Source organism: Patiria miniata, unplaced genomic scaffold (assembly GCF_015706575.1).
Source record: "Patiria miniata isolate m_02_andy unplaced genomic scaffold, ASM1570657v1 HiC_scaffold_2, whole genome shotgun sequence".
In the NCBI taxonomy this organism is placed as follows: domain Eukaryota; kingdom Metazoa; phylum Echinodermata; class Asteroidea; order Valvatida; family Asterinidae; genus Patiria; species Patiria miniata.
The window spans coordinates 3,478,463-3,755,688 of record NW_024037058.1 but is presented as its reverse complement, the minus strand read 5'-3'; the positions used below and the strand labels follow the sequence as shown (position 1 = coordinate 3,755,688).

The 277,226-nt window shown below is 40.5% G+C and overlaps 8 protein-coding genes, 2 long non-coding RNA genes and 1 other non-coding gene across 19 annotated transcripts; 4 read left to right on the top strand and 7 right to left on the bottom strand.

The window, feature by feature from the left end:
• The first annotated feature begins 2,389 nt into the window (after nucleotides 1-2,389).
• Nucleotides 2,390-5,495, top strand: LOC119727030 (thioredoxin domain-containing protein 17-like). Its single transcript, XM_038198919.1, has 4 exons — nucleotides 2,390-2,598; nucleotides 3,615-3,696; nucleotides 4,045-4,126; nucleotides 5,344-5,495. Exons 1-4 carry the CDS (start codon nucleotides 2,457-2,459, stop codon nucleotides 5,413-5,415), a joined length of 378 nt encoding a protein of 125 aa, XP_038054847.1. The 5' UTR covers nucleotides 2,390-2,456; the 3' UTR covers nucleotides 5,416-5,495.
• An 11,084-nt stretch (nucleotides 5,496-16,579) lies between these two features.
• Nucleotides 16,580-78,142, bottom strand: LOC119727027 (copper-transporting ATPase 2-like). Of its 6 annotated transcripts, none has more exons than XM_038198915.1 (24): nucleotides 77,987-78,142; nucleotides 73,468-73,513; nucleotides 72,510-72,634; nucleotides 61,202-61,391; nucleotides 58,720-58,815; nucleotides 52,017-52,064; nucleotides 49,712-49,921; nucleotides 47,112-47,278; nucleotides 41,437-41,598; nucleotides 40,360-40,599; nucleotides 39,396-39,629; nucleotides 37,076-37,325; nucleotides 36,417-36,541; nucleotides 34,874-35,017; nucleotides 32,698-32,883; nucleotides 30,821-31,003; nucleotides 29,056-29,227; nucleotides 28,525-28,683; nucleotides 26,797-26,939; nucleotides 25,098-25,301; nucleotides 23,234-23,351; nucleotides 21,663-21,765; nucleotides 19,750-19,839; nucleotides 16,580-17,003 (listed from the first exon to the last, which is right to left on the bottom strand). In XM_038198915.1, exons 2-23 carry the CDS (start codon nucleotides 73,487-73,489, stop codon nucleotides 19,773-19,775), a joined length of 3,348 nt encoding a protein of 1,115 aa, XP_038054843.1. In that variant the 5' UTR covers nucleotides 73,490-73,513; nucleotides 77,987-78,142; the 3' UTR covers nucleotides 16,580-17,003; nucleotides 19,750-19,772. The 6 variants fall into 6 exon arrangements, with proteins under 6 accessions (XP_038054843.1, XP_038054840.1, XP_038054842.1 ...); XM_038198912.1 differs by lacking the exon at nucleotides 16,580-17,003 and adding an exon at nucleotides 17,156-19,258; XM_038198914.1 differs by lacking the exon at nucleotides 16,580-17,003 and adding an exon at nucleotides 17,156-18,806.
• LOC119727029 lies at nucleotides 66,362-85,701 on the top strand. The gene is made up of 4 exons (XR_005270884.1): nucleotides 66,362-66,836; nucleotides 67,164-67,296; nucleotides 84,355-84,448; nucleotides 85,395-85,701. It is a non-coding gene; the product is annotated as an uncharacterized LOC119727029 (long non-coding RNA).
• On the bottom strand, nucleotides 80,026-90,747 carry LOC119727028. Its single transcript, XR_005270883.1, has 3 exons — nucleotides 90,651-90,747; nucleotides 81,050-81,153; nucleotides 80,026-80,180 (listed from the first exon to the last, which is right to left on the bottom strand). It is a non-coding gene; the product is annotated as an uncharacterized LOC119727028 (long non-coding RNA).
• Nucleotides 90,748-93,995: 3,248 nt separating this feature from the next.
• On the bottom strand, nucleotides 93,996-105,420 carry LOC119726839. The gene is made up of 10 exons (XM_038198694.1): nucleotides 105,021-105,420; nucleotides 103,212-103,382; nucleotides 102,579-102,759; nucleotides 101,939-102,217; nucleotides 101,161-101,204; nucleotides 100,429-100,823; nucleotides 96,601-96,647; nucleotides 95,788-96,102; nucleotides 95,117-95,160; nucleotides 93,996-94,851 (listed from the first exon to the last, which is right to left on the bottom strand). Exons 1-10 carry the CDS (start codon nucleotides 105,226-105,228, stop codon nucleotides 94,163-94,165), a joined length of 2,373 nt encoding a protein of 790 aa, XP_038054622.1. The 5' UTR covers nucleotides 105,229-105,420; the 3' UTR covers nucleotides 93,996-94,162.
• A 6,164-nt stretch (nucleotides 105,421-111,584) lies between these two features.
• LOC119727026 lies at nucleotides 111,585-118,063 on the bottom strand. The gene is made up of 5 exons (XM_038198911.1): nucleotides 117,744-118,063; nucleotides 117,232-117,418; nucleotides 114,034-114,366; nucleotides 113,633-113,676; nucleotides 111,585-112,754 (listed from the first exon to the last, which is right to left on the bottom strand). Exons 1-5 carry the CDS (start codon nucleotides 117,838-117,840, stop codon nucleotides 111,940-111,942), a joined length of 1,476 nt encoding a protein of 491 aa, XP_038054839.1. The 5' UTR covers nucleotides 117,841-118,063; the 3' UTR covers nucleotides 111,585-111,939.
• Nucleotides 118,064-120,951: 2,888 nt separating this feature from the next.
• LOC119727025 lies at nucleotides 120,952-128,880 on the bottom strand. 2 transcript variants are annotated; one of them, XM_038198910.1, is made up of 6 exons: nucleotides 128,427-128,880; nucleotides 126,959-127,074; nucleotides 125,157-125,316; nucleotides 124,272-124,547; nucleotides 122,618-122,658; nucleotides 120,952-122,463 (listed from the first exon to the last, which is right to left on the bottom strand). In XM_038198910.1, the coding sequence occupies exons 1-6, from the start codon at nucleotides 128,603-128,605 to the stop codon at nucleotides 121,877-121,879; spliced, it is 1,359 nt and encodes a 452-aa protein (XP_038054838.1). In that variant the 5' UTR covers nucleotides 128,606-128,880; the 3' UTR covers nucleotides 120,952-121,876. The 2 variants fall into 2 exon arrangements, with proteins under 2 accessions (XP_038054838.1, XP_038054837.1); XM_038198909.1 differs by having other exon boundaries at nucleotides 124,272-124,544; nucleotides 125,154-125,316; nucleotides 128,427-128,877.
• Nucleotides 128,881-136,911: 8,031 nt separating this feature from the next.
• LOC119727024 (probable E3 ubiquitin-protein ligase HECTD4) lies at nucleotides 136,912-246,279 on the bottom strand. 3 transcript variants are annotated; one of them, XM_038198905.1, is made up of 63 exons: nucleotides 245,395-246,279; nucleotides 241,930-242,153; nucleotides 239,445-239,556; nucleotides 237,426-237,564; nucleotides 236,214-236,378; nucleotides 235,827-236,016; nucleotides 235,545-235,703; nucleotides 234,378-234,491; nucleotides 233,099-233,242; nucleotides 231,146-231,372; nucleotides 229,338-229,405; nucleotides 228,204-228,287; nucleotides 226,420-226,590; nucleotides 224,552-224,672; nucleotides 223,623-223,808; nucleotides 221,205-221,429; nucleotides 219,991-220,284; nucleotides 217,041-217,160; nucleotides 216,308-216,412; nucleotides 213,592-213,758; nucleotides 211,270-211,461; nucleotides 210,448-210,640; nucleotides 209,016-209,120; nucleotides 207,515-207,603; nucleotides 205,443-205,642; nucleotides 204,612-204,729; nucleotides 202,272-202,416; nucleotides 195,099-195,265; nucleotides 193,486-193,632; nucleotides 191,468-191,630; nucleotides 191,013-191,206; nucleotides 189,748-190,070; nucleotides 189,117-189,303; nucleotides 188,585-188,663; nucleotides 187,459-187,655; nucleotides 185,635-185,770; nucleotides 184,126-184,314; nucleotides 183,225-183,389; nucleotides 182,003-182,178; nucleotides 180,458-180,573; nucleotides 178,616-178,719; nucleotides 177,567-177,728; nucleotides 176,614-176,762; nucleotides 174,894-175,140; nucleotides 173,553-173,823; nucleotides 172,520-172,789; nucleotides 170,676-170,941; nucleotides 168,899-169,059; nucleotides 167,503-167,719; nucleotides 166,068-166,256; nucleotides 165,293-165,423; nucleotides 155,120-157,170; nucleotides 154,652-154,748; nucleotides 153,530-153,754; nucleotides 151,647-151,837; nucleotides 146,027-146,293; nucleotides 145,440-145,595; nucleotides 144,418-144,590; nucleotides 143,397-143,549; nucleotides 142,720-142,937; nucleotides 140,902-141,097; nucleotides 139,620-139,842; nucleotides 136,912-137,263 (listed from the first exon to the last, which is right to left on the bottom strand). In XM_038198905.1, exons 1-63 carry the CDS (start codon nucleotides 246,093-246,095, stop codon nucleotides 137,127-137,129), a joined length of 13,251 nt encoding a protein of 4,416 aa, XP_038054833.1. In that variant the 5' UTR covers nucleotides 246,096-246,279; the 3' UTR covers nucleotides 136,912-137,126. The 3 variants fall into 3 exon arrangements, with proteins under 3 accessions (XP_038054833.1, XP_038054835.1, XP_038054836.1); XM_038198907.1 differs by having other exon boundaries at nucleotides 137,127-137,263; nucleotides 213,592-213,755; XM_038198908.1 differs by having other exon boundaries at nucleotides 137,127-137,263; nucleotides 235,563-235,703.
• Nucleotides 246,280-246,495: 216 nt separating this feature from the next.
• On the top strand, nucleotides 246,496-246,567 carry Trnae-cuc. Its single transcript has one exon. It is a non-coding gene; the product is annotated as a tRNA-Glu (tRNA).
• A 6,251-nt stretch (nucleotides 246,568-252,818) lies between these two features.
• On the bottom strand, nucleotides 252,819-259,931 carry LOC119727020 (E3 ubiquitin-protein ligase RNF185-like). The gene is made up of 5 exons (XM_038198904.1): nucleotides 259,456-259,931; nucleotides 256,444-256,575; nucleotides 254,960-255,014; nucleotides 253,610-253,736; nucleotides 252,819-253,274 (listed from the first exon to the last, which is right to left on the bottom strand). Exons 1-5 carry the CDS (start codon nucleotides 259,716-259,718, stop codon nucleotides 253,177-253,179), a joined length of 675 nt encoding a protein of 224 aa, XP_038054832.1. The 5' UTR covers nucleotides 259,719-259,931; the 3' UTR covers nucleotides 252,819-253,176.
• Nucleotides 259,932-263,056: 3,125 nt separating this feature from the next.
• LOC119726838 (galactose-specific lectin nattectin-like) lies at nucleotides 263,057-263,965 on the top strand. Its single transcript, XM_038198693.1, has 2 exons — nucleotides 263,057-263,363; nucleotides 263,763-263,965. The coding sequence occupies exons 1-2, from the start codon at nucleotides 263,057-263,059 to the stop codon at nucleotides 263,963-263,965; spliced, it is 510 nt and encodes a 169-aa protein (XP_038054621.1).
• Nucleotides 263,966-277,226: the final 13,261 nt, after the last annotated feature.

Below are 277,226 nucleotides of genomic sequence, written 5' to 3'. Positions count from 1 at the left end.
TGCATTAAATTGAAATTTCGTCCAATGATTGGCCAGGTTATGTGACTTACGCTTATTAAAGTTCTGTGGGATCTGTGATAGAATAACGAAAAACAAAAAGTACAGCGTGTAAGTGCACTCCCGCACATTTTTCCAACTGAAATGTTCTTCCAAAAGAGGGCGCGCTACACAAATAGTGGTCACCACTTTTACCTTAAGACTTCTGTCAGCGAGGATCAAGATCTGCGAAACTGAAGAACACATATAAAACTCTAGTTAGACAATAACTCAAGAAAACCATGTTGTTTTGAATTGAAATTTGGACTAATGATTGTTCGGGATATGTGACACAAGCCTATTGAAATACGAGGGGGAACTGCCGTAGAACAAATGTAATATGATTAAAACAAATAGTGTGTTTCGCGAAAAAAAAAATCAATCCGAATTGAAGTCAATTTTTATAATTGAACAAAAATAAAACATTCTTTGTGGAGGCGATAACCCAAGAAAAATACATTGTATTGATTGGAAATTTCGTCCAATGATTGGTCGGCATATGTGACTTCCGCTTATTGAATTTCTATAGGATCTGTGATAAAATAATTTCAATATGACATGAACAAAAACTACAGTATGTAAGGACATTACGCGTCACTTTTGCCGACTGAAATTTCCCTCCAAAAGAGGGCGCGCTTCACAAATAGTGGTCACCACTATAAAGACTTCTGTCAACGCGGATCACGATCTGCGAAACTGAAGTCGGCTTTAATTGAACAAAAATAAAACACTCGTTGTGGAGACAATAACTAAAGAACACCATGTTGTTTTGAATTGAGATTTCGACTAATGATTGTTCGGGATATGTGACACAAGCCTATTGAAAGTCGAGGGGAACTGTTTAAGAATACAATTAATATGATTAAAATAATTAGTGTGTTTTTCGCGAAAAGTTCAATCCGAATGAAGTCCATTTCACACTCTTTGTGGAGACGATAACTAAAAAAAAAATGTATTGCGTTTAATTGAAAATTCGTGTATTGATTGGTTTTGATATATGACACGACGGGTTTGAAATTCGACGGGAACCGTTGAAGAATGAATTGAATATGATTAAGAAAACATACAGTGTGTTAATCCCGAAAAATTCAATCCGAATAGATGTCAATTTTATTGTTGAACAAAAAAAGACACTCATTGTGCAGGCAATAACTCAAGAAAAACACACTGCATTAAATTGTAATTTCGTCCAATGATTGGTCAGATTATGTGACTTACGCTTTATTGAAGTTCTGTGGGATTCTGTGATGGAATATATTTAATATGAAAAACAAAAACTACAGAGTACAGTGTGTACTCGACTGTACATTTTGCCAACTGAAATTGTCTTTCAAAAGAGGGCGCGCTACACAAATAGTGGTCACCACTTTTACGTAGGCCCTAATGCCTTTTGTCAGCACGGAAACTGAAGAACAAAAATAGAACACTCCGCGTTGTGCAGACAATAACTCAAGAAAAACATGTTTTGAATTGAAATTTCGACCAATGATTGTTAGAGATTTGTGACACAAGCCTACTAAAATTCGAGGGGAACTGTCGGAGTACATTTAATAATACTAAAATAGTGTGTTATCGCGAAAAATTCAATCCAATTTAAAGTCAATTTTTAATTCAACAAAAATAAAACACTCACTGTGGAGACGATAACTCAAGAAAAAACACATTGCATTTAATTAACATTTCGTCTTTTGATTGTTCGAGATATTTGATGTGACAGGTTTGAAAATCGATGTGAACCGTTGAAGAATGAATTTCATATGATTACAAAAAAATATAGTGTTTTAATCGAGAAAAATTCAATCCAAATTCCAGTCAGAAAAATGTATACACTCAATTAGGCCGACAATAACTCAAGAAAAACATAAATGTTTTAAATTGAAATTCCGACCACTGATTGTTCAGGATATGTGACACAAGGCTCTTGAGGGGAACTTTTCGCGATTAACACAAACTATATTTTTTAATCATACGAAGTTTCAATTAAAGGCAATATGTTTTTCTTGAGTTATCGTCTCCACAAAGAGTGTTCTATTTTTGTTCAATTAAAATTGACTTCAATTCGGGATAAACACACTATTTATTTTAATCATATTAAATCTGTTCTTCTACAGTTTCACTCAAATTTTTAATAGCTTGTGTCACTTATTCCTTACAATCATTGGTCGAAATTTCAATTCAAAACAACATTTTTGTCTCGAGTTATTGTCTGCCTAGGGGCGTGTTTCATTTTTGAAGAAAAAAGTTGGCAAAACTTTAAAACATTGTCAACAGAGGGCGCCAAACACACATGCACAGCTGTTTAGACAGATACCCAGCGTTTCGTTTACCGAAACTGTTATATTTGGCAGAAGATTTTGGTTACCAGACCGCAATAGGTTAACGTGGGTGGGCGTGCAAAGATTCTTGAATTTTTTGCCAATATGGTCGTGAAAGAGACAACAAAAGGGCTGGCTGAATGCCTAGCAACGATCGAGAAGCACGAAGGGAAGGGCCTGGTGTTTATTCTGTTTTGTGGGGACAAAGATGCCTCTGGGAACAGTTGGTGTCCAGATTGTGTGGATGGTAAGCGTAGCCAGACATGCTGAGTCGAGACGGAGCGTAGGCCTAGTTGATCATGATGAGCAATGATTTTGGAAAGAATGTTGCAAACTAACATGCCGGTTGCCTGACGCTGCTTTTTCCTTCATATATCATCTAAATGAAGGTCAATCAAAATCATTGCAAAAATGATAATAAGCAATAAAGCACGATAAGACATGAATCTGAGAAACATGTCCAATTTTGACGAAATAGGCCTACTTTCTTGACTCTCCATAGACTTTGTACACGGTTTCAGGTCAACTCGGTCCGCGACCAACTCGGTCCGAGTCAACTCGACATTGGGATATGATCTGGTGATAGCTAGATGGCTGCAATCAATTTAATTTAACCAACCACCCAACAAAAAACATCAGATTTCCCCCTGAAAATGGCCACAAAATTACGATATTGTGTGAGATAAGTAGAGATCAGTGTTGTAGACGAGTCAAGTCCATCACAAGTCCTTCAGTCTCAAGTCAAGTCAATAGCTAAATTCAACTGAACTATGACAAAAGCTAGCCCCACTTGTGTGGCCTCTGTATTGCTGCGCTGTACGTTAGGCCACACGTCTGGTTTCCCAATCTACTGAGGAGTTTAGTCTGAAACTTGCACATGAGGACTCCAGAAAGAAGTCTAAATTTCTCTAAAAATTTGAAGAAAGATTACCTTATCTACCCGGAGGGCAAAAGATAAGGCATCATGTAATACAACCGTATGCAGTGGTATGTAAAAAAATGGCAAAAAAAGTTGTGCCAGGCTTTGGACTAAACTCCTCAGTAGGTTGGAAAACCAGGCGTGTGGCCGAACGTACAGCGCAGCAATACGGAGGCCACACAAGTGGGGCTAGACAAAAGCTTTCCTTTGCTATTGTTTATCCCGTTACTTGTGACTTGACTTGTGATGGATTCGACAACGGCAACAAGTGTAACAAGATGGTCTGAAGGCTTGGAGGTTTGAAAAATTAAAATTAACTTTTTGATTATTTTCCCCTCTTCTAGCTGAGCCTGTTGTGACCGCAGGTCTGGCATCAGCCCCAGATGATGCAGTATTTATCTACTGCTGTGTCGGAGACCGGGCTTTGTGAGTGCTGGTTTTTGAATTAACAATTTTTGTAAATCCTAAATTCTAAAAAAGTTCACAACGTTTTATACATAACAATTATACACTTTCAGAAAGCAGTACTTAGCGGTTTTGGAAGAAAAAAGAATGGAACATGATGCTTTTTTTGTGTGCAATATCCTCAGTGACAGTCAATCTTTGCAGACGAGTTGAAAAAACAAACACAACTTTAGGACAGAGAAACTTTTCCAATTTCGTATGAAAACATTAGGAATAATTGTGACTCCAATTAGACTTTCCACTCGACCACTGTTTGAGTAAAAAAAATACCGCAACTAACATTTGCTGTATTTTCTCTCATTTCTGCAGCTGGAAAGATCAGCAGAATGGTTTCCGGACGAACAATAAGGTGAAATTGAGCGCCGTGCCGACGCTACTCAAATGGGGAACGGTAGGTATCACATTGCATGGCAGGCATCCTAGATTTCAAATCAAGCACTTTTGTGGGGGTGTGGTCCTTCACGCATGCACACTGCACTGAACCGCTAAACCTGGCATGGTATAATATAGACCTTATGCGTAGCAGCCATCTTAGAGGATCTTTGCTTGGATATGCATGAGTGAACCTTTTGTGTACTCACTGTTACTGAATTAAAATAAAAGATGCCCTCTAAAATGGCCGCTATTCGTAAGGTTTATACCGCACTCTTGCTTAACTTGTATGTCAGTTTCTCACTGACCTCACAGGGCACATGACACAAGAGGGCGGTATTTTATGCCCTGCCAGGTTATCCGCTCCGTTCACAAGTACCCCCTCACCGGCAAAGAAAGTACAGTTGGGGGTGACCGAACGACGCAATCTTGCCTGACTGCAATATATTGCTGCGGAGCAACATAGTACAAATCCCCTGGTGTACGTGTGTCACACACAAGGAACGGTGCGTGTGCGTCAACCAGCGAAATGTATGTGCCCCGCCTATGGGACGTCGTTGCTAGGTAAAAGGGCGCCCTCTTTTGTTGGCACACGGAGCCCATAGGGTCAATGCACCATGCACAGGCAACAGACACGAATTAATATAAGGACTTCATTTCAAGTCTGCAGAGGTTAGCAATGCACTGTATTTCAACTTTATACAGTCGCTATCAGTTATTCAACGTGACGTGCGCGAGTGCAACATGTGTGGAGTTAATGTAGTGCATTGTGTCCAACATGCCGAAGGCCGAGTGGTATATGGGGTGCAGACACACTTCATGTTCCTCGTTCCACGAGTGGGATTACAATTTATCTTCAAGCAAACTTGACGTACCGTAAAGTTGGAACAAACACGCTGTACACAAATTTTTCAGCGGTCATCCTTTGGCCGAGGGAATAGCGCGCGCATCATGCAAAAGCGCGATACGCAGAGTGCGGTTTGGACCGTGGTTTATGGGATAATGTAGCACGGTTTGTTGCCATGGATCAACCAATCAGGATTGAGGATTCAAGTTTGCTTGAAGATAAAGTTTATTAGCAGTTTAGCATTTAGGTGCAACATACGCCTTGATAAAACGATTATTCAATCAATCGTCATTGATTGAACTTGCTGGAGATAACATCTTGAATCTCCCTGAAAAACCCAGACACCTTGTAAAAATATATCTCAATCTATTTTTTTCTTTTTCTTGCAGCAAAAACGATTGGTCGAAGAAGAATGCAAGAAACCGGACCTTGTGAAGATGTTCTTTGAAGACGACGATTAATATATATGGACTTCAATGGAAAACACAGCAGTGGTGTGATCCACTTAAAGCTACAGTCCATCATTTGTAATTTGTGCATTTTGTTCATTTGAAGCAAACAAAAGGGTTCAAAATCTAATGAAGGATACTGAACAACTAACCTGATGAAGTTTCAGCTCAGCTTCAGCTGTACATTCCGAGAAAAACAGCATTCTAAGATCTCAATTTCAAATCAAAAGTTACTGTATCATGTTTTGAATTGTTTTGAATTCCAGCTATACGCGACGTCGCGCACTGATCCGACGAATTATAACAACCGCGCGTGCGTGTGCGTCGTTCCAATACTTGTGCGCGCTGCGCTGAATAACAAAACGAACTACTAATTTAAATATTCCTACGGTGCTTCTTAAGAATCACCGTTGGAAATGTCTTCTTTCGTTGATTACTTCAAAATGACAGCTTCCCAGAAAGAATAATTTCACAGGGAGTTTAGTTCCCTTACCATCTTTCAACCAAGTTTGTTTTTCAACAATAATTACGCCAGTTACTTTTCGGATGGCTGCAAATGATGGACTCTAGCTTTAAACACAAACGTTGTCAACAATCTCTCGGTGTTTTCGCACAGAAAAATCGCGAATGTAGGCAACATTAGCGTGAATGGAACGCAACCCAGAACTGTTTGAATGTGTGACAGTTTGTCTTGGGCAATGGTGTCGCAAGACTCTAAAAGTTTGGGGGGGGGGGGGGCAAGTGAAGGGCAAAGAAATAAAAGTCATATGCTACCATTTGCATTATATCACTAACAACTCTAATAGGGCCACAGTTTGTTATTAAATTTGCTCTGATAGGGCAACACATCTTATTAGGGCAACACATAAATGTCGCCCTCTTATAAAAACTGCCATTTGACCCATTTTGACAAGGGCTACAATTTGGGTTAGGGTTAGGGCTAAGGTAAATTTTGTGCACAAGTCTTCATGGAAGTGTCGCCCTATTGTGGTTGTTAGCATAATTATTATTAACCCTAACTCCCTAGGGGTGTGCAAAATCATATTGAAATTGGAGGATTCAGGACTGTTAGGGCTATTACAACATTATCACCCACAAAATTTGGTGAGGGATGTGTTATGGTAAATCACGGGAAAGATTTCCATATCTGGCCATCACTAATTTTGACCTTCAGTGACCTGTCGGCCATCAGAAAGTGATAATATGTCCTAAAGTCAAATTTAGCAGGGAAATATTGAAGTATTTAATGAAAAAGCACTTGGAAATTTTCAGACCAGTCTCATTCGGTTTGTGCACAGGGTGACAAGTGATGGCCAGATATCGGAATCTTTACAAATCACGTTACAGTTTGTCTGCCCATAATCCATAATTCCAAAATCCATAATTCTACCCCAAAGAAAAAGGTTTTGACAAAAAAATACACTTTAAGTGTATTTTTTTAACCTTTTTCTTTGGGCTATAATTATGGATTTAACCATAATTCCATCTCACTGCCACATCACTCACATGAAAGGTCTTGAAAATGTTATACCACATTTGAGGTCGTGATGCTGGCAGTTTCCTCCACATTTTTCTCCACATTTTTCAGCCATGTCCACATTCTCGTGAAATTGCCAAAATAATTGTAACTGTATTACATTTTTTTCAGAAAATTTAAAGCTTTGATTGAGAAAATCATTGCAGTATTTTTTTGACTTTTAAATATTAAAGAAGCTTTTTCTGACCAGTTTCAGAACAACAAGGGAAAAGAATTGGTTACATATTTGTAATTATGAAGTTATTCCTAATTGCAAAAGCTTTAATAGTATTAAAAAAAGATCAAATCTTTTTAACTCGAGACTCCTTTCCATTATTGTTGTCACTTAATTATTATCCAATTCAACACTGTTAAAAAAAATTCATAAATACCTAAGACAATTTACCCATTCCTGTCGGTTTTAAATACTTTATTCCTGTACCACTGCGTTCAGCGCCACATAACGAAGTACGTGCCACGCGATGTGCCACGCGCGCCAATCGCGAAAAAGGAAAATTTTGGCACTATGTGTGCCAGGCACATATCATAGGCATGGCAAGAGAGGTGTCTCACAAAGATGCAGTAAAATTGTTGAACAAAATCATTGAACAAAGTCAAAGGTTTTTGTTATAGACTTTGGGAGCGAAAGGTAGTTATGAATGGAATAAATGTATGCTTGGTCTGTATAAAACAAAACGTTTAAAACCGGCTAGGAGCCTGGTCACAGATAATGGCCCGGCCGAGCTGAAGGTGATGGCCATTATCAGCGTCCTGGCCCCCAGGCCCGTTTTAAACACTTGTTTAAAACCGGCCAAGCACATATTTATTCCCTTATTCATAAATACCTAAGACAGTTTACCCATTCCTATTGGTCGAGAGCCCGTCACGTGGCCGGTCTTAAACGGTTGATAAAGACTGGCTCAGGGCTGGTCTTAAACACTTTTCCTGTGTCACATGAAATTTGGACTCCTAAAAATCGAGTGCCTCTTACCGTTTTATTGGTTGAAGTTCACAATCCACACGTAGGCATGCTCAACACTACCAGTGAGTCAGTATTTTATAGTCCTAAATTCACAACGCAACGCACCAGGTGCATTCTATGCGACATCGCGCAGTAATGCGCGACGCACGCACCAATCTTCATAAAAGGAGTTGTTTACATCTTACTCGCTAGCTGGACACTCATTATTTAGCTAGAGGGATGTTTAAAAAAACATGAAGTGAACTTGTTGAACAAAATCAGGGGTTTTTTTACCGAAAAGTTTAGATTTTTTTGACCGAAAAGGTATTTATGAATGGGAATAAATATGTGCTTGGTAGGCATTAATCACCCTGTTAAAGACCGCTTGGAGTCTGGGTGCTGATAATTATCAGTACCCAGACTCCGAACCCAGACACTTAAACAGAGTGATTAAAACCGACCAAGCACATATTTATTCCCTTATTAATTGCACAATTACAAGAATACCTACTAAAACTAATTTTAGAAATGTGGTCAACACATAAAAAAACACCAAAAATCGCAACTTTCCTGCTATGGGCTCTGTGCACAAGTACCCCCTCAACGGTAAGAAAAGGAAAGTTTGGGAAACCACTGGGAGAGACATTCAAACGCATTGTCGACGACGCCTGACGCTCAGGCGAAGACGCTAAGGCTTTGTGCACATTCAGAGTAAAATTATTTGCGCTTATTTCGCGCTTTACACGCGAGAACCAGTATGCGAATGCAGTGTGTCCTGTCCTCGGAGCTCTCAAAAGCGGTAAAAAAGCGCCCTCTCTTGTTTGCGCGCAGAGCCCATAGGTAACACAACTATCTCCATCCTTTTCCTTAAAAACACTTCTTTTTTTTACAGTAAATGTCTATCTACATCCACATCTAAAAAATTATGACATTATTTCAATAACATTTTCACATTTTTAAAATCTCAATATATCAATAAATTATGAGATGGTACTATTACATGCAAAGCAGTGAGTGAATGAATTATTTTAAAGGGGCACTAGGTCCCGAAATCCCCGAAAATGTTATGTTTTGGATTGTTTACTTAGCCTATTTCAAACATCTGGTTGAAAGAAAACCAACCTAATGTCTTACCGTTCCCGAGAAAAAGAAAAAAACCCCGCTTGTTTACATCGGACATGACGGAGTACGAATACATTTTTCGTGTCGTTCTCATGTACGCTAAACACGATGTGTGTCTCGGGAACAGCGCGTGGTGACCAATCACCAATGCAAAAAATTGTGGTTTCTTCAACGTCCGCAAAAGGCGAACACTTTACGCATACGAATGAAATCACAACTAGCATCCAAAGAGCTTGAATTTATGGGGTCGCAAAAGTGGACCCCGAAATTCGTTCTCGCACGCATAATACAGGAATAACACAAAAACGCCCACTTTTGAAAGGATAGTTGTATGGATGTTTATATCCTACTTTTAAAAGTTATTTCCGATTATCATCATCTCGTTCAAAGCGCGTTTAGTAGCCCAATTGGGCTGTTCTAGGACCTAGTGTCCCTTTAAATACTTTGGTCTGCACATTGTTGAACAATGTAATTTAAAGGGAATGTACATTATTGGCTTTTGCTGTCATTTTCAGAAATGAACTATTGGAGGGTTTAGTATAATAGATCAAATGTTGTTACACTGACATGTTTAAGGTTTTGTATTCGAAAATGCCGTTCATGAAAATGTAAACCAATAGCAAACCAAATTTGGACTGAAAAAAAAGAGGTAAATTCGGAGCAGAAGTTGAAAAATAGTTAGGTGTTTCCAACGGTGGTCGGCCGACCACTGTTGGAAATGTATACAAAAATACCATTTTCTTGAAAATGACTTCACACCAGATGCCATAATTTTACAGGATGCTTTAGACTGTCATTTACCAACATCCAAGTAAGGTATTTTTGAAAATCTGGTAGTTTTGTTTTTCGATATTTACCATACCATGACATATAGCTAGAGGGGTGTTTCGAAAAACAAAGTAAACTTGTTGAACACAATCGTCTGAAATTTATAGTTTTTGACTTGTCTTGACTGAAAAGGTATATGGTACTGTCCATTACCCAAACTGGTCTTAAACGGACCTGTTTAAAACCAGTCAAGCATGTATTTATTCCCTTATTAAAGTTTATGTTCTAATAAACTCAGGTTTCACATAAAAACATGAAAATTCAAAGGAAAAGATATGAATAAAATATGAAGCAAGTATATGAATTTATACACACTCCCTTCAATATATACATGTATGGCTTATTAGCAACAATGTTATAAAAATCAAGATCTTCTAGATAATGAGATAAGTTGTAGCACTATGTGTCAAAATCTCTTTTGTGAGTATGTGTGGTTTTGAAAAGAACCGGAGGGACTCAATGTTTTGGAAAGTATGCTCTGCCCGTCTGCCCATGCGTCAGGTGACTGCCCATCACCAAGCACTCTTCTGACGACTTTTCAAAGCCACACCTACGCAAAAAAGAGATTTTGCCACATGGTGCTAACGCAACAATTTACCTCATTACCCTTTCACCATGCAAACCTTCAAATCTCATCAGATTTACAAGATGCCAATACAGAAGTGCTAAAATGCCATTATTATAGTGTCATTACTGTTTTAGTTTTCATTTTCCACCAGGATTTTCGTTTCCTTCAAGCCCTGTTGCTGATGATGGTTGTTGTGGTTTTGCAGGTGTGGGGGATGGGGGTGATTGTGGTGCTGGTGATGACTGTGATGGTGATGATGATGACTGTATTGGTGTTTGCGGTGGTGATGATGGTGATTGTGGTGGTGTTGATTGTGGTTGTGTTGATGGTGATTGTGGTGGTGTTGATGGTGATTGTGGTGTTGCTGATGATGATTGTGGTGTTGATGGTGATTGTGGTGGTGCTGATGGTGATTGTGGTGATGATGTTGATCGTGGTGGTGTTGATGGTGATCGTGGTTGTGTTGATGGTGACTGTGGTTGTGTTGATGGTGATTGTGGTGTTGATGATGATGATTGTGGTGTTGATGGTGATTGTGGTGTTGATGGTGATTGTGGTGGTGTTGATGGTGATTGTGGTGATGATGTTGATCGTGGTGGTGTTGATGGTGATCGTGGTTGTGTTGATGGTGATTGTGGTTGTGTTGATGGTGATTGTGGTGTTGATGATGATGATTGTGGTGTTGATGGTGATTGCCGTGGTGTTGATGGTGATTGTGGTCGTGTTGATGGTGATTGTGGTGGTGTTGATGGTGATCGTGGTTGTGTTGATGGTGATTGCGGTGGTGTTGATGGTGATTGTGGTGTTGATGATGATGATTGTGGTGTTGATGGTGGTGGTGGTGGTGTTGATGGTGATTGTGGTCGTGTTGATGGTGATTGTGGTCGTGTTGATGGTGATTGTGGTGGTGTTGATGGTGATTGTGGTGGTGTTGATGGTGATCGTGGTTGTGTTGATGGTGATTGCGGTGGTGTTGGTGGTGATTGTGGTGATTGTGGTGGTGATGGTGATGATGATTGTGTTGTTGGAGGTCTTGATATTTTCACCAATACTGACGGAGTCGTCGGTCGGAGGCTGGTTTCGCTGCTGACATCAGTCACTGATTGATTGATGGTCTCTGAATACCGAGCAGTAGATGACTGCGAACTCCCTGCCAAAGTAGAATCCTTCATCTCAGATGTTGAATCTGTGAATGATGGAGTAGATTCCACAGTTCCCAATGATGGACATTTTAACCTAATTCTTCAGACTGCGAATTTAAAGGATAAACTTTCCATTTTGATGCATTATGATTGACAAACTTTAGTACACATGGAGGACTTGCTTTGAAATTAATTGTTGTTGATGGAGAAAAGGCAACTTATGAAATGGGTTCAAAATAGGTTTAAACGTTTTTCTTTTTAGAAGTAAAACAATTCAGGGAAGGTAATAAAGGAGAACTAACAGATGAAGGCTCACACACAAAAATCACCTCTTGAATTTATGCATATTACTATGTTTTTCAACAATACATTCAAGATCTTATAACACTCGTTTTCATTGAAGTGACAAGAAAGTGGTAACATTTCAATTTGTAGCAAACCCTTTTATCAATAAATGTAAGAGGGCACTATTTTGCTTTTGTCACACAAGGTACTCCTTGTCAAAAGTACATATGAACAGTACAAAATTAGTTTTTCAAAATTACCCACAAAAAAGTGTCGAAGAAATATTGGCAACTACTATTGTCGAAACAAGCTGTTTGGACAATGAAATTAACATGATAAACAAGTAGAAAAGTCAAACTTACTCCAAAAAAAGAAGAAGAAAAGTTTGATATATATTTGTACACATAGTTATAGAGACACTTCTGTTAAATGAATGACATCACGCTTTTTCTCATGAATATAGAAATGTTCATTATCATACACATGTCATAAAAAAACTAAAATGTTGAAATTTCTTCCTTTCACTGCTACAAAGGAGGTGGAAAGTCATAGTAACATGGCAAGATAGCTGTTTGAAATGCAAGTAAGTCACAACAATCCTATTGCATGTTTCCTTTAATGCAAGATGACACTTTGCAACATTCAACTAATTTCACGATAACATCTCTAGGTCAAATTGAAGTACAGTGTTTATAGTTTCTTACCTGCAAGATCAGCAAGCGTCAGTACGTTTGTGTACTGTGCCTTGTGGAGCAGTAAGGCCCCAACGTTCACCCCTCCTAAGCACTTCTCTATGCTGCGGCAGTGGTCTTGGTTCGGCTGTATCCATTGTCCGAAACTGTCCTGTCCGATGAAGCACTTGCAGGCATTGGATGTTCCTGAGGGAGTGAAAAATTGCATTGGTTACCATATACAGGGTGGTCCCAAAAAAAGTTTACCTGATAATATTCCCAAATATTTTGTCTACCGTAAAAAATGTGTAAAATCCCCTATTTCTTGTTATTTTGGGAAAGAATGTTGCATCTTGACGCCACTTCAGCAGTTGTGTGCAAAGTTAACGGAGAGTCAAGAACATTTTATTTCCTAACAAAATTGGAAATTTTTTTCAGTCCAAGACTCATGTCTTATCATTTTTGCAATGACTGACCTTAATTGAGATAAGAAAAAATTGGCGTCAGGTTGCAACATTCTTTCCTCGGATTGTTTTACTCGCCAATTCAATTGGCATTTAGCGTTGTTTTTGGCCACTCTTACTACCAGTTTAGGTATTAACCCCAACTCCTTGAGCACTTTTACTAGAAAGTGTCATGTCATGCACACAAATGTTAGTGTTGGTGACTGCTCAGTATGGAGGTATCCTGAATCCATCAAAATCCTGCAGTACTGCTAGGCTTTTATCCTCAATCCATCAAAATCCCTCTGTTTCAATACGGAGGTATCTTGAATCCGCCGAAATACTCCAAAACAGGGGTATGAATTTCGATGGATTCAGGTACTTAGGGATAATAAATGTTACATGAGACTGTTTATTTTCACAAGAGTTTAATCAAGTACAAGATTTCTAAAATTTATTAGTAATGCAGTGATAAACTTACCAATTGTGTTCAATGCCACAAGAACTATCATCAGACAACAAACAATCATGATGCGTGTGCACTGCTGCGCGCCCCTACTGCCAGCAGAGCTCCATCTTCTACCCCAACAAATTCTTCTCCACAGCACAAACTAAAAACCACCCTCGCCTGGCTCGCTAACCAAACCATCTACCTGGCTTATTCTGAGAAATTGCCATGGGAACCATTTCGCGACGCCTGATGACAACAAAGGGCACAGGCATATGACTGGCTAGTTTTAATTTAAAAAGGTGACAATGGGAACCATTTGGTGCGGCGATAGCTAAAAAAGACAAAAGCACACGACTGACAAGTATTCAGTAGAGACGTGACAATGGAAACCTTGACAACGAATTCTGTATTTCCCTGGCAACTTAATGAGGCAGTGAAGAGTGAATTTTTGTTGTTGTAATTTTAAATTGGGGTCTGTGTGACTAAATATAACTTTTATACAGCTGACAGCAACCTTCAATATTTTTTTAATGGGTCCACGAAACCGTTCTTAATAAGTTTATTGTTCAATTCCCTTCAATTTTGTTTTTAATAAGCAACCAATTTTTTTTCTCCACTGGATATGAAATGTACGTACACAATACAGAGTGGATAAAAAAAAAAAAAAAGGAAACCGAGATATTGCTCATTCGAACAGGAGGGCACATGTGAATCAAAGTGAGATATCCTCTGTTAGGGTTGAATCTTCTCTTTAAACTGACACCCTGATCATGTCCTTACATTCACGGTTGACTGAGCAGTGACCAATTTTATGAGAGGGTCTATTTAGAGAATTGCGCCACTTTTCATGGTGAAATCTTTGTTCCCCCCCCCCCCCCCCCCCCCCCCCCCGCTTTGATTTGCAACTATAGCCTTTCACTCTGTGACAGGTGACACCACAAAAACCACAACTGAAAAGTGGCGCAATTCTCTAAATAGACCCTTTCACAAAATCGGTCACTGCTCAGTCAACCGTGAATGTAAGGACATGATCAGCATGTCATTTTAAAGAGGAGATTCAACCCTAAAAGAGGATATCTCCCTTTGATTCAAATTTGCCCTACTTCTGTTCCAATTAGCAATAGTATCTCAGTTTTGTTTTTTTGCATCCACCCTGTACAGTGACCAACCATTCAGATGATGGCCCCATGTACATTATTTTTGCTACGTGGTTGCTATTATGGATGCATGGCAATAAAGACAATTAACAAATGCAGCCTTGACTGCAGCTGAATGGGAACCCTTAATTACTTAATTTCCAATAGTAGTCAAGGCCTTTTATGAGACCTTTGAGACCTTTTCGATCAATTTGTTAAATTTTTAGACAAAACGAGTCAACTATTAACCATTGTCTGTACTCATGTATTTCATAAAGGAATACTCATTTGAGTCTAAATGACAGTATCTTGAGTCCTTTGTCTCATTGAAATGATCATTATAAATCCTTTATTAATATATTAAAAAGAAGCCCCACTGACATGTTTTCAGCTGAAATTCAATACACACATTGCACTCGTGTCTATGTGCATATTGCTTAAAAGTACTAATTTTTACCTCAATGTCCATTAAATGAGCATTTTCGTGAAGTTTTAAAAAGGGTCTCAACATCATTGTCAGAAGTCATAGAGTTGTGTTGTTAATTTGCACTAAGCAGGTCCCTCACGGTTGATTTTATATTGATTTTCAAAGATTAAATCTATTAAGCTTTAACGTGACGTCACGTGACTCATGATAAAGTCATCGTAACGTCACTTCAATTTTCATCTATAACACATCCCGGTCTAGGTACATACAAACTTTCAACCCAGTCAGACCTGTGCTTCTGTAGATATTGGCCTTCAAAATATGCACTTTCAATATGACGTCATCTTGACGTCACTTGATTTTTTCATCAATAACACATCCCGGTCTAGGTACATACAAGTTTGAACCTAATCGCACCTGTAGTTCTGTAGATATTGGCCTTCAAAATATTCTTTTTTAAAATGACGTCACATGTCACGTGATGACGTCATTGTGACGTCACTTCAATTTTCATCTAAAACACTCCCTGGTTTAGGTACATACCAAGTTTCAACCCAATCGGACCTGTATTCTGGAGATATAGGCCTTTAAAATATGTACCTATAATGTGAAGTCACGTGACTCGTGATGACATCATGATGACGTCAATGTTCGTCACACAACTTGTGTGTGCCGAGTATAAAGGCAGTCGGATTAATTTTAGTGCAAAAATGACTGGGGGAAAAAAAGAAAAGAAAAAAATCTTAACGAAAACAAAGGCTTTATCGGCTGGTTTGCCGAAACAGCCAAAAGTCATTTTTTCAAAACACGTATTCATGCATGCTGCACTGCACAAGGTAAACGCGAATAGTTCTTGCAATGTATATTCTTTGTTCAAGTGAAGATGACATTTTGCCGCTGTCTGCTTTTCTAAAAAACAAAATACATCAAAAGAACAGTCTGTACTCTCCTCAAAAACCAATGTAGGATAATAATTCCAATTATTTTATTAAGCGTATTTAGAAATTCATTCAAGCAGTATCTATGTATATTAAATAGATATGTATTTTCTTTTTTTACAAAGTATATATCACAGTATTTATACATGTCAAATCCACTAACGGAAGATATTTGCTTACTAGCATTAACCTTGGCTCAAGACTGTTTTTTTTATCTCTTTTATTTTGACATACATTGCCATTGCCTTCAAACTGCTATAAACATGGAACATAGTCTTGAACCAAGACTAAGGATCTGGGGAAGAGTGTATGAGGGAAAATTAATATAAGGAAAAAAACAAACAAACAAATCAACAAAGTAATAGCAACAAAACTCATCAGAAAAGTCTAAGTACATTTGTATGGAATTTTTTCTGTTGCTGGTTGAATTAAAACTGAGTAATTTATATCATATTTCTGGGGGAAAAAAAGGATCACCTTATTTCTGACTGAAAAAAAAAATGGTAGGCACTTTTAACCACTTCGCGCCGGGTTTATTTTTGCAGAAAATTTCGATTTTTGCAAAAGGCAACATTTTCCGGCCACTTCTGATATACAGCCAAACACCACATATACTGATTCGCAAGAGTCATTTCAACAGTATTTGTTCGATATTTCTTGTCGAAACCTCATATGTTTCAATACTCCGGGGTGTGCACTGGAGCGTAAATTGTAAAACAATAGGTCAGGCACAACAGCCAATTCAAGATCAACACACGGTCTGCCTCCACTGACTCCCCAGACTTTGTGTGTGCGTACAAATGGCACGAGGGCCGAGGGATTATGTGTTCAGACATCACCTAGAGGCAGGTCGAGGCAATCTTGACGTCTTAACCCCTCAGCCGTGCCTGTGAATAAAAACAGCCAGTGCGTGTTATTACATCCTCGGACGCGAACTGGTTAAGTGCCTTTTTGAAGTGCAATGGTCTTGTGGTCTGGAGCATCTGACTCAAAATCTTGAAGGAAATTCTGAAGTTTATGGGTTCGAGTCCAGCCTGTGGGGTTTTGGTGTGTGTCCTTGGGCAAGGTACTTTATCATGAATTGCTTCCTTCTACCTAGCAGTAAATGGTACCTGCAAGGGCAGAGATGATTTTTGGTTAGCAGTTTTCGATAACATTGAACAACAGATATAGGCATTGTTTACGGCACGAAGATGCTATAAACACCTTGAGCACAAATACTGGTGGATATGTGCACTTTGTGTAAAAACAAATGAACTTTGTACATTTCCTGCCGCTAAGATTAAAGTTGGCACGGACTCATTATTATACATACATAAAATAGAAGGAATACAGTTTACATGCGTGTCACTGTCTCGGTACAGTTGTAATGAAATATGATTTAGCAGCAATAGTTTAAAAGTTGAAATTCTGTTTTATGTTTAATGTACATTTTCATGGTAATTAAACACTGCATATTTTACATCATGCAAATGCCGTGACAAATTTTGCAATACTTTATAGCAATATACAAGCTATCACATATTTAATTCAGCCAGAGACGTATTCACCTATAGAAATTGCCCTGTGGGGACGTATACAATCTTTTGTTCCCTATTGTACACATGTCTCCAGAGGCCACGGTGTATCAGATCGTGCATATATACACTGCGCCACGCACTGCTGCACATTTTGAAAGAACACATGCACTCTATACCGCACCAAGGGAACAGGTTAACATACGTGCAAATGGTGGTTGGCTGTATGGGCTCGACTATTTTTTGAAGGGCACGATCTCGCAATGGTGAGGTTGGCCTCGCCCATTTTTTGCAGGGGACGATCGCAGAACGGTGAGGTGGGCCTCAACCATTTTTTGAAGGGGACGATCGCGCAATGGTGAGGTGGGCCTCGCCCATTTTTTGCAGGGGACGATCGCAGAACGGTGAGGTGGGCCTCAACCATTTTTTGAAGGGGACGATCGCGCAACGGTGAGGTGGGCGTCGCCCATTTTTTGCAGGGGAAGATCGCAGAACGGTGAGGTGGGCCTCAACCATTTTTTGAAGGGGACGATCGCGCAACGGTGAGGTGGGCCTCGCCCATTTTTTGCAGGGGACGATCGCAGAACGGTGAGGTGGGCCTCAACCATTTTTGAAGGGGACGATCGCGCAATGGTGAGGTGGGCCTCGCCCATTTTTTGAAGGGGATGATCGCGCAATGGTGAGGTAGGCCTCAACCATTTTTTGAAGGGGACGATCACGCAACGGTGAGGTGGGCTTTGACCATTTTTGAAGGGGATGATCACATTACGATGAGGTGGGCCTCGACCACTTTATGAAGGGCACGATCACGCAACGGTGAGGCGTAGATATGGCGCGCTGTTATACGGGCACTGCACTCTTGATACTGCCACGTTTGCGGGTCTACCGAAGGCCAAGCAATTTGCCTGTTCCAAACAGTCATGTTTTGAATGGGCACTGCACTAGGTACACAAATAGTGAACTGCACAATGTGAACTTGTTTGGTCACAGTCCTTCAATGCTCTCATTTGGAAGTTACACTTGTATCTTCTTTTGTTTGTTTTTACTGAGAACATTGCATCTTGCGATATATTATATTTAGGCCTATACATAACTAATGGAAATAATCATTTCAAAACTGAATGTGAAAAAGCATAAATAGCTGGATAGAGGGGCATATTGATTGTCTCTAAAATTCGTTTCTATATAAATTCAATATTTATTTAATACATTTAATGCAGGTTGTATATATTTTATACACATTCAACATTTATTTCATACATTTAATGAAGGTTTGATATATTTTATACACTATTAGATAAATGAAATCACAATAATCGATTGAATTACACAAAATATTTCATTCAGTGTATCACATTTGAAGGTCTTTTTAGTGACGTTTCAGCAACTCTATACAAACTAAATATAAAGAAAATACAAAAATAGAACAAAATATGAAATGTTTTGTGCATGACAGCCACATGACTTAAAGTTAAAAGAGATAATTCCTATAGTGACGATACATCAAATGCAAGTTGAGTTCCTTTGAAATTAATATGACTGTTTCTCAAGAGTATACATGAATAACAACATACGATTCAAAATGGCCACTTTATATATTTGTTTACTCTTTATACAGCATGCAGATCTTTTAGGTTTAAATACAACTAGAAAATGGCAGATTGTGAAACTGAGACAAACCCAAACTTTTTGTGGAGTGCCATGGCCTCGTGGTCTGGGGCATTGAGTTCATGGTCTGCGGGCAATTCTGCAGGTTGTGGGTTCGAGTCCAGCTTGGCTGTGGTGCGTGTGCCCTTGGGCAAGGCACTTTGTCACTAACTGCTTCTCTCCACCCAGGAGTAAATGGGTACCTGTGAAGGCAGAGATGGTTATTGTGGTTGATATTAGCTGCTTTACGCCAAAATGGCAGCATCGAGCTGTATACTCCCCAGGGAGCTGAGATGGTATTTGGAATGTTTCATTAGCCCAATGAGCAGGGTAGTAATGATGTAGGGCCTTGAGCACCAAAAAATGGTGGATAAGTGCAGTTTATACCGGTAAATACCCATTATTATTATTGGCTTTAGTGCAATAATGTACATTTTCAGTTTCAGTCAAGGCCAAATTTCATGTATCTGCTAAGCAATTGTAAGCAAATATTCTGTGCTAAACTTCAGCAGAAATTCTTATCCCATTGGCTTGTGTATAGCCTGTATAAACAGAGAATTACTTCTTTCAGCATGAGTGTAAAATGAATGTACAAATGTGATCCTTCAGCACACAATTCCATGGTTAGCAGAGCCATGAAATTGGGACCTTTTGTGGTGTCCAATGTAGATAGTTTTCAGTCAGCAACACTGACCTTGTCAATTCAGTTCCACGGCTTTAGACGCTCTCAAGCATATTGTCTCTTTCTTCCACTTTCTTTGCAGTGTATGTTGGCTTCTTGTAACTGCAGGAACAAAAAACCCACAATTATGACCTGTATTATTTGAAGAGTGTGCACTGTAGCTGTGCAAAGAATGAATAATCTCTATCAAACCCATTTTGTAAATATACTTTATTGCAATGTATTTATTCTTGGAAGAATCAATAAAACATACAGTGCTGAGTTGGTTTTTGGTTTGTACAGGGCGAGTAAAAAAAATAACGAAACCCAAATGTTGGGACCATTGTTTTAGTGAAGTTCTGCATGTAGCACTTTCAAAATCTAGGATATGAAAGCCGAATTCATAAGCTTTCTTTTAGTACAAGAATCATTCAAATCACTCATGTACTTTTCAAGTTACGGAATTTTAAACACAAACACAGTTACCACCGTTTCAAGGTTCTGTCCACGGATCCCAAAAAAGTTCAGTGTTCTTTCAGGAAAACAAAAACAAATCACATAAGGATGTGTGTGAATTGTTTTCGTTTTGCTGAAAGAACGCACACCTTTTTTGTGATCCGTGGACAGAACTTTAAAACGGTGGTTGTGTTTAAAATTCCGTAACTTGAGAAGTACATGAGTGATTTGAATGATTCTTATACTAAAAGAAAGCTTATGAATTGGGCTTTCATGTCCTATATCTTTAAAGTGCTACATTCAGAACTTCACTAAAACAATGGTCCCGACATTTGGGCTTCGCTTTTTTGACTCACCCTGTATTGTATTACAATGTATTTTTCTAGAGGAATCAATAAAACATACAGTGCTGTGTTGGTTTTTGGTTGGTATAGGGAGTTGGCTGGGCTGTTCGGAGAGACCTGTGCACGGGCACTATAATCAGTTAAAGCAGTGTTGTAGGACTTTAAAACCCAGGACTCGGCCTCAAGTCCATCTTGAGTGGCAACATTGGTTACTCGGACTTGACTTAAGTAACATCAGTAAAACATTCAGACTCAGACTCAACCATCATGACCAAGTCAAACTTGATGCCAATGATGCATGACTCACTAGTCACAGAGTTTTGTAAGGGAATAAATATGTGCTTGGCAGGTTTTAAACAAGTACGTTTAAAACCGACTCAGGGGTCTGGATACTGTTACTTTTGGCTCGGGCCATTATCGGCGACCAGGCCCCTCAGCTGGTTTTCAACATCTTTGTGTATATACTGGCCAAGCACATATATATTCCCGTTCATAAATACCTGTGAGTCAAAAATTCAAAACAAGTCAAAAATTATTCATTTCCAATGATTTTGTTCAACAATTTTAATTCATGTATTTTGAAACACCACTCTAGCTATGTTATGGTATGTGCTGCTCGCGAGTAGTAATAACAATCTCCTAACATGTATATGGAGATGGGGGGGGGGGGGGGGGGCACAGCGTGTAATGTGCGATGTGGCGCAGAACGTGGCGGTGCTGGTGTAGTGTGAATTTAGATCTCTTGAAATACGAACTCATTGGTAGTATTGCACATGGTTTAATAGTGAAGATTGTGAATGTTCAACCAATAAAAGGTCAAAACGGACCAGATTTCATAGGAGTCACAATTTCATGTCACACTGGAAAAGTTTTTATAGAACCAGCCAGCCGGTGTTTATCAACCATTGAAAACCACCCACGTGAAGGCCTCTTGATCAATAGGAATTGGTAAACTGTCTTAGGTATTTATGAATACCAAATAAATTTCCTATTAAAAGAAATAATTACGAACGAAAGTGGATGCTGTTATTAAATGGGTGTATAATGGTTATGGTCAAGGAATGGGTCTGCAACTGAGAGCCTAAAATGAGCAGTATTTATCAGTTTATAGCTTTTATTAACCGTTTGACAGTAATGGCTACTTACAACTTCAGGAAGAGAGACGACAGCACCACGGAGACGGAGGACATCGCCATGGCAGCAGAGGCCATCCAGGGTCTCAGGAATATGCCAACGGGCGACAGTACACCTGGGATGGAGGTTGTCAGGATTTTGTTAAGTGGGGATTTTATTGAAAGTTGGCACAGTTGAAACTACATGACTTACAAAAACAAAGTCTTTACAGGTTCACAAACTATTTTCAACTCTATTTCTGGAACTGAAACATTAATATTGTTTGGGGCAATATGATTTTTGAAATAGAAAAGACAAAAATGCAGATACGTAAATCCAAAAACCTAATGAAAAAAAAATCAGGAACAGCTGAATGGAGGATCATCTAAGGATCTGAACACAATATTACTGATTTGTAGTAGTCACTTGGCAAAGTGAAATTTTTTTAACATCGCATATTTGCAGAGATGTTCTTATCCAAATGCTACAGTGTTTGTAATGGCAGCATTCTTTTCTACTTCTACTACAAAAAGAAACAATCCCCATAGGAATTTTACAGGAACAAACCATACAGTGGCTAGGCTTGTGCGATATTGGACTTTGACAGTCCAAAAAAATATCACTGTATTATCAGGTATTTTTCTGAAAAGTTAACAAAGAAATTGTCTGGAGCGGGACTTGAACCTGCGACCTCCAGATTACCGTTCCAGTGCTCTACCAACTGAGCTATCCAGCCTTATGTTGGTGGTTCCCTAATTAGTCAAAGTCTTTGTTCAAGGGGCACTAGTCAGACGCCATAAACCCATATATGCCATGCAGCCAGGGATCACGCCCAAAGTCACAATGCAGACCTGGGCAAGAGCAAACGGGGATCACTCTGAAAGCATACAGCTTTTTATTATAAATTTTCAAATGAACCACACAGGGAAACTTACTAATTATCCACATATTTAATTAACAATTATCCACATATCATGTTCAGTGCAGATCCGGCTAAGTCGATTCTGCCACCTTTTCTAAAAAGGATTTGCACAAATCTGGGAAAATCGTGGTAATGAAATTACACGTATACAGTGAAACGCTGCTGTAAGGAACATCATGTGACCGTTCAAAATTGTTCATAATAACGATAATTCGGAATAGCGATTTTAAGCTGCCGGTGCTCCGGTACTCACTTTCAACAAATAGCGCCTTTCAGAACTTCACCCTGCATGCCCAGTAGTTACTGAAAGACGACTTTGAACACGTGCCGACTATGGAATCATGTTATTGCACAATTTTGGAGCTTACTTCCTACAGCAATGGGTGGCTTTCCCCTTCTATTCCTTGAGGAAATAATAGCCACTTGTCGCTCTTCTGTTGACATTTTTCAAAAACAATGTTCGGTACGCTTTGTACACAAAAATCGGGGGCCAAGGACGATGTTCAGTATAGAGGTGTTTGGTATAGCGACGTTCCACTATTCCAAGGTTGTCAGTATTTCGTTATTTTGACATCATTCGATATTGTCCTGTATCAGAAAATATTGTCGCCATACAGTATTGAAATATAGTCCAAGCCTAAAAGGGGCTGGTTTTTTACAACATGGAAAAACTGGGACTTACCAGCAGCGATGGGGATGCCCAGAGCATTGTAGATAATGGCAAAGAAGAAATTGATGTGGATTCGGCGAACGGTGCGCTTGGACAAGTCAATGGCAGTTGCCACATCCAACAGATTATTCTACAAAATTTAAAATTCAGGAAAAAACGAAGAATGAGGATTAAAGTTTGTGGCATTATTTCTAGTGCCAATATTTAGAAAAAAAACAAGTGCGAGTGCACAATAAGCTCTGGCCATGTTGCAAGAAGTCTTGCATAAAAGTCTTACATGAAATCGATCAAAACGATTCCTGCCAAAGCTTAAAAATGCAATGCCGAAAAATGTGACGCCAATGGCACATATGGAACACCATACATTTGGTCAATTATCGGGGACAGACAGAAAGACAGACAGACTGACCGACTAACCACGAAGTGACATGTAGAAGCTCCTGGCAGAGCTTAAAATAAAACCATAGCAATGTTATCAGAGAATGGCCAAAGACAAGAAAAATGAAAGGAAACATAAATCAACTGTTATTAATTTACATGGGACCAAAAGTGTCAGTCTGTCGTCATACCAAAAAATTCCAAACTTTACAAGATTTCATACAGTGGTGTTTTTAATTTTTAATGTGTGATAGGGCTGTCCGTTTGCGAATAATTTAGTATTCGATTAATTGAAACTGCACTTGACCGAATATTCGAATATTCGAAACTTGCCGATCAAGTTTTACACACGCCAGCTGCATCTGCCTTCCTCACTGGTCAAAAATTTCAAACACAGAGCGCCGGTTAAACTTTGCATGGAGTAATGAATATTATTGGCTGCTTGAGTGTTTTGCAGTAAGTACTGTATAACTGTCAAGGGTTTTAGGTGTCGACCAAAAAGTTACAGTCCACTAAAAATTGGTATCTGACAATTAACAAGTGCGATTGCACAATGAGCTCTGGCCTTCTTGAATAACAAAACGTGCAAAAAGCTATTTGAATATCTGGTAAATGATCAAATATTTATATATTTGGTATACTTGGGACAACCCTATGTGTGAAGTCAAAAATGAGGAAGAAAATCATCTGATCCGAGTAAAAGTTGCAATCTTGTTAATTCTAAATAGGTCTTTCATTTATTTATTACATTTCTGTACCCAGGGTATGCCCACAAACAGTTTAAAACTGGTTTCCATTGGGGCCCTGCATACACTACAAATGACTACACACACATGTACAAATACAATACATTACAAATACAACACAACACAAATACAACACAAGACAATGATGGGCAGTATGGGATTACTGCATGATCGTAAAGCAACCATTGTAAATATCATACATTACAAAGAAACATATTCAATTTGAAATGACATTGCTATTAAGGTAATTTAAGTTTACTCTTTCTTAGAGTTTAGGCGCTCTTCTGAAAACGGTCAGAGCATACTGACCGGAACGTCAAGTTTATACCTCTGGTCCTTTTCAGAACCATTCTCTTAGTTGAGAAATTATTTGCACATGGTGTTTCCACAAACCTTTCATCATTAAGTTTACACAAGGAATTTGGACATTTCTTGAGACATCAGTAAAATATACACATGTATTTCTATACATTCGCTGATTACGGGAGGGGCAAAAAAATCTGTGAAAAACCCTTTTGGGAGAAAAACGGGAAAATTCCCATCTAGCTCCTTATTATTATGGCAACCAAGTTTGTTAACTCCGTAAGTCAGCACATATTTATAATTGTATTATCAGTAAAGGCAGCGACAACAAGAAATGCTCACATAAATGCAGAAATATTTACTGGCCGAATGTTTTACGTAGTTCAGATTTGCATGAGGTTAGAGAAGTCATGTTTCTCAACTGTACTTGCAAGTTATTCCATACCAACCTTGATAAGCACAATATCCCCAGCCTCCATAGCAACGTCCGTGCCCGTTCCTATGGCGATACCCACATCAGCCTTGACCAGGGCCGGCGAGTCGTTCACCCCGTCCCCCACCATTGCAACCTTGTGCCCAAGCTGCTGGAGCTCTTCCACCTTCTCCACTTTGTTCCTGGGCAGGACTTGGGCAAAGACCTTGGTGATGCCAACCTGGGAAGGAGGTTGAAGGGGTCAGAGGTCAAGAAAAGGGCTGAGCACCACTGATCTCTATATAAAGACTGGATAGCGGATATGCATACAACATTCACACAGTAGACTTTGCATATTGACCAATTCGCCCCCGGTCTCAAGAAGATGGCCGCGTATAATACGAACGTTCTACGCGTATATACGCGCGCGTTGTATCAACAGTTGACGCGCATTTTGGTCACGTACACATATTATGAAGTTCTAAAAGGGACACATTTTCGTAGTGATTATCATTTCAAAAACGCCGAAAAAGGGATTTGCGGCATTATAAAAGTAACCATGACGTTAGAAAAATTGTGGTAAACCTTGGTCAGTGGTGGTGGTCAAAATAAGTCAAGTGAACCGCGACGTTACAAAAGAAATCATGCTGTCTATAAAGACGGCAACTTGTCCTTTGTAGATCACCAGCCGGTCTTACCAATATGGCGTCAAATTCATTCATTGTGCGGCTCTTTATTAGCTATCCAGTCTTTATATAGAGATCAGTGCTGAGCACTGATGATCTTCTTTCAATATCTCAATACAAGAAAATAAATTTTGCTTTAAGGAAATAATACTAATAAGTATTATATAGTCTTAGGCGCTGGTAATTATGTCTGTTTCTTTAAAAACAGGTAAATGAAGTCTATGAGAAATATGAGACTCATTATGTACCTTTATAAAGGGTATACAGGCTGCTGCAGTGCATATTGCAGCCACTTCCAGAAACACTGGGGCAAACCCCTTCTCTTAGCGATAAGTGTTGCTCGCTTCTTTAACGTAGATTACACAACACATGGGACCTTCCCCGACTGGAAAAATTGTTCGCTCGTACCCACTGCCCTGCAAACAGGGCGCTGGGATATGCTGATGAGCTTCACAGAATCTTGTGAAGGAAATTGGGGTGGCATTCTTGGTAATTTATCATGACCTATATATAATCATCTGGCTGCAGCTGTTTAAGACCGCAGCAACCAATACGTGCAAATACTATCAGAAAACTTTCCCATAGAAATGCACGCATTCTATATACCGGATGTGATTTCTTTTTCATTGCTGACCATGTGGACAAATTTTGAGCGTAGCATTATATATGCAATTTGACCTATCGTGAATTGGAAACGGAGCCTGAGCACGTGACAAGAATTGAAAATTTACAAAACAGATACATTTTACAGATTTTCCTATATTACTACTTTTTAAGGGAAAAAGCATTTATGAATGGGAATAAAAGAGTGATGACTCAGTCTTAACGGCCGTTTAAAAACTTGCAGGGTCTTGGTTGTGATGACTGCAGGTCACAGGTCAGGCAAAATCTGTCCAATCAGAGCGTGAATTCATCAGCGTATCCCAGCGTCCTGTTTGCAGGGCCGGGGGTACGAGCGAAGAAAAATGGAAACTCATTTTCGAAGTTTTCCCTGATTTCCAGAGTGGCGTATTTGCCTTATCTGCCTTATTTCTCACTCCGTCTTCATACCTGTTTGGCAATAGCATCCGCAGTCTTCTTGTTATCGCCTGTCAGCAGCACAACGTCCAGCCCCATGTCCTTCAGGACTTTCACTGCAAGCTTGGCCTCTTCCTTGACTGCGTCGGCAATGGTGATCATCCCCGCTACAACACCTAAACAAAACACAGACGAGAAAAACAATATAAGAAAATGGGAGTTTCTGAAATACAGGCTTTCGTTGTGCAAACTAGCTGGAAAAGAGCTAATTCAAAAAGATAATATGAGAAATTTTTATTCAGAAAGTATTCAGAATATGGGTTTAGAAAGAACAATTAAACAAATTGTGGTGTACCACTTTTTACTGCTCAGTTGTTTCGTTGTAAAAGGTGAGGAAACACAGGGGTTTACAAAAGATATTAATAAGGGAATAAATATGTGCTTGGCCGGTTTTAAACAAGTACGTTTAAACCGGCTTTAGGCCTGGATGCTGATAATGGCTCAAACCGAAGATGAGGAACAATATCGGCGACCAGGTAAAAAAACACAAAACAGATTAGTCAAAAAGTCAAAACAAATCAAAAATAATAAATTTCCAATGATTTTGTAAAACATATTTACTTCATGTGTTTGACACACCCCTCTAGCTATATTTATGGTATGTGCCTCTCGCAAGTACTAATCTCCTTATATGGCACGTGCTGCGCGATGTGGCTCAGAACGCAGCAGTGCCAGTGTAGTGTGAATTTAGGACTTTATGAAATAGACCATTAACATGTTGCAGCCATTAGATTTTTCCCCATTCAAATCAATGTAACCAAAGCGAGGCTGGAAGGAAAATAGTTTGGTTCCTTTTTGCACAAAAACATTATCATTCAGTACTTTTATTGGATACAGGGAACATGACTGAAATGGTGGCAGCATGATAAAGGTCTATACAGACTCATTGTTAGTATTGTGCATGCTTAAAGTGAAGACTGTGAACATTCAACCAATAAAAGGGTAAAAGGTACCAGATAGGAGTCCAAATTTCATGCGACAAAGGTAAAGTGGTTCAAACCAGCACAACCACCCACATGACAGGCTCTTGATTAATATGAGATGGTAAACTGTCTCAGGTTTTTATGAATAAAAAAAAAACCAATGGATTTTATGATTTATTACTTAAGAGCCAGACAATAAATAAACCGACCACCAAGTGACATGTAGAAGCTCCTGCCAGATATTAACCCTAACTCCCTAGGCCTTTTTGCTAGGATGTAGCCTCAATCCTGCAAAATCCTCCCATTAGCCTCATGGAAAAATAGCATATAGCCTCAATCCTGCAAATTCCTCCATTATTTCTTGAATATGGTCCGTGGAAGGGGTGACCACTGCCTGAATCCTGCAAAATCCTGCGGCAGTGACTGTCAATATGTTGAGGCTTGGCCAGTGACATCCTGGAGCAGTACGGAGGATTTCAAGCATAATCCAGGCCTATATTTATGCATGGCTGAGCAAAAACAACACAAGGTCCGGCCCAAGACCTTGACAAAGTGCGTCCTACGAAATAAATCAGTAACGCACTTTTGCCATGTAACCTCAATCCTCCAAATTCCTCCACTTTGGCAAAGAGGATTTTGAAGGATTCCGGGCGATTAGGGTTAAAAAAGTTTTAAATGTTATGCTTAAAAAGAAATAGGCTCTAAGGTTGAAATTTGGGTCTTGATAGGTTTTATAGGATTTTGCTGTGAGGCCTGGATAGTTATGATTAGTTTTTACCATTGATGGCAACAAGGACGGCTGTTTGTCCCAGTGCTTCATACTGCGCCATGGTGTGATCTGCCTCATCAGTAACTTCCAGGTTGTTCTTCTTCATCCATTCCCTGTTGCCGATGAGTACCTCATAGATGCTGGAATCCTCTTCTTTAGTTATCTCCTCTGGTGATTCAAACAGAAGAAAATGATTCAGAGTTTTGACCTAAGATTGAACATATTTTTAGATTGTGCAAATAACACCACAGTCATGGGTGTATGTAATTTTGTGTTTTTCTAGAGTATTCAAACCGGCTAAAAGCTATTTCGAATATTCAGTTGATGATTGAATATTTGATTTTTCGGTATATTCGGTACAGCCCTAGATGAAAGAAATGCATTTAAAATTTTTGGCTCATGGAACCGTGATTGTAGAATGACTGAGTTACTTACTGAAAAAAAGATAATAAATAACTACAGATGGTTATAGTCTCTAAGCCAATTCCCCCCCCCCAAAAGGAGCCTCTCCCCTTAAAAACTGTTGATTTAGCAACTTACCAGGGTCAGTGACTTCAGTTGGTGCGATGATTACGTCAGAGCTGATTTTCGCATTCTGTTCATTCATGCCTGCATTCAGCATGGCGTTGATCTTAGTGACCGTGCACTGGAGGCCGTAGCCAGGCTCAGCACTGAAATTGGAGCACTTGCCCACCACCTCTGACTCCAGCATCTTAGATGAAAAACAAGATGCCAACGATAAACTAAAGTCCTAAAAACAACTTTGCCAACATAACGCAGGCTGAAAAGATGCTCCAATTTATTCAAGTCAATTTCTGTTGTTAAATGCAGAACTAAGGGCAGTTCACACTCAGCATGAACAGGAACATATAATCGTGCAGTTTGTGACTTCAGTGTTGTTTTCCCCACGTACATAATAAAAAAAGATAGCAGCGTGTAGTCCTGCTACAATCCAGTAAACAAATAAAACAGTAAAAAATAAAACAAAATTGATATTACAACTCATTGCATTTGTTAATTTTTGATGAAGGTTTAGCTTTTACCAAACTTAACATCTCTGTTGTTAAAATGTCTGGAATAAAAGAAAGGATGTGGCTTGAGTCCATCATTTGCAGCTATCCAAAAAGTAACTGGTGTAATTATTGTTGAAACACATACTTTGGTTGAAAATAGTAAGGGGGCTAAACTCCCTGTGAAATTATTCTTTATGGCAAGCTGTCATTTTGAAGAAATCAACAAAAGAAGGCCTTTCTAACAGTGCTTCTTAAGAAGCACCATAGGAAATTCAAATTAGTTCGTTTTGTTATTCGGCAAAGCGCGCAAGCATTGGCACAACGCACACGGGGTGGCCCAATTCAAAGCATGATTCAGCAACTTTTGATTTGAAATCGAGATCCTAGAATGTTGTTTTCTCGAAATATACAGCTAAAGCTGAGCTGGAATTTCATCAGGTTAGTTGTTCAGCACCCTTCTTTAAATCTTTAGCACTTTTGTTGCTTAAAACAAACAAAATGCACAAATTACAAATGATGGACTATAACTTTAAGACATAGGAAAATACTGGGATTCATGTGTGAATTTTAGACATTTTGAAAGAAACAGACACTTCTACCTGAAGATGAATTTTGTCTGCAATGTTAAAACAGATCAGTATTCCTTCATGAAAAAATGAAACTCTACAGCTTAATTAGTTGGCATTCCTCCCCCTAATAATTTGAATAACAAATACAAATAAAATACCTCAAGCTGGTCTCAACTACAGGGTGAGTAAAAAAAAAAACGAAACCCAAATGTTGGGACCATTGTTTTAGTGAAGTTCTAAATGTAACACTTTCAAAATCTAGGATATAAAAGCCCATTTCATAAGCTTTATGTTAGTACAAGAATCATTCAAATCACTCATGTACTTTTCAAATTACGGAATTTTAAACAAAATCGGATCACGGATCACGCAAAAGGCGTGCGTTCTTTCAGCAAAATGAAAACAACTCACACACATCCCTATGTGTTTTGTTTTCGCTTTGCTGAAAGAACGCTTACCTTGTTGCGATCCGTGGACAGAACTTTTAAACAAAGGTTGTGTTTAAAAGTCCGTAACTTGAAAAGTACACAAGCAATTTTCATGATTCTTGCACTAAAATTAAGCTTATGAATTGAGCTTTCATGTCCTAAATTTTGAAAGTGCTACATGCAGAACTTCACTAAAACAATGGTCCCGACATTTGGGTTTCGTTTTTTTAACTCACCCTGTACAACGCTGTTCCAGTGGTCAAACCAGCAAATTTAGGAAAGAATAACGAATTACCTCCTTGGCATGTCTGGTCACAGCAGCCCCCAGTGGATGCTCACTGCTCGCCTCGGCTGTACCCACTATCGCTAAGAACTCCTCCTCGCTAATCTCCGTGGTAGGTACGAGGACCTTGGTACGCATGACACGAGGGACGCCGTAGGTTATCGTGCCCGTCTTATCGAAAATTATGGTCTTCAGCTGAAACGTAATAAGAAGCATATACTGAAGCCTTCACGAGTACCACAACGTGATGAACAGGATGAATCTTAATTGCATTTGTGGTATTAACTCCAACCAACAGCTGGAACGGAGACTAGTGTACCGACAAAGCACGAACTAGAAATAGGTCATTCAATAAATTTAAGGTCAATGTGTGACAGTTTTCCCTGTCCCTGTTACCACTGAACTTTGTAATTTGCTGCTCAAAAAAAAAGGAGTTCAAACTACATGTATTCTCTTTTGTTGTGTACCTAGTTTCCTTTATATTAACACTCTTAGGGGAAAAATTTATTACAGGGATGCATCCAGAATTTACAAAATCGTACATATCTGATGTAACAGAAACAGGGAAAAAAGTGAACCCTAAATGTATGTAACTCAAGTAAATGTAGTTCCTGTAAATGAATACGCAAAACTAACTGCACAATACAAGGAAGTAGAGTAAGGGTAATTGAAGGTGATTGAACTATGTCTCAATTTCGATAGGAGGAGTTTTGGTTTTGGTTTGGGTATGACTCACAATTTTAAAAACAATACAAAGACTCGGTTACAGAAACCAGACCAATTGTTTGTGATGATAGGATGACGCATGAAACAATGTCCCATGAAACAATGAACAATTACTGCAAGACAAAAGTTTACAAAGAAAATTGATTTTGTCGCACATTAGTGTTCAATATTTTGTACGAAAAGTATTTTAAAGATGGAGGAAAAATTCATATATTTCTAAAACAAGTTCAAGTAAGCATGGGCAAGGTTTATTGGAAATTGTTAGATAGATAGGATGTTAGTCCATTGCAGGTTACTCCCCAGCTAATGCCAGTACCTATTTGTACTCTTAGGTGAAGACATAGGCAAGTATGGGTGAAGTGGCTTGCCCAAGGACACAATGTATCGTCGCGTCAGTGCAACAAGGTCATAACTTGATTCTGCAACGAAGTCGCATCTTGCACCAATACGCTCCGTGCAACAAGGTCGTATCTCGCGTATCACAACGTCCACTGACTGAGTGTGTACATGTGAGTTATTTTAAGCGAGATACGACCTTTTGACATTGAAAACTCGCGTTTCACGTACATGACGTCACATACCATTTGAGGAGATACGACCTTGTTGCACGGACACGACGATATTGCCCGCAGCAGAGTTCAGAACTGCTAATAACCCCTGATCATGAGTCATAAAACCCTAACCACTAGGCCACACTTCCCTTGCTAAAGGCATGAAGAATCGTTTCCGATAATAATAATAACAACGGAGTCTTATATAGCGCACGTATCTACCAACAATTAGGTACCCAAGGCGCTGGTAATATGTCTATTTTTAAAGAAAGGTAAATAAAGTATATGAGAAGTATGAGACCAATTACGTAGCACCTTAGAAGGGTTGACAAGGTGCTGCGGCGCATATTGCAGCCACTGCCAGAAACACCGGGGCAAACCCCTTCTCTTAGCGATTAGTGTCACTGGGTTCTTTAACGTGCATTACACAACACAAGGCTTTACGTCCCATCCGAAGGACGAAGCGATAATGGTAAAGTGCCTTGCTCAAGAGCACAGGCACCATGCTCCCACGGCCAGGATTCGAACCCATGTACCACGGCACACAAATCGAACACCGTAACCATTGGACCACAGCACCCCACTCCCAGCCCGGACAGATTTGTGACTTACCCTGCGAGCGAGTTCAAGGGGCTCCCCTCCCTTGATCAAGATGCCGCTGCGGGCCCCCATCCCGGTGCCAACCATTACGGCCGTGGGGGTGGCAAGGCCCAGGGCACAGGGGCAGGCTATGGCCAGGACAGAGATGGCCACTTGAAAGGAGAACTCAATGGTCAGCTCCATGGTATGATTAGCAGCCTAAGGTTTGGGAGGAAAAGCAATAGAGATTGAGTCAGAAAATTACTTTTTGATCCCGTCAAATTTTGTTGTACACGATTGAAAAATTTTAAGGCAGCATTTGTAATCATGAACTGATAATACATGAGTTACTGCTGTACAGTATTTTGACTTTATACAGGGTGACCCCAAAAAACTGCAACCCTAAAACATTTGCATTTTAAAACAAAAGGGATCCGTGGATTTTTATGTTTTGGGAATCAGATTAAAGCTGAGAGCTTTTTCTTTCAAATACTGAAGAAAAAAATCATGAAAATAGCACTTTGGGTTGCTGAGAAAATGCCAATTATGTAAAAGTGGTCATTTTTCATCCTGTTCACAAGTACTTCAAACAGTGTAACATTTTACTGTAAACCTATTGTGTAATTATCCTTCATTTGTGCAATTTCTGTAGTATTTCGACATATTTATGATGTTAAAAGGGTTTAAAATAGGACTTAAAATAGGACTTAAAAAGGATGAGATACCTGTTCAGGTGGAAAATAAAAGGTATTTCCATCAAATTCATTTGTACTCATGTCATATTTTGTGCCATGTTGTTTGTAAGGATTAGGTCATGCACAAATAGGTACAGTGAAAATCTCTTACTGTGGTAATGTTTTGTGTACAGGATGAAAAATGACTACTTTTAAATAATTGGCATTTTCTCAGCAATGCAAAGTGCTATTTTCGTGATTTTTTTTTCAGTGTTTGACAGAAAAAGCTCTCAGCTTTAATCTGACACCAAAAACATAAAAATCCAATGATCCTTTTTTTTTCAAAAGGCAAATGTTTTAGGATTGCATTTATTTGGGGTCACCCTGTAGAGCCAAGTATCACGACTTCATAATCACTGTGTGTCAACTGTCATGTAAGATTGAATGGCAGTGCCGTTAGCAAAGTAATGCATTGTATGTACAGGCATGGGCTGAATGCCACTCAAAAAAAGATGTCACAAAATGCTGTCGAAAGTTTCCACATGACGTCAAATTCTCTTGTACTACATTCAAGTTTGCAAGATGTCAGACAATGTACAAGCTACAGTCCATCATTTGCAGCTATATCCAAAAAGTAACTGACGTAATTATTGTTGAAAAGCACGATGGGACTTAACTTTGTGTGAAATTATTCTTTCTGGCAAGCTGTCATTTTGAAGAAATCAATGAAAGAAGGCCTTTCCAACGATACGTACGTCTAAAGATGCATTGTTGGAAATTTCCGTTAGCCGTTCGTTTTGCAGTTCGTTTTTTTATTCAGCAACGCGCGCGCAAGCGTTGGCATGATGCACAAGTGCGCGTGGTTGCTATAATCCGTAGGTTCAGTGCGGGACATCGCATAGCTGCAATCAGCTCAGTGAGAATGTGTCCCGGACGCTGAATTCAGGCCCAATTCAGAACATGACTCAGCAACTTTTGATTTGAAATCGAGATCCCAGAATATTGTTTTCTCGGAATGTACAGCATTCACTGAGCTAGAACTTCATCGGGTTAGTTGTTCAGCACTCGTCTTTAGATTTTGAGAACTTTTGTTGCTTCACAACGAAAATAATGCACAAATTACAAATGATGGACGCTACCTTTAACCGCACAAAGTTAAAGAACATTAACAAAACCGGGTTTGAAGCTACAATCTGCAGTAGGATGTTGCTGCAGTCACCATCATTAAAACAATAATGGTTGTTGTTTAACTTTTGAACAAACTTTTGTATATATACATTTAGCTTTAATTGTGTAAATATTTGTAAAGTACTTGTGTTTGTAAGTATTGTGTTTGTAGTCCGTTTCACATCTGCACTGTTCCTTATATTTACTTTCCATAACTTTATTTAATAATTTATAATGTATGCAGGGCCCCCAATGGAAACCAGTTTTAAACTGTTATGGCATACCCTGGGTAAATGTAATAAATTATTAACCAAGCCTCTAGTTATACAAGACTCTAGTGTACACGGTAGTCCACTCTTTTTACTTACAAATGGTGTGGACACGTATGTGGGGATCAGCTCTGGGTGCGTCATTCCAATAGCAATCCAGATGGCCAGCGTCAGAGTTGACAGTACAAGGATACCGGGGACAAACACACCAGCTATCTTGTCAGCTATCTGCTGGATTGGAGCCTGAAAAGAAAACAAAAGTAGCAAAAGTTTAGAGTTAATATGTTTTTAAAAAATAATAATAGATAAAGGGAATGCTATATTGGTTTGCCGATGATGTCACAGAACCGAAGGCGTCTTGATCACCAAAACACAAAAATACTTTAAACCGTAAAACTCCAAGAGTTTGGCACATTTCTCTTTTTAACTTCACGATTTGAATTTCTCAGATATTGCTCTGTACTTAACAATATGCCATAATTGTGTATTTGCAGTAACCCACAAACACAAAAGCATTCGGAAGTCTTATACAGGGCGAGTAAAAAAAACGAAGTCCCAAATGTCGGGACCATTGTTTTAGTGAAGTTCTGCATGTAGCACTTTCAAAATCTAGGATATGAAAGCCCAATTCACAATAAAGCTTTCTTGTACAAGAATCATTCAAATCACTCATGTAATTTTCAAGTTACAGAATTTTAAACACAACCACCGTTTTGAAGTTCTGTCCACGGATCACAAAAAGGTAAAGTGTTCTTTCAGCAAAATGAAAACAAATCACATAGGGATGTGTGGGAATCGTTTTCGTTTTGCTGAAAAACTGAAAAACCTTTTTTGTGATCTGTGACAGCCATTTTCTGATGTGACACCAGGCTTGCGCGAGTCACGCTCAGGTAGTACGCACGTACTCCGGGCTCCTTCGACCAATAGGGTTACCAAAATGTGCACGCGCATCATCTTTAAGAATGCATGCGGCGTGCGCGAGAGCATGGCACCACCTCAACAATAGTTTCTAATTTTGCTCGCCGGATTGAAAACCATCGTTATTCCACAAAAATCTTAAAATTGCATCAAACACAGAGTCAATGTTACCAAATGAATTATGTTTGACAATGTCTATACACGAATGTTAACTTTTTCACAAGATGCACCGAGGGTAAAGTAAGATTTGTGTGGCGGTCAAGGGGATTATATTTTTTTTATCACCCAGTCTGTCGCTCATCCAGGGTTTTCCAAAAGGGGGCATGAAATGTAACAAGCAGCAAATGGTGAAGGCAAATTATGGCATCTACACCAAAGGCCGGGGGGGGGGGGGGGAGAAACATAATGACAGAGTGTTGCTCAACTACATGTACACCACATTCCGTGCTACCGACGGCAGCTTTTGTTTATCACTCATTTGTCAGCCCGAAACAATTAAATCACTATGAACAGGGTGAGTAAAAAAAAGCGGAACCCAAACCCCCCAAATTTGATTTCATATTCAAAAAAATATGTAGCACCAAAAATAATAATGACTGGAAAGCCGATTTCATAAGCTTTTGTTACATGAACAAATTACTGAAATTGCTCAATCCGTTCAAAGAATATCAACATTTAAACGCAATGATGAATTTAGGCAATAAATTCACCCCTTGTGACTCACCTTAGAGGTTTGCGCATCTTCAACCAGCTTGACAATCTGTGCCAGGGTCGTGTCGGCGCCGACGTGCGTCGCTTCCATGAGGATGGTGCCAGTTTGATTGATGGACCCACCAATCATAATGCTACCTGAAATAAAGAAATAAGTCCGATATAACACGTTTATCTTGCTGACCCCAAAATTGCGTGTCATCTTTACACAATGACAGATTTCACAGTAACTGCTCATTTAATAATATTTATAGTTCTATCTATAATGTTTTGTGGATTCATCTGGTGACATATTTCGAAGCCATAATGCACGTTTCAATTGGCTTTGGTCCCCACATGTCCAGAAAAAATATACAATTGAAGTAGTAATTAAAGCAGCTATTCTGAGCTAAAGTGTGGGGTTTGGGGCCCGCTTTAGGCCCCCGAAAATTTTGGATTCTAGATGCTCTGTGGTGCGATCTGAGGCAATTTCTAACAACTTTAACAAATTTTTTTTTGCAAAAAATAGGGCCCTGCAAATGAGACACACGAGTTCAAAAATCTGGGGGACATTTGATATTGTGTCCCCCATCCTTTAATAACTGTGGGGTGGGGGGGGGGGCAGGTCCACCTGTCCCCCATGATTGATGACCATGATACAATGTAATACAAGTGAAAAAAGGGTTTACAAACCTGGTTTCTTGTACACAGGCATGGACTCCCCCGTGATCAGCGATTCGTCTGCGGCTGACAAGCCGTCGATTACTTTCCCATCCACCGGAATCTTCCCCCCGGGCACCACCTTCAGAATGTCTCCTCTCTCCACGAGCTCCACGCTGATGGAGCGCTCGCTGGTCACTTCCATGTCCTCACCCACAGTGACCAGGTTGGCTTCCGACGGCTGGAGGGACATCAGTTTGGAGAGGGCATCTGATGTCTTCATCTAAGTACATCGATGTAAAAACAGCTAAGTTATGAGACATATTTTTGGAGAGTTTCAGAATGTTTTACTTGCTGTTAAACGTATAATCCTGAAATTTGGGAGTAGTTTGCAAAGCCACTGCATGAAGTGAATAATTCTAAAATTGAAGTTTGGATATGTGATGATCAAAAGGTATTCTGTTGATGCTTGGATCTGTATGCTCTTGAGATTGCATGAGAGTTAATTGACTGAACTATTGACAAACATAAAAGATTAAACCTTAAAGGGAACATACATCATTTGCTTTTGCTGTAATTTTCAGAAATGGATGGAATTGGGGGGTTGGAAATATATAGCAAATATAGTTTCACTGACTTTTTTGAGGTTTTGGGTTCGAAAATGCTATAAAAACCAAGAAAAACAATCATTTTCTTGTAGTCTGGTTCCCTGACTCCATTTAAGAAGAAACAGAGCAGTTTACATACATTGGGGAATTGTAAGGTCAGGGAACCAGTCTAGCTGGCTTGTACCCGTTCATAGGTGTGTAATCGATTGCAAACAAGTGCGATGGTCAACTGGGGCCAGTATTTGAAAAAAAAGCCAGTTTTTTCCAACGCTGGTCGGCCGATCAGCGTTGGAAATTGATACAAAAATACCACTTTTCTTGAAAATGACAGTATACCAGGTGCCATGATTTTACAGGATGCTTTACACTGTCATTCACTAACAGTCCAGCAAGGTATTTCAAAATGATTTGGTTGTTTTATTTTTTGATGTTTGCAAATGTTGTATTTTCCCTTTAAGAAAACTCAAAATATTTTGCATTTGGGTTCAAACATGAATTGATGCTTCATCCTGAACTCATGATTATACATCACAGCATAACATTACTCTAAACGCATAATTGATGTATTTCACGTGACGTCATAGGTCAGTTGTCCCCCACACGCCCGCCATATTGGATGTCTACAGATCCATGCAGACTAGTTAGTAAACTGTCATAGACCTCGGTGATAAATTCGCCCACTTCCGAAATGCAGGAAAAATACTTACAACTTTTTGAGACACACATCAAATTAAAGCTTATTTCATCATCTTTCATTTCCTACTCAACGTTTGGGGGTTAACCAAAGACTTTTTGGAGAAAAATTTAATATTGACCATGACAAATAACTCAGAACATACATGTTACGTAAAATGTAAAAAATAAATAAAAAACAAGTCAGGTGTGTTTACAAACACAAATGCCCCGCAACCGTGACTGTTCCCATGACATAACACCACTCTTTTAACATCAACTTATGTACCTTGGTCACATAGAACGTTCATTGACAGCATTAGTGTCTTCTGTAGGTTTTATATGAATTAATCCCTAATCCCTATGATCTCAGAATAAATACAAGATTTCTATTGTTTTAGCCACTGTGACCTTGACCCTTGACCTTTCGACCCCCAATGCGATAAGCCTATTTGGAATGCCAAGGACAATCCACAAACCAAATTTGAAGTTCATATGTAAAGTATATCTCAAGTTATCGCGCTGACAAAATTTCAATTGTTTCAGCCACTGTGACCTTGACCCTTGACCTTTCGGCCCCAAATGCAATAGGTTTCTTAGGATTACCGAGAACAATACACAAACCAAATTTGAAGTTCATATGTTGAGTATTTCTCAAGTTATCGCGCTGACAAGATTTGTCCAGACACACACACACACCCACCCACCCACGGAAGGACAAGGCGGAAACAGTATGCCCCTTCGGCTTCGCCGCAGGGCATAATAAATGCAAACAAATAATACATGCACATGTACTGTATGACTGATGGAGCACACTAGACGTCCAAAATGGTGGATCTTACACTGTTTGCATGATAAATGCTTGCAAAACCTCAACATTCGTTGTATAATCTACTTAACCAAAATTCAATACTGACAAAATTGCTGTGACAGCTTTGTTTTGTACTCAGTTCAGGATATGCCAACAGATTCCATGCGTGATTCTCCCTCTCTTTATTTACTTTTTTGTAGCTGCCATCTCTTGACCTTTGCTTTGGGCTTGTGTTGGCAAATTTCATAAAGAAAGGACTCACTTTGGCAATACTCTCCAACCATCTGCCCAAGTTGATGAACATCAGCAACATGGGCGGAGTCTCAAAGAACGTGACCGGGCTGCCCTCATCCTTCTTGATCATGGCCCAAGCCACCACCACCACCGAGTACAAGTAGGCAATCAGGGTTGCCATGACGATCAGGACATCCATGTTGGCGGTCTTGTGACGCAAGGCCCGGTAGGCCTGGACGTAGAAGTATCGGCCTCCAACAAACTGTGACAAGAATGGCAAGAATGATTGTACCCAAAGTTTGTTCTCAAAGATTTTGCCACCCCCCCCCCTCAAAAAAAGGTGTTAACATTGGTCTAACAGATCTATAAAAAAGTGAGATTGGAAAGTAAATGAAACAGTGTGGAACCATGGATCCTCTACACAAGGAAAAACGACTCATCTGAGCTTGTGTACAAAATGTACGGAACGAATCGTCTAAATGCGTGATATGCTGCCCGCTCATAGAACAATGCATAGAACATGTAGAACAATGTGCGCGCCATGATCACCAACAGCCGGCGTCCTGACAGAAATCTGACCACTGAAAGACTGCAGTCGTGCCCCGAGTCTCGCGCAATGCGCACGCACAACGCGCAAGTGCCGTATCACACATTTAACCAAAAATTTGGGGAAGTCGTTTATCCTTGTACAGAGGATCCGTGGTGGAACTGAGCTTTTTGCAGTCATAAAATACTCACTACAAAACACTCCATATCGTTTGCCGCACGCAAATTTTAACTGGCGCGCTCTGCATGCAATATTTGGCCTGGCAGTTTTCAGCTGCCAGTTTTGAATATCCGAATACTCGGTCAAACACAGTTTTGAGTAATCAAATACCAAATTATTCAAAAATTACTCTCTATTTCATGTTTTGGGATTTGTTCAAGAAACTTAGCTTTCCCCACTTTATAAACCATTTTATAAGGTTCGGCCACAAAAATGAATTACTTACTTGAACTATCGAGGATAAGACAAAGTAGATGAGGTTCTCCAAGGAGAGCCCTGGCAACAGGATGATGTTGTACTTGTGGTTCTCCTTGATCATGAAGAAGATCATGGTTGCCATGACGGGCAGACCGAAGATGAGCGAGACGAGGAAAGAGCCGCGCCATTTCTTGACCGTCTTCAGCTGCTGGAGGGCGGTAGAGGCGTGCGATTCGTCTGTTGCCAGTTTGCACTCAAAACCAGCTTCCTGATATGACATGATTTAAAAAAAACAAACTCAACTTTCTGGACTGATTAAACAACGTTTGAGAGGGGATAGACCATTATCATTCCATTCAAATCAACGTAACCAAAGCGAGGCTGGAAGGAAAAATAGTCTGGTTCCTTTTTGCACAAAAAACATTATCATTCAATACTGTTATTGGATACAGGGTACATGACTGAAATGGTGGCAACATGATAAAGGCGTTTTGGGCTTAGTCAGATTTCCCTTATCTGACAATTCCCTGACGCCCTGACGTCTATATCGTAGGTCCGATAGACGCCACTGGCTAAAAAAAAACATGATGGCCATTTTTCAAAGCTCGGCTTCTTTTCCGATTTGGCTTTACAATTAAAAGCTTTTAATATTCAGATCAAATTGAGTAAACAATTTACTTGCTTCAGATATCATAAAGTTTGATATTTCTTTAAGAAAACATTAACTATTGTTGAGCTGGAATCTTCAAAGTTTTAGGGACAAATTGCAGGCGAAGCTGAAATGGAGACGCCGCCGAGTTTTGGAATAGCCTATAGGTAACCGTCGTCAGCTTCAAAATAGTACATAATGCAGGAAAGTTCGTCCCTCGTACGATTCAAGTGCGTTCTTGATGCACAAAGTCGTCATTGAATTCTAGTTTTTTTAATGCAAGCAATAAATACTAATTATCAACTCATTTTAACTAAAAAAACACCTATTTCACACCCGGGAATGCCCGGGTGCTAACCGAGAATAGCGACTAAATGCATTCGGCAAACTTCAGACATTTTCGGAAATGGGAGGCATTCCGCCCAGGTCATAAGGAAATCAATTTAAAGTTTGTACCTCAATAGCTTTGATGATGGCCCTGGGTCCTGCATCGTCAGATTTGTACTTGAATTCCCCGCGACACGTTGCGAGCGCCACCGATGCATGCGTCACTCCCTTGATGCGCATTACCAGTGATTCTATGTTCTTCACACATGATGCACAGTGCATGCCGGAAATCTGAATCAAAGAGGGACAAAAAAAATATGAACAGAGCATATATCACCGGTGGATCGGGAGGGGGATTGGAGGGGGCTAGCGCCACTCCGCAAAATTGCATTTTTGTGTTAAATAATTAAATCATAGAGAGACAATTTTTTTTTCCTTTTTTTAAATACTACTGTAGCCTACTCATCCCATCATTATTCAGGAAATTAGTGGTGGGATTGAAATCCGGATTTTTGAATATTCGGTTTGAATTGCACTATTCGGTTTCGATTTTGGCAACCGGATATTCGGAACCAACCTTAACGGAAGGGCACATGCAGATCATTTGTCATTTGTGATTTTTTTGATTGCTTGAAGCAACACAAGTGTTCAAAATCTATAGATGGGTGCTTAACAACTAACCTGATGAAGTTTTAGCTCTGTGAATGCTGTTGATTCCAAGAAAAATAATATTCTAGGATCTTGTTTTCAATTCAAAATTTGCTGAGTCATGTTTTGAATTACGCCCAAAATCAGCGTCCGGGGCATGTTCTCATTCAGCCGATTGCAGCTACGCGATAACACGCTGCACTGAAGAATTATAGCAACCACGCGCGCGTGTGCATCGTGCCAATGCTTGTGCGCACCCATTCACGGATACGCCGAATTACAAAACCAACCACTAACGGAAATTTCCAACGCTGCGTCACTTGACGCATCGTTGGCAGTGGCCTTCTTTCATTGTTTTCTTCAAAATGACAGCATGCTAAAAACAATAATTCGACAGGGACTTTAGTGCCTTTACCATCTTTAAACAAAGTTAGCTAGAACAATAATTTTGTCAGTTACTGTTTGGATAGCTGCAAATAATCTACTCTACCTTCCAACAAAATTAAGCCGTCCATATTTTTTTTGTAAATCAGGCTAAATAAAACAACTGGAACGTCCCCCAATTTGTTTCATGGTCTCTGTTTATATTGCATTCACTTACTAGCGGCCTTCTTGGTATATTTTTAGCCTGCTGTATTTGACTGATCAGAGAGTTCCTATCCATTTTTTTCCTCAACATTACAGCTCTGGAGTGTTATTGTAAAGGCCCAGTGGTCATTGAATCCTGCAAACTATACCCAGTCATTGGAAGGGCATTGCATGCGGCACCTCACTCGTCACGTTTGGTTGGCATAACTATGAGCTGGATGGGGAATTTCCAGTGAAATCGGATAGTGTTATTTGGTTTGAAAAAAAATTAGGATAACCGGATTTTGAAATCTTATATTCCTCCCACCACAACATGAAATATTCAAGGGTCTATGCGATGAATTTTTTTTTTTAGGAGCACATTTTGTGTAACTCTCTACTCCTCTTGAATGTATGACAACTATTTGACATCCCTTTTGGGTTAATTTTATTACAAAGTGCACTTCTTTAAACATCTTGGATTAAAGAAAAACCGAGAGGAGACGAAAATCATGTCACTTTCCCTTTAAAGACGTATCTAGAAACAGATGAGGAAATTAGAAAACTCAATCCATAACATGTATATATATGTTATTCACATGACTATGAAAGCATGAAAGACAAACACATCACGTGAATATGTGCAGTTTCACTCCATTCGGGTAAAGGGAATTTCCAAACTTAGTCATGACATGTTTGTGTGCTTCATACAAGCAGACTGTTTAACAGTGAAAGTGAAACCTAGGGTTCCAGTGTACTATGGAAGTCCCATCTTAATTTACAAATTATGTTGATTTAACCCTCCTGTTATCTGAACAGTCACAGAGAGTCAAACAATTTAATCCGTTCTCTGCCATGCCTTTTACACAGGCTCATCACCAACAGTCAGATCATATTTCAAGCAAGCACTGTGACCAGTCAAATGCAGTCAACAGGCAAAAGTAGGCAAGTGGTAGGCACAGCTGGCTTATCAATCACCTACGGTGCATAGCTGTATCAAGTTACAGAAACAGCCACAGCCAGTCAATCCTGTTTCATGTAGGCACAATTTACTTGGTCTAAAGATAGTCAAGGCATTAAACTCCCTGTGAAATTATTCTTTCAGGCACATGCTGTCATTTTGAAGAAAACAATCAAATAAGGCAATATTTCCAAAGACACGTCAAGTGACCCTTTTCTGGAAATTTCCATTAGTAGTTGGCTTGTAATGTGGCAAATCTGTAAACAGGTGAGCACAAACATTGACACGATGCACACGCGATTGCTATTATTGGATGGTTTTGTACACAACATTGCATACCGGTAGCTGCAATCGGCTGAATGATGTGTTCCAGATGCTGATTTCGGGGGCATTTCAAAACATGACTCGGCAACTTTTAAATTGAAATATTGTTTTTCTTGGAATATACAGCATTCATTGAGCTAAAACATCTTCACGTTAGTTGTTAAGCACCCTTCTTTAGATTTTGAGCACTTTTGCTGCTTCAAACGAAAAAATGCACAAATGACCAATTATCTACCCTACTTTTGGAGTCTGTCATTCTGGAACTAAATACTGAATTTCACCGTGTTCACCAATTTCCAAATGGTTTCAACAAAAACAATGACTACAAAATATCCTCAGTAAATAGCCATTTGTCAAGCCAAGAATGACCAATGACCGAAGTAGCACAGATATCTATTTCAAGTATATATATATGAGTAAAGGGGAATTTCCAGGTTTTATCATTGCGTGCTTGCAGGCTTTGACAAGCAAACTGGGTTGCAATGAAAGGAACTGCACTGTCATTATGTAAACAAGTGAAATCAATGGTTGAAGCAAAACTTCGAAAATCCCAAACACATTAACAAAGCAATAACATTCTTTGAGTTGAAGTTGGAAATTCCCGTTACGGAATATATAACCATGAGTTCCAAGAAACATGCAAGCTTTTACAAAAACAATTTTCTTTAGATAATGGAGAGTTAAGTAAAAAGGTTTAAAGGGAATATACAACATTTGCTTTTCCTATAATTTTCAGAAATGGATTTGGGGTTTAATATTTCATAGCAAATGTTGTTACACTGGCCTGTTTAAAGTTTTGTGTTCACAGATGCTGGTTAAACCAAGAAAAAAAATGCTTTTCTTGTAGTTTGGTTCCCTGACCCCCCTTACGATGAAACGGAGCAATTTATAGACATCGGGAAATTGTAAGGTCAGGGAACAGATGTGTAACCCATTGCAAACAAAATGTGGACTAACTAAATTTGGTAAATTGGGTGCAGCACTTGAAGTAAAATAAACAACTTTTTTCGAAGGATGTTCAGCCGACCATCGTTGGAGAGTGAGGCAAAAATTACACTTTTCTTGAAAATGACAGCACACATGGTTCCATGATATTACAAGCTGCTTGAGACTATCATTCACCAACAGTCAAGTGAGGTATTTCATAATAATTTGGTGGTTTTGTTTTTGATGTTTACAAATGTTGCACATTGCCTTTAAAACTTGGTGATTGTTCGAAGATTTTTTTTTGCGATCTATAATCTGTCCTTTACAATGTTGGTATTTCAAAGATATTAAACTTCCATAATCCCAGGTCAATACTTTCGTTTAAAGTCTTTTCCATTGTTTTGCGTGACTTTTACCTTCCAAGTGCATTCAGAAACGTTTTAGCTAAATAATCTATCAATGTGGAACTAAATATGAGGAAATTGGTAGTACTGATTCTTCTACATCCAGTTTCATTGCATCGACTTCTCTGTTTGCTAACTTGTTAAACAAAACTAAAATCCTAAGTACAGAGCCGTGATGTCATGCCAAGAATGGCCAACAAACAAATCACAAAAGATATCGATTTCATCTATCAGGCATAAAGGTAGAGTATATCATTTGCAGCTATCCAAAAAGCAACTGACAAAATTATGGTTGAAAAGCTTACTTAGCTTAAAGATGGTAATGACACTAAACTCCCTGTGAAATGTTTCTTTCTGGCATGCTGTCATTTTGAAGGAAACAATGTAAAGGCCATTTCCAAAGATGAGTCTATAGACGCATTTTTGGAAATTTCTGTTATTTGTTCGTTTTTAATTTGGCGAAGCCATGAATGGGTGCACACAAGCGTTGACACAAAGCAAACGCGCATGCAGTTGTTATAATTTGTCGGTTCAGTGCGTGACATCATGTAGCTGCATTCGGCTGATTGAGAACTTGTCCCGGATGCTGATTTTGAGCACAATTCAGAACATGACTCAGCAACTTTGGATGGAAATTAAGATCCTAGAATATTGTTTTCTCAGAATATACAGCATTCACTGAGCTAAAACTTCATCAGGTAAGCTGTTAAGCACCCTTCTTTAAATTTTGAAAACTTTTGTTGCTTCAAACGAAAAAAAATGCACTAATGACAAATGATATACTCTACCTTTAAGATAATGAAAAAAAAAGTGGAATGGAAACGTGACATGAAAATGTGACCTGTCCCTCAAGGGCAAACTATTACTAATCTGACAGCGAAAGTAAAAACATGATATCCGCAGTCAAGGAACAATACAATTGAAGGGTTAGAAAAGGGAAGAGGAAATAAAAACCTAGACGTCCTCCGAAAAAATGCGAGAGAAAGTCCAGTGTTTCATTTCATGAGGAATTTTTCTGAACTATCATTTTCTAAAATGCCAGAAAATTTTCTCCAGTTATGAAACCCAAAAATTGTGGAAATGTGTTGTTTTCTCACAAATGTTTAGCATCCAGTGAGCTGAAACTTCAACAGGTTACTTGTTATGCACCTTACTTTCAAATTTTTTTTACCAATTTTGTTGCTTCAAAATAAACCAAAAATGCACCAAAGGGAGATTATCTTACATACCTTTAAACATTCTATATTCTGCTTACAAAATTACTAAAGGCAAAAGTAAAACTCAATATTGAAATGTAATTTCCATCATAAATGGCAAAATAATACTCTTTTTGGAAGATCTGGGTCTGACTTATAGTAAGGGAACAGAATGCTCGGCCGGTTTTAAACACTATGCTTAAGACCAGTTGGAGTCTGGTGTAATTATCAGAATCCAGACTCCAACCAGCCTTCAACATAGTGTTTAATACCAGCCAAGCACATATTGATTCCCATTAATAAATACCTTTTTGGCGAAAAAAATCAAAACTTTTTGGTCCATAAGTCAAAACAAGTCAAAAATTACAAATTTCCAACGATTTCGCTCAACATTTTTACTTCATGTTTTTCGAAACACCCCTCTAGCTACATTATGGCATGTCCCTATTGCGAGTAGTCGTAAACAACTCCTTATATGTGGATTGGCTCGTGCGTACTGCAAGATTTGGCGCAGAACGCAGCTGTGCCGGCGTATTGTGAATTTAGGACTAAGAAATACTGAATCACTGGTAGTATTGTGCATGAGTACGTGAGGATTCAACCAATAAAACGGTAAAAGGCACCAGATTTTATAGGAGACCAAATTTCATGTGATGCTGGAAAAGTGTTTAAGACCAGCCAGCTGGTCTTTGTCAACCGTTTAAAACCGGTCACGTGACGGGCTCTCGACCAATAGGAATGGGTAAACTGTCTTCGGTATTTATGAATAAGTCTTACCGTTAATTTCAGTGTTTCAATTCCACCCTGGTTCTTTTCCTCAAGGACTTCGGCGTCAAAGCCCATGTCATCGATCATCTCTCGTATTTCCTCTGGGGTCACGACATCTGGGTCATAGGTCACCTCAGCCTTCTGGGCCATGAGAGCAACCAGGGCTGCACTGATTCCTATGGGAAAGGATGTAAACAACCTTAACATTTCTATAAGTTTTTTGCCTTTGGAAGTGCCATACAATATATACCATACTTGTTTGGTTGAGCATTGTCAAATGTAAGGTACTATGGAGGATTTTCCGCCCAGACCAATAAACAGGGGCGGATCCAGGATTTTTTTTTTTGGGGGGGGGTGGTTCATCAGAAAATCAATTCTGAAATGTAGACAGGTTTTTTTCTCCAGTCACTTGGCCTCTGCATAATCAATAGGGGGGGGGGGGGGCCTCGTACCATACTTTCAATGGGGGTGCTGTTCAAATCCGACGATCAGTAACACTATGGTACAAAGACCCTGTAACCCAGCTGGCTCTGTCAAAATTTTGTTCACAGGCAGATTTTATGATCAGTAAATTTTTTTTCGGGTGTCAGAGCAGGGGGGTTCTCATTATTTTTAATGTATTTCTATGGAAAACAAATTGAGCCTCGAAAAACAAGATGATTTATGTAAGATGGCAATGACAGGACATGAAGTGCACAAAATATACATAAAAAATAATGAGTTCATGTGGCAACAAAAAAAGGACAAAAGCTCATAATACAAACATATAAACAAAATCTGCTAGTAACACAAAAGCAATGAAGATTCCTCATCATAATATGTTAAAGGGAATATACAACATTTGCAAACATCGAAAAATAAAACTACCAAGTTTTTACGAAATACTTTACTAGGATGTTGGTGAATGAGAGTATGAAGCATCCTGTAAAATTATGGCACCTGGTGTGAAGTCATTTTCAAGAAAATAGTATTTTTGTATACATTTCCAACGATGGTCGGCCGACCACCGTTGGAAAAACCTAACTATTTTTCAACTACTGATCCAAATTTACCATTTTTTCAGTCCAAATTTAGTTTGCTATTGGTTACATGTTCATGAACGGGTGCAGGCAGGCTAGACAGGTTCCCTTACCTTAAAATTTTCCGGCATCTATAAATATTGATCTATTTCATCTTTAGTGGAGTCAGGGAACCAGACTGCTTGAACATTTGTGTTTTTCTTGGTTTTTCCGGCATTTTCGAACACAAAACTTCAACCATGTTAGTGTAACAATATTTGATCTATTATACTAACCCCTCAAATAGTTCATTTCTGAAAATTACAACAAAAGCCAATGATGTACATTCCCTTTAACAAGACATAGATCAACACAAAAATGCAATCAAAGATAATACAAAATGCACAAATTTAACAAACATTTTTTTTTTCAAAACTGGGCCTTACAACTGGGCCTTTAAAACTTCTGTTGTTGGCATCTTTTATATTAAACAACTTATGCAAAAACTAAATGCATCGGTTTGAGTAAATGAAACTTTAAATAGAAAAAGGAGTTATTAATTGTTTAATGACTGTATATTTGCAGGCCCAGTTGGAATACTGGACTGGTTTACTCAAGGAAATACCTGCCCAATTAATTATTGAAACTTTGATTCTAAACCATAAATATAATGTCAGTCTATATTTAATAAATAGGCCTATACTTATAAAAAAATAACTTAAAATTTAATTGTTTATGAAAAACATCATGTTTATATTAACTGCTGAAAAAAAAAAAATCAAATCAGCCTCTGATTAATTGAAACTGAAACCGAAATGGGAGGAATTTATTCACTGAAGAAATAATTATAAAGGGCGAGTAAAAAAACAAAACAAAACGAAACCCAAATGTCAGGACCATTGTTTCAGTGAACTTCTGCATGTAGCACTTTCAAAATCTACATGTAGGATATGAAAGCCCAATTCATAAGCTTTCTTTTAGTAAAAGAATCATTCAAATCACTTATGTACTTTTCATGTTACGGAATTTTAAACACAACCACCATTTTAAAGTTCTGTCCACGGATCACAAAAAAGGTAAGTGTTCTTTCAGCAGAAAAGAAAACAATTCACATAGGGATGTGTGAATTGTTTTCGTTTTGCTGAAAGAACACACACCTTTTTTTGGTAATCCGTGGACAGAACTTTAAAACAGTGGTCGTGTTTAAAATTCCTTAGCTTGAAAAGTACATGAGTGATTTGATTGATTCTTGTACTAAAAGAAAGCCTATGAATTGGACTTTCATATCCTACACTTTGAAAGTGCTACATGCAGAACTTCACTAAAACAATAGTCCCGACATGTTGTTTTCGTTTGTTTTGTTTTTTACTCGCCCTGTATTTGCTGGTCTATTGGGAACAATGAACTCAGGCTTTTAGACCTTATCATGTTGCACTCATTTGATTTTTTTTCCCATTCAAATCAATGTAACCAAAGCGAGGCTGGAAGGAAAAATAGTCTGGTTCCTGTTTTCATAAAAAAACTGTATCATTCAGTACTGTTATTGGATACAGGGAACATGACTGAAATGGTGGCGGCATGATAAAGGTCTGTTCTGGGCCATATACATACCTCGATGTTTGAGCAGCGTCTTCTCTATGGTAGCCACGCACGACGCGCAGGTCATTCCCGTCACCCGCAGCACGCATTTCTCCTCCACGCTTCGGCTGCTCAGCGCCTGGTATTTGGTCTGGCCTGTGACTCTGAGAGACGCCTGCTCCTCCTTCGTACCATTTCTGCTTGAAAACCTCACCATCTCGATAGACGTAGGATCAGAAGCTCCTTAAAGGGAAGATACAACATTTGCAAACATCAAAAAACGAAATGATCAAATTATCATGACATACCTACTGGGTTGTTAGGGAATACCAGTCTAAAGAATCCTGTAAAATCGTGGCTCCTGGTGTGCTGACATTTTCAAGAAAAAATGGTATTTTTCCAATGCTGGTCGGCCGACCAGCATTGGAGAAAACTGGCATTTCTCAAAAACTGCTCCTAATTTTTCATAATTAGTTATTCTGTATTTTTTTGTGCAGTTGATTACACACCCGTGAAGGGGTACAAGCCTGCTAGACTGATTCTCGGACCTTACAATTCCTGAAAGTCTATAAATTGCTCCGTTTCATCTTAAGTGGGGTCAGGGAACCAGACTACAGAAACATGATTGTATTTCTTGGTTTTTCCAGCATCTACGAACACAAAACATATAATACTAACCCCCGAAATGCATCCATTTCTAAAAAATTACAGCAAAAGCAAATGTTGTATATAATTCCCTTTAAAAACACAAGATTTCAGAAAGAAACATTCTTGCATTTCTAATACTTCACAGGAAATACTTTGACTTGATATTCAATTCTTTAAAACTGCCAGACTTTTTTCCAAAATATAAAAATATGTACACTTTTGATATAATAACTTAGCTAGTTGAATTGTAACTTTCATTATTTCAGGGCAGATCACCCAGACACAAACTTAAGGATCAACTTTTTTCAACTTTGTATCTTTGATGTTTGGGTTAAAGACCTTTAACGGTATTGACTCTAGAATATCCGTTCTTAACAAAAGTGGAAGGAAAAGGATGTTTGAATATTTAGGCTAGAGAACACCTGTGGCCTGTACAGGAGTGTAACGGAAAGGGCACAGCTCGGGTGGGGAAATGGCTGCATATTCTCAAATTACTTTGCTATTGCTTTTCCTATGGATTTGGTAAATGGGTGAAACATCCGCAACTAGAAAGCACTCAGAGAGCGCAAACCTCCGCCAAGGCTAAACAATTTACCGCCATATTGTCAGTATACCCAAAAGAAATACTCGAATATCAACTGGAGTTCGTCGCGCATCAACTTGACACAAGCTGTCCACAACTCAACTAAGCATCATTTTTCATAAACCGTTGTCAGTGTTGGATAATTTACAGTCTTTGGTAGCAAACAGGGTATCAAAATGTAGCTAACAACATTTCCCAAAGGTCTATATAAATGACATTATCATAAGACGATCAGATTCAAAAATTTTAACCCCTCCAATGAGTGTGGACTTTCTCCTTTTTTTTTGCGGTGTTTATTCAAATATATTGTGAGCAGTTTGATGGAGCTGAAAAACTTCCATGATGTTATTTTGCCATTTTACATGCATGTTTTGAGGGTTTTCATGAAAATCATTGGCTCAAGTTTTTCTTTAACATGTGTCAAATATCAGGCATCTCACTTCCTCGAAAAACATATTGATACATAAGCCTACTTATATTATTTATATTATTAAGGAAATAAAATGTACTTGGCTGGTATCAAACACTATGTTTAAGACCGGTTGGAGTCTGGATGCTGATAATTACCCCAGCCGAAATTCATCAATACCTTTTCAGTCAAAAAGTCAAAACTTTACAGTCCAAAAGTCAAAACAAGTCAAAAATTATAAATTTCCAACAATTTTGTTAACTATTTTAGCTCATGTTTTTCGAAACACTCCTCTAGCTAAATTATGGTATGTCCATCTTGCGAAAAGTCGTAAACAACTCCTTATGTGGAGATTGGTTTGCGCGTACTACGCAACGTGGCACAGAATGCAGCTGTGCCGGTGTAGTATGCATTTAGGACTATGAAATACTGACTCACTGGTAGTGTTGCATATGCCTACTTGACGATTGCAAACGTTCAACCAATAACACATTAAAAGGTAACGCATTTCATAGGAGTCCAAATTTCATGTGCCACTGTAAAAGTGTTTAAGACCGGCCCTGAGCCAGTCTTTATCAACCGTTTAAGACCGGCCACGTGACGGGCTCTCGACCAATAGGAATGGGTAAACTGTCTTAGGCATTTATGAATTATATTTATTCTTAATATTATTTTGGCAAGTCCAACTTCATCAATACCTTTTGTGTCCTCAGAAGTTCCTTCGTCTTGCTTGCTCGACACAAGTTCTACAAAAGTGGAAAAAAGAATGAGTATTATAAATATTATACGTTTTTACAACCATCATTTTTGTTGGTGCAAAGAAAAAGTTCCATCAGCTATACTAAAGAATGATGTAGTTGACATGTTCTTTTTTCTTACACAAATACCCAGGCAAAACAAAACAGCAGGGAAAACCTTTTTCAAGGAATGGCCAAAATACTCCATGGAACAACAAAAAAGTAACATCCATTCAAATAAAAAAAAATAAAAAGGCAAAGCTATTTCAAACAGAAATGTAGACAGCTTTCATCAACTAAACTTTAAAAACACAAAGTTCTGCCACATTTAACGTACTTACCCAATTACAAGACTACAACACTGAATAAAATGCAATAGTAAAACAGAGAGCGAAATTAAAACCACCACCTCCTGTTGCAAAAATCCAAATCAAACTGACACACGGCAGCCACCGCATCCACTTTTCCACTTATCGAAACTGTTAGTTAACCAACCAACCAATAGAACTGTACTTCAAAGTGGCTTTTCCCTGGGAATTTCCAGAAGGAAGTACATACAAGTACCATCAAGGGACACACAATTGCAAAACTTCCAAACATGTATTTCCTCATAACGAAAAGCAGCTAGTGTTTCCTACATGTTAGCCAGGGGCCAACATATCCGACCAATCAAAGCAAAGCATCATAAACTTGAGGCCTGCGTCTGTTCGATGAACAGAACATAGGGCTTTCCCACGTTATGAGCTTTATAATGAGATGAGGCATATGTGTCTATGTGCAGTCATTTCAATGTTCAATTTCCGGTACTCAGCTGATTCAGCAAGTCATGTAGTTCTCTAGATATACAGGGTGAGTATTTTTGTGTAAATTTTGTATAATTAATTTTTTGTTTCTAATGGTTCAACACTGTATTGTAATCTTAATTCAGCATGTGCCGCCATGATGATTTTTAAAAAACCAGTCTATCTATTCAAATCACTCACATACTTTTCACAGAAGTTACGGAATTTTGAACACAAACACCATTTTAAACTTCTGTCCACGGATCACAAAAAGTAAGTGTTCTTTCAACAAAACGAAAACAATTCATGTAGGGATGTACGTGAAAAGTACACGAGTGATTTGAATGATTCTCAGACTAAAACAAAGCTTATTAATTGGGCTTTTGTATCATAGATTTTGAAAGTGATACATACAGAACTTCTTTAATAAAATGGTCCTGACATTTGGGTTTCTTTTTTTTTTACTCACCCTGTACATGTAGGACTTCAAAATATGCACATTTAATAAAATCCTATAAGTTTTCAAATCAATTAAAATAAAGTGATGCTTTCATCACGACATCATTTCGGATTACATGTATGCCTCTTATGTCTAATTTTGAGAGTAGAATAAAATATCAAAAGTTTAAAAATCCATAATAAATCAAATGATGATGTCATCATGACATCACTTCAAAATTTGCATACTCGTACATTATCTACCCCACCCAGTTTCATGACGATCAGACCTACCCTTACTTGCGCTTTCAAAAATTGTAATTCGGATGCTGTTACCAAGAAGTCACTCACTTGTCACATTTTGTGCAAATATGTACGACCTAACAAACCTATTACAAGAAAAATTTGGAATTTAGCATGTTCTGTTGATGAGACATGGTTTAAGGGTTCAGAAACTAAAATGCCATAGAAAAAATCCCATGATGACGTCATCAAAAGCTGTTCTTTGTTGAATTACCGATGGAGCTATCCAATACACCATGGAGCTATCCTTTTTATAGCTACACGATTACACAATATGCAAAGTGTACCAAGTCTATGTACATGAGTGTAAGTGGCCTATGGGCTCCGTGCACAAGTACTCCTTTGACGGCCAGAAAAGGAGAGTTGGGGGAGACCTAGACTGGTTCCCGGTCCATACACTACGTATTTCGAATGATCCAAAGTTATTGGGTGCGGGGCTTTGTCTGGGAGACCATCGCAAGTTACATTTGAACATATTTACGTACGTGTTATACATAACTGCCGAGGACCGACACACAAAGGGAGAACAACAGATCCTTTCAGTCCTCCGGAGTTTGGGTCTTTTGTTGAAAACGGTCCTCTGTAGTAAGTTTGTGTGCTTAGTCTATGAGTGAGTGTCATATTACAGGGACAAAGGGAAACACAAATCATTGTCCTCGAGAGTATAGTAAAACAAGAGTGTATGCGCCGACGACGCCTGACACCCACGCAAAGACGCTGTGGCTAATAGCTTTGTCTTATTCAGGAAGTCGTACGTATACTTCGCGCGCGAACCAGTACAGTACAGTACACACACGCTGTGTCCCGTCCACGGAGGTCTCAAAAGTGGTAAAAATGCACCCTCTTTTGTTGGCACGCAGAGTCAATACATAATATCAGATCCCTCATAAATGTACATATGACATAATGCATGTAAACATTTCAGTTTACTCTTTAAACTACTACACTCACCCAACACTCTCCCAACACTCGTGAGCTGGAAGCCTGCAAATTGTGCACGCAAGACTTCAATAATATAAAGCCTGGACCATCATCCTCTACAACAATACTAAATGCAAAGTGTAAAAATACACTCAACATATTTCTAGCCTTCACCAAATCATGTGTACAGCACGCAGCCCAGATAAAGCAAGTTTAGAGGACAAAAGTTATCCAGAAATCACTTCAGATCTGTCAAAGCTGGCATTAGTTCCCTATGTCAACAGTTTCTTTAATCCTTTTAGATACCCACTGTTGACTCGTTGTATGTCCTTACTGTGGTTCAAAAGTAACACGAGATAAATATCCGATTGGAGTTGGCAGTAATCCCGGCTTCCAGCCAGGCACCCACTCAGAAGGACACTCTCTCGGGCTCCAATATTAAAGTGGGACCCCCAAAAATTAAGCTTTCGCTGTCTTTTCTGCTTTTGTCTTTTGCGGTGGCTATGGGCTCCGTGCGCCGACAACAGAGGGCGCCCTTTTACCTAGCAACGACGTCCCATGGGCGGACATTTCGCTGGTTGACGCGCACTGTTCCTTGTGTGTGACGCACGTACACCAGGGGATTTGTACTATGTACACGCAGTGGCCGCGTTTCGCAGCAAATGATTTGCAGTCAGGCAAGATGGCGTCAGTCGGTCACCCCCAACTGTACTCTCTTTGCTGGTGAGGGGGTACTTGTGAACGGAGCGGATACATGCCATGTGATAATTACTTTTATCATAATTATATGATAAAATATCTTACACGTAGCAAAAATGTATACATGGTTGGTTGAGTATATATCTCCTTCAGCAGACATGGCAACTATCAGTTCTCATAACAGTAATAATGTATAGCATGTCTAGATTCTATTTTCTTACATTGGTCACGTACGCCTGTTGCTTAGGCAAAATGCACAAACACAGGGCAATGTATGGATGTAAGGCTGCCATCAGCTCATAACCAAATAAGGTAAGGAAGTTGACATGCAAATGAGATTATGCAAATATTGGAACTTTCAACCAATCGAAGCCTTCATAATCCTTGGCCGTCGTCGGTGAACAAAAGTTTGTTAACACCTGTCACTTTGTCACAGCAATAGCTCCGAGACGTTGAATTTTTAAAGTGGCTCTTTATTCGTTTTATTCATTGTCTTCTCAGTATAATTTGAGCGAGATGACTAATGAAGTCTGACTTAAACTTAAAAAAGTTTTTATTTGTTAGAAATGATAAACATGAGAAATAAAAAAATAGAAATAAAAAGAAGAAAAAAAAAAAACCCTGCACACTATACTGACTGGATTGACCAAAAGATACAATTAAACATTTCAATCCTAGCAGGAGACCTTTCACAAAGGCAAAAACAAACACTTAGCCAACAAAAAAGAACCTGCTAATAAAGGTTAGTCATTGCTTAAACCATTGCTATGACGTCATACTATTGTTAAAAGTGTGGATTCGGATCTACGAATCGCTTACACTGGTCACAAAGTGTGGATTCGGAACGACGAATCTTAAAGTAAAGTGTGGATTCGGAATTACGAATCCACACTTTGAACACGTCTGACAATTGTTCTCCATAATGAGCATGAATAGGACCGTCTGTGTGAAAATTTGCTTTCCGAAAATTACCAGTGCATCTTCACTGTCACATTCTCCGCCGTCACTGCAAAAACTACTTCTAGTCAGAAAGAAATCGTCGTCTGAACTATCCATTTTGACGTAAGGAGCCTATACACACAAAATGACTTGGTTGGACGGGTGTGGCGATACACATGCTAAACACACCAGGAAAAAATGTTGCAACCTGACGCCACTTACGCGCTTGTGTACAAAGTCTATGGAGAGTCATTTCAAGTACAGAATTTCGAAGAATACACTCACAAGTGTGGATTCTTAATTAACGAATTCACTCGGCGCTTCGTGCCTCGTGAATTCTTAAATTACGAATCCACACTTTCTCGTGTATTCTCCTAAACCAAAATGTTGAATGTTGACATGAACCTGAAACTGAGAAACATTTCCAATTTTTTTTAGGAAATACTCGGAAAATGTTCTTGACTCTCCTTAGACTTTGCACACAACCGCTGAAGTGGCGTCTGGATGCTACATTCTTTCCCAAAACTTTCAACTGTGTCTTTTTGTGCTGCAAAATCATTTCTTGATACATGGCAGTGCTCTTGTGATGCATTACACAGGCATGCAACTGGGAAGTCACAAAAAAAGAGGAAATTCAAATTTCTCCAAGACTTTGTACAGTGTTTTTCTATTTTCAATGGCACACTTGGGAAGTACAAAAAGAGGAAATCAGCTGATCCGAGGAAAAGTTGCATGCCTGATTACAGTGATGGGATAAAGAAATCTCAGAACAAAAACGAACGATAGTTAAGATTGTTATATCGTGTGCTTGGATACTGTAATTTCATTGGTCTAGAACGGCCACCTGTCCAGTTTTTAAAAATGCATTTACAATGTTTTCCAAATGTGCTGGATATAAATTACGCGCGATCGTGTAGAACATGTCTGCGTGCTCGCGACTGAGAACTGCAACTGGCAGTCTCGTGTCCGGCACGAAAAGCCTGCAGTTATCAAAGGTTACTCTGTAGTGATTTCATTTATTTCTCGCACAGTAAGTCCAGCATTTTGTCTCTGACTGATTGGCACGGTATCACAGAACAATTGTTGACTGCTGTGTTGTGGGATATGTCCTTTTTAACCCCCTAAGGGCGCAAAGCACCCTCGGCTTCGCCTCGGGTACTATGCGCCCCTCGGCATATCCCACATCACAGCAGTCAACAATTGTTAAATATATGACACATATTAACCAGTTCACGCCAGGATTATTGTGACAAGAATGGAACAAGGCGCGAGATTACTTTTTATTCGACCTCAGGCCAGACGGGTTGAAGCCATCACCCTCGGGCAGCACACTTATATTTCCGGCCTTGCTCGCTGTAAGCGGGTCGCTGACAGATATTTCCGGCCTCGCTCACTGCGTGTTTATCCGTCATCCGTTCCCAAATACCGCAAAACCTGTGCATGTATACACGGCCTCCGGCACGAATTGGTTCAAGCAATTTTAACAAAATTTTGCCGAGTGGTTCATACCACGTATTGGCAAAATAAAATCATCTCGTGCAACCTCATGAACATGTATATATGTTTATTGATCAAACCACCCTTTACTTTTAGGGGAACATTGTTGAAAATTAAAAACCAAAATTGGTGCAAGTAAGTGCATGGTGAACAAAAAAACATAACAAAAACAAAAGCATGTGAAGACTGACAGAAACAATGTGTAAGTTACTCAACCCACCTGCTAATGATGCTACATGTCTACAAACTATAAAAGACTACAATAATTCTAACATGAAGTTACTCCATAGACCAATCCAAGTTGCCTACTTTCATTTATTACTGGAGTGGCTAGTTCCCAGCATCACCGGGATGCTCCAAATCTTGCTTTGGTAAATTGTACACCTGGCACAAAAAGCAGTTTTTATAATCATCCTTGCTTGGACATTTCTCGGTGAACAAAAAATCGTTTGTCACGGAAACTTTCCGGTTCAATTTGATACCTTATTTGGGAACACTGTGTAAGAAATAACGAGAGCGCAAGCTCTGAAAGTCCTGAAACTCTAAACTAAATATTGCCCTTAGCGAAATTTTCAATGGGCATTGTAACACACAATTGAATGCAATGATGCAGGCCTCGCATTCAATTGTGCGTTGCAATGCCCGTTGAAAATCTTGCTAAGTGCAATTTTTAGTTTTGGGGTTTTAGGAGCTTCAAGGCTATTGCGCTCTCGTTATTTCCTACAGTGTTCCCAAGTGCGGTATCAAATGGAACTGGACAGTTTCTGTGACAAAATGTATATTTCGCTTTTTTTTGTTCAAACTAGGACGATTATACAGATGTATTTCACATAATCTGCTTTTTTTTTGCAGATTGCAGTGATGTAATCTTGTGTCGATATCATAAGATTCGTGTCGGTTTGTACCCTGAAAATTGCATCATTTAAGCTTCCTCATTTGCCGGAAAAATTGCCCTTTTTCAATGTTTGCTCTTGTGTTTGACTGCATGTCAATACAGAAACTAGACTACGTGAATCAAGTCCCCGAGGTTAATAAAAAAATGTTTGGGTGCATGTTAGAATTGAGATTCATGGAATACTTGTTACCATCGATGTCTGACAAAAGACATTCTAGTTCAGTTGCTTCAGCCTCCATCCTCGTATGACGTACATCCTCCTCCCGTCCTAAACACGTATCCCGTCCTTTTTCGCGTTAGCATGAGTGAGCAAGATTACGTTAACAGTTACCATAGTGATCACAGCGAAATGCATGTTCCCAATCTCAAATAAACAATTCCAAAAACAACTGGACAGTTGATATAAACGAACAGTATTCAGAATGTAACAGTTTGGCATATGTGACCCGTGTTGCGAAATTGATTTATACACATGGTCGGAAAGCCCACAATGTAAGCTTTCATTTGGTATGTAATAGAGTTCTATAGCCCCTCCCGTTCTGGAGATATGTCATATTTGCATATTAATTACTTCCTTGGAGTTCGAATTACACAACTGAGAAAACAGGCTTTGAAATAGTTGGCTCTGTTGTAGACTTCGGCACAACGTACTCAAAATTGTAGTTTTTTCCCCTACATCATTCATCAAACTCAACACTTCTGCGAATGAACTCTGAAACTTTAGATATTAAAGATGTCATGCATGACAAAAAATGAAAATCACATTTTGACGAAATGTTCAACCTCTCAACGTTGAGCGGCCCATGCAAGATAATGCACAGCACGACTTAGTACCCCTTTAAGCATATTCCTAAACATTGTTATCGACATTGTCCACATTTTGAATCCCTAAGCCTAAGAAGTCTCCATCTACCTTTATCATACTTATTTTGTTAGTTATGTATAAATGTCAGTGCCTGGTCACAATATTGACAACCATATGTTGGATATTAGATATGTGAAGCAATTAAAGCTGTATGCTGTTATAGTTTTCTCTTACATTGTTGGGAGAAACATCCTTTTAAAGGGAATATACAACATTTGCAAACATCAAAAAATAAAACTACCAAATTATTATGAAATGCCTCACTGGACTATTACAGAATTACAGTCCAAAGCATCCTGTAAAATCATGGCACCTGTATTTTTGTATCAATTTTCAATGCTGGTCGGCCAACCAGCGTCGGAAAAAACTGGCTTTTTAAAATACTGCCCCCAATTTACCATTTTTAGTTAGTCCGCATTTTATTTGCAATCGATTACACACCTATGAATGGGTACAAGCCAGCTAGACTGGTTTCTTGACCTTACAATTCCCTAATGTCTATAAATTGCTCAGTTTCATCGTCAGGGAACCAGACTACAGGAACATGATTGTTTTTCTTGGTTTTTCCAGCATCTACGAACACAAAACTTCAAACAAGTCAGTGTAACAAAACTTGCTTTAAAATACTAATCCCCAAATCCACCCATTTCTGAAAAATACAACAAAAGCAAATGTTGTATATTCCCTTTAAGTGGAAAACAACATTGAAAAGATAATAGTCCAAACATTTTTCACTGCAAGGCAGATTGGACAGTTAACATAAATGGTGTCCACTTTCCACTTGTGCAAAATGTCTGCAAGTATCAAACAAGGCAATTGTGGGCTTCTTGTAGTCTTGTCAAGGTATCCATTTCAAATCAAATTGCGGAAAAAGCCTTGAGGAGAAGTACATGTAGGTTTATTCACAAATACGTGGACACTGTTTTAACGTTAAGTGGTCACTGTAACTAACGTTAAGTGGACGCCATAACTAACGTTAAACTTAATTTAATTTTCTCCAAAACTGCAGGCAGCTTGATAATATCAATAACATTTTTTTGACAAGAACAGTTAATTTAGATGTTTCTATTGCCAAATACTTTCGCTATTTTTAAAATTTTTAAAACATCAAAGTACCAGTTTAACATTAGTTACAGCGTCCACTTAACGTTGGTTACGGTGTCCACTTATTAGTAATAAACTAACGTTAAACTTAATTTAATTTTCTCCAAAACTGCAGGCAGCTTGATAATATCAATAACATTTTTTTGACAAGAACAGTTAATTTAGATGTTTCTATTGCCAAATACTTTCGCTTTTTTTTTTAATTTTTAAAACATCAAAGTACCAGTTTAACATTAGTTACAGCGTCCACTTAACGTTGGTTACGGTGTCCACTTATTAGTAATATACCTACTTCTCCTCAAGTTTTTTCCACAATTTGATTTTTAATAAGAAATGGATACCTTGACAAGACTACAAGAAGCCCACAATTGCCTTGTTTGATACTTGCAGAAGAATGCACAAGTGGAAAGTGGACACCATGTAACTTAGGTTAACTGTCCAATAATATCATTATAATCTGCCTTGCAGTGAAAAATATTTGGCCTATTATCTTTTCAATGTTTTTTTTCCACTAAAGGGATGTTTCTTCCAACAGTTTTAAGAGAAAACTAACAACATGCAGCTTTCATCTTTGCTTCAGATCTCTCATGTTTCACTTTTTGTAGCCAGTATTGTGACCTAACACGTAGGCACAGTTAAAAAACAACTTCCAGGTCCAGCAGAAAACCTGGGCAATAATTGTCTCGATGGAGTTTCTGCATACCTTGTAATTCGGCCTCATATCCCATGTCATCGATGGCTTCCCGCAACTCCAGCGGGCTGACTTCCTCAGGATAGAAGTGGATGGCAGCCATTTCCTTTGGGAGGGAAACAAACACCTTGTCGACCCCCTTGACTTTGGCTAAGTTGGCTTCGATGGACCCGGTGCAATTCTCACAGGTCATTCCATGGACCTACAGGTACAAGAGTTTACAATATGTCAATGGAATAGCTAATATTCATTGACTTATTTGAGTCAAAGTTCATTGAGTCATTTGAGCTGGCAGGGACCACTAGAAATGATTCCCAAACGGGATGTGGATCATAATTTTAATATGGCAATTTCACCAGACCCATGTATACAATGTACATGTTTATACATGTCAAAACATATTCAGATGCATTCAATTCAATTCAAGGAATTTATTATTGGTTCATTACAGGTCAATGGCTGAATTGTGAACGATTTACATCAAAGCACAAATATAACAAAACATTTAAATAACTTCATACAATAAAGGATTTGTCATAAACTACCACATAGAGATAAATAAATAGCAAATGTCAAACAGAATAGCAATGCCACTACACACATAAAAAATACATATTTTATCTTTTAAGTAAACATTAAAGCAACATCTGTTGGGGAATTTAAGGTTTTTACTATAAAACATACTAAATTCAATTGAAAATTGAAACTTTTGATTTCTATGTTGTTTTGAAAACAAGTTTAGATGATTATAACAATACCACAGTCATATATTACCAATCACTGCAGAAATTAATGCGGGTATTTGTCATGTGAGACATCCATTAACCCTCCTACTATTTGAACAGTCACAGACAGTCAAAATTTCCATCCACTTCCCCTGCTATACTTTTTACTCAGGCTAGTCACCAACAGTCAGATATGTTAAGCAAGCACTGTGACTAGTCAAATTCAGTCAACAGACCATGGACAGACAAAGCAGGAAAGTTAATTGTTGGCACAGCTGGCCTATCAATCACCCACAGTCACAGCAAAGCTGTATCAAGTAACATAAACAGTCACAGCAAGTCAATCCTGCTTTATGTAGGCTGGGAATTCTTAACTGTTGAAAACAGTCACTTGATTGATTTTGACTGAAAAGACAACTTGGAACAGAATGTATGTTTGCATAGGTGGGCTAAATCACATACATGTACATGCATGTATAACCATTGATTCTCAAACACAAGCCATATGTCATTCATGAATAAATAAAACAAAATATATATTAGAAATTTGGAGTAATTATTGATGTCGTATACTGTTGGTAGTAGATCGATGTAGTCTGATGTGACAAATTGACAATTACTTTATCAAATACAATTTTTTTTTTTTTTTTGCTTTTTTTTTTTTTTCTTCAGGCTTGGATTGTACAGACAAGGTGGGTACTATTTGCTTTTTTGGTGTCCCCATGTACATTGGTGTCCTCCATAATTTGCCTTGGTGCTTTCGATCATTTGCCTTGGTGCAATTTCCCATTCCTTGGTGCTCTTTGGTAAAAAAAAATGAGGTGCGGAAATAGAGGGCGCTGTTGGAGCAACCGCGGAACATTTTGGAAAAAAAAAAGATCGACGCGCATGCTTAAAATCGACGCTCGCGCTGACCAGAGACCGACTTATTATTTTTTTGGCCTTATATAGATCTTTGGAGAACGTTGTAAGAGCTATACCACGTTTAATACCAAAGACTGTAAATCGTCCAAAATTGAAAACTGTTTATGAAATATGATGCAGTTTGAAAAGTTGCAAATTTAAAGATTATACTAGGAGAGATTGCTAAGCGTTACCAAACATGCCCGTGATCAGCCCCTATCAACTGCACAGTGCTCGAACAAAGCGCAGGTAATTCAATTTGCGTGCTCCCATGCTTGCAAGCACTGTGCGATCGGTATTCCCTGCCGTTCGTTTCGGGCAGTGTGACATTGTCACGCAGCAATTTCCACTCACATCATGACCCTTTAAATTCGTAAGTTTTCAAACTGCAGCGTTTTTCATAAACAGTCAATGTTGAACAATTTACGGTCTTTGGTAGCAAACGGGGTATCAAAATGTAGTCTAACGACATTCCCCCAAAGGTCTATATTAATGACGTTATCATAAGATGATCAAATTCAAAATGTTGACCCCTCCAATGAGTGTGGACTTTCTTTTATTACCGCGTTTATATTGATGTGAGATGCACATAGTCAATTAAAACTGTATCAAATAAAATATAGGCAAAACGGTGATTTAACAGGTAACATTCTTACAAGACAATTATGTCATGAATATATACACATGTAATTCGTTGTGTCCGTGCAACAAGGTCGTATCTCCTAAAATGGCGTACCAGCCCTCCCCTCCCCCCCCCCTCCAGCTCCAGCCCGTAACCAACTTTACAATTTACTTAGTAACTTCTCGGTGAGTGAAAAGGAAAGGTTTTGATTGTCACTTGTGGGGAATTTTCAAAATGAAAACCAGACATTTCACATTTATGACGCTCGCAAAAGTTGCAGTTGACAGCGTAAAGCTATGCTCAAGGTTCTAAGGGTGCAGACCTGTAAATCGACTCCCATAGACATGTGTGATAATTACGTGTACTTCAAAAATTATTAAAAATACTCAAAACTCTCCAAAGTGTTTGAGAATTAGCCCCAACAGTCCTGAATCCTCCAATTTCAATATAATTTTGCACACCCCCTAGGGAGTTAGGGTTAGAGCTTATTTCATTTTCTGTTCAATTTTTTGGTGGTTATCCGATGACTTTTGGGGAAAAATTCCATCCAAAAGTAGTCCTGTTGCGCATCGCCATTTTGAAACATGATGCCTGCACTCCATTGCAAAAGAGGGCAAAATATGGCAAATTTTGTGCCCAATTTCAACCGAATTTCACAGAAATACGAGCTCTCACTCCTGTGCACGGCTTTCAGGGCCCATCTTTTTTACAAACCTTCCAGATCATGGTCCAGAAAATGCTTTAATAGCAAAGAAAGTGAGGGCATTGCAATCATGTTTTGGCCCGCGTCGGCAATTCTGGGCCAAGGTCTGCACCCCTAAATGGCAATTAATTTAAACCATTTTATAGGCCATGCACTGCCCCAAACCGCCTTGCCGATTACTCAAACCATGAGCACTCTATGTTTTTATGAATTCGTCAGGGAATACAAAGTACCAGTGCAAATTATATGGGTCTAACTATTCCCGTTTTTTTTTTTAATAATTTTTTTTTAACCAGAATGTTTATTGAAAACGTCATGTGAACCCGCCATCAAACACACTCTGCTGCCTGAATTCCAAAATATGACTCATTCGCACAACACAGAATCCGCAGAAAAACCTAATTTGCGCCAAGTAGAAATGAGAAATTCCATAAACCCTCACATAACACGTACCATCCAAAACAGGTTCATGAAAATGTCATTCGACATGACACAAAAGCCCAAACAAATTCAATGTCAAAGCAATTTTCTATAAGAATTACACACCCACCTGCGGCACATACTGGCTGTGACCTGTAGAAACTTGGGAACTGAAATCGCGCTTGCCATTTCTTTATTGATTTGTCAACTGGGGGTACACAATCATGCAATAAAACACAGGAAGCACGTGCACAGCGAAAATCAGTCAACATGGGACAACAAAACACGTCACATTTATGACGCTCGCTAGAGGTGCAGTTCACACCGTGAAAGCTATATGCTCAAGGTTCTAAATGGCAATTAGTCAATCCATTTCTAGTCCTTTGCACTGCCCCAAACCGCCCTGCCGATTACTCCAAATCTGCACGAGAACTCGGATTTTTCAGGGAATACAATGAAGTAGTGCTAACTATAAGAGGTTAAACTATTCCCGTTCGTTTTTCTTTCTGATATTCCATCTATAGTCCTTGTACTGCCCCAAACCGCCCTGCCGATTACTCCAAATCTGCACGAGAACTCGGATTTGTCAGGGAATACAATGAAGTAGTGCTAACTAGTATAAGAGGTTAAACTATTCCCTTTCGTTTTTCTTTCTGATATTTTATGTATAACCAGAATCTTGATTGAAAACCTCATGTGAAAGGCCATTAAAACACACTCTAGCTGCTGCCTGAATTTATGCAGTTCCCGAAACATGACTCATTTATACAGCACAGAATCCACGAAAAAACCTAATTTGCGCCATGTAGAATTAAATGAGAAATTCCATAAATCTTTCTGTTAAACTGCACGTATACACAAATATTTGACATGACACAAAAGCCCAAACAAATTCAATGTAAAAGCAAGTTTCTAAAAGAACAAACCAACCATGACACAAAAGCCCAAACAAATTCAATGTTTAAAGCAAATTTCTAAAAGAATATACCAACCGGTTGCACTGGCTGTGACCCGTAGAAACTTGGGAATTGAAGTTTCTCTGGCCATTTCTTTATTGATTTGTCAAGTAGCGGTACACAATCATGTAATAAAACACAGGCAGCAAGCCACAGCGATGACAAAACAAGTAGCTCGAAGGTCACTTCAGGACAGGATTTCGGTTAAATCACTTGACTGAAAGATTTAAGGACTAACCTTTGAAAATTGGTAAACTGCCAGTGCTAGAAACGAGACTATTTTAAATACATGTTAAAGGGACACTGCGTCCTGGAACAGCCCAATTGGGCTACAAAAAACACTTTGAACAAAATGATGTTCCTTGGAAAGAACATTTAAAAGTAGGATATAAACATCCACACAACTATTCTTTAAAAACTGGGCGTTTTTGTGTTATTCCTGTATTATGCGTGCGAAAATGACTTTCGGGGTCCACTTGTGCGACCCCAAAAAGTCGAGCTGTTTGGGTGCTAGTTGTGATTTCATCCGTAAAGTGTTCGCCTTTTGCGGACGTGTAAGAAACCACATTTTGTGCATTGGTGATTGGTCACTGCTGATCGCGAGAACGGTGCTGTATTGACGCACACAACGTGTATATCATACATTGACTGAAAACGACAGGAAAAGCGTATTCGCACTTGGTCATGTCCAATGTAAAGAACCATTTTTTGGGTCTTTTCTCAGGAATGGTAAGACATTAGGTTGGTTTCCTTTCAACCAGATGTTTGAAATATGATAAAGTAAACAACCCAAAACATGACATTTCCGGGGAGTTCAGGACCTAGTGCCCCTTTAATATGGGTGTAAACAGTCACATTATGTGCTGTTTGAATAGCAACTTGCAGAATCTCTGGCAAAAGAAGTGCGGTCGAATGGGTTCTCTTTTTTCCTAGTATGCAAAGTAATTTCAGACTGATTTAGACACACACAATACACTTGGCCTTCCATTGATAGCCGTACTTTGAACTTTGGTCAATACGAATGTCTGGCAGTGTAGTGCAGACTTTTTTGAGAGCTTTGCAAAATTGGGAACATACTATTTGCCTTTCCTGCCCGTCGGCAGGGGAAGTTACAATGGGCAGAAAAAAAAAGTGTGGAGGCAAGATCACCCTTTATTCCGTTCCATTTGCCGGCAGATTTCAAGGGATCATCTATGTACAATGTACGTGTGAATTCATAAGCACTCAAGCATCGACTGGAATATGTAGACGCGGCTCTTGTTTGTTTTGCTCAACATACAGTGAACAAGTACCTGCTTGACAACTTGGCTGCAAAGAGGTGAGTTTTACTGAACTTTTATCACAAGAAACTTGTCACAATATCCGTAGTTACAAACTAATATATGCTTTTAATGGATTTGGATGACATTTTTAGGGTTAGGGTTAGAGATAGGAATATGTACGGTTGGAACATAGGTGTGTAACCATGATGCCTTCTTTCACAACATGGAATGTCTGGCAGTGTAGTGCAGACTTTTTTGAGAGCTTTGCAAAATTGGGAACATACTATTTGCCTTTCCTGCCCGTCGGCTGGGGAAGTTACAATGGGCAGAAAAAAAAAGTGTGGAGGCAAGATCACCCTTTATTCCGTTCCATTTGCCGGCAGATTTCAAGGGATCATCTACATGTATACGTGTGAAGCACTCAAGCATCGACTGGAATATGTGTAGCTGACTCTTGTTTGTTTGGCTCAAACATACAGTGAACAAGTACCTGCTTGACAACTCAGCTGCAAAGAGGTGAGTTTTACTGAACTTTTATTAGCATGGTGGTCAAAAGAAACTTGTCACAATATCCGTAGTTACAAACTAATATATGCTTTTAATGGATTTGGATGACATTTTTAGGGTTAGGGTTAAGGTTAGGGTTAGAGATAGGAATATGTACGGTTGGAACATAGGTGTGTAAACCACGATGCCTTCTTTTACAACGTGGAAATTAGCAACATGCACCCATACACTTCTATATTTTCATTTACACTTGTATATTTTCATTTCATCAGTGGTAAGAAAAGGTTTGATTTTTGTAGAGTATCTCAGGGATACAACTGCCTTTTTGAAAAATAACGTGTACAGTTAGGATTATTAAAAAAATACCTCAACACTTAATTACGCCTGACGTAAAAATGTTGGCATTGAGAGTTGACTCAAATCATAGAGCTCAAGTCACCATTTTCAGTGTCTGAAGTTGATTCAAGTCCATGCAGGCCTACCGAAGCAAATGACTCGACTCAAATTGAGTCAAAGGCTTGTGTGAGTGCTTTAAATCGTGAAACTACAGATTCATGTTTGTTTTTGATACAATTACAGGGTGATCGAGCAGATAACTTCATTGGGACATTGCCCAGTTCAATTATGAATATTTTTGGTCACAACAAAAATAATCAAATTCAGCCTTTTCCAGAGTAGCAATTTTGTTTTAATTTTGAAAAAAAAATGGGTTTGATAGGTTCACGTTATTTAAACGTGACTTCCAGTTCGATAATGTCATCAGTTGAAAATTTTCAAAATGAAAATTGATTTAGTTTATACAGGATACATACAATGCATATGCAACATAGTGTGAAAACAAGTGCGAGTGCACAATAAGCTCTGGCTGCCTTGCATGAAATGATTGTGCGTACAAGCCTGAATATCTAGGAACAAAATTTGTAAAAGTTTGACATCTGGTTTTTAAATTAAAACATCGCGCAGTATTAAAACATCATGTAGTGTAAGTGCCAAGCGTGCCAATAAGGATTTTTAGCACTACGCACACAAGGTACATACCATACATGGCCAGAGGGGTGTTTCACTTGAGTTAGGGGGTTCGTTTTTGGTCAATTTTTGGGGTTACTGACCAACCGACCGACCGACACCCAAGTTGCCAGAGCTTAAAAATATTAATACAAATTGAAGAAAGGTTTACAGATCTGGCTACAAACATCAGTGCCAGTTCCAAAACGTTGTACCAACCGGTGTTAAAGGCAATGTACATCATTGGCTTTTGCTGTAATTTTCAGAAATGAACTATTTGAGGGGTTAGTATAATAGATCAAATACTGTTACACTGACATGTTTAAAGTTTTGTGTTCGAAAATGCTGGAAACACCAAGAAAAACAAAAATGTTCAAGTAGTCTGGTTCCTTGACTCCACTAAAGATAAAATGGATCAATTTATAAATGCCGGAAAATTGTAAGGTAAGGGGAACCAGTCTAGCTGGCCTGCACCCGTTCATGAACATGTAACCAATAGCAAACAAAATTTGGACTGAAAAAAGTGTAAAGTTGGGGCAGTAGTTGAAAAATAGTTAGGTTTTTCCAACGGTGGTGGGCCGACCACCGTTGGAAATGTATACAAAAATACAATTTTCTTGAAAATGACTTCACACCAGGTGCCATAATTTTACAGGATGCTTTAGACTGTCATTACCAACATCCTAGTAAGGTATTTCGTAAAAACTTGGTAGTTTTATTTTTCGATGTTTGCAAATGTTGTATATTCCCTTTAACAGGACCTTTATGATTGTACCCTCATGTTGATTGAGCAACCATAAATTGCTTTGCCTGTCAAAAGGTTTACTGCAAAATTGTTTACTTAGACCTACTGCTCAGTGTGCTATGATTTACAAAATCTCGGCTTCAGCTGTGGCTTTATGGCTTCAGCTTCAGGCTCTAGCTCCACGATTTCAATTTCCCCGTGCACAGGGCAAGGAACTCCTGGTGTATGTACCATTCTATCAAGTTAGAGTCCAAAGTCTGACATTTTTCCTGTCTCTATTAGTTTGTGATTCACCATTCACGTGTCATGAAGAATGACTTCAAGGATTATTTGTTGGGTAGGTAGTTTGAAACTTTGATTTCATTATAACTCTTAAGCCCTTTTAACAATAGACAAATCTCGGGGTTGAGCACGACTGCAAGAAGGAGTGCATCATAATTATAAAATCATAGATTGCAGACGTACCAAGGACAGGAAAAAAGTGGACCACAGAGTTAAGCATAACCCATATTCCTTTATGTATTCAATTACAATTAGGCCTGTGCAACTAGTACGACTAGTTGCCAATACTAAAAAGCATTGGTAGTCATGACTATCAATTTCCAAACAGCAGGCTAGTCGTTATGCCGTGACTAGACACGACTACTGAAATTAGTCGCGACTATTGAAATTAGTCGCAACTATTGAAATTAGTCGCGACTATTGAAATTAGTCGCAACTATTGAAATTAGTCGCGACTATTGAAATTGGTCGCAACTATTGATATTAGTTGCGACTATTGAAATTCACGAGTCATTCACACCTGAAAATCTGTGATCGAAGCAATGAAAAAATAAAGATGTTTTAAGGAATAAGGATTTAAACGATAACAGAACATGAATGCCAATTTCAGAGGCAAAAGTGTAGTTTCTAATGTGATCACTTGCAAGCATACATAACTGAGTACATCCAGGTTATCCCTGCTATAGTATGAATAATATGTAGTACACATGTGATACGGTCATTACTTTGCAAGCATATCAAAGGCTTAATATTCGTACTACGCAGACATTATTCATGTGCAGGCCCCTGTTTTGATTGTAACGGAACATACTTGAAAGTATGGAGATTGCTTCTGAATTACGAATGTACATTGTAAGTAAAATGAAAGATGATGTTTGCTTTATATAAATACTTACTCCATAATATACTCATTTGATCAAACCATGCTTCAATACAATCTGCCTGTACTAAATAGTTTACACGATATGAAATAACAGTAATCAATTCTGTCAAAATACCCTTAAACAATATGGAACCGTCTGATCAGGACAAACTGACCTCCTTTTTTTTTTTTCTGCCCCACATGCTCATTGCACATGCGCAGACCCATGTGTTAGATGTATTGCTCCACTGATTCGAGGTATTTATATTTAATGAATAAATTATGTGTTGCTTAAGTCTCAACTAGTCGACTAGTCTCAACTTTTTATCACAACTAGTCACGACTATGGAAATTCACAGTCACCCATCAGGCCTAATTACAATGCACATCAGTAACCTTGAACACCCCACCATTTTTTGTTCAAAGAAATTTCTCTATTTAAAAAAAAAACCATTTCTGTTCAACAAGCTTGAAATGGTCTTGGAAGCTGCGGCCATACTGTAGACCTGCTGTAGCCACCAAGTCATATACATGATGTACAAGTCTGTTCTTATAATTATGCACAACTACTCACGTCTTGACAGTCAAAAGGATCAGCATCATTTTGTTAAACATCAGTTGGTGCATGGAGCATTTTATAGCATGTGGAACACACAATTTGTGTGCAGTACAGTGCTAGCCCCAATACGAAATGAGCGACCTTAGACCCAATTGTCCACAACTGCAATAAATGGGTAGGTGACTAGAGACATGAAGCACATGTTGTTGAGAGGGCCTAAGGGACAAGGTGATTGATTGCCAAAAAAGGCATGTGCTGATCGAAGTTTGTTACTAACTAAGGCAGAGACGTGATGCATTTCTTGAGCTGCTTTCTTGCAGCTAACAAGCTCGAAATGATATCGGAAGCTGCGCGCCAACGAATTTGTGTTCATACGTTACGTGATTGTGCCCTGTCATTTCTAGAAGGGGTAGTTTTCTCAGTACAAATATCAGGTTTGTGACCCTCGACCGAGACCCAATTTTCGGGGACTGCATAGAGTTAGGGGCAATCCGCAAGAACAAGCTGCCAAGAGGGGGACAATGAACCATGTGGCTGAAGAGAGTAAACAGGGACCTGACAACCACAGGGTAAACATCAACGATCGACACACTTGGCACGTGGCATCAGACAGACAGCAGTGGAGGACACTTACAGAGTGCGCGATGTCAGATCTACTTGACGCAAGCGCCTAGATGAGATGATGAGGTGATTTACAGTGGTACAGGTGCGGGTGTCTCTGGCACGAGTTGGGTTGTCTCAGGCACAAGTAGGGGGATTGATAGCGCCAAGGTGCGGCACTCCAATGTCTGTTACAAACCAACCAACGGAGACATGTCTTTTCCTTGAGCTGCTTTTCGCAGCTAAAGCTCGAAATGATCTCTGAAGCTGCAAGCCAACGAATTTGTGTTCTGCCTTATGTGATCGTGCCCTATAATTTCTAGAAGGGGTAGTGTTCTCAGTACAAACATCAGGTTTGTGACCCTCGACTGCGACCCCACTTTCGGTGATTGCATAGAGTTAGGTGATTTACAGTGCAGAGGTGCAGGTGTCTCTGGCAGAGTTTGGTAGTCTCAGGCACGAGTTGGGTGATTGATAGCGCCCAGGTGCGACATTCAAACATCTGTTACAAACCAGTGTTGTAGTCGAGTATTTTTTTCCGAGTACCAAGTACTGCCGAGTACTTACATGTATAGGTTGCCGAGTACGAGTACAAGTATTTGTACCTCTGAGTACAAGAACGGATCTCTGAGTACGAGTACAAGTACTTCCGAGTACGAGTACGAGTACTTGTACTTCCGAATACGAGTTCGAGTACGAGTACTCGCATTTCCGAATACGGCCATACGGCAAATGGTTCATTGTGCGTAATTGGCCCAGGCCCAGTCGACCGATATACAGACCCACTCATGGCTAGCTGTTAAATGTATTAGTCCGGACTGTACTTGCACAGAGGAAAATCAGGGAAGCTCGATTTCTCAACAAGCCAATCAACAATTTCCAACTGAAAGAATTGATAGAATAAGGCCATGGTAAGTGAAGCTATAACATTTTGCCCCCCGAGTACTGCTATTCGAGTACAAGTACTTTGCTGCCCGAGTACGAGTACCGTCTTTTCGAGTACGAGCACTTTGACATTCGAGTACGAGTACTCAAAAAAAAGTACTCGAGTACGAGTACTACAACACTGTTACAAACCAACCAATGGAGAGACATGTCTATTACTTGAGCTGCTTTCCGCAGCTGAAAATGCCACCATTGGATGCATCTCAAACATGCACAAAGTTTACCTTGATTTTGATTTCCTCTGGCGGACTTGTTGTATGGACGATTCCTTGCATATTGTCTTTGTCTACAGCAGTAGCATCTGTCATCTCGACTTGTTGCTTGTTCTCTTCCACGGCTGTACTAGTTTCTTCATTGGATATGGGAAAAAAAGAACGTTTATGGTTTGAATAAGGCCACATTTTTAATTTAAACCAATTCTAAATTTCTGATTTTTGAATGGGTTATAAAATCCGAACCATTGTGTAGATCAGATACATTTATAAGACTTCCAGTAAATAGTCATTCTAAATCAAATGGATATAATTTTGCGCACTATAGGATTAGCTGTAGCGGGCCTACTAGGCCTTACTAACCTCATTATTGTTATTAAAAGAACCCACTGTAATGTAATTTGTTTTTAATGCTACCCTTGAAAATGTAGTGTCCCCATTTAAAGCTATAGTCCATCATTTGCAGCCATCCGAAAAGTAACTGGCGTAATTATTGTTGAAAAACAAACTTAGTTGAAAGATAGTAAGGGAACTAAACTCCCTGTGAAATTATTCTTTCTGGGAAGCTGTCATTTTGAAGTGATCAATGAAAGAAGGCATTTCCAACGGTGATTCTTAAGAAGCACCGTAGGAAAATTTAAATTAGTAGTTCGTTTTGTTATTCAGCGCAGCACGCGTAAGTATTGGAATGACGCACACGCGCGCGCGGTTGTTATAATTCGTCGGATCAGTGCGCGACGTCGCGTATAGCTGCAATTCAAAACATGATTCAGTAACTTTTGATTTGAAATTGAGATCTTAGAATGCTGTTTTTCTCGGAATGTACAGCTGAAGCTTAGCTGAAACTTTATCAGGTTAGTTGCTTAGTATCCTTTATTAGATTTTGAACTCTTTTGTTGCTTCAAACGAACAACATGCACAAATTACAAATGATGGACTATAGCTTTAACCTTACAGTTTTATTACCAACCTGGCTTATCAGCCCCCTCCATGCTGTAGTACTTTGTCTTTTTTTTCTGAAATAAATAAGAAATCCATTAAAGGTAGAGTAGATCATTTGCAGCTATCCAAAATGTAACTGATGAAATTATTGTTAAAAAGCCTACTTGGTTGTAAGTAATGGCAAATAAACTCCCTGTGAAATTATTGTTTCTGGCATACTGTTATTTTGAAGGAAACAATAGTAATTTCCAAAGATGCATCATGTGACACATTTTAGGAATTTTCCGTTCGTAGTTGGTCACGTAGTTGGTTAGTAGTCGGTGAATCTGTGTATGCAGTGGCGTAGCCAGGAATTTTTCAGTGGGGGGGGGGGGGGGGCGCTGGGGGGCCTGGAACATTTCATGGGGGGCGTCATGTAGATCAACGATAATTTTTTTAGAAACTCAAAATCTCAGTGGAGGGGCGACTGGGGGGCGACAAGGTTTCATGGGGGGGGGGGGGCTGCCGCCCACCACGCCCCCCCGTGGCTACGCCACTGTGTGTATGGGTGCGCACAAGTGTTGACACAACGCACTCGTGTTGGGTTGATATTATTCTTCAACTCAGTTCAGCTGAATGAGAACGTGTCCTGGATGCTGATTTTGTGCGCAATTCAAAACATGACTCTAACGGCACATTTTGAATTGAAACTGAGATCCTAGAATTTGTTTTCTTGGAATACATACATGTATACAGCATTCACTGAGCTAAAACTTGATCAGGTTAGACCCGTCTTCAGATTTTGAGCAATTTGTTGCTTAAAACGGAAAAAAATGCACAAATTACAAATGATTTAAACAAAAAATGTTCAACAAATTCATTGTTACATATCCAAGATAATTTCTGTAAATGTACGCTTAAGGAAACATTTTTTGGTCACAAGTTACGTGGAAAAAAGGTAGACATATATTAGGCCGATACATTTACAATCTTTCACTAACATCACAAGTCCTACGCCAGTAGTAATGTTTACGCCCTAGCTCTTGCGTTCGTGACCTTCAACCTTTTGTCTTCGTTCTTTCGTTTATCGCTCAATGTGCGTTCTCGCCTTTGTTCATTAAAGTCTCCCATTATACCCGATAAGTCGATTACAGTTGCGGTTATTGTGTGTGTTGGATTGAACTCTTGTCCTTACTGGCGCTATTTATAGGCAAACATTTTCTGTCGCAAATAGGCTAGATCGATTGCTCGTGGTCCAAAACATATACCAAAATTCGTGGGGGTGGGATAGGGGCTACATTCAAGGAATAATGGAGGATTTTGCAGGATTGAGGTTACACCCTAGCAAAAATGCCTAGGGAGTCAGTTAAAAATGCAACAAAAAATCATTTTCTGTGTGGCTTACAAGTATATAACCATAGAATGCACAGGTTTCAGGTGCTACGAGTAATGGGTAGGGCGATTTTGGGCGGACAGTGACTTATTGGTTAATTAATTAACACACCCGTAGGTCTGATTTTTCTTCATTTTTGCTCCTTTACTTGGTAGTTATTATACAGTAATTCAAGTTGTACTGCTGACATTTGGCCAATATGAATAGCTGTTTCACTAGAGGGCGCCATTCACCTTTTCTGTACCATCATGCTATCCATCAATGTTGAATTTTTGCAATGAACACTGGGGTTTGTGACTCATGATCAGTGTGTCAAGGGTTCAAATCCTGCGGCTTGACATATGTTGTGTCCTTAGGCAAGCCACTTCACCCCAATTGCCTCTGGATTTCATGCCCCTGAGATTACCAACCACAAAAATGGTGGTATCCATGAAATGGTCCTTAATGATGTATAATTGCCTCCTGTCCATTGAATTAATGTAACAATCTTCCTTGTTTAAAAAAAACCCAGTACTAAAAGCTGTATGGATAATTTACTTTGCCAGAGAGAATGTAGTATCCTGATGCCATTTTCCAATGTACAGTATCACAACAAAATTGTCACCTTACCCAACAATACTGAAAGAATTACATGGATGTTGACGTTTTCCTCTGAGATATTTTTTTGGGGGAACAGTAAACCACAATATTGCAGCTTGCCGTGTACATCAATATAAGAGAGGCGCGGCTCTAGTGACAGAAAATCTTGTCTGAAGCCCACCGCACACTTTCCAATTTAGATTGGTCCGCACGATGATATGCCACACCGATTCAAGTGTGTACAGTCACTGGGTGTCCCAAATTTTTGGACTAGTTTTCACTGTACAGTGAGCTGTACAGCTTTTTGGTGTAAATTGCAACTTTTGCAAGTGTCATAAATGTGAAATGTGTAGTATTCCCATGTAGCCTAGTTTTCATTTTTAATTCAAAACCTTTCTTCTTTCTCGTCAGAGAAGTTACTTTGTAAAGTTAAGTAAGATTTGAGGCTTTGCATGGTGGAGATACTAAATAATGAAAGGTTTGCGGAAACACCATGTGTGAATAATTTCTCAACTAAGAGAATGGTTCTGAAAAGAACTGTATAAACTCGACGTTCTGGTCAGTATGCTCTGACCATCTTCAGGAGAGTGGCTCTCCTGAAGACGGTCAGAGCATACTGACCGGAACGTCGAGTTTATACCTCTGGTTGCAAATGCGACGGCTGTTTTCTGTCCCGTGGATCCTGAATAGAGATCAGTGCACGTGGCCCCCAGACGATAAATGCATGGTACAGGAAACAGCCGTCGCATTTGCAACTCGCGCCCTCGCTCGACAAGCAATTTGCATAAACGCGACGTCACAGCTTGAGGTCATCTCTTGTCACATTCAAAATGGCTGCCATCACCCGACGTTTCACGAGTGCATTTGGGCTCCAGACAGATTCAAGAATATCTCGGAATATTGAACATATTACACCTAAGCATCCCAGAAGTGATAGATGGGACATCATAGAATACAACCATATGTAAGAAACGGACCGTAATTTTTATGAAAACGCCCCCAGTAGTGCGCGGTACCACAGTGTGTGGCCAGAGGTTCAGCGCAGCATACCGCGGCCACACTAGTGGGGCTACGTTACAGTAACTTAGACTTTAGTTTTAGAAATTCAAAATATTAACAGTTAAAATTTATATACATTTAACTTTTTTTCTCTCTAACACAACATCAATTTAAACGTTTACCAGGGATGCGAGTGACCACTGATAAAAATAGCTGAAAACATCTGAAAAAGGTGTAAAAAAGCTGAACTTTGGAAATCTCCTATACATTTGTACACAGCAAGTGAGGGAAAAAGTAGCTGGAGTTACCCAGCCCTGAGTTTTATCATATGGGTTGTGTATAAGGGCTGGAGCGTATTTTTCTCATAAGTAGTAGTATATTCAAAAAAAATTTGGAAAATGTTCAATTTTGTCCCCGTTACACACTAATTGCAACTGCAACTCACCCCAAACTTGCCTGGAATAACCATTACACAGGTCCTTGAAGTAAAAAACGATCCACGATGAAGATTCAGCCTACAATTGCAGTGAAAACAGGAGGAATAACCGCTAACTTGACAACCTTTCAGGCATGGCCAGGACTGCTTTGGAATTGTGCACACAAAAAAATTGTGTACAATGAATGGCGGCGGTCGATTACCACCACGTACAGCTCGCTGGTACTACGCGTTTTTCGCATCACAGTGCGGTACTGGAACGGCAACCGTTATTGTCCCTGTCTTTCAATGAACGTAAATATCACTGCACTATGAATGCACGATAGCCGGCCAACTCGACGGTTGCCGTTCCAGTACCGCACTGTGATGCGAGTGAACCTCTTCTTAATGCATGAAACAGTCATCGGGTATTACGCTTCCGCGTCACGTCATGCACCGACCGCAAAAACGCTCGACAAGCAATTTGCATACACGCGACGTCACAGCTTGAGGTCCTCTCTTGTCCCATTCAAAATGGCTGCCATCACCAGACGTTTCACGAGTGCATATGGACTCCAGAAAGATTGAAGAATATCTCGGAAAATGGAACATCATTAGACCTAAGCACATGCTAAGCATCCCAGAAGTGATAGGAGACATCATAGAATACAACCATAAGAAAGTAAGAAACTGAAAATGTAAGAAACTGCCCTGAATTTTATGAAAAACTTCGTCCTCAGTAGCGCGCGGTACCACGGTGTGTGGCCAGAGGTTCAGCGCAGCATACCGACGGCCACACTAGTGGGGCTAGGGAAAAAGCTGAATCCAAAACTAAAAAATAGCTGAAATCAGCTTTTAAGCTGAGATTTCACACCCCTGGTTTACTTTTATTTTAAACCCTTTTCATTCAACGATTTTACCTAAATCTATTTGGTTCACTCAGTCAAAAGGCATCACGACGACACGAGAATTTAGATTTTTTGACGGATCCGGTTGTAAAAATGACGCGTGGCGCATGACGTAGTCATCGCGTTCCGAGAAAATGTTCATGGTTTCAAAACATATTGAAAAATAAACTTCCAAATTCAACGTGTTCCCTTTTACTAATCCTCAAATCTTTCCAAATTACAAAAGAGGAAGAACCAAATTTCACAAAATGTTATAAACTGAGTGCGTACTTACCTCTATTACGGCAGAAAACGAGTAAAACTGGTTGCGTTACGCTCTCCTTTTTATTTACCAGCAGGCACGCAACACAACAATGGCGCAAAATTGCAATTCACGTGTTGTGTCAGCTGACGTACCATGTGATCGCATTCCTACATTATCAGGTGACTTGGAGCGGTCACCTGGTTTAAGCGTATTTTTAGCAACACAGTGAGTCATCTCGTTCTCGTAACTTCTCTGAAGCCGTATCCGTATCGGGTGTTTTTCTTCGGCTGTGGATGTCAAAACTGTACATTTAATTGTCGGTAGCATATGATACTAGTGGTAGCCCCAAGTAGCTGAAGTATGGCTCACGCGCACCGTAAACTGAATTTAGTGTTGGAATCCTGGGCCACCAATTGAAGGGGGGGGGGTCTTTTATTTTGAAAATTTTCTGTTTTATTTTTGGAGTTTGAAACCAATTGAGCACGCTTAGACCGGACCTAGTCATAGGCCTATACACTGAAGGGTTCATGCAATGTATTTTTCTTACAAAAATATTTTGTTCAACTTTCCACTCCTCTTAAAATGTGTCACATCTATTTGACAATCCCTTTTGGTTAATTTTATAGAAAAAAGTAGGGCCTACACTTCTTTAGACATTTAAAATTGTCCTAATTTTTCCGGACAACTAAAAAATAATGCATCGATACAATGCGTTTTTTTATATTGAACATCAATTCTAGTTCAAGAAGTTAAACATTAAACTTGTCTCTAAATGTTCCGAAAAGTCCTCAGTTGCAAAGTTTTCCGCACTGTGTGATTGAGTTAGGCAACTTAGGCTTAATTGTAAATTGCTAAAAAAAAATTAAAAAAAAAACACTTAAAATGACAAAAATATACCAGTTTCGAATGAAATGGTTTACACACTTTCAAAGATTGATTTTTTTTTACCTAAGATCTCTAAGAATTAAGAATGAGCCATTTCTTATTTCGAAAATATGAATCAATCAATCAACAACTGTTTCACCTTTAATATAACATGTATACTGAATAAATAATAAGAACAGTAAGAATATATAGGACTTGAAATTCTCTTTACATATTCCCCATACCAATTAACTTGAGGCTAACTGCAACATTCAAACAATAATTCAACCGACACCTCTGTGCATTTTAAAGTGAACAGCAAAGTTACGATGGTGTTGACGATAGCTCCCTTTTTCAGGAGCTAATGTCACAAGAAAGCGAAACACAAAATTATGTAAGTGACACAAAATTAACCAACCCTGTCAGCGCAATATGCAAGGTGACCTAAAAAAAACACCGCAACTCTGAAAAATGTCCTTTTTTTTTCAAAACCATGGTCTGTGAATTTTTATGCTTTGGATTTAAAAGCTGATTTTTTTTTCTTTCAAATGCTAAAAAAAATCATGAAAACAGCAACTTGAGTAATTGAGAAAATGCTGTATGTAAAATAAATGATATTTCATCCTTGAAACAGCTTTCATTTTCACAATTTCTTTAATATTTTGACATTTATATGATGCTGAAAAGGTTTAAAATAGGTTTAAAAATGATACAATACATGTTCAGGTGGAAAATAAAGGTATTTGCATGAACTTCATTCGTACTCTTGTCATATAATGTTTTGTGTTTATAAGTATTAGGACACAATGCGCTACTGCATTTCATGCACAAATAGGTATCGTTTAAATCCCTATTATGGTAATGCTATTTGAATGGACTAAAAAAAGAAGTTGTGTTAAATTTTCTCAGCAACCCAATGTGCTGTTTTCAAGATTTTATTTTTAGTATTTGCAAAACAAAAACCTCTCAGCTTTAATCTGATATCAAAATCATTCAAATTCACAGATCACGTTTTTGAAAAAAGGTAAATGTTTCACTTTTTAAAAAAAAACCGTAAATGTTTCAGGGTTGCATTTTTTGGGTCACCCTGTACAATACATTAACATCGTGAACACTCTGTTTTTTCCCCTTCACAAATGAAAAAGCATGCCCATGTAGGTAGAATTGCCTAGCTAGCTAGCGGGACCGCATGAACAGGTAATAACCTTGTGGGTTTTGTACTCTTGTCGTGGCAGCAGTGACAATTTCCCACGGGAGTCACCAATGCAATAGTCCCGCACCTTTGCACCATCCTTCCTTAAAACTCCATTCCCATACCTACCAGATTCATGTCTGTCTCATCGAAGTTTCTTTTGGAGTTCTGAGGACAAAGAGGTGAAAATACGCATGAACGATGCACCATGTTCAGTTTATGGCCCTGTAACTTTTTGATATATTGGGGAAGGGGGTGGGGGCAAAGGAGGGGTCAATTTGTAGTGGGCAAAAGAGTTTATACCACTTCACGTGTCTACCATATCTCTAAAAACCGAATGGGCCTTACTCACGAGTTGCCATTTTTGTCGAGTTCCCTGGAATAATTTCATTAATTGTTAACTGTTGAATGGGATGGCACCAGACTATTTATGCAGACACAATGCAGCCTCATTTTACTGTATTTTTTTTTAATATGGCTTTTAAACAATAGGGAATGTTTAATTACAAATATTAAATTATTCATTGAAGCAGACTGGAATTGATTATTAATTAACTTGCTTTCATTTCTCTTCGCAAGTTCCCAAATGTAAAATTTTACATAACTTTCAATTCAATATGCCCGACTCGTGAATAAGACCCATTGGTTGGGACTGTAACTTATAGGGTCGGCGCTCGATCAATTTAACGTACAGCTCTTTAGCTTTTACTGACCCTATATATAGCTGGTTGCAGCCTAGGCTTCATTTTCACCTGACTCACCGACCAATTAACCGACTGATGGTCACTTGTGATCCGGGCAGTGCCATCGTATAGGATATCCTTGTATTGCCTGTATAGTCTTATCAGTTGGTTTTTTTTGTACACGTACCATTAGAACAAATGCATGTACATATATCATGTGTCATATCGGCCAGAAAAATACGCATTGAGCTTATTAATATTATTTCGATCGTGACTACTGCAAATTGGTCTTTAGATTGTATATATCAATCTCCGGGATAATGAAACAAAATCAAAGGCACTGGCCTCACCCACCTGAATATTTTTGCAAACGCTCGGTATTTCGAAGATGTTTCCAAACTCTGAGGAATCTGGTACGAACTTGAAGTTGCCGAAGTTACGCATATAGCCATCGCTTTCTGAAAGAACACAATATAATTCAAAAACTGAAATAAACCTGTAATTATACAGGATTACCCAGCAGTGTACAGTAATTATTGTTAAGCCCAATTCCCATGATGAAGCTTAAAGGGAATGTAAATTATTGGCTTTGGCTGTAATTTTCAGAAATTAACTATTTGGGGGTTAGTATAATAGATCAAATATTGTTACACTGACGTGTTTGAAGTTTTGTGTTCGAAAATGCTGGAAAACCAAGAAAAACAAAAATATTCAAGTAGTCTGGTTCCCTGACTTCACTAAAGATGAAACGGATCAAAAATGCCGAAAAATTGTAAGGTAAGGGAACCAGTCTAGCCGGACTGAAACAAAAAAACCGGTAAATTTGGATCAGTAGTTGAAAAACAGTTAGGTCCGACCACCGTTGGAAATGTATACAAAAATACAATTTATCTTAAAAAATGACCTCAGACCAGGTGCCCTAATTTGCTTTTGACTGTCATTCACCAACATCCCCGTAGGGTATTTCGCAACAACTTGGTAGTTTTATTTTTCGATGTTTGCAAATGTTGTATTTTCCCTTTAATACATGTATGTATATGAGGTTGTGTAAAATAAATACATTCAATTTCGGGGAAAAGTGTTAAATCATGGTCCCTCATTGTTGGTTGATGTCTGACTACCATAATATACATCCTCCGCTTCATGTTGACATATAGTGAAATCGATCGGGACCATTAATTCCGCACTATTTCCCCTTGTACAACTCTTTTCTTTTACCGTATTTAAACCACTCGAGTCTGACTTGGGGTAGTCCAAGTCCAAAATGCAACAGACTGCTTTAACTGAATATCATCTTAAGAATGCAACCTGATTTCCCACAAAATAATGATGAAAACTTGTTGTCAAGTTGTTGACTTTTTTAACCACGATAAGCTATGCGGAGATTCACGTGAGGGCGTCCTGAACACCGCGACTCAGCACTCTAAAATGGCGGCGGCTCGGCTCCGTGACAAACATGAACATGGCATTTGTATTCAAAATTCCGTAACTTGAAAAAAGTACATGAGTGATTTGGATGATTCTTAAACATACAAGACCAAATTAAATTTGGTCTTGAATGACAAGTTTTGGTTGAATTTAGCAGTATGATGTTACATTTGCTGCTGGAGTTTAATTTCATTCCCCAGTATACATGTATACATTTTTGGTTGTGGGTGTTCGACAATACCTCGAAATCCGATATTTTGTCCTCACGCGAAAGGGGGGGGGGGGGGGTCGATTTATTAGCCCATTAACCTTGTCAAAAGTGTTGGGGGTTACATACCCCCGTCCCCCGGGATTTTTGCCCCTGGTCTTCGGCCACTTTCCTTGAAACGGAGTTAAACACACAAAGAATGGGTCATTATGGTTCAGTTTATCATTTGAATAAAGGATTTTTGGAAGAACAGGAGATATAATTTCAGACAAAAATGGCTTAAGTGGTTTTTCAAGTCCCGTTTTGCTCTACTATCTTTTGAACGAAACATCTCATAATGAAACCAACTAAAAAGCATTGGGAACGGTCCTCAGCAACAATATTAGACATCAAGTTTGAATACTGCCCCAACTTTTAAAAACATGCCCGATTCGAAGTTATATTTTTTTGTGGGACAGACAACCTGTACACAATTTCTGCCGCCCAATTTAAACATGTAAAACAACAGTCCTGGAAATTTTGGGAAAGGGGATCAAGACATGGAAAAAATGGGGTGAGCAGACTATCCACCACTGTTCCAGAGACTAACATTCGCTTGGTCCCCCCCCCCCCCGCCCGCGAATTTTTTTCTCCCAAACGTCATCCGCATGCATGGTTGTTTAGCGCCTTTTACGATACTTTCACGATACGCACGCAGGTATATAATTATTTGTTTCCCTGGTTGGTTTACTGAACACGGAGCTAGTGTGGTTTTCGCGATTCAACTGCACAATAAAACACAGTAATACGCCAGACGAAGGAAAATCCAAAGAAACGTAAACGTGAACGTTATTTTCGTTCCGATTGAGACACTGATAAAACGTCGCAAACAAATTAGTTTTTTCGGAGGTGTTGTTTTCATCAAGTGTCTTGGCAAAATGTCACAGTCCTATCTGATAAAAAAAATTATAGTCCTTTTTCTGTCATTTATTGTAATATCTCCAATATCAAAAACTTATTTGTAATATGAAAAAGTGATTGAAAGACGTCCTCCGGTGAGCTGTTTTTACCCCAAAAGAGACTAGATACAATTCGGCCACAAGAGGGCGTGTTGTACGAGCAAAAGCACGGACATGCGCACAAACCTAATGTTGCCCTGAAAACAGCGGTGGATTTGGTCAGTATCAAATCAGGGCATAAATGATTGTAGTGCGCATGCGCAAAATATACCGCCCCTAAAGTGGTAACAAGCATTTTGATAGACATTTGAAACAAAACCAGGGTGATAGCACCCTAAAAGCTGCCACCGCTGCGATGCTATCATATATTTTCCAACTCTGGAGATGTATACATTGCCAAAAATCGATACTTCGTTTGTTTTCCTGAATTGATACCGATAGCCAAGCGTTGAGACCAGGCTGATGGCCTAAAAGGCGTTGCACACATAATTATCACAGTATGCCATTTATTTCGTGCAAGTTCCAGGCCCAAAGATCATATAGCGCCGCATATGTGAATATACGTACCGAATATATGCTTCAATTATTCTGCAGAAACTAGCAGTTTTGAGTAATTTCTAAAACTGGCTTTTGTGAACACTCTGGGCCTCTATTTGCAACTTTAAAATTGTTAAAATTCACTGACCTGTATCATTTTAACTCAGGATAATTTATGTATAAAATTAGAATCGTGCATAACCTGCTTGTTTCAACCCCTGTTTTACACTTTACTTCAAACATTCATTCCTATTATACCCGCAGTACTACTAGGAAAAACCGTTGTTCATTATGGTGGAACCTCATTGTCCAAAAATAGTGTTGTCCAACATGGCACTCTATATTGGAATAGTCTGGATGACTCTTTTAAATCATCACCCACTCTCTAGTTTTGCTAGAAAACTAAAAAAAAAGAAAAAAGACACACCTGTGTCTATGCTATGCTTTGTCTTTCCATGTATGCTTGTCGATTGTCTGTCTGTCTGTCCATAGGCTGGGGAACAAAAACCTGATTAATAATATTGATTCCTTGATTCTTTTCCTTTCAGACATCTGGAGTAGGTAAGGTGTGGAAAATTGTTGATGAATCAAAATGCACAGTGCGTGAAAACCGGCCGTTGCTAATCCACAGATGTCTGCCTGGTAAGTTCACTTGGCTCGAAATTGGACTGTTAATTGAGTTCAATTAAGTTTTCCTCGCAGATTGGATTTTTTTTTCATTGTTTGGGCGCATAAAGTTTGGGTTTAATTACCTCATATACACCGCGTTCCATATAAATTACCTCATACATGTACACTGCGTTATTTAACTACCTCTGCGTCGCGCGCGGGTGTGACTGGCCCGCGCCTCGATCGGGACTTAACCTTTCATTAACAAATCACGAATAGCAGCCACAGCTGAAGCGACCTATCGCGGTAGAATCGCGTTAGAATCGCGTTAGAATCGCGTTAGAATCGCGTTAGAATCGCGTCAACGCAGCTTGTTAAATATTGTCCAATTACATGATTGTACGAATGGACGCGGAACGCGCAAAATCGGAGACAAACAATTCCTAGCGTACAAAAACCCCATAAGGTTGTCTAAGGGGTGTGGCTTACTCGCAAATGGCGATAGGTCAATTGCACGTGATTTACATAAAAAAAGTACATTTTTAAAAGGTAATACCGTGTTTGTATATAACAAAAATATGACATTAAATACTAATATTAGAAAAAGTTTAAACATTGTGCATACAAAAAAGACTCTAAGGAAGATTGTCTATTAAAAAAAATAATGTACAGGATATGTTGCAGTCAATTTATGTTACTTTGAAAAGGGAGCATTTAAATTATGTAAAAACATATAAAAGACATTCAAAAAGGTTGCAGGTGAAAATCACTTAGAGTTTCATTTAGGATTAGAATTATACAAAATGCAACCGTTCAGTGTGCATATCTGGAAGGAAAGCTCGCAGTTTTCAAAGGTTAACCTACAGTGATTAAATATATTCGCCGTGCGTGCTATGAATCCCGGGGGGGGGGGGGGGGTTAAAAACGCCACCCGAGTGTTGATATCATCTTTTAACGCGAGCGTGTTCCGTCTGCACAGAATCTGGGTACCAGAAAAGTCAACTGTGGTACGGAAACCACAATGATCAGTTAAAAATCACACAACGGACCAAGAGTCAATCGTCTGGGTCCTCCAGCTCCGTTCATAAGATCTACAGTGACTCCAATTGCATCATGGTCAACGTCATCAAAGTATCCGTCAGTGAAGAGAGTTAGTACAATGTAAAGCCTTAAATATTATGTTGTGTAGGTGATAAGGCCCAAAAAAAGTCACCGGTTTTTGGTACGGAGTTACCCCCAAAGTGGTGCGGCGACGCGTCCCCCCCCCTACTTTTTTCTTCTTCAAATGTCGGTTGATGTTGCAGATGACGCTTCGATAACTGCTGGTACCAAAACTACGTCAAATCTATACAAGTGTTTTTCCTTTTTAGCTGTTCGTGATCCTTTTAGCTGTTCGTGCATTGAATATTATTCTGTTACATCCTATTTTCACTTTATCACGTTTCCTTTGTCTTTATAGGACTCCAAAAGAGAAGCAGAACAGGAGCAACAAGAGCTTGCAGCTGCCGATGTTTGGTTTAAGGTAACGATACTTCCCTTCTGAAACTTGCCACCAAGGCCTAACTACTTGGTACCAAAAAATGCGTCAAATCTATTCAATTGTTCTTCCTGTGCACCTCCAACGCGCAGAAAGATCCGCCTCAATTATTGTTGGGCCGCAATTAATTCGAAATTTGGAAAGGATATTACTTGACATTGGCGGATTTATTCCGGGTCAAAATGACAATTTTCCGGGTCAAAATGACAATTTTCCGGGTCAAAATGACACTTCTTTGATTCATTTTTCGCGTCATTGTGACGTGGAAAAGTGTCATTAGACCCAGAAAAGTGTCAGCTGGGCAGCCCCCCCCCCCCCCCCACGGATTCCGGGTACAATCTGACCCAGAGACTGTTCAGAATGCACATGTATATATTGAAATGATTTCCTCAACTGACGTTTGAGTTCAAAGATAATGTCACTATTTTATTATTACAATCCATTGAATCAAACAGAATTATTCGAAAAGGGAGATTTAAAGACAAATATGATGTAAAACGTATTATGTTTCTCTGCAGACAATATTATTCATCCTTCTCGTTTTATTTTAATTTGATAATTTTTTTTCTCTGTCTTTAGGACTCCAAAAGAGACACGAAACCAAAGCAAGATTTGGAAATGCCCGACTGGTTTTAAATAATGTCCTTCCGAAAATGTGCCACTTCATCGAAAGAAATATGTAAAATCCACAAAACAACATTATTTATCTACTCCTTGACTGTTGGTTATAATAATTTGACAGCAGTCCCGAATAGGTTGGATTATGTCCTATTGAGATTAGTTGCACAATTATTCATTACTATTCATGAAACATTTTATGCTCATCTGGGAAAAAAAGTTATCGTAATTGTTGAAGTGCATTTGTTTCCAATATTTATCGTATGTAGTTTGGGTATCAATTCCACAATTATTATTGTTTAAAAATTCCATTAGAATAAAACGGAGCCTTATTTTGGAGTCAAACAAAATTATTGTGAACTTTTCGTAACCTTTTAAGGGCCCATCTCAAAACATATCCGGGACGAGTCACTAAAACAATGGTCCCAACATTTGGGTTTCGTTTTTTTTTACTCACCCTGTATACAACTCTGTTTAGGTAATTGCATTCGAACTTCATGTTCGTAATTGCAGGTTTTTTGTTAATTTCAATTTCCCCTATATATCTTTATCTATCTTGTATTTCATTACGCTCTTTCATTGGAGTATAAACAGTTCCACAACTATTTGTTCAACCGATTTGTTTAACATTTGTCGGAGGTTGGAACTTGTTGAGGTACTAAATATTATATAATTGTTTCAATTAAATTTGGTGTTTGATAATTTCAATAAATATTTATTTATCCCATAGGCCTATGCATAGAGTTAACAAATCACTCTCATTTCGCAAAGAATCATTTCAGTGGTTACTCCAGTGAGACTCTCGAACTATTAGACTGAATTTCACTTTAAAATGTCCCTGCCCATAGTTGGGGGAGTGCATCTTCACTCGAAAAGTATTAATTTTGAAAAGGGTTAAACAAGCACAATTTATATATCTACACAGCAAAGTATATATTAATGTAGTATACATGTATACCGTTCTGAATAGCATACGGATGTCTACCGCTATACCTCTCTGTGGCGTGCGACACTCACAGTACTGACATTGTCAGTACATTCTTAAAAAAATAATTAATTTCTACATAATTTTCTCGTCACAAAATTTCACATTCCACAATTTCCATGTTGAGACAGTTAAAAAGCATCACAAGTTCCCCTTTAACCCTGGGTTCACTTTTGACCGAGAACTTCTGAGGCAAAGATCAGACCCAGGCCAACTCCCATAGAATTTGTATTGTTACGTATACTATTGTAAGTATAGCTGCTGTTATCACAAGGCCATCAATCATCCTGTTACAAATATTTTCAGGTCATACTAGTTGAGTGAAACACTCGAACAGTTAGATTGATGAATTCACACGAAAGGTTCTTGTCCATATAGTTGGAAGGAGTGAATTTTCCCTTGAAAATTATTAACAAGCAGAATTTATAAACACAGCAAAGTATCTATCAATGCAGTATATACCGTTCTGAATTGCAGACGGGTGTCTACCGTCATACCATATGGAATGATTATGGCTTGGCTTCATGCTTTTATGCAGTAGTGCAATGCGAATCTTTTAAAAGGTATTTCACTGTCTGGCTTCTCGATGCCAAAAGGGGATTTATTTTCTACATTTGGAGATTTTTACAACATACAGTATAGCCTCAACTACATTAGCGGAAAACCTTTTAACTGGACTTTTAATTATAGCAATTCATGAGAGAATGGCTGTGCCATAAAAAATATTGATCAATACATTGTGTGTGGTTAACACTAATTGGCAACTTATTTTCGTGCCGGTAGACGATAGGGTTTTTGTCCAACTTACACAAATATTTATAGGTTTGTTCAATTACCATAACGCATTACTGACACAGCTCTCAATAAAAAACCCTATCTATGGCAATGAAAACCTGTTTTTGTTCTTGAGCTAAGTAGCGTGTTCCTGTGCAGCCATAATAGGATGCATCGTCCAACTTTAAACTTAATTTCTCATAAATGCAGTTATCGCCCAATCAATTTGTCAACTTTTTATTCAAACGCCGAAGCTTTTCACGACCATCCACTGTTTAGCTGTCCATTTTAAATCATAATAACTGTCGAAACAAGATGAAATTGTCATGTCTTTGCACACGTTTAGATTATAAGCAGTTGCGCATTAATGCATGTTAGTTGTTAGTCAAAAACCCAGTAACATCATGTATCTTATTTCAAATGTACTGTAGCTTCTTAAACAGGCTACGTAGAGTTGAAACGCGCTAACAACATGCATCAGTTCACAACAATTTATTCTGCCATTTAAAAGACAGCCCCTTTCCCACAGCCGTTCCCGATAATGACAAACAATCCTACATGGTCACAATTAATAATTACTAGGCGGCTAGCTACCCGGCTTTCGCGGTTCGTAGGACGCATATAGATTTGCTGGATGTAGCAATTGATTATCATGAGAAGTTGTTTCCCTACTGCGATCCTTTAGCGCAAACCGCTTTGAAATCGGTGACCCGCGTTTTCACACATCCACATGTGAACAGCGACCTCTATATAGTCATATTGGCGTGTTGGGATTCCTCCTTTTAGACGCAATCACAGCGCGAGTATATGAGTTTATTTCTGCATTCAATATTGCACGTTGAACAATAGAGACCAATAGAGACCAATAGAAAACAACATTATGGGGGGGGGGGTCTTCCTAATGATGTCAAACTACAAACAAAAGAGGGACAATAGGGGGTTCACGATTGCAGGTATTTGTGCGAGTTTGTTTCTGCATTCAATCGCGGACGTTGAATAATAGAGGACAATAGGGTCCCCAACTCCCGAAGGTCCCCAATTTACGATCGTGTATAAAACATATGGAGGTCTTCCTAACAAAGTAAGTATAAACAAAAGAGGGACAAAAGGGTCCCCGATTGTATTGCAGGCAAATTTACACTCTTGTAATTTGTATGCGTGTGCGTCTGGGTATATCACATGAACACATACACACGTTGTACCTACGTACATAATAGAAAGGGCCCGGGAGGACCCCAGGGGAGCCCCCCCCCCCCCACGGATCGCAATCGCTTAACAAAGGTTGAAAAAAAAAAATCTAAGTTGGACCAAGCCTCACCCACCCACCGAGTTTGAGCGCCGTGCATTCTGCCACTTCCGAGAATAAACCCGGACAATCATCTAAACATCCAAACATAACAGAGACTTGTGTATTCAAGCATGCATCATTTAGCTGATGATTGAAGCAATTATGTGCCTTAAAACTCAACATGAACATTCTTAATTATAAATGAACATATAGGCCCCTAATCACAGGTACGTTATAATGAAACACGTGCAGTGGGTTTTTCCCACTTAGCTTGCATTTCTTCACATTTTATGATGTAAATTGGCAACTTTTTGGGGACATACATGTACATGTACATGATAGGAAAGTGAGATATATTACTGAACTGTATTCCCAAATCCTATAAAGGAAACAAATGTTGCAAACTGACGCCACTTTTTTCTTCATATATCCATCATCTCAATGAAGGCCATCCATTACAAATAGGATAATAGGACATGACTCTGGGACTGAGAAACATTTTCAATTTTGTTAGGAAATACTTAAAAAATGTTCTTGACTCACCATAGATTTTGTACACAATCGCGGAAGTGGCGTTAGTTTGCAACATTGTTTTCCTCACGTACCATTCGTGTGGTATTTTTATGTATTTTAACAGCTTTAAAAAATAATAGGCCTACATAACAAATATCAGCATATTTAGAGAAAAAAGTTCATTAGCTTTTCAACAATTAACAACAAAATGTTTCCAATCGGGTAAATATTTATGGAGTTATAGCCAATTGAAAATAAGTGTTGTTTTTACGTCGTTTTGCCTTTGCAGTACGCGGGCCATGTTCAACACGTCACGGCGTGCACACAAGTGGGTTTGTTTATCCAATTTCTATCCCACAATTCATTGCGCGCGCGAGACTTACAATGCTTAAAAACACTTTGCAACACGTGGGTGATAAAACCTCTCTTAAATCTGGCCAAATGTACCACCAAATTATCCCAACTTGTACAAACATAATGCAGGAGTACGTATTTATATAATGGGTTAAATTTAACTTACCAACTGTTGCATTCCTCAGAGTAATTTGTGCAATTAGAAGCAACTCTAGTTGATGTCGCTCACTCCATGTTCATTCAGCGAGATTTCCAGAACATGCACCGTCACTTGAGGGCGCTATTACACTTTTTCACGGTTACAAATATTAAAACACAAAATGCAGCTATCAGACACGATTTTGCCGTCAAGCAATGATTTTGGGACCGGGGGCACACCTGGGTCTGTTTTTTCTCTTTTCCCTCTTATTTTTCCACTCTGGGGGTGGGACCCTGGTTGGCCGCGCCCTGTGTCCGCCACCGCCCACCGGCTATAAATATGACAAATTTATGATCTGTAAAGCTATATTAAAGCCAACCCCAATCGCCGCAGGATCCGAATGGGGGAGGAGGGAGGGGGGGGGGCACGAATGAGAGTTTTCTTCTGCAAATGCGAAAAGCAGGATGGTGAACAGGACCCCCGAATAAACCTTTATCATGCTGCCACCATAGTCATGTTCCCTGTATCCAATAGCAGTACTGAATGATAATGTTTTTGCGCAAACAGCCTACCCGAGACTATATTTCCTTCCAGCTTCGCTTTGATTACTTTGATTTGAATGGGAAACAAATCAAGATGGCCGCAACATGACAGTCTACGTAGTGTAGATCCTAGACCACCTATTTCATGAAATCGTAGAGAAAATGAAAGGTGATGAGCAACATCAGTCCTCTCTACTTCTCTTCTGGTTTTAGTCCTAATAATGTGATAAGTCAGCGTACAGGGAACCACGTTTGGGGTTGCCTCCTGACAGTTCGTGGGCACTATTAGCCTTTTTTCATAGGCCTAGGCTACATGGGGAGGGGGGAGACAAAATAGGAGGGCCATATTTGGATGCTACTAAACAGCTTTATCTGAAAAAAAAATCTTCCCCCTTTCATTTACCCTTTTTTAGTTGGGGGGGGGGTGTGGTCCGTCGACTTAAGAAAGGTTTAACCGTGAGATGCGCGCAGTGAAAATTGTCAAGACTTGAGGGGGCGGTCATCAGCCTCCGTAGACCAACTCCAATCTTCAAATGATACACATGATCTCACAAAAGCAATATTTGTCTCATGTCTAACAATATAGGCCTATAACTCAGCTAATAGGTCTACGGGATCAAACTGAACACAGAGGCCAGTCAGAAGTTGATTCGAAACTTCGTATGCAGTCATAAAACGTTAAATTCCACTATTTAAATCTCCGCTTTATTCCACTTTTGCATGATAAACCCATCTGTGTACAAATACGTATACAATCTGTGTACAAGTGCCAAACATAAAAGCATAGGCTATTTCTAACAATACTTGCAAAAGTAATTTATGATCGACTCTCAGATTCATCATGTCATTCCATGACGTAAATACACTGTCACTTTTTCCCCTACGCTTTCAATCGTAAAATCGATGGTGAATGGTAATAATAGTCGCTTAAAATAGATGCCTTTTTGTAACCTCTATTTGTACTTTGTACAGCCGTCTGGTTTTGTCAATGGTTTTTATTTTCGTTTCCAGACACAAACGTTTCTCGGGTTCTGAACACGTACACGCGAGGCGCATGGTCGACTGCGTCCATTCATGGGACAAGTTTTCCCACGCTGGTCCCTGCCAATAATTCTGGTGCTTGACTTCCGTCTATGAATTTTATAGGTTCGCTTTATAGGTTAAAAAAAAACCGCTTTAAATGCTTCCGAAAGAATGATGAATACGTTATATACATTGTACAACGATTTTAGAGTATATTTGTTTCAGTCATTTATCGAGACTTGGAACTGAACAAATCTTCTTTGCCCTCCACCACGAAAAAAAGGTCTTTCTCTTTTTAATGTAATTATCAAATATCATACAACTTGCCTGCTCTGGGCCCAACGTCATGGTAAACAAACACTATTGCTTAGCAAATTTCTATGCTGTGAACCAGTAATAACAGCTAGACATCCCATGACGATTTAGCTGGTAAGCTGTTTTATTGCTGCTCAGAAATATTTTCTGTGCTAAACAGAATTGTATATTCTTCATCAAATTGGCCCCTGATGTTTAGAGCTATATACAACACTCGTTTTGTTTTGCATTTTCTGTAAACCCTTTAGAAGCTGAATTGAGGGCTCTAAACAATTATGCGTATAAGTAGCTAATGAAATTCTCCGTTTAAATAAGTACGTTTCTAATCTTCCGTTTAGATGCGCATATAAATTGTCACTCACTGTCTAACGTTAAATTTGAATGTAGTCAATTTGTGCATTTAAAATCACACTACTATAAGCAGCATAGCATGTACAAGCTGTATGGTGTTTTCAGTGAAAATGAATGTGACCAGACCGCATGAAATGAGTAGCCACAGCTACTTGTAAATACATATCCTTGTAGAATTCTTGCAAAATGACTATTAATGGAAACCGGTGGCGGATCTTGCCCCCCCCCCTCCAGTGACTAATGTTATGATACTAGTAAAATTACAAATCCTAAATTCCAATTCACAGATTGCCTTAGAATGCAGGAGAAAGATCTTAGATTTCAACACTTTCTGGGCTTCACTAAAACCCCTTTTCATATCACCCCCATGGGCGTCAAAAGGGGGGGGGGGGCGTCCCCTGGAAAAGCAAAAAAAAAAAAAAAAAAAAACAGGGGCGCGAAGTCATAGTGGTGTAAATTTAATGAGTTGGGGGGGGGCAAATTGTCTCTGCTCCCCTCTAAAACTGAGAAATCGAGGAAATGTTGAAAAATACAGGAATTTTTCTGGGAAAAATATGTTTTGCCCCCAAAATCCTCGCGACGCCCATGATTACCCCACATTTCCTGGAAGCTAGATCCGCCCCCTTGAAACTGTAAAGTATACATCAGAGTACTGTATATAGGCCTACTGCTCATATTAAATGCAGGCGGAAAATGACGAATTTAAAACTCTGTGGTCACAAATTCGGTCAAAACTAATTCTGATTGAGTGGACATCCAATATCTGAATAAGAAAAAAACCAAGTCAAACATTTAGGAGAGGCAGCGTCAGACCACTTTTCTGTGTAAATTTCATCAACTGAAAATACATTAATTATACCTAGCGGTACATGGACTTCTCATATTCAGTTAATAAAAAACCTTGAAATGTGAACAAGGTCAGATCCAGAACACAATTTTGAGGGGGCCAATTTTTTTTGGGTCCCCCAAAAAGTGGGTCCCAAAAATTACGGCGTGGGGTTCGCGGCCCGCTTAAGGCCCCGATGTTTTTTTTTCTATATGCTCTGTGGTGCGATCTGAGGCTATTTCTGACCACTTTAACCAGATCTTTTGGAAGAAAAGATGGTGTGTACGCAGTGCCTGCCTTTATTGCGACGCCACTTTAAAAATATGTTTTTTTTGTTTTTTTTTGGTTCTGTTTTTATCATACTCCCCAACAAGAGGTGCACCATAAGCGGCCTATTTGGTATTGACCACAACATTAAGCGACTGCTACAGTAACAACTGTACGCTGTTTTAATGACGGTTTCTGACTTTATTTAAGTCACTTTACTCTGTAGTTTTATACCCAACGGGCCTAGGGACATCATAATCAGATTGGCCCTTCAAATGCTCATAATCATCATTACCCTTCTGCCTATCACCCTCGTTGAACCTCTTCAATGCAGCTCTGTTGAGGTGTTGGTATTGGCTCGAGGCATTCTCCTCCCCAGTGAGGTCATCGTCAGCTTTGCCTTTCAGTCCCTGGTACTCTGAACTCTCCATCGTTGCTCCGTTGAGCTGTTGGTATGGGCTCGAGGCGGCGTTTTCTTGTACATCAGTGCCTGTCACACTGACTTCCTCGTACCCAGGGGTTTTGTTATGTGACCTTTGCGACTCCCTGGTCGGAAACACTTGGAAATAGGCATGATCATCTCCCTCCGTTAAAGACTGCCCTGGGGACGAGTGAGCAACTTCGGTGGCAGAACCACTCCCTTCGTCATTTCCAATTTCAACTTCTTCATAGCCAGCCCGTCTCTCAAGAACAAAATCAGGATGTACGTCTGCGGCCTCCGTAGTTGGCCCACCTGTCACATAGCGGACGCTCCCCTGTCCGTCGACTAGTGCGCCTGCGCGGGTGACTGGCGAAGGGTCAACGGTGGTGGCGTTTGGTGGTCTCACCGGCCAGTGATCATACGCGTACGAGTACTCCAGGTTATTGATTACCAGTGGCTCAGGTAACTGGGCTCTGTTGGAAGCTACAATTAACCAGAAAAAATGTTAAGTTATTGCCTCTTCATTCAATTGATTGCTTGGTTGTCTTCTCTTTGCCAGTAACTGTAGACTAAAGCAAACGTGGTCCCCCAAAGTATGAAACTTTCTGGCAAATAGTATTTTTACCTGTGTAGGCTACAGGAATAGACCCAATTTCACATTGGTTGAAATTCGTGTTTAAAATTCTCTTTCAAAGTTTCGATAAGTTCTTTTACATGAGCTATATATATATATATAGGAGTGATTTACCTTTCCTTCCCAACTCAGCATTTCTGGACTCGTCTTTGTGCTCCCTACGAGGTGAAAATATGAACAATTTACTTTATTACAGATTATTATTGCTTTTAATAACTTCGCTCGCATATTCAGTTAGACTATCTTAATTAATCACATAGCAACTTTGATGAAACAAGCGGTCAGTGACACCACGAAGTAACACCCAAGTGCAGGCCTACTTGAGTGCTCGCTTCGCGCGCGTATTTAACAGAACCGAGCGATTTTTCATTTTCACGAAGTAAAACTCATCTATATTTCACCAGTTTGAAGGCTTTTTATTAAAATTTTCTGTAATCCTATACAAGAATAGGTATTAATTACATTCCTGTCAAACGTTTTAAAGCGCTTAAATCCACATACATGTAGTATTTCCGTATTAACAGTGTGAAAACTAAACCCGCCGTTCCCGCCAGTGTCGGATGTGCGCGCGCACACTTGAGTGATCCTTCGAAGTAACACTGAAGTGGGCATGGGTGTTACTTCGTGGTGTCGGTGATGAAGCATTAAGTAACAGGCATTTTCACAATTAAAACGCAGATAGTCATTTAAACCAAAATATGACAAAAACTTACAAACATGAATTGAGAGCCGTAAATGGAAACAAATTAATGAAGCATCGAGTTAAATAAGTCCCAAATACTTACGACGGTTTCTTCAGCATGGCTGACAATTTTCCACTCCGGCAAAGGTAAATCACCACAAGAATCACCAGGATTAACAAGACCGCCCCTATGGCGATGGGAACAACTACGGTGACCTGGCCACCGTCGTTATGTTTTGAAGTCGCTGTCGTGGACTGTTTTGAAGTCGCTGTCGTGGACTGCTTGCTGGGTTGCAAGCATGTTGACTGTTGAATGTTGAATTCGCTCGATGTGGATAGGCCCACGGGGGCTGAAGTTTCCTCTATGGAAGTTGATGGTGTCGAGAAAACCAATGATGAATTGGCATTGGTGCAGTTTCTGTTTAAAGGTGTTAAAAAGAATATGCTACAGTCATTGTACGCTGGCTTGCAACCCATGTATAGAATAAATGTTATGTCACATTATTTTTCTTTAGGGCTCGAGTTCATCCTGCCTCGTGAAGTTAACGTTTTACGATCCTTTTAAGAGTTTGTTTAAATTTACTGACACATGTATTCGCTAACGAACATGAGGATGTTACTCATATCAGATGTGAAGTTAAATAGTATTTTTAGCGCTTTCCACGTGATTTGAGACAAAAAAAACACGTTTTATTCAAACATTCAATGAAATGTTTTCAGAATTCATCTAATAAAGCAAAAACCAAAATCTCTTCGAAAACCCCAATGTCAATCCGTACCTAATTGTATATTGAGACTCTGGACCAGGAACGGAGGTTGGCAATACGCCACTGCTTTTGCACATGCAAAATGGACTCGCACGTATGGAGTATACACATGAGCAGTCCTCATCATATTTGCACACAATGGCGTCTACATAACGGCAATGCGGGTTTTGACATGGTGCTCCACAAAGTTGAAAACCTGTAGGGGTTAAAAATGAAAGTGATATTCTATCAAAATTTCAATAGACTGACAGATATGCGGCGACCGACCAACCGTGCGAGTAGTCGGTATATGGCTAATTGCTAATTGACACTCTTTCCAAACTGCATCCCACAACTTACATGGTAGAAATTAAAACTTTGAATGTGATTTCGTGGGAAAATCCGTGTAAAGGTATTTTGTTGAACCATGATAAGAAGAGCACTGTTAATACAACGTCCTGCTTATAACAAGCACAATTGTAGGTCATAGGTCTTTGTTTTTCTTTGTTTTCTTTACTGTTAATACAAAGTACCTGTTATAACAAGGTAATTTGTAAAGTCACAAGGACCTTGTTATAAAGGTGTTCGACTGTATATTGTATGGAAGAGAAAGAAAAGGGAGGAGTTGAACCTACCTGCATCGTTGTAACACACATTTATTTGTCCGCTTGCAATAGGGTGACAAATATTCCAGCACAGGTGCCGTTGGAGGTACATATTATGATGGCAGGATGAACTGAAAATTGACATTATGGGAGTAAATACTTTACTTCAAAGTACGTGTATTGGCTTGCATGGATGTTGAAAGTTTCTGAAATTACGCAAAGCGTCTATGACAATGAAATTAATTTTACATCAGATTTTTTTGTTTCATTGTAATTATACCTCATGCGTTAAGGCAGAGTCAGAGGGCAGCGGTTTTGTATCGCAAGGATAGGAATGAGTAAATCTTTTGTGCATGCATAAATTCTAATAACAAAGAATGAATGCAAAACGCCCGCAATGCATAAGATCTATAAGGCCTAAGGGAACAAAAAGTTTGTCATGAGCTCATCGGACTGACGTTTATTTCTATTCCTCATCATTAAAAATATACCTGGCTAATCAGAAAAAAATAATAGGTTAAAGGGGAGTGATGACCCCTGAACATTATAACAAATACAGCAGTAAGGTTTAGACAAACTCTCTCCAAATATCGCCTGAAAAGTACAGGAAAAGTAAACATTAGAGATACAATATTCCATTTTCCTGGTTATTAACTAGCTAAGTATCTATTATAATGAATGAGTGAAAACAGTTTTATTTCAATTTCCTTAAACAACTTTTCCTCACCCGTTGCTATCCCGCTGTGTGGTTCACAATACGGAGGAAGTCCAGTATTTGAGCCACACTATCGGGACAAGGTCCGATTCATCGTCAGAACCGTCAGTCAGTAAGTTCTTCTATATTCTATCTTGAGAATGACAGCATATCAAAGGCTACGAGCTCACAGGATGCTTAATACTATTATTTACTAACAATCAATTTAGACAATTTTTGTACTATTTTGGCAATTTCGTTTTTGAATGTTTGCAAAATGGTGTACATTACCTTTACCCCTAACAGTCCTGCATGCTTCAATTTGTTTCACAAACTCCAGAGAGTTAGGGTTAAAGAAATTGTTGTTCAAGCACACAGTTACAGCGGAGGTTTGGTATTTGTTGGTGAACTTTTTTAACTTTTTTAAATGATAGGCCTAGATACACAAAGCATAAGGCCTTGATATTTAAACTATGTGATAATTTAAATTATTACATATCTTCATGCAAAGAATACACAATAACAAAACATCAAATGTTGGAAATTGAGCTACCCTGATTCTGAAATTGGACAGAAGTGCCTCCGCATCGCCATTAACACGGAATGGTTTTGAGGACCTTGTAGTTCAGGTGGAAGCACCAATGCCGAACATATCATCCAGAGTGTCGTATGGCTGAAGGCGACCACAGCTAGCTTCAACATGTTGGGTCCGATTCCTGTTGATTTCCTCATGGTTCAGTCATAAGCACGAGGCAAAAACATTTATTTGCAAAACCAAACAGTCACGTTTTGTTTTCTTTCAGTCACTGGAGGATTTCTTCTTTATGAATTTATCAGCATGCTTCAGTCTGATCGACCGTGGACACATAATTTTTGAGTTCACACATAAAAACGTAGGAAATAGCAACATTTTGTGCAGCGTTTGAGTACACGGAAATACATGTACATGTTAACTGGTATAATAGTGGTCAAAATGAACACTACTGGCGAATGGTGACGTACATGGCATGCATCAGTGAGTTCCTTTGTTATACAAAGAGCCAGCTGACGGTGACGGGTACCGATATTGTTGAAAGGGGTTATGTACGGAAGCGTATTTAGGACATGACCAAAACAAAGTCGCGGCCCACCGTTCCGCCCGGGAGGATTACCATTCCCCCCGGGCAGATTACTATTCCGCCCGGGCGGATTACTTTTTCCGCCCGGGCGGATTACTATTCCGCCCGGGCGGATAACTATTCCGACCGGGCGGAATAGTTGGCCGGGAAAATTTATTTGGTCATGTCCTAAATACGCTTCCGTAGTTATGATACACTTTTACACTGAAGCACAATTATTTCGAACAAATATCGATCAGACACTCTTTGGGGCTTATCATACTTTTCAATTATTGCACCCATTTTCCATCTCTTCAATGGGCCGCCCTAAGTATTTTGACAACTGAGGACGCTGTTGTTGTCATTAGTCTATTTGAGATATGGCCGACATAAATAAGAGGGCGCTCTTTGGTTTTGGGTAAATACTAAAATAGCGGAAAAGAAACGTGATATGGAGTGAAAAGCATTAATATAGGCGTGTCGTTAAGTTGAGTCAATTAATGGGCTCCTTACACGAGTTTGCGGGACCGGGACTTCATATTTTTGTTCAACCAATAATTCATGAAGACCACATTTCATAGCTCCTGTGTCATTAGCGTCAACTGACCATTGCATGATTTGTCTACAATGTACAAGTTAAAAACCAACAATAAAAAGATACAGGTGTAGGCCTATATAGCTAATGTATTTTCAGGATCTATTTGTTTTAGAAAAAGTCCAAAGTGTGGCTTACAAATATGTACATGTATATACAATTCTAAAAAACACAGATTTAATAGGGATCTAACTACGGTGCTAATGACTTTGGCTTCCGCTAAATACACTTCTGTCAAAATTGTAATATTTTAAGTATTTGAGATCACTTTTTTTTAGTCAGTGAGAAACTGTTGATCAGTACCTGAATTGCTTTTCTCTTCCACTTTTACTAGTTCGTTTACTCTGATCACCACAGAGATGCATTGAAATTGCGTCCTCTCTTGGCCGAAAATGGCATTAAAACTAGACTACAAAAATTACACATTTTCCTTTTTTATGTCATCGGAGATGCCATTTTATTTTAGATGTTCCATTCAATGAATTTTTTTCATGAGAACATATTCTGTGCAACTTTCTACTCCTCTTAAATGTATGAAAACTATTTAACATCCTTTTTGGTTAAATTTTATTGAAAAGTGCACTTCTTTAAACATTCAAAATTTCCCATGCTTTTCCGGACAACTGAGGACGATGTCATTAATTTTGAGGAAGACACTGCTCAGTTTAGGGATATTGTGTTCAAATTGTGAACCAGAAAATCTGGTCACTGAAAAAAATTGTGAGAAAAGTTTGCTCACTGCTTACTGCCATGTACTGAGACTGAGTGACATAATGGTATTTGATGTTAAGTATGGTATACAGAAGCATAGGCCTACGCAAGAAGAAGAAGATAAGTTTTCACATCATGACTAGGGAAATTCAAATTAGAATGTTGAAAATGAATGTTGGATCTTTTGGGTATTTCAGTTTGCCCAATCGCACTGTGTGCAAGAAATAGTCAATCTTGAGATTGTATAAAAATGTTATGAACATATCTTTTGTTTGCTTTAGTATAATGACTTCCTAATCTGTAGTATTATTCTCATTAAGCTTGAGGCCGTGTTCATTAGGTTTGCCCTTCAATTCCTGGTAAGTCGTACTCTCCATTGTTGCTCTGTTGAGTTGTTGGTACGGGTTCGAGGCTGCGTTGTCCTGCACATCAGTACCTGCCGCACTGACTTCCTCGTACGCGGGGGTCTCGTTCTGCGACCTGGACAACTCCACACCTGCCGTTAAGCCAACTGCAGGTCTGCCCTTCGCACAGAGGGCGCTCTCTTGTACATTCACATATGCATGGGTTACTGAAGCGTCCATCCCAGTTCCTTGTGTGGTTGGTCCCCCTGACAAGTGATCATGTGCGTACGAGTACTCATCAACACCGCCGAGTGCCAGTGGTTCAGGTAATCTCTCTCTGTTAGAAACTGGAACATACCAATAAAATTCAGATAGTACGGAGGACAAAACCAACATTATACAATGGCATTATGATCCCTCCATTATTGCCCTTAAGTAATCGGACCCACAAAATATCGACTCCAACATAGCGCCCTGACTAATTATGCAAAAAGGTTTCTGTTGGAGTGATTTCTAACAACTTTCCAGGAATAAAATGTCTAAAACAAATCCCCCGAATTCTTCCCAATTTTAATTCCCATCTCGGTTCACTCTGTTGACCTTCCTATTGCTACTGTTCCATTTCGAAGTTGTAAAATGAAGAAAAGAAAAACCTTTTGACAAAACCATAAATTCAAGTATTACCCTGCGTTCCAAACTCGATACTAGAAGACTGGTCGTCTTGCTTTCTACAAAGAGATGAAAATAGAATCGGCATTAAATCTCCATGCTTTCAGTCGTGGACTTCGAGAGACGAACATGATCATATTCAAATCGTGGACCTTGAATAATAGAGGACAATATGGTCCATGATTGTCCGAAGGTCCACTTTTGAGGTGTGTGTACAAAACATATGGGAGGTCTTCCTAAAAAGTATCAACAAAAGAGGAACAACACAGGGGGTCCACATTAGGGGGTCCACGATTGAAGGTATTCTCACACTTGTGTGTACGTGAATTACATACACCCCGTGAAAAGGAAGAGAGAACAACAGGTTCTTTGTTGTCCTCGAGAGTTCATCTTTTGTTGAAAACGGTCCTCGATCGGGAGTTGGTGTGCTTAGTGTACGAGAGTGTGTTATTATGACATGTATAGGGACAAAGGGAAAGACAATGCCTTGTCCTCGACAATGCCTTGTCCTTCGCCGTTCGTTAATGATCCCCCTTGCGTCTGGGTAACCGTTTATCCTTGCGCGAAACTTTTGTGGGATAAAATCTTATCGAACTCTACTCTGTAGACCGGGTGACCGCGCCACAATATTCAGTTAAGATGTCTGAATAAATCACGTCAACGTTGATTGAACAAGCATTACGTAATACTAGTAGGCTTGTTCAAAATTAAAACGCACTGAGCAATTTACACATGCATGCCGTAAATGGAAACAAATAAAAAGCATCGGATTAAATAAGTCCCAAAAACTTACGACGGTTTCTTCAGCATGCCTGACAATTTTCCACTTCGGCAAAGGTAAATCACCACAAGACTCACCAAGACCGCCCCCAAAGCGATGGCGACGACGTTGACTTGGCCATTAGGCCTATGTTTTGAAGTCGCTGTCGTGGACTGCTTGCTCGGTTGCAAGGATGTTGATTGTGGAATGTTGAATTCGCTCGATGTGGATAGGCCCACTGGGGCTGAGGTTTCCTCTATGGAAGTTGATGGTGTCGATAAAACCAATGTTGAATTGGCATTGGTGCAGTTGCTGTTTGAAAGGTTTAAAGAAGGAATATGTTGCAGTCATTTAACGCTGGCTTACAACCCATGTATAGAATAAAATGGTATGTCACATTATTTTTTCTCTAGGGCTCGAGTTCATCCTGCTTCGTAAAGTTAGCATTTCACGATCCTTTCAAGACTTTCTTTAAATTACTGATACATATATCTTTAACGCACATGAGGACGTTACTCAAATCAGATGTGAAATTTTATAGTATTTTTACGCTTTCCACATGCTTTGAGACAAAAAGTATTTTTATTCAAACACTCAATTAATTGGTTTCAGAATTTACCTCACAAAGCGAAAATCAACATTTTCGGGAAAAAAACCAATTGTCAATCCGTACCTAATTGTATATTGAGACCCTGGACCAGGAACGGAGGTTGCCAATACGTCATCGTTTCTGCACCCGCAAAAGGGACTCGCTCGTATGGAGTATATACATGAACACTCGCCATATTGGCACACCACGGCGTCTTCATAACGACAATACGGATTTGTACATGGTGCTCCACACAATTGAGAACCTGCAAGGGTTAAAATAAAATGATAGGACCAAGTTCTATTCTCTCGAAATGTAAATATACTGGCAGTCAGTCAGTATTGTCTTGGAAGTAAGTAGTGAACAGTACAGAGCCGTGACAGTTTGAGATTATTTGGGAAAAAAAGCGAGACGAAAATTTAACCTGTTGATAAAATCTGTTACTCAACATTGCGTAAAAAATACATCAAATTTTCAACAACGAAAAAAACCAATTACTTGCGATTCATCTTTGATTTTTTGTAAATCCGAAACTGCATCTCGGTCGAAACTATTCTTTCAGTTCTCGAGTTACGTTTTCCTAGAAAATTCATCATTACTAAAAAGAGGGACTGTAATTCGTTGATACAGCTGTAGTTATATGTCTGCGAATAAATTTAGGTGTTTTTTTCTCTACTCATTGTATGGGAGGAAAAAATAACCTGGACCTGGACCTACCTGTGTCGTTGAAGCAATCATACCAGTCGTTTTGCCGACAAAGAATCCGGCAAAGGTGCCGTTCGGAGTACATTTGAGAGTCGCAGAGTTGTCTGAAAAAAAGGAAGAATATCTGCGAGCATTTACTAAGAAATAGGTTTGCAGGGATCCAGGAAGTCTCTGAAAACACCCCTATGACAAATGAAGGGAATTCTCCTCCCAAGATCTGCACCTTCCCACCCACATGGACCTCCATCAACCATTACGCACAATCCTACTTCCTCCGGTCCCACATCACACTGTCTGCCACACCACATGCCAAATTCGCCGAGTCCCCAACCCAAGTTCCCGGAGCACGCATGCACTAGAGTGCCACCCTATAGCCATGGGAAGAAGGCAAATCCCATTTGGCTGTAGCAACCCAAACTTACATTAACCTTAATTTAAAAATGTTAATTAAAACGAACATCCTACGATAAAATGTCATGCATTATTAAAGCTATAGTCCATCATTTGTAATTAGTGCATTTTGTTCGTTTGAAGCAACAAAAGTGTTCAAAATCTAATGAAGGATACTGAACAACTAACCTGATGAAGTTTCAGCTCAGCTTCATATTCCGAGAAAAACAGAATTCTAGGATCTCAATTTAAAATCAAAAGTTGCTAAATCATGTTTCGAATTGTTTTGAATTACAGCTGTACGCGATGTCGCGCACTGATCCGACGAATTATACAGTCAATTGACCGGTTCCGCAATTTGACCGGTTCTGCAATTTCGGAAAACTAGCTCTCGTTTTCAGGAAGACGAAAACGCCAAGGACTTAAACTTTGGTACCGATGGAAAGGTTATTCAATCTGCCTGTGCGTCGTTCCAATGCTTGTGCACGCTGCGCCGAATGACAAAACGAACAACTAATTTAAATTTTCCTACGGTGCTTCTTAAGAAGCACCGTTGGAAATGCCTTCTTTCGTTGATTTCTTCAAAATGAGAGCTTGCCAGAAAGGATAATTTCACAGGGAGTTTAGTCCCCTTACTATCTTTCAACCAGTATGTTTTTCAACAATAATTACGCCAGTTACTTTTTTGGATAGCTGCAAATGATGGACTATAGCTTTAAACCGTGGTTGTTTTCGTTAAATAATGAGCAATTATTATCGTATTGTCGCATAACTTTTCTCTTCCCATATCCAGTGTACATTGAATTCGCACTACTCATCCCTGCTTGCTTTTTATTTGGTTGAGTGTTAAAATACATCGACATATGTATTATTAACCGACCATGTTAAATGTGTGTTGCTTAGTGTGTACGGTTCCCTATGCCAATTTAACACATATCCCACCAATAAACTTAGTATCCTATAGGAAAATTCATGATACTTGATAGGCCTAGAGGTAAAATATACACGATTTAAATTTGACAGTAATTCACGAAATGGTTCACTATACGGAGTAAGATCAACGTTTTTTGGGGCCTGAAAATTGTCAGAAAATGACAGCATACTAGGAGCTACGATTTCACAGGATGCTTAATACAGTTATTTACTTACAATCAATAATTTAGGTCATTTTTTTTGGCAGTTTCGTTTTTGAATGTTTGAAAAGTGGTGTACATTCCCTTCACTCCTAACACTGTTCAGAATGCTTCAATTTGTTTCACAAACTCCAGAGGGTTAAAGAAATTGTTGTTCAATCATTACAGCGGAGGTTTGGCATTTATTGGTGAACTTTTTAAGTGATAGGCCTAGATACATAAAGCATAAGGCCTTGATATTTAAATTATGTGATAATTTAAATTATTACATATCTTCATGCAAAGAATGCACAATAACAAAACATCAAATGTTGGAAATTGAGGTACCCTGGTTCTGAAGTTGAACAGAAGTGCCTCCGCATCTCCACTAACACGGAATGGTCTAGAGGACCTTGTAGTTCAGATGGAAGTAACACTGCTGAACATATCATCCAGAGTGCAGTATGGCTGAAGGCGATGACTGTTAGCTTCGACATGTTGGGTCCGATTCCTGTGGATTTCCTCATGGTTAAGTCGGGCGAAAAAAAACCCCATTTATTTGCAAAACCAAATAGTCACGTTTTATCTTCTTTCAGTCACCGGAGGATTTCCTCTTTATGAATTCCTCAGTATACTTGAGTCTGATCGACCATAGACACAACATTTTTGAGTTAACACATAAAAACGTAGGCAATGACAGCATTTGTGCAGCGTTTGAGTACGCGAAAATACATGTACATGTAAACTGGTATAATAGTGGTAAATATGACCACTGCAGACGAATGGTGACGTACTGTACATGGCATGCATCAGTGAGTTCCTTTGTCATACAAGGAGCCAGCTGACGGTGACGGGTACTGATATTAATGAAGGGAGTTATGTACGGAGCGTATTTAGGACATGACCAAAGAAAATCGCGGCCCACCATTCCGCCCGGGTGGATTACTATTCCGCCCGATTCCGCCCGGGCGGATTACTATTCCGCCCGGGCGGATTACTATTTACGCCCCGGCGGATAACTATTCCGACTGGGCGGAATAGTTGGCCGGGAAAATATATTTGGTCATGTCCTAAATACGCTTCCGTAGTTATGATACACTTTTACACTGAAGCACAATTATTTCGGACAAATATCGATGAGACACTCTGGGGCTTATCACACTTTTCAATTATTGCACCCATTTTCCATCTCTTCAATGGGCCGCCCTAAGTATTTTGACAACTGAGGACGCTGTTGTTGTCATTAGTCTATTTGAGGTATGGCCGACACAAATAAGAGGGCGCTCTTTGGTTTTGGGTATTAGCGGAAAAGAAACGTGATATGGAGTGAAAAGCATTAATATAGGTGTGTCGTTAAGTTGAGTCAATTAATGGGCTCCTTACACGAGGGTGCGGGACTGGGACTTTATATTTTTGTTTAACCAATAATTCATGAAGACCACATTTCATAGCTCCTGTGTCATTAGCGTCAACTGACCATTGCATGATTTGTCTACAATGTACAAGTTAAAACCAACAATAAAAAATACAGGTGTAGGCCTATATAGCTAATGTATTTTCAGGATCTATTTGTCTTAGAAAAAGTCCAAAGTGTGGCTTACAAATATGTACATGTATATACAATTCTAAAAAACACAGATTAGGGATCTAACTACGGTGCTAATGACTTTGGCTTCCGCTAAAAGCATTTCTGTAAAAATGTTAATGATATTTTAAGTATTTGAGATCAATTTTTAAGTCAGTGAGAAATGTTGATCAGAGCCAGAAGTGCTTTTCTTTTCCACTATAACTATTTCGTTTTTTTCTGATCAACACAGCGATGCATTAAAATTGCACCCTCTCTTGCCAGAAAATGGCGTTAAACTACTAAAATTACACATTTTCCTTTTTTTATGTCATCAGAGATGCCATCTTAATTTAAAGGCCGGTCCATTTAATGAAGTTGTTCATGAGAACATATTCTGTGCAACTTTCTACTCCTCTTAAATGTATGAAAACTATTTAACATCCTTTTTTTGGGGGTAAGTTTGATTGAAAAGTGCACTTCTTTAAACATTTAAAATTTCCCATGTTTTCCGGACAACTGAGGGCGATGTCATTTGAGGAAAACACTGTTCAGTTTAGGGATTTTGTTTTCAAAATGTGAACCGAAAAATCTTACTGCCATATACTGAGAGACATAACAACGAATCACCAAAGAAAAGAACAACAGCAACCTATCCAAAATTCAGGCAACTTATGGTGCTGAATATACGGGCGATTCACAATAGTGCGCCTCCAAGAGTTTGCAACGCGTTGGCCAATCACAATGCGCAAAATCAGTCGACCTTTTCCAAACGCGCATTGGGTCGACAGATTTCGCGCATTGTGATTGGCCAACGCGTTGCAAACTCTTGGAGGCGCACTATTGTGAAACGACCGTATTGACTCTTACATTGAGGTTTCTGTTTGAAATGACATCATACTTTTGCTCATGAATATAGAAATTCGCATTGGCATAAAAACCAAAAGGCACCAAAAATACCCTTGACAATGGCCAATTCAAAATTGAAAATAATGTTAAATGGGACACAAAGGTGCATTTTATAGGATTGCATTAAAAAAACACTACATTACATGAGCCCTTTAATATTACACTTGACTATCGTTAGGCTAGTTAGTTTTCCACGAGCATTAAAGTCCAGATCAGGTTGGACATTAAAAATGAATACAAAACGTTTCAGAAAAGCCCTTCCATTGTAATACCTGCTTTAGTCCGATCGACCATAGGCACATTTTTTAGTAACACATAAAAACGTAGGCAATGACAGCATTTGTGCAGCGTTGAGCACACAGAAATACATGTACATGTACATGTAAACTGTTTTTTTTTCTCAGTGGTAAAAATTAAGGCTTTACGAATGGTGAATGGCGAATGGTGACGTACATGGCATGCATAAGTGAGTTCCTTTGTCATACAATGAGCCAACTGACGGTGTACGGAAGCGTATTCAGGACATGACCAAAATAAAATTCGCGGAATATTAATCTGCCCGGGTGGAATAGTGGGCCGGGAAAATTTTGTTTGGTCATGTCCTAGATACTCTTGTGTAGTTATGATACACTCTTACACAGATGCACAATAATTTCGTACAAAATAATATCGATGAGATTCCTTTGGGGCTAATAATATTTCAAACATGGGGTACAAAATAGAAGGTCAAAATTTGCATATGGTAATGATACTAAGGAGCTAAGGGCTGAGTTTCCTCCCCCAGTAGTAACCGATTAAAAAAAAAATATCTGCGAAGAGGTCGTGTGTGGTCCGTCGACGTAACAGGTCAGGTTTGCTATCTTTACCGAACCGTGAGGTGGCCAAGTAAAAATTGTCAAGACTTGACCGGGGGGCCGGGGGGGGGGGGGGGGGGGGGGGGGGGGGGGGGGGGGGGGGGGGCGGGGGGGGGGGGGGGCGAGGGGGAGGGGGGGGGGCGAGGGGGGAGGCGGTGTCATCAGCCTCTGTAGAATTAACACAACTCTCCAAAAGGAACACATAATCTCACACGAGCAAATGTCTCATGTCAAACAATATAGGCCTATAAATCTGTTAATGTGTCAAACTAAACACGTGACAGTATGGATTCATTGATACAATTTTGTTCCGTCTACTTTATTCAGCTTTTGTATGATAAACCCATACCTAAACAAATCTTTATAAAATCTGAGTACAAGTGCCAAACAATATAAAGCATAAAATCATATATTTCAAATAATATAGGCGATCGAGTTACAACTCTCCAATTCATATAATACCATTCCGTGAATTTAAAGGGGCACTCTGAGGTCCTGAAATCCCCGAAAATTTCAGATTTTGGATATTAATTACTTTAATAGCCTATTTCAAACTAGTCTAGTATTACACACGTACTCAGCACCGTGCTCATGAACAGCGCTGACCAATCACCAATGCACAAAATGTGATTTCTTACACTTCCGCAAAATGCGAACACTTTATGGATGAAATCACAACTAGCACCCAAACAGCTCGACTTTTTGGGGTCGCAATAGTGGACCCCGAAAGTCGTTCTCGCACGCACAATACAGGAATAACACAAAACGCCCAGTTTTTAAAGGATAGTTATGTGGATGTTTATAGGCCTATCCTACTTTGAAATGTTCTTTCCGATTAACATCGTTTTGTTCAAAGCGCGTTTTGTAGCCCAATTGGGCTGTGTTCCGGGACGCACTGTCCTCTAATACTCAAACAGATTTTCCTGTTCTGTCAATCGTAAAATCTCTGGTGGATGTTATAATAGTCGCATAAAAATAGGTACCTTTCGTAACCTCTATTTGTACTTTGTACAGCCGTCTGGTTTTGTCAATGGTTTTTATTTTCAGTTCCAGACACAAACGTTTCTCGAGTTACGAACACGTACACGCGAGGCGCATGGTCGACTGCGTCCATTCATGGGACAAGTTTTCCCACGTTGCTCTGTGCCAAAAATTCTGGTAATGCACTTCCTTCTGTATGACTTTAAAAGGTCACTAAATTGATAATTGCTTAAATACAATTTAAATGACGAATGCGTAATTAATATACATTGTACTACAATTTACAGTACATTTGTCGGCGGCGCAACTGGGGTGAAACATCTCGGGGGCACCTGGGGGTGCACACGTTTCCAAGGGGACACTGAAAGAAATTGAACTGGGGCTTTCCCTTTTCGTTTTCGGACTGCATGCGTAACTGAAACACAAACCGCAGTGAGTTACGTTCACGTTGTTACCAAAACTTACCAATTAAAACAACTGGATTTGGCTATTGTTGCATGTGCTTTCCGGAACAGATTTTTGTGGAGTCCCTTTTTTTGAAAAAAAAAGTTGCACCCTGACGCCACTTTTTCTTCAAATATCATCTAAGTGAAGGTCAGTCATTGCAAAAATGATGATAAGACATGAATCTGGGACTGAGAAACATTTCCATTTTTTGTTAGGAAATACTTAAAAAATGTTCTTGACTCTCCATTGACTTTGTTACACAACCGCTGAAGTGGCGTCAGGTTGCAACATTTTCCCCCGTTTTTTTAAGGGCAGGCATGAGAATGAATTTCAATGAAAGAAAAACAGGAAAATTGTGCAAAAACAGGAAAAAGATGTGAAATCGGGCCAAAATAGCCCCCAACAGGCTATAAATAAATAAAACGCGGAGATTTGGGCAACAAAAAAACCCCAGGAAGTACTGTTTACATGAAGATTGTCATGCCTGTAGGGAGTTAGGGACTCCGTACACGCGACGGTCAGTCGTGAGTACGTAATGCAATGTGAATGAAGACGCCGTCCAACCTGGGCTAGGGACTCCGCCATTTTGAACCGATATAAAACATAGTTTGCACTCCAGCGTTATGTCGAGCTATCTTAAACGTATTAGTTCCGTATGACCGAAACAGTGGATTTTGCCACGGTTCTCAATGTACTTGGAGCAGGGCCAACAACTATACCTCAAATGGCAGACTCCAAAAAATGGATGTATAAATGAAATTATGAACAGCTACACAAATCAGCCTACAAACTCAATACTCACGAGGAAGACATTTCTTGCAAATAGGAATTCACTGTTTCAAAACTTGCAACTACAATACTACTAGAACGGCGAGCTCGATGTGTTCGTGAAATTCACAGTGCATGCATTCGACATTATACAACCATGCGTATTATTGCGGACGTAGTTTGCCCAACAGTTTTGGCATGACAAAAGTGTAAACTTCATTGGCGTTCGCGTTCATAGTAATACAAGTTGATAATTGCTTTTAGATATGAACACTAGTTCAAGCGCTCATTTCGACAGCGCGATGTATAATTTTTTGTTCATTTCAAGATTTCAGAGGGGGGGGGGGGGGGGGGGGGGGGCCCACCCGGGGGACACCAACATCCGCTGGGGGGCACGTGCGCCCCCCATGCGCCCCCCCCCCGTAGTTACGCCACTGGATTTTGCGTTTTAGTCATTTATCGAGAATTGGAACGAAAAAATCTTCCTTTGCCCTCAAACACGAAAGACGACTCTTTCTCTTTCTGTAGTCATCAAATATCACACAACTTGCCTGCTCGGGGCCCCACGTCATGAGATGAAAAACAAAAACTATCTCTTAGCTTGTGTGTGCCGTGAACCAGTTAAGGAAGTTAAACATCCCATGACTATTTAGCTGGTAAGCTGTTTTATTGCTGCTCAGCAATATTTCTGTGCTGAGCAGAATTTGGCCCCTGATGATCATAGCTATATACAACACTCGTAGTGTTTTGTCTGCATTTCTGTTAACTATTTTGAAGCTGAGGGCTCTAAACAATTCAGCGTAAAAAAATAACTAATGAATATCTCCGTTTAAATACATTTCTTATCCTAACATATGAAATTCTCCGTATAAATGCGTTTATAATTGTCACTTACTGCCTCAAGTTATATTTGTGCATTTCAATTCACACTAAGATACATAGCTGCATGTACAAGCTAAGTTTATTTTTAAAAAAATGAATGTGACCAGACTGCATGAAATGAGTAGCTACCAAGGGCGGATCCAGAACACATTTTTTTTTGGGGGGGGGGGGGGAATTTTGGTCCCCCCAAAAAGTGGGTCAAAAAAATTGCTTAATGGCCCGAACATTTTTTTGGATTCTAGATGCTCTGTGGTGCGATCTGAGGCAATTTCTGACCACTTTAACCAATGGTTTTTTTGAGGAAAAGATGGTGGTGTACTCATTGCCTGCCTTTATTGCGATGTCACGTAAAAAACAAAAACATTGGTTTCGTTTTTTTTTTTTTTTGGGGGGGGGCCCTGGATCCGCCCTTGGACAAGGTTGGATCCAGAACACAATTTTGAGGGGGGCCAAATTTTTTTTTTGGTCCCCCAAAAAGTGGACCCAAAAATTACGGCGTGGGGTTCGCGGCCCGCTTTAAGGGCCCCGATGTTTTTTTGTGGCATTACAGCTGTGCGCTTTAATGTATTTGCCTGACTGAAATTGGACATCGAAATTTTGAATTGTATACAAAGTCACCCAACACAAATCATGCATTTTAGGATTCGTAGTGTTGCTGACAAATCCGGGGATATACGGCGGCCATTTTAATTTCTTGTTCGTTCAATACAAGCGTCATGAACAGAGTTTCACTAGACGCGGCCAGTTTGGTATTGAGCCTAAAAGGGACTGCGCAGTTAAGGTAACAACTTGCGCTTGTTTTAATGACGGTTTCTGACTTTATTTAAGTCACTCTACTCTGTACTGTTATCCCCATTAGGCCAAAGGACATCATAATCAGATTTGCCCTTCAAATGCTCAAAATCACCAGTATCCTTCTGTCTACCACCCTCATTGAACCTCTTCAATGTAGCTCTGTTGAGGTGTTGGTATGGGCTCGAGGCATTCTCCTCCCCAGTGAGGTCATCGTCAGCTTTGTCCTTCAATCCCTGGTATACTGCACTCTCCATCGTTGCTCTGTCGAGGTGTTGGTATGGGCCCGAGGCATTCTCCTCCCCAGTGAGGTCATCGTCAGCTTTGTCCTTCAATCCCTGGTATACTGCTCTCTCCATCGTTGCTATGTTGAGCTGTTGGTATGGGCTCGAGGCGGCATTGTCCTGCGCATCAGTGCCTGTCACACCGACTTCCTCATACCCAGGGGTCTCGCGATTATGTGACCTTGGCGACTCCCTGGTCGGGTACACTTGAAAATAGGCATGGTCATCTTCCTCCGTTAAAGACTGCCCTGGGGACGAGTGAGCAACTTCGGTTGCACTTCCTTCGTCATGTTCAATTTCAACTTCTTCATAGCCAGCCTGTCTCCCTGGAGTAAAATATGGATGTACGTCTGCGGCCTCCGTAGTTGGCCAAGTTTCTGTAGATGAGGACCCAGGCCCGTTTGTCACATAGCGGACGCTTCCTTGTCCGTCGACTTGTGCGCCTGCGCGGGTGACTGGCGAAGGGTCAACGGTGGCGGCGTTTGGTGGTCTCACTGGCCAGTGATCGTACGCGTACGAGTACTCCAGGTTATTGATTACCAGTGGCTCAGGTAACTGCGCTCTGTTTGAAGCTTCAAGCAAACAGAAAAAAAGAAACCAAAGGTGGTAATTTCCCACTTTGCAAGCCGTTTAATCTTAACTTTTCACTAGCAAATTTACCAATAACTCAAGAATTATTAAAGCTAACGTGACATGCTCGAAGGTCATGATAATGCCGAAATCCTGTGGTAACTAGCACGAAGGCCCCGGTTTTGCACGGATTATGCAAAAACTTCAGACAATCAATGTCTTACAGGTTGTCCCACAAAAAATCCTAACAGGCGAATCGGGCATGTTTTCAGAAAGTAGTATTCAAAATCGTGTCTAATATATATTGCTGAGTAGAATAATTGGTCTTCCAAATGCTTTTTAGTTGGTTATGTTATTTGGATGTTTTGTTTAAAAGATTCAGCAATCGCATTACGAGACTTAAAAAAACCAAGACGCATGTTACTCTTGAACAAAGGAAATTAATCCTTTGTGTGTTTCTCCAACTGCGCTTTCGACGATTTTTAACCCTTGAGTTCGATGAAGCATAGCGTTTGTTCCAATGCATCGATTTGAATGAAAAAGTTTGTATGGAAGATTGGTTATCTGACTTTAAGAGGTAGTTTGAAAATATTCCAAAACTCACATGCAATATACCTTGAGTAATTGGTTTTCGAATGTTAGTTTTTTTGTGCAATAACCTGTATATGACCGTGAGCAATTACCCTTTAAATAATACTGTTAAACAAATGATGGATATTGAAAAATGTTAGTTTGGAAAGGATGTTGGTCTTTTAATGTATTTTTGGGTAGAGAGCTGGGCCTACATTACATCGGACTACGTGGACTAAGTTTGTAAATGAGCGTCTGTTTTTGAAATAAGTTTTGCTCTAGACTAAGTTGACGATGAGCAATATATTACCTCTTCTTCCCATCTCGACACTTGCAGACTCATCTACTTGATTCCTAAACAATGAGATAGGAAGTTATCCAGTTAAACGTATAGTGCCGATTATGTTAGGTACATGGAGGAGACGTTTCAAGTCGGAACAACTCGTTACTTTGGCCATATTGTTTATACATTCATTTACATTTTAAAAATATTAAGCGATTGTTTTAAAGGCGTACCTATGTATTACAATCTTCAGCAGTGACAGTAAAAGCAGAAGAAAAAAAATTCCAAAAGAATAAAGATCAACATGACAGCACGCACACGCTGACGCAATTTATAAAACCCTTTTTAAGAACAACACCATTTTGGATAGTGGTGATATGAAAACAGTATGATGAAAAAGGTTTCATGTTTGTTGTATAACAACTTACGATGGTTTCCTCCTTACAACTTTCAGTTTCCAACTTCGGCAAAGGAAAATCACCACAAGAATCACCAGGAGAATAATGAAGGCCACGGCAGCTCCCACGGCAATGCCTACGACACCAACCTGGCCGGCATTGCCTTGGCCATCAGCTGATGTGGTGGGCTGCCCATGTGCTACAGTGGATTGGTCCGGCGCTATTGAATGATGGCCATTTGATGTTGTGGTCGACGGATGTGATGTTGTTGTTTGACATGGGCCCGATGTGAATCCCAAAAAATCCCCATTTGTGGCTCCCTGTGAAGTTGCTTGTGTTGTGCCATCAATTTTTGCACAATTGCTGTGTTCAAAATAAGTCAATATAAAAAGTGTAACTTTTGGCGTATAGGTGATTTTAGGTCTCAACATTCTAAAAACAGATAGTTGTAATGCTGCCTTTTGTTTCAAATGTGCATCAGTTGAGTATCGGATAGACCTTTTTGCTGGCTTAATTGTTATTGTTGCATTGTGCTTTACGTTTAGTTTTACGACTATTAATTGGACCATACAGAAAATGAGATTAGCACAAATATCTGCTTCATTAAGACGATGGAGACTTCTTTTGTTGGAGTCTAATAATGAAAACGTAGCGCTTGAAATGTATTTCAATAGGCCTATCAGTATATTTGCAAGCAAATGATTTCGAAATTTAAACTTTTGCGTGTGTTCCATAATTAAGGACAAGAGATACTCGAATTCCCACGTGATCAGTAATAACAACGTGCAACCTTAATCGTGAGCACTTTTTGTGATATGCTGTCTTACAATTCTGGAATATTATTGACACAATAAATATAATAATACACTGTAATAATACTATTCTTAAATAGCTGGATGTCATCTGCATAACAATGATAGTTGATACCGTATTGCTGGATTATCTGTCCAAGTGGATTGGTGTATATGGAAAAGAGTAATGGTCCACCGACTGACCCCTGTGGAACACCACAGACGACAGGAACTGATTCGGACTGAGCATCTGAAATACAGACTGATTGAGAACGATCACTTAGATACGACGTGAACCATTTCAACGCAGAACCACTAATTCCAAGCGATGACAAGGGACTTATCAGTATCGTACGATCAACTGTATCGAATGCCGAAGATAGGTCAAGCGATACAGTGGCTGTTACATTCCCAATGTCCATTTGTTGGAGAATGTGGTCCAATAAGTGAGTGAGTAGAGTTTCCACACTGTGATGAGAACGATAGGCCGACTGTCGGTTATCCAGAAGATCATTTGTTCGAAGAAGTGACGACAGTCTGTTAAACACCACACGTTCCAGTAATTTTGATGGGTAGGGTAGATTCGAGACTGGACGATAATTGTGCAAACTGTCAGGATCCAAGTTGCCGTTTTTCAGAAGCGGACGAACCAACGCCAATTGGGGGGGGGGGGGTTAACATCTGTCGATGGGGGCGCTGTTCAAAACTGACAATTATGCACACAAAGGGCCAATATATGGTGCTTTTCAGGGCGATACATGAAATTCTGAAAAAGGCACCCAAAACGGCAGATGCGACAAAAAAGGGCACAACTTCTTTTTGGAAAAGGGCACTTGTTCAGGAAAAGGGCACTTCGTAAAGAAAGGGCACTATTCACAAATTATTGGGGGGGGGGGTAAGCCCGTTTAAAAAAAAGGGTATTTGAATGGAAAAAGGCAGTCTTTAACCCCCTTACCCCCCCCCCCCCCCCGGCTACGCCAATGCATCTGACGGTCAACTTTAAGTCTTGAAGATGGTCATTTACGCTCCAGTTGTGCTTATAGCCCCAAACACCTCCTGGGTATACCATTGAGTATTCTGACGTATTTTGATTGATCGACTCCTAGCTGGTGCGTGATTGTCGAGGATTTTGCGCAAGGCAGTAGTGCTGTGACCTGTGACGCCACAGCTGGGATCTGCAGATAATTCGTTACAGATCTTGGTGAGTTGACAGTGTACAATGTCTCTAGAAAAGGCATCAATATTAATTGAATGGAGATTTCTAGAGACAATAGTACTTACAGGAACTGTTGCTATGCGGAAGAGCATCGTAAAGAAAATTGCTCTGGGAGATTGTGGTCATCAGAGCGTGATATGAGAAGATCAAGGATGTGACCTCGTTGATTGGTGGCGACACTAATGTGTTGTTTCAATCCATGAGAAGCAAGCACATCCAAAAACTGAGAAGGGTTTGCAGCTGATGGATTGTCCATGTGAATGTTAAAGTCTCCAGTAATGACCAAAAGTGATTGCACAAAAAGGTAGGTGTCGATAAATGGAGCAAACTCATCAAGAAATGCACCAAGGGGAGACCCTGGTGGCCGGTAGATGATCACAAGATGAATAGAAGTTTTCTGTGCCGGCCAGTTCCGCTTGCAGAACTTCAAAAGTAGAACACTTCCTGCAATTCTTCTTGATTGTAACCTTGATTGAATTCTTGCATAGTAGGCCAACACCTCCTCCACGTTTACTGGCACGTGGTATATGATGGAAGGAGTATCCATCAGGAGTTAAATCAGCGATAACAGCTGGGTCATTCGGAGTGAGCCAAGTCTCGAAAATTCCTACCACATCCAAAGCCTTATCCAGCACAAACTCAACGAACTCGTCAGTCTTGTTCTTGATTGATCGAGCATTCAACATGCAGAACGTGGCGACTTTCGACTGGTTGTATTAACTGGTATGACTGGTACGTATCTGAATCAGATTCGTGGAGTGCATACATTCCGACAACTATGGAGTAGTGAAGCACGGTTTCCCACTATAACAGCAATCATGTCACAGTTCACTAGCAAGGAACTACTAGGATGAAAAACCGTCTCTGAGAAGTCTGTTGATGAATGAAAGCACAAATAGTTGTGCCGCAATTGCTGTGGTGAATAAGTCAATGTGCCACTAAATAACACAAGTTGACACAAAACAGTTACAACAATCTCGGTATAGAACGGCAATACACTGGCAAAATGCATCTATGACGACTCACAAGGCTAAAAACAAGTCCAAAAAAGCAGGATGGTGTACACGAAACATGATAAAACGGATTTTTTACATTCAAACTGGAGACAAATAAAAAACCCAGCAGCTATGTTCAAGGCTGTGATGGATGGCAAAATATGACTCGACTTTGACAGAATAAATTAAGTAAGTAAAAGAGCAACACTTTTCCCTAAACGTTTACCTTGGAGATGAATACCCGGTTGTAATCGAAGTTGGAAGCATGCCGCTATCATCGCGACAGATACAGAACGCTGCAATTGACGATGAATTGGAGTAAATGCAGGAACCCCTCCTATCGTTGTATCGACACACGGTCGCGTCTGTATAACTACAAAATGGATATTGATTCCCCTCTCTGCACATTCGACCTATAATTGACACAGTCATGTGAGCATTATTTCTGTTGCACTCAATCTCAACATGGAGTAAAAAATCCAAACTTTCTATACAAATCCCGGAAGTCCCCAAGTAATGCGAAACAGGCACGCATGACTGTTTCGCATTACTTGGGGACTTCCAGGATTTGCGCATGCCTAAAATGTCTAAAAGAGTGATAAACGAGCGACATGGAACCAGACAAGGGCATGTGATACATTTTTTTTTTTAAATAAAAGAGCCATGTTACTTTCCAAACTGGTTATTTTACAAGAACACGGATACCTCTGTTAGCGTATGAGCTTGAATTATCCCTACCTGCATGGCTGTCGTCACAGACATAGCGTAAATTTGTCATGGAATGTTGCATAATACTCCAGCAAATGGAACCATCAGGGTAGCCTGCAGGAGGCATCCTGTAAAGGGAACATTTGTGATATCAGTTTGAAGGATATGCATAAAGCGGTACTAATCTGAAATCAGACAAAATCGGAGTAAATTCTGTTAAGGCCGAAAGAAAGGGAAAACACGTACTAAATATGAATATGTATAAAACTGCTGCAAATATACCGGGTGGATACATATAAAAAAAATTAGATGGCCTAATTTTTCAGTCCTAAGCAGGACCTAGCTCAAGACATAGGCCTAAATCACAGATATTTGATCAAATCATCCTGACAGATTATCATCAAATTTAATTACACGTGATGGGTTTTCAAGGGCGGATCCAGGGGGGGGGGGGGCCAAAGGGGGCCATGGCCCCCCCCCAAAACGAAACCAATTTTTTTTTTTTTATGTGACATCGCAATAAAGGGAGGCAATGAGTACACCACCATCTTTTCCTCAAAAAAACATTGGTTAAAGTGGTCAGAAATTGCCTCAGATCGCACCACAGAGCATCTAGAATCCAAAAATTTTTCGGGGCCCTTAAGCGGGCCCCGAACCCCACGCCGTGATTTTTTTGACCCACTTTTTTGGGGGACCCAAAATTTTTTTGGCCCCCCAAAAATTGTGTTCTGGATCCGCCCTTGTGGGTTTTCAATCAGCGGATTCGCTTGGTCTGCCTTCCCCTCTTCATGTTTGCTTTCGAGAAAGGTCCTGCTTATAGAACGGAGGTATTTTGCCCTCCAATTTTGTAATTGTAATGCTAAATAAATATACATGTACTTGTAATTAAAATGTAGTCACGACACATTTCCCGATGTTTCAATGAATTGCACAGATTTTTTTTTAAATTTAGAAATGATGTTCATTATTGGCACACAAAAACCACGAACTTCGGAAAAACAACAAAAAACAATTTGCTACTACATACGTGTGTCCCCGGCAGAAGTGCATCCTCATCTGCGTTAACGATCCACGAATTTGCAGTTCATTTGGGAGCACACCTGCCGAACACATCCGCCATACATGTGCACTACTCAAGAGTGTGATCACAGTCAGCCTCGTGAACAAAGTAAAGGCAGTCCCTGTAGCTTGTTGCATGGTTATCACTGTTTGTAACCGCTGTCTTGCTGTTAAAACCCTCACTGTCCATTTTGGGCAACCATAGTTAAATCAAACTTGTGTGTCGCTTGACTAAATGGCCGCAGTGCATTGAGTACAGTACACCCGGAAACTAATTTTGCGTTCTTGTATTGGCTCGTATTGCGATGTTAAATTGAAGAGAAGTGACGCAGCAAAATCACTGAGGCAACGTTCATTGCCATGATCAATATAAGGCCCTTTGTTGAGCAGTACGCATGTGATCGTGAGGGGCGTTCTTTGTTTATTGAGGTGAGCGGAACTCAAATAATATGCATGCAAAATAGCAATGATTTCTAACTGCATGTGACAGAATGCGCAATTCCAGCTAATGACTTTGGCTTCCCTGAAATCCCATTTCTGTCCAAATTGTAATGGATTTATTGGGCAATTTGGTCACGGTCAGAATATTTGTATCAGAGCTAGAATTGCTTTTCCTCTTCCATATCAAGTTCGTTTACTCTCTGATCACCACAGCGATGAATTGAAATCGCGCCCTCTCTTGCCAGAAAATCGCATGAAAATCTAGGCTACAAAAATTACACAAGATTTCCCCCTTTTTTTGTCAACGGCGATGCCATTTTATTTGAACTTTACTTGACTAACGATAGGCTTGTTAGTTTTCCACGAGCATGAACGACCAGATCAGGCTGGACAATATTAATACAAAATGTTACAGAAAAGCCAGTCCATTATAATACCTAAATACATTGAATAAATTAAACAACTGTCTATTCCCTCCCCCCCCCCCCCCATTGGGATCTTAAGCAGTATGCAATAGCTTTACTAACAAGGAAACAAGCATGAACCCTTACATCTAAAAACACATGTATCTTACATGGAAGCTTTGTTATTTATTTTTACATTTGCTTAATCATCAAGTTATTAATTTTTCTGAACAACGGCGACGCTTGGGCCTTCGCAACCACATGGCTGCGTGGTGACGGTATATGTGGCTGGGTTTCGAGTAGTATAATAGGGGTGTAAATGGTGCCACCAACGTCAAAATAGTCCGTCCCCCAACCCCAACCCCTCCAAAAAAAAACCAACAAACATACAAAACAAACAAACAAACCCATCAGGGCAACTTGTTTTGTGAAAAATTCAAACTTCTAAAACAAATGTGAAAAAAATTGTGAGGCCCCCCCCCCCAAGCCAAATCGTGGGTGCGCCACTGTACATGTATACACATTTGCTTCAGTGGAAATCGAACGTTACTAGTCTTATTGGAAATGATGGACCACGACTAAACATAGAAACAATGTAGGCCTACAAGAATTGTGTCGGGCCAAGTCACACGAGTTTCACAAGCAACTTGGAGGCCCTCAATGCGCCGCACGATAACCCGGAAGAACCGGTACATTTGTCCAACAGTAAATAGTAAATCCTCCTAACATTTCAGGTAAAAAAGATTTGCCTGATGTTTTCTAGCAACAAGCTGCTTATGGTACCGCACAATTGTTGACTGCTGTGATGTGGAATATGACGTTTTGAACACCCGAGGGGCGCCTAGCTATACAAGTCGAAAGCTGTTCCAAACGTCATATCCCACGTTACAGCAGTCAACAATTATACCGCTGTCTTGGATTCTTTGGATTTTGATGTAAAAATCACGAAAATAAACAGCAGTAAACACAACAATCATGACAATCGAACGTCAACTCACATGCATGTCGCGGCGTGCTCGAAACAGCTGATCGCCTGCTAGTTCGCTGCTCCCACGTGCAAACATGGCGAAAATAGTGTGGGTAAGCGTTTCACACGAGTATACGTACTGCATGTACGCAGTCATAGCACATTCCTGTGTCCTCACGTACGTGATTTCCCACAGGGAGTTTGCCATGACTTTTTATAAATTTAACACGTGATCGTTCCAGGCCATTGAAAACCAAGTCTTATATCCAGGCAGAGGTGTAACAATATAAATTGACTGTGTGACAATTAAAGCCCTCAGGCTTCTCATAAACACATGCCTTTCATAACTTAAGTCGACTACCATTAATAGAAACTCAGGCAGCCAAAATGTTTTTAATATCCGATTTTGTATTAGAAAATGTGCCAATCCCAATCATTGTGCACACACAGGCCAAAATATATACATATATCACTTATATCCAGAATTTTTGCTGTAACGAAGTTCGTATTAACAAGAGCCAACTGTTCAATATAGGCCAAATTAAAACACAGATACTACTTTAAGGGAAACAGCCTATCATCCAATTCATATATTATAAGGCCTACTTTATAATAAACAAAAGAAAGAAAGGAAAGATACAGGAACAAATAGATTTTGAATATACAATGTATATATACATATTGACGGAGGTGAGCGTCGAAATACATATAAGGCCTACTTAGTAAAAAAAAATAAAGAAGAAAAGATCCAGGAAAAAATAAAATCGGAAAAATATATATGTATATAGTGACGGAGGTAAGCTTCGAAATTATGGTTCATAAAATATGTGCATCATGTACATGTAAATGTATATAGACATCTATGAACCTATCTATGCAAACGCTCTTGGCGGGAGCTCACTATTTTGTAAATTGGAAGGAAATCGGAATATCAAGTCTTAACTGTAGATTGTCAAATTTTGTCTTTGGAGTTTCAGAGGAAAGATGACGGATCACAAAATGTTAACTTAAAAAGACGGCAGTTAGTGATTTTAAGAAACTGCTTTATTATTAACAAGTATACATGTATTCAGTTGGTAACAATTAGGAAGTAAATTAAAGGAACAGCTTTTCCGAGCAAAGTTCGTAAAATTAGCAGTTAATTTTAACTCAAGAATTAATTCCAGTTGAAGTTGAGGTCACTGACTAAATAATTGATATTTTAATATAAAGCATAAGTGAAAAAAATATACATTTTTCATCCCAAAGAGGGTATCATGGTATTGTCACTTATTTGCGTTTGACAACCTATTTTACGAGGTTTGACCATCACGTGCGATGTGATTGTAATCGTCATCAGTCTCCAAGCTGTCATAAACGCCATTGTCCTTGCCTGGTAGGACGCCCTCATTTGTCCTCTTGCCGGATGCCCTGTCGAGGCGATCGTACTGCGACGACTCGTCTTCATTGGCCACAGGTGACAAGACAGCAACCTCGTATCCAGAGTTTTCATTTTGGAACGGAGGCGCCGTAGTTTGTAAATAATCTCCGTCATCCTCTTTCTCTGGGGAAACCGAGGTGACACTTCCATCTTCCCTTCCCTCGTCTCCCAAATCCTCCTTCTCCAGGACAAAATACTCGGGGTCGCTCGGGGCCTCCGTAGTGCCGGTTTGTTCTGAGGACCTCCCTTCTGGCCCATGTTTTACATAGCGGTCGCTCCCCTCCGTGGTAACTTTATCCACTTTGAAATAATAGTGATTCTCTTGACCCGTATGACACTCGGGCTTGGGCTCACCCGTTTCGGGATTGGTGGGTTCCTGTCTCCAGTTAGCGTCGACATATGCATATTCATGAGCGTCGGGTACCATTTGTTCGGACGGCTTAGCTGTACCCCTCGGAGCTAGAAGTTTAAGAAAAATTAGGTAAGATAGTTACCTATATACGAGATATTAAAAAAAACCAATGTAAACTTTCAATCTATTTCATTGATTCATTGGTTTGATTTTCAATAACCAAGATTTCAGTATTCTAAAATACGACAAACAAACACTTACCATTTTCGTTCAAATTCATACGAGATGAGTCTTCGGCATTCCTGAAAGTGGACACACACGATCCGAGATTTTCAAATTTTAAAATCACACAACTAACCGTACATTTCTGAATGATGACCTTCACAAGATGAAGGAGAAGTCATTTAATATAGCCCAACACACGACATCTTTCAAAACTGTCAAGTTCTAATCAAAATTAGGTCCTCCTTATAGAGACTTATACCCAAGTGTTTTGCTTTGCTCAATTACTCAGTTCAAATTGAAATACGTTTTGTGCATCCGTGATGGTGAGGTAGACCTAAGAGGAATTAACCAGTTAATGGTGAGTTAAATTAGACTAGGCCAACGTAAACACACGGATGATATCTACAAATAAAATTTCAAAGGGATGGCGTTGCCTGTCCATATGGCTGCAACCCTGCATTAAAATGCCCATAGACAGCAATGATAAATACCAATACTTCACAATTCCTTTAAAAAGACTCAGAACTCTCACGGTGATCAAGATCTGCAGACAAATGATGATCAACATGTCATCTTTCATTTTCTTTTCAATTTCTGTTGGGTTGACCATTGACTTGTTGAGATATTCTCACCTAAAGAAGAACAACCCCCAAACGAATGATGTTTCCCAAACTGTAAAGGAAACCATTTTGAAAAAGAATCCCTCCAAAACATAGCGCCACTTTCGGGCCCGATAGCATCAAAAATGCTCAGAATTGGCATCTCCAAGTCTATGCCAGAGGCCAGAGCTAGGTTCAGTGCACATGTCTTCAATCCCCAATTCCATGGCTCTCAGAACTTTCTAATAAAGAATATTTTGAGGTTATACCTTTTATTCATGAGCTCGGCGGACAGATTTTTGGCCTATTTACAATATTTATAAACGGCACCTTGGCCCGTTCCATGAAGCTTATAAGGACAGAGCCGCAGTACAGCATCGCTCAGACAAGACTACTTCAAGTCACATGTATTCTGGCTGGAAAGATGTTTTTGATCAGCGAATCTTTTCTGTACTACATGTGTAATTAAGCACACTTTCGTGCGGATTTAAAATCTTCGTGAAACTGGATTTGGGTTGTTAATATTCTTCCAAGACAGGTGATGTACTTCAAGCTAATAATGCACGCGCTGAATGAGTGTGCTGGGACTTTGCTGTGTAGCGGTGCCAAAGTTTCAAAGACTGGGTTTGATTTACCATTCTGCTGTTTGAACAGTCTCAGACAGTAAAAAAATAATAATTAAATCCTCTCCCTGCTATGCCTTTTACACAGGCTAGTCACCAACAGTCAGATCATATTTCAAGTAAGCGCTGTGACAAGTCAAACTCGGTCAACAGACAAGTGGTTCAGCTGGCTTATGAATCAACTACAATCAAAACATAGCTGTATCAAGTTACATAAACAGTCACAGCCAGTCAATCCAGCTTTATGTAGGATGTGAGCTCTTAACTGTTGAAAGCAGTCACTTGACTGATTTTGACTGAAAGGACAACTTTGCTCAGAGTTTGCATAGGAGGGTTAATATTGTTGAAAGTGATCTCTACCGCTGCCGCTACGCTGCTTAGTTTCCGGAAGAATTAGGGGAATTACATCCATATCAAATCTTGGACCACGACTAATTGGGCACATGTCTCTATCAAATATGTACTTACCTATTCTTTCGTGAAGAATCCGACGGTCCTCTTCTTCGCAATACGCACCACACTCCCACCCCGATGATAACGAGTAGCACAACGACCGACAAGACGCACCCGAGCACCACGGCTGGCAGATTGACTTGACCGGCTGAGACGCCGCGGCCCGGCGCGGTGGACGGACCAGGCGTGGTGGGCAGCGGAGGCGGTAGGCACCCGTCGTCCCGCGGGTCACTCCCGAAGGGACACATCTCCGAGGATGGTGTTGTTGGAGGTTTGAAGGGGACACAGCTTGGGGGAAAAAAAGATAAACTTAATTGTGTAAAACATCAGGTCGATAATTATTCCTTAGCTGACGTGATGTAAATTAATATTCCTAGCCTTGTCTTTCATTATTGTTTCCGTCAAGTTTTTGTCACATATACATATGCACTGTGAAGGAAACACAAACAATTATCATTGTTACCGTGCCCCCAGGATGCGAATATTACTTTTTTTTCTTCTGGGAGTAAATATAGGGCCTAGATTCTGACAACATTGCGTATGCGTCAGTTGTGAACTATGATGGTTCTCGGATTTTACTTCCCTTTGTAAACATTCCTAGAGTCATGAATCAGAAAAATATGTTTTTCATAAAAAGCACACAAGACAGAAATTTCACATTTTGGAGAAAAAAAAGAGAAAAATGAGGGATCTATGGAATTGAAATCGAAACCTTAAAAAGAGATCTCAAATCACGTGATACGTTATAATGCAAGGCGGCACCAGACCAATCTGAGGGGGGGGGGGGGGGGTTGACAACAAAACATGGTGTTTTTGGAAATAGATCTTAGGTCAAATGTGCGATCAGACCGGAATGATCTTAATTTTGGTGGCAAAATGTCCAATCGGCATACATACTATTCCTTGGGCTCCTCTGACCATGATCCAGACTCATCCCGGCAGATGCAAAAGGATTGTCCCTCTGAGTGGTAGACGCAGGACCCAGACCCATCGTCATATGCACACACGATGGCGTCTCGATAACTACAGACTGGTGACTGACCTTCGTCACAGGGAGCAGCTACATAACAATCAAAAGCAATCAAACGAGAGGATAGTCAGTTTTGGAGGAGTCTCAGAGATTTCGTCCTCTCCTAGGTACATAGCCCGAAGGAGATCTTGCCTTTCAAGATTAAAACTTAAGAGATCGATCTGACTGCTGCACAAGGCTTTACATGTACTTCCTTTTTACCCGCTGTATGAAGACCTGCAGCTGGCGCACTTTTTGTTTATACTTAATAGAGATGGTGTTTTAACAAGGACAGATTTCCGTCGTGGGTTTCAAACATGGTAAAAAAGTGAACCAATGCGTTTGTAAAGTGAATGACAACGGCTGAAACGAGAAGCAATACGGAAACTTGTCCTTTTTAGAACACCATCACACGTGTACGTAAACAAAAAGTAAGGTCTTCTCAACATGGCGTTCAAATTACTGAGACCCGTGTTCTCGATGTGTTCGCCAGTCAGAATTATAGAAAAATTTTTTTTGGGGGGGGGGTTACGTCATTGCCCTTGAACAACAAGACGGGGTAGACGGATACCGCGCTAATATTATCGTAGCGATTTTGTTGGGTCGGGCATCAGGCTAGTGTTACATATAGTAGGAGGAAAAGTTTTTATAAAAAGTGAGCACCAGGCTGCCGCAGGGGCATACATATACATTGACGCCGTGGTTAGCAAAATGTTTTTCCAACACAAAGTCCTCCCAACACCCTCATTACATAAATGTTTAGGAAGTACTTTGTAGCGGTTGTTGATTATTAGGTATTTTCAACAATTAAATAATATTTTTGTAATCATTAACACATATTCTTCATTTTTTACCGTGTTGGGTCGTCCATAGTTTGGCAACCCATTGTTGGCAATAATGGCAAAATGTGCCAACAACGCGTCGGTGATAGAAAGGTCTATTATACGGATTGCTATTCGTCCCCACATTCAAAGTCCGAAGGACAATGGGGGGGGGGGGGGGACACACCGGGAACCAGTCTATATGGTAGCAGACCAGTAAATAAACTTCCATAGACCCCAATGGTAAATGCTCCCACTTCAAAAATTCGGGAAAAATACTCACAACTCTCCAAGGTGTTCGAGACACCCATCAAATTAAAGCTTATTTCATCATCTTTCATTTTCCGTTCAATTTTCGGGGGGTCAACTGATGACTTTTAGGAGAAATTTCCATCTGAAGATGATCATCCCTGAAAATAGTCCTGAAGTCCATCGCCATTTTGAAAAAAGATGCCTACACTCCATTGCAAAATAGAGCGCTTTTAGGGTCCAAATTACATCCAGGTTACACAGAACTGCAAGCTCCCAATCCTGTGCACGGCTTCCACCCATATTTTTTACAAACCCTCAAGTTCATGGCCCACAGCATGCTCAAATACTGAAGATTTTGAGGGCATGCAAATCGTGATTTGGCCGGCGTAGGCAATTTCGGACCGATTTACTGGTCTGCACCCACATGACGGGGACGGAGGAGACAATCTGACACTAGTTGGCGCTGTTCATCATAGCCTTATTTTGTCGACATGTCGACGATTATTTGTGGGGAAGGGGTGACAATCTCCAAGCCTCCCACCCTAGCGACGCCCGACAGTATACCACTGGGTAAGTATAATGTAAGTTTGAAGGGGGAAAAAAACATTAAAATCAGAAACCTTCATGTTCCCAACATTGCCGATTGAGGATCCGGTTATCAGTGCGACAGATCTGCTGACAAAATGGCAGGACTTCACGGACGTTCGGTGGCGCCGGCTGCTCAACATCCATGCAACTGCAGTATAGAAAAAAACATGATGTGTTTGAAGAAATATGTATATTCCTGGGGACGGATTTAACCGAAGAATGCTGGCATAAAGCAGTGTGACACATGCGTATAGTCCTTACAGTAGTGTCGCTAATATTTTGATTACATTGTATTACACCATGATTACACAAAGAAAATAATGAAAGCCGACTTTGAATTCAAAATTGGTGTGGGTTCATCTACAACGTGTAGGATTTTATATGAACATAATTTACCTTCATTTCATTATAAAAATGTCACCTTCATCGACAAGACTAAGAGACAATTTTAGCAAAATGTTCTTTGTTGAGGCCTAGAAAGGCGAGGCACAGGCCTCCGGCTGTGCGGAAAATAATTGATATGGGGGTGCAATCGTTTTAGAAATATGTCAGCAAATAACCTTGAGGTTTTTGTTGGGGAGGGGGATTAGCCCTACCAGTTCTATTTTCAGTTGATAACTTGAAGCTGGCTGTGAGTTTGCGAAGTTTGTGGTTGCAAACGTTTTCGTAAAAATACCCCCCCCCCCAAAAAAAAGTCGTGAACTGTCTTTTCAACGTTTTATTTGCAAATCAAATTATCTGCAAACATGAACGGGAACTGTTATTTGAAAGCAGTCACAACATAAGCATAACAGTGTACCGTGAATTGTAACACAAAGGTTCTACGCACATTGATCAAAGAAATTAGCACAAGGAACTAGCACATTGCTCGGGGCGGAGTGACGTCATCCGATGAAAACTTCTATTCATTCACACGCCAGATTTCATCGGTTGCTATGTGTTCAGCACTCCAGACTCAAGAAACATTGAGTTCAGAGAACATGGGTATTCGAGCCAAAGTAAGAAAAAGGAAAGAATGTAGTACCCAGACGCCACTTCTAGAGTCGAGAGCATTTTCAAAGTGTTTTCTAACAAAACTGAAAATGGTTCTCAGTCCAAGATTCATGTATTTTAACATTTCTGCAATGACTGACCTTCGTTGAGCTATATGATGAAAAAAGTGGCATCAAGATGCAACATTCTTTCTGAAAGAAAAAATCCCGGAAGTCCGCACCCACCTGAGGCACTTTCCCATGTAATGTCATCAAGTTTTCATTTTATGTAAAATGCTGCGTGGCATATTTGCACAAAATTATGGGCCACAGCAGAAAAGGTAGAGTATTTAAAAGCATTTTTTTTGCACAAATAGTGTTTCTTCATCAGATTTACAAATGTTGGTACTTTTCAGGTCATATTAGGGAATATGAGAGGTGGCCCAGTATGGAATTATTTCCTTTCTCTGTTGTCGAAGGGACAAGATACCAACATTACATACGATACATCAAAAGAAGTGGAAACTACCTCATGCAGAGCTTGTTTCTCATTTCATCCACGGCCGCGGTGCTTTGTAACTCCGGGGGAAGCAGTGTGAGTCCATCGAGCTGCGCCGAACAGATCCCCACGATGAAAGCTCCACTGTAAAGCACCAAGGCTAACAAACTGCGTAAAAACCGCGCCGTGTGGACAGTTGGTGTCATCATAATTCCTCGCGATACTTCCCGATCTCGAGTAAAGTTCCTATACCGAACGGATGAAGTCTTCGGACAGTTCAAGCCTTTCCCTTTCCTAGACGATTATTGTCAGATCCCTCTTCAACGGCAGAACAAGCGTGTCTTCTTGTTCGGCTTGTTCGCCAAATTAGTACATGTACTTCAAAGCAGTTCAGTATTGCAGTGTGATCTACAAATGAACTGCGACACAGCGAAGAAACGTGAAGACAGGTGATTATCTGCCAATAGGTTACACCTATACTGGAACTCCTTTCTGATCGTTTCGCTTCGCTGGGCACAGTCTATTCACTCTGCAGACAGGCACACGGATGTGCCATTACGTACTGCCATATCGGACAATGCCCCCACATTACGTAATTTAAATCCTTCTTCATTGTGTTCTGCGGTTGGTTTTGTTGAAAGTGGAGATTAATAATGAAAACAAGGTGGATGGGCGGGGAATTCCCAAACTGGTTTGAGGTAATACGGACTACCGGTGTGGGGGAGGGGATGGAGGGGGGGGGGGGGGGGGGGGAGAAAAGGAAAAGTATATAAGTAAGGTGCAGAAAGATCTGTAGCAACGCTGTAAAAAAGCGTATGAATGTACCATTGCATGAACACCCCACTGCATGAGGACAGACATTTGATCCGGCCATAACCGAAGAAAAGAGAACGACATATCTCAGTGAGCACTGTTATATATTTACTAGGCGGTTACCACGGCTTTGGCGGTCCGTATGAAGCACAGAGTTGCTGGATGTAGCGATTGATTACCATGAGGTTGTCCCCCTACTGCGATCCTTTTGCGCCCGAAACTGCCCCGAGATCGGTGCTCCCTTTTGGCTACGGTCACGCCGTATCATACAGCCGTGTAGCTTGGGAGTTCCTCTTTCAGATGCAATCGCAGCGTGGATTGGTGGGTTGGTTATCCATTCAGACTGCGGACTTGGGACAATGGGGTGTGTGCGATTTCAATGGGTCCGAGGACCTGGGCCCAGGTCCTCGGGAGAAAAAGTTAAAGTACAAACAAAAGGGAAGAAGAGAAGAAAAGGATCAGGTCCTCATGAGTATAGTAAAAATGAGCTGTGTGTGTGTGCTTGCATTTGTTTATGGTGTAAATCGAGGACATACACGTGCAACATCATCGATGAATTGAGGATAGGAACCGAACCAAGGACTCAATTAGAAAAGTGTACAAAACCAATGAGAGCTTTTGCAAAAAAAAATAAAAAATAAAAAAAAAAAAAAAAGGGGAACAACAGAAAATCATCAATTTATACCCTAAACAAACGTGTCGGTGTGTACAAGCATTACATTCACTGTGTGGGCTTTCGATCAAAAGATGTCCACATAAACTAGGTAGCAGCGACGTTATGTGGAGTTGCTGACGTCTACACAAGGTTATTCCCTCTCCGGAAAACATGTTTAGAGGCATCTAGATCCACTCCATGCGATTCATTAAGTCGAAAGTTGATATGATGTTCTTCAGTGAATTTCACGGACTCAACCAGACTAGGCGATGTTAAACCTCCCCAGACCGTGGAGGAGCACTAGCATCAGGGTCCTGACCAAACTCAAGCTCCACAAAGGCCTTGTCATCTCCATCTTCCTCTAGGGGTGCGAGAACTGGACTCTGACAGCCGACCTGGAGAAGCAGATTACGGCATTCAAACCCAAATGCTTCCGGAAGCTCCCTTGCTGGTTCCCAGGAGCTCCTTTTCGTCCAGTAAAGAGAAGGAAACGATGTGGTTCGGTCACATAACCCACCACAACTTCATTGCTAAGACCATCCTGCAAGGCTCTGTACAGGAGGAAGTACAACATCAACATCAAGGAATAGAACAGGTGAAGAACAGATCAGGCTGGCGACAGCCCTGAACACACTGTCTCTCCTCCAACAGGTAAAGAACATATCAGGCTGGCGACAGCCCTGGACACACCGTCTCTCCTAGAACAGGTGAAGGACAGATAAGGCTGGCCACAGCACTGGACACACCGTCTCTCCTCCAACAGGCGGCAGATAGATCAGGTTGGCGACAGCCCTGGACACACTGTCTCTCCTAGAACAGGTGAAGGACAGATCAGGCTGGCGACAGCCCTGGACACACTGTCTCTCCTCTAACAGGCGGCAGATAGATCAGGTTGGCGACAGCCCTGAACACTCCGTTTCTCCACCAACAGGTGAAGGACAGATCAGGCTGGTGACAGCCCTGCACACACTGTCTCTCCTAGAACAGGTGAAGGATAGATCAAGCTGGCGACAGCCCTGAACACACTGTCTCTCCTCCAAGAGGCAGCGGATAGATCAGGCTTGTGACAGCCCTGGACACACTGTCTCTCCTCCAACAGGCAGAGGATAGATCAAGCGGGCTACAGCCCTGGACACACTGTCTCTCCTCCAACAGGTGAAGGCCAGATCAAGCTTGTGACAGTCCTGGACACAGCGTCTCTCCTCCAAGAGGAAGTGGATAGATCAGGCTTGTGACAGCCCTGGACACACTGTCTCTCCTCCAACAGGTGAAGGACAGATCAGGCTCGATACAGCCCTGGACACACTGTCTCTCCTCCATCTGGTGGACAGATCAGTAGGCGACAGCCCTGGACACACCGTCTCTCCTCCAACAGGTAAAGAACATATCAGGCTGGCGACAGCCCTGAACACACCGTCTCTCCTCCAACAGGTGAAGGACAGATCAGGCTGGCCCCAGCCCTGGACACACTGTCTCTCCTAGAACAGGTGAAGGACAGATCAGGCTGGCGACAGCCCTGGACAGACTGTCTCTCCTCCAACAGGTGAAAGACAAATGAGGCTGGCCACAGCACTGGACACACCGTCTCTCCTCCAACAGGCGGCAGATAGATCAGGTTGGCAACAGCCCTGGACACACTGTCTCTCCTAGAACAGGTGAAGGACAGATCAGGCTGGCGACAGCCCTGGACACACTGTCTCTCCTCTAACAGGCGGCAGATAGATCAGGTTGGCGACAGCCCTGAACACACCGTTTCTCCTCCAACAGGTGAACGCCGGATCAAGCTTGTGAGAGCCCTGGACACAGCATCTCTCCTCCAAGAGGCAGCGGATAGATCAGGCTTGTGAGAGCCCTGGACACAGCATCTCTCCTCCAAGAGGCAGCGGATAGATCAGGCTTGTGAGAGCCCTGGACACAGCATCTCTCCTCCAAGAGGCAGCGGATAGATCAAGCTTGTGAGAGCCCTGGACATAGCATCTCTCCTCCAAGAGGCAGCGGATAGATCAGGCTTGTGAGAGCCCTGGACACAGCATCTCTCCTCCAAGAGGCAGCGGATAGATCAAGCTTGTGAGAGCCCTGGACACAGCATCTCTCCTCCAAGAGGCAGCGGATAGATCAGGCTTGTGAGAGCCCTGGACACAGCATCTCTCCTCCAAGAGGCAGCGGATAGATCAAGCTTGTGAGAGCCCTGGACACAGCATCTCTCCTCCAAGAGGCAGCGGATAGATCAGGCTGGTGACAGCCCTGGACACACCGTCTCTCCTCCAAGAGGCGAAGGATAGATCAAGCTGGCTACAGCCCTGGACACACTGTCTCTCCTCCAACAGGTGAAGGCCGGATCAAGCTTGTGAGAGCCCTGGACACAGCATCTCTCCTCCAAGAGGCAGCGGATAGATCAGGCTTGTGAGAGCCCTGGACACAGCATCTCTCCTCCAAGAGGCAGCGGATAGATCAGGCTTGTGAGAGCCCTGGACACAGCATCTCTCCTCCAAGAGGCAGCGGATAGATCAAGCTTGTGAGAGCCCTGGACACAGCATCTCTCCTCCAAGAGGCAGCGGATAGATCAGGCTGGTGACAACCCTGGACACACCGTCTCTCCTCCAACGGGCGAAGGAGTGAGTGAGTAATAGAAAGTTACTCAACTGCCTTAACCAACAGAATTTTTCTGGTGTTTGTGTCCAGACAATGTTGTTATACCGCTGCCCATTCACTCCATGGCCCAAGGCTACGAATGGTATCTTAACGCTGTGAGTATAGGCACTGAACACAAACACTTTACAAAGACAGGGCTGTCAACTGCAATAGTATTTATTTCTCTAAATATCCCCCAAATCAAGATAATTTCACCCCACTTTTTTATAATTAAAATGCCTTAATAGTGCATTGTCCTTATCACTGCAATGTATCATTCAATATACACTGTACTAATTACATATTTTGGCTGATTACTCCAAACTCTCCTATATATCTCGCATGCTTGCACTTAACTAAATTTATTGTGTTTATTCTCCTTCAAAGGAGATACCGGTGCTTATAACACGAAGGTCTGAAACTGTGTGGTGCACAAACAAAATACAAACTTCGCATATCGTGCTCACAAAATGATGCCATGCTTTACACAACAATGTTTTATACAACTTGCATGCAAGCCCAGAAGCGTTCCATTAGAAGTTTCATCTCCAAATCAGATACCAATAATAAATATTATCAATCATTTACAACTCTCAATATAGAATAGGTCATTTCTGGGTGCAATAGCTACACAACATGTTTTAGTTTGTCCCACAAGCACAAAACAAAACTCTCTTATCAAACATCATGCACTGTTTATAACTGCAGTTAAAAATATAAAACTAAACAGACAGGACCAATTCAGTGTGAAAACTCAATATTTTACAGTTCACTAAATGAATCCTTTCACGTGGGAATGGGTATACAAAGAGTTAATAGTGTCACTTACATTACATTATTCAAGCTCGTTATAACAATGGAAACTAAACAATACAATGTATTTCAATTCTCTGTGTAATAAACAAAATAACAAAAGGCTATTTATCATAATAATTAAACCAATTAAACCAAACAACACTTTGATTGCAACAGTTACTTAACTTGAAAGAATGCTGAAAAGTTAAACAAAGAAATTGACTGGAGAGGGTTTTGAGCCTGCAACCTCCGGATTACCGTTCCGCTGCTCTACCAACTGAGTTATTCAGCTATGTTGGCTGTTTTCCAATTCGTCAATGTCTTTGTTCAAGAGGCGCTAGTCAGAGGCCATAAACCTGTATCTGCCATGCAGCCAGGGATCACGCAAAGTCACGAGGCAAACCTGGCAAATAGCAAACGGGATCACTCAGACAAGATACAGCTGTTTTCCCTTTGTGGTTCATTTGATAACTTGAAGAAGTTAACTTAGTATAAAATAAATCACAAGAATGATCTTTGGTTTGTCTTTTGCCATTGAGAAATAATTTGTTTCGGCATCTATTTTTATAGCTTCTGTCAAAATGTTGACAGTAACTGACAAGCTTTAGAAAACAGATTTCTTACTCACAAATGCAAATCGTGCACTTTTCTAATTTCAGAATACAGTTCTCAAGGTCCAAAGACAGATTAGAAGAAAACTTATGAATTGAAAGCATACCTTAAATATATGTATAACAATACTTTTTAAAGAATGAGACTGTTTTGAAAACAGGGTTCCCACAGAAATCTTATAATGAAATTCAATGATTTTTTCCATGATTTTTCCAGGACAAAATAGGGGCTTTCCATGACCAATTCCTCACTGTTTTAGCATCTTGGGAGCTTATTTACAATACACTGGCCAGTCATCACACCGAGGCAAGAGATGCCACTCCCTTTCAGCCTTCCAGTGTGACACATGATCACTGAGCAGCAATGAAAGCATCACAATGAAACACTGAACATGCAACGAATATAAAGTGAAAGTAAAGCCAACCGGAAGACTGCTAAAGCCAATGTATCATCACGAATTGGCTATGCAGGATTCCATGACTTTTCCATGACTTTTTCCTCAGAATACAAACTTTCCATGACTCCTTGTGCTAAAAATAACACAATTCCATGACTTTTCCATGATAGCATTAAATGCCAGTGTTTTTCCATGACTGTAAGAACCCTGTGAAAGCAGGTGGATTTTTGAAAACGTATCTAGCATAAATGACTTTTCCGCAAATTTTTCTTCGGAATGCAAACTTTCCATTACTCCTTGTATTGAAAATAACAAAATTCCAAAGTTTCTCCATGACTGTAGGAACCCTGTGAAAGCAGGTGGATTTTTGAAAAAGTATCAAGCGGAAAAAAAGATGTTCTGGCACTTGAATATATCCTAAAGGTAATTTTAATGAGCTCATTCCAACATCCGGAGGGTTTAAAGGGAATATACATCATTTGCTTTTGCTGTAATTTTCAGAAATGGATGGAATTGGGGGGTTGGAAATATATAGCAAATATAGTTACAATGACTTTTTTTAGGTTTTGGGTTCGAAAATGCTATAAAAACCAAGAAAAACAATCATTTTCCTGTAGTCTGGTTCCCTGACTCCATATAAGAAGAAACAGAGCAGTTTACATACATTGGGGAATTGTAAGGTCAGGGAACCAGTCTAGCTGGCTTGTACCCGTTCATAGGTTTGTAATCAATTGCAAACAAGCGCGATGGTCAATTGGGCCCAGTATTTAAAAAAAAGCCAGTTTTTTCCAACGCTGATCGGCCGATCAGCGTTGGAAATTGATACAAAAATACCACTTTTCTTGAAAATGACAATATACCAGGTGCCATGATTTTGCAGGATGCTTTACACTGTCATTCACTAACAGTCCAGCAAGGTATTTCAAAATGATTTGGTAGTTTTATTTTTTGATGTTTGCAAATGTTGTATTTTCCCATTAACGGCATGAAGAAACATTTGTATAATTGGAAATAGACCTACTGATTTAATGAGAAAAGCCTTGCTCAAAGTGAAAGTATGACTGGTACCAAATACGGTGTGAAATCAGTCCACCTGAAATGGTATTGTTTGGAGGAAAACAATTATTGAAGGTGGTTTTACAAATTGTGCCCACGGGCTCAACCTTTCTGCGTATGTTAGCAATGGAAAGCAGTTACGAAACACATGTTTACACCTTTTTCTGAAAATGTATAGTATCCACTTAGTTGAAACTTCACCAGGTTAGTTGTTGTACACCCTACTTAAGATTTTGAACCATTTTTTGAACAAAAAAATATGTTAAAATACTCCATGCATGGATACCATGTGTCACTTCCACTTCCGTTCAACCCTCTCACTTAGTTTGTGCGCACGCGCCAAAATCTCGGTTAATGCCAGTGACTGTTTAAATGGCAGCGCCGCGGAGAGGAAAGACCAATTTCCATCTGAAAACATCCAGTTCATTTTGCTAGATTAAGTGAAATACATGCCACCTGATAAAATTAAATGAGTTTATTTGTCTTTTATTCACCATATTTTTGTGATAAAAATTCTACATTTTCAAAAAATGTCGTTTTAGATCGTTGTTTTCTTTCATCATGCAATCATCGGCTAAAAGGGCCAACTTTAGTTGGGACATTTTTTAATATTCTCCAGTTTCCCCAAACATACCACTTGTCACAGCATTTGAATGAGATATTAAAAAAATTATTATTACAGGATTTACGAGTTATTATGAATAGGTTTGCATTCCTTAGGTGGGTTTTATTTTTGTAGTTTCCGACCAAACATTTACATGTACGAACCGCACGCTGTCAAAAAACGACGTGACCGTGCACAGACCGCCAATGTTGGGCCATTCACTGGAGCACGACATCACCGAATGAAAAAAAATGTAAAATCGTCTTCAGACACATCTTTGGAAAGGACCTTTTTTGTTTTCTTCAAAACGACAGCATGCCAAAAAAGAAAAATTTCACAGGGAGTTTAGTGGCATTACTATCTTGAAACCAAGCATGCTTTTCAACAATTATTTGTCAGTTATTTTTTGGATAGCTGCAAATGATGTACTCTACCTGTAATAGTGCACACAAGTCACTGCAGCACAGAATTTTGAAATATAAAAAAGCTTAGAAGATGAAGAATGTCGGGTTTTCAAAGTGGGAGGAAACCCATAAATGATACTGTCGCAAACCTACAACATCAGGTGGGGACTGAAAATCTTAAACGTGTCAGGCGTGGGTGGGAATCAGACCTGGGTTAGGGTCAGACTTGGACCTGGACTGCTCTGAAACGTAGAAATCTAAATCACGCCAACTTTACTGACTCGTTAGCCAGCAAATTTCTCCAAACCTCCATTGGGCAAAGAAGGTCCTCAAGTTTGAAGACTCAATTAAATTTTTAAAAGAGACATTTCTTCAATATGTTACACATAAGGGGGAAGTCAAGTGATTTCAAAATGAGGCTTAAGACTAGGCTGGTACATGTCCAACCATGGTCCTACTATTTGAAAAGACTGACCTTTTCATTCCTTGTCATTAGTCTGGTGGCTGGCTATGGAGAAATGTGTAGTAAATAGAGACTAGTTCCTAACTTGCCACATGTTTCTTTTGACACACTTGATTGATGCAGTACTGAAGCTGTGTTGGACTGGTTGTTTCAGGAGCCAGTCTATTTTCATGTACTGCATGTTTTCAATACCTTAAGTTTTGGGACTCTCATACACAGTATTGCGAGTCCCAAATTTCCAGACTAGTTAAGGGGAAGCAGGTGGGGAAAGCACCGTGGTGCCAATGTGATGTTTGTGATTCAACCACTCATAGGGTCTTCTCTACAATTGATGGCATACAGCAGTCTCCTGGTCATGATCTCCTGGCTGGTGTACTGCGGCAGCTTCACCATGAACATGCAGGTCTCTACGCGGATGAAACGTGTGTCTGGAGATCCTAAAAAGGGAAATCAATTTGGAATCCATTAAATTCATCCGGTACCATGCAACTACTTCTTGGACTCTATATAACAACACAAAACACAGCCTAACTTGTTAAGGCCAAAAAGAAGGTGTCCGGTTTCTGGTATGGAGCTTGCCCCAAAAGTGGTGCGGGTACGAGGCTTTTTTTCCCTTTTTTTAAATTCAAATGTCGGCTGATGACTGCAAATGGTGCTCAACTAAATTTAGTGCAAAATGAATGGGAGCCCAGAGAAGCCACATAAAGCTTATACTCGATCGTAACCCCATCTAAAAACACGTTAAAATTGTGCAGCAGCAGGATTCCAGTCCAACCAGTGAATTTGGCGGTTTTGAGACATCAGCTTACATTGAAACTTTTTTTTTTTATATTTTGCTGACGCACATGGCTACAGCGATGCGCGTGCAGACCAGAAACAGGAACCTTTTTTTTTTTTTTTTTGGCCTAACGTGCCTAAAATGTGATTTGGAAGCAACTTTGTCACCAACATTAAGGCAAGTTTAACCAAATTTCATGCTGATGGACTTGTACACACACAAAAAATCTCATCCCTTCACTTTCCATTTTGAATAAACACTAAAACATGGTTTGAGGGTTGATACTCGATATTACCTCCCCGAGGTATTGGAAGTTGACAGACTCGTTCCCAAGGCAAAGCCAAGGGAACTTCCTATACCTCGGGGAGGTAATATCGACTATCCACCCAAATTAAACCATGTTTTATTGGTTTTACTATACGTCATGCATATTCACAAAAAATTTCATGAAGTTACGCGTAAGTTTTCTCAGCAAAATGTTGTTGTGCTTGTGCCCCATCTTTACATGTAGCTGCTGCTAGGGCGATGTTCGCGCGTGCGCACTACCCCCATGCGCCAGTTCCACAAATGCTTCGTAAAGGGCATGCGTATTAGACTAGTGCACTGGTAACCAGTGCGACAGTCTATTACGCGTATATTTAACCCGTGCGTGAAACCTCGCATGTGCACTTGGTAAACAGCAAAATTAGTGGCTGACACAAGTGGCTGATGAACTCCTATTTCAGTACAAAATTGGTGGGAAATGTATTTCTCTCTTCAAAACCACCCCTTCACGAAACCTAACTCTCTAGCTACTGGCTCTTGGGAACAATACACGCTACGTGCACACCAGCATGCATTTGCACACAAAAACCGAGCTACTGAACAAGGATGAAACTAACTGTTGAATATAGTAAATCCCATTCACCATGGGCGAATGGGACTTTTTGAGCCCCGGCGTGAATGGGAGCAATAATGAATGTCACGTGATGTGAGTTCCATAAATCAAATGACAAGGATCTGTATGTCAGTTATATAATTGTGATTGACTTGATATACTTGTAAATTGAGTTGTGAATTTGGGCGATTCACAATGCAGTGCACCACCCAGAGTTTAACACAGGGAGTTCATTTTTCCAAGTGCATTGTGCGAGATGGTCGACAAATTCGCAGGGCGGGACATTTGAAATTGTTAGCTTTTTTCGAAGCTAGTTTCGTAAGCATATGAATCTATTACGAAATAGCTCAAGTTGTCTACTGACACTCATTCAAATGGGCCGTGTTTTGTCGACCGTAAACTTGAAAAATGGACTCTCCATGGCAAACTCTTTGTGGCACACTGCATTATGAATTGGCCGAATTGTATCTGATAGACATATGATTTGATTTTGAAATGGCTTGTGCTTGATTTGTGACATGACTTGTGACTGACTTGTGATGACTTGCGATTGAGTCTTGTGATTAACTGTGTTGATTTCTTACTCACTTGTTACTGACTTATGATTGCCTTAACTCTTTCAGTGCCAAAGTCGTACATGTACGAGGTATATTTGTTAGTTCGAAATTGCCAACCTCGTACATGTACGAGGTAGTGTTCGTACTTAAAATCGCCAAACCTCGTACATGTACGAGGTAGAGTAAGCATGTTATCAAAAGGGGGCGCTCTCGCTCTTTCTAATAATATCATTTTCATTCAGGTACGACCTGTATTTATTTGTTTCATTCGAGTTCTTGCAAGAGGGAGCAGCACTGACACTCGTATTTTCTGCAAAAAGTGGAATTCCCCTGTGTGCACGACAGTGTTTCAGGGTGTATCACTATGTACGTGACTACTATTGATTTTCCAATATACCGAGGATATACCAGAGATCAACAACAACAAATTTAGTGAGTAAAACTTATTTACTTAATTTTTTACAGAATTTTGAACAATTAAAAAAACGCTCGAAGTTGGGCACTTTAGGGTTAAACTTTTCAAATTTCGCGGGCACTGAAAGAGTTAATGACAACTCTACAAGAAAGTTTCTGAGACTCACCCCCGGTTCCATCAGGTGGGGCTATCTTCATTGGGTAGGGTGGCACATGACTGGTATCAGCCTCCCCGTCTCGGCATGGGCAGGTACATGGGATGCGGTCCTGATTGCAAGCAAACTTGATGAAGCGAGCTATCTCTTCTTGGGAGAATGACTCCAGCGCTGACCAGAAGTACTGGATGTGGGTGTCTGTCTCGACCAGGCCCACCTGGTACATGGTGTGGGCCTAGTGGAAGGGTACAAGGGGTAAGTGAAAGTAAGACAAGCCCGTTCCTAGCCAATATGGCCCATCAGGGCAGCATTTATCTATGGTTTCCTTGGCCTGAAATGACTGAGAATATTTCAATTCCTCCTGGATGGAATACCTGTTTATTACAGATAACAATACAATACAATTCAATTAGGCATTTATAAATCGCCCTTCAAGGAACACAGCGCTGTACAAAGCAATACAATAAATTACACAATGAACAATGAAACTCAATAAACAGAACATCAGTAACAAAACGAAGTACAAAGCAATACAAGAAATTAGACAAACAGGTGTGTTTGTAGAAGATCTTTGAAAATGCCCAAGGTTTTGGCCTCTCTGATGTTGATGGACAGACAGTTCCAAAGGCGTGGTCCAGCGGCTTGAAACGCTTTATCACCGGTACGAGTTCTGGTTTTAGGCACAGTGAGAAGAGTTGAGTCTAGCGAAGAGCAAGTGGCATATCTAGGTTTGTGAAATTAATCAGGTTTTGAAGATAATCCGGGGCTTGTGAGTGAACGCATTTGTAGACGATGACAAGGATTTTGAATTCAATACGCTTACGGATCAGCAGCCAATGAAGACGACGTAACAAGGGGGCACTGGATGTATCATGCCCTACCAAAATATCAGTCTTGCCGCTCTATTTTGTAGGTGTTGAAGACGAGTTATGTCATAGCATCTCCAAACAGTTATCACTCACCACCCAATGCAGATTACTCCCCAATTACAATACAGGATTGAGAGAGGCCGGTTGTGGTGAAGTAGCTTGCCCAAGGACACAACATACAATTCGAACAACTGACCCTTTGATCGTGAGTCGTGACCCTAACCACTGGGCTAAACTCCCAATTGGACAAAAAATTCCAATGAGCCAAATGAAACTAACTTGGGCCAACTATGAGTCAAATTTAAATAATAACTGGTACACTGACTTATCGTCAAAATTTTCAAGAGATGAAGTTCATATCTCTCACCACATTTTTAAAGGAATATGGATTAAAATAGGGGTTTTTCCTTTTCTTCTTTGTTTACCTTTAAAAAGTCCAGATCAACTGTTGGTAGGCCACAAGTTCTGAGTTCCAAATCATGTGGCGTCATCATACAAAGCAGATGGATTGGTATGACCGATGCTAGCCCACAACGGACTGCTAGCATGCGCTCTGGGCTGGCTAGCTCTCTCAAACGTAGATCCCGTATGGCTGAGATGTACTGCTGGCGATTCTTCCAACTGCAAAAGCAAACAGACACGAATTAGTCCTTATTTTACCCCAAAATATCTGCTTGTTGCTCCCTAGACTGCCTCAGCACTGTACAGGGTGAGTAAAAAAAAACAACGAAAAACAAATGTTGGGACTATTGTTTTAATGAAGTTCTGCATGTAGACTTTCAAAATCTAGGATATAAAAGCCCAATTCAGCTTTCTTTTAGTACAAGAATCATTCAAATCACTCATGTACTTTTCAAGTTACGGATTTTTAAACACAACCACCATTTTAAAGTTCTGTCTACAGATCACAAAAAAAGTGTGCATTCTTTCAACAAAAGAAAAACAATTTGCACACATCCCTATGTGATTTGTTTTCATGTTGCTGAAAGAACACTTAAACCTTTTTGTGATCCGTAGACAGAACTTTAAAATGGTGGTTGTGTTTCAAATTCCGTACCTTCAAAAGTACATGAGTGATTTGAATGATTCTTGTACTAAAAGAAAGCTTATGAATTGGGCTTTCGTATCCTAGATTTTGAAAGTGCTACATGAAGAGCTTCACTAAAACAATGGTCCCAACATTTGGGTTCACTTTTTTTTACTCACCCTGTATATGGTTTTATGGATTCATCAATGAATATATAAGGGAATAAATACCGGTATGTGCTTGGCCGGTTTTAAACAAGTACGTTTAAAACTGACTTGACACTGAGCCAAATCCTGTTTTACAATAAGCATTAGGATGTACATTTTCGGGTTGTAAGGGAACCAGGTACCTATTGAGGTAAGCCACGGTTAACCATGTACCCGTAATTATCAAGTTGACCGAAGGTCTTCATAGCTTTGCAGTACAAACTGCAACTTTCGCAAGCGTCATGTGGTGCATCGAAATGCACTTAAACGTGACATCTGCTTTGGTTTTGCATGTAGCCTGGTTTTCATTTTGGAAAATTCCCCACAAATGGCATGTAAAACATTTCTTTTTCATTGTCTTAGAAATCACAACGTAATTTGCAAAGTTGGTTACCGGTACCCGATCCCATTATCTGGAACCGGTTCCTGACATCAACGGTCGGGTACTCGGGTACCCGGTTCTGATACACACGCCTAAATAAGCAATTGTCATAGAAAATACCACTGGCTATAGTGGCTAAACTGTAATAATGTATCCTATGCACTCCGTGCACAAGTACGCCTTCAACGGCCAGGAAAGGAGAGTTTGGAGAGACCTAGACTGGTTCCCGGTTCATCCACTGCGTATTTCGAATGATCCAAAGTTATTGGGGGCGGGGATTAGTCTGGGAGACCATCGCAAGTTATATTCGAACGTATTTGCGCGCCGACGATGCCTGACGCTCACGCGAAGACACTGTGGCTAATAGCTTTTACACATTCAGGAAGTCGTGCGTACTTCGCGTGCGAACCAGTACAGTGCGCTGTGTGTCCCGTCCACAGAGCTCTCAAAAGTGGTAAAAATGCGCCCTCTTCTGCTGGCGCACTAATGGGTTTTCCCCCCAAAAGTTTGGGTATTAATAGTACAACAGGAGGTCAACAATTGAATGTGTTTAAATCTATTTTGTAATGAATACATGATACGGTATTCCATAGAGACTGGATTTTGACTAATCTTCCTGGTGACCCACCCGACTCGTCGAGTCCTCCCCTCCGTACACAGCTCCACTTCTGCCCCGCCCAGGCTGTTATAAACAAACGTCAGGTTGTGAGAAGGCGTGTCCGTCTGGGAGGAGGAGGGGCCAGTGGATGGCCCAGGGGCGGGGTCTGGGTCAGGTGACTCCAGCTCAGGTGCATGATGGGAGGAGACCTCGGCGCACAGCGCGTCAAACTCTGCTTCACTCTGAACCTGGCATTATCAAGAAAAAAATTCAAATTTTGTTACTGTGATAACAATACGGAACAAATACTAGCGGTATGCCTGTTTGATGAGCAGAACATAGGGCCTTTTGGCATTGTTGATGTTGATGTCAATTTTCATCTTATACAAATCCCTATGTGTATATCAAGTATCAATCCGATCGACCCTGTAGTTCTGTAGATATAGCTCGCTCAAAAATGTACCTTTCAGATGACGTCACATGTCACGTGATGATGTCATGATGACATCACGTGTCCATGCATGAGTTCACTGTGGGTTCTGAGTCTGTACCAAGTTTCATTAAAACTGAAGTTCAAAAGTGGCACAGAGAAGGAAACATGTACAAAGTCTATGGGATTTGTGGGAACAAGAAGAAGAAGAAAAAGAAGTAAAAAACAAATTAGAACAAAAACGAAGGCTATTTTGCTGATGGCGAAAAAGCTCTACCTCTGTCAATCTCTTGAGGTAGCTGTAGGTGATACAGTCAGCTTCTTCAAGATCCCTCTCAGGGTCCAACGGGGCTCCAACCAGACACTTCCAGAACGACGGCAGTAGATCCAAGGCTAGGGGGATGTCTGCTCTTAGAGCGATGCCGAGGAGCTGAGGGTAAGGAAGGAAAGAGTATATGTATGTCCAAATTTTGATATGGAAACCCACTGCAAAACTTCCTCAGAAAAATACAAGTGCGAGTGCACAATAAGCTCTGGCTGCCTTGCATGGAAGTCTTGCATGAAATGATTGTGCATACAAGCCTGCGCCGCCGTCCCGCGCGAAAATCAGGCACTGAAAATTGACAAAAAAAGCCCCTCAATTTCCCATATAAACAAAGACTATAACATTACTGCACATTATCTTGCCTCCATTTACAAAATTTTCATAAACAACTTTACAAATTGTTACAAACAATTTTGTATTAAGTATTTCATTTTTTTTCTTCTTTTTTCCCCGTTAAATTAAAACTTGATAGTTATATTTATTTCACTTAGGGGGCTCGCTTTTGGTCAATTTTCCAGGGACAGACATATATATGCAAAATAGACGCGAATGCGCATCGATCGAGGCAAAACCCGTTTTCCGATTACTTTCGTCTCAAGAGTGCATTTACTGATGACGGCATGGCATTTGGTCAATTTTTGGTCAAATATTTTGGTCAATTTTTGGGGACAGACAGACAGACAGACAGACTGACCGACTGACCACCAAGTGGCATGTCGAAGCTCCTACCAGAGCTTAAAAACACATCTAATTTTTCAATTTTTAATTTCAAGTTAGTCGATCTATTGGCAATTTTGCAAGGCCTTTGGTAGTGCTGTGCATTTCTAATAATTTGTTATTTGGTTATTCTAACTTGGACTTGATCGAATATTGGAACATACGCAATGTGCTGATCAAGTTTTACATAAAACTACGCTTTCAAAAGTGTTTAATGTTTTTCAATTAACCAAAAAACAAACAAACAAACAATTACCAGTCCAAAGAACTCCAGAAGTTTCTCCTCCGGGAACGTGATGGCGCCCGGCCTCATTAAATATCTGCCTTTATTTCGGCCGGTTCCCGCACTAGGGCACAGGACGAGCAGACCTAGGGTGGAGCTCTGCAGCTCACGGGTCACCTGACCTAGGAAATGCCTAAAGGAACCACCTACGAAGAAGAAAAAGAATTACCAGATTTCGATTTGAATAATTTCTCTGGAATTATCATATGCATATTGTACCCAAGTGCAAACTGTTCATTAACACAAATATTGCAGAGTTCCCCGATGATAACTATAGGGTGAGTAAAAAACCTGAAAACCAAATGTCAGGACGATTGCTAAGTTCAGCATGTAGCATTTTCAAAATCTAGGATATAAAAGCCCAATTAATTAGCTTCTTTTAGTCCAAGAATCATTCAAATCACTCAAGTACTTTTCAAGTTACAGAATTTTAAACCCAACCACCGTTTTAAAGTTCTGTCCCAAATCACAAAAACGTAAGTATTCTTTCAGCAAAACAAAAACAAACCACATAGGGATGTGTGTGAATTGTTTTCATCTTGCTGAAAGAATGCACACGTTTTTTTGTGTGATCCATGCATGGATCACAGAAAAAAGTTTGAAAGTTTGGAAGTTCTGTCCATGGCCATGGATAGAACTTTCAAACGGTGGTTGTTTTTAAAATTCTGTAACTTGAAAAGTACATGGGTGATTCGAATGATTCTTGTACTAAAAGAAAGCTTATGAAATGGGCTCTCATATACTAGATTTTGAATGTCTTGCAGAATTTTATAACAAAATAAATCATTCTGTCAACAAGACTAGTCAGTAAGCTCAAGTAATGGCTGTTTACAGCCGTTTAACTAATTTACAACGTATATATTTGATAGACAGCAACTAGTTCAGTAAATTTTGACACCTTTTACAACATGTACTACAAACTGCAGTACGGTCCGGTAACCATGCATAAATAGAGGCCACACTCACACAGAGGGTTAAAAAAAAACCTGACTTACTTGTTCCATGGACCTCTTCGCCTGTTAGCCTAACGTTGAACGCATATGTAGGGTCCCCCCCACTTGCAATCTTGACACAAAGCTTGGAGGAAGGAACGATGGACAGCTGTCTGGCTGCCTGACAGAACTGGGTAGCTAGGCAGTCCTGGGCATCGGCTGGTGTCAAACAAGAAATGGATCCAATTTTTTGTGAATTTAAGGAGCTGTTTTTCCCATAATGCAACTTGTAGCACATGGACACTGCCATTTTAAAAACACTTCTTTTTCTGTGACATTATAATTCCAATTGCGTTTGGCATGTTTGCAGGGGCCAAACTAGTCTAGGGGCTAGACGTTGTTATAGTTTGTTACGTGATAACCAGCTGCCGCGATAACCCGCCGTCACGTTATCACGACCAACCAATATCATCCACGAGCCCGTCGGAACACATCTAGGCGAAATCGTATTGGTTGTGTAATGTGTGTGCACCCATTTGGCCTAATATATGCAGTGCGCATTAAAAAAAAATTCATATAGTTCCGAAGCAAACTCAAATTTCTTCCATTAATGTGAAAGATGCAGCAAGACGTTTGTCCATAAACCTTACCTCCTACAATCTCCAGGGGGTCCAGGGTAATCTCCGGAGCCGCCTGGTCCAAGTTGCGCTGAGCCGTGGCATCCAAGATGGCATTGAAAAACTTGATCTTAGTGTCATAGAACAGAATCCTCCTAGCCCTAGATATAAGGGCAGCCGTGCTCAAGGAGAGGGTCTGAGAAGGTCGTAGGTCAACCAGAGGCAGGAAATATGCCTCTAGATTGTTGCTAAGCGACTGGAGGAGGGCAAAGCGCAGACGGAGAACCTCCAGTGGAACACCTGATTGCAGAAAATAACAATAAAGGAACGCTCAATCAATTTATTTGTTTTAAAAGTATTTTACACGGCCACTACGTCCTCAGGAACGAGGCACAATGCTCAGTAACTAAATTGATCAAACTATTTAACCAGTTCACGTCGGGATTATTTTGACAAGAACAGAACGAGGCACGGGATTGCTTTTCACCCGACCTCAAGCCAGACGGGTTGAAGTCATCAGCCTCGGGCAGCACACTCATATTTCCGGCCTCGCTCGCTGAGAGCGGGTTGCTGACAGATATTTCCGGCCTCGCTCTCTGCGTGTTTATCTGTCAAAACTTTTGTGTGTACACACGGCCTCCAGCGCGAACTGGTTAACCCTTTAGCACTTGTATTAAATTGTATTACATTGTATTCACTCCTCCATGAAGCCATAGCTGGTGTGGTTTGGGGCGGTATGAGGAGTAACAAGCAGGGTAAATTGAGGCAGCAAAAGGGCTAAAGGGTTAAAACTGTTTGATGTCTAAACTATTTCATATCTAAACTATTTCCTGTCCAAAAGTATTTCATGTCTAAACTATTTCATACGTAAACTATTTCATATCTAAACTATTTCCTGTCTAAACTAATTCATGTCTACACTATTTCATGTCTTAACTATTTCATATGTAAACTATTTTATATCTAAACTATTTCCTGTCTAAACTATTTCATGTCTGAACTATTTCATGTCTGAACTATTTCATGTCTGAACTATTCATGTCTAAACTATTTCATGTCAATAACTGTTATACGTCTAAAATTATTTCACATTTTCAAATATTTATGTTAGAACAACTGTTTCACGTGCAAAATGATTTCACATTATAACGTCTAAAATGTTAAATACCGTGTGTCTAAAATTATTTCACATTTTCAAATATTTATGTTAGCAAACTGTTTCATGTTAACAATTGTTTTACTGTCCATTAAACTGTTATATGTCTAAACTATTCCATGTCTACAATTATTCCATGTCAACAATTATTTCATATCTTCAACTATTCATGTGTAAACTATTTTATGTCACAACTATCTAAACCCTTTCATGTCTAAGGCCCCATCTCGATAATGAATGCCCGTTATTTCCCGTTCTGTCTGCGTTCCGGACGATCAGTCTGCAGTTGTCAAGGAGGGCAGGAATCTGCAGACTGGACGGGTGTGTGCGTTCAAGCACAGCAACTTTAATGAGCTAGACCAGCCGTGTGCTTTTGTTATCTCAACAATGATGCAATGAATAAACATGAGTCAATGTAGACCTCATGAATACACACGGTCGGTACGCAGAAAGTCGTTCCGTTTTGTTATCAAACAAAACATTGTACATTATGATTGTGTGAGCAGGAACCGGCCTTTTAAATACAAGTGAATATAATAGCGGAGCGAAGATCGAAGCGAATTCGTCATCTGCAAACGTTTCCAGAAAGGTTTCTGTAATTAATATAATAATTTATTTCATGGCAAGAATATGAACTGGCCGTATATGAATGTTAATTTCACCGAAACCTTTAGGCTTTGAACCGAGTTTTCTTACAAAGATCGTAGCAAAAGCCGATGGTACATGGAACATAATCACTGCGTAAGAGAACTGCCAGGTTAACCCCTCTTTTTTTGTCATTCTAACAAAATATTTCACTGCATTTTGCTCCGAGATTGCCGTATTTCAATGCAAATTAATGTTTTGGAAGTTCTCCACTTCATCGCAATGAAATAAAAAACGATGTGTCACGTAAGTTTGCCGCGAAATTCTGAAGATTTTAGAAGTTTTATGCTTCTATAAGAATTACCATTTGAAAATTTGAATGAACACAAATTGAGATGGGCAACATTCCGGGTTGTAAATCACTGCTTAACGCTTGGAAAGAATTGTGAGGGTCTATGCGATTCAATTCTTATTTTTTTGACGTACATAAAAAAGGCCAAGTAGTAAAATGTTTTAAGAAAAGAATACATGAAACAGCCGTTTTGCTGGCGGGGATTTCCCCACAGCACGCAACGCAAATAGTCAGCTCCCAAATTCAATTGCGTACTAATTCAAGTGGCTGTGATCCTGGTAACACGACGCGTCGACGACACATCCAAAACGGTATGCATTTTAGTTTGCCGACCGCACATGCAAGATGCAGGACCTGACGCACAGACTTCGTGCACATTTCACCAAGTTAGTGACAAAAGGGGACATTTTGCTGCGTCGTACTACTGCAAGTAGTGGTACAGCTTCAACACCTTGGACAAATGGAATTTCCTTCTCCAAGTTGCACATTTAATTCGAATCCCGATGGTCATGACAGTTTGGTATTCGACTAGTGAGGATCCGACGTTGACTCCATCTATGATCTAGACCACATGCTCCATCGCTTTGCAGGATTATTAGTATTAACAGAATCGTTTGAAATCATATTAACCTAAAGTGTTTTATAACTGGATAGTAAACTTTTTGGATTAAATACGGACTGATTTTGAGTAGAAGAGTGCGGTTAGATAGAATGATAAAATAATGGGGCATAATATTATAGTCACGTCACCGTGCATGGTCACTCTAATTTATATAAAACGCATGGTTTTTTATTAAATATAAAATATCAATATTTATGATTGTATAACAATAAAACGATTTCAAAAATTAGGCATGTGAACAACCTCATCAAATGCAAAATGTAATGAACTAAGTTCGGGGTAAATATTTTCGAGAAATGAACATCGCACTGGTTAAAAATTTTATTCCCCGGCCGGGCCATGCCCGCACCGGTACGTAGGCACAGCTGTCTAATAATAAACTCCCCAGCCCAACTCATACGCCTGCACGGTAAACAGCCGTTGACAACTCCAATCTATCCTGGCCTTTGTGGGAAAGGGTTGGGTCATTGCCAAACAGAGCGTGGGAAACAAGACAAACATGTATATCGTCATGGCTACGAAATTCTACCACCAATGAGAAGACCCGATGCCAACATCCGAGCAAAACTGTTTCAGTCGACATGGCTGATAGGTCATAAAAAGCGGCACAGCTAGGACCGCCCAAAACTCATCACGGTTGAAATTCATGCGGATTTCTCAAACACTTCCATCATAGCAACATAATTGTCAAGGAAACCAGTGACGTGCAGTGAAGGCCCTCGTAAATATTCATGAGTCAGTTTCTACCAAAAAGTCTTCCATAATGATATTGGGTGATTTAAGTTCATCTACTCGTTCTCTTTTGTCTGCACTAGATATTGGTGTACTCCTAAAACTGTGCAATAGGCCTACACGACCAAGTTGTTTTCTTGTGCAAAGTCATTTTCTACCCTCTGAAAATTAGTTTTTATTCTTTTAATATTTTTTTAGCTCCCATTAAAAAAAATTGCTCGGCCGCAGTAAAACAAACTTTATTATTCGTTGATTTCGATGTCACATTCAGAAGTGAATGACACCATATTATTTCATAAAGAACACAATATATATATTTTTAAAAGCATAGAGACTTAAACTTTATGCTGTATTTTCTAAAACTACTACATGTACGTTGTTTAGTTTTCAATATTTCTTACATATTCATTACACGATAGAGCAAGGAACATGATTAGCCTACACTCATCATTTTTCTTACATTCTAGATTGCGGAAATGAACTCTCTAATACCTCGCACAGTCAAATTAAATTTATGAAAATGACAATGCATAATTATGGAACTTCGGTAGGATAATTACTATTTTGGGGGTGTGGGGCATTAATTCTTCGAATGCTTTATTACTCTACATTAATTACAAATAATTATATTATAATGAATACCGAAGGGTCTCTTGATGAAGTCTAAATATTTTTGAACAACATTTCATATCATTGCCATGACGTGGTAACTTGTGATGGTCTCCCCGTCTCGTCAAGTAAATGGTGGCTTCTTGACTACCTACTCAGAAATCGACAAAGAAATGTTAATACACATGTATATTATATATATTAGGCCAAGCAAATTTTTAATACATAGCAGAATGTTTGATGTCCAACGAATCCTCATTTAATTAACAATAAGTTGATTTTTAAGTCAGGTTTGTACCAATCATAACAACAAAGTTGCGATTTTATTCCCTGGACCTTTATTCTGTCCGGACACGCGGAGAAAACACCGCGATGCGGCCAGACACAATGCCACACAGCCCACCGCTCGCTACGCGTTTGGCACGGTCAAAGTATAGTTCAGATCCCGCTCCACACTGCACAACACAGCAACAGGGATAATACGTGCACATTACCACGTGTCAAACAAGTCTGACAACGGCCGATCCCGCTCCACACAAAGGTAGTAGACTATCAGTCTGGTTCCAACTCTCGCGACCGTTGTCAGCCACAATTTGCTCGTTTCGCCTCTGTTGTACCATGGAGTTATTTCTCCGTGGTTACTTGTACTTGTGCCTCTCTATTATTACAATCGAAACCGTCGGATCGAACACGTACGTATTGTACGAAAACTGGCGTTAAACCACCATGGTTTTTTTTTTGAATAATACCAGAAAAAAATTACTTGCTGAAAAGGCTTATACTAGGCCCCCTTCATTTTTGGATTTTGCATTTGACCATTTTTTGTTTTGAAGTCGGTATCGATCGTAATGTTTTTTTTTCCATCCAAACCAAGATAATTTTGTGGGGTCGCATTTTTTAGCGCTTTTAAAAGGGGCCGTCGCGCAGTTGACTAAATTAAAAGTATTTTTTTTATATCGTGACAAATGTTTTTGCTTATTAACTCCTCTCGTTGTTTAGGTTCTGGTAAGAGAATTCGTGAATGTCGGTGACAAAAAAAAGAAGAATAAGGCCGGTCTCACTAGCGCGAAAGCCAACGCCAATTTTTGGCGCATATTTAATTTAGTTTGAATGAAGACGTAATTTTGACTTCGTTTTGCGTGCGTTAGGTTGAATCGTAGAACCCGTATACAGTACATGTACATTACCGCACAAGTATAATACTAGTCACATCACATTCCTTCATGTGCTCACGAGGCGAGGCTCACAACATGGCTAAGTAGTTGCGGTTTTGCAGGTCGGTATTCTGCAGACTAACCGGCCATTCATATTTAAATGATCTCTCTGGCACTGAGCCTGGCCCGGCGGGTCTGCAGAAGATCGGGCATATTCACACCTTTTGTTATTTAAATGAAGCGTTCTGGCCCGTGCCAGGACGGGTTGTCAAGGGCTCTTTTGTTAAAAAAGTCTGCAGGATCCTTCAGAAAGAACGGGGTACCGACGATCATTCATTATCGAGATGGGGCCTAAACTCATCCATGTCCAAACTATTTCATGTCTTCAACAATTTTGTATTTAGACCCTGTACAACTATTTTATGTCTGTGTATTCTAATCACCTTGCAATGGAGCAAACTTTGGGTTGACGAGATCATCCTCCGTGAAGTACACCTCATGCGGGTGCAGACGGGCCGGAGTGATGGAGAATTTACGACACAGACGATCCACGTAACACACGAGGGCAGCATCCATGTCGTGGGTCCAATGCTTGAAGTACGAGGGGGTGTCTGAGTGGTTCAAACTAGCAAATCTGCATTCGAAGTACAAATCACTGCCGTGAATATTTCACTCAAATATTTTTATGGATTCATCTTTTTATGGATTTATTTTACATTTATGCTGATAGACTGAGCTCAGAAAATAGCAATCACATTTCTGATTTGAAATCGTAATCTCTTATTTTTTATTTTTTTTATAGAACATTTAAGTTTTGGTATATTTCTTGACACATGAGGCCGCTGTTGAAATGCATTCCAGAAATGCAACCAAGTTTTTTAGAAAATACAAAAGAGTTAGCAAATCACCCCAATGCAAGTTCTTTTTACATACAAGTGTATAACAATCAGCTGTTGTGGTGGTGACATCACTGCTGTACTCATGAATATGGAAATTCATATTAGATTTACAGTTAATCATTCACTGTTCAGCATGGAACAACAAAAGCAGAAAGGTAATACAAAGTTTCCAAAATGAAAACATCACTTGTAGTGAAAAAAATTCCAACATAATAATAAATTGCGCTCATCCCTTATACATCCAGCCACAAGTCCGTACACAAGACCATTCACAAGACCAGTCACAAGTCCAGTCACAAGTCCAGTCACAAGTCCTGTCACAAGGCCAGTCATAAACCCAGTCACAAGTCCAGTCACAAGTCCAGTCACAAGTCCAGTCACAAGTCCAGTCACAAGACCAGTCACAAGTCCAGTCACAAGTCCAGTCACAAGTCCAGTCACAAGTCCAGTCACAAGTCCAGTCACAAGTCCAGTCACAAGTCCAGTCACAAGTCCAGTCACAAGTCCAACCACAAGTCCAGTCACAAGTCCAACCACAAGTCCAGTCACAAGTCCAGTCACAAGTCCAGTCACAAGTCCAGTCACAAGTCCAGTCACAAGTCCAGTCACAAGTCCAGTCACAAGGCCAGTCATAAACCCAGTCACAAGTCCATTCACAAGTCCAGTCACAACAGAGGAAAAACTATTACAAAGGAAGCAGTTGTCACACTTGAACTGTGACAGTTCTTGTGACTTGTGATAGCCTTGTGAGGATTTGTGACAGACTTGAATACGAGACGGTCCAACAATGGCTTTTCATGACTGGGCAAATCTTCACAAATTGAACCTTAATTATTATTTTTGGATGTGATGTAATATAAATGATTATTGTTCACTAAAGTGTTGCTCGTTAGTAAAGATGCAAACTTCTTAAACAGTTTCATAAGTTGATCTTTTTCGTAGATAAATTAGCATAATTACAATTACAAAATGACACATATGTCACCAATTAAAATATCTCACACATGACCACAGAACAGTTCCCATTTAGTACAACTAAAGCAGAGGGTGTACATTGTTCACGCATTCTGTAAATCACACAAGACTAGTCTTACTCCAAAATAAGTATTGCTGTGTGTCCTTAGAACTTTGGAGGAAAGTGTGAATTTCCTGTATGGGCCAGATGACATTGTTACATCTGATGTCACACGTGTGATCAAACTTTGGTGAACCCTCCTAATATTTTGACACAATTTGTTAAACTATACTCTGAGGTAGGGAGTAAAAAGTACTAAGCTGATGAATCAGTGAAAGTAATATTTCACATGTAGTTAAAAAGGGGTAAAGCTTCAAAAATCAGACGAGCCCAATTTTATGTCACACAGAGACCAAAGAATGGTCAGAATGCAAGCTGCTAAAATTCAGCGCAAGTAATATGTGCGACTCACCTGTCGAAGTGAAAGTCAAATCCACAAGCCATCAAGGCCTTCCAGACAGGTGTGGCATCCTCCTGGGCTCGGTCCGTCACATACTGAAGAAACCCTCCCAGAGACAGCGCCCTCTCTTGAGCCATCTCCTGCTTGGCCCTGCCGTCCTCGGATTGGCGTTTTTCAGGAAAATCGCGGGCTACCTTCTCTGGCCGCTTGGATTTCTTGTCGGAGGGACTGGCAGATCTGACCAAAGAAAATTATTATAAATTCAAATTAACCCTAGCCCTGCCAGATCCTTTACATCCAAAAGGTTTTAACTAAACACCGCAAACAAAAAGAAAGTCCACACTCATTGGAAGGGTAATACTTTTGAATCTGATCGTCTTATGATGACATTATTTATATTGACCTTTTTGAAATTTTGTTAGCTACATTTTGATACCCCGTTTGCTACAAAAGACTGTATATCGTCCAAAATTGACAATGGTTTATGAAAAATGATGCTGTTTGAAAAGTTGCGAATTTAAAGATCAAGCTAAGAGAAATTGCAAAGCACAAACACGCATGCCCGTAATTGGCCCCTACTGACTGAACATTGCCTGAACAAAGCATGGGTAATTCAATTTTGAATGCTCCCATGCATACAAGCACTGTGCGATCGATATTCCCTGCCGTTCGTTTCATGCCGTTTAACATTGTCACGCAGCAATTTCCACTCACGTACTCTTCAAATCTGCAACTTTTCAAACTGCATCACTTTTCATAAACCGTTGTCAATGTTGGACGATTTACAGTCTTTGGTAGCAAACAGGGTATGAAAATGTAGCTAACAGCATTCCCCAAAGGTCTATATAAATGACGTTATCATAAAACGATCAGATTCAAATTTATGACCTCTCCAATGAGTGTGGACTTTCTGTTTTTGCGGTGTTTATTTTAGGATGGTGGAGGCTCCATAACCCAAGTGCCTCTTGGTGGATAGGTGGCTTAAACAAACCTGATGGTACTGTTATAGTAAGGGTTCCAATCCCACAGAACATGAAACTCAATAAGATGTGTATTATAACAGCTTAAAAATCTTGGGAATTAAAGAGAATTATCTTAGGAATCATTTGTTATAAAAGGTTGAGATTGTCTTACTTTCCCTTGAAAGACACATCAGCTGCAGCCAACTTCTCTTTGCTGGTCTTGCTCCCTCTACGATTCACGGTTCTGCTTTGCTCCTTAGACGGTTTGGCTTGGGAAGAAAAGACGAGCACATCAATATTTTCCTCAATGATGGATAAACAGATCAATCTAGTATACTTTCTTTCCGGAACATTGAATTTGTAATCCCATACTTGTTTCAATATCCATTTCGACAATAGGGATAAACTATCTGCTATTTTGTGAAACAATGACATTGAAGTAAAGTGTCATGCTGAAGGACATACACAGAAAGATCTGCTCACTTTTTAAAATCCTATCAGGTAAATTCACCCAAAAATATGATCTATTATCATAAACCATAGACCTGGACTTGTAAAAGATCCCTATACAAACACACATGTACATTGGCAACACAGCTTATACTAAACTATGTTGAACATTATTCAAGACATGTCTTACCACTAGGTTTCTTGGGTCTAGTGGTACTCAATCTGTTCACTCCATATTTCTCCAGAACTTGGGTCACCTCCTCCTGGGCAGTGTGTTTGGATCCCTTCACCTCCCCAAAGAAAGGCACCAGCAGGTTGCCAGGAGCCAGACTGAGCATCTGCTCCTTGGACAGTGTCACTTCGGCTGTATCCATGTCCTTCTCTTCGAGCTCTGAGAGGAGTTTGAAGCCCTGCTCAGCAGCAAGACAGCTGTAGAAGACCTGCTCCAGGGACTGCACTGCAAGGGTTCTCAACTCCCTTGGAGGTTTCTCCATCAGCAGTTTGTGTTTCAGATACTCCTGGAACTCAGAGCTGTCCGTCAGTTCCGTCTGCAAGGAAGAGTTGACGGCTGAAACGGTGAGGAAGTCTTCTGGAGAAACGTCCAGGATGGCCGCCGTTTCGACCTGCATAGCTTCTGTCACCTCCTTGCTGGTGAGTAGGGCATTCTCAATGCTGTCAATTTTGGCTTTGCAGCGTACCTCCAGGACAGCATACCCCTTGACACATTGTTTGAGCTCTTCCAAATTGTCACTGGTTTCTTTGTTTTGTTCAACGTCAGGGGTTGCTTCACTTTCAGGAGGGGGTGTAAGCAGCTCTGCATGTTGGTCAGATAATGGAGCTGCCATTGCACTGTGTTGAGTGTCTGAACTTTGGTTTTCAAGAGTTGTGGTGGCACTGGCTTCTGCAAGTGGGGATGGATCTGGGGAACTGATTGATGCCCCTAGCGGTGGGTCTGGTTGTGGTAAGTTTACTGGTGTTGTGTTTGTTGTGTTTGGTTCATCAGGGGAGTCTTCTGGTGGTTTCTGGTCCTGGACAGGAATCCACAGCTCTTGTTTATAGAGGCCGCCGTGAGAGCTGCAAGCCCGTTCAATGGCCTTACGGACAGTTTGTTCTTCCAGTGTCTTGGGAATACCAGAGATGGCCAGCAATCGAGAGTGAGTTGATGGGATGGAATTGGACTGGTGAGCATCCAAGATGGCATCTCGGGTGACTGTGGAACCTTGGGGGTTCCCGTCGATGAGGTACCGCAGGATCAGTGAGACAGTCAGTGCTCGGTGGAACCAAAGCATCTCTTCTGGCTTGGAGCTGGTGGAAGCTGATGTCTCCCCGCTGTCACTCTCACTTGGACGAGGGCTGCGCTTCACTGCAGCTCCTGTTCTCCTGATCTTCACCTTCTTCCGTTTGGCCGCTGCCTGAGGACTAAGTTGCACTGAGGGAGTAGCGTGGGCTGATGGGGCAAGCTGTGCTCCTAGACCAGGCGGGGATGTCACCTCAGCCAGGGCAAGACACAGCTCCATCAGGGCCTGGAAGTATGTTGACTGCTGGCCTGGTGTGATTGAGGACAGAACACCTGACGTTGACTCATGCTCAAATAGCTTTCGGAGCTCAACATTCAGATGAAGGAGCTGGGTGATCACAACAAATGGAAAGGTGGTAGCAGCAGCAGTGATGCTGTCGCCTGAAGATTCCCTCTTGTAGAGCATCCGCAAGAGCTGAGCCAGCATGTGGAAGAGGTACTCCTTGATCAGCGGGGGCACTTTGGTAGTCATCAGGTAATGGCTCAGGAGCTCAGCAGCCCTGGAGATCACCCTCGGGGGGATGTGGGCGGGTCTGTCTTTCAGAATCTCCTGCCGCTCAGTTGGGATGTCTTTGAGCCTGTCAATGACAATCTCCTCCATACCCTCCACTTTCTGGCTACCAATCTGATGCTCACATCCTACCAGGGTCTCGATGAAGGCCATGGCCAGTGGGAACTCTGACGGCAGGCCGTGGAGGGACACCACATAGCCGGGCACCGGCGACACCCCATGCCTGACGTGGACCCGGTTACAGGGCAGGACCATGGTTGGATACGGATCAATGTTGTGACTGGGAGGCGCAGAGAGACCTGCTGAACTGTTGATAGCAGCGTCAGCTGGATAGCTCACTACCTCCAGCAAAACTGTTTGGCCCGTTTTCTTCACTCGGTGACCGATTCCGTAGCAGAAAACTCGGGCCCAGGGAGCTTGATAGAGTGAGGCCCTGTGACAAACAAATCGCACTTGAAATTCACTTCGAACTTGCTCAAGAGATTATAAGAGTTTGCTCTCTCATCATTATTTGTCACTCTTTCGGGGACTACAAAAATACAGAAGTCTAAAGGATAGTTGAGCAACCATCCAGGTGGGTGTGGTTTCACAACTCTAATCAAAGCTAGTAGAAATTGTTGTACTACACATTAATACTTTATGGAATTTCACAAGATTACTAAGTTGGACGCAAACCCAAGAAATAGTTCCTGTTTTTTACACTGATTCGTGAAAAGCTGTCAACATACATATCTGTAAAATTCTTTCAGAGACGGTCATGCTGTGAATCCTCTTTTACCAGAAAACCCAAGTACAGAGCTAATATTCGGGTGTTTGCCTGAGCCTGTACCAGGATTTCAACCCTGTCTTATCTCAAGCTGTAATCCTCTTTGGGGAGTTTCTTATGACTAACACCAGTAGGGAACAATTAGTATCGCTTGACTGAATGATTTGTGGGGCATGCCTATATCTTTCTAAACACATGTGAATTTTCATCAATTTCATAGCCAATGTAATATCTGTTTTTGTCAAGTAATGACACCATCTTTTATTTTTTGAACCATTGAAAATGGTGCATGAACAATGAAAAGCCTGAATTGTGGGAGTGTACCTAGGTCTTTGTCCATACATGCAGTGTGTATACATGGTGTATGTGTGCGTTTGTTTATAGAGTAAATTGAGGACACACACGTGCAACATCATCGATGAATCGAGGACAGAAACCGAATTGAGGAATCCTGGGTTAGAAAACGTGTACAAAACCAATGAGAGCTGTTGCAAAAAAGTTAGAGTATAAACAAAGGAAAAGGGAAGAGGAACAATAGAAACCCTCGATTTACACCATAAACAAACAAGTTTGTTTCTGCATTCAATAGGGGACGTTGAACAACAGAGGACAATAGGGTCCACCATTCCCGAAGGTCCACAATTTACGATCGTGTACAAAACATATGAGAGGTCTTCCTAAAAGGTTTAAGTACAAACAAAAGAGGGACTATAGGGGTCCCCGATTGCAGGCAAATACACACTTGTATGGGTGTGTCTGTATGCGTGTTTATGGTGTACAAAACCAATGAGAGCTGTTGCAAAAAAGTTAAAGTACAAACAAAGGAAAAGGGAAGAGGAACAACAGAAAATCCCCCCCCACAGAAGTGTGGTTGGGGTCTACGAACGAATACTTACCTGTAGAGCAACACTACTTATGCATATTCCCCCTACCGGCAGGTATTTTCGCTAAGAGTTATATACAATAGCGCCCTCTGGCGCCCTACCCATAACACCCCGCGGCATGCGTGCCTCGTGAGCGTCCTCTTTTCTCGAGCGCTAAGTCGGAATACAACAAAGTACCCAAGGCATCGAGAAGAGTGGGGTAGGGGGGAGGGATGCTCTACAGGTAAGTATTCGTTCGTAGACCCCAACCACACTTCTGTGGGGGGGGAGTCTACTTCACTCTACTTACCTGTAGAGCAACACTACTTATGCATAGACTAGCACCGTCAAGGAGGTGGGCCATGCGAGATGCTATTGTGCTTTCACAGGGGCACGTAACAATACACGTAAACCCTGGATGGGCCCGTCGTTCCACATGTGGGTGGACAAGGCAGCCCAAAAAGGTCGGCATGATAAAGACATTAGTCATAATGGTAGCCTCAACATGCCAACAGAGATGTGATCCCCGATTTTGGGAATCACACGTAATGAATTACAGCCCACCGATACCTACACATAAGAGTTCGGTGGGGCACACAAAATAAAAATTATCATGAAAGGCAAAACATCATGACATGGTACATATAGACACTATAATATGCACATGTACATGTACAGAGCTCAATAAAGAATCAGAGTTAGGAGACACCAATGCTGGGGAGGTCCCCAGTCTGAAAATGTCTTGAGAACATGGTGGGGCTCAGTCAGTCGCCCTCAACACTGTTCTCCCATGCTCTGCCTTTTATTTTGTGCATGCGGACCAATCACACGGATTCTGCCGTTGATACGTCCGTGGTTTTATGGATGACCGTAGCCAACCTTCAGGCAATCTTGTCATGAAAGCCTGCAGGTATGGTGGGGTCACCATGATAAATACATGTCATGAAAGGCCTGCCTGTATGGCAGGGTCGTCATGACAAAAAACATGTCACGAGAAGCCTGCTTGTATGGCAGGGTTGTCATGACAAATACGTGCCGCGAGAAGCCTGTTGGTATGGCAGGGTTGTCGTGACAAATACATTTGTAACTGCAAGTGACCGATTCAAAGCGTCCCAGTGCAGCTAATGTACGACGTTAAAGTCATAATTGGCACCAAAAATTCTGCGTCTGGACAAGAATGATTTGATGCCCGAAAACAAAGACGTCCGGAGGCCCAGAGGGCTCTGACAGTCCTTAGTATAAATCCCTCCTTAGGGAGCAGACATCAAGTCATGATCAGCACAAAAAGTCGCTGTCTGAAACGGACAAGAATCATTTGATGCCCAGAACAAAGACATCCGGAGGCAAAGAGGACTCCGACCGTCTTAGCTCAAAAAACCTTCCTTAGGGATCAGACGCCAAAGTCATGAGTGGCACCAACATTTTCCATCTGGAGTGGACAATGATTTGATGCCTAGAACAAAGATGTCCGGAGGTAAAGAGGACTCCGACATTCTTAGTTAAAAAACAAAAATCCTCCCGTAGGAATCGGATGGGCACACTCGGTTCCCATCAGATGTGGTCCGTCTCAATTATACAGAAAACAGTTCTTTACTACATGTATACCAAGAAGTAACAACTGCTTACAAAAAAGAAGAAGAAAAAAGGCAACCGTAGAAAACCAATGAAACAGATGTGAAATTGTTCACTGGTTCACAGAACTCTAAAGATCTCTATAACACCTTTGGATAAGAAGGTGTTGAAGAGGTCCTGCAATTCAGGGGTGTTAAAACATCCCCTTAAGTTAACTGACACGGACGTTCAACTGACTAACATTAAGTAATCTACTGTCATGTTAGAAGTCCCTCAAGTGCAGGCTGTAAAAGCCATAGCTTGTTTGAGAAAGGTCTGATGTGAACAGGAGAGCATTACAGCATCCAGTACATCAGGAGAAATTCCTGCGGAGCTGGGTGAAGGAAACCCAAGCTGTGCTGGAACCGAATATTGTTCTGCTCGGAAGAACATTTGTACCTCCAACTGGTGCACCAAGGGAATGGTTATAACCCTGGAAAACCAATCAATGGGGTCAACATGGAGTTAAGAAGAGGACCTTGTCATCCTTCTGCTCCATTTGATTAAGTACCCGAGGGATAAAAGAAAGACGACAGGAAGGTGTATATAAGTAGCCTGTCCGTCTTCATCACCATCGTATTCGCGTGCCATGTATAAGGGTCAGGAACCCTCAGGCATTAGCCTGGCAATCTGTAACTAGTTCATGAAACAAGTCAGATTGACATGTGGTTAGTTGTCCTTGCTTGGGAGGAGGACCGTCGAAAGCAAGAAGCTAGGAGGAAAAAACCCCAATGGGGTATTTCTCAAGTGAGTGTACACAGGTGTGCAGGCTACAACTGTAAACTACAACATCGAATATAGAAGTTACATCACAGTTTCTCCGAGACTGCCAGCATCTCAAGTATGTTAATGGAACTTGAATGATGCTCACACAGGGCCTCACCAATCCGCCACTAGATGCGTGTGGTGGGTAGTTAACTGGCAGGGTAACATGTTCGCCATGACAGTTAATGAGTTAGGCTGCAATCTGTTAGAGGCCCACCCTTGTGAGGTTGGCAACGCCGAACCACAGGAGGTACTGCACAAGTCAGGTCATGGCCTGCACTGAATGCAGTGAGGACTGGGCCGATACAAGCAAATAGGTGAATGCCACCAATTTTTGTTTCCACGGCGCAGTCATATCGCCTTTACTATCTGAGCAGAGGCCAGGAGTGAAGCGGAAAAAAGGCTGGATGGAGCCACCATGAAGTTGCAGCGAGAATCTTGGTTTGAAAACCGTGAAATTCTCAGTGCTCTGGCCTGAAAATGAGTTGCAGTTGTGTACCCTTCAGGCCAGGGCTCATTCCCCATGCTGATGTGTTAGACAGTCGACTAAATCTCATCAACATCTTTCCAAGGGAAATACAAGACGGGCCCAACACTGTGCTGGCCCGATGGTATTGATGTCAGCCTCAAAGTCTCTCTGACGAGCTCCTACGAGACAGATGGGTAGAGGTCGTCATGAGTCAGGTAGGCCACTTATGGAAATCATCAAAACAACTGAAGCCGAACCGAAATCGTTGTTACATTATCCTATGTGGCATGGCGTACAGAAAATGTTGTTAGCACGGCCCACACAAAATCATCTGGGCAAACTTCAAGAGGTATGCAGTTGAGAAAACAAACAACTGTTTGTTCTTCACCTGCGCTGGCCCACATGTAGTCGACATCGACCAATATGGATGTAGACATCGATATCCACCGCAAAAGAAAAGATCTTTGTCCGTTAAAAACTTAAAAAGTGGGACTCGAATCTTTGGCGGGCGCCCTTTGACGGGAGAAACAGTTCATCAATCATGTTACCCCGGCGGGCCAAGATTGCTAGGGTCTGCACTCGTGTAAAATTATAGAGTACTGAGTGCAGACTGTGAAATTGATAAAGAAAATAGCAGTCAACACGTCCGCTAAGACTGTCGAGTCAAGATAAAAACATTAAACCTATGGTACTTCATGAGGGTAAAGAGGGAGGCTGAACGCGTATCGCCGAGCCCACTTGATTATTCTACATGTACTGCAAAGTGTATTCAAGCTTCTGCGAGTATTATTTACGAAGAGCCGCTTGAATAATGGGGTCCCTCTACTGCTGGCAGCTTGTGCTTAGCTGCATTGAAGAGGGAAGATGTGACAAAAAAATACCGAATTTCGCTAACGGAAAACGGTAATGATCACATTATTGCTTGAAGAGCAGCAGGCAGTTTGAACACAGTCACAATCTATCGAATGTGGTCCACAACATGCCTGCAAGAGTCGAATAGACCCCGTAAACGAGAACCGTAAATATATCTGGAGGGATGCGTTGCCCACGGCCACAGTCAGTTGTTGAACAACTCCCTCGGAGACAATGGACAGTGTACAATGTACATACACAAGTAATGCACACATGTACAATGTGCATGAAAAATGTAGCGATCTCAGTACAGCAAGAAACACCGCCGCACGGGTAAGCACTGCGCGGCGTGTCCCATTGTCCTTGAGTCACCCAACCGTGATTAATGTAGAGTGCTACAGAGTTCACGGCTCGCAACTGAACTAAGACGGACGTTTCATTAACGTGCCCGCCTGACAATACATGTACGTGTATAAAACGTATATGACCGATAATAAAGCCGAGAACATAGTAAGGCTTGTAATGAGTGGGCCGAAAAACCGAGTCCTCATCACGGTAGCGTATGCCGCGGTGGGACCGGTGCAATAAACTCGCCCGGATTAGAAAAAATAAATAAATAAATAAATAAATAAATAAGCCGTTCCCGCCTGAGAAATGGACACCACTTTGTCCGTTGTCGATGTGTTTCACATTTGATCCAACGGAGGTGTGGGGAACACCTTGTCATTGTTAGATGTGGAGCCCGTCCTGCGCTTGATTTGAAAATTTTGTGATCGGGCGGAGGGGGCTCATCGGCGGAGGGTAATTTAAGTACCCGTGTAATGTCCTCTGCAGCAAACGGAATTTCGTTTCCGCGATTGACAGCCATTGTAACTGGTCTGATTCTTCGTCATCATCGGATGAATCAGCCGAATGCGAAGGCCAAAATGACCCCGATGACTGAGAGCCGTCTGGAGGGGCTAGTTGTACAGAACCACGCGGTGGTGGCTGGGCAACACCCTCGGAGATAATAGACATACATCGTACATAATATTATGCAGATGGTGAAGACTAAACACAAGCGGGGATCCTGGCGCACGGCTAACTGTGTGCGGTAGGTCCCGTTGTCACGGCTGGCTAATGAGAAGTCCCGTTCGCCGTAGGCCGGGCTTCCGGTATAGCGCGCAACCATGTGTGGTATACATGAACATGTACATGTACGGACATGTGTTTTTTCCATTTTTGTACATGTACATGTACCTCGTTGTGCTCACGGCCGATGCATGCGAGACACTCGCTGCAGGCCGGGCCTCCGGTGTACGGTCAACCATATGTGGTATATCCCGTACGGTTGTGCCTGGGCCACCCAACCGTGGCCAACGAACGACGACTGTGAAGCCCTCACCGCATGCGGGGACGCCGCAGCACGACTAATTGTGTGCGGTATGTCCCTCTGTTCCCGGGCCACCCAAGCGTGACCGGTGACCGAATACTGCGATGTGGGCCCAACGACCGATGGTTGTGGGCCCAACGACCGATGGTTGTGGGCCGTAGTCCACCGCTGCAGGGGGCCCCCAATAGGGCCCGCCCGGCGGCCTGCCGACATAGCCGATAGCGTATCGGAAATCGACTGAAAAGCCTGCAGAAAATCTGCTCTAGAAACCGCGTCCTCCCCCCGGGAGCGTTTGCCCCGGCGGGACCGGTCAGAGGAGTCGTCACACCCCAAAGAAGAACGGCGCGATCGACGTGCAGCCTTCTTCTTCTTATCCTTCTTCTTAGAAGAACGACCCGAGGTGTGTCCGAGGAAAAATCGGAAAACACCTGGGACACCGGGACCCCCGAACAACGGAAAAAATCCGATGATGAGAGTAGTCCCTCTGAGCGAGCTAGCACGGGGGCCGTCGGCCCCGGGATCCCCCCGGGCGACCGGCTCCGTATCGCTCATAATGCACCCGGCCGACAGCGCCTCAGGCCCCGTGGGCTGAGTGAGCGCTGAACGGACCGGTAGCCCGTGCAATAGCCCCCATCCCGACAACCAGTGGTGTTCGGCACTGTGTCGATAGGACACGGGTGACTAGCGCCCACCGAAGTGTGACGGCTAGTCCCCTCGGGCTGCCCCGTGATCGGGGGAGGGCCAGGTGCCACAGCGGCGCTCGTTGCCGAGCCACGCTTGCCCTGACGGCCCTTCTTAGGCTTTGCTCCGGCACAGGAGATATGTTTTGGAGGAACCTTGCCGGAGTGTGGCTTTTAATTTGGGTGTTCTGCCTGAGTTGACCGGAGAAGGTGACCGAGGTCCCCTTAACTGATCGGCGGAACTGCCAACTCCCCCAGCCGACTGTGGCTGAGGGTGCCGGACGAGAGACTGCTGCCGCGGTAACGACGTAGCGTTAACGGCAGAGTCCCCCGAGAACTCGGTCCGTCCCGTGGGAAAGCTATCCCTAACGGTTAGTGACAGATCGGTCCTCCCCAAACGCTGCAAAATAATCAAATAAATACAACCAAGAAGATGATGAAAACTCTACAAACTGTTGTTTTATTAACTCTATTATTAAATACTTCTCTTAAACGCAAAAAAGGGTAGTAAATGACGAGGCAAACAGCGAGCTATTTCACGCACGTCCTACCCGACCTGCCGCTAAGAGAAAAGAGGACGCTCACGAGGCACGCATGCCGCGGGGTGTTATGGGTAGGGCGCCAGAGGGCGCTATTGTATATAACTCTTAGCGAAAATACCTGCCGGTAGGGGGAATATGCATAAGTAGTGTTGCTCTACAGGTAAGTAGAGTGAAGTAGACTCCTTGATTTATACCATAAACAAATGTGCTAGTACATGTATGGCTTTACGATAGAGAACAAACACACAAAGGGAGAACAAAAGATCCCTTCAGTCCTCGAGCGTTGGGTCTTTTGTTGAAAATGGTTCTCGATCCTACGGTTATGTGCTTAGTCTATGGGAGAGCGTTATATTACAGGGACAAAGGGAAACACAAAGCATTGTCCTAAGGCGTATAGAAATTCACGACTGCGTGTGTCCAGAGTGTGTGGACTGGCCACCTGTGGTCTGGCCAATAGTCTGAAGGGATTATAACCACATAATGTTACAGTGGGTTGGGCAAACGATACAACAAAATCCTGGTATGGAAAAGACCCTGGTTCTTCAAAGGCAAAATCATTCATGGCAAACTCTGTAATTATGACAGCACTGACCAAGAGCATACCATCTACATTGTTTTCTACATAGATTTCTTACTCTTTCCTGGCTGTCTTCGGATCTTGCTGGCAGCTTACAATCACAGCAGCGGCTCCAGGGAACTGAAGGTCTGTGTTCACCTTAGTCTCGGTTACCGTGGTAATCTCACAGGGAAAATGGTGTGGAGCGACCTAAACAAACAGAGATCAGATTTCTTGTCTTTGTGGTTTTTATCGTAAATACCTGAGACAGTTTACCCATTCCTATTGGTCGAGATCCCGTCATGTGGGTGGTTTTAATAATAATAAAAATACCAGAGTCTTATATAGCGCACGTATCTACCAACAATTAGGTACTCAAGGCACTGGTAATTATGTCTATTTTTAAACATAGCTAAATGAAGTTTATGAGAAATATGAGACCCATTTTGTAGCACCTTTATAAGGGTTTACAAGGTGCTGCGGTGCATGTTGCAGCCACTGCCAGAAACACCGGGGCAAACCCCTTCTCTTAGCGATAAGTGTTACTGGGTTCTTTGACGTGCATTACAAAACACATGGACCTTCGGCTTTACGTCCCATCTGAAGGATGAAGTAATAATGGTAAAGTGCCTTGCTCAAGGGCACAAACACCATGTTCCTCGTCAGGATTCGAACCCCTGTACCACGGCACATAAGTCAAACACCGTAACCGTTGGACCACAGCAACCCATTTTCAACAGTTTTAAACTTGTGGTTAAAATCCCCCAGCAAATCTACATATTTATTGAGTACCATATATGTGGTTTTAGGGTATTGTGAGCTTGGCATTGTTGTCCAATAGAAATCCTCCCTACCTGAAGCACTCCACACAGCTGATTGGTCAGTTCCAGCAGTCTGCTCTCCCCCATGTGGGCTGCCGTTGCCATGGCAATGAAGAGCTCTCTCCTGAGGATCTGAGTGTCCTGATAGAAGATGTCGGCCAGGCAGCGCGTGTTGCTGGCCAGGCACTGGTGCAGCCATTGGGCAGTCAACAGGGAGGAAGCCTGTGAAAAAAGATTGTTAACTTGTGGTAAAGGTTTACCCCAGCAATTTTAACTGAAATATTTGGGCATATTCGAAACCCTGTTCTCAAGTGACCCGTTATCAGTGTTCTTGTGTTGCCGATTACAAACGCCCAAGTGCGTGCGGAGTGCAGCTAGGCGAAAATTCAAGATGGTAGTCGATGCATCAAATCGCGCAATGAAAAGAAGGGACAATTAATTGAATTAATACGAAAATAATTGAAATCCTGAAACAGCTATAGAAATTGGAAAACAAAAAGGCTGATAAGCCCACTCTATAACACTGTACAGTGTTTTTTTGTATCATTACTGCTCCTGCACTGAATGAATGCTTTCAGTTTTATGCACAAACATTAACGCAAGTTCTGGTAGGGGCCTAAGTCCGCCATCTGTGTTCTTGACGTTCTTAATCTACTCCCCAATAAGTGGGGAGTGAGAATCTTGTTCGCAAACACCGTTTGTTGGTTCCCGTCATTCAGAACCCTGTTCTCGTGTTTGTTCAACACGACAACGGGGTTTTGAATATGCCCTGTAAGTCTCTCTTCACCCATTTACATGAGGCTAATTTCATGACGCTGTTTTACAGTCAGCAAAAAAGTTGTGCTAAATGTAGAGAAAATTGTGTTAACTTTAAGTACGATTCCATGGTGTGGAAAGCGCTAACGGTCGTGCGCGCATGGAGATTTCTATTGTTACTTCACTAATTTAAGCAAATTTTTTTCTCTTCTTGTGACGTAAGCATGCCTTTTGTAGTGCTTAAAGCTTGCTGTCTCTGGTCTTAAAAGTATTCTGGCTGATTAGATAAACCTAAATAGCAATCACAAACAAGAAGGGACAGTACAAAAAAGCTGTGCTGCAGATGAATGTTCCTATAATAGTTAAAAAAGATGATCTTTAATCTGTAATCTGGGAAAAAAAGGAAAAATATGTTTTCTTTGTTTGTGCACTTTGTTCAACAAGAAGCCTGTTTATCACATGAGCAAATGACATTCAATAGCACTCAGTTCTCCAGTGGCAAAGAGGGTCAGTTCCTTTTTATTGTGAATCTGATTATTTTTAACAAATTGTGTGAGTTTAACTCTTTAGTCACTGTAGCGCCTGAAACCGCCCTGCCTATTACTCACTGTTGCATTCGAAACTGCCTAAGCACTCATGGTTGTATTGATTTTTCATTGAATAAATACAATGTAATACAATGAATTCCAGGTGCTGATTGGTTCAACCGTACCTGCAGAGCTCCGTCAGGCTGCGGTGACTCCAGCAGCTGATTGGACAGAAGCTGTAGATGAGAGATGTCCTGCTCAGGACTGGCCGAGGCTTGACCCGAGGTCAGAGAGCACGGAATAACCTCAATGACCTCCGGACTCTGACAATGACCCAGGAACTCCATCAGGGCAGTGCGGCAGGACATGCGGGCCGAGGTGGACTCGCAGTGCAGGAGCTCTCTGTTGACATAAAAAACAATATTAAAGACTCTTTCAATTCTCACAACACTCTTAAACAAACAGATAGCTCAGTTGGTAGAGTGTTTGTGCGCTGTTCTGGAGGTCCCGGGTTCAATTCCCACTCCCGGTCAATTTCTTTCTTCTCCTTATTATTTATATTTTCTATGTTTCAGTGATGTTTTAAGCTCTGGCAGGAGCTTCTATATTTCACTTGGTGGTCGGTTGGTTGGTCGGATGGTCTGTCTGTCTGTCCCCCAAAATTGACCGAAAGTATGGTGTTCCATATGTGCCATCGGTGTCGCATTTTTCGGCGTCGCATTTTTCAGCTATGGCAGGGATCAGTTTGATCGATTTCATGCACGACTTCTTACAACACGGCCAGAGCTTATTGTGCACTGGCACTTGTTAGATAATTAACACATGCCCAATATACAGTAATGTTTTACCTTTTTATTTGTCAAAAGTCCACTTTTGTGTTGTCGGGGCAATAATTTTATAAGCAGTTAATTTAACATAGTTGCTACATGTATGTGTACCAAATCTACAATATCACAGCAACAAATATGTCCAAATTTTTGAGTCCTATTTTGAACAATTTCTTAATGACCATATTATGAACTTCTTTTGTAAAGTATATAAATTTGTGACTAAAGTGCACGCAAAGTGAATACATTGTCTTTTAAGCTGGTGAAAAAGTTCTGAATTTGCCACTGTGCCCATACAGGGTGGTCCAAAAAAACAAAACCTGCAACCTCATACTTCCACTATTGATATATATGTGGATGGGAAATTTTGTGGGAAGGGAAATGATACCAAGAACTCCCGATTCAGTCCAGTAGTTTTAACTGAAAGTTCAGGAGTTCTTGGTATCATTTTCCTTCTTACCAAATTTCCTAGCCCTACATATCAATGGTTTACGTCCCTGGATATTGAAAGTATGTGGTGGCATGTTTTTTGGACCACCCTGTATCATCAACTTATTTGAAAAGTGAATAAAACTCTCTATGATATATTCTTCGTCTTTGAAAATTACTTTCTCATTCACGTGTGTAATGTTATATTTTTGATTAAAAATATCTACCATAACCCTCAACTTGAAGAAGGCTTTCACAACTTTTAAAAATGCACCATGTATATATTCACTTAATTAGTTATTATTAAAATTAACCTTTGTCCTACCTATGAATATTGATATTAGATATGTCAAGTGCAGCCAATCCAGTCAGAGCCCCTCGCCGGTACCCTGACTGTGGTCTCTCTAGCATGTCCAACGGGTACCAGTATCGGACCAGCACTCCTTCACTGCGTAGATAGGTCTCCACTTGCACTAACTCCACTCGCTGTTTGTGAACAAAGTACACACAAGTCAATATGTATGTAAACTACTGACTGGATAGGGAGGGGATATTAATTGGGAATATTAACCAGGTATGTGGAAATATAAACTGACTATTGACCGATAACACTTCATTTTATTTCTGGATTTTAAGTTCCTTTTACTGGATCAAAAAAAATAACGTTTATATACTCTTCAATACCCAGGCAATATTTCTTTGATATTCTCCAATACCTAGTCAATATTTCTTCGATATTTAACCTCTTCAAATAAATAATATCAATGATGTGAAAGATCTGAAACTATGAAAGGTATTCAATGTAATGCCAAAAAAAAAATAGTCGGTCTCTGTTCAGCACGCGCGTCAATTTTAACCATGCACGTCAATCTTTTTTTTTTCCAAAATGTTCCGCGGTAGCTCCAACAGCGCCCTCTATTGCCGCACCTCCTCAAATTTTTTTACCAAAGAGCACCAAGGAATGGGAAATTGCACCAAGGCAAATGATTGAGAGCACCAAGGCAAATTATGGAGGACACCAATGTACATGAGGACACCAAAAAAAAGCAAAATAGTACCCCACCTTGTCTGTACAATCCAAGCTTGAAAAAAAAAAAAGCCAAAAAAAAAAAAAAAAAAAAAGGCCGCGTCGCCGCATCAATTCCGGGACTTTGGTCTGACCAGAGACCGAGCATTTTTTTGGGGGGCCTAAAACAAGATACCAAATATCTTTAAAATATATTCAGTAACAAAACATACATGTTTAAGACACAGCCTCTCAAAGTTCTGAGGTAAAACTAGGAAACCTCTATACCTACTTGAAGTTTAAATGAGTCCATATTAAGTCAAATCTCAGTTTGGAAATATACTTCCCTCTTTATATTTCCCTCTGTACCAGTCAATATTTCATGAATATTTCCTGCCAAGTCCTCCTCACTGACTCAATGACCAGAACCATTCCAGTCTGTCCAAACGTCTTGAGCATAAATATTAGGTAAATATTTTGTTTGCAAATATATTCCCCTCTCTGACAGTCAATATTTCCTCAGGAGTCCTCCTTTAATACCAAGTCAATATCCAGACCCATACCAGTCAGTCCAAATGTCTTGAACATGGCTAATATTAGGCCAATATTTGGTTTGCACATATATTTCCCCTCTACCAGTCAATATTTCATGAATATTTCCTCTCAAGTCCTCCTTACCAACTCAATATCTAAACCCATAGCAGTCAGTCCAAATGTCTGGAGTATGGCTCGTATTATTAATCATTGTTCAATTTGCAAATGTATTTCCCTCTCTACCAGTCAATATTTCATGAAAATTTCTTCTAAAGTCTTCCTTACTGACTCAATGTTCACAAACATTTCCAGTCAGTTCAAAAGTCTTGACCATGGCTCACATTAATTCAACATTCAGTTTGGAAAAATATTCCCCTCTCTACCAGTCAATATTTCATGAAGATTTCCTCTAAAGTCCTCCTTACCGACTCAATATCCAGAACCATTCCAGTCAGTTCCAAAGTCTTGAGCATGGCTCACATCAAGTCAATATTCAGTTTGGCAATCTATTTCCCTCTTAACCAGTCAATATTTCATGGATATTTCCTCTGAAAGTCCTTACCGACTCAATGTCCAGAACCATTCCAGTCAGACCAAATGTCTTGAGCATGGCTCGGACAGCAAACTTTGGTACTACAGTGCTCCCGGCTGACCCAGTATTCTCCGGCTGTCGGATGACAACCGTTGTTCCTTTGCGGACTTTGTCGATAGTGAATTTGGCTGCTTCGGTCTTGATGTCTTCAATGGTGGGTAGGTGGAGGTCACGGGGCATGCCGCCGTTCTCTTCATAGAGGAACTCCACGGTCTGTCTTGCGATGTCGGTCATGCCTGAAGGGCAATAGAAAATTAAGAATAAGTGTGAAAAGTGCTTCTTTATTAAAAGGAAATTGTGCTGGAGCACAATGTGCATGAAAGTTATCCAGCTTGTGGGAAAATAGTTGCTTTGATTACTTGACCAAAGATGAACCCACACACTCAAACACACACACAAAGCCAATTAACGGATGAATACAGTAAAGCCCAAGCAGCCCGACTTGTATAAGCAACTTATAAACACATACCTGTACCAGCACGTTTGTTTATGGTGTAAATCAAGGATTCTCTATTGTTCCTCATCATCAATCTTTTGTTAATACTCAAACTTGTTAATCTCAGGATCCATACCCACAAGCTTAGCTTTTTTATGGATTCCGCATCTCTATAATTATTTGCTTATTACCTTGTATTATGTAAAATAAGAGATAAAATAAAGTTCAAGTTCAACTTTTTTGCAACAGCTCCCATTGGGTTTTGTACACGTTTTCTAATCAAGGTCGTCCTCGATTTGACTCCTGTCCTCAATTACTCGATGATGCTTCACTTGTGTGTCCTCGATTTACACCATAAACAAACCCATCTTTGCATACGGATAGTTAGGGGGTTCAATGAGTAGACCTTTACTCCCAACCTTTTTCTCTTTTGTTTCTACTGTAACCCCAAACTCCTTAGTATCTTGTGGGGCACTGAGTTTTCTATAAATTGACATCTGTATTCGTGCAAACTCCTGAAAAGTAGGATATTCTGCACATGTCTATATTGTTGCTCTTGTTCCCATTACCCAATAAGGCCATGCACACACTCATAGAGGCCCAAGTCCACTTAAGAGGAAGGTAGGGTAGATCATTTGCAGCTATCCAAGAAGTACCTGATGAAATTATTGGTGAAAAGCTTACTTGGCTTAAAGATAGTAATGGCACTAAACTCCCTGTGAAATTATTCTTTCTGGCATACTGTCATGTTGAAGAAAACAATGAAAGAAGACCATTTCCAATGATGCACCAAGTGACACATTTTTGAAAATTTCTTGGCAAATCCGTGAATAGGTGCGCGCAAGCCTTGACATGACGCACACGAGATTGCTGTTATTTGTCGGTTCAGTGCGTGACATCACGTACCTGCAATCGGTTGAATTAGAACGTGTCCCGGACACTGATTTCGGGTGCAATTCAAAACATGACTCTGCAAGTTTTGATTTCAAACTGAGATCCTAGAATATTGTTTTCTCAAAATATTTCGCATTCACAGAGCTAAAACTTCATCAGGTTAGTTGTTAAGCACCCTTCTTTAGATTTTGAGCACTTCTGTTGCTTCAAACGAAACAATGTACAAATGACCAATGATCTACTCTACCTATAAAAGCTACTCGTGTAAACTCTGACAAATGTGACCAATGGCGACTGCTCAAGCAATGTTACTTGTCAATGCCCTTGACCAGACTTGTAAACAGACTTGTGACTTACTTGAAACCAGACTAGTGAATTGGCTTGTGAATTTTGCGAATCGACTGGACACGTGATCCACTTGTGATGGATTAGCCTACAACACTGCAGTGCCTGTACGCAGTCCACAACAAACTGATAAACTCACCCAGCTGGAGAGCCCCTTTAATCTGTTCCAGTCCCGACCGTCGCTCGGCCTCGTTCCGGAACCGCCTCCTGATGACGGGGAAGACTTTACTCTCCCAAGCCTTGACCAGCAGTGCGTGGAAGTCCTCGTGGGTGTCCTGCTCCCCTTCCTCCTCGTCATCCCTGGTGTCGTCCTGGCCGGCGTTCAAGATGCGCACGTCCGCTCCCATGGTGGTGAAGCTGTTGTAGCTCTGACGAAGCTTGTAATTGACAGACTCATCGGTATCATATTCTGGAAACAGAACAAAACAGTTTGATTTTGAAGTAGATCGGACGCCATCTTCTGGCAAAGAACTTTGTCTCAAGGAGAGATCTTTCATACTACTGATAAACTATGTGAAACGTTCTGGCAAAATGAGAACTGGGCAGAGGTCGAAATGAGAGTTTGCAGGTATTACGAAAGACAATAAAAAAATTGTCCTTGTATTGTATTTATGGTATGAGAACTGGAATGAATTACTCAAAAAGGTGGAATCACCTTTCAAATTCCATGTTTGAAGTCAATTGCCTATTCAATTCTGACCCGGAATAATCAAAGCCTACATCTGGAACCAGATCACAACCGAATTACAACATTCCAACCTACTTATTTTATTAAATTCTGACCCGAAATCATCAAAGCCTACATCTAGAAACAGGAATCACAAGGTAATCACAACATTCCAACCTACCAGCTCTATTCGATTCTGACTTGGAATCAGCAAAGCCCTCAAGTGAAACCGGAATCACAACATTCCAATTCCAACCAACCAATTGTATTCAATTCAGACCTGGAATCACCAAAGCCTACATGTACATTTGGAAACGGAACTACAACAGAATCACAACATTCCAACCTACCAATTCTATTCAATTCAGACCTGGAATCATCAAAGCCTACATCTGGAACCCAAATCACAACGGAATCACAACGGAATCACAACATTCCAAACTACCAATTCTATTCAATTCTGACCTGGAATCACCAAAGCCTACATCACCAAATTCAAACCTACCAGTCAGTGGCTTAGGAGGTACCACAAGGCGACAAGGTGGGCCCGTGGGTACCGTCTCCCCGACAGCCTCCATGAGAGGCACATCAACGGCGCCCCCGCTGTTCTCTCCTTCCCCGTTACTCTCATCCAGGGCCGCATGGAATGGCAGCAGGCTGAAGTTGGCCAGGATCTCTTCCCGTGGGTCGATAGCCTCCACGGCCGCGTCGTGGTGCTGACGACCCTCCGCGTAGCAGAAGGGGCGGGCGCCAAAGTTGGCACGGACTCTTGTGTTCTGTGAAAAGGAAAGATGGGGTCAACTCTTTGCATACAGCACAGTGATGTAGCCGTGCCAATCACAAGTCAATCACATGTCGGTTAGAACACAAGTCCTTTCACAAGTCTAGTCACATGTAACAGGGATTAAACAATGCTTTGGTAGTATTCATTCATTTCAGATATCTCATACCAAATTGATTAATTTCAGACATTCAGAGTCATACAGTTATTTGGGAGTTTTCAAACACCCAGAAAAAAAGAACAAACAGTAAGGCTCAAAATATATGTGACAGTCACGAAAATGTATGCTTACTTTCAGACTAACTGTCCCTTTTTTTGTTTTGTTTTTAACTTTACATTCAATCTGGTTATGGGCAATCTCAACGTCTGACATGTGATGCTTGTGACAGAGTTTTTAGAGCTCAGTGAATAAACCTGAAAATGCATTTTTTCAAATGTTACATTCACCCTCAAATAACGGTCAAGGAGATTACAGACTAGGAGTTTTGGATCATCTCTCTGAATCATTAATTTGATACCATGGTTAACTGGCCCTGTCACAGACATTTAATATATCCTTTCATAATGCAGGAATTGCCCTTATATCCGCTCCGTTCACAAGTACCCCCTCACCAGCAAAGAGAGTACAGTTTGGGGTGACTACCGACGCCATCTTGCCAATTCGTTTGCCGCGAAGCAGGGCCACTGTGTGTACATAGTGCAAATCCCCTGGTGTACGTGCGTCACACACAAGGAATGGTGCGCGTCAACCAGCGAAATGTCCCACCCATGGGACGTCGTTGCTAGGTAAAAGGGCGCCCTCTTTCGTTGGCCCACGGAGCCCATAATCAAGTCGTTGCTTACGTTTATAAATTCTTCATATTAGCAAAGAGGCCTCTATGTTAGCTAAGTTTTTCACATGCTTCCATCGTCCTTGAAATTTTTATTGGTCTGACTGACCGTTTTGTCTTTGCTCTCCGTAGAATAACATAGCAGAAATCAAGATCATATTGTAGCCAATTTTCTCAATCAAAATTGGGCCAAATTTCAACCTGGGTCACAAACATGTTTCACTTTAGAACATACCCGTTTCTGAACGTGGACAACAGGCCACATTCCACCGGCCACACCGTCCAGCGTCGCCGATAACCTCCTCCCATTGTATGTCAAGAAGACCCGCCCCCTAGCCTGCTGGCCTGGGCCGTGGTTCCCCCAATCAGCGTCCCGCTCCCAGCCGATGCCTGCTATGTCACCGATGTTCAGTGTCATGTCTAGGCGAAGGCTCTTCCATTGTAGGAGGCTGGCCCCGCTGTAGTGCACCCCACGGCCACTACTGCAAATTTGAACAATGCAGAGATTCAGCAAGATATACAGGGTGAGATTTGAAGGTTTGCATGGTGGAAAGATACTAAGACAAGATAAGTTTGCGGTAGCACCATGTGAATAAATCTCTTTTATCATTGTTGGAATCCTTCATTCTCCTGACGACGGGCAGAGCATACTGTTGGAAACGTTGAGTCCCTCTGGTTCTTTTCAGAACCACACATACTCACAAAAGAGATTCACTCACATGGTGCTACTGCAAACTTATCTTGTCTTAATATACAGGGCGAGTAAAAAAAACCGAAACCCAAATGTTTGGACTATTGTTTTGCATATAGTACTTTCCAAATCTAGGATATGAAAGCCCAATTAAGAAGCTTTCTTTTAGTACAAGAATCATTCAAATCTCTCATGTACTTTTCAAGTTACGGAATTTTAAACACAACCACCGTTTTAAAGTTCTGTCCATGAATCGCAAAAAAGTGTGCGTTCTTTCAGCAAAACGAAAACAATTCACACACATCCCTATGTAATTTGTTTTCGTTTTGCTGAAAGAACACTTTCCTTCTTGTGATCCGTGGACAGAACTTTAAAATGGTGGTTCAGTTTAACATTACGCCACATGAATCATTCTTGTACTAAAAGAAAGCTTATGAATTGGGCTTTCATATCCTAGATTTAGAAAGTGCTACATGCAGAACTTCACTACACAATGGTCCCCACATTTGGGTTTTGGTTTTTTTGACTCACCCTGTATTAACTCTAAACCACCAGGCTATTTTGGCTTCAAATCCTGCTCAATGCAGCAACATGCATCACTTGTCTAAGTGACAAGCCTGCCTAGTGCAGCAAAATCCATCAGGTCAAAAGTCTCAAGGCCAAACTGCCTCAGAGACCGTGGTCACCGAATGCAGCAGGATACAACTGTGGCATTGTTCAATGGGACTAGCTTTCATTGTCTCTCATTGTCTCAGTACCACCCCATAGAGCTATATTAAATTACTAGAGCGCTAACTCATGTACAAAGTGATGCCTGCTGGGCGCATCCATGTTTGTGCACAAACCTATGGAGAACTAGAAATTTTGTACATATTTTGTACGTCTATTTGCATATCTGTGTTTGTATTCCATACCGGTGCATCATCAAAGCCGATACACCCAAAACCGAAACGCACGATCAGCAATGAGCGTGTTATTTTGCTCTACGCAAACAGTGCAACGTGTGCGCGTCCCTCCTCTGCAGATGCTTTTCGTCGTGATGTTTTTTTAACCGTCATGACGCGATGAAGTTGTTTGCGTATCTTTTACTCGCGCGTTGCACTTAGAGTACACTTTTAAAATTCAATCCATCTATTTTGATTGTGTTCTACAAAACACGCACATTATTTCAAAATGATTAAGAAAATCGGACTTGATTTTAGAGCACGATCTCATAGCGGAGATGAATTTGAATTTCAAAACAATGACAGCCATATCATCTTACTTGTGGAAGAGGACAGTTCCCACAGGATTAGTCCATGCTCCTTCTTTCTTCTCAGCACTTGGCGCAAAGCCAAACGACACGGATGGACCGGCCTCGTCACCAGAATCGCCGTTGGAACATATCTCCAGCTCCCAGTAGAATGACGGCGCCTGGAAGACACAGACAAAATGAGAATTTTGGGACTGAGTAAAAAATCCAATGATTTTTTTTTTTCCGGATGTGGCCAAGACAGAATTGGTGCTTGCTGAAGATTATGACAGTAATACAATCAAGGTTCTCAGCACTTCATGAAAACAACATTCCCTGATATTTCCCTGAGAAAGTTCCAAAATTTCATGAGAAATATATTCCCACTTTAAACGAGATTGCTGGGAAGTCAAGAGGTTGTTGCAGCAAAGCCACTAAGATATTGATAATATTCACACTGCAAATAAAAGTGCACAAGCACTAAAAAAAGCCACCATAGCCAGTCAGTCAATGGACACATCTTGGACGCATGGCGCAAGACGCACACACGCCACACTGGCGAAAAACTTTTCCCTTCTGGGTCACTGCATGGGAGCAACACTTGCAATGCGTACACCCGTATGTATGTGCACACAGACCTTTGGTTGCTATGTGCTTTGTATGCGTATAGTATTTTTTTCAGACCGAGGCAGCCTTTGTATAGTCTTTTTGGCCTTGCACAGCAAGATAGTACAAATAGTAAATGCCATGTGACTCGCTCAACAGCTAATCAAGATGCAGAATTCATAAGTGAGGTGTTAAAATCATTAATAGCCCTTCTGTAGCAGCCATCTTAGAGGGTTTCTTTTTTATTCTACTTCGGTAACAGTGAAAGCACAACAGGTCGACTCATGCATTCAAGAACACTACCTCTAATATGGCCGCTACGCATGAGATATATTAGTCAGGGGAAAATGGCAAGAACAAGCTTCAAGGTTTTTGTTTACCTGACTAGGTACAGGCTGTGTGGCATAGCACATTACTCCTCGAGGTAGCCCAGTGCCTGCGTTAGCGTCTCCTAGGAAGGTGACTGCCGTCTGGTTGTGAGAGAAGAAACAGGCGCGGGGTGGCGGAAAACTGCGGCTGGGGTTCCAGCTGATGTCCTGAGACTTGGGAAATCAAAACATAAAGATGTGTCAATTTATTTTCAAGGATATAGGATACTGCATAGTATTGGCTAATAAAGCATTGTTACATGATAAAACAGCAACACAACTTTTTGTTTACTTTTTTTTCTCAATTTAAGGCAGATCCCCCCAAAAATTGTATCAAAATTTATTCTAAGTAGAGCATGTGGACAATTTCAGGAAACAAATTTAACTGCTCCAAGAATGATCATTGGATTGAGAGGGTGTTTTATGGAGATTGAAAAACCTCATGTTAAAATCTTGGTAATTAATTACAGATGCATTCCTCATGCTATTTTCAAGTTTCTAAAAGTAGATTTGTTCTGTCAATTGCTATTTTCCTAGCAATATTAAAATGATTTACTTTTGAATAACAAAATCCACTGATGTGTAGTTATTGAGTTATTTCTTCAATAATATGGCAAAATGAAAGCCATTTTTCAGGGGGTTAAAAAAAAAAATTTTTTTCTTCTTTGTAAAACAAACATACAAATTGAAATGTTTTTAGGAGAACAAACAAAAACATTGCTTGAAAGCATGGGGCATGCATCTTAAAAATTAAAGGGTTAAATTTTTACTTTTGCTGTGAAGTGCCTAATCATAAAAAACACAATGCCCAGGTCTGCTCTGAGCCCATCAACCATGCCATCTAATTAATGATTCAGAGAAATGATCCAAAACTCCTAGTCTCTAGTCTATAATATCATTGACCACTACAAGATGATGGATGAATAAGACTTGAAAAATACATTGTCAGATTTATTCGCTGAGCTCTTAAATTAGATGTCACGGACATTACACAACGCTGGAATTGCCCAATAGCCTTGTTTTGTATTTTGTGAATTTTGGTTCAAGTTTACAATACATACCATCCTGGATGTGATTTTTGCCGGCGGTGGTGGGGGTCTAGCACAGTCCCTGTACAGCATACGCAATCTCTGGCATTGGGCCTCCACAACTGACACTCGCTCACCTATGAACACAAACAAATTGAATCTTTTATTCATCAATCACAAGTCAAATCATACGTTATTCACGAGTGACAGGGGATGAACAATAACGTTGGGTACCCGGGTACCCGAGTACCCGACCGTTAATGTCAGGAACCGGTTCTAGATTATGGGATCGGGTACCCGTAACCAACTTTAAATATTACTTAGTTACTTCTCGGACAATGCAAAAGAAAGGTTTTGAAGTAATTTGTGGGAAATTTTCTAAATGAAAACCAGGCCACATGGAAAATCAAAACATATTTTACATTTATGACGCTCCCGAAAGCTGCAATTTACACTTGTATCTTGCTGAATTGATGTGCCGATGCGGTACTATTATCGTGCGGACCTTTGTAAACAATCTCAGCAGCAACTTCCAAGATTTGAAGTTGGCATGTTTGGCGTTGGTTTCTTTCACGGGTACCCATGTTTTTTTCAATCCGGTACCCGGTTCCTGTACTACCCGTAAATGCACACCCCTAGTGATGACTTCTGATTACATGCGATGGCGAAAGGTGGTGAAGATGGTGAAGAAATTGCAAGGAATATTTTCAACTCTATCGTTATGGATCAATTTAAATACAAATTAAAATGCTGCAAAAAATTAACATCGCATGTTGTTCCCAACTTTACGTTAACTTATGGGCTCCGTGCACAAGTACCCCCTCAATGGCAAGAAAGGGAGAGTTAGGGGAGACCACTGGGAGAGACATTCCAACGCATTGCCGACAACGCCTAATGCTCACGCGTAAACGCTTAGCTTTGTGCACATTCAGAATAAAATTAGTCCTGCGCTATACACGGGCAAACTAGTACGTACGTGTTCTACATAACCCCCGAGGACAGACACACAAAGGAAGAAGAACAGATCCTTTCAGTCCTCCGGAGTTTGGGTCTTTTGTTGAAAACGGTCCTCTGTAGTAAGTTTGTGTGCTTAGTCTATGGGAGAGTGTTATATTACAGGGACAAAAGGAAACACAAAGCATTGTCCTCGGAAGTATAGTAAAACAAGAGTGTATGCCCACAGGGCTCTCGAAGGTGGTACAAAAGCGCCCTCTCTTGTTCCATACACGGAGCCCATACCAAGCACAGATTGCAGAAAATCACGACAGTGAAAGATTGCTATGCTGAACAACCTTTAGTGGACCCAATGTGTGACATTTCACTGTCCTACCACTATGAATGGTAGAACATGAAGGTATTATCAAAACTAAAAAGGAAACTTTCACAGCTCACTATTTGCAAAATGATCCCCACATATACAAAAGTGAAACTTACATGGGGAATAATCTCAAGCTGATTTCAAGGAAAATAATAATAATAGCAATAATTTACACATTTATACTTCGCAAATGCCATATGAATATGATCAAATGCGCATCACAATTATTATCCCTGTTCATCAGGAATGAGACCCTGCAGCAGCTCGAGATCAGTGCAATTTGGTATCTACCTTGACAGGTACCCCTTTATACTCCTGGGTGGAGTGAGGCAATCGTAGTAAAGTGTCTTGCCCAAGAGCACAAGCACCTTGTTCCCCATCAGGGTTCGAACTTATGTACCTAGGCACACGAGTCGAATTCCCTAATCATTGGACCACAGCGCCCCACGAGAAAAAAAGAGGAAATTTGCGAAGGAAAACATTACTTGAAGAGTTTCTGTATGGAATACATTCTGAAACATAGAGCCGTGCCATTTCATGGCATGTTTTCACCATACCTGAGCTACACTGTTGTGCCAGGGATTTCAGGACTTCAACAGGCAATGACGACTGTTTGACAAACTCGGTGGCAAAGGATGGCTCCTTCATGTGCAGGGCCAGCACAGCACAAGCTCTGTACAAACATAAGAAATTCGGGCAAAGTGGTTTCAGGTGTTGATGGCACAAGTATAATTATGGCTGTGGGAGGTAGTCCTAGTGCTGCAAACCCAAGTCAACCTTCAGGTTCAGTTCTGATTTGGTTCGTAAATTTGTTATCCGAACTTAGTTCGGTTCTGGTTTGGCAGCAGATCGGAAGGGGCATTTAACAACAAATACGATTTAAACACCCGCTGGAGAGTTCGTTGGTGATGCGTTGAACAAGGAAAATAGGGGGGGGGGGGGGAACAAGGTTTATTAGAAGTTCAAACCTTCCAGCCCTAGAGCTGAATTACATTTAAAATACATAGAAATTCACAACAATTAAAATTTATACAGCAGTTCATTAAACAAAAACCAAAAAAACAAACAAAAAAGATAATGAAGACAGAAAAGACATTAAAAACAAAATTTAGAAAACAAATTTATTTTGAAACACCACCTTGAAAGTGATGCGGTACGGTTCCTGTACTTTTTAGCAAAAACAGTAATTTTTTGGGAAATAAAATATGACTTGCAAGTTACGAGTCATTAGCGTCAAGTCTGAGTCATGAAGGTCTAGTTCAAGTCCGTGTCGGAGTCTTTTACTGACATGAGTCGTGTCAAGTCGGAGTCACCGAAGCTGCAATTAGAAACGTGCTCTAGTCTGCCACTCTGCCACTCAGCATCCTTATGTACATCTCAACATGCAACCCTTCCTCACCTTGACCTGATTTCAGCCAGCACCCTGCACACTGCCATGGCTAGACTACTCCCATAACTCACAGTTAGTTTGATCACCACTCCACCACTCACCACTTCACCACTCACCATCTTCACATCTCACCATCCTACCCTTCCTCACCTTGACCTGATTTCAGCCAGCACCCTGCACACTGCCATGGCTAGACTACTCCCATAACTCACAGTTAGTTTAATCACCACTCCAACACTCACCACTCAACACCTTCGCATCTCACCATCCTACCCTTCCTCACCTTGACCTGATTTCAGCCAGCACCCTGCACGCTGCCATGGCTAGACTACTCCCAAAACTCACAGTTAGTTTTATCACCACTCCACCACTCACCACTTCACGACTCACCACTCACCACCTTCACATCTCATCATCCTACCCTTCCTCACCTTGACCTGATTTCAGCCAGCACCCTGCATGCAGCCATGGCTAGACTACTCCCAAAACTCACAGTTAGTTTTATCACCACTCCACCACTCACCACTTCACGACTCACCACTCACCACCTTCACATCTCACCGTCCTACCCTTCCTCACCTTGACCTGATTTCAGCCAGCACCCTGCACGCTGCCATGGCTAGACTACTCCCATAACTCACAGTTAGTTTTATCACCCCTCCACCACTCACCACTCTCCACCTTCACATCTCACCATCCTACCCTTCCTCACCTTGACCTGATTTCAGCCAGCACCCTGCATGCTGCCATGGCTAGACTACTTCCATCCCCCACGGCTGGTAGTGCCACAGTGAGAGGGGACATGCCTCTCTCATTCCTAGGCAGTAGGAGGCTATGCAGTGCTGACACGACACGCTCTGTCATGGATAGTTGCTGCAATGGTAGAGTCTGAATGGGACAAAAAATTCATATTGTTTTCCTTGTGTTCCTGTTTTTAAATACGATATTGAAAAAATGTGGCTTTTGATGACAGACACAACAAAATTCCTCAACTTCCAAGAACTAAATAAGGTTCGGCACGATTATTACGAGCAACGTTTGGACAAAAACACGGTTACCATGAGCATATTTCATCAGTCCCGACCAAAATGTAAATATTTCTACGGGAGAAATTTGGTCCAATCCATGGTAATTATTATATTGGTGTAATTTTGTTTTTAACAATAACTACTAGATCACAGCGACAACTACATAGGTCGCCTGATGTGCGCCGAAGGGTCTTTATGGTCTTCGATGAGCACCAAAGTTTTTGAACATGCTCAAAACAATCGCATCACCGTAATGACGCAACACCATAATGACATCGCAACACCGTAGTGACGCAACTCGGGCGCTGAGCGAGAGTGAATTGTGCGACATTGACGTGGCATTGAGGCAGCCTAGGCGCAAGGCAGTCGATGTAGTCTCCATGAGAAAGTAACTCGACTGCGATGAACTTGTCGAAAAAATTTGAAACTGGACTGCGGATTTATCGTTTTGTCGTGGTATGTATACAGAGCAAGTGACGTCACGTGAGCGTATTTTGGTTGAATAGAGAGCGCGACGCGAGCTACTTGGACGTATCAACAGCGAGCAGAGCATAGTGTGAACGCAGTGACAGCGCAGCGGCAGCGACTAGATCGATTTATTGGGCTTGACAAGGATGCATAGAGAGCAAGTTGAGCGCATCGTAAACGCTGGATGAGTGCAGTACGAGCGTAGCTTGAGCTACTTTCTGGCCACTTAATACAGAAAATGGTCATTTTCTTGCGTCCTTGCTGCGATTGTTAAATTTATGAAATATTTTTGGTCGCCGTAAAGTCTCCTATGAGAGCACATATAATGTGACAGGCCCTTTAGTGTGACATTCAAAACTTTAATGTGGCCCTCGGAGCTAAAGTTGTAAACAAAGTCAAGGTTTAGCAAATGGCCAATGAATAGTATCCTCTAATTACCTCGCTCCTGGGCGGCTGTAGTCTGGACAGGGGAACCTCCAGTGTGCTGTTAGCTCTCGGTATGGACATGTCCTTGGTGATGTTGAACTCTACGGTCGCTACTCCCTGGGGTTCTGATATGCTGATGACATGACCCAAGAGAGGTCGCGACCCTTCACCTGTGACCTGAGAGAGCAAAGTTGACAAAACTTAGTATCATGCTATGGAAGGGAATAGATAATTACAGAACAAACCAAGATGGGATAGATTAAAAACTAAGTAAGTGCTAACTTGCTATACACAATGCATTCTGCTTGGTTCCTCCATGTTTGTGCACAAACTGGTAAAATTGGAAAGTTTGTAGTTTTTGTGTGCGGCTATTTGCATATCTCTGTTTGTATTTCGAAGCTTAATAAGCCATATCGGTAATGGGAAAATGAGTGTTTCACATAGCTCTGTGCAAATAAAGCACACATGGACTAATTATGGAAAACTGTGCAATTTTGTATGATGCCAACGATGGTTCGACTGAACCATTGTTGAAAAGACAAAAAAAAGGTCTTTAAATACCGACTCCAACTGACCAAATTTAGTTTGTCCACACATTGTTTGCAATTAGGTACATATCTGTGAACAGGCGCAAGCCAGCTTGTTTTGTTCCCTGACCTGACAATTCCCTGACATCTATAAATTGTTCCGTTTTGTCTTAAGTGTTGGGTCAAAGAACCAGATTACAAGAACAGCGTTTATTCTTTTTTTTCCGGCATTCACAAACATAAAACATTTAACAGGTCTGTGGAACAATATTTGCTATAAAATACTAATCCCTAAATACGTCCATTTCTAAAAATCACAGCAAAAGCAAATGTTGTAATATTACCTTTAAACAAGCACTAGAATATGAGAAATGATGACAACGAACCTGGACCTTGGAGCCAACTTTGACGCTTTCCTTGAACCCTCCCAGAGCGCAGAATGCTGCCACCACTTGGCGACAGACGGACATGAGTCTGGTTACGGACTCCCCCTGGGGCTGGCTGTTCAGCAGACCTATGTGACTAGTCTGGTGGGAGGTCAACTGGGTGACCATTGTCAAGGCATGAGAAAGCACCTACAAAAAAGATTCAGAGCGTTTAAAAATGACGGTGGAAAGAAAATCACTTACAACAATTCCTTAATAGTAGAGTACATCATTTGCAGCTATCCAAAAGTAACTGACAAAATCACTGTTGAAAAGCTTACTTCGTTTAAAGATAGTAATGGCACTAAACTCCCTGTGAAATTATTCTTTCTGGCATAGTATCATTTGAAGAAAACAATAAAAGAAGGTCATTTCCAACGATGCGTTGAAAGACGTATTTTTGGAAATTTCCGTTAGTAATTCCTTTTCAATTCAGCGACTGGTGCGTGCAAGCGTTGACAGAACTCACACGTGCGCGCAGTTGCTACAATTCGTCGGTTCAGTGCGTGACATCGCGTAGCTGCAATCGGCTGTATTGAGAACGTGTCCCAGACGCTGATTTCGGGCTTAATTCAAAACTTGACTCGGCAACTTTTGAATTGAAATTGAGATCCTAGAATGTTGTTTTGCTCGAAATATAGCATTCACTGAGCTAAAATTTCATCAGGTTTAATAGTTGTTCAGCACCCTTCATTAGATTTGGAGCACTTTTGTTGATTCAAAAGAAAAAAATGCACAAATGACAAATGATGTACTCTACCTTTAACCCTCCTATGCAAACATAAATTCTGTGCAAGGTTGTCCTTTCAGTCAAAACCAATCAAGTGACTGTTTTTAACAGTTAAGAGCTCCCAGCCTACATAAAGCAGGATTGACTGGCTGTGACTGTTTATGTAACTTGATACATTTGACTGTATGTGATTGATAAGCCAGCTGTGCCTACCACTCGCCTGCTTTTGTCTTTTGACTTAATTTGACTAGTCACAGTGCTTGCCTGAAATATGATCTTACTGTTGGTGACTAGCCTGTGTAAAATGCACGGCAGGGGGAGAGGATTGGTTTTTTTGACTGTCTTTGACTGTTCAGACACCAGGAGGGTTAACATACCAATCACACATACAGTGGTAAAAGCAGAATCTAATTCTACATTCGAATTGAATTGTAAGAAAAGATTGACTATGTTTTTTCCCCACAACGTTCGTAACGGATTTATATTCTACTTTTTAGACATTAAATTTAAGATGTGAATACATGTACTTTCTATAGGTGAGTACATACTCCGCGCAAATGCTAATGCAAAGACGCATTTGTGACATCACATCACATCAAGCATACGCACTGCAATTCCCAAAAGTTGAGCACATTTGAACTCTTGCAAATTTCGCTCGGAATATTTTAAGATGTAAACAAACTGTGGATCATTTTAATCTGACAAGTGGGTACATTCCCAGTGGTTTCTCCATGACTTACCCTTTCGACAGCCGATGCCCAGATGAGGGCGGTATGCGTCTCTGGAGCCGTCAGCAGGCTATGCAGCAGGGCAATGACCTCTGATGCCATGCTGTTAGCAACATGGCCGCTGATGAACGGTCTCACTGGATCAGTCCTGGAAAAAGGCAGATGATTAACGTTAAATGAAATGACATACAGGGTGAGTAAAAAAAACCGAAACCCAAATGTTGGGACCATTGCTTTAAGCAAGTTCTGCATGTAGCATTTTCAAAATCTAGGATATGAAAGCCCAATTCATACGCTTTCTTTTAGTACAAGAATCATTCGAATCACTCATGCACTTTCCAAGTTACGGAATTTTAAACACAACCACCGTTTTAAGGTTCTGTCCACGGATCACAAAAAAGGTGTGCGTTCTTTCACCAAAACGAAAACAATTCACACACATCCCTGTGTGATTTGTTTTCGTTTCCTGAAAGAACACTGAAGTTTGTTGTGATCCGTGGACAGAACCTTAAAACGGTGGTTGTGTTTAAAATTCCGTTAACTTGGAAAGTGCATGAGTGATTCGAATGATTCTTGTACTAAAAGAAAGCATATGAATTGGGCTTTCATATCCTAGATTTTGAAAGTACTACATGCAGAACTTCCTTAAAACAATTGTCCCGACATTTGGGTTTCGTTTTTTTTTACTCACCCTGTAATGTAAAAGTAAAAGACTGATCTATCACTCAAGCTTTACCCATAGTAAACTCTAGGCAATGTACACTGACAATCAAAACAACTTTACACAAGTTATCTTTTCAAGAAGTCTTTCAACGGAGCCTGCAAGTCTCGCGATACAGACTCAAAGCTATTAGGTTGAAGGAGATCAACTCGTTCAAAAAGTCGCACTTTCCCAAGTATTTAAAAAAATATTGATTCAAGTTTATATTGAACTCGAAGACCACAAATTTGAAAGAAAAATCCTGGAATTCCTTTGTAAATAGGAAAATGCTCATGCCTGTGTGTTTCTATAATCAAGGTGTGCCTGTAACGTTATTTCGGATACCTTTCTTTACCCAATCAGGCTGCAAGATTTTAGAAAAGGTTTAAATGGGAAAAAAAAGTTTAAACATTGATGAAATTAAATATAAAGTCACAGCAGTACAGGGTGTCCCAATAAACATTGTGAATGAAGAAATCGCTGATTTTCTCAAAAGTTGGTCAGGCTAGCTAATCAAATTTTATAGCAGTTTTAAACCTATGGTCTTGTTTATAATTGGTGAAAAAAAATGAAGAAAATCCAACTATGCAAACCAGAGATATCATTGATTTGGTAAGGCTATGTATTTTTCGACTTGCACAATGTAATTTCTTCACTTAGTATTTGCTTGTACATGTATATATACCAATTTTTGGGTTATTGGTATGTGTTACGCAGTGCTTGAAATATTGCATAAGCTTTATGTAAAAAGATTTCATTCGTAGATAAATAATAGAAGAAACAACATATCTCGAGGGTGTTTATTTGATTGTTCATCAAAGAAGATTATTCAAAAGCACGTGGTAACTGCTCTAATTGCATATTACTTGAGCGTCAATGTTGTTTAGACCCTTTTGACACTCTTTTTTTAACATGCTTAACTACAGGATTCTAATTGTGCAGGAGGAAAATAATATAGCCTTACAAAATAAACGATACCTCTGGCTTGCATTGATGGATTTTCTTGATATTTTCACTAATTATAAACAAGACCATAGGCTTTGAAATAATTTAAAATTTGATTAGCTAGTCTGACCAACTTTTGAGAAAATCTGCGATTTCTTCATGCACAATGTTTATTGGGACACCTATCTCACCTTGCCAGCTCAGCGTTCTTCTCTCTACACACCACCTCCGTCACAACCTTCTTCTTCTCCTTGCCGTTCTCATTGCTGGAGTCATTGTTGTTCTCTACGGGGGGTCCCGTGCTGACAACAAGCCCGCTCTGTGCCCACTTAGATGCCTTACGGATGGCGGTGTTGGCGTCTTCCGTGAAGACCTCAGCTTTGCCGTACTGTAGAGACCAAAACCAAAAATGAAACACTTTCAAGACCTTCTGTTACAAGCCAGAAGCTAGTCTTGGTCAAGGCGTCTGTCGATATTGTCTGTGATGGTATCTGGCCGCTAACATAAACATTTCCCACATACTATGCACTGTGCGAAGCAAGAACAGCGACCTCATGCGGCTACAATCTGCAAATCAGTTGGTGAAGGATGAATGCCTTGGGACAACGGATTGCGTTGGAGGTGACCAACCGACGCCATCTTGCCTGACTGCAATTTTGCCACGACGCGTGGCCATACCACTGCGTGTACATAGTTCAAATCCCCTGGTGTACGTGCGTCACACACAAGGAACAGTGCGCGTCAACCAGCGAAATGTCCTGCCCATGGGACGTCGTTGCTAGGTAAAAAGGTGCCCTCTTTCGTCAGCGCACGGAGCCCATGGACCCAAGGTGTTCGTCTTTCACCAACTGAATTGCATATTATAGTGCTGTTACCGCTTCCTACAGTATGTAAGCAGCCCGATACCATCACAGTACAGATCATCGATCAACACCTTGGCTAAGGCTAACTAGACACTTGCTATTACAGGGCATATTCCTGCAAGAGTTTTTTTTGCACGAACCTTTTGTTGCCTTTCTACCAAAGGTACAAAAAAAAACTAGAAATGGTTGGGAAACAATGAAGAGTATATGAAGAGTATATGAGTATAACTAAACTTTTAGTAATTTGTGTTTCAATAATTTATTGGGACTAAATTGCTGCCCGCTGTGCAGACCAGATGCACGAAAAGACTTCCAGTGAATGTCCATTCTGGAATTAGCTTTACTAGGCTTGCCTTGCCTTGACCACAAATCAGAGTGTTTATGAGCGAATTGAAAAGGGAGAAATTCACCAGACAATGGGTGGTAATGATCATGCAGGATAGGATTCACATACCTTGGTCATCTCTCTGTCCATGCGGACAACTCTCTCCATGTTGGCCCCACTGCCGAGCCTGAAGGGCCTGCCATCAGAGCTGCTGGAAGCAAAGTCAAAATGATAGACCATCCTTGAATTAGCAGAGCCCATTAGATTTAAATTCATTAGATGGTGTTCAAGTATCAGTGACTCGAAATGACTCAAGCACAAATTTGACTCAACTTGACTCGACTCTTCTCGACTCGACTCTACTCAACCACACACTGTGACTCAAGTCGACTCGACCTTCTTGACCTGATGACTCAACTCGACCACACAATGTGACTAGACTCGACTTTCTTGACCTAATGACTCGACTCGACTTGAGTCACTTCCTTAAAATGACTCGACTCGACTTGACTCGAGTCACAAAATTCAGTGACTCATTACAACTCTGTGATGAAATAAACTACAACACTGGCTATGGTGAATAGCCATTGCCATAGACAAAAGAGCTTGTTTTGGACACTTCAAATTCTCATTAATTTCCACAACGGCAACAGTGTCTAACCTGAGCAGTTGCTGTATGACTTCATGTGAGGATTGGTCGTCCCTCTTGAGAATGAACACTGAGATGCGGCCATCTTGGGCTTCAGACTCCTCGCCCTTGTCTCGGTCGCCACTCGAGGGCGCTGTTGCTTGCGTGCCGTCCCCATTGGTTGAACTGGGAACATCTGAGGATGCGGTGGTTTGGCAGCCTAGTGATAGAAATCGAAAACATGTTTGTAAACGGAACTCCATAACATCTACAAGAGCTATAGTAATAAAGTGCATTAAAACAGAATGTATGATGCTCAATGCTTGTTACTTCCCCAGCTCATCAGGCCAATAAAGAAACCTGGAGACCATTTTTGCACGCTGAAAGTATACTGCTCATTTGGTCCAGTTTGGGGAATCAAGGAGTTAATTCTTGGAAAAACAACCAACCAATTGTTGGGAAAACAAATGGACTTGCGATGGACTTGTGATGGACTTGCGATGGATTTGCGATGGAATCGTGATGGACTTGTGATGGACTATTGATGGACTTGTGATGACGTGTGAACCATTACGAGTACCTTGACTACAAAACTGGCCTTTGGTTAATTATTTGGGTCTATTTTAAACTTGTTTGCCTTAAGAAAAGAGATCTATCAACTCACCTGGCACAACATAATCTCCCAGCTTAGCCAGCAGCAGGCTGGCGATCTTGGCCGGTGGGTCCCCAAGCTGCCCTTCCCCCTCAACCTCCCTCTCCCCCTCGCCCCCACCGTCGGCTCCCCGGAGTAGCGTCGTCACCTCCTCCTGGCCCCAGCATGGCAGCTGCACACTGGCACAGTCCTCGGCGGACATGAGGGGTAAGGCTACGCGGCACAGCTGCAGGATGATCAGGACCAGCTTAGGGGAAGGACGCTGGTCTAGGAGTAGGGAGAGAAGCTTGGAGACGCAGGCTGGCTGGCTGAGGATGGCCTTGCCCATGCGACTCCTGAGAAATCAAGAGAATTTCAAGTATATAACTCTCTTGGCATTTTAACTCTAGACCTTCTTAAATACTCCAACGTGCTCAGTTGCACAGGAAATAATGTTAAGTCCTTTGTACATCAAGTTTCACGTTTCCTAGCCCCACATAGGGTAATCGTAGCTGGGCTCCGCCTTACTAGATACTGCAAATCTTCCAAAACCTTCCATAGAAGGTTACATTATTTAGGTGGGATTAGATGAAGGGAATAAATGTGTGCTTGGCCAGTTTTTAACAAGTACATTTAACACCTGCTTGGGGGCTGGATGCTGATTTCGGCTTGGGACATTATCCATGACCAGACCCCCAGCTGGTTTTCAACATACTTGTTTTAGCCAAGCATATATTTATTCCCATTCATAAATACATTAAGGTAAAAAAATCAAAATAAGTTACAAATGATTAAACCAACAATTTTGTTCAACAATTTTACTTAATGTTTTGTTAAACAACCCTCTAGCTTTGTTTATGGCATGTGCCTCACACAAGTAGCATTACATTTCCTTATATGGAGATTGACATGCGCATGTTGCGTACTGTGCGCTGTGGCGCAGAATGCAGCGGTGCCGGTGTAGTGTTTATAAATGTGACATGTCATAGTTAATTTAAAGCTAAAGATATTGTGCTCGGCGTTAACATGTTATGTAATTATCACGCCAAAAATGTAGGATCATGAATATTCAAAAATGCAATTAGCTGGCTTGTCAGACTTCGCCACCAGATTGGAGACAGAGCCCTGCAAATTTGATAGCCACCGCATGTAGTGAAGCGTTAAGCTGTCTGGGTCTTTGTTGACAAGTATTCATAGTAATTGCCAACTGTACGGGCCGTTATCACGCCTTTAACCAGGAGTTTGGCTTTGTCGTTGTGTGTAGGATCCGTGCGTTAACTACTTTCAAACTATCATACCGTGAGAGTTCATTCAGCAGACTCAGTACTTCTTGCAAGGCTTCGCTGCCGGCTGCCTCGTTGCCGCTGGTCTCCGTGGCTCGAGCCAGGTGATTGGTCAATAGGCTAGACACCTGACGGGCCAGGCCAGCATAGCCCAAGGCATCATGGGATGTCTCGTCAGCCTCCCATGAGACGCAGCGACTGGCAAGTACCTACGTAAGTACAGTTTGTAACAAATCATTCAATTTCAGATCTTGATTTGCAGTTGGATCAACTCAATGATTCAGTGTATGGCTTATTACACCAGAGAACAATTATGCACCTTGGAAATGAAAAGTAAATTGAATTGGAAACAAATAGCACAGGTGCTTATGGGTTAAATTATTGAAGAAAATGATGTAACGCAATGTTATCAATTAAACACCAGGTGCGGGTGTCAAAGGCTGGTTTTTTTAAACTGCTGTCAGAATTACCTGAAAGCCAGCCCAGGCCAGGGCTGATACCAGCTGCCTTGTGGTCTGTGATTCCGATGAGCCAGCTCCGATCCCACCGCTGCCACCACTGCTGGATCCTAGGCTACACAGCTGATCAAGCACTTGCACCAGGCCACTGTCTACCAGGCACTGCTCCTCTCTCCTATATTCAAACACAAAACAGAGATTTTAGGGATGAGTGAAACTAGATGCATAGACATGCATTTAATATTATAACACTTCATCCGCAGATTCCGTGTCTTGATTGGCCGAGAGCGAGTCACATGGTACTTTCTTTGTTTGCTATATTTCTGTGCACAGCCAAAAGTACTATACTCATAGCAACCAAAGTACTATACCATTAGCAACTAAAGTACTATTCCATGGCGCGGTATTTGTGTGCAACTGCATGCTGGTGTGCGCGTCGAGCGTAGCGCATGGCGTGTAATGTTCCCAAGAGCCAGCGCTACAGAGTTGGGTACAAACATTTTGTGAAGGGGTGGTTTTGAAGAGAGAAATGCAATTTTCACCAATTTTGTATTGAAATAGAAGTTCACTGTATTCTGTATTTAGATTTAAATAATGTTAAAATTTTAAAATCAAGCAGAATCTGTGGGGGAGGTGTTATAAAACAAATATTAACTGCTTTATCTCGTGGTGTATTAAAACTATCCTCCCTCAGTGATCCATGGAGCATTCTATTTTCCCTCGGCTTCGCCTCAGGAAAATAGAAGGTCCATGGATCACCGAGGGAGGCTAGTTTTAATACACCACTCGAAGCATTAAATACTGTATACTATACAGCGTGGCCCAAAAAAATGGAACGGCATACTTCCACTACCTTGAAACTCAAACCACCTGTACCAATGGATGGAAAGTCTTTTTAGAAGAAATATGATACCAAAATCTCCCGATTCTGTAATTAATTTTTTGCTGCAGAGCTTATTTTGGGAAGCACACATCTTTCACGTGGGTATTATTACATACCAATAAATCCAATTCAGTCAAATCCGTGGGCACGGTTTGGTAAAATTTATTGGGACAAAATGACTCACGACTTTGTTTCACAAAATAGGCTCTAGAACAAAAACTACTGGACCGAATCGGGCAATCTTGGTATCATTTGTCTTTTAACAGAATTTCCATGCATTGGTATAGGTTGTTTGAGTCTCTAGGTATTGGAAGTACGCCATTCTGTGGTTTTTTTTTTTGGGGGGGGGCATCCTGTATAAGGCAACACTGAGAAGTAATGATACATGTGAAAGTATATTCTACGCTCACAGAAACATGATTGCCAAAATTCATTCCAAATTTTCCTTTCCTTTATTTTACTTATATTTTCGTGTTGCTCATATTTGAAAAGAACTGTGTAAAGAACTAGTTTTCATTTGTTAAGTTTTTCATTGGCAGTCGGAGTGTAATATTTACAATAAGCCATTTGCAAAAGACCTATACCCTTTGGGATTTAAATTTGAAAAAATCATCTGGTACACTGACTTACTCAGAATGCTTGGCACAATTTAACTTTGCATTCTCCAGACCAAAGACACTGTTGCTAATCACATGATTCGGAGCAAGCTCTTGCATAGTTACGTAAGAGACACTCAGCACCAATACATTGTTCACAATGGGTGAGAATGACACAAAGACACCAGACCATGCCGGAGCTGGGGGTTGCTAGCGTAAGGCTTGCCCCGAATCACGTGATATAGTAACAGTCTCTTCGGTCAGGAGAATGCAAAGTTAAAACGTGCAAAGAATTGGATTTAGTCAGCGTTTCAGATTTTATTCAAATTTAACTCGCAACTTGCTTTTTATTGGCTTATTAACTGAATGCAAAACAAATAGGAGATACTATTTCTCAAAAAGGGACACAAAAATAAACATAAAGGTTTCCAAAATTCTGAATGCACCACAAGGAAATTTCCAACATCTTCTCATTTATGCATGATTTTATGAATCAGTTCTTTGTCAGTAATGTTTCATTTTGATACTTTGTTTTCCATGGTGTTCCTCACCTTGTGTATGGGATAGTACAGAGAAGTCCTATGCTGTTGGCACACGCCACGGGGTGGGCACCAGCTAAGGTCACCACAGAGGTCATAGTCTCAGAGAAGGTCTGCTGGACGTCATCCACCATGCCACCACATGCAAGCTCATTTACTCTGGTGGATAAAGGTAGAATGAGAATGTTATAAGACTAACTTTTATGCTATAAGACTAACAGAACGTCACTGAGATGTACTGGTTTTTACCAAGTACATGTTAATGTTTATTGGTGGGCCCATCATTTTTTGTTTTTATTAATGAAGTAAACATAGCCTGGCTCTGATACATATTTTGTCTTTGAATATTCCATTGCATCTTGCGACAAAATCGTTACCTGAGAGTAATTGAGAGAAGATTAGTCGAGTGTAAATATTTTGAATTTTGTGTAATTGATATCTGATTGATTTCACTGCCATTTTTTGTGTGTGCAATTTGAACAGAGATTTTACATCGCTGTCGTTAAAGTTATTGGAAGTATTGCCAAGAAGTAGAACCGTGTCATGCTGATAAATTGTATCTCTAATTTTCTATAAAGTGTAGCAGAGAGAAGTATTATTAACACTTGATATGGTTGGGTGTCAAACGTTAGAATTTATAATTATTCTGTTCTTCAGAGCACCTTTTTTTAAATTCACGTAATGCCTGTAACTGTAGTAATTTCTTTTATAGCAATTTTGTCCTTTGAGGATCTGAAATTAGAGGGTATGACAAAATAAATCTTTACGATGTTTTGTTGGGAATGGGATGGGGAAAACTGAAATATCATGTGCTCTACATGTATAAACATTTGAAGAGTTTATTTACAAAATCTCGCTCTCTCCTGGCTGCCCATAGTCAGTTTCGACAGGTTTTTTTTTTACATAGTTAAACGCAATTTAAGAAGACAATAAAACCACAAAAATAAGGGAATAAATGTGTGCTTTGGACGTTTTAAACACTTTGTTTAACACCACTTGGAGTCTGGGTGCTGATAATTACCCGAGCCGAGCTAAATAATGGAGTGTCCAGCTCGCAAGTAAGATCTAAACATCTCCTTTTATAGAGATTGGCGCCGTACTGCGCGATGTCACGCAGAATGCACCTGGGGTGTTGCGTTGTGAATTTATGATTATAAAATACTGACTCGCTGGTAGTATTGAACATTCAACCAATAAAGCGTCCAACGTGGTCGAGCCGCAGGCATGTAAAGGCGCCTATGGCTGCCGGCCACATTGACCCACATATGACCACGAAGCACTGCCTGAGATCGAAAGTATTTGATTTTTCCGGAGGGAGGAAAACCCAAGGGCCCGGAGAAAAACCCTCGTGGCACAGGAGAGAACCAACGCACAACTCTACTCACATATGGCATGTCTAATCAGCTGACGGGATTCGAACCAGGGCCACAGTGGTGAGAGGCGAGCGCTTTACGCACAAGCCACCCATGCCACAAGTCACCCATTTAGTTATGTTTGTCAAATACCAAATTTCTTGACCCAGAAATTTTGGAGTAATTAAAAAATTACACCAAAAAACCTGTTTACACAAAAAAGGTACCCTCGTTACACAGAGGGTATGAATGAAACCCATGCATCGTACCCACCTTGGACCATTCTGAATGACAGCTGTCACAGCTGTCAGTAGGTGCATAGCTCCGCCCACTTTGCTGGCAGCCAATAGCAGCTGTTTGATGTGGACCAGGGCCTGCTTGCGGGTGTTGCCCCGCCTCCATCGCACCCTTGCTGCTGACAGGAAGCTCTCCAGGGATACCTGCAGCGTAAAAGGACAGTTTGAACATTTTGTTTCTAATTAATAATTTACAGCTGTGTAACTTCCTTTCTGTGCTTGGTTTCCTAGGGATCTAAGTATCAAAGTGATATGTACATTTCAAGTGGCTTATTCACTTTACACGTGGCAGGCTGTATAGCAGCTAAGTGACCTGCACCCGATTTCACGAAGCGCTGCGAAGCGTCGCAACTCAAGTTACGACGTGTAACACGTCGCAACTCGCGACGCCTCGTATCTTCCATTTCACTAAAGTTGCGATGTGTTGAACGCGTCGTAAGTTCCTTGACAACGGCTTAAAACACGTCGCAAGTTACGACGTGTCTAGTGGTCTTCGCAAAATAAGAAGAGTCATTTCTAAGCAAGTTTTATGCCACAAACATTACATTAACGAGATTAAAATACCAAGGCAATGTGTGTAAAGTTGTAAATAGAAAATCCATTGCATAATTATGAATTAGACCGGAATATTAGAGTTGAAATTTCAAAGTAGCTATAAAGTCCAATGAGAGCTTGTTTTCCTTCAAAATTGCATCGCACGGCCGCCATTTTGTTTTACGTTTTAACAAATTTCGAGCCGAGATCAGACGACTCTTTGTTGAATATCAAACGACTATTTACTGTACGCTAACTAAAGACATAAAACAGTCACCGAGTTGTGCCATAAATACACCTACGACGCGTCGCACGTACGACGTGTTTAGTGAAATTGGTCGCAGGACGCGTCGCAGCTGCGATGCATCGTAGAGATACGACACGTCGCAGCGCTGCGATGCATCTTAAGTTACGAAGAGTTTGATGAAATCAGGTGCTGAAACACAGATACATGTACAATGTGTTGGTTGGCACAATTCCATGCACAATTGCATGTTGTTTATTTACCTTAACAGAGCTCAACCCATCAAACCCCAATGGCATGTTTTGTTGGAATCTGTCAGGATGGGTACAGTACCCCTAAACTGACAGTCTTTTACATTGGGTTGGCACACCTCCAGAATCAAAGTCAGATATATGCGTGTGCAGTTCTTCATATTTGCCAGGATGGGTATGGTTCCTAGTAAATCATGCTGGGGAATTAGGGTTACAGATAAACTGTCTGTCATTTCAACAATTTTTTTCCCCCGTAACCACTTCGCCCCGGGATTATTTTGCCAAAAATATTGATTTTTCGCAAAAGGCAGAATTTTCAAGAGAAATTGAGAAACACAACCCCCCTCCAAAAAAAAAACACCTAGAAATAATTTCTGAGAAGCGAAGTTTTGCCACTCTAATTCAATGGAAACTGAATTACCCAACTAAATTGAAATTGGCATTTTGTTGGTCACAATTTCTTAATTTAATCTAATTTACATTTTTGCATTGATCAGTTTGTTGGTCATCAATTTTAAGTAACAATATTTGCTACATGAAGACACGTACTAAGGTTTCCTTAGACAGGGCATACATGCTTTAAATAATGAAAGAAATCGTAGTTAATTTGATTAAATATTGTATCAGATTATCAAATTAATCACCCCCCCCCAAGCTTTGTCTGCTGTACACTGAAGACAATTGTTCACATCACGTTTCCCTAAAAACTTCATCTTGAGGGCATTTTGATAAACGTTTCTGCAATATTTTGACTGGAAATTCCGAGGAAAATGTGATGCATGAGTGAGCGACTACAAATAATCGCAAAAACTGAAAATTCAAATATTTATAAATTGCCAATGTAAACGTACAAAAACTGGGGGATACACTTTCTGTAAATTTTATCACATTCACATCTATTGTTTGTTCATGGCTAGCCTTTATCTGTTTATGAATTTTGGACGATGTTTTGTGTATGTTTTGACATCAAATTTACAAAGGTTAGATGTACTGTTCCTATGAAATGTCCAACTCTTCAACATAGGGTAGCCACTGTAGTAGCACTGTATGATATTATTTATTATAAAATCAAAATTCCAAAATTCTCCTATCAATTGGACTAAAATCTGGCAGAAGTTCTACCCACTAATAACTTTATATAAGCACACAACTAAAAATTGTAGCTGCAGCTGAGCAGCTCAACATATGGTCGTGTCTCTCTCTTTACTTTGGTTCGTTGGTTGAAAAGTTCATCTTGAGGGCAGTTTGATGAACTTTTCGACAAGATGAAGACTGAGAGTCCAATGAAAATGTGATGGAACTAAAAGAAAATCGCAGTTCAAATACTTATATTGCAAATGTAAACTTACGAGAACTGGGGGATGCTTTTTCAGTACATCACGTTCAGTCTCATTGCTTACTCAGGCGAGAGTGGAACCCATTGCCATTAGTGTAGTAAAAGTTAAAATCATTCAGTGTATATTTTTATAATTATCATCTTTGATTAAAAAGGCCTCTCAAAAACAAGTTATAAATGATACCAACGGAGAGTTTTGAGGACAGTCAATATTGACAAAGACCCTCGGCAAAGATGTACTCTACCCAAAAATCCCCCAACCACTTGGTCAGAAAATAAATCTAATGGACTATTATTAATCATTGAACACTTGCGTGTTTAAACTGAAATAACCAGTGTCCATTTCATTCACGAAGGCTGACCATTAATTGCAATTTGTTGATACACTTTCGTCTTAGATCTAGGGTCTGATGTACTATCTGAAAATTTCATCTTAAATTTTTTTGTTTGAAGAGTTGCAAATACTGAACAATTTTAAAGGATTCGATGGAAATTGTTTAATGGTCTTGGACTGCAAACATGTGGGTGGCAGTTAAATTAAAGTGCTGTCAATCAAGATTTCACTTGGCCAAATGGAAATGGTCGTCTTCTGCAGACTTTCGGGCGGCAACTCCTATTTAAACATAGTGGCCACTTCAGATAAGACACTTTGCTGAAGGACGAACACAAGATTCAGACAAGAGATGGGGACAGACTTTTCATCTGAACTGTAGCATTGCAGTTTCTGATTGAGATAGTTGAGCTGGAAACAACCGTTTGGTATGAACAACATGGAAATATAATCTATACTAAAAATTGATTTCCAAACCGCCGTTTATGTATAGTCTATGTTGTCAAAATCAAATTGGAAGTCACAAACATTTAATTTTCTGCATATTAAACTGGAAAGAAAACTCAAGTGTAACAAAAATGTATACTGCTTGAGCTGCAGTGTAGAGTTCACTCTATCAAACATCTAAAATTTAATACTCTGTTAACTGACGTGCAGAAATTCTACATCAGACAAAATTGAACTTTTTGGAAACTGTTGCGGCTGAAATCCACCATGGGGTCAGACATGTCATCAGTTGAGTGCGATGAACAAGACACATTTAACATCAGTGAAGCGGAGGTTCCTTTGTGGCTTTACCTTCCACTAGACTCTACCATCATCACCATCGTTATACCAATCATCTGGTGTTTCGGCGTCTTCACCAACTTCACGTTTCTGTTTGTCCTGTTCCGCGTTCCGAAAATTCGAACTGACACCAGCGTGTACCTGGGGCATCTGACGATAGCTGATCTCCTGTATCTGAACCTGCAAAGTATTTACTATGTATGGAGCTATGTGGCATCGCCCCTGGCAATTGACGATCCTTTTCAGAACTCGGCTGGGTGCATCAGTTTGTTTACGGTTATCAGCGGCGGGTATTTTGTAGCCATTGGGTTGGTGACAATGGTGTCCTTTGAGAGATACCTCGCGCTGTGCCATCCCATAAAGCATCGGCAAGTCTGCAGCCGACAGCGCACTTACAAGATAGTCGCGATCTGTTGGCTGGTTGGGTTCGCAGTCTCCGGTGCGACGGTGATCCGATCGGGTTTCCTCAAGGTGTACTGTCTGCATTGGCCTGACGGCGACGCCTACCAGCAATTCCCTGCGACGTTCGCCAGGTGCCAAGCTATACCGCCGTGGGTGCAAAACTACACCAACCCGCTGGTCAATTTGCCCTGGTTCATCGCGATGGTCTCCAACGTTTACATGTACATCCGGATCATCCACGCATTAAGCAAACGCAGGCAGCAAAACCGTGGAGCGGAAGGCAACAAGGCAGCTCTGCAAGTTCGCAATCAAGTTGCAAAAGCGTTGGTCGTCAACGGCGTGGTCTTTTTCCTGTGCCAGGCCCCGTATCGTATCATAACCTTCTCCTTTTGGATTTGTACCTTCCTTCAGGTACCCGAGCCGATATCTACCGCGCTGGGGGATGGTGCAATGTGGACAGCCCTCATTCCACAGTTTGTCAACAGCTCGGTCAATCCATTGATCTATGGAACCATGAATGCGCAGTACCGCGCTGCACTGATCCAAGCCTTTCAGTGCAAACCTCAACCGGCGCAGGCAGGACCAGCTAACCCTCCTCCAGCGATAAGCGCTGAAGTCCAGAAAGGCAACGGCAACACAGGAAACTCCACCAGCAATGACACAAGTGACACTCGACTGTGAAACATGACTCACGTTATTGAACTAACTCTTTGATGGGACATCATTGAAGTCTGGACACGATAAAATTACTGTATACCAGCCACAAAAACTTTCCAATGGTCAGGTTGAAAATGAAGGAAATGACCTGACATCACCTTGGTAACCATGAGGTACGTAAAGCAACACAGAATACAGGCATATTTATGAATGTATCTATAGTAATCATGCATATTTAATTATTTTTTGTTTGAGTGCAAAATTACTTACAATGTACATAGTACAATTGAAAAAAAAGTACCTATAAATGTAAAGCAGAAACTCACAGCAAAAAAATATTTAGTTTTTAGGCACATCTAAATTTCAGAGAGTAATCTGAAATGTCTATTTTAATGCACTTATTTAGTTTGCATGATGGAGCTCTGCCTTAATCTTTGGATTATTTTCCACTTGACAAAGGAAGTAACCAGTTGAGAGGTCCTACTGAAGGTGATGTGTAACTATAAACACTATCCACAACTCCAGATTATTTTTTGGTTTATTTGTTGTTCCATATTCTCAGACTAGTTTGTTACAATGTATATGACTTATTAGCTGTTTTCAGCAAGTCTTGTAGTTCTCTGTGGGACTTTAAAATATGCACCTTTAACCCCTTAAGGACGGGGTGTAATGGGGACATTCCTCCACACATAGAGCAAGTGGCCCGCATGACTGCACAGCCTTTGTGTGGTAGCGGGACTGCACTGCATTCCAATGAAGATTAGCGGCCGCGGCCATGACCGCTTCCGGTACGCATGGGGTTAAGTTGAGGCCACCTGACCCCTGAGTACTCATCATAACGTAGCTTGTCTAGGACCAACTCAACTATCTGGTCTTTGTTTGTGCCTTATAACACATTATTTAAAGTCAATCTGATTGCTTTTTTGGTGAATTTGGCATACTAGTACCATTATCTACCTATCCACCAAGTTTAATGACGATCGGACCTTCCCTTATGTGTTTTTAAAAACAGCATTTTTGATGATGTCATCATGACATCACACATTTATTGCATTTTTGTGCAAATACCTAAGACCAAACAACCTATTGCAAAAAGAATCATGAATTAGGCATGTTTTGTTTTTGAAATATGACTCAAAGACTAAAAAAATTGATATTCCATAAAAAATAAAACTATGAATAATCATTTCAATTTAGCCTTATAACATTCCCTGTCTATGTATCTACCAAGTTTCAACCCAATCGGACTTATACTTCTCTAGATATAGGATTTTAAAATATGCACCTTTAAAATGACGTCACGTGACCCATGATGATGTCATCATGATGTCACTCTTCTACATAGGTCTTACCTATTAGGTCTTTGACTGTGTTGAGTTTTGTTGGGATATAACTTTGTTTTATGTCTAAAGTGCCGACCTGAATAAAGCATGAACAAAATCTATGGGAATTGGGATAGAACTAAAAAGGAAAAACAAAAACAGAAAAAAAATCGGAACAAAAACAAAGGCTTTTCCACAACTATGTGAAAAAGCCAGAAAGATCCATGATGTTCTTCATTCTTTATAGTGTCTATAACCCCCTAGGGTGATTTACTAGGAACCTTCCTCATCCTTGCAAATCCCAACACCATATGGTAAACTGTGCACATAAACAACAAGACTCTGTTTATTGGTGGTATGCCTAACTCAATGTAAAGCATAATCAGTTTACTAGTGTAGTACTCACTCCAACAGATTCCAACAAACCCTGTTGGAGTTTGACTGGATAGGGATCGTTGAGGTTAAGCTCATTGTCGATTTAAGACAGGCACATGCAGATCCTGATTGGCGGCCAACTGAATTCCCGATCGGTGCATACAAATTTCAAGTGTTGTGTGCGCACGCAGTTTCCAAACTGCCCCATGCAACTGGCGACCTGCACATGCAATTTAGGTTGACGCGTGTACAATTTTATCGGAGCATGTACAATTGTATCAGCACATGTACCATTTTATCAGCACATTTCCAATATTTGAATATTCGATCAAATCCAAGTTAGAATAATCAAATACTTAATTAATCGAAAGTGCACAGATGGAACCGTGTACCCTGGTACCAGACTGTTGATATCAGGAACCACTTTCAGATTATGGGATCAGGCGCTTGTAACCAACTTTACAAATTAGCTAGTAACTTCTCAGACAATGAAAAAGAAAGGTTTATAATGTCATTTGTGGGGAAGTTTCTAAATGAAAACCAGGCTACATGGGAAAACAAAACATATTTCATATTAATGACAGTCGTGAAAGTTGCAGTTTACACCGTAAAGCTATGTAGCTCACTGTACACACTTGTATGTTGCTGTATTGATGCGCCGATGTGGTTGTATTATCGTGCGGACCTTTATGAACAATCTGAACAGCAACTTCCGAGATTTAAATTTTGGAGTTGGGTTTCTTTAACTGGTACCCGGGTACCCATGTTTTTTTCAATCAGGTACCCAGTTTCTGTACTACCTATAAATGCACACCGCTACAGCACATCAAGACTTGGAACAGTAGAGTAATACTCTAGAATGCAGATCAAAAAAAGTGTATAACAGTTCCCCGGGAACCAAACTATACTCACAGCTTGTTCAGGGTTGGTTCCAATGAAGGAGAATAGTTCCTCTAGCAGGACAGTGTGTGCTTGCTTGTCAGTCTGTTTGCCCTCGCCTTGGGCTAGGTCTTGAAGCAACGACAGTGGGCCTTTTCTCCTGGACTGCCATCTTGTTCTATAATGGAAGGAAAAAAAAAGAAAATGTACTTTTGTGGTCTTTAATAAAACATTAGTATGCATGGGATTCTCATTGTAAAAACAACACATGAGATGATTGATACTAGTATTTTTTACATTGTTACTTTTAATTCCTATCTTACAAGTTTCATTGTATGGTCACACTATTGGGTGAGCTCTGATGCTGTACCTTCATAATACCAGTTTACAAGCTATCAGATGAAGAGAATTTATTCAGACGTTGTTAAAAACGAATAATGAATGTGTCACATTCCTGCAACGGAAAGAACAATTTTACGAGGTGACAGATGGAATATTCCACTCGGCTTTGCCTTGCGAAATGGAACATTCCATCTGTCACCTCATGAAACTATTTTTTGCATTGTACTCATAAACATTCATTATTTGTATTCTATCCACTTTCAAACCATGTTATATTTGTATAATATTTAAATCTTAAGTATTGATATATATGTATTCTATCCACTTTCAAACCTATTTGTATAATATTTAAATCTTAAGTATTGATGTCTTTAACTCGTTACAAGTGTAATTTCATTTTTAATGTAACAGTATTGGTTTGTTTTAATTGGTTATGTGTCAGTATACAAATATGGTTTGTAATTTCATTTTTAATGTAACAGTATTGGTTTGTTTTAATTGGTTATGTGTCAGTATACAAATATGGTTTGAGGGTGAATAGTCGATATTACCTCCCCGAGGTATTGGAAGTTGACAAACTAGTTCTCGAGGTAACCGAGGAAACTAGTTTGTCAACTTCAAATACTGAGGGGAGCTAATATCGACTATCCACCCGAACTAAACCATAATATATTTGTTTTACTTTACCTCATACATATTCAGTTGCCAATTTTTTTTCATTGCAGTACACACCCTCTGCATAAAAACTTCGGAGCAACTTGTCCAGCTCACGAGAAGAATGTTGCTAAACCTCAGAAAAGTTCAGTTCTTTTGCAAAACATTAACATACAAATATAACATGGTTTGAGGGTGGACAGTCGATATTCACTCCCGAGGTATTGGAAGTTGACAAACTAGTTCCCGAGGCGAAGCCGAGGGAACTAGTTTGTCAACTGCCAATACTGAGTACAACAGCTAGTACAGAATGCATCTTTATTGTCCACCATATTCTCCAGTTTGGCATCACTGAGCTCAGGAAAATGCTTATTAACATTTACATGTGCAACCATCTCTTCATATGTAGCTAGGGCAATGTTTGCGCATGCGTACTTCACCCGTGCATAGTAGACTGTGGCATAGGTAACTGGCACTTGCACTTGGTTAACAGCAAAAATAGCATCTGGCACGTGATGGTGAATGGACCAGTAAGAATACAGCTTTCGATCATGAATATGTATGAGGTAAATGTATAGTAACAGGTTCTACCACATTGTGGAAGACTTTTTTTTAGTAGAGGAATCATCTTTATTGTCCACAATAAGCTCATCGAGCTTCATTGAGCTTCAGAAAACGCTGATTAAATTTTTTTTTTTACATGTGTGGTCATCTTTTCATATGTATATATAGTTAGCTAGAGCGATACTCATGCATGTGTACTACACCCGTGCGACAGTTCCATGATTGCTTCGTAAAGCGCAAGCATAGTGAACTATCGCCCGGGCAGCCCGTGTGACAGTCTCCTACGCATGCATATTCACTATACAAGTGCGTGAATACTTGAGTGGGCGCTTGGTTAACAGCACAAAATAGCAGCTGGCACGTGATGGTGAATGGACCAGTGAGAATTCAGCTCTCCATCATGAATATGTATGAGATATAAGTAATTGAAATTAGTTACTAGCTACTCATAAGCTCAATTTATGTATTTCTGTCTTGAGTGTACTACACAAATGACTTAACTGTTTATGGAAATATCTATAGTATGAATATTTACTTTTATTTATCATGTATATCCCTGATGGTCCTTGATCAGCTTTTATAATTATTCCATCAATGTCAGATGAAAACTTGCAAATAATATGAATCGAAAAACTAACATCAATGAATATGGCATTAAAAGGAAATCACAACACTACCAAAAATAGTCAGAAGAGGAAAGGCTACACACTTGAAATGACAAGTTGATCTTACATTTTAGTGAATGGCTGATCGACTGAATTTGGTGGGTTTTTTGTTTTGTTTTGTTTTGTTTGTTTGTTTTTTGTAACCTACCTGGTGCTTTTGTTTGTCTCTTTGTTTGTTTGTTTGCCTCCTTCTAGCTCCATAGGCAGTGAGACACTGCGAGTGAAGGGTGGGCTAGGAGGTGGAACTGATGGCTCAAACACGAAACCTGTCAAACCAAAAAAAAATATGATTAGGCCCCCCCAAAAAAGTATTCGGTTTCTGGTAGAGAGCTTGTCCCGAAAGTGGTGCGGCGACCCAGGTTCCTTTTTATTCCCCTACTTTTTTCTTCTTCAAATATCGACAAATATTGCAGATGACGCTTCAAAAATATCCTTCAGTGTCTTGAGGTGGCCTCAGTAGGGCCACAAGGCTTGAGAATTCTGCACCCACTTACGACCTCGACTGACACGAACAGTCGAGGAAAATTGGATTGTCAAGAGAAAAATCACCACCCCCTGCCCGCGAATCTTATTTTCCCAAACGACATCCGCTTTCCATCTTCTGATTGGTCCATTACATGCATATCTTATGCCTTGTTCTCCATATACACAAACCCAAGATAGGCTTTACGTCTTGTGAGAAATGTTCCTACCTCACTTTAGTCATTTAAAAGGAAAAATGGGAAGAAGTGAAAAATGTTCACTGAGATTCGAACTCCGATCACCTGATTAGAAGTCAGGACTTCTTCCAACCAGTCCGAGAATGAGCTGCCCATTGTCGGGGATTTAAACACTATTATTCCTTGTTATATAAGTTATTCTCTAATTTCACCGGACATCATGAATATGCATAACGCAGAGATAGCGCCCTCTTTTGATATTGTCCGATCTAGTTTGGGAAAAGAAATTTCGCCCCCTGCCCCTCCCCCCTCTTCACTACCTCTCTGTTGATTGCTAGGATGCTGGGACACGCTGCGAGACAAACTGGCCGGGTGGGACTGCAGACTCTCGGTTGCTATGGTAACATGAAGCAGTAGCTCCACCCTCTCCAGGATGGCCTGGACCAGCGAGCGTGTCTTGGGCATGCTCAGTTTGGGCTCGTCGGAGGGCTTCAGGCTGGCTTCTTGCTCCAACTTCTCTCTGTAGCGAAAGAAAATAATTATTTCAGTCAATTTTTACTGGGTACAGGTATCTCTACAGGGTGAGTAAAAAAAGCAAACCTAAATGTCGGGACTATTGTTTTTGAAGTTCTGCATGTAGAACTTTCAATATCTAGGATATGAAAGCCTAATTCATATGCTTTCTATAGTACAAGAACCATTCAAATCACTCATGTACTTTTCAAGTTTAAACACAATCACCGTTTTCAAGTTCAGTCCACGGATCACAAAACAGGTGTGCGTTCTTTCAGAAAAATGGAAACAATAAGCCATTTGCGTGTAACCTATACCCTGTGGGATTTACATTTGAAAAACGTCTGGTACAATGACTTGCTCAGAATGCTTGACACATTTTAACTGTGAATTCTCTAGACCAAAGACACTGTTGCTAATCACATGATTCGGGGCAAGCTCTTGCATAGTTACGTAAGAGACGCTCAGCACCAATACATCGTTCACAATGGGTGAGAATGGCACCAAAACACCAGACCATGCCGGAGCTGGGGGTTGCTGGCATAAGGCTTGCCCCGAATCACGTGATATAGTAACAGTCTCTTTGGTCGGGAGAATGCTAGGTTAAAACATGCAAAGCATTGTATTAAGTCAGCGTTCCAGATTTTATTCAAATTTAACACGCAAATGGCTTATTCACACACATCCCCATGTGATTTGTTTTTGTTTTGCTGAAAGAACACCTAACTTTTTGTGATCCGTGGACAGAACTTTAAAATGGAGGTTGTGTTTAAATTCCCGTAACTTGCAAATTACATGCGTGATTTGAATGATTCTTGTACAAAAAGTGGGAAGAACACAAAGACACACGTAATTGGTGAAAGTAATGTCCAGAACATACAATGTCACTAGTCCAAGTCCAAAAGTAAATGCCAAATCCATTTTTAAGAAATTACTGAAGATGACATAGATAGTTCAAATTAAAAACTACTCTCCACTGACCAAAATAGCAAAACCTTTTAAATCCCATATATTTTAAGTTTGACAGAATGATTTTGAGAAAGGTTAAAAAAGATTTGAACAAGATGTACAAGAGTTTAACTCTACTACTCTCTGAACAGTCACAGACAGTCAAAAGTTCCATCCACTTCCCCTGCCATGCCTTTTACACAGGCTAGTCACCAACAGTCAGATTATATATTAAGCAAGCACTCTGACTAGTCAAATTCAGTCAACAGACAAAGAAACAGACAAAAGCAGGCAACTGGTAGGCACAGCTGGCTTATCAATCATCTACAGTCAAAGCATAGCTGTATCAAGTCACATAAACAGTCACAGCCAGTCAATCCTGCTTTATGTAGGCAAGGAGCACTTAACTGTTAAAGACAGTCACTTGACTAATTTTGACTGAAAGGACAACTTTGCACAGAATGTATGTTTGCAAAGGAGGGGTAATGTAAAAAAAAATAAAAACCTCAAGCTAAGGCCAAAAAAAAAAAGTCTCCGGTTTCTGGTATGTGCGCGCGTCGCCGTAGCCATGCGCGTCGGCAAACTAAAAACGTGTTGTTTTTTTCAATACAAGATGATGTCTCAAAACCGCCAAACTCACTGGTTTGACTGGAATCCTGCTGCTGCACAATTTTAACGTGTTTTTAGATGGGGTTATGATCGAGAATAAGCTTTATGTGGCCTCTCTGGACTCCCATATATTTGCGCTAAGTTTAGTCGGGCACCATTTGCAGTCATCAGTCGACATTTGAAGCCAAAAAAAACAAAAACAAAAAAAAAAACAGGTGAAAAAAAAAAAAGCAGTGTTGCCGCATCACTTTTGGGGCAAGCTCCATACCAGAAACCGGAGACTTTTTTTTTTTGGCCTAAGACGTTGAGTTTTTTTTTTCACCTCAAAAGTTTGATCGCCTCCTCTTGATCTGCAGACTCAAAATCCACATCCTTCAGGTAGGCTAAGAGCTCCAACTCTCGCATTTTGTTCTGTGGGAAAATATGATAAATATTTTTAACATTGATCCAATATTTATCCTAGTTCATTCAAATTATGAACACCTCTAATAACAAAAATACAATGAACCTGACATTGGGAGAAGGGCCAACAGAAATAAGCAAAACATTCCTCAATGAAATTCAGTAAAGTAAAGAAAAAAAGCTCCTAAACTGCTTCTACTTTCTTTGTTTCTTTCAAACTTTGTTGATTAAATGACATACATTTTGAATTCAGAGTGGGAAGGGAAAGACAACACATTATACTAATTCTTTATTTACGTCATAATCACAGTGGCACATGACCAACCAAAACCTGGGCCCAATTTTACGGCTCTGTTTACCACATAATGGCCAATCCCATGATCCCATGATTGTGAGGTTGTGGTTCGAGTCCCGCCATGGCCATGTGTGTTGTGCCCTTGAGTAAGGCACTTTACCTCAATTACCGGCACTATTCAATGCTGGGAAGGCAACAGACTCGCTGTGGAGGAGGTCTGGCAATCCCCCCACAGCAGCATTTCATGGACTCGAGTCTGGCCCAATCGCTTCGAAAGAGAGATAAGCACTCCGTTCCTGTGAACACAGGTTCGTCCCCTTTCTTAACCACAGAATTCCGTGCTTACCCTCACCATTTTCAAGCAGAAAATTGCTGTGCTAAACCAGTAAGCACAGGATCATTAGTTACGGATGTAAGCATGTGCATAAGCCAAAATGCCTCGCTTACCTGTGAAATACGCTCATCATAAGCACCGATTATTCTGTTACAGTAAGCAGGGATAGTTCGTTAACTCTAACTCCCTAGTGTATTTTACTAGGAACTGGACCAATTCTATCAACATCCATCAATCACTGTGCTTCCAATACAAAACTGTACATGACATAATGGAATCCACCACTGACGCACTGGTTGACATTCATGGACTTGCTACACATGGTTTTTATCATAATAGCAGTACAGGAAGCTAGGCAAAATCAATCGGATACCCCTAGCACTGCTTCAGGCCATTAGGCCCAAGTCCATCATACTCCATCAATATTTAGTCATGCCAGGCCTTCTGGACCAAGTTCCCGAAAATCCACCAAAATGGGGGGATTTTGGATTTTGATGGAGTTGGGGTAGTTAGGGTTATTAGAAAGCAGAGCCAGGGAATTGGGCCCTGGTGGTTCAGTGTACATAAACCCAACAAATTGGTACATGGTACAAGTGAACACAGCACAGGCATGCAAAACACCTATAATATGACACTATCCAAGAGAATCTACAAAGTCTATAAACGTAAGTCAATGGGAACTCACTGCTAAAATTAATTTTTACAATTTCTGACCATTTTAAAGAAAGTTCATGCACTGTTTCATCACTGCTGGTCTGGTAACCTGTATCATAAAGTTTCTAATGATGGTACCTCTTGGTGGTGATGCAAGGCAAAGAACGAGGAGCCAGACTCAAGTGAACCATTCCTCATCTCATCCAGGTCATGGTCCCATTTCTGCTCCAGCTCCGCCAAAAGCTAAAAGAAAGAACCAAACCCATGGAAAATGTACAAAAAACAACATGACAAAACTGACATTAGCCCTAACCTTCCCAAATCCTCCATAATCCTCTTTACAAAATGGAGGATTTTGCAGGATTCTGGATATGGCAAAAATGTGTGGCTGATTTGGGAGGATGTACTGTGTCAAGGTCTTAGGCCCGACCTTGTGTTGTTTACGCTCAGCAGTGCGTAAAGTTAGGTCTAGATTGTACTTGAGATCCTCCGCACTGCTCCAGGATGTCACTGGCTTTGCCTCAACATATTGACAGTGATCGCTGGAGGATTTTGCAGGATTGAGGCAGTGGTCACCCCTCCAAGGACCACATTCAAGAAATAAATGGATAATTTTGGAAGATTGAGGCTGTATGCAATTTTTACACGGAGGTAGCTGGAGTATTTTGCAGGATCAAGGTTGCATACTAGCAAAATGCCTCGAGAGTTCTGGATGGAGTTGTGAAATTTCCCTTTTGCAGGAAACACAAATATGATGCGATAAACTAAAACTACGTGTAGTAATACATTTTCAATGCCTTCTAACTTTGCTCTCAGAGTCAAGCATTATTATTATTACTATTGGTTTATTTTCATTTAACTCGTGGCCCTCAGGCCAACTTGCAAGAATGTTGGTGTTACAATATTAAAACATTAAAAAAAAATACACATCCAAATATAAAAAATAAAAAAAAATAGGCAAAAGTACTGGTCAAGCCAAAATAACAAAACATATTGTAAACAATTGCACACACTGGAAATAAAGTTAGATTGATTGATACAATTGATAAAATTGACCTTAAAAGATGACACAGCCACCATGAATAAGATACTGCACCAAGTCCACAATAGACCCAGACATAGCATGAAAATCAAGAATTTAATAAGTCAATGTAGTGTGAATCGAGCTTATCGGTCTTACAGGGTAGCAATGAGACGGAGTGAAAATTTCTACCATGTGTGTTTTTCCTGGAAGGGGGGATGAGGTTTTCTGTTTGCTTGCAATTGGCCAATGTCTGAGCAAATTTGTGGCAATAGGCTTGGCTATGATCAGAAAAAGTTTCGATTTCACTCTCATTAACTGCATCTTTATATAAAATGTAATTTTTACCTAACATGTTTTTGCCTTTAGTGAGCGCATTATCCTTATAAACCACTGACAGCTTATCTTTGTTGAAACCAAATTTCTTCAGTGTGCACAGCATATGTAAATGACAAGTTTTTCGTGCATATCACTAACTTGCTAGTCCCATTTCAATTATTTTTTTTATGACCTGCTTATGATTTTGAATCTTAATGCCTAAAGCCTCACCTGCAACTGTCTCTGTATGGCGTATATCCTCCTGTACACCCCATTCATGACTTGGCACAGGAAGTCATAGCTGCCTCGCTGCTGGTCCGAGATGGTCCCGTCGCCAAGAAGTAAGACAGCGCCCTCTATGTCAAGGTGTTTCAAAGCGGCCGAGACGACAGCTTCCTCCAGGGCTGCTGGTTGAATGACCTCCCTATGAAAGGAAGTGTTCAATTCAGGTTCAGTTTCAGCTATATACCACGTGCCGTCTATAACAATACTGCACATTATCTTGCATCCATTTACATTTTTTTTGTTAAGTACTTCATTTCTTTTGTTTGCTTTTTTCTTTATATTCAATTTGGTAGTTATATTTTATGGAAAACTAGGGGGCTCGTTTTTGGTCCATTTTCCGGGGACAGACATATGCAAAATAGACGCGCATGCGCATCGATCGAGACAAAGCCCATTTTCCGATAGTTTTCGTCAAGAGTGCATTTTCTGACGACGGCATGGCATTTGGTCACTTTTTGGTCAATTTTTGGTCAAATATTTTTGGTTAAATATTTTTGGTCAAATATTTTTGGTCAATTTTTGGGGAAAGACAGACAGACAAACAGACAAACAGACAGACCGACCAACCAGGAAAAATGAGGAAACGAGGAAATCACCACATCCAAGGAAAATTTGCTTGTCCCCTTTCATTTGATATCATATTTGAGGTTGTGATGCTTGTAGTTTTGAAGTTATCTTAAATTTTCCACTTTTCAACCATGTCAACTTTTGTGTTGAATTAAGTTCTAACCCAATAAACAGTGAAATAAGAGAAACAAAACACCCTACCTGATGCTCGGTCTGAGATGGGGTGCCATGCGGCCAGACAGGGCCTGCAATCTCTGCATGATGTCGGCCGAGAGTTTGATACGAGGCAGGGTCTTACAGTGATCTGTAGAGTCGGAATCTGTAGCCTTCTTCCCAGCTGATGCAGCGGGTAGCTTGGGAGCCTGCTTCATGGCCTGTGGGTGCCATACACACCTGATAGGATAAAAAGCAGCCAGTTAAAGGTACAGTTCATCATTTGCAGCTATCCAAAAAGTAACTGACGTAATTACTGTTGATAAGTTTACTTGGTTGAAAGATAGTAAGGGACCTAAACTCCCTGTGAAATTATTCTTTCTGGCATGCTGTCATTTTGAAGAAATCAACAAAAGAAGGCCTTTCTAAAGATGCGTCTTTAGACGAGTCGTTGGAAATTTACTTGTCTTTAGACGAATCGTTGAAAATTTTCGTCAGTAGTTCGGTTCTTTTTATTTGGCGAAGCGCGTGCAAGCTTTAACACGATGCACACGCCCACATGGTTGCTATAATTCGTCGGTTCAGTGGGTGACATCGCATAGCTGCAATCGGCTCAGTGAGAATGTGTGTCAGACGCTGAATTCAGGCCCAATTCAAAACTTGACTCAGCAACTTTTGATTTGAAATCGAGAGCTTAGAATATTGTTTCCTCGGAAAATACAGCATTCACTGAGCTGAAACTTAATCAGGTTAGTTGTTCAGCACCCTTCTTTAGATTTTGAGCACTTTTGTTGCTTCAAATGAAAAAAATGCACAAATGACAAATGATGGACGCTACCTTCAAATAGATTCAACTGTTTACTTTTTTAGCTGCGGGATAGCAGCTCAACAAATCATCATGTCTCTCCGTTAGTCCACTAGTTATGTAGTCAGTTACAAACGTTGACATTGTCTATTGCTCCTACATATTTTGACCGATTTCAACCAAACTTTGTCCAAAGTATCAGTAGCCCAGCCCCAACATGTCACATGACCAAACTGGGGTCAAAGGTCATCATGGGGTCACTGGGGTCAAAAAGCTGAACTGTTTTCCAACAAAAACTACTCCTTCCAGAAATTACATGGCACAATCACGTGACTCATGCATGGACACGAATTCATTGGCCTGCAGCTTCCAAGATATTTCTGATTGAGTTTCAATTTTAAAAAGTTGAATGAAAAAAATTGACTGGAGCGGGGTTTGAACCTTCAACCTCTGGATTGCCGTTCCAGTGCTCTACCAACTGAGCTATCCAGCCCTATTTTGGCGGTTCCCCACTTTTTCTTTTCATTTGGCCTTCACAAAATTTACGTTGAAAGCATACAGCTGTATTAAATTACTAGGGAGCTAAACTTGATGTATGTAATGAGGAAGAAATGCAAAGGGATAACGCTCTTTTAAGACCAAATCTTCTTGAACCCTAACCCTGCCAGATGCAACACAGTGCATCAGGTGTAAAAGTCTGTTCAATTCAATTCAATTCAATCCAATCCAAGAAGACATTTATTTCATACTCCTTTAGAAATACATCAATAAATAGCAACAAAGCAAGATAACAAATACGATAAGTATGTCACAAAAATGTAATACAAGTAAAATATGCTTTGAACAAATGATAAACTTACTTTGATTTATGTACAAGAGAAAATAAGGAGTATGGGGCTGCTACAGTAAGCCGAGGCTTGTAGGAAACAGCCCTTACAGACAACAATAACAACAGAAAAACAACATAAAAACACACGGAAGAGACAGACAAGACAAAAGTCACACGACGAAAGCTGACGGCAAAAAACAAACAAAGCAGGAATGCAAAAATATGTAAAAGTACAAAAGTCACACGACGAAAGCTGACGGCAAAAAAACAAAGAATGCAAAAATATGTAAAATACAAAATGATATAAAAGTACAAAATGAATAAATAATTGGAAGAGCAATGATTATTTGAGAGAAGGAGCTATAATAAAAATGATGAAAATGTGTGAAAATCAGGTTGGGAAGCTATGCTACATCCTCTTGGACTTTAATGCATTCAGCCATCGACACCAGTGCATTTTATTGGCCAGTTCTGAAACAATGAGAGCTAGTCCCATTAAACAATGCCACAGTTGTATCCTGCTGCATTCAGTGACCACAGACTCTGAGGCAGTTTGGCCTTCAGACTTTTGACCTGATGGATCTTGCTACACTGGGCAGGCTTGTCACTTAGACAAGCGTTGCATGTTGCTGCGTTTGGCAGTGTTTCTAGCCAAAAAACCCTGGAGGGTTAGGGTTAATATGGAATAAGCGATATTTGAACAGAGCTAGGAATACATGAGGAGTTCCAGACTCACCGCTGAAGAAGTTTAGACTTGAGCAAGTGTTCGCTCTGTTCTTCCTGCAGGCTCTTCTCTGGTCCTTTGTACAGCCTGCGTAGCATGGTGCAGCCCAACACTGACAAGCCTAGGGCCAAGTCTGCTAGGAACGGCATGCCCCCTGATGCATCCTCAGTCGATTCCTGCTAAAATTGATAGAAGTATTGTTTGTGTTCAGGAACTTCACCTGCATGTCTCTCTGTGCTCATCAGGGCTTGAATTGAACGACGGCCACGACGGCCAGTGCCGTCGTTGCCTTCTTACTGGCCGAGGTGCCCCACAAAAAATCCCTGTCTTCACGGCCAGTTTTGCCTTGCCCCATAATTACCTTGGCCGTCGTGCCCTTTTTGCAAAAACATGCATCATCCTATTAAAACCACTACAATCCTTGATTCCAGTTGTTTTTCCACACATTGACAATGCATTTCGATGCCCATGCCAGCCCGATCAGTTGTCTTAATATCTCGCTGAATCAATCACACGCGTGCAGTACGGCCGTGGCCGGCCGGCCAAACACCGTCGATTCCCCACTGTACGATGTACACACACGTACGTACGTACGTACGTACACTGCACTGACAACTGAATCTCCAGTTCCTGTATGTGCCGATACCTCAAGAAGCGACACCCCCGCCGCAAAAATATATGTCTGTATTCGTACACACACATACCAGCAGGAGTAAGTACGGCAGATCTTACGTGCAGTCGACCGACCTTCTTTTTCCCAGTGCTTGCATGCGCGGTACGGTACAGAACGCATTGATGTTCGTGTACGAGGCAAACGAGCTTGGGGCATAGTCAAAACACGCGTGCACATGGCGTTCCGAATTCCGATTGTCAAAAGCGGACATGGTAAATGGCGATCGTGTATTAATTATGGGCCTGATGATCCCCTAAGAGAACAAAATCAACTTTTAATCTACATTAAGAACATGCAGGTAGGTTATAGATAGAGGGATGGGTTTCGAATTTTGAGGGGAATTTGGAGGGACAACGAAAAAACGCAACACGAAAATAGAGATGGCGACCGCACGTCACCAACAATAAAACTGCTTAAAAAAACGTAATTTCTATCCCCAAAAAGTGTTCAAAATTACAAAACAGGTGCATTATAAGCTGAGAGAAGTCTGCTCTAGGTTGAAAAGGTAATTTTTTGAATGATAAAAAACACCTTTGGCTCAAATGTGATCGAAACTAAAGGGGGGCCCTAAACTACATGATCGCTGATATAAATTCGCATTTTTTTTTGCCGGCCTCTGTGCCCCTTCTGCAGATATTAGTTTGGCCTTGGTGCCCTTCCAACTGGCCTTGGTGCCCTCTATAATTTTGCTCCATTCAAGGCCAAAGTGGCCTTGCCCTAAAAATTCCCAAATTCAAGGCCTGGCTCATAAGTATTTTGCTAGATATATTGGTCAGACTTGGGGATGGTCATATTTCAGATGATCATTTTTTTTCCACCCTGGGGCACAAACTTAGTGTCCATGTCACAGCGCTGTAGTTGAGTTGATAACAAAGTTCTCAGAAGTCCACAAGGGTTCATCAATCACATGTCAATCACATGTCAGTCACGTGTCAATCACATGTCAACCACGTTTCAATCACGAGTCAATCACGTGTCAATCACGTGTCAATCACGTATCATTCACATGTCAATCACGTGTCATTCACATGTCAGTTACAAAGGACTTGCAACAGGACAGGTGATAGACCTGTGACAGATTCAACTGCTGCACAGATATGTTCAACAGATATAGACTTTTGGGTGGAATTTTGTAAAAGGGAAATGTCAATATTTTAACACTGGTTGGGCTAATCACCCACAAAACTTTGGTATTTTTTAATGGTAACCTGCAAACAATCAGAATGACGCAAAATGAATCCAACAGAATCTGAATGACAGTGATTACAATGGAACAGCACCCTCCAAATATTGTGGCTTTGATGTCATGATCTTTATCGTGACAGGCAATGTCTTGTTTGTTATACAGTCGACTCACGTTAATACAAACTTGTTCGGACCTAGCCAAATTGTTTGTTATATCAGAATTTTGTATTAAGAGGAACATCAGTCCCATTCATTGTGCACATAAATGCACAATCGGGACCAATGCTTTGTGTTTGCTATAACCAGAATTTGTATTAACAGTGTTTGTACTAAGGACAAAGTCGACAGTATTTGACTTACTGTTCTTGTGGAACGATATTTATTACTACACCCATACATATTCATGATCGAGAGCCGAATTCTCGCTGGTCCATTCACCAACACGTGTCAGCCCCTAGTTCTGTTGCAAAGCGTGCACGTGAGGTTTTACCATTTTGCCAAGAAAACGGATGCGTAACATTATGAAATTTTTGTGGACATGTATGAGGTAAATAGTAAAACAAATAAAACATTCGCCAAAGGAACTAGACTGTCAACTTCCAATACCGAGGATAGTTAATAGCGACTATCAACCCTAAAACAATGTTTTATTTGTATACAATATAGTGGTGATGTTGTGTGACGAGACAGGATACGCCACTTCACTTAAGTTATTATGTTACTCTTTAATGTTCAGTGGTTTTGATGTCATGTTTGCTTAAAAGCAAAATATGTGTTATTCACTGCTCAATTCAAAGGAAATCCAATAAACACTGAACATCGTTGGATTTTGTCAGCTTTCATAGGGTTCATCCACTACTGACTACCTACCTGTGCTCTGACTGTGCAGGCAAATCCCCACATAGCCTTGTCGGGTGTGTTGTGTTCACGACCGCTTCGCATCTCAAAGGTGAAAGTCACTGTGTTCCCTTCCACCTGCAAAATACAAAGAACAAATTCTGTATCCAATAACATGCTTTAGCCAGAGGTGTGAGTGGAGCTCGAAAAAAAATAGCTGAAAATAGCTGAACCTCTTAGCCCTTACGGTAAGTGTTCTTTCAACAAAACAAAAACAAATCACATAGGGATGTGTGTGAATTGTTTTCATTTTGCTGAAAAAACACACAGCTTTTTGTGATCTGAGAACAGAACTTTAAAACAGTGGTTGTATTTAAAATTCCGTAACTTGAAGAGTACATGAGTGATTTGAATGATTCTTGTACTGAAAGAAAGCTTATGAATTCAGCTTTCAAATATCCTAGATTTTGAAAGTGCTACATGCAGAACTTCACTTAAAGCAGGGGTGTGAGTGACCGCTGATAAAGATAGCTGAAAACAGCTGAAATAGGTGTAAAAAAGCTGAACTTCGGAAATCTCCTATACTTTTGTACACAACAAATGAGGGAAAAAAGCTGAAATCCAAAACAAAAAAAGCTGAAATCAGCTTTAAAGCTGAGATTTCACACCAACTAGTCCCGACATTTGGGTATCGTTTTTAATACTCACCCTGTATAAGTACACCACAAGTAATTTTACCAAATGAAAACAACTATTTTTTTTTTACCTTGACCAGGTCTTTTGGCCAGCCAGACCCCAGCACGCTTCTACTCCCAAAGCCAAACGTGTTGCCGCCGTATTCGGCAACCTTCCTGGAGCTGGAGTTGGGACCAGCATACACAATAACCTAGAGAGAAAAGAGAAAAGCAAATTGAACCTCAGGGTTCTCCCCACGTACAAACGTGCGTATCGGCCCGATACGCTGGAATTGCGGCCCGATACGCCGACAAAAATGCCGATCACATTTTTCAGCCCCCGATACGCACAATATAATTATTATACAAGCCATTAAAATGCACAACATAATCGTTTCATACACCATTATTTCATCTTGACATGCAAAATCTTGACAAAAATCCCGCATTTCTGATGCATGCGTGATCAAAATGCACACGATGACGGGTCTTTCGCGTCAACCGCCAGCTATATATTAGCGCATACAGCACGGTACACTGGTTCCCTTCGCGTGCTAACAGTATCAATGCTATGATGAAGGACCGGAACCAGTGACTACTGCCTCGTGCGTGCATACATGATGATGATGTCGGCCGAAGTTGGATCGTAAAAACACCAAACAAACATCGATGGAGAAAGAGAATTTCTGCAAATTAATTCACAGAACGTGATCTTTATTTTCTGTGTATGTATTTTCCATTAAAATGACGAGATTGCAAAGCTCGAACTTGTGGCGAAACATCGTAGCGTGCTTCTTAGAAGCAGTAGGGCCGTACACAGTGCAGTAATGCACACTGATACTGCGCGATGTACGGCCGGCCAGACTGAATGTTGGCAGTGCCAGGGGCCGTGATCGATGTACGTTAAGCATAGTGGAATCAACCTCCTAAAAAAATTTTTTTTAATTAGGTGAGGCAAGTTTTAATCACTTCTGATGGTCAGTCTTGATAATTTTCGTGGTGCAAAGGAAAATAATCCAGGCACAAAACTACATGATTCCTTGTTCAATATGCTCCATTCAATCATGTGTTTTTATTCCTCCATGATTCAATCAGCAGCCCAAAAAAATGGCGAAATAATTTTCCGACCTACCGACGCTATTTTGAAAGCCATGTAGTCGGAAGCAAAAGTGATTTTTTTCTTCACCTTAATTTCTTAATTTGAAACTTGCTTGTAAATATAATCCATACTTTCTAGATCAAGAAGGTTTAACACAGGTTTTGAAATGTTGATTTTTTTTTTTTAAGTTAAAAACGTTGATATTTTTTTTCTCTAATTACAAAAAATATCACAAGATCTCCTCTAAATTTTAAGGAAAAATCTTCCTTAAAGACTCCCCAGATTTGCTCTAAAATGCACCAGAGAGCCTCTAAAGTTCAAAATTTTTCGGGGCCCTTAAGCGGGCCCCGAACCCCACGCCGTGGCTTCGCAGGTTGGTGAATCACAACAAAACTTCCCCCACAGGTTTGAAAAAATCCTGGGGAGAACCCTGAACCTTCCTGTAGAACAACGATCCTTTGTTATTCTTATCCCTCGTTCTCTCGTTGCATTGTTCCCACACTTTGCTTCCAAAGCCCTTTTGGTCTTCAATTTAAATCCATTTTGTGGCAGTGCCTGGTAAGCAGTGGCCTGGTGCAAGTGCTTGATCAGCTGTGTAGCCTAGGATCCAGCAGTGGTGGCAGCGGTGGGATTGGAGCAGGCTCATTGGAATCACAGACCACCAAGCAGCTGGGAATTTTATGTCTACTACTGGTCCTGCATTATCCAGCCTTTGAAAAAGTTTCTGCCAGAATTAGAAAGTCAACCCTCCTAAAGTGTTTTAATTTCAGTTGAACACTATCCACATATTTTCATTTCTTTGGCATTACTGACTATTCATAAATACCTAAGACAGTTTACCAATTCCTATTGGTTATGAGCCAGTCACATGGTCGGTTCTTAACAGTTGATAAAGATCGGCTGGCTGGTCTTGAAACACTTTTCCAGTGTCACATGAAATCTGGACTCCTATGAAATCAGGTGCCTTTTACCGTTTTATTGGTTAAACGTTTACAATCCTCATGTAGGCATGCGCAATACTACCAGTATGTCAGAATTTCATAGTCCTAAATTTACACTACACCGACACAGCTGCATTCTGCGTCACTCAAGCGCGCCAATCTCCATATAAGGAGTTGTTTACGACATGAACTTACCATATTCTAGCTAGAGGGGTGTTTCGAAAATTATGAAGTAAAACTGTTGAACAAAATGAAGTAAAACTGTTGAACAAAACAGTATGTTTAATACCTGTTGGGGTCTGGGTGCTGATAATTACCCTCACCTTCTGCGGCTCGGGTAATGATCAGCATCCAGACTCCAACCGGAATAAACATAGTGTTTGAAACCAGCCAAGCACACATCTATTCCCTTATTTATAACTTTAAAACAAAGTATCAAAAGTTGTAAATGCAAAACGTCCACTTTAAAGCTATAGTCCATCATTTGCAGCCATCCGAAAAGTAACTGGCGTAATTATTGTTGAAAAACAAACTTGGTTGAAAGATAGTAAGGGAACTAAACTCCCTGTGAAATTTTTCTTTCTGGGAAGCTGTCATTTTGAAGTAATCAACGAAAGAAGGCATTTCCAACGGTGATTCTTAAGAAGCACCGTAGGAAAATTTAAATTAGTAGTTCGTTTTGTTATTCAGCGCAGCGCGCACAATTATTGGAACGACGCACACGCGCGCGCGGTTGTTATAATTCATCGGATCAGTGCGCGACGTCGCGTATAGCTGCAATTCAAAACAATTCAAAACATGATTCAGTAATTTTTGATTTGAAATTGAGATCTTAGAATGCTGTTTTTCTCGGAATGTACAGCTGAAGCTTAGCTGTAACTTCATCAGGTTAGTTGCTCAGTATCCTTCATTAGATTTTGAACTCTTTTGTTGCTTCAAACGAACAAAATGCACAAATTACAAATGATGGACTGTAGCTTTAAGTCAAGACAAAGCTCTAACCTTGTCATAGTCGTACTGCGAGGCGCACCGTGGGTCAAACCTCAGGTACAGACACCGTGCTCCTGGGATGTGAACCGTCTCCCGGAACTTGTAGTTGTCCCTGACAGGATGGATGCACTCAACGGTCTTACCAGTCGCCCAGGGAGCTGGGATCTTCAGGCCAGCTAGGAAGCCTGGGTCAGGGGTCTCCGGAGTGGCTCGGATGGTAGGGGTACTGTCTGGGCCTGGGGAGGTGGGGTCTTCAATGGCCAGGGAGTCGCGTATCTGGTAGCACTTCAGCAACATCTGTGACACCTGAAATTAAAAAAAACCAAATGGCATATGGAAAATTTGAACAACAAACTTAAAATCTGTAGGAAAATATCACACAGACCTTTTTATTCAGTATTGTTTTCATAACAGCAAAAGCATGATGTTTCATACCATTAAGGTTCCTTTTTGTAAAATGTTATCGGTGTCTTTATAGAGTGAACATATATCTACAACAACATAGTTATTATATTTAATTCTTGCAAGACACTTCACAGATTTTTATCAATGCTTACTAAAAATGAAAAATCTGTGCCTCAAAGCGTAACATCCGTAACGGTTGTTTACAGCACTTATTATCTCATTAATTAATTCAGCTAAGATTACAGTAAACATGTCATGTTGTACATTAAGGCCTAAACTAGAATTGTACCAAATATATAAAAATGATCTTTCACTGCAAATATATTATTTTGCTGTTTCAAATGGGTCTTTGGCTCTGATTGTATTAACCCTAATCCCCTAGTAGTTCCCCAGGACTACCCTGCTAAATCCAACATAGTCAGATGATTATACTCGTATGAGTTTCCTGCTCAATCCAACCCAGTCCCACACAACCCAACTTGCCAAGTTGTTGGATACCTGAACATATAAAATGACTGGCATGCTCAATCCAACAGAATCCAACTGTGCCTTATTTTCCTGCTGGATCCAACAGAGTCAAACTTAGTGTTATTTACCACTCCCAACAGAATCCGACTCTGAATGTTTTCAGTTGCATGCTGAATCCAACAGCTTTCAACAGGAATATCTACAAGGGGTTTACTGCTCAATCCAACAGGACCCAGCGGGTATTTAAAATAGTTGGATCCTGTTGGCTTGAGCACGGTTAGGGTTAACGTTTGTAATGTTGGAATTGCCCAGAAGACACTTCAGGATTACTCGATATTTCCCCCACTACTCACTTGACTGGTGAGTATGATGAGCTTCACCACCTGCGGGATGAGCGCCTCGGCTAGCGACAGACTCTGTAGGTTCTCATGAGTCAAAGCGGTGATGAGTACCGGCAGGAGGTGGCCCAGTATGGTGCCCTTGACTACTCGCTCTAGGCCTTGGAAGCGAGTGTCCCAGTCGGCCGGTGATGAGGCGTTGATGATGAACTGGCAGACTTGTACCAGGGACTCCAGGACCTATGTATTAGAGAAAAAATATAAAATACTACAAGTTAAACTTGCGCGATCTCCTGGCATGCTGGCAGTTTGTATACATGTACAGGCAGTTAGTAAGGACAATTTTCAGTGTACCTTACCAAAATGGATAGTGTTACAACTAGCAACAGGGATAAGCAAAGAAATGGGTGGGCAGCCGTGTTAGTCGGGCAGTGTTGTGTCACTTGTGTGTGCCTCTCAAGGTAGGCTAAGTGAAAGTGAACAACCCTAGATCACTATACAGTCCACAACCGTGAAGCTATAAATGGGCCTTTTACTTACAAAACAAAAACTTTCAAGACACTAGAGAAACAAAGTGACATAAATCAGGCCTGTTGAGTAACCCTGGAGGTCATGACGTGTTGCCTGAGTCTAATCACTTTACCAGATACCATGAACACTAACCACATATTAAGTTTGGTTGAGATTGATGACTGAACAACACACAAACATCCACATTTGTTTATAGTGTAAAACGAGGATTTTCTATCCTTCTTCCCTTTTCCTTTCTTTATACTCTTTTCGCAACAGCTCTTATTGGTTTTGTACACGTTTTCTAATCGAGGTCGTCCTGTATTTGGTTCCTGTCCTCCATTCACCTATGATGTTGCATGTGTGGGTCCTTGATTTACACCATAAACAACGCACACGTTTGTTTATAGTGTAAATCGAGGATTTTCTATTGTTCCTCTTCCCCTTTCTTTTGTTTATACTCCAACTTTTTCGCAACAGCTCTCATTGGTTTTGTACATGTTTTCTAACCCAAGAGTCCTCGCTTTGGTTCCTGTCCTCAATTCATTGATGATGTTGCACGTGTGTGTCCTCGATTTACACCATAAACTAATGCACACATTGATACATACAGACACACAGAAGGAATACACGATCACATTATCCCCCTTTAATAAAAAGAGACTTTCAACTTTTTGGGAGCTATGAATATAGGTCCTACATTGGAAATTTGTGCATGGTGAATGTGCTTCCCATTATTTTAATAGCGAGTTGCCCTGATGGCTTAGACTACCATAGTGTACTGAGGTTCAACTTTATACCTTTTTGTAATTAAAGAATTGGAACAAAATATGTTTGATTTTGTTTTATGGGTTTTGCCTTTAAGTACATTTTACGAAGATATGAAATCAGAGCACAAATACTACATGTATGGACGATTTTGAACGATGATAATGTAAGGCAGTGCTGTAAATACATGTGGTAGACAATTAGTTTTTTGTGGCCTCATTGCCAAACCAATGATTATGAAATATATTTCATAATCTTAACGCGCAACAAAAAACATTTTGAAATTTCTTTCTGGACAGTGCAAAAGTAGCAGAACAACAGTAGGTGTAAGAAAGGGACTGAAATTGGTGCAACCAATTGTGTATAAACATCTCACTTTTTGGAATAAACTTTCAATCCTTCCTACGAGACAGACCAAACAAATGCTACTCAGGTACAGGGTGAGTCAAAATAAGTGAAACCCAAATCCCCACAAATATATTTCATATTTACAAATATATGTAGTACCAAAAATAATAATGACTGGAAAGCCAATTTCAGAAACTACTGGTACTTTTAGATGAAAATATTACTGATATTGCTCAATCCATTCAAACAATATCACCATTTAAACGCAATGACCCTAGAACTGGTTTCGTCCAAAAAGATGCATCGTGTGTTCTGATTGTTTGGAACAATAAAGAAAATGACACAGAATACTTGTCTCAACAACTGTCAACATTTGTAGTACACAATATCTTTATTAACAACCCTGCTTAGGCAAACAATATGATTTTTAAAATTCACTTTTTTTTAAAAGACGGGCTTTCAAAAGGACTATGTTGAGTATTTTTTACTTTTAAACTGAGGTTTTATTGCTGGTGATGTTTGAAGACAATTGTAACGACGATTTTTGAATCGCAAGGAGGTTTTGGGGTCATTTTGTTTAAATGGTGATATAGTGTTAACGGATTGAGCAATTTAAGTATTTTTTTTTTTCATGTAAAAGTAGTTTATGAAATTGGCTTTCCAGTCATTATTATTTTTGGTGCTACATATGTTTTTAAATATGAAATATATATTTTGAGGTTTGGATTCTGCTTTTTTTTACTCACCCTGCACATGTAGGAATTTGTTTAAAAATAATTAAATACTTAATACAATATTTGAGCATACCTCTTCACATCCTCTGAACACACTGGCGGCAAGGTTGAGTATGGACTGCTGCAGCTCCTCCAGGCTGGATGAGGACTCCCCCGCTGGAGGAGTGGTACCTTCCTCTGGCTTGGGCTTGCATAGGGCTCCATCACGCAGTAGGTTGATTTGCAGGGCCATCATATATTGCAAACAGGGGGAGGCAATCTGAATCAATTGATAGGGTGAACGTACTTCACAACGATGGCACAATTTAAAAAAAAGTATCAAATCACATTTATTTCCTCTTCATGACAGAAATGAAAAAAAAAGTATTGAAACAAAATATAAAGGCCACTAGAGGTGGCAAAACCTTAAAAGCATAGCTTGTATCAGGCACGCCATTACACAAAACAGACGAATAATAACAGAAGAAAAACAATTACTTTTTGCAGAATACCCTGCCACTCGATCTATGCACCCCGTAGCCGGCTAGGGAGTCACGGTTGATTGCCCTCAACAAACCTTCTCAGCGCTACCTGTACGTACTAGGCCTACACATGCTCCACTGCACTCCCACTCCGTATCCGGCAACTGGGTAGTTAGTTTGGACTTTTTTTCAGCAACTCCCATTTCTTTTGTCTTGATTCGTTCTCAAGGGGACCCCCACTCAGTATCCGCGTAGCTGGCAATGGACTTGAATTGTTTTTCCAGTGATTCCAACCCCGTAGCCAGAGAGTTTAGGGGTGTATTTCCGAGTGGCGAGGTATTCTGCAATTACTCCCACAATGCTAAGTATAAACGACCAGTCGGTTCATGATAATCCAAAAAGCCAAATCTGTATATTTCTAGTTATAGAAATAACATTTTAAAGTCTGAAAATCTACTTTCAAAGTAACAAACTTGATTTTGTGGCAACCCATACAAAATGGTGATTAGTATTTATATAAAATGAATCTATTTTCACTCACTGGAACTGTTGAAATGATGTTTTCAAATTCCTTGTTGGAGGCCTGCTGACAGCGACGTAGAAGGACGCAAGCCTCTTTGACTGATATCTTGAGAATCAGTTGCACCAGGTCATCCTTCAATCTAGTCAAAATTAACCATTGAATTAGAGGCATGTAGTCGAGTCCATCACAAGTCCAGTCACAAGTAACAGTGGATGAACAGTAACAAAGGAATGCCTTTGTCAAAGCTCATTCGAACAGCTTGTTAGTTGAATTTGGGCGATTCACAATGCAGTGCGCCACCCAGAGTTTGCCACAGAGAATTGATTTTCCCAGTGCGTTGTGGGAGATGGTCGACAAATTTGCAGCGTGGCGAATTTGAAATTGTTCGTTTTTCTGGTCAGTAGTTTCGTAAGCGCATGATTCATTTCGTAAGCGCATGTTTGCCCTTTTCTTTTCATCAATATAGTGTTTTTTGTAAGGCGGCAGAACGCTATGCCCCAATCTATAACAAATTAGCTCAAGTTGTCTACTGACACTCATTCAAATGGGCCATGTTTTGGGCAAACTCTTGGTGGCGCACTGAATTGCGAATCGCCTGAATTGGGACTGGAGGACTTGTGATGGACTTGCAGGGACATCCTTGCTAAGCGTAACTGTAACAAATGGTCATGAAGTAACTGAAAATCCCCAAGGAGAGGGTAACTTCCTAAAGCACTAAGAAGAAAATCTTGCAGCTAAGCAAGAACCAAATATCTAAGTAACAGAAATCAATACAAAAAAAAAATCTGAAACTAAAATCTACTGGAACCGAATAGAAGTGCTCCAATTTTTTGGGTTTGGTGTAACGCTGGAATGCTGGACTTGATCTCAAGCTGGATAAATCAGTGCAAAGCCTGTTCAATGAGCCAGTTTGGTATTTCAACTGCGCATGCAGTCACTGCGCACAGTGATATGGGTCACACGTCATTCACGATAATCTAACGCTCATTGAGGGCGCATGAATACGCAAGGAGACAGTTGCACGACATAATTGTGTTAATTATGACATTGCATCAGCGATTTAATCCGGAATAACCTTTGACCAGGAATACTTCATTGAGATACTGAACTGGCTTATTATTATTATAAGATGGAATTTTGCGTCGGGGTGATATAAATCAAATTATAGGTTTTGCCCTTCACACTGTATACTCAGTGTGTTACCTCCCGAGTGAAAGTTGGAAAAAATCACTCGGTTGGGACTCGAACCCACGACCTCCTGACATCTGCACTAGAAAGCAGGAGGTCGTGGGTTCAAGTCCCACCCGAGTGATTTTTTTTCCAACTTTCACTCGGGAGGTAACACACTGAGTATACAGTGTTTAAACGTCAGTGAACAAACGTATAATTTGGCTTATTATTGTGTTTCATTTATTGCTTTATAGTGGTCTCAGTATGCTTTTAGCACCTGCCATTGACAAGCTTAGGCTTATTATGGCTTGAATTAATTGCTTTGTCATTTACAATTTTACTTATTTGTTTTTCCAAGACACAATTTATATTTATTTTCCTTTATTGTATATGCTATATGAATTGTATTTTGTTTATGGTTGGATATAAATAAATGTTATATTGAATTGAATTGAATTGAATCTATAGACGGGCAATTCCACAGACAGAGATTTTAAGAGCTCAGTGAATAAATGTGAAGACATATTTTCAAATCTTTTACATTCATCATCTAGTAAATGGTCAAGGAGATTACAGACTAGGAGTTTTGGATCATTTCTGTGAATCATCATTTAGATATCATGGTTAACTGGCTCTGTCACGGACATTACACTTCCTTTCATAACGCTGGAATTGATGAACTGGAAACAAAACTATCATCAGCAGGCTTATTTTACCTTCCTGAGAGGTCAGTGTCATTGCCTTCCAGCCTGAGCAGTTGACCCATGACCCCAAGGATGAGGTCACGTAGTCTGCCTAGGGCCGGCTTAGACTCCCCCTCCAGCAGTAATTTATGCATCAGAGCATTCTGCTCCTCCTCGGTGCTATACAGGACCGTCAAACCAGCTCTGTGGAAAAAATCAGGGTCTCAGCATAAGATCAATCAAACGATTTAAAAAAAAATTGATTTCTTTCAAAAATTGATTGACACATCTAGAAGACGGAACAAATGCCTTAGTTAAAGTACTTCCTGAGCACTGTATACTCAGTGTTGTCCGAGGACTTAATAATGAGAATAATAAAAATAATTTATTTATCAAGCACAAATTTTATGTACAAATATTCAAATGCGCTTTACAATGAAAAAACTGGGTACATTAGAAACACCTTGCAAACTAGATACAGTAAAAAATACATCAAACAAATAATTAAATCAACACAATACATAACCAAGAAATACATTATAATTTAGATCGAATGAAATGAATTAAAATCATTATAGTAAATTGCACTACAAATCAAAAGTGTTTTTGAAAAATATGGATTTTCAGCAGCAACTTAAAATGGTCTATAAGCTGGTGGCATTCCTCACATTTGGTAACTTACATGTATTTCCCAGAAAAGGAGCATCATATTGAAAGGCCTGATCACCTATGGAAGTTCTGCTACGAGTGGTCAGATGTTTAAGAAGAATGCCACTATTCTGATTAAACTTACGGAGACCATAGCGAGACAGAGGTCGGATGGTAATCAGCTGAAATCTAGACTTAATTGGAACCCAATGAAGATCAATGAGAAGAGGTGTAATACGCCATTCATAAATACCTAAGACAGTTTACCCATTCCTATTGGTCGAGAGCCCGTCACGTGGCTGGTCTTAAACGGATGATAAAGACATGGCTAGCTGGTCTTAAACACTTTTCTAGTGTCACATGAAATTTGGACTCCTAAAAATCCAGTGCCTCTTACCGTTTTATTGGTTGAACGTTCATAATACTCACATAGGCATGCGCAATACTACCAGTGAGTCAGTATTTTATAGTCCTAAATTCACAACGCAATGCCCCAGGTGCATTCTGCGCGACGTCGCGCAGTACGCGCGACGCGCGCGTCAATCTCCTTATAAGGTAAGGAATTGTAGAGGGACATTCCATATTATAGTCACATGGGTGTATGATACAACATGAAGTAAATTTGTTGAGCAAAAAGGTTAGCAATGTCTGGTTTTTGACTTGTTTTGATTTGTTTTTACCCAAAAGGTTTTTATGAATGGGAATAAATGTGTGTTTGATTGGTATTAAACACTCTGTTTAAGACCGGTTTGAGTCTGGATGGGCGATAATTACCCGAGGCGAACCCATCCAGACTCCAACTAATCTTAAACAGAGTGTTATAATACCTCCCGAACACACATTATTCCCTTAGTATATGTACTTGTGCATGTTGCACGCACACAAAAACCACAAGCTTAGTTGGGTGGGACTCAAAACCACAATGTGTTTCTTGCTAGGGCAGATGTCTTAATCAATCAACCACTTAACTTACCAGGGCCGCTGGCTGGCTGAAATCTGATACACTTAGCAGCGGGTATAGTGAATAAATGGAACATTTGGTGTCGATGATAGTTTGGCTAAAGGATATTGCTATAATTGTTTCCTAGACAAGTTTGGCGCTCAGTTATTTAAAATGAACAATAGCTTGAACATAAGAGATTTCAATTAACAATATTTGCATAACGTACATAATGGTGTTGCAAGCTTCCCGTTGTAAGCCTTCATGTTCGGTGGAATAATTGCCGTCAACAAGAACCTGCCATGCCAGCGATCTGCAGGGTACAAAAACCAACACAAAGATGAAAACTTGCAGGAAGTTTTCTATATCTTTTAAATTCACTGTTTTTATTTGACTCTAGGCTTTAAAACTTCTTTCTAACCTTCTGGTTTTCAAACAGGGCGAGTCAAAAAAGCGGAACCCAAACCCCAAAATTATATTTCATATTTTAAAAAAATATGTAGCACCAAACATCATAATGACTGGAAAGCCAATTTCGTAAGCTACTTTATAAAAGATGAAAGATTACTTAAATTGCTCAATCCGTTCAAAGAATATCACCATTTAAACACAATGACCCTGCATTGATCACGATTGAAATCATTTTGTTTACACAAGTGTTTATTTACCTTAATATGGGAATAAATATGTGCTTGGCCAGTTTTAAACAAGTATGTTTAAAGGGAATATACAACATTTGCAAACATCGAAAAATAAAACTACCAAGTTTTTACGAAATACCTTACTAGGATGTTCGTAAATGACAGTCTTAAGCATCTTGTAAAATTATGGCACCTGGTGTGAAGTCATTTTCAAGAAAATTGTATTTTTGTAAACATTTCCAACGGTGGTCGGCCGACCAGCGTTGGAAAAACCTAACTATTTTTCAACTACTGCTTCAAATTTACCATTTTTTCAGTCCAAATTTTGTTTGCTATTGGTTACATGTTCATGAACGGGTGCAGGCCAGCTAGACTGGTTCCCTTGCATTACAATTTTCCATCATCTATAAATTGATCCATTTTATCTTTTGTGGAGTCAGGGAACCAGACTACTTGAAAATTTTTGTTTTTCTTGGTTTTTCCAACTTTTTCGAACACAAAACTTAAAAAATGTCAGTGTAAAAATATTTGATCTATTATACTAACCTCTCAAATAGTTCATTTCTGAAAATTACAGCAAAAGCCAATGATGTACATTCCCTTTAACAAGTATGTTTCAACAAATCAATGATGATCCAAAATTCTACACTCATTATGAAATAAAATCTGAGTGAAAAGTGGGAAAAAAGAGCATAATGTTGACAATATTTCCAGTGACTTACCCAGCTTGTTGTAGACATTCAACATCCTCCTTCTTGGTAGACCGGAAAGTGTGGCACTTGAAAAGAACCTGATGGCGAAAGAACACTGTCTAGTCAAGAAACTGTGTACGTATATGATGACCTGGACATGCGTTATACCTCAATGCAGTCACGATCAACGCAAATTTCATGTACTGCCTATATTTCAATAGTGAACCTCTTGCGACCATGTTTTAGCCAACCAGGACAGACAATTCGGGCGTTTCACAATGCAGTGCGCCACCAAGAGTTTGCCATGATGACTTCATTTTTCCCAGTGCATTGTGGGAGATTGTCAACAAACTCACAGTGCCGGCTAGTTCAGGGGTGTGAGTGACCACTGATAAAAATAGCTGAAAACAGCTGAAAAAGGTGTAAAAAAGCTGAACTTTGGAAGTCCCCTATACTTTTGTACACAGCAAGTGAGGGGAAAAAAAGCTGAAATCCTAAACACAAAAAGCTGAAATCAGCTTTAAAGCTGAGATTTCACACCCCTGCTAGTTGAAATTGTTAGTTTGTTCGGTCAGTAGTTTTGTAAGCGTATGATTCAAGTATCTGTTTGCCCTTTTGTTTTCTTTTTATCAATATTGTGTTTTTTGTAAGGGGGCAGAACACTATGCCCCAATATATAACAAATAAGCTCAAATTGTCTACTGACACTCATTCAAATGGGCTGTGTTTTGTCGACCGTAAACTTGAAACATGGACTCTTCGTGGCAAACTCTTGGTGGCGCACTGCATTGTCACACCCCTGAATTGGCAAGAGGTGTGTTATATATATTTTTATTTTTTAGATAATTTTTCAGGCAAACATATGTATATACAAATAGAAAAACCTATACGTAGTGCACAAGCAATTTAAAGGTAGGGTAGATCATTTGTTATTTGTGCATTTTTTTTCGTTTGAAACAACAAAAGTGCTCAAAATCTAAAGACATGTGCTTAACAACTAACCTGATGAACTTTTAGCTCAGTGAATGCTGCGTATCCCGAGAACACAATATTTTAGGATCTCGATTTTAGTTCCAAAGTTGCCTAGTCATGTTTTGAATTACGCCCAAAACCAGCATCCGGAACACATTCTCATTCAGCCGATTGCAGCTCTGTGATGTCACGCACTGAATTGACGCATCTTTGGCAATGGCCTTCTTTTATTGTTTTTTTTTCAAAATGACAGCATGCCAGAAAGAATAACTTTACAAGCTTATTGCCTATACTATCTATAAACCAAGGAAGATTTTCAACAATAATTTTGCCAGTTATTTTTTGGATAGCTGCAAATGATGTATTCTACCTTTAAACGCTTCGCGCCAGAATTAATTTTGCCGAAAATTTTGATTTTGCAAAAGGCAGAATTTTCCAGCCAATTTCTGATTTACAGCCAAAAGCCACAAATACTGATTCACAAGAGAAATTTTAACAGTATTTATACGATATTTCTTGCCGAAAACTCATATGTTTCAATACTCCAGGGTAGGGACTGGAGCGCAAATTGTACAACAGGCCGTGCACAATGGACAATTCAAGATCAACACATGGTCCGCATTCACAGACTTCACAAACTTTGGGTGTGTGTACAAAAGGCACAAGGGATTAGCGTGTTCAGACGTCACCCAGATGTGAGTCGAGGCAATCTTGACGTCTTAACTCGTCTGCCGTGTCTGTGTGTAAAAACAGCCAGTGCGTGTCATCACGTCTTCCGACACGAACTGGTTAAACACTCTATGGAATATCTGAGGCTTTTGGGTTGGTCTGGTTTCAGCAAAAGCAAAGTCAGAAAAGGCAAGTACCTGGAGGACTATGAACATGCACTGCGCGGCTGGCCGGTCCCCTTCCTTCAGCGCCTTGTCTAAGATGTCGCCAACCCGTCGTAGGTGGATGACGTCCAGCGTACGTTGTCTCATCAGCATCTGACCAAGGGAGGATTGTAAGATGTCACTGTGGATGCGGTGGCAGCAGTTACTGCCCACGTGATGCAGGAGCATCTTGAAGATATCCGGGATGGAGATCAAGGAGCCTGGCGAAAGGAGAAGAGGGACAAAGGAAGAAGTGGAAAATTGAGGAGCAAAGACATGGAGAACAGTTTCCAAACTTGGGTTTTGGATTTGGATCCTGATTCTTATCTATGGTTCCAAAACCCATTCTGAGACCTTGAATGTTAGACTTAAATATGGGGATTCCTATAGATCCCTCTCATAGACAGCCATCTTGGTAGGCAAATTACATGCAAGTTCCACGCCATCAGGTATGTGTGCACGCAGTGTTCTAAATGTTCAAAATGTTATGCACACATGTTCCTTGAAATTTCTTCAAAATACGGCACAGCCGATGCGCGTCACGAAAATTTGACTCCCAAAATGCTGATGCAGGTAACAATCTGCAGGCAGTGACGTCATTTGAGAGATATCTATTGTGTTTTTGAAAAGAGAACTGGTCCAGAAAAGGACATTAATACCTGTTTTAAAAATTAAAAACTCTTTATCGTTTAATACAGAGTTAAAGCTCATTACTGAATCTAAACACCACAACAATGTTACACTGTTTACTTTGTACATAATGAAATAATTTCCTCAGTTTCGTTTCTGTCTTGAAGTCATGCTCAGTCCCCAATTTAACGGAGATGCTTAGCAGCCAAAAAAAAACCGAACGTGGATATTTTTCTTGTTTTGCAAAAATCAGTTGAATACTTGATACAACCATTTGAACTTGCACTGCATCTTGGTAGGGTGAGCTCTTAGCAAAATGTGTCTTCCCAAATTTCTGTGCGCTGCGGTGTCATGATCTATCCTGGATGCACTCCGCTCACATGGAAATGTCATGGTTCTGTGCGCGTTATCATACTGAATGCAGAACTTTGGATTGTGCATTGCTCAGCAAACGAATTGGTAAATTAACTACAAATCTTTAAATGTGTTGGGCAGCCGTGTTAGTCAGGCAGAATCACATGGAAAAGTAAGGCAGCACTTTAAATGACTAACTAAAGTTAGGAGGTCGTGGGTTCGAGTGATTTTTTCAAACTTTCACTCGGGAGATAACACACTGAGTATACAGTGTTAATACGTCGGTGAAGGGCAAAAATCTAATTTGATTTACATCATCCCGATGCAATATTCCATCTTATGAGTAGAGTTAAAGTGTTCATAGGCTTTTGTAGCAATGACTACTTCATCAGATGCAATGAAGAGGGGCATCATCATACAAGGTTTATATAGGGGTACATGTACAGTAAAACAGAGGGTGGTGATCAAACAATTAATCCTAACTCCCAAGCATCTTTTACTAGGAACTGGACCAATTCCATCAAAATCCATCAAAATCCATCAATTACTGTGCGTCTAATACGAAACAGTACATAACATAATGGAATCCACCACTGATGCACTGGTTGACATTCATGGACTTGCTACACATGGCTTTGATCACAATAGCAGTACAGGAAGCTAGGCAAAATCAATTGGATACCCCTAACACTGCTTCAGGCCATTAGGCCCAAGTCCATCATACTCCATCAATATTTAGTCACGCCAGACCTTCTGGACCAAGTCCCCAAAATCCACCAAAATGGGGGATGGATTTTGATGGAGTTGGGGTGGTTAGGGTGAAGGGCCTATTAGGGCCCAAGTTGAATCTAGTCTAGTCAATGAATAATCCTTTGTTCTGCGGTTTCCCTTTCCACCAATCTGTTTGAGTACAGCTACTCTAAACTGGATTAATACTGTCTACATTTCAATTCTCAGTCCGACCTTCTGGTACAGGTTCCAGAGCCGAGCCCATGCCCATCTGCTGCTCTATGTGATGTGCTGCCCTCAAGCCTGGATTATGCCACTGGTCCACCCAGTCATTGGAACACGTCCAGATGACGTTATTGGTTGCATCGTAGCACACACCTGAGGATAGGGAGAAGTAATCGTGACTCATGATTAGGAGGTTTCTGGTTTCTATCTTTGAACTGTGAGTTCAAATTGGACCAAGAGGTCGTGGGGTTTGTGACGCTGATCTCTCGGAGCGCTCGAGTAGCTCACCCAGATCGACTCGGGTAAAGGCAGATGGGTTAGCCACGACAGTCAGGTAATCCAACACTAAACCGCGGGCCATCACAATTCACACGTGATGCCTGTAGCCGTGGCCGTAACCACTGACAAAACACCCATTTCGGATTGGGTCTTAGTTTGAGATTTACTACTTTTTTCAATTGCAAAACTCAAAAAAGTTGGGCAGGAATTATAGCCTCAAATGTTGCAATGAACTCAATAAACGATTTCAAACTTCAGACTTCAAATAAAGTAAATTTTTTAGTCCACTTGAGATTTCTGCTGCCCGGCCGCCATATTTGTCTGTTTCTTGGAATGAACAACGCATGCATGTGACGTACTTCCACCACTGACTCTGTTCCACGAGCAGGGTCTGTGGTGGCTGACCCGGGTGAGCCCCGAGAATGACGTCAGAGCTAATCGAACGGCACGTGCTGACCCGTGTCAACCCGGGTGAGCTAAACAAATACACCCTCTATAAAAAATCTGGATGGCCCATTTGCTGTTAGAACTGACGCCACTGTCCGCCATATTACCACTCCAATAACAATAAAATTGGAAACAAATCTATCCTAATATAACGGCAACAGTCTTTATTGAATGTAACAATGCATTAAGTCCTAATAATTAAAATGCATTTTCTGAAGTTGTAAATATGTTTTTGGTCAAAGGGCTTGCGATTGCACAGTTGTAGAACTCGAGTCCGGGACTTGGACTGAGTCCATCTCGAGTCACAATTTCAGTGACTCAAACTTGACTCACATATGCAAAAGACTCAGACCTCGGACTCAAACATCAACACTAATGACTCGTGACTCCCTTACTTTTTTAACCAATATTTACCCTTTAAAAACATAATCTTGTTGTTTATTTTTCAAAAGTAGTGTTAAAGCAATGCTAAAGAAAACGTTAACTTGACTTAAGTGACTCGACTACAACACTGTCTGATTGCGTTCAGCAGATTTATGTATGTAAACTTTAGACTGGTTACCTAGTCCAACGATGGGGGATCCCCTAGCCACAGAGCACGTTGGCGCATCCACAAAGTCCACACGCGTGTTGAAACTGCCATCTTTGGCACTGAAGCACAAGTTTGTGCCTAGAGCTGTTCAACAGAAGGACAAACAAGGACATGAACTGACACAAACTGAAAGGTACTGTGGATGCTTTGTGAGATTTGGAGGTTTGAGGAGATGATTTCTGATTGTCCGATATCAAACAATCTGTGAGGTTTCATCTGAGAAACCTTCAACAAAAAATCATTTGCTGTAAACACATCTTTTTCAACCAGAACAAAAGAGTGGTTTATGGAAACAATAGCCTCAGTTTCAAGCAAATCTGATGAACAAGTGAAGTTCAAATTAATAATGATTTGTTACAATTTTCCTGAAATACAGGTTGAGTCCAAATTTTTTTTTTTAAATTAATAAACGGTGCTTATGTAGTGCATTTTACACAAAGTCCCAATGTGCTGAACAATACAAGTAGTAAGACTACAACGAGTTAGAAAGAGTTTGGTGTGAACAAGAGTGTTTTAAGGGTTGATTTGAACGTTCAAAGGGTTGCTGCTTCTTTGGCGTGAGAGGGTAGTTTATTCCACAGGGCAGGAGAGCTACAGAGAAGGAACGATGTTGGTACATTCTTGTTAATGGAGACCTCCACCGTTTCCATTTAAAACTTTCCTTTAAGACTTCAAGAGATTTTTTTCTGAACAGAGGAGGAACCATTTCTTCAATGTTCAGAGCAGAAATTAAAGTGCGGTGAGCAACGGTAACTTAAATACACAGACAAGACCCTAAGTTACTGAAAATAACTACGATATTAATAGAAGTGCCTAAGGGCCCGTCTCAAGTCATATCTGGGACGAGTTCCGGACAAGTTGCGGGTAGAATCATTCACTTTGTCCGGAAGAAAATCTGCATTTGTCCGGACATTTTCCAGGTAAATTTTCCTCACCAGTTACTTGACTCGCAATTACTGATAACTTCATTGCGGAAAGATTGCAGGGAAGTTGTTCTGAATCCTGTAACTTATACCCGATATAATGCCCGGAACTTGACCGGAACGCATCCTGGATATGAATTGAGGCGGGCCCTGAGTTACTGAAGGAGGGATTAGTACAATGACTAAAACAAAACGACCCTGCCACCAGTCTCACTTCGTGTCGCAGACAGACCTGAGCCTGCGTTGAAGATGGAGCGAGAGGACGAGTTGTTGTTGCCTCCAGGGGGCGCTGTTAGCATGACCACACTGTTGCCGCAGGTGAAGACGGGCGTCTTGCGCAGGAGCTTCAGGGTCAGGCCGCAGCTTGTGGTTGCTGGTGGAGAGAAAAAATTTTATTTTCCAAATTGAACAAAGAGATTGACTGGAGCCAAGTTTGCACCTGCGACCTCCAGATTACCGTTCCTAAGCTATCTAGCCCATGTAATTGCCAACTTACATGCGTCTTCTTTGGTGGATGTGCTGGTTGTTGATTGTCCAGTCAGCATGGCTAGTGTAGCAGCAGTGCTGTACCGATAGGTGCGTAGACGGGTCAGTAATGGGTCACCTACCACCTTGAGAGATTCGTCCTTACGAGACAGGACAATGCGGGTGCTGATGGGATGGGCAATGATGGTGCCGTCATTCTCCTAGGAAAAGAAATGCAAGCGATTAACAAAACCTCTTCTAGTTGAAAATAAAACAGTTGACAATTTGTCAAAAAAATTGCAAACATAAAACATAAACCGAACCGACCTGCCTGAAATAATGGCCAAACTGACCCGACCCTATTCTGTGTCGTTGCAAGGTCGACCTGAGGATGGCCTAAGAATCATGGGTAACTCACCTCTAGCCGTAGTACATCCATACAGACAGGCTGGCCTTTACCGCTCTTATCAGCTCCTACTATACACCATATCCAGTATAAGTATGTACCGTCTGATTGTAGGGTGATAGTCACCCTGTTTGCTGGTATCTGTAAGCTCTGGGGTACCTCCACTTCGGTTCTTGTCTGAAAAAGAAATCAAAATCACTCGTAAGTCTTCATCCATATCAATTGTTTTTGCCGGAAATAATCCTTGGAGCAAAGATTACAAAGGAATGTTCAGTTCTAGTAACGCAAATAAATATATATATTTTGAGAAAAATCTTGAAAATCAGCAGCCGATTTCACAAAACTTCACACATCGTTGCCATGGATCGACCAATCAGATTCGAGGATTGAAGTTTGCTTGAAGATAAATTGCATAAGCACACTTGCGCCACAATTTATTGCATAAATTGCAATTTAACGCTGCACAACACTTCAGTTATGACAATTTCACAAGAGTTTCATAGTTACGTAAGTCTGCAACTTACGTAACAAATTATGGCCTAACTTGCACAATCATTTTAGGTGGCGTAAATTGTGGCGTAGCGGCTGAAAATGACCTATTTTACCAGCAAATCGTGATTGTCGTGGAGCCTGTTATTGCACAACTTATCAAGGTTGATATAAGACACTCGGGTCATTTCGTGTCAAATCACCCCCCAAAAATGGAAAAATTAAACCCCACCTCCTTCAAATTGGTTTTGTTTTTAGTGTATGGGGTAATTTTGGCTGAAAAAGCTGAAAATTTAAGTTTTAGCATCGTCGGACAAACGGTTTTCGCATTACCGTCTGCCATTGTTTGACAATTTTGGTCAAAATGGGCGTGGTGGCCAATTATTAAATGACAATTTCTCCATAATCTTTGGGCCAAATTTGTTAATCTTTGTTTCTTTAGAACGGTTACATCATAAGAATTACAAATTTAGCATTATTTTTCATGTCGGAGTAATTTGAAGTATGATGACCTTTTAACCTTTACTTTGACCTTGATTTGACCTAGAGTTGTTGCACAATTCCAGAAAAAAGTCGGACAAAACTGTTTTAATCATGACAGGCTGAGGTGGCATACTAATTTGGAAGTTGCGCTTTTTGATGTTTGCAAACGTTGTACATTACCTTTAGTTTTATGGTTCTTTTTACCTGTGGCAATCAAATTCAAATAATCAAAAGTGAGATCCAACAACCTACCTTGAGTGTCTGGGGGTCCAGGATGGTACACAACTGTTCCGGGTGACCGTCGGACTCCAAGGCTCTGTGGACCAGCTGTCTGTCCCCATAGGCCACCCAGCCCTGGCCAAGATCCTGCCGCTTGGCGTAGATGAAACCTCTGGGATAATTAAAGATAGGGTATATCATTTGTCTTTGTGCGTTTTTCTTGTCCGAGGCAACAAAAGTGTTGCTTAACGACTAACCTGAAGAAGTTTTACCTCTGTGAATGCTGTATATTCCAAGAAAAAAACCCCAATATTCTAGGATCTCGGTTTCAATTCCAAAGTTGCAGCTTGAGTCATGTTTTGAATTGCGCCCCGAAATCAGCGTCTGGGACATATTCTCATTCAGCCGATTGCAGTTGCGCAATGTCACGCAGCTGTAATGAGCGCACTGCGTCATGTCAACGCTTGTGCGCACCCATTGAAGGCTTCGCCGAAATTAAAAACGAACTACTAATGGAAATTTCCAAAATGCGTCTTTAGACACATCTTTGGAAATTACCTTTGTTTATAGATTTCTTCAAAATGACAGCATGCCAGAAAGAAGAATTTCACATGGAGTTTAGTGCCATTACTATCTTTAACCTTAACGTCCTAGCCATTACTTTGGGATAAAGAGCAGAGTACTACAGAATACTATGAGCAGACTTGTATTCGAGTCACGAAACATCGAGTCCAAGTCCGAGTCCGAGTCACATTTCTCGAGTCCAAGTCCGAGTCCCGAGTCCTCCAGGTCGACTCCGAGTCCGAGTCACGAGTCACAAAGGTCGAGTCCAAGTCCGAGTCACCTCTAACATTGTATTGGAAAAACGTACATTTTAGGGAATTCAGAGATTCAGAGTCGCCTTTGATATAGTAAAAGGTGGCAATTGAAGTTTGACGTAGTGCCGGTTTTCTCCTGTATTTTCTTCCTGCAGAACTTGCATTCTGCACTTGATCTTCCATTGGCATTTCTCTTGAAGTTAAGATACCCAAAATTTACAATTTTTGGAGTGGATGCCATCATGATCTACGTTGCAACTTGCATGTAACGTTACCGAAACGGGCAGATCAGCAGACTATTCATATTGCGTTATCGCGATGCGATAGCAATACACGTGTGAACGACAGAACGTCTGACAAGGAAAGTCTGGTACCTTACCCTATCAATCTTGCACCAATGCAGTATTACGTGTGGACAGCGGGGTACAAGTTTCGGTACATTGATTTCTTTAATCAATATATCGGTAACCGGCCACGGCCACGCACGCACTGCATCGAGTGCCCTGTACATGTATTGCACAGTAAAGAAAACGATCGACTTACGTATGTGCGCGTGTGCAGTGCGGTAATTTCCGTCGAGTCACAAGTCAGTTCGAGTCCAAGTCCGAGTCCGTAGCCCCGAGTCCGAGTCCGAGTCCGAGTCGTAAGTCAAAGTGACTCGAGTCCCAGTCCGAGTCATTAAAAATGTGACTCGAGTCGGACTCAAGTCTGAGTCCGAGTCACGAGTCATACAAGTCTGACTATGAGTGTTGTGAACACTTATTTATGTTGAGGTATTTCATACTACAGTTTACTACTATTAGTCTTTTGTAGCTTAAGGCGAGGTTAAGGTCAAACCAAGTATGCTTTTCAACAATAATTTTGACAGTTACTTTTGGATAGCTGCAAATGATACACTCTACCATTAACAAAGGAATAAGACACGTCAATCAAAAGACCAATCGACTAACGCCCCATCCTATGGGTATGCGAGGTTATTAGGGCTTACTACCAGGATGTAAACGAGTCCATCACAAGTCCATTCACAAGTCCGGTCACAACATACACTGGATAAGCAATAACAAAGGAATGCCTTTGCCAAAGCTCATTTGAATAGCTTGTGAGTTGAATTTGGACTGGAGGACTTGTGATGGACTTGCAGGGACTTGTGATGGATTCGACTATACATCTCTGCAAGCTACATGAAGTCACAAAATCATTCTGAAATATGGTGATAGTGACAAACTCTTTCTACCTCAGGGTGCCCGCCAATCCAGAACCAAATTTGGCCAGTCCCTTGCCATGGGAACTGGTGGTGTAGAGAAATTTGCCATCACACGTTAGGCTTCGTCCGATATCTGTAGTGTCTGTGGGTCAAACAGATAGAAAACGCTTTCAACATGTATTACAATAGACCATTATCATGTTGCGGCCATTTGGATTTTTCCCATTCAAATCAATGTAACCAAAGCGAGGCTGGGAGGAAAAATAGTCTGGTTCCTTTCTGCACAAAAAACATTATCATTCAGTACTGTTATTGGAGACAGGGAACATGACTGAAACATTATCATTCAGTACTGTTACTGGAGACAGGGAACATGACTGCAATGGTGGCAGCATGAGAAAGGTCTATTAGATAATGAAAGGTTTGCGGAAACACCATTTGCGAATAATTTCTCAACTAAGAGATTGGTTCTGAAAAGAACCAGAGGTATAAACTCGACGTTCCGGTCAGGATGCTCTGACCGTCTTCAGGACCATTCTCTTAGATGAGAAATTATTCGCTCATGGTGTTTCCGCAAACCTTTCATTATTTAGTATCTCCACCATGCAAAGCCTCAAATCTTACTTAAGGTCTATTAGCTTTCTTGAGATATGGTGAACACAAACTAAGGGCACCATTTGGTTATATTAAATTCTTTGGAAACGGGTCAACTCGTACCCAACTCTAGGGCTGTGCATTGGAACCGAGTTCCCAAAGGTCAGGAACCGGTTCCAAATTATGGGATCAAGTACATGTACTAGTAACAAACTTTACAAATTACTTAGAAATTTATCAGACAATAAAACAGAAAGGTTTGTTAGGCCAAAAAAAAAAGTCTCCGGTTTCTGGTATGGAGCTTGCCCAAAAAGTGGTGCGGCGACGCGGCTTTTTTGTTTTTTTTACCTGTTTTTTTTGCTTCAAATGTCGGCTGATGACTGCAAATGGTGCCCGACTAAACTTAGTGCAAATATATGGGAGTCCAGAGAGGCCACATAAAGCTTATTCTCGATCATAACCCCATCTAAAAACACGTTAAAACTGTGCAGCAGCAGGATTCCAGTCAAACCAGTGAGTTTGGCGGTTTTGAGACATCATCTTTTATTGAAAAAAAACCTTTTTCATTTTGCCGACGCGCATGGCTACGGCGACGCGCGCGCATACCAGAAACCGGAGACTTTTTTTTGGGCCTTAAGTCATTTGTAGGGAATTTTCAAAATGAAAACCAGGCAACATGGGAAAACAAAACCCATTACACATTTATGATGCTCACGAAATTTGCAGTTTTTACTGTGAAGCTATAGGGACACTACCGATGTGGTAGTGTTATCGTGCGGACCTTTATGAGCAATCTGTACAACAACTTCCGAGATTTGAATTTTGGGTTTGTGTTTTTAAACGGGTACCCAGGCACCCATGTTTTTTAATCGGGTACCCGGTTTCCACACGAACCGTAAATGCACACCCTTTGTCAACTCATACCCAAAACATTGACACCCTAATCAACTCGTACCCTACTCAACTCGCACCCAAGTCAACACCTACTACAGTCAACGCAATGTTGGGCTGAGCCAAATATACCAAATATCTGACTGAATCAACTGAATTTTCGATTCAAATATTTGAAAAACATTTTTGGAGGAGATGATGAAAACAAAACGTCCATGATTTTAATCGTATTGTTCATGGTTTTAATGTTTGTCGAGGCCACACTCTTGTTAAAAGCCATGTTTGTGCATGATGTGAGTGCACAGGAGGACTAATTAAAAGGAATATACAACATTTGCTTTTGCTGTATTTTTCAGAAATGGGTGGATCTGGTGGGTTAGTATTTTATAGCAAATATTGTTACACTGACTTGGTTGAAGTTTTGGGTTCGTAGCTGCTGGAAAAACCAAGAAAAACAATCATGTTCTTGTAGTCTGGTTCCCTCGGCCTACCAGCATTGCAAATTGATAAAAAAAATACCTTTTTTCCCGAAAATGTCAGCACACCAAGTGCCATGATTTTACAGGATGCTTTAGACTGTCATTTTCTAACAGCCCAGTAAGGTATTTCATAGTAATCTGGTAGTTTTGTATTTTGATGTTTGCAAATGCTGTATATTCCCTTTAATCCTAACCACCCCAACTCCATCAAAATTCATCCCCCCATTTTGATGGAGTTTGATGGCCTTGGGCCTAATGACCTGAAGCAGTGCTAGGGGGATCCGATTGATTTTGCCTAGCTTCCTGTACTGCTATTGTGATAAAAGCCATGTGTAGCAAGTCCATGAATGTCAACCAGTGCGTCAGTGGTGGATTCGATTATGTCATGTACAGTTTTGTATTGGAAGCACAGTGATTGATGGATTTTGATGGACTTGGTCCAGTTCCTAGTAAAAGACGCTAGGGAGTTGACTCCGAAGAGAACCCAACTATATCTTTTCTGTGATTCTTCAATCAGAAATATCCCCAAAAAAATCCAAAGAGAATCCGACCTTTTTCCTTTTCTTTCTCCTCTCCGTCCTTGCTTCCTTCGCTCAGCATGTCCTCAAACCCCCAGCACACCATGTGCTTGCTGCCTAGTAGCGAGGACGTACACCCAGGCCCGCCCTCTAGCCTCAGGAGTTTGTGCAGGATATCGGCGACTGGTAAGGACTCTAGGCTGGCTTGGAGTTGTTGCAGGAGGTGGACAGTGTGTATGATGGTCGATGTCGAGCCCCTGAATAGTCACCCAACAAATTAAAAAAAAGGATTTTATTTTAGTCTTGAGAGTTGAGACTACATGTACATCTTTTCAACTCTATCCTTTGGTCACAGATAGGGACCTGGCCCAGGCAATGACAAGCTCTGGCCTGTGTACTTGAACTTGAAGTGCAATTCACAAGTCAAAAAATTGCAACAAATTGCATCATGGCATTGCAAAGTACAGAGATACATTGTAGGCTGAGCATAGAACTTAGAAGCCAATAACTTAGCATTATCAGGCTGGGGCCTTTAGTGCTCAAAAATAATGGAAAACAAAATCGGGCCAACTTTACTCACTCTTTAGCCAGTAAAATTCTCCAAAATTTTCATTGGGTATTAACCCTAACAACCCTGAGCCCATCAAGCTCCAACAGCAGGTTTTGCTTGATTTTGGCAGGGTTGGTACCGAACACTGGCCAGCTGGTGTTGGACTTTGATTGACTGGGTACCAAAGGCCCAGGGAGACCCTGTTGAATTTTGTGAGGTTCGAAGGGCAGAAGGGCATGAGATTTGTGAACACGTTGGAGTTTGAGGGAGTTCACTGGCATTTCTTTGTGGGTTTGAGGGAGTTCACTGGCATTTCTTTGTGGGTATGCTCACCCGCGGTCCTCAGCACAGTCTGTGGTCAAATGTGCATGTACATATTGCTTTATTTTGTTAGGTTTGGTACCATCCCTATCCAATCACTCGACAATGCATAGGCCCATCCATACCAAGTCAATCATACTCCAACAGTTGGAGTTTGGCAGGTTTAGTACTGTTCCCCGTACAAGGCCTGTTGGAGTTTGGCAGTTTTGGTACCAGTGCTTACAGACCTGTATGCAGCTGTTGAAATTTATTAGGTTTGGTATACTTTCTAGTGCAAGAGCCTAGGGGGTTAGGGTTAAGGTCCTCGGTGTTTCACCAACCAAGTTTGAAGACTCAATTCAATTTTTAAATAAAACTTTTTCGTCAATATTTTGCACATGCAAAGGAAGTCAAGTGATTTCAAAATGAGGCTAAAGGTTAGACTTGTACACGTTGAACCATGGCCAATCTGTTTGAAAAGACTGACCTCTTCTTTCATTGTCATTAGTCTGGTGGCTGACTATTGAGAAATGTGTAGAAACAGAGACTAGTTTCTGACATGCCAGATGCTTCTTTTGGCACAGTTGATTGATACATTACTGAAGGGTTGTTGGACTAGTTGTTTCAGCTGCCAGTCTATTTTCTTTTATTGCATGTTTTCATTACAGTTTTGGGACTCTCATACACAGTACAGTTTGTATTGAGAGTCCAAGATTAATGAACTACATGTAGTTTAATACCTCACCCCATAAATATGTCTCAAGCACAGGATTTCCTCCGTATCTATAGCCACACAGCGATGCATGCTATATTTCCCGAAAATTGTGTTTTGGAATATCAAATTGTAAAACTGCATGACCCATGACCTCAAGAGAATCCCACATTTATTTCAGGACAAAATCCCTCTAAATTTCCCCTGAAAATTACAGTATATACATGTAACTAGACATCTAGAGGTACAGGAAAAGATTTTCCCTGATTAATTACAATGTACCAGGTAAGTATGTAGCTTTGACAACAAATATCAAGTGGACAAATAAAACAGCATAGATTTCAAATTCAGAAAATAGGCATCGCTACATGTATGTAGATCTAAATAATGAGGAAGTCCAGTTTTTATTAGAGACACATTTATGGGGCTACTTAAAGCTATAGTCCATCATTTGCAGCCATCCGAAAAGAAAAACAAACTTGGTTGAAAGATAGTAAGGGAACTAAACTCCCTGTGAAATTATTCTTTCTGGGAAGCTGTCATTTTGAAGTAATCAACGAAAGAAGGGATTTCCAATGGTGATTCTTAAGAAGCACTGTAGGAAAATTTAAATTAGTAGTTCGTTTTGTTATTCAGTGCTGCGCGCACAAGTATTGGAACGACGCACACGCGCGCGCGGTTGTTATAATTCGTCGGATCAGTGCGCGACATCGCGTACATGTATATAGCTGCAACTCAAAACAATTCAAAACATGATTCAGCGACTATTGATTTGAAATTGAGATCTTAGAATGCTGTTTTTTTTTCGGAATGTACAGCTGAAGCTTAGCTGAAACTTCATCAGGTTAGTTGCTCAGTATCCTTCATTAGATTTTGAACTCTTTTGTTGCTTCAAACGAACAAAATGCACAAATTACAAATGATGGACTGTAGCTTTAAATGCGATGCCAATACTTCATTGTGACTGGTTTTTAACTGCAAGGATACAAATTTGGTAAACAATACTTCCTGCTTGGCAGTTCATGACCAAGATTGGATTTGTACCCTGTACTGCACAGTAAGGATTTCTTCACACTGTGAAACTAATAATTCTGGGTTTTTGTTTTTGTATCATGTGTATTCATATGTGTATGATGCTAAACAAATGTCACTTAGGCCAAAGAAAAAAATAGTTCTGCTTCCGGTTACCCCTACCCTATTCTGACAGCCCCTACCCTAATTTTTTTGGGGAAAAATGAGGGGAAAAACACCAAAACCATCAATCACTACATTTTACCATTGACTAAACGCAGACACCTACATGTACATGTACATATGATCAACACAAAAAAAATGCCAAAAAGTAAAATTCCCTACCTACCTACCTTATTTTCAAGTGCCATGTAATCGGAAGCAGAACTATGTTTTTTTTTTTTTGCCTCTATCAATAGTTTACAACTAAATGATTAAATGAATGTCTTCATTAGGCCTATGTAGATTGCGTCAAGAAACTGGGAAAGACTGTTGCAACCTGCATTGCTTTTTTTTCATATATCATCTCAATGAAGGTCAGTCATTGCAAAAATGATGAAGACATGAATCTGGGACCAAGAAACATTTCAAATTTTGTTAGGAAATACTAAGCATTTTTTTTTTGACTCTCCATAGACTTTGTAAACAATCGCGGAAGTGGCGTCAGGTTGCTACATTTTTTCCCAGAGATTTTCTCAAAAAGAATGTTGCATCCTGACGCCATTTTTTGGTCATATACTGGACATACATGTATCATCGCAATGAAGGTCAGGCATTGCAAAAATGTTGAAAAGACATGAATTTGGGACTGAGAAGCATTTCCAATTTTGTTAGAAAATATTTTAAAATTTTCTTGACTATCCATGGACTTTGTACACAACTAAAGAAGTGGCGTCTGGATACTACATTCTTTCCCTTTTCTCACCTGGCACAGCCTAGAGCCACTAATGCAGCTGCAAGGTCCTGCTGCTGTGACTTCAGCTCCTCTTTCTTGACGTCATCTGCATCCGATTCCTGAAGCAGCTTGCTGCCTTCTATGAGCCAGGAACACAGCAAGTTCTCCAACCCTAGCAGGCAATCCCCTGGTTCTTTGGTCAGACTCAGTGGTGGACAGTCCCGCAGGCAATTCAACAGCAACTTGGCCGTTTCCGCGCAAAGTTCTGGGTCCTGTTTCTTTTGTGATTTCAGCAAGGGAAAGACCAGGAGGAGGCCGACACGACTGGAGAAGGAGACCTGCTCCGGCTGCTGCCATAAACCTTGCTTCTTGAGCAAGGAAATGGATTCCTCGTGACTGGATGCCTCTTTCTCGATCTGCTCGATGTTGCTGTTGATTTGCCGGTGGGCGTTCCACAAACCTTTCAAGGCGTTAAGCCGGTACTCCATGAGTCTCGAGTAGGCGTAGGCATTGTTGTTGGTCCCGCAGACCGACAGCAGTCTCTCGGTGAGCTCTGCTGGGTCCTTGGTGTCGAAGGAAACCACTTCGTTCTCCCGGTCTGCCTCGCTGGAGGTCGTCACGTCGCGCGGTAGTTGGACAAGATCGGTGACACGAATCAAGCCGTCGTGCAGAAACAACGACTCCTCGTTCACGCACATCCACTGCGTAGAATCGGTCGTTCCCGAAGCCATGATGACAAAAGGACCAATGTGAAATTGGTAGCAATGCCGTGAAATTATTATACCTCAAAGATCGTGTAAATGTTGTGACGCAACTTCATCTAGTTTGTTGCAATTACGCACTGACTTGACTGACGAAGAAAACAACTCCATGGTCGCCGCCATCTTGGAATGGGAAATGAAAACGAGGCTGGAGATTAATTAATCTCTTCCTGAATTAGGCAATGTGTGTCGTATTTTGAATAATGGGTGTAATGTAAAGCATTAATAGACAACTAAAAAGGAAAGAAAAACAATAAACCAATAATAATATTCAAAGTTGTTTGAAAAATGCATGATTTCTTTAGCCGATCAAAGTGCACTTTGTTGTGATATTTAAAGCCATTAAAATTACCCTCATATTCGTGAGCACTCCCATATGGTCTAGTGGTTAGGATCCGGCGCTCTCACCGCCGTGGCCCGGGTTCGATTCCCGGTGTGGGAAACTCATATTTGTTTTTGTTTTTGATTTTTTTTTTTTTTTTTTAATGGGGACATTTAGGCAACTGTACAAAAAGTCAAAGTATGAAAGAACGTCAGGTTTTCTTTTTTTTTTTCTTCGTCTGTCAAGAATGAACCCAAATGCATGGGATTTTTAGAAACTCAAAATCTCGGGGGGGGGGGGGGGGGTGACTGGGGGGGGGGGACAGAGTTTCATGGGGACCGAACATTAACTCTAAGAATACATGTATATGTTACATTTAATACATAAGCAGCAGAGCGGTACTGAGCGCAAAAAAACCCAACTAAATCCGAATAAAAGACCACTTTAATGGAACAAAAACAACATACTCGTTGTGGACACTTTTACTCCAAAAATACAGGTGTTATTAAAAAAAAGGTTTTATTGAGCAATCGGTCGTACTGTCATAAGGAAGTCCACACAATTTCAAAAGGGGTCATCAAATATTATACATGATACCAGCAGCTGAGTCCGTGGCATCAGCGCCAAAAAAAGCAAATCAGAATAAAAGACAACTTTAATGGAACAAAAACAACATACTCGTTGTGGCACGGGATATACTTCAAAAATACAGGTGTAAATTATTGAGAAATCGGTCGTTATTGTGTCATAAGGATGTTGCACGTATACACTTAATTTATAAATTTATACACTTAAAGCAGTGGAGTGGTGTCAGCGCAAAAAAGAAATCCGTATTGAAGTAAATTTTAATGGTACAAAGATAACTGCTGATTGTGGAGATGATAGCTCAAAAAGTACATCTGGTGATGAATTTAAATCTTGTTTAATAATTGGTCGTGATGTTATAAGGAAGTCTTGTATGTTTTAAAAGGGCAAATGAAATATTATTTATACACTTAAAGCAGTGGAGTGGTGTCAGCGCGAAAAAGAAATCCGAATTGAAGTAAACTTTAATGGTACAAAGATAACTGCTGATTGTGGAGATGATAACTCAAAAAGTATCTGTTGTGATGAATTGAAATCTTATTTAATAATTGGTCGTGATGTTATATGGAAGCCTAGTAAATTTCAAAACAGAAAATGAAACTTTATTGTTAATACACCCAGAACGGTAAATGTCTGCGCGAAAAATACGATCCGAATTATAGTCATAAAAAACACACTCTTTTTCGGACGATAACTCAAGAAATACTCGCTGTATTTAATTGATATTTTGTCTAGTGATTGGTCGTAAGATATGACACTTTTCTGTTGAATATCTAGGGATATCGTCAATAATATATACAAAACATGGAAGTGTCTTATGCCATGGAGCTATAATAGCTCCATGGTTATGCGCGAGTTTACAAGCCGAATTGATGCCAATTACTTTCAAAAGAGGGCGCGCTACACAAATAGTGGCCACCACCACTGATCTCTAATTACACATTTCTGCGGACAATCAAGAGATAAAATACGATCTGAATTATTGTCAACTTTCATGGAACAAAAACTGCAAACTCGTTTCTGGGCGCTAACTCAAGAAATACAAGTTTTATTAATATTACGGCGGGGGAGGGGGGGGGGGGGAATGGATTTTAGATGCTCTGTGGTGCGATCTGGGACTTTATTTCTGAACACTTTATTAACCAATGGTTTTTTTTGGAGGAAAAGATGATGGTGTACTCAGCGGCCTGCTTATATTGCGACGTCACTTAAAAACCAATTGGGTTCGTTTTTTCTTGGGGGGGGGGGGGGGGGGGGGGGGGGCAAGGCCCCCCAGGATCCGCCCTTGAGCATGACAATGAGATAGTGAATGGGACATTGATATCGGCAGTAAAATAACTGTTCTTACTGCAAGCTAGTATAAGCTGCTCAATGGTGTTAGCTGCACACCGATATAGAGGCTCGAGCAGTAGCTCATTAATTCCTTCTGTAAAGTCATGCAATTTGGTTTAATCTCACACTGGCAAAAAGTAGCGACACCACTGACAATACGTATTTATCAGACACAAAATAATACTTTATTGTCAGATTCCATAGGACTGCAAATTTTATTATTGAAAACTTGCAGTGGATAACAACCATTATTTAATATTTTATATTAATGACTGTATATACAATTTTATATTCATTCTAATCCATCCCCGTCCACGCAAATGGCAAATATGTAACGCATTAGTGATATTACTGCAATATATCCTGCTCAAGGACACCATATTCAGGTGACCTGACCACATCAATCTATGTCAAACACTCTGGGGTATCAACATGTTAAGCTTCACTTCTGCTGGTACCTGCAACCACATCTCATCACGGTTAATGTTATTAGCAAAGCACAACTTTGTAATAGAGATGGGGCTTTGACCAACACAGACTCCCATTGAGTTCTACAGTATGTCCCCAAACAGTGTGTGTCTGAATTTTTTGAAGTAACTACACATCCATGAAGTCAATCTTGAATTTTTTACATTGTGTAGATACTCATTATCCTTGGCCTAGACCCCTATGAGTTTTATTTAATTTCCCTCACGCCTCACTGCACAATGGTCAATTGATCACAACAACATTTTTGGACACTGTGACCAAATTCCTTGCCATAGATCAATTTCAGTGCTGTGTTATGTAAGCTGTGTAAAATCCTTGTGAAAAGGGCTGCAGTTGGAATATGAATCATATGCCATCATTGCAAGACCTCAGTTTAATGCTCAAGGGCAAATTATTCCAATCCCTAACCACATCAGGCCTTTTTTCCCCACAACATGCAGGATTTTACACAGCTTACATAACACAGCACCGAAATTGATTAAAGCATGGAACTTGGTCACAGTGTCCCAAAATGCTGTTGTGATCAATTGACAATTGTGTAGTGATGCGCAACTGGAATTAAATGAAACTCATAGGGGTTTAGGCCAAGGATAAGGAGTATCTGCACAATCAAAATTGTTCAAAATTTACTACGTGGTTTTGTAGTTATTTTAAAAATAGTCAGACGGACACCTTTTGGGGGACATACTGTATACTGACTGGACTGGCTGTCACACCCTTATTGGGCTATTCGCTTTGACAAAACTGCAGAAGAATCATATCAGCCATCTTCCTTCCCCCAAATTGCATGCTGTTGACCACTGGAGCAAATTTGTCTTTTTTTACATTAAAAACCCCCCAAACACACAAACAACCAAACACCCCAACAAACACCCCAACAAACACCCCCACAACCCCCCAAACAAACAAACAAACACCCCAACACCCCCAACAAATAAAAAAACAAACACCCCCAACACCCCAACAAACAAACAAACACCCCCAACAAACACAAATTAAAAGCACTGTATAGAATAAGATCTCTTGTTCCAATGATCAATAGCAGGATTAAACTTTATAATATTCAATCACACGTCCTGGGGGAACAAGCATGGTAATGCTTCAGTGCATAGGCGCTGTCAACAAGTCCAATAAGATTAGAGGTTTGTGTAGCCTCGAGGAAAAAAAACCCAACAGGTCCCTCTGAAATTTACATAAAAGCATGCGCATAGCCACTTCTTTTGAAATTTTGCTGAAGAACATTCAACAAAAAATGAAAGTAAAGTAACTATTTCCTCACTCAGCCTGTGCGCCTATCTTATGTTAACATCTTTTAGTTATCATCTCTAGTTTAATAAATATGCTTCCACAATTTAATGTCCACGAATATTTAACAGTTTGCATCAATGTATTAAATTATATATTCAAATATAGCTTATCAACAGCACATCACAATTCATTCACAAAAGTCTTTCAATGCACCTAGAAGTAACGGCCATCACTTGAGGATAAAAAAAAATGAATTGGACAAAAGAAAGAATTACCCACGTATTGTTATGGACAACATCACTTCTTTTAAACTACAGACCAAAAAGAAACCTTCAAAATAAACAGTGTATGCATAGGGTACACACAGGGAGATCTGCTTACAGTGTAACAATTACTGAAGACCTAAAAATGTGTGGACATGTTACAGGGTAAACGTGTGACTATTACAATTACATTGCATGCATTTAGAACACAACTTGGACCGTGCTATGGTCCAGAACAATCTTATAGTGACGATAGCCCACACACGTAAGTGTGCCAACACCTTCAATCGTGGACCCCGTATTGTCCCTCTTTTGTACTCTTAAGAAGACCTCCCATATGTTTTGTTCACAATCGTCAATCATTGACTTTCGGGAATGGTGGACCCTATTGTCGTGTATTGTTCAACGTCCCTGATTGAATGCAAAAACAAACCCAGCCTTTGTGTACGTTACATACGTAGTGTGGACATTCCTTTGTTTTCGTGTAGTTAAGAAAAACCTCTGAAAAAAAGAAGTCCACAATTACCAGGTAGCAGTGACGTTGTGTGGACTTGCCCTCGTCCACACAGTGTTTCCCCCTCTCTGGAAAACAGGTTGAGAGGCGTTTTGGGGTTAGGTTTATCAGTGGCAAAATGAAGAGAAATACTAAAAGGAATCATAGAAAAGAAAATTGGGTTGAAAGAGTTTTCACAGTGCGAGTAAAATGAGTTTGTGACAGGTTTTCTTAACTACACGAAAACCAAAGAATGTCCACACTAGGTATGGAACGTAAGCATGGGTGTAGTTTGTGTCCCATGTAGTAAAGGCCGAAGGCTGACTGGCAACTGGAACACAGACATACTACATTTATCTTAAGATGTTCCATGAGTATGAAGCCCGGTTCATACTCCACGCGAATGCGAATGCGAATGCGAATCGAATTTGACGTCATGAAACATTCGCTGCGAAATTCGCCCGAGTTGAAATGTGTTCAATTTTTACGAATTCGCAGCGCGAATACTTGCCATTACGTCACAAATTCGCTTTCGCGCCGAGTATGAACCGGGCTTAAGGTGAATACAAGGGATTACGCATTTTTTCTTCCATCCAATTTGATGCACAGTATTGAAGCCCATGTGGTCGTGTTTCAGCGGTCATCCAATTACACTTTACTGTAGCAGGCAAACAATTGTGTACAGCAATGGGCTCCGTGCGCCAACAAAAAGAGGGCGCCCTTTTACCTAGCAACAACGTCCCACTGGCGGGACATTTAGCTAGTTGACGCGCACCGTTCCTGGTGTGTGACAGACGTACACCAGGGGATTTGTACTCGGGCAAAATGGTTGTCAGGCAAGATGGCGTCAGTTGGTCACCCCCAACTGTACTTTCTTTGCCGGTGAGGGGGTACTTGTGAACGGAGCAGATACATGCACTGTAGGTACATGTATCTCAGAGGATTCTCTTTTGTATTTTAATCTAGTAACAATGAATGCACGAAAGGTTTACCCATGCCAATCCTAGTGATACAAACCCACTGCCCTCTGACTCTGCCTAAACGCATAAAGTGTATATAGGATAATACTGGTTTTGCTTTGAATCAATCAATCTGGATTACAGATTCATGTTTGCTTGAAGATAATTCAGGTTACATGTAGATATATACATGTATATGTACATTGTATACATACCAAATCAGTTGCCTCTAAATGTAACAAACATCTAAAGGCCCTGTCACACTGTCTGCGATCTTATATGCGCTCTCACTGCGTCCTTGAAAAATAGCTGGGGCGCAACAACAACTACTACATCGCAGCGACAACTACATAGGTCGCCAGATGGGCGCCAGAGGGTCTTAATGGTCTCCGATGAGCACCAAGGTCTTTGAACATGCTCAAAACAATCGCAACACCTCTGCGCCCTGGCCAGGATGCCGTATCTCGGGCGCTGTGCGAGCGTGAATCGTGCGACATTGAAGTGGTATTGAGGCAGCCTATAGGCACAAGGCAGTCGATGTAGTCTCCATGAGAAAGTAACTCGACTGCGATGAACTTGTAGAATAATTTTGAAACTGGACTGTGTATTGACTGTTTTGTCGTGGTATTTATACAGCGCAAGTGACGTCACATGAGCGTAGTTTGGTCGAATAGAGAGCGCGACGCGAGCTACTAGGACGTATCAACAGCGAGCAGAGCGTAGTGTGAATGCAGTGACAGCGCAGCGGCAGTGACTAGATCGAGTAATTGAGCTTGACAGAGGCGCATAGAGAGCGAGTTGAGCGCATCGTAAACGTGGGAAGAGCACAGTATGAGCGTAGCTTGAGCTTCTTTGAGACAGAAAGTTGTCATTTTCTTGCGTCCTCACTGCGATTGTTAAATTTATGAAATGTTTTTGGTCGCCGTAAGGTCTCCTATGAGATCGCATATAATGTGACAGGCCTTTTAGTAGCAAAATTGGCAACAAGACGCTTGGTGGAAGTATTGTGTCCAATCAAAAGTGAAACCGTGTTGAAACAATTGCCAAAATTAAAGAGAATGATTAATCAAATGAAAATATCTGTATATTTGCAGCCTATCGGTGAGTTGACTTTGTTTTCTAAAATAAAAGTGAATGAATCCATGTACTCAACTCAACGCCTATCACAGCTTCTCTTTTGAGGAATAGGCCCACAGGCCCCAAAATTCATTGAAAGAATTTAAATAAAGGTTACACATTTGACTGTGCACTTCATGCTGTGGTTACACATTGATTTTGGCTTAATACATAAAACTGCAGGATCCTCCAATTCAAGTTAAATAGAAGGTTGGTGTCTATACAATGAAATGGTTTGGATATTTCAAGCGATTAGAAGCCATATGACGAAGAGAACGGCCACCCAAAGAAATACTTTGGAGAGAAATTGCTCATCAGGATTGGGTGGGACTTGTGGACGATCTGAAAGAAGGAAAAGGTCAGATAAGAAAAAAGAAAGGTATTACATTCAGTCAATATTATGGGAAAATACCATGCTGCAGTCGCCAGTGTGGTAGTACAATATTGAGAAATTGATATAAAATTGTATTTGTCTTGGTTTACACGTTTTCTTGCAGATGTTCACAATTCCTTTTTAATTTTTTTATCAGCACATTCTTCTTATTTTACAATCTGGGTTACTACTGGGCCTATGAGTAGAACAACAAGTAGCACAAACTACTTGCGAGTACTCAAGTTACTCGCCCAGCGATAGTTACTACCACGGGTACTTTAAGAAAACGAAAAAGAAAACTTACGTGGATGCCCCATAAATCTTCCACCTTCCCCGAGGTTGAATGTGGATGCAAAAAAGCCAAAAGGGAATGCTCCAATGCCGAATGACATCTGAAATCCACCGTCTCCAAACCCAAAGCCTTGGAATGGCTGAAAAATGCAAATACAGGCAGAATATGAACAAATTAGAAATCAGTGAAGAAAATTACTTTTTGGGCAAGTCCATAAAATCTAATTCTCTGCTAACGTCCGACCACATGATGTACACGGTTGTTAACCCTAAAAGAGCCGGGGGGGGGGGGGGGGAGGGGCAATAGCCTTGACAAATTTTTTTGGCAACTTTTGTTCTGACTTTTTAGCCTCGAGTCTTGCGCATCTTTTGATACCAAAAACATAAAATTCCGACCACGGGTTGCCGTGCAGCAAAAAAACTGCCGGTGCTACACGCCGGGAAAACTGAATATCCCTATATACGTGGTGTACACAAAGCAGAATTACCATTCGTGCATATGAATAATTAATTCGCCATAATTCCAAAACCCTTTAACCTATAGTCATGAAATTTCTTGGGTATGTTAAGTTGCATGATAAGTTGTTCTATGCATGTACCAAGTTACATAATTTTTCCTCCCCTGCTGGCCGAGATCTACGGACAAATTTAACAGCAGATTTTTTTTTAAAGGGTGTTAAAGCCATAGTCCATCATTTGTAATTTGTGCAAGAAGGATGCTGAACAACTAACCTGATGAAGTTTCAGCTCAGCTTCAGCTGTATATTCCGAGAAAAACAGCATTCTAGGATCTCAATTTCGAATCAAAAGTTGCTGAATCATGTTTTGAATTGCGCCCGAATTCAGCGTCCGAGACACGTTCTCGCTGAGCTGATTGCAGCTACGCGATGTTGCGCAGCGATCCGACGAATTATAGCAGCCGCGCGCACGTGTGTGTGTCGTGCCAATGATTGCGCGCGCTTCGCCGAATAACAAAACAAACTACTAATTTAAATTTTCCTACGGTGCGTCTTAAGACGCACCGTTGGAAAGGCATTCTTTCGTTGATTACTTCAAAATGACAGCTTGCCAGAAAGAATAATTTCACAGGGAGTTTAGTCCCCTTACTATCTTTCAACCAAGTATGTTTTTCAACAATAATTACGCCAGCTACTTTTCGGATAGCTGCAAATGATGGACTATAGCTTTAAACATACAAAGGTTGTTGACAAGAGTTTGTAAAGAATGAACAATACGTATGCATTTTTTAAACTTGAAGAATAAAAAATTAGGGTCATGACTACAAAATAGGGTAAGTCAGAATACCAGAAGAAAAGTAAACTTTGTCTTAGCCTAAGCAATGTAAGACGACTCAATAACTCACTCCTTGTGTTTCCGGCTCTGGTCTTTCTCCAGGTGGTCTCTGGGGAATTTTATCTCTGGTAGGGGAAAAAAGAAGTAACAAATATAAAGTAAAATCAATAAGTCATTTCAATATTATCAATATTCATTTCTCAACACAAGTGCGAGTGCACAATAAGCTCTGGCCGTGTTGCAAGAAGTCTTGCATGAAAGTCTCGCGCGAAATCGATCAAAATGATCCCTGCCCAAGCTTAAAAATGCAACGCCGAAAAATGCGACGCCGAAAAATGCGACGCCAATGGCACATATGGAACACCATACTTGTGGTCAATTTTCGGAACAGACAGACAGACAGACAGACCGACCGACTAACCACGAAGTGACATGTAGAAGCTCCTGGCACAGCTTTCAAATACAAAAATCTCTTTGGAAATTTAACACAAAGGCGGCATTTTGGAATGCCAATCTTTACTTCCTTTTTTTGTGATTAGTTCTCTGGAGAGTGACTTTCAAATCAACCATATTGTGCAGCACTCTTTATGTAAAACCCCAAAAAGTGCAAAAATACCACATATGCCTACATGTATACATTTTGTCATTAGGCCAAAAAAAAAAAGTCTCCGGTTTCTGGTATGGAGCTTGCCCAAAAAATGGTGCGGCGACGCGGCTTTTTTTTTTTAACCTGATTTTTTTGCCTCAAATGTCGGCTGATGACTGCAAATAATGCCCAACTAAACTTAGTGCAAATAAATGGGAGTCTAGAGAGGCCACATAAAGCTTATTCTCGATCATAAGCCCATCCAAAAACAAGTTAAAATTGTGCAGCAGCAGGATTCCAGTCAAACCAGTGAGTTTGGCGGTTTTGAGACATCATCTTTCATTGAAAAAAAAAAATTTTTCATTTTGCTGACGCGCATGGCTACGGCGACGCGCGCGCAAACCAGAAAACCGGAGACTTTTTTTTTGGCCTTAGTGAAAGTTGAGCCCAGTACTATGGAGTACAGAAGTGAAAACGTCATGCGCACAAAATGTGTGTAAAAGACATTAGCGCGTGATTCAGACCGGGAAACAACACACGCGCGTACTCCATTCGTTTGCACTACACTTTCTAGTTCTAAATGACGTCTCACTTCGGTACTCCATAGGCTCCGCGTGGCAACAACAGAGGTTTTTTTTTTGCCATTTTCCCTGCGAAGTACGCATGACTTCCTGAATGTGCCAAAGCTATTAGCCACAGAGCGTCAGGTGTCATTAGCGCATGAATGCATTCAAATTTATCTGGGATGGTCTCTCAGAGTAATCCCTACCCCCAATAACTTATCATTCAAAATACGCAGTGGATGAATTGGGAACCAGTCTCCCGTTAGATGCCGTCATGTTGCACATCCACTATCAATCACTAGCGTCTTGGGCCAAGACTAACACAGAGGCAGTCTAGTACCTTGGCCCCATGTATGGGGTCAGCTTTGATGGAGGATTTATAAGTAGTTTACACTTTCTGCTCACCTAGGATCTTGCTGTTTTGTGCTGCCTCTACCGTAGAGTGGCGTGACGCTTTCTTTACTGATCCCGGCTTTACATACAGGACACGTTTGCCGATTGGGTCTTGTTTCTAACCATTGATACAGACATGGCCAGCTGGACAACACACACAAAAATGAAAAGACGTTAAAGGGAATGTACATCATTGGCTTTTGCTGTAATTTTCAGAAACGAACTATTTTGGGGGATAGTATAATAGATCAAATATTGTTACACTGACATGTTTGAAGTTTTGCATTCGAAAATGCTGGAAAAACCAAGAAAAACAAAAATATTCAAGTAGTCTGGTTCCCTGACTCCACTAAAGATGAAATGGATCAAAACTGCCGGAAAATTGTAAGGTAAGGGAACCAATCTAGCTGGCCTGCACCCGTTCATGAACATGGAACCAATAGCAAACAAGATTTGGACTGAAAATAAAAAAACAATGGTAAATATGGAGCAGTAGTTGAAAAGTAGTTAGGTATTTCCAATGGTGGTCAGCCGACCACCGTTGGAAATGTATACAAAAGTACCATTTTTCTTGAAAATGACTTCACACCAGGTGCCATAATTTTACAGGATGCTTTAGACTGTCATTTACCAACATCCTTGTAAGGTATTTCGTAACAACTCGGTAGTTTTATTTTTCGATGTTTGCAAATGTTGTATTTTCCCTTTAACTACACAGAGTGGCAGCAGGACACATCTTTCATTTCACAGTTTAGTTCATAGATGATCCACGTTTAAAAGGTGAAATCAACAGAGAGTAAGCAGTATCCTGACACCCAAATAGGAAAAGTTTCTCAGTCTCAAATAGATGTTTTTCCAACATAATTCCAATGAGTCTGACAATAGCTCAGTATGTATATATACAAAAAATAAACATGACGAAGCTAAACATGACCAAAAAACTTGGTTATTTCTGGTGGTAAAATAGTTTATACCATTCGGCAAAAAAAAAAAAAATAGTTCTGCTTCCGGTTTTCCTACCTACCCTATTCTGACAGCCTCTACCCTATTTTTTTTTGTTGGAAAAATGAGGAAAAAATGTCCAGAACCATCAGTTTCTACCTTTTTTAACCCTTGACTACACACAGACGCCTCCATGTTATCATACACAAAAAAATATTTGCCAAATTTTTTTTTTCCATACCTACCCTATTTTCAGGCATGCAACTGAGAAATCACAAAACAAGAGGAAATTCAAATTTTCCCCAAACTTTGTACAGTGTTTTTGTATTTTCAATGGCACACACGGCAAGTAAAAAAAGAGGAAATCAGTTGATCCGAGGAAAAGTTGCATGCCTGTATTTTCAAATGTCATTTAATCGGAAGCAGAACTATTTTCTTTTTTTAGCCTTACCATGTTTACCTGTCATTATTGTCAGTTTTGAAAATTTGGAATTCATAAATTCACTGATTGTTTTTCAAAATTTCAATTGCAAACTTTTTACCCGGTATTTGTCGTGAATGTTTGTTGTAAAAAGTATGCACTCGCCAGTCCTTGTTTGTAATTGTATATACTGGAATAAACCTCTAGTACTTTTTCAGAATACTCGTATTTGCACTCGTACTCAAATCAATATTAAAATATTTGGACTCGAATTTTGGACTAGTCTTTACATTGTACTCCATCATGGAAAGTATTCCTACTAGAAGTAGAACAGTAGCCCTGGGGTATATGAGCAGACAGACGTATGTAGCCCCAAGTTACAACCATGCACGTTCAATGATGTTATACTTGACAACTTTGTAATGTTTCTCCAAAACATTTCGTCACAGAATACAACTCGGTCAACATTTTTAATTTGGAAAATGCCTACCCTAGGCTTTGTAATCAGGCCTACTTCAAATGTACTAAAGGACGATTGTCAGACCGTATTAGCCAACGAACAATTCGAAACATGAAAATAAATATAATATAGGCCTAATTCGCAGCAACTGAAAACAGGCTAACTAAAGGTTTTGCACACATGTACAATGTATCATTGGTAATTGAACGTGCATGGCTGTGGACTGTTGTTGGGCTTCATGTTCATGTATGTGTTTGCATATAATTATGATAGTGGATATTTTGCCGGAGGTAATGATGGCAAACTAACGATTACTAAAGGTTTGCCGGCGGCAATCCATATCAACAGAGGGCGCTGTACTCTTTAAAATAGGGCTGAATTATAAGATGTATTAAATTCCCACCAAAAGTTGTGTAGCACGTTTGGTGTAATGGTTAAGCAAAGGCTCTAGTAAGCGGGATGACTCGCGTTCGATTCCGACCGCACCACATTTTTAAGGTTTTTTTTCTCATCCCCAAATAAATAAGAATATTCTTCTTTTATTATTTTAACATGTCTCAAACATTTTTTGCAGAGTATTACATTTTCTTTTTCAGATTTGTGGCTCTGGAGGATTTTTTTTTAAAGGGAAATAAAGTCCGAAATTATAAAATGGTCTGAATCCCATCTTGTGAATACGAGGTAACAACGATAATTTTGGCATGGAGCCAGACTAAAACTTGTCACCGGAAAATGTTTAAGTACAAAAAAACAGTAGCTGCGCATGTTCAGTGCATATCCGGCAAACTAACGTTTACTAAAGGTTTGCCGTCTCTCCGGCAAAATATACACTGCCTATAATTATATACCTCGAAGCCTCCATGAAAATAGCCCCACTAGTGTGGCTGGGATATTTTCTGTGCTGTATGCCCGCCACACTTCTATGGGGCTACCATGAAAATAACAAGTATGGTCTATGGAAACCTATGTAAAATGTATGCCTGTGTATGCTGTTCAAATATCCACTGCCTAAAACACATGCTATATGAAACAACGGAAAGAAGGTAGATGTAGTGCATGCTACTAGTCCTGGCACTGAAATAGGGTATAAAGTTTAAGCTCATAAGTCATAATGTTTACATAGCAAACACGCACATACTTAGTCACCGTCACTTCATACAGTCAGACAGTACATTTTGTGAACAATGTTACGAACACCCACCAAAATAAATGACCACACCGGCTGACCACCGCGTCCCTTGCCGTGTCCAGGCAAATGTTACATTCGAAGAGGCTTTCCTGTGATCCTGCCCCGTCCTTCTCTGCGGAATCTGTGGCTGTTCCCCCCGTAGCCCCGGCATTTTCACTGTCTTTACTCGCTTCATCAGCGTCCGTGGAATTCGCGTGTGCTCGGTGCTTCAACCCGTCTGAGTTCGGGTCCGAGTCCATGTTCTCCGGACCACTCGGTGTTTTTACGTCTGGCATTATTTCCTCTCTTTACGGCTCACGGAAGCCACATACGACTGCAACATGTACTTTGATACTCCTCTTTATTCTTAAACTCAATCGAAAAACATCCGGCACAAGACTCGATGGGGAAATTTAGGTCAAAATTCCGACAATAAACACCGTCCGTTGTGCGTGCCTCTGAATCATTACCGATATACGGTCGTGTCCCTGGGAACTTTGGGCTCGTTATTGCGTCGTACAGCAGGGAACCAGCCTATGGTTATTAAAATACATTGTAGTTGTACATGTATTATGTACACGTATCACATCACAATAAAGTGACATCATGCGCTTTTTGGGTCAAGGACCGTCGCGGATCTTCGATGGCCTCATGATCCACATTCCCGGCCTGTTCGAATGGGTGCGGGCCGAGGGGATGCTGCCAAAGGCAACTACGCTGAGGTTGTAGGGGGAAAGTCGCCCAGGCAATTCAAGATTTAAAATGGAGGCGGGGCACCCTGGCGGGGGGATCGGGAACGGACCTCCGTAGGGCCGGGGGGGGGGGGACATGGAGCCTCCGTACTTCAACCTCTGGACACATTTGCAGTGGCTTCATGGGATGTTTCCCACACGGGAGATACCAACACAAAAGAAACCATGACCTCGCCGCAATTAATCAGTGCCATCAACTGATAAGGAACACCATGATGTTAGTGCATGATACCATAGAGCTTGTCCTTGCTCTATGATGATACTGGTGATGAAGGGCTAGAGGGGTATACTATCCTCATAATCTCAAGACATTCTCAAACGAGATATGGTACCCTTGTTGATGACTATTAACACATTTCCAATTTACTTTTCACAATATCGTAGCGCAATATAGCAGTTTGACTTGTGGTACCCCAGCAGTACTAGTACTATAGGGGCTATCGTAGTTGTTAATTAGACAAAAATCTAGACGTCAGCCACGGCTGATGCGCGAAGTGCCGCCCTCATTATAACGCTACTATTTTCACCCCATGAAAGCGCGAAACGCGCAGTTTAGTCCACATGAGTCATGGTTCTTCTGTCGAAGATCCAGCTGTTCAAAGAAGTGCCTCGCCGAGTTGCTGTTCGTGTGCATTCACAGCAAAGCGACTTACCGGGAGACCATGGTATTTGTTGTCAGTCAGTTGGTGAGGGGAGGAACTCAGTCCACGAGAAACAAGTAGCGAGGCCGTAGTGATGAGTGGACGTTAAATTAGAGATTCACAACCTGTACAGGGAATTAACACGTGCACCTGTGCAGGAATCAAGCACCTGGAAAGGTTACTATGTCCTCATAATTATTCAGTCACTTATATGCTTTGGAAAATGTTATTTAAGTAAAGATTTGTAAGTAGAATCCCCAAAATACACTTTTCAAAAAAAAAAAATTAAAAAAAAATACCCAAATATGGGAATAAATATATTACACGGCAGGGATTAACGATTAATGCAAATTAGGCACCCTTCCCAAAAGAATTTCGGGTGTCACCCCTTCTAAATATCTTCTCTAGGTCTATAAGAATCTATCTGCCAAGTTTGGTGCTTTGGACCAGTCGGTCACGATCTTGACGAAAATTAGATCCAAGCCACCTGACTATTAAGGCCCATATGATTTATCTTCAGCCTGAGTGAATGCCATCACAGAGAGACGAGTCCCGTGTGTGTGATTTAGAGGTGCCATGTTTCCCTCCCCTACCGAAATACACTTTTTACCATATTTGACCTTTGACCCTCTAAATGACCTTAGGGGTCAAAATCCAGGGTGGCATCCACCTACATTTTCTTCCCCATCCTATGACTGATTGATCTAACATGGTTGCCTGCTATTACCCCAAATGCCGTCTAAAGTATAATATGCCGTTTTGGCTGGTCCACTATATAGTGTTCCCGTGTGTGCTGGCGCTAGTGCCGTCAGATCTGCCCTCAAATACCTCATGCGTCTGGCGGTAGACTGCCCCAAAACGGGCCTGCTCAGCCACGGTGTTCTCAGAATGGACCGCTCGCTTACGTCGGCCGCCAAAGGACGACTCGGGATTCGGCACGATCGCAGCCACAACTGGTGTCAGAAGTGGGATAGGTGCGTTTATAACACCTCACCCACAGATTCTGTGTCTTGATTGGCCGAGAGCGAGTCACATGGTACCTTCTAATTTTGCTATCTTTCTGTGCACGGCCAAAAGTACTATGCGCATAGCAACCAAAGTACTATACCATTAGCAACCAAAGTACTATTTCCACGGCGCGGTATTTGTGTGCAAATGCATGCTGGTGTGCACGTTAAGCGTTGTGCGTAGCGCGTATTATTCCAAAGTGAGCGCGCCGCAGACTTGGGTTCAAACATTTCGTGAAGGGTTAGTTTTTAAGAGAGAAATACATTTTCCACCAATTTCGTATTGAAATTGAAGTTTATTTCAACTGTGTTCAGATTTAAATAATGTAAAATATTAAAATCAAGCAGAATCTGTGGGTGAAGTGTTATAAAACAAATATTGAATGCTTTATCTCGTGGTGAAGTAAAACTAGCCTCCCTCGGTGATCCATGGACCATTCTATTTTCCCTCGGCTTCGCCTCGGGAAAATAGAATGGTCCATGGATCACCTCGGGAGGCTAGTTTTACTACACCACTCGAAGCATTCAATATTTGTACATGTATCAGGTAGAACAACTATGGACCAGCACTCAATGGAAGGAAGGGGAATGGATGACGTGGTGGAAGATGCCGAAGGAACATCCACATGGCTTCAGAGCTATAGGGACGAGGAGACACGTCGGTTGGCAGAAGTGCGTGAGCTGAGATTAGCGCCGGGGAACTGAGGGAAAGGCCTATTATCGCTGTAAGAAAACTACTTCCTCGGGCCTTTTTCTGTATTAGTGCATTATAAGCACGCATGGCGTGACCATTACATATATGGAGTGCTGAAACTGCAAAACTTGCCTCACTTGGCAATTTACTATGGTGGTAGATATGAAACTAAATTAAATATCTCATATGCGTCAGGAAGTCGGATGGCTCAAAACAGCGTGGCCTAATTGTAGCCAATAGCCAATCGACATCTACCTTGAATTCCTATTCAACGGATCCGCGTCTATTCGTTTTTACTGTAATGAAACATTGTGCGAGAGCTACCTGCTGAAAGACAATACATCTTTTGAACCAGTATCAAATATGATAAATATAGATTTTCACGGTCACAGCACAATAAGGTCTTCCTTCGAGTTTCGCAACAGCCAATCGATAGGTTTATTCACAACAAAGTATTAGACTTTGCGTTCTGCCCGAAATATACTTCACGTGCAGTCCGATAACTTCACAGCTAAACACCAGTCGGGTGAAATGTGAGAGATGATTGTGTCTAAACGGTTCATCTTTGGCTTGATAAACCTTCATCTGATGATGGGTTGCACTGGTGGTAACGAGATGTGTAAGGCCTCCTTTCGTGGTACTTGGGCTTGTCAACCTTCTTGGAGCCAGTGGGGTGGCAAATGCTACAAAGCCATCACTGCGCATCTCCCATGGGCTGAGGCAAAAGAGGAGTGCGTAAAGATGGGAAGTATCATGGTTGTTCCTCAGTCTCAGGAGGAAACTGATTTCCTCGTCGGATTACTGCCAACTCGGTTTTGGATCAATTGCAATGATCTCGGGCAAGAAGGTTGGTTGAAGTATTATTGTCGGATTATTTTTAATATGATATCAGTGATGCAATGGACATATACACAGCGCAATAAAATTTATAAGCGAGGCTTCTGGCCTTGTAAGTCACAATGCCATGCACTAAGCGTGCTGGTCGACACTGCGCGTTTAAGTGAGCCTATCCGTCCTTAATAAGGGAATACATGTGTGTTCGGGAGGTATTATAACACTCTGGACCGGTGGGAGTCTGGATGGGTGATAATTGGATGGGTGATACGTAAGCCATTTCGAACGGTCTCCGTTTTTAACGGCACACTTGCCCTATAGCGTGGTATGTTGAAGTAGAAGCCTCGCTAATTATAGTTAAAATAGTTGTTACTCGGATTGGGTGATACCTCTGTATGTATTTCTTTGAAAGGTACTTGGAGGTGTGAGGATGGCATTGATGAGGTGGAGTTCAGGAATTGGGAGAGTCAACAACCTGATAACTGGGCCGGTATTGAGCACTGCGCTGAGGTACGCCACGCCTACATTGGAAATGGAATGACATGCCGTGTGATTACCAACGCCCTACCATATGCAAAACTCCAATCGCCCTGCACAACTGCATGCGCTTCATGAGACCCAAGTAAACATGAAGTCAAGACAGATCAGCTAAAATGACGGCATTTTGTGGGAGTTCGAACTCGCAAATTCAAATCTAACTTGTGTCTGTAAACTCTATATCGAGAAAAAGCACATGTAAATATGGGTTTTCCCTGCAAATTTCCTGAAATATTCATTCACTTCTGCAAATCAATCATTCAGTTTCGTCTGAATTTGAATGCACGTCATTAATCCTATTTCAATTCAACGAAAGTTCAATCGTTTTCATTGTCCGTGAATTCGGTTTTGAGAATCAGACGGCCAATTACGTTACCTGCGCATTCATTTAGCCTAAAAACCTTTTCTAAATTGATTTCAGGTATAGCTAACTTGATTGACGGTTAATGAAAAAGAAACCCCTAATATAATCTGGTGCCGATGGCATTAAACTTAAAGTGAAATAGAATGGTGAATGTTTGAAATCGCTTTCTAAAAGCGAAAAAGAAGTCTCGCAAACGAATCTGAATTGACATACATGCACGAAAGGTGCTGCTCAATCACTTGATTGAACTGAAATGGAATCAAATGCTCTGGTAGCGAAAATGAAAAGTGTGTTCAGAGCGATTCTCAAATTCAGACGAAAATGAATAACCGATTTTCAGCAGTGAAAGAACATTTTAGGAAATTGGCCTGAAAAAGCTTTATTACGAAATAAAAAAAGGTTGAATATAATTTACACATCTATTTTCTAAAAAGACTGCTTTTCCCCATAAAATCAGTTTGAAAAAAAATAAATCATTTCCAACGAATTTCAACAGGAAAATGGTTTACACTATGATTACCAAACATAATGAAGTATTTAAAAACCTCAATTTGTTAAAAAAAAAAATTAAAAATCGAGAATTCATTGTAGAGGAATTAATGTTAAGCTACCTTAGGCCAAAAAAAAAAAAAAATCAGTCTCTGGTCAGACCAAAGTTCCGGAATTGACGCGGCCATGCGGGTTTTTTTTTTTTTTTGCTTTTTTTTTTCTTTCTTCAAGCTTGGATTGTACAGACAAGGTGGGGTACTATTTTGCTTTTTTGGTGTCCTCATGTACATTGGTGTCCTCCATAATTTGCCGTGGTGCTTTCGATCATTTGCCTTGGTGCAATTTCCCATTCCTTGGTGCTCTTTGGTAAAAAAAAATTGAGGGGGAAAAGAGAATGGAAATCAGTGTTGTAGGTCTCGAGACCGGTCTCGGTCTCGAGACCGGTCTCGAGACCACTTTTTGCTGGTCTCGGTCTCGGTCTCGGTCTCGGAAGCTGTGGTCTCGGTCTTGGTCTCGGTCTCGGTCCCCTTTGGTCTCGATATTTTGGCTGGTCTCGGGTCGAGACCGGCAATATGTAGCTTTTACAGCTCGATCGATTACTTTGTGTTCACTTCGTTCATTACCGTTGTTATTTACATTTGCTAGCCAGTAGGTCAAGCTTGTTATGTATCGCGGTCGGTTTGGACTCGACTGCACGTTGGAATGTCCCCAAAGTACATGTAAAACTGCAGCAGTACCAGTCACTGAACGATTTGGAACAAGTTCGAAGTTCGGCATTTATCTGTTGAGTCGGGCACATAAAGCAAAGTATAAACTTGTAACAATTTATGCAATAAGGGTCAACCATTTTCGGGGATTGTGTAGTTTAGCCCACCCCTGTGGGCGTAATCACTTGCATTTTGTATTCTGATAATAAATGAGGTGCTTCAAATTAGTTATATTTTCGACCCCACACAATGTTCTCTTTAATTTGGGACAGTATTTTGAAGAAAAAGTAAATTTTTCTACCTGATTTTCCAGCTTTGAACTCAAACACTCTTACCAGTTACCACTCACTGTTGCCATGAGAGTGTATGATGAGACCCCATTTTCTGGCTGCTCATTTTAAAGTACCCCATTATTCCTCAAAAATTAAAAATCCCGTTCAGAAAAAAAATAAAAATCCATATCTGGCACATTCTGGCTACCACCTCGCAACTTGTGGGTCTACATGTACAAGTCCACATTCTATGACAAAAATTTAAAAATTAATTCAACATTTTCTAGCTCCCATTTTTTAAAATCAAGTACACAAGTCTTGTTAGAAGTTAAGTCCTAAATTTATTTTAGGAAAAAAAAGGCAATGTAAAATTAAAATTGCATCTTTAAATATCCGTTAGAAGTCATAGCTGAAACCAAGGGGGTGACTGTGGAGTTTAGGATCCGAGTTCCTATAACAGATGAAACATCTACCTTTAACTTTTTTACTTTTGTCACGATTGGGTGCAGACAACATGTCAAAGCCCATATTTCTTAAGTGTAACTACTTTTTGCTCAAGTAAGGTGTCATGTATCAATTTGTCAACATTGCCACTGGTCAAAATTTTGGTCTGTATTCTTTGTGAATAGAAAGGTTACATTTTTCAACTATAATAACGTGTCTTGTTTTTTTTATTTTGACTATTGTTATTTATTATCAGCGGTCTCGGTCTCGGTCTCGGTCTCGGACCATGTTGGTCTCGGTCTCGGTCCGCCTTGAAGGGGCTGGTCTCGGTCTCGGTCTCGGTCTCGAATCTTCAGGTCTCGGTCTTGGTCTCGGTCTCGGACTATCCGGTCTCGACTACAACACTGATGGAAATAGAGGGCGCTGTTGGAGCTACCGCGGAACATTTTGGAGAAAAAAAAGATCGACGCGCATGATTAAAATCGACGCGCGCGCTGACCAGAGACCGACTTATTTTTTTTTTGGCCTTATAGAAATAGACACACGTGTACCATTCTGCTCTACGACAGTATAACGAGAATAACCAGAAACATCAATGTAAAATAATGTAGGGTCAATCCTCCTACGTTTTGATCCTGTTGAGATGGTTCTTACCTATAATTAATTCCTTGAAAAACCGACTGTTTAGGTAGCTGTTATTGAAGACAATTGAAACGATTCAGATGTTAGGTTTAAATTGCAAACAGTTTACATTATGTCCTAGATACATGTAGGCCCTATATCAGCAGTCTTTATGTGTTGAGTTGATGTGAAGAAATGCACTTACATACGAATTTTGATTATCGAACAACTTAAAGGTCTTTAAACCAAAGATGTGAAAAAGAGTTTACCTATTTAAATCAAAGTACACAATTGAATAGTGCAAATATTAATTTTACAAGATCACTGATGTAAATGTTGTGAGATGATTTCATTTAAGGCAGGTACAATTTTGATAGAATTATTAAAAACTATGTGTAATAAAATTGCACTTGAATATGTTGGAATATTATGTCTGCATTGCTTTCGGAAATAGGTTTAACATTGCATCTTTTATTTTTTTATGTTTCTTGAATTCGGGCGATTCCCCATTGCAGTGCGCCACCAAGAGTTTGCCATGGCGAGTCCATTTTTCAAGTTTACAGTCGACAAAACACGGCTCATTTGAATGGGTGTCGGCAGACAACTTGAGCTATTTTATTTTTTATAGATTGGGGCATAGCGTTCTGCCTAAAAAAAAAACCCCAAAAAACATGTTGATAAAAAGAAAAGAAAAGGGTCGCGCAAACATTATGCTCAAAACATACGCTTACGAAACTACTGACCGGAAAAGCTGACATTTTCAAATGTCCCGGGCTACGAATGAGTCTCCCACAATTCGCTAGGAAAAATCAACTCTCCGTGGAAAACTCTTGGTGGCGCACTGCATTGTGAAACGCCCGAATTGATTCACTTATTCATTCTAGGAACATCACTAGCTGTTCGCTTTCCTTTGACGAATCTAATTTATATTTTCCACATATATTCCAACCGAAAATAATGCGTTTTTTTTGTTGTGTCTTATGTTTTCTTTGTCTTCACCTCCCCCCCCCCCAAATTTTAGCATGATTTACTGTAGTATGGCCTTCCTGCAGACACAAACAACAAATGATCCACCATCAATCTCAGAGGGGAGAGATGACATTTTGGGAACATCTTTTTCTTTGGCATGCTACAAAAAAATCTGACAGCAAGAATGACACTTCCCTCGCTTACGAACAAAACGATTTATAAAAGGGGGCGCACTGTGAAAAAAAATAATAGGGCGAGGAAATGGGGAAGTAAATAACAAATACCAAGCAATAGAGAAGTTCAAGCTTTCCAATTTACCCAAACTTCGTGTGTAATATGAACGTTACATGGAACCACGACACCAAAAAATGTAGGGGCGGTACTAACATTGGTGGCGCTGTTCAATTGTATACCTCGCGTAAATAGGCCTATGTAGAACACATCGAAGTGGCGCTATTTTGTCAACCTCGTGAAAGAGATGTCGAACAGTACGCCCCACCACCATCTGCTCTCTCACCCTGGTAATGGATGATTTGTATGTTCAAAAATCTTGCACACGTAGGTGGGTACGGAATATAGTCTGGTGCCTGGCTGTGTATAAACCAGTGTTTGTTTTGTATTCGGTGTGTCTATACGGTAAACATTGAATTAATTCGTATATGTAAACACCAGTTCCTTTAATGTTAAAATGTTACTATATCATATCCAGCCAAATGTTCTTCTTATGCAGCCAATATTCAGTATCACATTACATGTAATTCAGTAAGCAGAGTTGAAAGTGGCGATATTTTTTTAGGTGGACATAATGATTCACATTGTACGTTAAAATACGTAAATGCATGGTTGGAAATCACAACACCAAGTACGCGATGTATATCCATTACTTGCTATTGCTGTACTGAATCAGGATGCAGGACGCTCGTTTCCCAACCAGGGGTTATTATTGGAAACACATTGGGACGAGGTTGATATTCCGTATAATAGGCCTACCAAAGGCGATGGTTATTATACAAATACTGAATGTTTGTGAGTGCAATGGTAAGAATAATTTCATGAGGTGACAGATGAAATGTTCCATTCCACGAGGCGAAGCCGAGTGGAATGGAACATTTTCATCTGTCACCGAATGAAATTATTCTTTCCATTGCACGAACGTGAAACATGCATTATTTGTTTCATATAACACCTGAATAAATCCTTGTCATCTGATTGGTTGACTTTTAATAGCCAATTTATTCAGGTTAAAAACTGTTTAAAAGTTCGACAAGTTCATCATATTTATATTAATGCAAACTGTTCGACAGGTAAAGAACAATCATATTAAATTTATCTCGATTTAAAACAGTGCCACCACCAGCAGCAGTGACACCATGCAATGGAAGTTCTATTCACAGTGCAATAGAACTTCCATTGCACTGCGCGCTGCGCGCCACGCGCGTGCCGTGCGTTCGTACGAATAATTCAATGACATGTGATCAACGCTCCACCAATCAGATGACTGGGATTTATTCAGGTGTTGTTTAATAGCCAATGCCGCGTGTATGTGGACAGTATTTAAATGTGTTACCTTATAGGTGGTGCTTTTTAATTTAAAATGATGATACAATGTTGTTGTAATTTTCAATCTCGTTGTATTGGCACGCTTTAACGTACGCCCCAATCATCTGTGTCTTTTTAGTTATTTGTTAAGTTTCTGAAACATGGCATTGCCCGTTTCGCCAGAAAGGCATATCATGGTGTAAGATACTTAAGTGATCAAGATCAGCGCAAGAAAACGCATTTATTGATAATACTGGTAGGTGTTGGATGATGACCGCACCTATTCAAAGTAAGCCTATTTTAATTCTTTTAAGACACCTATTTTGATATCACTCACTGTTTGCAGCTTATCTTATAAATGTTAAAATTGCAAAACCAAAATAGGTTTAATGTACGTATATAGGACCATTTCGGAGGTTGTTACAATCATGAATGAATTTCGCATAAGACGCTAAAGTACCGGTAATCAAACTGCAATATCAGCCAATACTGTGCAAATGGGAGCAGCGAGATCATGAGCGTCGCAAGGATCTATTTTTCTAGAGGGGACAAAACTCTCAAAATCCTTGTACTTTCTCTAGCATATTTCCGATTTATCATTTTTTTTCGAGTGCGGGAAGGGGACATTTGCCAAGCCCAACCCTGCGGACGCCCATGTTGATAAAATGTGCATTGAATTGACAGCAATATGACTTCGCCCATGATGGTCTTTGTTTTCCTTTCCTCCGTCTTTTTGGTTTGTTTGGCTTTTCCGGGGAGGGGGAGGGACAAGCGCCTCCTCCCTTGCGACGCCCGTGAGTGAGTTTTTCCCTTTGTCAATACAACACAACGTTGAAATAATTATATAATACTTGGGCAAAGAGACAATAAATAGGGCTATGCCAGTAGTCGTTTTGTAATAGAATTGTGTGGGCGGTTTTTGGTATATTCTCTTTTGATGAAGTTTGAAATTGATCATTCTATTGTACGGAGTCACGTACGTGACTGTACGTTGGTGGCACTGTGTTAAAGGTCAATCTGCGTCGGCATGTACCTCAATTCTATTGTATTGCACTGCTGACGAGTCAACCAATTCGTTAAGACTAATGGTGATTATTTAATCAATTTGCGGCCTCCGGAGGCATTTAATAGTCGTGTGTCTTTGTCATGGATGTTTTCATGTTTATAAAATATGTATAACTTCACCTCATTTAGTAGCAGTTCTGCACTCGGTGGTTCAAAGGATGATGGATAGGCCTGATGATACCATTACATTTGTTAACAATCAAGTGGTATTGTTGGGAGGTACAGATCGTAAAGCCAAAGCCATTCTCGATTAATCATCCTAAACAAGGCCAGGCAAATAACCTTATGAGGGACATGTTTGTCCTTTTTGGAAATTGAAAGGTTCAGCAGATCCACATACAGAAAACAAAACACTTCCTAATTGATTGATGATGTAGCAAGTTCTGTGCTTTCACCATGTGTGGTCCAGAAACACTTAGGACATAATAACTTAAGACCGAATAAGGAACGAGAAACGTAAAAGTAACAAATGTAGAACATTTTAGATACAGTGATGAATGAAAGAAGAAAATAAAAAAATTAAAGGAACATGCAAACACTATATATATGCTCTGGTCGGGAAATGTTTCGTTATTTAAAAAAATACGTGGAAGTCACATTTTCTGCAAAAACAAAAAGCCTAAAAGCAAATAATAATAAACCTCCAATTGATGCATACGACTTCATCGTTTCAAGAAAAGTACATGTCACAATTATTATCATTGTTTTCCTTTTAGGTATATAACATATATCCACGTTACGATGCAAATAACTGATGATGACGTTTCGCTCACTTGCACTTGTTAACAAACAGATACTTTGTTCTCACCACCAGATGTTTACGTAAAAACCCTGAAGATTTATTTGAATATGTAAAACGATGAAGATATCTAAGTAAGTAGATGTGTGTATGGAAATATTAAGTTACAAGCAAATTGCTGTCCTAATTAGTAATTTATCTGGAACCAAATTAAAGCAGCAAATGTTATCAGTAAAAGTAAACAACAAAATAATTTAGGAGTAAAAGCATTAAGGAAAAGCAAATGCTTCAATCTGTTGAAGAAACGTTTTCTCAGCAAAAGCTTCTTATTACTGTTGGATGGATTGCACGGAGGAATGGTTATCAACAATTAGTGCCTCTTTTGTGTGCATTGACTGATACATACACACTCACTCACTCACGCAATGCTCACCCACGCTTACATAGGCATAGAAGTGGGGTACTTCCTTTGTTCTCGTCGGGGGGGGGGGGGGGGGGGGCGGAAGGGGTAACGCCCTCTACGTTGAAATTGATCTCATTTCCCCCTCGCGACGTGGGCAGTTCGAAGCTCCGTCGTTAACGCACGTAGCTCCGTGCACATGTATTTACACGGAACCGGGTGCTCGCGAGGGGTCACGTACGTATACATCAACATCTGGTGCGCGTGCCGGTGCAGCGCTGAGTAAATGGCAGAAACCATTTTCTCAAACAAACCCTGGAAAAAACTGTCAAATATCTAGAGGATGTACGGAGCGATTTTTGTGAAACTTCCAGGAACAAAAGATCAATCCTTAAAAATTACGATCAGAGAAAAAAATCAGAGGATGAACGATACAATTTTTCAAATTATGTCGATATTTGTACCCGTTTCAGGGGAGACATTTTGTAATGAATTTCCCACCTAGACACATTCAAAGCAGTTAAGCACGTTGATCCTGGCATTAATCAATCACAAATGTTCGCTAATGTTTTTACGCATTTTTATATAAATTAAGCAATCGTATCAATTGGAATTACTCGTTGAACCTATGCTGTCATGTTTTCAATGCTGATAGAGAGAGCATTTCAACATTAAAAATGGTTTCCTTTTTTTTTAAACAACGCTCACCTCTTTTAAAAATGGAATGTATCCAAAGAGAATAGTCCGCGATTTTTTGGTCTGGAACCCAGACCCCTTCCGCCCCCCCCCCCTGGTTCTCGTGTACTAAAATTTTGCAACGTCGCACACTTATGTCAAATGCTCTTATTTTAACCATAGTTAATTTCCTGGGCTGAAATTCGGACTTAATATCCCTTTTCTAAAACTCTTTGCGACGGATCAACCCATCTTGGAAATTCCTATGAGTAAAATCCATACATCTATTTCGTGAAAACTTGTGGGGTACCAAAACGGTACCCCGCAAGTCGGTGGGCATTCCTTGTGGGGTACCTCCCATTGTTCCGGTACCCCACAAGGCAGTGTTTGTACACGCACGTTTGTTTAACATTCCTTTTTTCGTGTAGTTAGAAAGCTCGGTACAAAAAATAACTTTACTTAAACTGTGAAAACTCTTCAACCCCAAATTTTTGATCGGATTTCCTTGAATGTTTCTCTTTATTCTGCGACGAATAATCCTAACCCGAAAATGCCTCTTAACCTGTTTTCAAGAGAGAGAGAGAGTGAACAGTTTTGTGGACATGACTTAGTCCACATAACGTCAACACAACCTGCATTATGTGGACATCTTTTGTTCACATGACCACATTGTGACTGTAAGACAAACTCACGTTTGTACATAATGTTAATCGAGGATTTCCTATAGTTCCTCTTTTGTTTATAGGCTACTTATACTTTTTGCAACAGCTCCCATTGGTGACTCTGAACAAATTTTAATAACACAAAAACAAAAGTAGGTTTAAAGAAAGTAAATATCACGATGGGGCTGATAAAATGAACTTATTTTGCATATGACGTCTAAGTCAGCCAATGTTGTGCAAATGTTCATTGGGGCAGTGCGATGCTAATAAGTTGGCAGTATGACTTAAACCTTAGTATATTACATTAAAACAAAAAGGGCTAATACATTTAAAGGGCATGTCAGTGGTCGCTTTTAAAAGAATTGCTTGGACGGTTTAGGTATTTACTATTTTTATCAAGTTTGAAATCGAACATATACGGAGTCACGTACATGAATGCTTCGTTGATGGTACTGTTTAAAGGTCAATCTGCATAATGTAATGCATTTAGATAAATTTGATTGTACTGCTGACAAGTACCATTTCTTTCAGACTAATAATGATAAGTATATCAATTTGCGGCTTTCGGAGGCATTTAATGGTCGTGTGCCTTTGTCGTGGTTGTTTTCATGTTCATAAAATATGTATAACTTCACCTCATTTAGTAGCAGTTCTGCACTCGGTGGTTCAAAGGAGGATGGATAGGCCTGATGATACCATTAGAGTTGTTAACAATCGAGTGGTATTGTTGGGAGGTACAGATCGTAAAGCCAAAGCCATTATCGATTAATCATCCTAACAAGGCCAAGCAAATAACCTTATGAGCGACATGGTTATCCTTTTTGGAAATTGAAATGTTCAGCAGATCTACATACAGAACAAAAACACTACTCATATGCATTGATGTTGCAAGTTCTGTGCTTTCACCATGTGTGGGTCAGAAACACTAACAATTAATAAGACTGAATAAGGAACTAGAAACGTAAAAGGAACAAAAGGAGATCTTTTTAGATAAAGCAATGACTATTAGAGAAGAAAATCTAAAATTTAAAGGAAATTAAGTTGTAGCGGGAAGCACGTTTTCTACAAAAACTAAAACGATAAAAACAAATTTATGCGTACGACTTCATCATTTCGAGAAACTTATTATTTGTTTCATATTTTTAAAGGAATATCCAAAATACGGTGCAAATAAGCACAAGGTTTTGCACCAGTTGTTTTACACAATATCTTTGGCCTTTGCACGCATACATCACAATGCACAATACACAAAGGATAAATGATTTCTTGCACTCATCTGAATCTTGTAGGTGCGTTCGAGTAGCTTCCCCTTTGATACAGGGGGTTACACCAAGGGAAGCCACAAAATGAGTTTAATCGAACGCTGTGGTGTATTTGCCTCTGTATTGTAGACACATTAAGGTCAAAGGTTGCTTTTGGGCGAGATTTTAAAATGTAAACACACCAGGCATACTGTCATCTGCTTCATCACTGACGCGATACGTTGTTCTCACCACTAGATGTTTTACGCAAAAACCCTGAAATTCATTTTGAATATTTGGAATGATGAAGATTTCAGTATAATTTGAAGATGTTCGTTTATGAATAATTTCAGTTACAAGCAAATTAATGTCCTAATTACATGTAGTAATTATCTGGAACAAAATAAACCAGAAGTTGCGTGGTATGTATAAATAAAATAAAATGCTATAGGAAGTACAGTCTAACAGCAAAAGCATTTACATCGGTGTAAACGCAGTAAGGAAAAACAACTGCTTCAATTCGTTCGAATAAAAGTTTATGTTCAGGATTCACTATGTAGACAACATAGCATCAAAAGCTTCTTACTGTTGCATTGATAGCACAGGACGAAAGGTTGTTAACAAATAGTGCCTCTTTTGAGAGCCTGAACTGGCACACACCCATGTACATGGTGTAAATTGAGAAATTCCTATTATTCCTGTCTTGTTCATGCTGGAACTTTTGGCAAAAACACCCATTGGTGACTCTGAACAAATTTTAAAAACAACAAACAAAAATAGGTTTATTCATAGGGGCTGTTAAATGAACGACTTTCGCATAATAGTACTTGTCAGATAATGCTGTGCAAAGATTCTTGGGGGCAGTGGGATCCTTAGTTGTCAATAGTGACTCAAACTTTGAAATATTACATAAAATGGAGATCATACATGTCAGTCGTCTTTTTTTTTATAGATTTGTTTCGAAGGTTTAGGTTTTAACTTTTTTATCAAGTTTGTAATCGAGCAACAGTCTTATACAGTGTCACGCACGTGAAGGCTACGTTGATTGCACTGTGTTAAAGGTCAATCTGCATTATTTGATGCATGTAACTCAATTATTGAATAACACTGCTGACGACTCGTCAGTGCAATTCAGCAATAATAATGACGAATAATATTGATAATTAATCAGATTGCAGCGTTTGGAGGCACTTAATGGACGTGTGTCTTTGTCATGTTTGTTTTCATGCTCATAACATATCTACCACTTCACCTCGTTCAGATGCATTTCTGTACACGGTGATTCAAGGGAAGATGTATAGGCCTGACGATAGCATTAGAGTTTTTATCCAACGAGTGGTACCTTTTGAGAGGTGCAAATCGAAAAGCCAAAGTGCGATAGCCTTATGAGCGAATTGGTTGTCCTTTTTTGGAATTAAAAGGTTCAGCAGTTCGACATACAGAAAATACACAACACTACCTGATTGATTGCTGTTACATAAAACACTTTAAACCTAATAAACTAAGACCGAATAATCGACAAAAAAAGAACAAAAGGAGAACTTTTTTAAAGCATTGAATAAAAGAAAAAAAATCAAAAAATCAAATGGAACATGCAAACGCTAGGTGTTCTTGTCGGGGAATGTTTCGTTGTATAAAAAAATACGTTGAAGCGGTAGGCACATTTTCTGCAAAAACAAGAACGATAAAAGCAAATAACAATAATAAACCTGACATGGATGCGTACGACTTCAATATTTCGAGAAACTATACGATATGTATTATTATTGTTTCTTTTTAGGTATATCCACGTAACGATGCAAATCGGCACTAATATGTTAGTGTTTCTCATTTGCACTTGTTAACAACCCGATACTTTGTTCTCACCACCAGATGTTTTACGCAAAAACCCTGCAATTCATTTTGAATATTTGGAATGATGAAGATTTCAGTATCATTTGAAGATGTTCATTTATGAATAATTTAAGTTACAAGCAAATTAATGTCCTTATTACATGTAGTAATTTATCTGGAACAAAATAAACCAGAAGTTGCGTGGTATGTATAAATAAAATAAAATGCTATAGGAAGTACAGTCTAACAGCAAAAGCATTTACATCGGTTTAAACGCAGTAAGGAAAAACAAATGCTTCAATCCGTTCGAATAAAAGTTTATGTTCAGGATTCACTATGAAAACAACATAGCATCAATAGCTTCTTACTGTTGCATTGATTGCACGGACGAATGGTTGTTAACAAATAGTGCCTCTTTTGAGAGCCTGAACTGGCACACACCCATGTACATGGTGTAAATTGAGAAATTCCTATCGTTCCTGTCTTGTTCATGCTGGAACTTTTGGCAAAAACACCCATTGGTGACTCTGATCATATTTTAAAAACAAAAACAAAAATAGGTTTATTGGGGGCTGTTAAATGAACGACTTTCGCATAATAGTACTTATCAGATAATGCTGTGCAAACGTTCTTGGAGGCAGTGGGATCCTTAGTTGTCAATAATGACTCAAACTTTGAAATATTACATAAAATGGAGATCGTACATTTAAAAGGCATGTCAGTAGTCTATATTTTTTTTTAAAATAGATTTGTTTCGACGGATTAGGTTTTGACTTTGTTTTATCAAGTTTGAAATCGAACAACAGTCATACAGAGTCACGCACGTGAATGCTACGTTGATGATACTGTGTTTAAGGTCAATCTGCATAATTTGATGCATGTAACTAAATTATTGAATAGCACTGCTGACGACTCGTCAGTGCAATTCAGCAATAATAATGACGAATAATATTGATAATTAATCAGATTGCCGCGTTTGGAGGCATTTAATGGACGTGTGTCTTTGTCATGTTTGTTTTCATGCTCATAAAATATCTATCACTTCACCTCGTTAAGATGCATTTCTGTACACGGTGATTCAAGGGAAGATGTATAGGCCTGACGATAGCATTAGAGTTTTTATCCAACGAGTGGTACCTTTTGAGAGGTGCAAATCGAAAAGCCAAAGTGCGATAGCCTTAGGAGCGAATTGGTTGTCCTTTTTTGGAATTAAAATGTTCAGCAGATCGACAAACAGACCAAAAATACTTTCCTTATCGTTGGTGTTAAATGAAACACTATAAACTTCATAAATTAAGACCGAATGACGAACTAAAATC

Coding starts and splice junctions, on each gene's coding strand:
- LOC119727030 (XM_038198919.1), top strand. CDS start 2,457: ATGGTCGTGAAAGAGACAACAAAAGGGCTGGCTGAATGCCTAGCAACG. Junction 2,599..3,614: donor GTGTCCAGATTGTGTGGATG/GTAAGCGTAGCC, acceptor CCCCTCTTCTAG/CTGAGCCTGTTGTGACCGCA. Junction 4,127..5,343: donor CGCTACTCAAATGGGGAACG/GTAGGTATCACA, acceptor TTTTTCTTGCAG/CAAAAACGATTGGTCGAAGA.
- LOC119727027 (XM_038198915.1), bottom strand. CDS start 73,489: ATGGAGGGGGCTGATAAGCCAG. Junction 40,600..41,436: donor CCATCATCAAAGCTATTGAG/GTACAAACTTTA, acceptor ATGTCATATCAG/GAAGCTGGTTTTGAGTGCAA. Junction 23,352..25,097: donor GGGATATTGTGCTTATCAAG/GTTGGTATGGAA, acceptor TAAATTTTGTAG/AATAATCTGTTGGATGTGGC.
- LOC119726839 (XM_038198694.1), bottom strand. CDS start 105,228: ATGAGGAAATCCACAGGAATCGGACCCAACATGTCGAAGCTAACAGTC. Junction 100,824..101,160: donor TATCGAGTTTGGAACGCAGG/GTAATACTTGAA, acceptor GGTATGTTCCAG/TTTCTAACAGAGAGAGATTA. Junction 96,648..100,428: donor ATGAGAATAATACTACAGAT/TAGGAAGTCATT, acceptor TAACCCCTACAG/GTTTTCAACTTTGTGGAGCA.
- LOC119727026 (XM_038198911.1), bottom strand. CDS start 117,840: ATGCCTCCTGCAGGCTACCCTGATGGTTCCATTTGCTGGAGTATTATG. Junction 114,367..117,231: donor ACCGGGTATTCATCTCCAAG/GTAAACGTTTAG, acceptor TTTTGAACACAG/CAATTGTGCAAAAATTGATG. Junction 113,677..114,033: donor GTTGTAAGGAGGAAACCATC/GTAAGTTGTTAT, acceptor CTCATTGTTTAG/GAATCAAGTAGATGAGTCTG.
- LOC119727025 (XM_038198910.1), bottom strand. CDS start 128,605: ATGATGACACCAACTGTCCACACGGCGCGGTTTTTACGCAGTTTGTTA. Junction 124,548..125,156: donor TGGTCAGAGGAGCCCAAGGA/ATAGTATGTATG, acceptor TTTTTTTCCCCC/AAGCTGTGTCCCCTTCAAAC. Junction 122,659..124,271: donor GATTCTTCACGAAAGAATAG/GTAAGTACATAT, acceptor GTCCACTTTCAG/GAATGCCGAAGACTCATCTC.
- LOC119727024 (XM_038198905.1), bottom strand. CDS start 246,095: ATGGCTTCGGGAACGACCGATTCTACGCAGTGGATGTGCGTGAACGAG. Junction 217,161..219,990: donor CGCAGTACGACTATGACAAG/GTTAGAGCTTTG, acceptor TTTTCTCTCTAG/GTTATTGTGTATGCTGGTCC. Junction 189,304..189,747: donor GGGAGATTATGTTGTGCCAG/GTGAGTTGATAG, acceptor TTCTATCACTAG/GCTGCCAAACCACCGCATCC.
- LOC119727020 (XM_038198904.1), bottom strand. CDS start 259,718: ATGCCAGACGTAAAAACACCGAGTGGTCCGGAGAACATGGACTCGGAC. Junction 256,576..259,455: donor CGGTGTGGTCATTTATTTTG/GTGGGTGTTCGT, acceptor TGTGTTGTCCAG/CTGGCCATGTCTGTATCAAT. Junction 255,015..256,443: donor ACAAAACAGCAAGATCCTAG/GTGAGCAGAAAG, acceptor TTCCCCTACCAG/AGATAAAATTCCCCAGAGAC.
- LOC119726838 (XM_038198693.1), top strand. CDS start 263,057: ATGATTGTGTCTAAACGGTTCATCTTTGGCTTGATAAACCTTCATCTG. Junction 263,364..263,762: donor CAATGATCTCGGGCAAGAAG/GTTGGTTGAAGT, acceptor TTTCTTTGAAAG/GTACTTGGAGGTGTGAGGAT.